The 288,358-nt window shown below is 37.4% G+C and overlaps 7 protein-coding genes across 17 annotated transcripts; 5 read left to right on the top strand and 2 right to left on the bottom strand.

Annotated features, from left to right (window-relative positions):
• Positions 1 to 29,543: 29,543 nt before the first annotated feature.
• LOC139122326 (uncharacterized) lies at positions 29,544 to 31,747 on the top strand. Its single transcript, XM_070687721.1, has 2 exons — positions 29,544 to 30,303; positions 30,516 to 31,747. Exons 1-2 carry the CDS (start codon positions 29,544 to 29,546, stop codon positions 31,745 to 31,747), a joined length of 1,992 nt encoding a protein of 663 aa, XP_070543822.1.
• A 29,520-nt stretch (positions 31,748 to 61,267) lies between these two features.
• On the top strand, positions 61,268 to 113,032 carry LOC139123148 (vitamin K-dependent gamma-carboxylase-like). Of its 3 annotated transcripts, XM_070689198.1 has the most exons (18): positions 61,338 to 61,475; positions 77,995 to 78,084; positions 85,737 to 85,766; positions 86,324 to 86,545; positions 89,438 to 89,593; positions 93,105 to 93,270; positions 95,914 to 95,992; positions 96,224 to 96,330; positions 97,793 to 97,956; positions 98,746 to 98,915; positions 99,513 to 99,641; positions 100,353 to 100,484; positions 101,281 to 101,432; positions 102,143 to 102,312; positions 104,881 to 105,011; positions 105,830 to 105,971; positions 107,773 to 107,932; positions 108,252 to 113,032. In XM_070689198.1, the coding sequence occupies exons 2-18, from the start codon at positions 78,072 to 78,074 to the stop codon at positions 108,331 to 108,333; spliced, it is 2,205 nt and encodes a 734-aa protein (XP_070545299.1). In that variant the 5' UTR covers positions 61,338 to 61,475; positions 77,995 to 78,071; the 3' UTR covers positions 108,334 to 113,032. The 3 variants fall into 3 exon arrangements, with proteins under 3 accessions (XP_070545300.1, XP_070545299.1, XP_070545301.1); XM_070689200.1 differs by lacking the exon at positions 85,737 to 85,766; XM_070689199.1 differs by lacking the exons at positions 77,995 to 78,084; positions 85,737 to 85,766 and having other exon boundaries at positions 61,268 to 61,475.
• An 8,110-nt stretch (positions 113,033 to 121,142) lies between these two features.
• LOC139123144 (uncharacterized) lies at positions 121,143 to 135,936 on the bottom strand. Its single transcript, XM_070689171.1, has 9 exons — positions 135,794 to 135,936; positions 131,636 to 131,750; positions 130,437 to 130,604; positions 129,476 to 129,574; positions 128,809 to 129,007; positions 127,635 to 127,840; positions 126,482 to 126,648; positions 125,594 to 125,683; positions 121,143 to 124,709 (listed from the first exon to the last, which is right to left on the bottom strand). Exons 1-9 carry the CDS (start codon positions 135,824 to 135,826, stop codon positions 124,527 to 124,529), a joined length of 1,260 nt encoding a protein of 419 aa, XP_070545272.1. The 5' UTR covers positions 135,827 to 135,936; the 3' UTR covers positions 121,143 to 124,526.
• Positions 135,937 to 138,429: 2,493 nt separating this feature from the next.
• On the top strand, positions 138,430 to 150,224 carry LOC139123143 (uncharacterized). The gene is made up of 6 exons (XM_070689170.1): positions 138,430 to 138,709; positions 141,948 to 142,289; positions 143,343 to 143,481; positions 145,676 to 145,833; positions 146,578 to 146,698; positions 148,164 to 150,224. Exons 1-6 carry the CDS (start codon positions 138,505 to 138,507, stop codon positions 148,291 to 148,293), a joined length of 1,095 nt encoding a protein of 364 aa, XP_070545271.1. The 5' UTR covers positions 138,430 to 138,504; the 3' UTR covers positions 148,294 to 150,224.
• A 3,908-nt stretch (positions 150,225 to 154,132) lies between these two features.
• LOC139123142 (stress-activated protein kinase JNK-like) lies at positions 154,133 to 189,139 on the top strand. The gene is made up of 12 exons (XM_070689169.1): positions 154,133 to 154,354; positions 157,020 to 157,115; positions 172,560 to 172,726; positions 173,499 to 173,628; positions 176,295 to 176,492; positions 176,974 to 177,139; positions 178,030 to 178,101; positions 179,930 to 180,115; positions 180,999 to 181,123; positions 182,003 to 182,066; positions 182,689 to 182,763; positions 184,428 to 189,139. Exons 2-12 carry the CDS (start codon positions 157,026 to 157,028, stop codon positions 184,478 to 184,480), a joined length of 1,326 nt encoding a protein of 441 aa, XP_070545270.1. The 5' UTR covers positions 154,133 to 154,354; positions 157,020 to 157,025; the 3' UTR covers positions 184,481 to 189,139.
• Positions 189,140 to 196,140: 7,001 nt separating this feature from the next.
• Positions 196,141 to 207,477, bottom strand: LOC139123140 (rho GTPase-activating protein 24-like). Of its 6 annotated transcripts, none has more exons than XM_070689162.1 (6): positions 207,338 to 207,477; positions 206,737 to 207,005; positions 204,572 to 204,694; positions 202,392 to 202,524; positions 200,628 to 201,792; positions 196,141 to 199,303 (listed from the first exon to the last, which is right to left on the bottom strand). In XM_070689162.1, the coding sequence occupies exons 2-6, from the start codon at positions 206,975 to 206,977 to the stop codon at positions 199,220 to 199,222; spliced, it is 1,746 nt and encodes a 581-aa protein (XP_070545263.1). In that variant the 5' UTR covers positions 206,978 to 207,005; positions 207,338 to 207,477; the 3' UTR covers positions 196,141 to 199,219. The 6 variants fall into 6 exon arrangements, with proteins under 6 accessions (XP_070545263.1, XP_070545269.1, XP_070545264.1 ...); XM_070689168.1 differs by having other exon boundaries at positions 206,737 to 207,008; positions 207,342 to 207,436; XM_070689163.1 differs by having other exon boundaries at positions 207,299 to 207,434.
• A 282-nt stretch (positions 207,478 to 207,759) lies between these two features.
• Positions 207,760 to 280,286, top strand: LOC139123139 (tyrosine-protein phosphatase non-receptor type 13-like). Of its 4 annotated transcripts, none has more exons than XM_070689158.1 (38): positions 207,760 to 208,339; positions 215,116 to 215,256; positions 221,879 to 222,060; positions 222,825 to 222,983; positions 231,101 to 231,196; positions 231,825 to 231,912; positions 234,327 to 235,211; positions 235,608 to 235,825; positions 236,039 to 236,113; positions 236,727 to 236,901; positions 237,920 to 238,079; positions 238,224 to 238,512; positions 243,482 to 243,667; positions 244,601 to 244,674; positions 245,319 to 245,410; positions 245,904 to 246,156; positions 246,710 to 246,861; positions 247,425 to 247,583; positions 249,031 to 249,264; positions 249,757 to 250,358; positions 251,937 to 252,030; positions 254,250 to 254,954; positions 255,763 to 255,974; positions 256,696 to 256,785; positions 260,428 to 260,736; positions 263,564 to 263,719; positions 264,393 to 264,772; positions 265,484 to 265,919; positions 266,371 to 266,538; positions 266,988 to 267,079; positions 268,491 to 268,570; positions 269,755 to 270,179; positions 270,899 to 270,989; positions 271,704 to 271,912; positions 272,117 to 272,251; positions 274,462 to 274,677; positions 275,939 to 276,001; positions 276,885 to 280,286. In XM_070689158.1, the coding sequence occupies exons 2-38, from the start codon at positions 215,124 to 215,126 to the stop codon at positions 276,939 to 276,941; spliced, it is 8,130 nt and encodes a 2,709-aa protein (XP_070545259.1). In that variant the 5' UTR covers positions 207,760 to 208,339; positions 215,116 to 215,123; the 3' UTR covers positions 276,942 to 280,286. The 4 variants fall into 4 exon arrangements, with proteins under 4 accessions (XP_070545259.1, XP_070545260.1, XP_070545261.1 ...); XM_070689159.1 differs by having other exon boundaries at positions 208,199 to 208,339; positions 215,119 to 215,256; XM_070689160.1 differs by lacking the exons at positions 207,760 to 208,339; positions 215,116 to 215,256; positions 221,879 to 222,060; positions 222,825 to 222,983 and adding an exon at positions 223,054 to 223,081.
• Positions 280,287 to 288,358: the final 8,072 nt, after the last annotated feature.

Below are 288,358 nucleotides of genomic sequence, written 5' to 3'. Positions count from 1 at the left end.
CAAGTAAGTAAGTTGGCAAGTTGGCACAGGCCTCCACCAACTTCCACCCATGAAAGTTGGCAAGTAAGTAAGTTGGCAAGTTGGCACAGGCCCACGCCAACTTCAACCCATTAAAGTTGGCAAGTAAGTTAGCAAGTTGGCAGAGGCCCCCCAACTTCCACCCATTAAAGTTGGCAAGTAAGTAAGTTGGCAAGTTGGCAGAGGCCCCGCCAACTTCCACCCATGAAAGTTCGCAAGTAAGTTGGCAAGTTGGCACAGGCCTCCGCCAACTTACACCCATGAAAGTTGGCAAGTAAGTAAGTTGGCAAGTTGGCACAGGCCCCTGCCAACTTCCACCCTTGAAAGTTGGCAAGTAAGTTGGCAAGTTGGCACAGGACTCCGCCAACTTCCACCCATTAAAGTTGGCAAGTAAGTAAGTTGGCAAGTTGGCAGAGGCCCCCGCCAACTTCCCTGAATGAAAGTTGTCAAGTAAGTTGGCAAGTTGGCAGAGGCCTCCACCAACTTCCACCCATGAAATTTGGCAAGTAAGTAAGTTGGCAAGTTGGCAGAGGCCCCGCCAACTTCCACCCATGAAAGTTGTCAAGTAAGTTGGCAAGTTGGCAGAGGCCCCCGCCAACTTCCATCCATTTAAGTTGGCAAGTAAGTAAGTTGGCAAGTTGGCAGAGGCCCCCCGCCAACTTCCCTGTATGAAAGTTGGCAAGTAAGTTAGCAAGTTGGCAGAGGCCCCCCCCAACTTCCACCCATGAAAGTTGTCAAGTAAATAAGTTGGCAAGTTGGTACAGACCCCGCCAACTTCCCTGTATGAAAGTTGGCAAGTAAGTTGGCAAGTTGGCACAGGCCCCAGCCAACTTCCACCCATGAAAGTTGGCAAGTAAGTTGGCAAGTTGGCACAGGCCCCCGCCAACTTCCACCCATTAAAGTTGGCAAGTAAGTTAGTTGGCAAGTTGGCAGAGGTCCCCGCCAACTTCCACCCCTGAAAGTTGGCAAGTAAGTTACCAAGTTGGCGGGGGCCTGTGCCAACTTACACCCATGAAAGTTGGCAAGTAAGTAAGTTGGCAAGTTGGCACAGGCCCCTGCCAACTTCCACCCTTGAAAGTTGGCAAGTAAGTTGGCAAGTTGGCACAGGACTCCGCCAACTTCCACCCATTAAAGTTGGCAAGTAAGTAAGTTGGCAAGTTGGCAGAGGCCCCCGCCAACTTCCCTGAATGAAAGTTGTCAAGTAAGTTGGCAAGTTGGCAGAGGCCTCCACCAACTTCCACCCATGAAAGTTGGCAAGTAAGTAAGTTGGCAAGTTGGCAGAGGCCCCCCAACTTCCACCATGAAAGTTGTCAAGTAAGTTGGCAAGTTGGCAGAGGCCCCTGCCAACTTCCATCCATTTAAGTTGGCAAGTAAGTAAGTTGGCAAGTTGGCAGAGGCCCCCGCCAACTTCCCTGTATGAAAGTTGGCAAGTAAGTTGGCAAGTTGGCAGAGGCCCCCCCTCAACTTCCACCCATGAAAGTTGTCAAGTAAATAAGTTGGCAAGTTGGTACAGACCCCGCCAACTTCCCTGTATGAAAGTTGGCAAGTAAGTTGGCAAGTTGGCACAGGCCCCCGCCAACTTCCACCCATGAAAGTTGGCAAGTAAGTTGGCAAGTTGGCACAGGCCCCCGCCAACTTCCACCCATTAAGTTGGCAAGTAAGTTAGTTGGCAAGTTGGCAGAGGTCCCCGCCAACTTCCACCCCTGAAAGTTGGCAAGTAAGTTGCCAAGTTGGCAGGGGCCTGTGCCAACCTAGACTCATGAAAGTTGGCAAGTAAGTAAGTTGGCAAGCTGTCGGGGGCCTCACCAACTTTCCAGTTGTCAAGTAAGTTGCCAAGAGGGCAGAGGCCCGTGTCATCTATTATTGTCTTCTCATTTACATATTTTTCGTGTAACCCCATGTTCGTGTCGGCTACATAGACTATCTGCCAAATGGGGGCGCTTCTAGTAATCTCATCGATTGAAGTGGGGCTGGTATCGGAATTTTGTAGGGTTTGCTGTTTATCTTCCTACACACAATACACTTGTGTAGAATGGATTTTACGATTGTTGTATCTTGGTAATCCAGAACCTTCTACCAGTTCGTTACCACTCTAAATTTGGAGGGTCGTTTGCGCAATCGCAGATTGGATGACCTCGGTGAACTTTGATATGCGCATGCGTATTCAATCCCAGAATGCATCAAACAGATTACAGTGGGAATCTATGTACGTACGTGTTGCCTACGTTATCTGACGCGGAAATGGACGATGACCGGCCACAGTGCAGCCGCGGGTAACGAATTACAGTCAACTCGCACCTTTCCCAACCCGCCCAGAACCAACTCGCCCGATACCAAGTCGCCCGATGCCAAGTTGCTCGTTGTTTGAGATGTAGTTGTAGATTCCATGTACGCAAACCCGATGGCCCGAGGCCAGCTAGCTCTGCCCATGTGGTGGGAGGCCGTATAACGCCGGTAACACACAGCCCTGCCATGCAGAGCTAGAGGCCAGCTATTTTCATGCCGAGCCAGTAACTCGTAAAAGACGGTCCTACTGTTCCTAAAGACATGAGCCAGTAACTGCTGTAACTTCCCTACACGTAAAGAAACCGAACGAAATTTATTCTTTCAAGAGATTTGCAAAACATGAAATTCGCAAATAAAAACTTTCCGCGTTCGCACATATTTCAAGACCTAGCCGCACCTACAGTTCTCAATGTTAGATATATTTGTTGTAGGCTGTTTTAAGAAATAAAACTTTTTTTTTACGTACCAAGTACTCATAAAAATTGCAAAATAGTATCAGGCGAGTTGGCATCGGGCGAGTCGGAATCGGGCGAGTTGGTTCTGGGCGGGTTGGAAAAGGTGCGAGTTGACTGGTACCCGGTAGGCTAATAATGCCGGGACCGATCACTTAGCGAAGGTAAATAGGTTGTTTACACACCAATTTCAAGCTGATTTAGACCTCAATGTTCGCTTTGCCGTACATTTTTGTCCGTGTTCATAACTGAGCGCCCATTCCCGGGGACAATTCATTGGTATTATCACTGTATGTACTATAATGATGAAGTTTCGGAATGCGAATTAAGTTGAACTTGAAGGCGACTTGCTAAGTAACTGATTTCACTCCGTGCCCAATGTGTCTAGGTCGTTCTGAATGTGTGACATACACGTGTTTGACTAACAGCAGTGTATCTGTATTAAAACCTGTATCTCGAGCATGCTGAAGCTTAACATATTTACGATGTGGTTTAACTTTATAAGGGACAGTGGAAAGTACGAAGTCAATGTCAACCCCTACCCACGTACTACCCTAGTGTGGGGTATTTGGAAATAATCTTATGAAGTTTGATAAATGCCTCAACCCCGGGAAAGACAACTTGGAAACATTCAGTCAATAAACATAGCTCTTTATCAAAAATCTGCACTTCCAAAGTCTTTGAACCATCCACAGTTAACGGCGATCATCAATTTCGTTGGCTTGACCAGGCTAAACGAATACAATTTGGGAGGGTAACCGATTTTCAAAAATGTCCCCAACGTCCCCCATCAACTTAGCTCAATGAAACTGCCATCCTTTGTTCATCTATATTTATCGATTGAATAACTTGAATGACATTGCTCACAAACACATAAGTATGCGAAAATGGGACATTTTGAACTGCAGGTGCTTCACCTGTCACTGCCGATACTGAAAACATTGAGGTCACGATCGCACTACGTCAAACAGAAAGCTCAAAAAGTTGGCAAATTATGACTTATCATGCTCTCTTGCTGCCATGATGTTGTAGTGAGGTTAGTCACGAGGTTAACCACGACCGAATTTTTCCTAACTTGGCCTTTCATAGCGTTTAAAACAAAGGCCGAAATTAGCCGATGTCAAAATCAAAACACGAAGACTTCGAAGTCAGTGACGTAATCGAGTTGAGATCTGGGCATGCGCAGTCGTTCGAAAACGACCCTCCAAATTTAGAGTGGTAACGAACTGTCTATGGATCAGTCCTGCATGCGCGACATTTGATGCACGTCTGATATGAGCAGCCGTGTGAAATGTTCGCGTGTTGGCAGAAGCAATGGGAACTAGTTTCAAAGTCTAGAGGAGCATTATGTAGTCTGCCTCCGACGCGAAGTAAACCAAGCTCATCTACAAACAAGTGAAGTTGTCTGCACAATGATCCGATTTTTGAGATTTCGTTTGCAGTGTATTTATTTCATTCGTGTAATGTTCTCGTTGAATGCTCTTAATCCACGTAGTTTCAGCCGCTTGGATTTCTATAGCGGATAGCGGTCCGAGCATTCTTTTATCGCTAGGCTTTGCGATATTTGATGTGAATCTCATCACGAGCGCAGTTACGCGTAGAAGTTTGTTGTATGAGCTGTACCGGCTTGGATCAATAATATTCTTGATATTATCGTAAGTGTCACACTGACATGTGATGGTTTTAAATGCAGCCGTTGTGTTTCTTCTGAGTCGCATGTGGTGATGATGTCAACATCTGACTGTGGTGTGACGTCATTCATAGCACAAGTTGGCCAGTTACCGTTTCCAAGCCAATGTGGGCCATTCCACCACAGTGAATTTTCTTGAAGTTCAGATGCGGGAATGCCCCTTGTGATTATGTCCGCGGGACTGTCTTTCGTAGGACAACACATCAGTGCGTTGACAGAAATTGATCTGATTTCTCTTACGCGGTTTTGTACAAGACAGGTATTTCTGACTATTATTGTTGACCCAATAAAGTACTATCTGCCTGTCTGACCACAATACGCAACGCGTGATGTTCACGAGTTTTGCAAGACTTTCAAGGATGAATTTCGATAATCTAGCAGCAATCAATGTGGCCATCAATTCGAGGCGCGGAAGTGTTACTGTTGGTATTTTGTTCATGGCGAAGGTAGGCCACAGCACTGTAAGCTTTGGTGCTGGCGTCTCCAAATACATGTAACTTGTAGGGTTTTCTGCAAGAGTCCGTAAAACAAAAGTACTTCCTGTCAATGCCAATTACCGTTTCCAAGCCAACGTGGGCCATTCCACCACAGTGAATTTTCTTGAAGTTCAGATGCGGGAATGCCCCTTGTGATTATGTCCGCGGGACTGTCTTTCGTAGGACAACACATCAGTGCGTTGACAGAAATTGATCTGATTTCTCTTACGCGGTTTTGTACAAAGACAGGTAATTTTGACTATTATTGTTGACCCAGTGAAGTACTATCTGGCTGTCTGACCACAACACGCAACGCGTGATGTTCACAAGTTTTGCGAGACTTTCAAGGATGAATTTCGATAATCTAGCAGCAATCAATGTGGCCATCAATTCGAGGCGCGGAAGTGTTACTGTTGGTATTTTGTTCATGGCGAAGGTAGGCCACAGCACCGTAAGCTTTGGTGCTGGCGTCTCCAAATACATGTAACTTGTAGGGTTTTCTGCAAGAGTCCGTAAAACCAAAGTACTTCCTGTCAATGGAAAGGTTGCTTGTGGCGGCAGATAATTCAGCGCGGAGAGTACACCAAGTATCACTGAGTGATCGCGGTAGCGGTTCATCCCATTGTGTATCACGTTTCCAGAGTTCTTGGATAAAGCATTTTGCCCTCACGTGAACTGCCGCAAGAAATCCAAGCGGGTCATATATGCTTGCGGTACTCCGTATGACCTCTCTCTTTGTGACTAAATGTCTGTCTTCCATAACTTTCTGTTTGTAGGATAACTTATCCAACTCTGTATTCTAAAGTAGGCCCAAGGCGTTCACGGTCGTTTCGCTGTCTATTAAAGTTCAAGGTCGCGGAGTTCTGTGCAGTTTGAAGCCCACGAACCATTCGGAGGTTGAATCCGCCTTTTGACATTACCCCATTCGCTTCGTTATGATAATTCAGTATGTCTTCTCTGGTTTGTGCTCCGCTCATTGCGTTGTCAACATAAATGTTTTCCTTTAGATCTTGACAGACGTTGGATCCAATTGCTTCAAGGTGAGAACAGACAACAACTGTGTTCAAAATGAACGGCGAAGCGAAGAGACTGCTCCGAACAACACCGACTCAGATTTGAAACGGTAAACGTCGAAATCGCCAATTGGGTTATTACAGTCCGATAACCGTAGGAATTTCGTAAAGTTGCGGTCGTCTTCATGTAATCCAATTTGTAGAAATGCCTTTTCTATGTCGGCTGACAAGGCATAGCGATGAAAACGGAAGCGAATCAGTATTGATACCAGATCGTTTAGTGGCGGCGTTCCTGTTGTTAAATAATCATTTAAACTGCAGACTCCGTTCCCTGCCTTGCAACTGCAATCATATACGATTCGTTATGGGGGTTGTTTCTGAGTCCTTTTTTACCGGGTGGTGCGGTAGGTAGTGTCCTTGTGACGTTCATTGTCTATGACTTTCTCTATGAAGCCCTTGCGCTCTTGTTCTTGTATTATTTTGTCGTATGTGCTGCGCAGATGACCGCTGAGTCTATTCACCATTGAGCGAGTACGAGTGCGCGTTTCGCTGATTGAGAAGTTTGTCGGGAGCGGTGGATGGTCCGGTTTCCAGGGAAGTTTTGCAACATACCGTTTGCCATGGAATTCTATTTTGGTACTGCAGTAGCTGTAGCTTGTGGGTCGTCCCTAATGTCGATCGATTCTAATTCAAAAATGAGTTCATATCAGTTTCTTCTTGTTTGAGATTAGTAGTGACGTGAAGGATTTGGAAAAGTGTAGAACGTAATTCAAAATTATTCATTACTGACACTAGGACCCTGAGACGTTTAGTTATATCCAATCAGACTTTGGTATGTTTCCCCGCTCAAATTACTTTGCTACTTTCCTGATGTTTTCTCCAGCGTTCATAATCGACGTCACGAGGTAGGATAGGAACTTGCCACGCTTCTAGGTTAGCGCATGGTTTAGAGAGAGCTCGATAGATTGTGGCTGGACAAGCCTTGCTACTCTGGTGTTACTAGTTATTGTTGTTGGATTCGAATTGTAATAAACCAACCTTGGTTTTTACATTGAACCGAATCACTCGCTTCTGTTTCGACGTCAGTTTAACTCGAACCCACCCCTAGGGGATTCTCATCTTCACTTTACTCCCCACACATTTTGGTACTGAGACCAGGATACCCGAGAAAGATGTCGGAACAAGAACACAACCCTCCACCAGATAGACAAAACAACGAGGACCAGACAGCCACAGCGTTATTGAAACTGAAGAGATCACGTCGCGGTCAACGTGCACAAGTGACCCGACTATTCAACCGGGCTGACGCTCTCATGAAAATAAGTTTGGAGACGTTGATACCGACCACATGACTACACTCGACACGCTGGAAGCGCTGAACGGTCAACTTTCAAGTAAGGTACCTCTACTCGCCGACCTCGAGATCAAAATCCTCGATCTGACCGACGAAGATCACTTTGACAAAGAAAATGAAGCTTAAGGCGATTACCAAGCAGAAATCTACGAGCGCAAGCCACGGCATTGCAACATTTGTGAAGAAAAACAGACCAGAGACGCAAACACCAAACGATTTCATCACAATGCCGAATGGCAACACGTCGTCTCACGGTAACACGCAACGTAAAACAGTCGCTCTACCGAAGCTCCAGCTACAGACTTTCTCAGGTCATGTACTAGAGTGGTCGACTTTCTTCGACGTTTTCAAGTCCTCATCAGTTCACTCGGACTCTAGTCTGGGCAACATACAGAAGTTTACCTATCTGCGAAGCATGCTCAAAGACGAGGCAGCGAGAACAATCGGTGGATTGTCACTCACCGAAGCTAACTACTCTCACGCGATTGACCTATTGAAAGAACGATACGGACAATCTCATCTCATAGTTGATGCCCATATGACAGCTTTATGGAACCTGCAGAAACCCACAAACGACGCTCAAAGTTTAAGAAACTTCTACGACTCGATTGAAAGCCACGTTCGCGGTCTGCAGTCGTTAGGCAAAGAGGAACGCACTTACGGCGAACTTTTAGTTCCATTGATACGAGAAAAATTGCCTCAAAACATCCGAAAAGAGATAGCAAGAGACCATGGTAATTCTGCATGGACACTATCGGAATTACGGCAAGCAATTCTACATGAGATAAACGCGCTACAAGCCGGTAAACCCATGGATGAGATGTCAACAACATACGACTTGAGCCCGCCAGAAATCACAGCCGCGTTTCACACAACCGCGCAATCGCCGAACCGACAAAAGTCGCGCACTGCTCCAAAAACCTGCCCGTTTTGCAAGGGATCGCACTTCGCATCGAACTGCTCCGTGATCACAGATACTCGTCAGAGACTAGACATCATTAAGAAGGACAGACTGTGCTTCAATTGTTTCGGAAGACATCGAGTTTCCGAATGCAAGTCGCGATATTCATGCAAGAAATGTAAGAAACGACATCACACTGCGCTAAGCCATGATGGTGTTGCCGTGGCAACAAGTACCACTGTGGACGTTAAAGAGATGCGCCAAACCACAACTACTGAGGTAACGGTAACATTTACGTAAGCTGACTCTCTCCCAAACAAGAAAGTGAACACTGGACCCGTGCTACTAAAGACTGCGTATGTACCAATCTCTGCACACAACGGAATTCCCATTCGCGCTGTTATTTTGTTTGATGAAGGAGCAAACCAAACATTCGTCTCTGAGAAATTCGCGCGTCAAGTATCGGCGAAAGTTACGCGTCGCGAACAAATCAAGTTGTCAACATTCGGCGACGAAACTTCAAATGTGCGTACCATGGCATTCACCGAACTAACTGCTCACGAACTGAACAGGAATACTTCAACCATTGACGCGATGATTATTTCTGAGATATCGTCGGACTTAACTAATCGCATTTCGCAGGAAGTTCACAATATGAGCCATTTGAAAGGACTGATGCCTTTCGCACATCCAGTCTCAAGTGACAAGTCATGGCCGATTGATGTTCTTATCGGCGCCGACCAGTATTGGAATTTCGTTGGTTCCCACGTTATTTCAGGTATGTCTGGCCCAACTGCTGTATCGTCCAAATTTGGATATTTACTCTCCGGACCTACCGGAATGCCTCATAAAGTTGATTCTAATGTACGTATGTTACATGTAATATCTAGAATGGAGAACTCTGTTGACATGCTTTGTGGAGATCTCACAACCGATGACGTTTGCTCACCACTAGATATTACTACCACTCGCTCAGACGGAGAACCGAAGGTCCAAAACATGTGGGACCTGGAATTGATTGGTGTCAAGGACAATCCGGAAGTCGATAAACTGTTGACGTACGAATCTTACAGAGAAACACACCTGAGAATAGATCAAGGAAAATACTGCGCTAAACTACCGTGGAAGGAAGATCACCCTCCACTGCCAACTAACTATGATATTACAGTAGTAAATCGGTACGCGCAACATGATCCGCAGACTACCCATTGATCTCATCAAGAAATATGATGACATAATCAACGAACAAAAACGTCCCAACTTCATTGAAGAGGTTGAAGAAGATTACATAGATACCGGACATTATTTACCACATCGACCGGTGATCAAAAATTCGGCAACCACGCCCATTCGAGTCGTGTACGACTGTTCTTGCAAGAAGGGCGCCATTTTCCCAAGTTTGAATGATTGCCTGCAAAAGGGACCATCGTTAATAAACGACTTGCCTGTGATACTGCTAAGATTCCGTGCTAATAATGTTGCCCTGACAAGTGACATCAAGAAGGCGTTCCTCTGAACATTCAGCTTGAAGAAGACGAAAGAAAGTTTACGAAATTTCTGTGGTTGTCGGACATTACTGACCCAGAAAATAAGTTCACGACCTTTCAGTTTAAGACTGTATTATCCGGTGCCATATGTTTTCCATTCATACTACACGCGGTTATCAAGACGCATTTGGAGAACAACGCTCACCTTTCCACTGCCAACGAACTGAAAGACAACATTTATGTTGATAACGTGATCGATGGAGTTGATACTGTCAGAAAGGCCACAGAATACACAATGAGGCCAACAAGTTAATGGCGTCAGGTGGATTCAAGCTCAGATCGTGGTCATCGAACTGTCAACAAATAAACGACCTTGCCAAAAGTGACAATCGCAATGAACCTGAGATGTCTCTCTTTTGGGAATGCGATGGTTAACGAAATCTGATGAGTTGACCTACTCCAAGGTGAACAATATGTCATCACCCAGCGAACTCATAACGAAGCGTGACATTGTCAGTTATGCTGCATCACTGTTTGATCCCATTGGATATCTCGCCCCAGTGGTTGTTAAAGCCAAGCTGTTCATCCAGTTACTATGGAGACTAGAACTAGACTGGGATGAACCAATCAACAAAGATTTATACACACAGTGGATGCATATTGCAGAAGATATCAATGACTCGCGCGACACAAGAGTTAAACGAAAGTACTTTGATGAACCGGAAGTCAACAGTGATTATGAGCTGCACGCCTTCGCAGATGCTAGTCCAAAGGCATATGGACCCGTGATATATCTGAAATGCGGTCATCAAACCTCGTTTGTTATGGCAAAAACCAGAGTCGCGCCCGTGACTGAGACAACTCTCCCAAGACTGGAGTTAATGGCCGCACTAGTAGCAACGCGCCTCAGTAAATATGTCAGAGAAGCTCTCTCACCAAATAGGACATTGTTAATTGTTACCTGTGGTGTGATAGCCATATTGTCCTTCACTGACTGAACGGTGAAAAGAAATTGCCTATTTTTGTCAAGAATCGAGTGGATGAAATTTGTGCATTTCAGTCTACAAGGAAATATTGCCCATCCGAAGACAACCCTGCTGACCTGTTGACCAGAGGGATTACCTACGAAAACCGGGAACATTCTAACCTATGGCAAAATGGACCACTATGGCTGAAAACAAGTGATTGGCCAAGTTCTGTATTCGATGCAGATGTAATGCATTCTGTGATTGAGCCAAGTGAAACTGACATGATACAACCACATCTGAACGAGGCCAGTGACTCAACTACTGAGAACAGAGAAATACTCTTTCCTCCCAGAGAAACCACGACTGATGACATACCAGAGAACACTAATCCAAATAACTGCGGCATCCACAGCATAGTAGATATGTCCAGATTTACCAACTTGGATAAGTTGTTGCGAGTAACAAGCTATGTTCTCAGATTCATCGCCCGGATGAAGAAATCCACCGATGTTAAGACTGGAAGAATTACCCCTGATGAACTGAACCGAGCTGAAAATATGTGGGTCAAGCATGTCCAACGTCAGCAATATGGGGACACAATACAGTTGGTGAAATTGAATTTGAGCAAGTGTGCCCCAATCGTGAGACAACTAGACTTGTTTGTGGATAAATTAACAGATGACATACTCCGTTGTGGAAGTAGGATTCATAACGCGCACCTCGATTTCGTAACAAAGTTTCCCGCTTTGATACTGTCGCATCACAAACTAACAAACTTGATCGTATGGAAAGCACATGAACTAATGCTTCACGAGGGAGTCCAGTCAACTGTGACTCAAATACGACAGAGACGCTGGATCCCTAAGATACGGATCATCGTACATAGTGTACTACAAGGCTGTGTTATATGCAACAAAGTTACAGGGAAACCTTACGCAAATCCTGTACAAGCACCGTTGCCAAGCTACTGAGTAAACATGGTTCCAGCGTTCACCATAACCGGTGTAGATTTCACGGGAAATCTATTCACGAAAGCGAAAGATGGAACGCGTGGAAAGGCTTACGTCTGTTTATTCACGTGCGCGGTGACACGAGCCATTCACTTAGAGCTCGTACCGGACATGTCAACAAAGACATTAATGCAGGCATTCAGAAGATTTGCCGCAAGACGATCTTTGCCGACTCGTATGCTGTCTGATAACGCTTCGACTTATTTAGCAGCTGCCGATGAAATCAAAACATTGTTTGACACCCCAGAAGTCAACAACTTTCTCGCGCCACACCAAGTAGAGTGGACATTTATACCAAAGCGTGCGCCCTGGTTTGGCGGTTTCTGGGAGAGACTGATTGCATTAACAAAAAATGCGATAAAGAAAACCCTCTGTCGAGCGTTCATATCCTTCAACGAACTCTCAACAGTTGTAACTGAAATTGAAGCCGTCCTGAATGACAGACCATTAACATATGTGTCATCCAGTATACACGACAAGATTGAATTGACCCAAACCACCTGCTGCATGGGAGGACACTAACTTCATTGCCGTACATTGAGGTCACCGCGACGAAGAGGTAACCGATACACCGTACTCAGACCATCATGAGGTCAACAAGAGATATGAACATTTATCCAGACTACACATGCAATTTTGGAGAAGTTGGTTGTCTTAGTACTTGACAGCCCTACTAGAACGACATCTGCCTACAGGAAGTCGCAACAACGTCATCAAAGTTGGTGATGTAGTGATTATACACAGTGACACGGAAAAACGTCAGAAATGGCATCTTGGAACTGTAACAAAGTTGATATACGGTAACGACAAACTGGTGCGATCTGCAGAGTTGAATACAGCAAACGGCCCCACAAACAGACCCATCTAGAAGTTATATCCATTGGGAGTCGTGTCTGAACAGCTGACCACAACAGAGCATGAGAAGGAGCTATAGATGTCTGCTCAGACTCCAATACAAATTCAGGGGCTACTCTGAATTCGACGCGTACTCCCGATGACAACACTTAGAGGCGGATGACGTTTTTCTTAGATGACCGATGAGAGATTCTGCTGTAGCTGCTCGAATACGAATAGCGGACCTTATTTGACTCAGACAATTTACACGATTTGCATGCATTCTTTATTCCATCGTGTTTGTTGAAAGTCAAAATATGCTCTTGTGGACAATTTGAGCAACGTTTTAAAGTTCTATAGTGTAATGGACATATTAGTGGACCTTTATACGCATTAACTTTCAGGTTTTCTGAGATTCTCTGTTCACGGTGTTTAGGCTGCATTCACAAATAACGATTAGAGGGGGGGCTGGAGGAATTTCGATTGAAATCTTATTTTTTTTCAGATCCCCCCTAAGTACCCTAAAAAATTTTCAAATGCCCCCCCTCTATATGGTCAAAATTTTTCAAGTCCCCCCCCAACTACCACAGGCCCGCATATTTGTAAAGGATGTGAGCGCAGAAAAAAGTAAACATGTATTGCGCCGATCTGCTCACAGCTGTTCAACACTACCTGTATTAGCACTTTGTATAGTCATATTCCCATTGGCAAGTTCTTTAAATGCATCAGTGAATCTTTTAGATTTATGGTCTAAAAGCCAACTTGAGTTAATCCAACTCTGGCCAGGTCAATTGCTCCTGTTGAAGAGCACACAAAATGCATCATGAGAGAGTACGAAAATTGTGAATTCTGGCTAATTGCCGTATTGCACAGTTACCTACCAAAAAATTGTTTCAAAACTAAAGGACCTATATGAATTAGATGCTACTCAAAATTGACAATACCGGAAGGTTAAAATATTCCATCAAATAAATGCTTTAATCTCTGAAATTTTGGGTGTGATAATTGCAAATTTGGTTAAAAAATAAATAATTCCATTTGGTCACATATTTTTTCTTTTAGTCTTTACTATTCAAAGTTTTACTTCTGTATCATTTTATAATAAGAGTGTGAAAATTTAGAAAATCAAGCATGGTGACCCCATCTTTTTTCTTTAATATTTGATTGTTCTCATATGCCAGAATTCAAACATTTCTATGTTTTCTTCCATGTGTTGCTCTCTGGCCTGATCTTGTGTACAAGTGAGTTTCACTGTCATGAGTGTCATTTGACCAAACTCTTCTTCAACTACCATGTACATCAGAGTCAGAGCTGTCTCTGTCACTGTTCAGGTATGCAGTGACAGTGACACTGCAGTAGCAGGGTAGTATCTGATAGTGACACTACCCGTAGGCAGTAGCTGTATTAACTTTGATAATTTTGGCAATATTTTTGTTCAGTTTTACAACTGCGTTCTTGTTCTACTCCCTACAGCATGTTGAATTGTCCAGTATTCAGCTTGCTATCACAGCCTACATGTATGTATGTGTACCATGCATTTGTATCACTGACAACTGACTGTCAGTCTGGACTCCAATTAAATTATCACCAAATACATATTTATATTTATATATACAGGCTTTGTCGACAAACTAAATATTGTGTGTTTGAGCATGCTGTAGGGGATAGCAAGAAACTGTATTTGTTATTTTGCATAGAAATAATATTGCAGAAATCATTAACAGTTGCAGCTTCTGCCCTGTTACCAGGCTCAAGTTTGTTTTTTACGACAAATCACACGTTTAGTTTTTTTCGAGATAAAAGTCATGAAATGTGACAAAATGGTTCTAGATTCTGTTAATTATTACTATTATTACAATATTTTGATGACATTGAATTTATATGCGGGCCTGTGGCCTGTGAATTGAATTTCATTGAATTACCTACAAAAACTGGAAATGGAAAATGTAAAACTCAAAAGGGACAGACCCAAAAATTTTCAAGTCCCCCCCTACAGGTACAGCAAAATTTTCAAGTCCCGCCCCTCCACTACCCCAAAATTTTCGAACCCCCCCTGAATTCCTCCAGCCCCCCCCCCTAAACGTTTTTTGTGAACGCAGCCTTACGTATTTTCTATTTTTCGCGCGGCGGAGAATTTGGAGAAGTGTAGAACGTAATTCAAAATTTATTCATTACTGACACTAGGATCCTGAGATAGAAACTCTCAGCCAATCATAGACGTTTAGTTATATCCAATCAGCCTTTGGTATGTTTCCCCGCTCAAATTACTTTCAAATTGCTAATTTTCCTGATGTTTTCTCCAGCGTTCATAGTCGACATCACGAGGTTGGATAGGAACTTGCCACGCTTCTAGTTTAGCGCATGGTTTAGAGAGAGCTCGATAGATTGTTGATGCTTCATAGTATGGCTGGACAAGCCTTGCTACTCTGGTGTTACTAGTTATTGTTGTTGGATTCGAATTGTAATAAACCAACCTTGGTTTTTACATTGAACCGAATCACTCGCTTCTGTTTCGACGTCAGTTTAACTCGAACCCACCCCGGGGATTCTCATCGTCACTTTATCCCCACAAAGGACAGTGTTCATCTTTGTACCGCGGGAGTGAACTGGACCCCACAGAAGGTATCCCAGTTTAGATTTCACAGAGGTGGGACCATTTCCGCGAATAATCTTGTCTTCGATCAACTGCCAGTAATAATCTGCACCAAGGAGTACAGCAATTGTAAATGTGTCAGTGTCCGAGCGCCGATGAGCAAAATGTAGCCCTTTCAAATGTGGCAAAACTAGTACTAATTGATTTATCAGATTTCGCATGGGAGTAGAAATTTTGGGGACGATCAATGCGGTTATGTCTACTTTTGTCCCGGATGTAGTATGTAGCGAGAAAGTAACTTGACTCAGAGACCTTGTTTGACATGTTTTGTCTCCGAACGTGGCAAATTCAATTATTTGCGAGCTATCTGGTGCCAATTGTAACTCTTCCACCATGTCCTGTGTGATGAACGATCTCGTCGCGCCTTCATCGAAGAGAATCGCTGCTGATGTAGTTACCGACCGACTTGAAACTTGAGCGACTGCAGTTTTTAGTAATACAGCTCCGACATTGGATGAGGTCGCGAGGGTAACGTCACCGACACCTGTAGCTACTGATTTCGCGTGGACTTCTGCGGTGCGGGTTTAACTGATTTGGTTTTGTGTCCGTTTTGGAGGTGGGTTGCGACGGTGAACATGATGTTTTCTCTTACAGTTTTTACAGCGGTATTTCGATTTGCAATCAGATTAAGCTAGGCGATTGAAGCACAGGCGGTCATGCTTGACAATTTCTAAGCGTTGCTCTGGCGAGTTGACCTTGATACAGTTCAGCAGTTTATTTGTAGTTCCTTGCAGAAGGCGCATTTTCCGCGGTAGCGGCGGTTTTGTCTCACTTCTGGTTAAGAATGCGGCGGTTGCGAGCGGTTGAGAAACTCCATGGTTAGATGAACCTTTCAATAGTTCAAATAGCGGCTGTCCAGCTAGACTCGCATCTATTTCACTAGATATAGCTTCTCTCAGTTCCTGAAGTGACCATTCTCGCGATGTACCATGATCTCTTGTTATGAATTCGCGTATTCTGCTCGGTAGTTTTTCCATGATGATTGGTACGAGGAGGTCACCGAACAATGATTCGTCTTTTCCCAACGATTGTAATCCTCGGATGTAAGTTTCAGTGGCGTCGTAGAATTCACGTAAACTGGCAAGATCACCGTTCTGTCTTGGTAGTTCCCACAAGGCCTTCATGTAGGCAGCCTTTACCATGTGGGGTTGGCCGTAGTGTTTAACCAACAGCTCGATAGCATTTGAGTAATTTGCGGCGGTGAGGGAAAGTCCTTTTATTGCCCTGGATCTTCATCCGATAGTTGGGCTCGCAAATACTGAAATTTCTGAATATTGTCCAGTGAAGGATCATTGTGTACAGCGGCTTGAAAACCATCAAAAAAAGCTCTGCCATTTCAGAATGTCTCCGGAAAATTTGGCTAAAGCTAGTTTGGGTGTGCTTTTGTAACATTGCAGTTGTTGGCTTGAATTCTGCAGCCGATGGATCGAGTTTTTGTGTACTCTTGGTAAATTTGTTGGACAGTCTGTTCAAGTGTCTTTCACAAACGACTAACCTTTGTTTATTAGTGCTATGGTAGTCATCTGCTTCGACAATGACGGTTTCTAAATCGGCATCTTCTGTCTTGTCGATCAGATTTTGGTCTAGAACTTGTAGTTGCTGAAGTTTGGCGGAAGCCAACTCTAGCTTCGCTTGGATCTTGTCTAATTTTGCTTCGTTCAGCCCATCTTCTGCTGTCTCCGTGAATTTGTCTAGTTGGTTCAGTATTTTGGTAATTTGACCGCGATGTGCTCTTCTACTGAGTTTTATTCGTTCTGGCATATCAATCTCGTCTCAGAGTACCTGTATCCTGGTCTCGGCACCAAAATGTGACTGCTTGGGGTGAGGTGGTTCGTAGATACCCAGAGAACAGAACGAACAGACGCACGTGTTCAGTCACAGGTGTTGTCTACATGTCCGTCCCCAGGGGTGGGTAGGTGTTTCGTTATATCGCTAATAAAGATATATTCTACCAACCTTTGGTGTTTCAGTCTTAAAGCCGCACTTTTCAATCCCAGGTTCTCGCATTAGTGGAGTTCTCCTCCCAGTCAAACACATGGCCAGTATGATGTTTGATTTCTATAACATTAATTACACAAACTGATCTCAACCTTTTGTCACATTTTGCTAATCCTGCAAACAGAGTTTATGCAAGCTTTTGATTGACGGTCGGTTCAAATCGCCTACGGTCATTGATTCCCCACTACAAACGCTCGAATTTCCTAAAAAATAGTCTTCCAGTCGCGTTAAACTTTGAATACAACCACAGAGTTCGATCGGCAGCAACTTCACGCTGACCGCTTGGCAGTCTGTCTGTGTTTTTGCGGCCGGGGAAAACTAAAAAGTGGCAATTTCTGGAGCGTGTGCCCGCGTGTTGCCTGTTTGGTGTCCACTTAGACAGTGAACGCCGCCATACCTTGGCGTCCTTTTAAAGGGAGGCTCCGCCTTTAACTTAGCACTGCCCTTGACAATCTTGCGTAAACGTTTTATCAACATGCTGCGTCTATTATCTGATGAGTTTGAGTGCCTAATTAGCCAAAGTAATCAAGGGTAAATTACTAATCTGTGGACGCTCTCACCAGATTATCACCGGATTAAATTTGACAAAGTCAATAACAAACGCACCAGCAATACGCAAGATTGTCAAGGGCAGTGCTAAGTTAAGACCTGAAACACCAAAGGTTGGTAGAATATATCTTTATTAGCGATACAACGAAACACCTACCCACCCCTGGGGAAGGCATGTAGACAACACCCTGTGGTTCAGTTGGCAACAGCAAAACTCAACTCAGCTTTATTCCGCCAAAGTCTTAGAACACACGTGCCCGTGAAAGAGGGCGTGGTACAATAAAAATATGGAAAGTCTCTTGGTTATTGACAGTGAGACAATATGCCAATAGGCAAAAGGCAATAAACATACTCTTGTTCTCAACACGCTGAATGCAGAATTACATTTAAAATGACAGGGTCAATTGACTCTTTAGCCGTGTCTCAGTGATAATCATGATGTCCAGATTCCTTCAAGTAAAGTACATGCAATGTCATCGATTTACCATTAAGAGAGCATGCTTTCCACAGAGAAGCATTCAAATTTAGTTTATTAAAGCAGAAAGATGTCCTGTAATTTTCACAAGAGCGCAGTTTCGCTTAGGGACCGTTCAGTTTTTACACCGCCGGGGGAGGGGGGGCGGCAAAATCCAGGGGGGGGGGGTCATCGTAATTTGGAATCCGCAAAGGGGGGGTCATCGCTTTTTCACTGGTAGGAAAGGGGGGGTCACCACATTTTCAAAAACATAATACCAACAATAAAGTTCACTTTATGCCATGGCCACGATCGACCCTCTTTACCGGCGGGCCGCCTTCGGCGGCCCACTACAATAAATATACATTATGTATTACCCATGACCCTCTTAACGGGCAGACGCCTTTGGCGGCCCACTCCAATTAGGTTTACTTCATGCAATGGCCATGATCCGACCCTCTTTACCGGCGGGCCGCCTGCGGCGGCCCACTACAATAAATTGACTTTATGTAATACCCCACGGCAATCTTACTGTTAAATTCCCAATTGAAGCTGCAGCTTGTATTAGAAACATTTTTGAGGGACCGCTGGGATCACGCACTGAATAATGGTAATGGCCGCGTGCCTTCAGCGGCCCTGTCCAGTAAAGTCTACTTTATGCAATAGCCATGATCGACCCTCTTTACCGGCGGCCACCTTTAGTGGCCCACTAGAATAAAGTTGACTTTACGTAATGGCCCATGACCCTCTTAACCGTGGGCTGCCTTTGGCGAACCACTCCAATAAAGTTTACTTTATACAATGTCCATGGACATGAGTTGTCTATGGAAATGAAGTTAAAAATTGCCTTACAGTCGTCCTAATTAACAGACGTTTCAATGGATGTGGCTGAGAAGTTTGTGCACTGGCATCTCTGCTACACGAATAAAGTGCGCCGCGTACCGGAGTTCAAATCCAAACCATGCGGGTAAATTTGACATATGGGTTTTGGTTATTTTTCAGGGGGTCATCAATTTTTTTCGTCTGACAAAGGGGGGGTCATCTTTTTTCACAAAAAATGCAGGGGGGGTCTATATTTTTTTGAACACCGGCGACAAGATTTTGCCGCCCCCCCCCCGGCCGTAAAAACTGAACGCTCCCTTATGTGCAGGTGGTTGTGCTGAAGTAGTGGTGAGTACAGTTTGAATGGCTGCCGGGACATAGTGTGAATGTCTCTGTGAAAGGGCTTAAATGAAATGGAGAACTCTTGCACGTGAATATTTTGAGTACGATGATTTTTTACTATCATTGAAATCTTATATCTTGGTTTTGGATGCTTGCATCCAGCCTTGCATCCACGTGGTCGAAAAAGAACTTGGTAGGCCGAGCTCGACAAACGGACATCTTCGCCGCCATTTTGAAAGATCTTCTGCTTGCACCCAGGCACTGCCCAACATCGACACACTAACAAAACCACTTCCAAACATAGCATATCTTAAAGTTTTATCAGGAATCCAAGGCAGAAAGTGTTTAAAAACCAAATATTATAAAATTTGCTGAGAACTTCACTGGTAAAAATAGTAAAACGATAAAACTGACGGAGAGAGTAAAATAGGCTGCCAATAAATGCCACCAATACATACAATGCCACTGCTTTCAGAAAATATCATTCCTACAATTCCCACACAGAACCTGAACAGGTTGGAACAGTCACACCTCTCTCAATCCTACAACTTTAAATATTTATCTCATCAATTATCTATCGCACGCTTTTAGCACCTTTTCCCAGGTTCTTGAACCTGGTTGGTCAAAACTGGCTGTTCTGACCATCTTGATCATCCGTTTGAAGTAGTTGGGTAGGTGACTTGAGAAACAACATTTTAATTAAAAGTCTCATTAGCATTTTAGCGAAACAAAGGAAAACATGACACATTACACGTTTTCAGTGGCTACAATTTTTGCCAGGACCACAGTCGCTCGAGAGCTATTCAGCTCTGGGACTATTCGCCCCATAGACGAGTATACAGAAGCGAGAAATACCCCAAGTCAGGAAACAGAATGGCTATAAAAACCGCGCCATGTAACATTCCGTGTCCGATTTCACTGTGAAAATTAGCAAGTTCATCTATCATGCAACCGTCGATCGTTCCCTATCATTCTAAAAGTTCATACCTGATACTTTATCTGATTCAAAAACGCTTGTTTCGTGTGATTTTCGGCCGAATTCGACGGACACCTTGCCAAAACCTGGGGGTGAGCAACATTCCGGTCACCTCTTGGGTACCTCCACTTTACTGACGTTGGCGCCGCCTACCCATGAGGGATGACTGGAATGTTGCTCACGCTTATGTTTTGGCGAGGTGTCTCTCGAACTCGGCCGAAAATCACAGGAAATGAGCATTTTGTAAGCAGATGAAGTATCAGGTATGAATTTTCGTGTGATTTTCGGCCCAGTTCAGAAGACACGTCGCCAAAACATAAGGCATGAACAACCTTCCAGTCACCCTCATGGGTACGCGGCACTAACATAAGTAAAGTGGAGGTGCCAACGTCCACTGTAAGGTGACCGGAATGTTGCTCACGCTTATGTTTTAGCGACGTGTCCGTCGAATTCGGCCGAAAATCACACGAAACGAGCGTTTGTGAAGCAAATCAAGTACCAGGTATGAATTTTGAGAATGATAGGGAACGGTCGACGGTTACATGATAGATGAACTTGCTACTTTTCCCGGTAAAATCGAACGTCGAAGATGACATGGTGGCACAATCCCTATACGAAATAGCCATTTCATTTCCTGACTTGGGGTATTTCTCGCTTCTGCACACTCGTCTATGGGGCGAATAGTCCCAGCGCTGAATAGCTCTCCAAACGACTGTGCCAGGACCAAAGACCGATGTACAATAAAAGAAAGGCCTCGACCACTTCTGCGGTTTCTACAAGCACGCTAGTCTGCTCTGCCGATAGCCCAAAATCGGCCATACCCACCACGTCTAAATCTGTGTGTTGGAAAGTTGCCATGTGTACTTCACCCCTTCTCCCCCCCCCCCCCCGATTTTATTTAATTAGCCAGCATTGAAGTGCCAGATGTTTTTTAATATCTATTAACTCAAAGGTATTACAAAAGCTATACAATAATTGCAATGATGTTCCCCCTACCCATAATTGACTGAAGTAACTTTTCGCTACATAATATTGTCGGCTTAGCCTCGTGGCATGGAGGGGCTACGTTGTTGCTTGAATATGGATGTTCTTTCTAAAGCACTGGATTGGGTTTCTTTGCTAACTGTTGTTCAAGAATCATTATCATTATCTGGTATCTCAACATTCATGCACTACGTTCTCTTTTTAACATCTCCTAGAAAATAATTGAAAACAAAAAGAGAAGAAATGGCTACATGGATGTCAATAGAATACTGGAATATCAGCTGTGGAAATTTTGGATCAGGAAGAGACCGTGAAATGCACGCACAGGTGGCTAATAATGGCAACGTCAGGTTCGGTGGTATTGGCGAAGATAAGAAATATGGCTTTTTCCGTATAACTGATGGTAGCATCACAATACTGATGTAAAGTTCACAGCTCGATTCTCTCACCACACCCTTACCTTCGAAGGGACAAAAAATTCGGGGACAACCCTAAAAGCAAGCGGAAGTTACACGTCAACGGGTTTCCGAATAGAACAGAAACATGGCAACTTCAGGTACAAACATCTGTTGATCTTCAAGTAGAGCCTGAAGAGTCTGAAAGTTTGATGCACGCTACAATCGCATGTATACCTGTTGCAGCTGAAGTACAGGATGTGGTCGATGCATGCCATCACTTTGCAAATGGGTCGACGTGGAAAGGAATCGGAAGCCTTGGGAGCCTTTGTTTTAATACTGCGGTAGACGTTGCCTCTGTATTTACTTTTGGATGGGCACAGGTAAGATAAAATGATAATATTAGACACTAAATACGTATCGACCATAAGACTATTATGAAAAATATCAGAGGGATCTTAGTAAGTTCTCATCTCGTTAGATTGCCATTGCAATCTCACGATGCTTGTGAGTTCATTATTATAGAAATAACGGACGACGCGCTGACCATTAACGTTTATTATAGGCTTGGCGAGGCTTGCCGAGCCCGTTAATTTGGCTTTCCTCTCGCCCGCGCCCATAAATAAACGTTAATGGTCAGCGCGGAGTCTGTTATTTCTATTATATTATCGACGAACCCAAAAACCGTCAAATTTACGAAAATGTCCCGTGCGAACGACAACGGGGCCCCAGAACTTGTCAGTGAGTAATAAGCGCGCTGCAAACATTTTGCAAATCCGGAGAATTTTCTGAAAAAAAGTGTCTAAACTTGGCCCACAAGTGCTCCATTTTATTTTGTGGTTGATTATTATCTTTGTTCAAATCACAATTTTCGTTTTAGCTGTAAAATTACTGTGTTTATGATACATTTATATTCACGGGCATGTAAACGAACCATTACTGTCACTGCATAAAAACCCTATAACACTTACTGTATTAACATGGATTATTGCCTGTATTTTAGCTGAAGAGTGCATATACAGATGGATACAGTCAAGAACCCATTTTTTGTATTCAGCAAGCCTGTATTCATGTGGATTCATGTGAATTCACGTGTATTACACTATAATACAGGCAACTCATCAATGTGAATTTATCTGAATTATTGGGTTTTCATGCAGTGTGTGTATTTGTGGGCAGTCACGTGATTCAGCTTGACCAATTAAAATGGTAATATAATATTTGTTAATGCCTTTGTTTTCTTGGTTTTTTTTTTACTTTTATCAAAATTAAAGCAAAATCTTTGAAACGTTTCTAATATAAATTGGCAGTTGAAAGCTAAACTAAAAGACAAAGGATCTTGGGGTGAAGTTACTACATACTGTGAGTAAGCATACAGAAAGTCAAATCTACGGCACGCAATAGGTTGAAATATTGCTTAATAACAGCATTATCACATGCACTGGTCCTAATCGCCACCTGTGTGACGTAGAAAGGACGGATAAGAAATCCGAATTACCCCTGTTGTACGTCATCGACCGGAACTTTTTCGAGCATTGTACCGTTCATATATGCAGGCGTCGCGACTAGGACAGATTTGTTGTGGATCGATGCCGTGCTAGCTCTCACGACATGTTTACTTAAAGGTGACCCGATAAATCCAGACATGGAAATATAGAAGGCATATTTTTCAACAAAATTTCGAGTCGCTAAAACTATAGCTTTTCCCGAGAATCGAATGGAGATTCCGTCGATCGTTTTATTTAATGGCTCAGTAACGTCGCGGCTCCACTCGAGTCGCGTAGGCTTATGTGGACGCCGTATCTGGCGATCCCGGTTGGCGATAAAACCGAAACCTACACCTCAACGTAAGTTCAACTGAATAAATGAGTACAGTATAATCTTCGGGAAAGCGACATAGCATTCAACTAACAACGATAAATTTCCTTCATTGCGCAAAAAATTCCGTGAATTCTCGCTCGGAATCAAACTTGCAGCGAAGCATAAGGCTGTGTGCAGCGCTGTGGAATCCGATATACTTCGAAAGTTGACTGAGACAACACTCATTACAGTTTCCGTCAAGGAACAAAAGTAGGATGTATCCACGGGCGAGATATGTGTCACTGCAAACATCAAAGTCATCAAAGTCCGTATTGACTACCGAGATCGTTGACACCGACAGAGACCGGTGATGGCAGCGTTCTGGGCACAAACATGCAATGAGGTACATACACACCCTGTGTGTCATCGAAAGGAATCTTTCGCACCGTTGTGGCTATTGACATGATGATTGTGTCGGTAAGCAAGAGAAAGCCCTTATCGACACGATCATGATTACGTTGTACACTTATGTCACCGTTTTGCTTTATCAAATGGTCTCAAATGTACGGCTTTCGTGTTGACATGAAGTTTCCTCGTGTGACAAAAAGTGTATTCTCCATATTTAGCCTAAGGCCCACTTGTTCAATTGACAATTGAATTGCTGACATCGCTTGCAATCAACCAATGAAATCTTGTTCGCGATCTCTATATTTCACGTTTTTGAGACTCAAACTGCCAAAAAGAATTGAATTAGAGAGCATAACACACAAAATGACAGCTAAAACGAGACAACAATACTTCTTTTATATATATCGCTTATTGTCTCTCTCCTCCACTGCCATCGAGTGGTAATGTGTACGCAGAGAGGTCACGGTGAATGAGATAATCTTCGCCCATAACGAGCACGTTCGAATCCCGCTCGCGCTCTGGTGATTTTTCTTTTCTTTTCTTTTTCTTTTTTATTCTGTCAGTTACTTTGTAATTTTTCTCTTCTCTCTCTTACTCTTCTTTCCTATTTTTTCTCTTTTCTCGCTAAATTCATTGCATTTGACAATCTCCGCCGAGTTGCGTCTGGTTCTCAATGACAGAAGGACTTCATTGTATAAAAGTGTATTTTCCTCATTATTTATGGTCATATTCTCGGCAAATACAAGTTGTTGGACGAAGTTGAACGTAGTGATCTTGCCAAATGAACGTTTGCAGGTTGAAAAAGTTTGTACAGAGACTTGACAATTTTGAACATCATGACACCTTTGTAATAAGTTAGTTTCCATGATTGTTGCAACTTCAATCATATATCAACAGCCAAAGGAATACATAAACAGGGCAGCATATTTATTTAATTTTAATGACGCTAACCCATGACATTTCATAAACTCAATCTTCATACCTAAATTAGTAAGGTTAACCCATGATGCCCTTTGATGGAGAATCACAACTGTAAAATTAATTACAAAGCATCGTGCCTTAGGCTATAAGGACGACAATTGCGCCTATACACATTGTCCTTAAAGTAAATTTGCTTGCCCGATGAGGGGATTTGCTGTCTTTGATGTTCGCAAAACAACAAAGCCTCATGATCGTGTCGATTATAAGATTTTCCCGCTTATTTGCAAGATCATCGTGCAAAGAGCGGAAAATGCTTCTTATAGACACGATCATCGTGTCAATAAGTAAGAACCAGATATGAACTGAAACTGCTCACGGGTTTCATTATATTTTGCAGTTATGTGTAAATTTTAACCTTTGCCATATGTTTGCAACTTCATTGAAAGTATTATGATCAACATAATGAACAATAATCACCGCCGATTAATTCCAAAAGGTCATGAAGTATACAAATATGTAATTAGCTGAAATAAAAATATTAAAGTTCTTTGACTGCTGTCATTGCCATTTTATATAGCAAGTGTAATTACCGTTGGCCAAGTCCTTCAAGCCATATATGCCGAGCTGTGAAAGCTCATTAGATATGCAAATTATAAATTAGCTGGCATGAATATGTGAAATGACTTTCGATATTGTACATAGCATGTTTTGCCAACTTTGATCAAGTAAATCCCAGTATATATCCCTAATAAGCAAAGTTCATTAAATATGTGAATTAGGAATTGAATTAAGTAAAACTGCTTAATGATTGTCAATAATGTTGTATCATGGTATCTGCAATATATGTAGGAAGTTTTGTCAACTTTGGTCTAGTCAATTCAGATATATATCTCTTATTAGGAAAGTTCATTAAATATGCAAATTAGGAATTGGCTGAAGAGAAAATGCTTAATGACTTTCAATAATATTGTATTATAGTGTCTTTAATGTACATAGCAAGTTTCATCAATTTTGCTCAAGTCAATTCAGATAAATATCCCTAATTATGAAAATTCATTTAATATGCAAATTAGGAATTGGCTGAAGTAAAAATGTCTTTTGACTTTCAATAATGTTATATCACAGTATCTTTGATGTATATAGCAAGTTCAACAACTGCAATCAAGTTAATTCAGATATATATCCCTAATTTGGAAAGTTCATTAAATATGCAATTCGGAATTGCTGAAGTAAAAATGTTTAAAGACTTTTAAAAATGTTGTATCATAGTAGCTCCAAATACATGTCGCAAGTTTCATCAACGTCGGTCCAGTCAATTCAAATATATATCCCTAATTAGCAAAGTAATTAAATGTGCAAATTAGGAATTGGCTAAAGTTAAAACGCTTAATGACTTTCAATAATTTTCTCACTTCTCCCTATTTTTAGTAAAGTTTTTGAAAAAGCTGTCTTTCCCCACATTTATAATCACGTGCAGAATGCACTGGCCGACAATCAGCACGGATTTGTTAGGGGGCGCTCCACTGTCACCAACCTTGTTTCTTACACCGACCATTTATCCAGAGTTATTAATGATCGTGGCCAAGTTGATTCTATTTACCTTGATTTCAGTAAAGCCTTTGACTCAGTCAATCTTAGACTTCTACTGCATAAACTCTCCCACTTTGGCATTCATAGTAACATTTTGAATTGGTTCTACTCATATCTTAGTAATAGAGTGCAGCGTGTGGTACTTAATGGGCACTTCTCCTCATGGAGTAAAGTAACTTCTGGTGTACCTCAAGGGTCTCAGTTAGGTCCGCTTCTATTTGTTCTCTATGTTAATGATATTAGTTCTTCAGTTTCAAGTTTAATGTCATTGTATGCAGACGACTCAAAATTGTATAGGCAAATTTCTAACAACTCGGACTGCAGTTCTCTCCAACAAGACCTTAACCACATTGAGAGATGGTGCACGACATGGAAACTAAAACTGAATTTTAAAAAATGTATGGTAATTTCCTTTACGACAAGAAACTCACATTATGTATGATTATAGTATTAATGGTGACAATTTATGCAGAGTAACATCAGTTAAAGACCTGGGTGTTCTTCTCACCCAAAATCTAAACTACTCTGCGCACATTAATACAATTACTGTAAAAGCTTTCAAGCTGCTAGGTTTTATAAAACGTAACTCACGTAATTTTAGCAATGTCAACACTCTCATAACCCTGTATATAACACTTGTCCGGAGCCAGCTTGAGTATGCCAGTCAAGTTTGGTCTCCACACCAGCTGTATCTCATTCACCGTCTCGAAAGAGTTCAGTGTAAATTTCTCAAATACTTGTGCGGTAAAACTGGCATAACCTACTCATCTGGCTACTACAACCAACTCTGTACCTTCTTCAAAATCCCATCTCTACAAGAGCGTAGGAGTTTTATGGATGCCACCTTCTTTTACAAATGTATGTTCTCTTTTTATAACAGCTCCGAAATTCTAGAGCGCATCTGTCTGCATGTGCCTTCTCGCACTCTGCGCTCAAAACAACATTTTAAACCTAATGTATCAAGAGTCATTGCTCATTCCTCAGCATTTTTACAGAGAACTATGAAAAATTTGAATGGTATTTTAAACAATGAGACTTTTGATATTTTTAATTGTAACTATGGGCAATTTCGCAGATTTTTATTTAATAATGTTTATTCTTTTTAGATCTGTATTTTTTACCAATGATTGTTTTTTTTTAACTGTGTTGTTACTGTCTTGTTTCATTGTTGTGCTCTTTGTTAGTTTCTTTTTCTTTTGCTGGAACTGTAATTGGGCGAAAGCCCGTTGTTCCCAGCCAATAATAAATAAATAAATAAATAAATAAATAATGTTAAACAATAGTATCTTTAATATACATACCAAGTTTGGTCAATTTTGATAGAGTCAAATCAGACATATATCCCTAATTAGGAAAGTTCATTAAATATGCAAATTAGCAACTATCTTTCATGTAACCCCTTAATGGTTCCCACTGCTGATATATCTTGGTGTGATCAACATTTGTAGCAAATCTCATCAAATTGTGTGTAGTCGTTTTTAATGTATATCCGTTTTTTCTAAAATCATTAATTATGCAAATGAGTAAAAAGTATGCAAGCCAGACCCACCAAAAACTAATCAGTTCTTGCCATTTGCTAACTGAATATATGTACCAGATTTGATTCTGATCTGACTAGCTGTTTTTGAGATATCGGACCAACAGACAGACAGACAGACAGACAGACACACAGACAGACAGACAGACAGACAGACAGACATCGCTGCGACATATGCTCACGTGTATAAACATGTGAGCAAAAACTGCATATCGTGCAAATAAGCGGAAAATCATCGCGTTGATTATCCGTTTGTTTTTCTTATCTACACGATGATCGTGTCGGTATGTGTTGTTCTTTATCAACACGATGATCGTGTCTATAAGAAGCATTTTCCGCTTATTTGCACGATGATCGTGCAAATAAGCGGGAAAATATTATAATCGACACGATCATCGTGTCTATAGACAAAAATGCTTTATTGACACGATGATCGTGTCTATAATCAGTTTTTATCTTATCTACACGATCATCGTGTCGATTATGGGATTTTTGACTTACTGGCACGATGATCGTGCAAATAACAGAAAAATGCTTCTTATCGACACGATCATCGTGTCAATAAGTAAGACACACACCCCCCACACCCCCGCGTTATCAACATGGTCATCGTGTCGGTACAGCATTTTTTTGTCTGTAGATACGATGATCGCGTCGATAGGCACTACTACCCTATCGCGCTCGCCATAGTCGTAAACTTGTGTGATATTTTGAGAAGCCACAGCATCTCTGAGAAAGAGAATTACTGTTTCGATCGTGTGGTTACATTACTTTATAAATCTATTTGTAAATATTCTAATAACTCTGAATACTATGGCTATCCGTCGCCAGCATGGTGAAAGAAGCTATGTCGCCGATGGCCAACTTGCCTTGTCATTGGTACAGCACGAGACAATGATTGACACGTTCATCTGGTTGGTAGGGATACCATTCGATGTATCAAATTTCAGCTCGATGGAATTTATGAATGAAAGTAGCTCCCGGGTGACGGGCCACTTTACTCTTTAAATGAAAGTAATCCGCGTAAGTAAAACACAAATCACGACGAAATTCATGCAACTCGTCATGATAATTTTGTTTTTTCTTCAGGGGTTCCTAAGGGATCTGTTTGGGTCCGTTTTTATTTTTGTTATATGTTAATGACATGCCAATCTGTGTATCCCGTCAGTCTACTTTAGCTCTCCTTGTTGATGATTCAAAATGCTTTCATGCTATCAAATCTCAGCGAGATAGTGTTGAACTACAAGGTGACATTCGTGCTCTATACCATTGGAGTGTCAAATTGGGCATGTCTTTCAATATGTAACAAACAAAAGTTTATCAGTGCCTGTTTGAGGGCGCTCTTTGAACAGCCTCGCTCTGAGAGAGAGTGGAAAATTCCCGAAGCTGTGTTCTTTTGTTGTGTTGAGTTTAGGCCGCGGCTTCTTCTGTTTTGTCGATGGAATATACTTTACTGTGAGCTGTATCCTGGCAATAAAGACTTTAAACTGAACTTGGATGTGTTATATTGGTGGCAGCGGTGAGCAGCGACGAACATAATAGCCAGGTATGTCACAGAACTGTTGACCAGGAACAGTCATTGGTGTCGTCGTCAAAAGTGTTTGACTGTGATTGCGTAATACAATATGGCTTCAGCCTACGTACAACTACCGGAGAAGTTTCGAGGTTCGTCAGGTGAGAACTTTAAAGAATGGGTGAGGAAATTTGAAGTGGCTGCGAGGGCAACGAAGGACTTGGCGTCAAAAGAAGCTAAACTTGGCCTTTTGCCTGCTTTATTAGACGGACATGCATTCCAAGTGTATGAACAATTAACAGAGGATGATAAAAATGACTACGATAGATTGAAAACTGCCCTCGATGGAAAATTTAGCTGTAAAGAACATATCAGTTTACATCGACTGCAGTTCAGAGAACAGACACGTCATAAAGGGGAGTCCCCTGATGAGTACCAAACAGAACTAGTGCGACTAGCTGATATAGCATATCCAACATTAGATGCTGCTATTAAGTCAGAGATGGTTATGGATCAGTTTATCTGCGGACTTGGAGATACTTCACTTCAGGAAAAGGTGTTGAATGCAGATAAAAAGACACTTGATGAAGTAGTACTGCTAGTGCGAAAAAGTGAAGCAGCACACAATGCTGTTACAAAAATGTCATCTAGTAATGTACCAAACCAACCAGAACTTACCCAGAGTGTCAATGCAGTGGATAATGTACACGTCAATGAATTGATAGATAAACGATTTAAAGAACTGGAGACTACCCTCTTACAGAAAATAGAACAGTTAACAGTTGGAAGGGAGACTGCCAATCGGGATAGCGGAGATAGCCAAGCACGAGGGTATGACAGATTTGCCAGTAGGGGGAACCGGAATTATACAAGTAATCCTACTCAACGGACACAGATAAGAAATGTCTTTAGAGGAAACTGCTATGTATGTGGCGAATATGGCCACCGAAAGCTTCAGTGCCCAAGACAAGGGGAGTATGTACAAAACTCTAATGTTCATAATAATTATGCCCAAGGTGAACGCCAGCAATACAGTCAGCCACAGTCTTCACAGTCTTCATTTCACAGTCAACATTCACAACAGGGAAATTGGTAGCTGCTGATGTAAGGGGCCACACATTAGCAGCGCAAGAGGAGGCCCATCCGAGATTAGAAACTATGAAAACTACCAATGCTATCAACTCAGATTTTACAAATATGATTATGATAGTTGTTGGGGATACCGATGTGAGAGCCTTGGTTGATACAGGTTCAGGTATATCACTCATTAGTGAAGAGTTTCGGATGAAGAGTCCATATTTGAGAAAGAGACATTTGAACACTGCTGTAAATATGGTTGCAACTTCAGTTCTTGGGCAGAAATTGGACATAATGGGGACGCTACAAACCAGAGTGCGCATAGGCAACAATGAATTGTATCACACCATGTTTGTTATTCGTGATATGATCAACCCAGTTATACTTGGTTGGGACTTCTTTAGGCAGCATGCTGGTAATGTAGACAGTGCACATGGCATGTTGTGGATCTATGGCGAGTCAACTCCATTTTTGCATAAAAGCCAGTTAATACCGGATGTATGTGCGGCTATAGCAAATGAAACTGTCACCATACCAGCACGTACTAAAATGTCAGTGTCAATACGACTGCAAACAGCAACAAGTGGGGAGCCACTACCACATGGTTATATGGGAATTGTAGATCCAGATGATGCTTTTAAAGATAGCAGGGGTCTAGGTGTAGCTCGAACTGCTTCCTGTGCTACTAATGGTACTGCATTTGTACAAGTGATAAACATTACAGAGCAGCCAATAGATCTTTTTCAAGATACACCATTGGGAACTTTTGTTGCTGCAACGTCTGGAGAGGAAAATTGTACAGTATCTCGTATACATACTTATGAACTGTGTGACACAGGGCCAGTTACTGTTGTGTCACACATAGACACTACAAACAATGTAAGAAAGGAGACACAGTCTATGCCAGAAATTTCGCTTGATGCGACTGCAATTTCAGAACCTCAAAGGATTAAAGCTAAGACGTTGTTGAATAGATATAGTCACAATTTTAGTAAATATCCTGGTGACCGTGGACGTACACATCTGGTTCAACACCGTGTGCCGACGGGAGATGCTGTTCCCATAAAGCAGCGACCAAGACGTGTACCGGTACATTTGCAGGCTGAAATACAACATCAGGTGAAAGACATGCTACAGAATGATGTCATTGAAGAGAGCAGTTCTTCGTGGGCGTCCCCAGTGGTATTGGCAAGAAAGAAAAATGGCACTATTCCGTTCTGTGTTGACTATCGAAACTAAACTCAGTGACTGTCAGAGATGCGCACCCACTTCCTAGGGTTGATGATACTCTGGATGCTCTATCGGGATCAACTTTGTTCTCAACAATCGATTTAGCATCTGGATACTGGCAAGTTGAGGTTCACCCTGATGACAGAGACAAAACAGCCTTCACGACTGGAGTTGGACTATACAATTTCAAAGTGATGCCTTTCGGCTTGACAAATGCACCGCCAACTTTCCAAAGATTGATGGAACTAGTATTGGCAGGGGTAGACTGGCGTACATGTTTAGTGTACCTGGATGATGTGATCATTTTTAGCAGACATTTTCAAGAGCATATGCAAAGTTTGGAAGACGTGTTTAAACGTATGGAGGCAGCAGGTCTGAAGTTACAACCAGCGAAATGTACATTCTTCCGAGACACTGTTATCTTCCTGGGACATAAGGTATCGAAGGATGGTGTGTCACCAGATCCTGGAATTACCGAGCGAATACAGTCATATCCTACTCCATCATGTACAGCAGATGTTCGCCGATTTATGGGGTTAGCATCGTATTACAGAAAGTTTGTCAAGGACTTTGCATTAATTGCAACACCATTAAATCATTTGTGTGAGAAAGAAGTAAAATTTCAATGGTCAGATGAGTGTGGAAATGCTTTTCATATCTTAAAGACTGCTTTAGCCAATCCACCAGTACTTGGCTACCCTGACTTTAGCAAGCCATTTTACCTGCACACAGATGCATCTTACTCGGCAGTCGGAGTGATTCTGTCTCAGAAATCTATCAAGGGTGAGAGAGTGGTAGCATATGGAAGTCACAGTCTGAATAAAACTGAAAAGAAATGGGCCACGTATGATAAGGAACTGTTTGCCATTTTATGGGGTATTCGCCATTTCCGCCCATACTTGTGTGGTGCTAAATTTGAAGTTGTGACAGATCACAAACCCTTGGTCGGACTTAGAGATATTAAAGCTGGTAATGACCCTACAGGACGAAGAGAGAGATGGGCAATAGAATTGAGCATGTATGATTTTGTCGTAAGACACAGAGCTGGAAAATCACACTCCAATGCTGATGCTATGTCGAGATTGAAACCACAGTGTGAGGCAGAAGATGTTTTCCCGGGACAAGAGGAAGATGATGAACAGGAAATCGGCTGGTGTATTCCGAGACCTGTATCAGTAAAACCAGTTCAGAAACAAACTTCCAGCGTTTACCAAATTCAGAGTTCACATCCCTCTACCGGTATGTCACACGGTACAACCTTAGTGAATGACAGTGATTTAACTCAACTGAGAAAGGAGCAACAGGAAGATGAAGTGTTGCAGACAGTGTTCTCATGGTTACAGATTGGCAAGAAACCAAACAGACATACTCTAAAAGGGAGAGACTGGCAGTTGAGAGTTCTGTGGCGCAACTTTGACAAACTGAGAATTCGGCATGGTATAATGTACAGACAATGGATTTCATTGTCTTCCAGTCCAGTGAATCTAATACTGCTACCAGTAAAATGATCAGGGGTGTGTTAAGAGAACTTCACGAGGGTGTTGTGTCTGGCCATATGGGAGTAAGAAGAACATTGGCTCAGTGTAGACAGAGATTTTATTGGCCAGGGATGAACCAAGACATTCAAGAGTGGATTCAGTGTTGCCAAATCTGTCAACGTAGAAAATCGCCAACACAAAGGGAAGGGCACCCATGCAGAGTATATCAGTGACACGACCCTTTGAGATGGTAGCAGCTGACCTCAATGAGCTTCCACAATCTAAGAAAGGAAATAGATATGCATTGGTGATCATGGACTATTTCACTAAATATGTAAATATCTATGCACTCCCAAACCAGACAGCTGTTACCGTGGCCAGGAAGATCTTTGAGGATATATTACGGAGCATGGAGTATTTGAAAGATTTCATTCTGATCAAGGACGCAATTTTGAAGCGCAAGTAATGAAGGAAGTGTGTCAACTGCTTCAAATTACCGAATCACATACTACGGCTTACCACCTGCAATCAAACGGGATAGTAGAAAGATTTAACAGGATGGCAGAAGAGATGTTGGCCAAATGTGTAGCACAGTATGGGGATGAGTGGGATGACCATTTGTCCAAAATTGCATTGGCATATAATACTAGTGTGCATGACAGCACTGGGCAAACTCCATATTTCCTTACTCATGGGAGAGAAGCTCGTCTACCCATAGACATAGTATATGGTAGTACACCTGATCCACCTACAATGCCAAATACTTATGCTAAACGTGTGGTTGATAAGTTTAGAACTGCCTTCAAACACACCGCTGAAACACTTGGTCAATCTTAATGAAGGCAGAAGACTGGATATGACAGGTGGGCAAATCATCACCCATATAGTGAGGGTGACAAAGTTTGGCTGCACGATCCTAGGGCAAGATGTGGCAGAGTTCAGAAACTAGGACTACCGTGGGTTGGTCCTTTACAGTCAAGAGACGCATTCCAGGCCCAGATGGAAACCCAGGTGTCATATATCGTGTGCAAGAAGATGGTCCAAGGCGGAGAAGGTCCATCATAATCGCTTAAAGCCTTGTAAAATGGGATGTAATAGTGATGTACAGATGATGTGCCATCAAGAGAGGCAGACGAGTAAACCAGAAAATAACTATCGCAATGTGCCGGCTGGAAAGTTGCAGAAGAAATGTCCTACTTGCCAAATAGGGGAGTTGTAATTATTCCAGGTGGACAGCAAGAATGTCAAGAGGAAAACCAGGAAGTCGAGACACCAGGAGTGAGTGACAATGACCAACAGGAAAATCATGTAGAGATTTAAAATTTACCAGAAAATGTGTTCCAAGAAGGAGACAGTCTAGAGGAGGAAAATGACCAGCCCTTATTGCGCCCTCCAGTTACTCGATCTGGTAGAATCACAAGAGTACCTGCCAGATACACAGAGTAGAAGAGGAATGTGTTATATGTTGCAGATATGTGGAAAAGAAGAGGAATGTGGTTTATGTTGCAGATATGTGGAAAAGAAGAGGAATGTGGTTTATGTTGCAGATATGTGGAAAAGAAGAGGAATGTGTTGTTTGCAGATGCAATTAACAGGAGAGGAATAGGTGCCAGTGTCTTGTGATAGCAGTAGAATTGTGAAATAATTACTGCAGTGCAAATATTATGATGTTTTTGATAACTTAAACACTTGGTACAATGTTTGTAAACTTTGGGACATGACTTTTGAATATTGATCTTATTTTTGAAAAGATATTTTGAAAAAAGAAAAAAAAATCTATTTAGGAAAAGTATTTATTTCTGCATTTCAATTCAGTTTGATGACTTTGCTTTGTGGTGTGTCCAGGAGGACACTCCTTCATTGGGGAAAGTGATGTAACAAACAAAAGTTTATCAGTGCCTGTTTGAGGGCGCTCTTTGAACAGCCTCGCTCTGAGAGAGAGTGGAAAATTCCCAAAGCTGTGTTCTTTTGTTGTGTTGAGTTTAGGCCGCGGCTTCTTCTGTTTTGTCGATGGAATATACTTTACTGTGAGCTGTATCCTGGCAATAAAGACTTTAAACTGAACTTGGATGTGTTATAACTGCAACAAAAACACGATTGGAACTAATTTGGGATAATTGGATGGTGAAGTAATGTCGAGTTAATCTACAAATGTAATCTCATCTGCTTTTCTTTTTATATTACACACTTGTTTTTATGAGTAATATGCGATATTGCAACATTCAGCTATACGGCACCTAACACTTTTGAGAAATTTGCAAAATATGAAAATCCAATTATCCCAAATTAGTTCAAATCGTGTTCAAAGTGTAACGTTCTCAGGTTTACAAGATCCAGAAACCTCCTTGAACTTTGAGTATGTTATGAATGGCAAATGTTTAGAGTCTATTAAGAAATACTGTGATCTAGGTGTTAATCTTACATCCAACCTTGACTGGATCGCATTTACGTGAAGTATTACATATTACTCGGTATGGTAAAGTGTACTTGTGGTTATATAAGTGTGGCACAGAAACTCTCAGAGTTATTGTTCACTAATTCGTAGCCACGTGGAGTATGGGAGTGTTGTTTGGACGGCACATTCTAAACGAAATCTAGTTAGACAGAATCCTGAAAGCAGCGACTAGACTCATGCTCCATTATCCTATAGGTGTTGATTATAAACAGAGATTAGTTTCTGTCAACCTTTTACCATTGTCATTTCGCAGAGAGGTGCATGACCTTATGTTCTTTCATAAATGTATTACTGGATTATATACTATGAACACGCACAAGTTTTCTAACATTCACACCCATTTCAGTGCCGATTCAACTTCATTACGATTAAACATTTTAATACTCTTTCTTACCATCACCTCTTATTTTAATCACATCGCTAATTTTGGAATAATTTACCTAGGGCATTGAGGACCATAAATTCAACGCATACATTTCACCGGAAAATAAAAAAATGGTATAGGAACAAATTTCATATTTCATTTGATCCTCAGAACACTTGTACATGGAAAATCCCCTGCTTCTGTAGTAAATATAGACCTATGAAAAGTTAGTTGTATTTGAAAAATGTTTTCATTTTTTTAAATTTAAATTGTTGTACATTTTATGTCAGCTCTTAACTTTTGCTCGTTGTGTAGTGTTTTATGGGGGACTGACATTGTATAGGTGATTTGCACCTGTTTTGGTCACCCAATCCCATGTAGACCCCGTTCTAGTCTACGTTGGATAAATCTTGATAAATAAATAAATAAATAAAAAATAAAAATGTAATATCAAAATTGTAAGCAATAATATACTCTAAATACGAAAGAGACAGTCTGCAATCAAATTGTCTCTGCCCTTGATATGTCAAGATTAAACTCCTAAAATAGTAAACTCCTTCTTAACAATCTCTGATTTTTTGCCTTTTATTTCTTCAGAAAAACAAAAGGGTTGTGATCAATATAAACCACTATTGGCTGACTTGAAGAAGTAACATAAAACTTACCAGATATGAACTGAAAATGCTCACGTGTTTCATTATTATTGCAGTTATGTGTAAATTTGAACCTTTGGCACATGTTTGCAACTTCATTGAAAGTATTATGATCAACATAATGAACAATATTCACCGCTGATTAGTTCTAAAAGATCATGAAGTATACAAATACGTAATTAGCTAGAATAAAAATACCTTCTTTGACTGCTGTCATTGTACCACCACTTTATATAGCAAGTGTAATTACCTTTAGCCAAGTTTTAAGCCATATATGCCAAACTGTGAAAGCTCATTAGATATGCAAATTATAAATTAGCTGACATGAAAATGTGAAATGACTTTCAATATTGTTTTAACTTGGCATAATCATCAATGTACACAGCATGTTTTGCCAACTTTGATCAAGTAAATCCCAGTATATATCCCTAATTAGAAAAGATCATTGAAAATGCAAATTAGGAATTGGCTGAAGGAAAAATGCTTAATGACTTTCAATAATGTTGTATCACAGTATCTTTAATGTATATAGCAAGTTTCATCAACTTTGGTCCAGTCAATTCAGATATATATCCCTAATTAGCAAAGTTCATTAAATATGCAAATTAGGAATTGGCTGAAGGAAAAATGCTTAATGACTTTCAATATTGTATTATAGTGTCTTTAATGTACATAGCAAGTTTCATTAATTTTGATCAAGTCAATTCAGATATATCCCTAATTATGAAAATTCATTTAATATGCAAATTAGGAATTGGCCGAAGTAAAAGTGTCTTTTCACTTTCAATAATGTTATATCACAGTATCTTTGATACAGCAAGTTTCAACTACTACAATCAAGTTAATTCAGATATATATCCCTAATTAGGAAAGTTCATTAAATATGCAAATTCTAAATTGGCTAAAGTAAAACTGTTAAATTACTTTCAATAATGTTGTATCATAGTGTCTTTAATGTATATAGCAAGTTTCATAAATTTTGGTCCAGTCAATTCAGATATATATCCCTAATTGGCAAAGTTCATTAAATATGCAAATTATGAATTAGCTGAAGTAAAAATGCTTAATGATTTTCAATAATGTTGTATTATAATATCTCCAATACATGTAGCAAGTTTTGCCAACTTTGGTCAAGTCAATTCAGATATATCCCTAATTAGCAAAGTTCATTAAATATGCAAATTAGGAATTGGCTGAAGAGAAAATGCTAAATGACTTTCAATAATATTGTATCATAGTATCTTCAATACATATACCAAGTTTGGTCAATTTTGATCAAGTCAAATCAGATATATATCCCTAATTAGGAAAATTCATTGAATATGCAAATTAGCAACTATCTTCCATGTCACCCCTTAATGGTTCCCACTGCTGATATATCTTGGTGTGAATAATATTTGTAGAAAGTCTAATTAAATTGTGTGCAGTTGTTCTCAATGTATAGCCGTTTTTTCTACAATCATTAATTATGCAAATGAGCAAAAAGTAAGCAAGCTACACCCACCAAAAACTTATCAGTTCTTGCCATTTGCAAACTGAATCTATGTACCAAATTTGATTCTGATCTGATAAGCCGTTTTTGAGATATCGTACCCACAGACAGACAGACAGACAGACAGACAGACACACAGACACACAGACAGACAGACAGACAGACAGACAGACATCGCTGCGACATATGCTCACGTGTGTGAACACGTGAGCAAAAAATGGTGTAAAGCTAATATCAAAGACAAACACTCTTTTTCAAAATGTAGAGTAGTTTTTCTGCAAGTTGTAAAATTTGCGTGAAAAATAGCAGATAGGATGATCTATGCCATGACTATCCTCTTGCAATAACACTACACCAGCAGCCACATCACAAACATCTACAGGTAATTTGAATGGCAAACAGAAATCTGGTGCAGACAAGACTGGAACACTTTGAAGTATGGCTTTATGGTGGTTGGAAAGGCTAAAGCGTCAGTTATAAACTTCAATAAAACTATTAAAATATGAAAGTAGTCAACATTCGCTGTGAAATAAAAAAAATAGACATTTAGGCTCAAAGGCATTGCAGAGTTATAGCCTGTTGAAACTTCTGAAAAACTGACCAAATAAGAAGAATTGGGGAGTCCTTAGTGTATTAACTATGGTAGTGGTCCCCTAGTTTTAATAAATATTTGAAAAGGGAAAGTCATTATTTGCTGTTTTTCAGGAAAGTTTAACAAGGCAGTGCTTGCATTCAGAGTGAGTGACTGCTATTATAATGCATTTTTAGATTCTGTGAGTATCAAAGAGGTGTCAAAGTGAGATTAACGAAAAAGACTGCTGTGTGACTTCAAAAGAGGGGTGCAAATATGGCTTGTTTTCAACATTTTTGACAGAATAACAGTTTTCCTACATGCCAATTGAATCCAACCTATGAAATGAGATATGGACATGGAATCTTTACAGCCTATTATCAAGGTTACAGACAAGATGACTATGGCACAATTTTCCTGTATTTGAAGTACTTTTTGAAAATCATATTTTGAAATTTGAAAGAAATTTTTATAATTTTTTGATATGTAAACCCATGTAATATCATAAAAACAAATTTTATTTATAAATCCTGCTGTACACATCTTACCAATAATAGTGTCAACATATTGATAACTTAATTTGGTAACATTAAGTACTATCCAATTAAAACTAAATTCAAATATGTAAAAAAAATATGAAGAATTAAACTTTTAAAATTTTTTTGTGTCATATTTCAAAATCATGGCTGCAAATATACAATTTTCATATTCTTTGGAGAAAGTAATAAGTAAGGGGGTTATCCTGAAAATTTGAACTAATATCTTGATTCTAACACTTGAAACTTGACATTAACTCTGGGAAAAGAATTGGTGCAAAAATAGCCTTTCCAGCCACCTTAAGTGTACCAAATGCCTGGTAGCATTGTTCTGACTAAACACACTTTTTCTTTAAGTTAGTTAATCAGGGCTCAGTAATGGTGGAGAAATTTGGACAAAATTTCCTGTATGAATCCAACCATACCAGGAAAGCGCATCAGTTTTCTCTTGCAATTTGGTATAGGAAATCTTTAAATGCCACTGATTTTGTCATCAACAGGTTTTACCTCATTCTACCCTACATTATGTTCAAGGTAAGTCACCCTTGCCCAATCAAACTAAGATTTTGCGAGGTTGACAGTCAACATTGTTTTGCTCAGTCTTTCAAAACACTTCCTCATGAAATCGATGAGTTCCTCCAGGTGTTGCTGTACAGGACAATATTGTCGACGTAAGCTTCAATTCTTCTAATCCGGATATGATGCTGTTGTTTTTCTGTTAGAATGTGGCCAGCTAGTTCTTCATTCCAAATGGCATTACCTTATACTGGAAAAATCTGTTAGTGTTAAAAGCTGGCTATTTTACCACTACAATCCGTCAGAGGGACTTGCTAGAATCCCTTGAGTAGATCAAATATTTTACATTCTTGGCTTTTCCCACTCGATCGATGCAGCCATCAATCCTCTGGAGAGGGAAAGTGTCTGTCTTTTTGAGAGTGTTCACTTTTCTGTAGTCAGTACACATATGATAGCTTTTATCAAGTTTTGGCACAAGTATGCATGGTGAACTCTAGTTACTGTTACTTGGTTCAATAAAGGCATTGTCCACCAGGTATTTTACTTCTTCCTGGAGATATTTTTCTTTCGTTGTGTGATTCAATCTGTACGAATGTTGTTTCACAGGCTTAGTGTTGCTGACATCAAAATCATGATCAATGATGTTTGATTTTGTTGGAATATCTCAGTACAAGGGTTCATATTAGTGGATCAGTTCTTTCAACTGTCATTGCTGTTATGGCTGGAGATGTGTCAAATTAGACTCAAGATTCTCCAATGGCTTAAACCTAGAGACTCTTGAATTGACTCTCTAACAGCAAGAAGAAGGAAATGAATTCCCTCATCCCACTTCTTCTCTATGTCAAAATAGTAGGTCCTGATAATATTTTGCAACGTCTGATGAAATCACTCAAGAGCACCCTGACTTTCTGAGTGATAAATAGAGGACCTGTACTGCTTAATGCCTAGCTGATCCATGACTTATGAAAAATTCTAGACATAAAGTTGCAGCCTTGATCGGACTGGACACATTTAGGAAGGCCAAATAAAGTGAAAAATTTGACTAAAGCTTTCACTCTAGCTTTTGTTTGTATACCTCAGTGGTATGGCTTCTTGGAACTTCATAGATGTACACATTGTTGTCAACAGGAACTCATTTCCTGATCTAGTTTTCAGTAGAGGCCTAACACAGTCTTAAGTATCCTACTGAACGTTCTTGAAATGCAGGAATTTACCTGTAAAGGGACCTTTGGAATAGTCTCATTTTGGTTCATTACCATTTGACATGTGTGACAAGTTTTACAGAAATGTGCTACACCATTCCTGAGACTAAGCCTATAAAAATGAATGAAAATTTTATGATAGGTTTTCCTAAATGACCAGCCCAGTGAGTTTAATGAGCAAGGCGCGATATTTCAGCACGATAGGACTTTAGAACCACTATTTGATGTTTTATTGCCCAATCGTCATCAACCAAGACATCTGGAGGTCTCCATTTACGCATGAGAATACCAGACTTTGTGTAATAACAAACATGACTATCTGAAGTTTCAGCTTCGTCAACAACCCTGTCAAACAAACACAAAATATCTTGGTCCTTGCTTTGTTCTGCAATAAGATGTGATCTAGAAAATGTCTGACCTTGGTCAGCAGGAGTTTTACTGCAGGTTTCAATTCCAGTAGGGATAATGAAATAATCTTCATCAAACAAATGACTGGAAAATGTGTCATTAAATCAACGTCCGTGAATTCATTTTTGAGAATATTTTCATTCTCAGACGTTTTCTTTGACATGGCTCGAATAACAGCACATGCAGAATACAAATCAGAAATGCCATAAGTAACTATGACAACATGTACATGTAGAAGTGTCGTTTTGCCGTAAAGAATGCCTGTGCTACATGTACGCGATGTCTGGTTATCACGGGACAATAAAACGCTACGCTACACTTACTGATGGAGTGTGAAACTCGGGTACTATTTCACTGCCCCTCATTGTCCAGTCTGGGTAGCTCGAGAAACTGCCAACAAACATGATGGACGATAGCTCGTACAATGTAACAATCATCAAAACTTGATTTCGGCCTATATTACACATTTTACAGGTTTGGTTTTTTTGTATTGGTCACTATATGATCCAACAAAATCTACCCGAAATTGATACGAAATTGAATTTGAATACCTAGGGTCAACCAAGGGTCAACATTCTCAGCGTAACCTCATATGCGCACTCAGAGGCTTCCCCTTTTAACAACTATGAAAGCATCCTTGAGGACAGCACTTCTTGGTTCATACATTACAGTAGCTTTTTAACATTAAGGCAGCCAGAAATGCTCATGACCTTCGAATTCTTCAATTTCGAAGTATAATTTTGAGGATATAGCCTGCCATTTTGTTCCTCTTGTGACATTCGATTTTAAAGAATGAGGCACATGAACATATTTTCCTTATCGTATGTTTAACTTGTATCTCTTGCTAGGGTGCTCGAGCTGTTAGAGTAGCAGGAAAAGCGCCAAAAGTAGGTCGTGCTGCTCTGACTGTTGCAAAACAAGGAAGAAAGGCTTTAAAGGTGAAAAGACTTATTCGTTACGCCCGTAAAGCCAAGAAGTATCTTGGGAAAGTCGACAAGTACATGGGATTACTAGAAGACTTACAACTTCAAGAGGAGAAATATGATAATATTCCTCCAGTCTCATGCGTCAAAGGTAAGCACCAATGACGAAACAGTCTCATGTTTTAGAGGTACAATGAGTTCTAACATTCCTTCCAGTGAAGGAAATGAAGCAACGTCTAAAAGTATTCAACCTGAGTGCCTGCATATTTTACTATTTTATCATTAAATCCAGCTGTTTGTTATACTATCTTTATCACTGTCCATGGGCCAAGCTAGACAAGTCGGCCAAGACCAAGTTTGAAGAGCTCATAACTAAATAATCAAGAAAAGTTAACTGTGTGCCTGTAAAAGACAACATATTTCTCAACACATAACTGCATTGCAGTTGATTGTCTTAGAAATTATCACATATGAAGTAGAAAGAGGACAAGAAACTAATCAAATTGATGTTATATATTCAACCTGAGTGCCTGTATATATAACCAGTTAATCATTACATCCAGCTGTTTGTTATATCTTTATCACTCTCTATGGGTCAAGTTATGGGGGTCAACGTCATCACTGCCAGTCTGTGTATGTCAGTCTGTCTGTATGTCCATCTATCCGTCAGTCTGTCTGTAGACCAAGTTAGTGGTGCTCATAACTGAATGATGTCCACATTAAATGTGGCAAGCTTCGAAATGTGGAATGCTTAGATGGCTATCTATAAACAAAATGCAATCTTGTAAACATGGTAAAAGAATAAGGAAAAGAATATAATTTGTCATAACCTGCAATATTTCTAATAATAAGAAAGTTATTACTTTGTTATTTGTTACATATATTGTGAGGGACAATGTATGCGATATTTTGTTAAACAATGTATGTATGTATTCTTGAAGGTTTTTCGATTTTTGGTCAAAAATGTTATGTTCAGGAATCACATGTCAGATAGCAGGTATCAAATTTTGATTTTTAAGTTCTTAAGGATCATCTGATTACCATATATCAAATATTGATGAAATTTGAATAAGTAAATATGAGTGAATTGGAAGACAGAAGTTTGTTATTGTTTATATTTAACTATTGCAGCTGACATACTGTTTTACAAAATACACAGCATGGAAATATCTATATCTTGTGTTTAAAAGAGTTTTGGGTACAGATCAAGTAATATATGGACCAAGTTTTGCCTGTTTTATTAAAAAAAAGCTAAATATGATATTCTTGAAGTCCCTGGTCAAATTGCAAAAAAAGGAGAATTGCTGCACATTTCACCTGTGTATTTGTGGTAGATACATGCTCAACTGTAAATGAGTATTTGTTCAAATGAAGTCAACATTACTGAAATATGCTTAAGAGCAACAAAAGTGTAAACATTGTTAAAATCTCAATTAACATTGGTCAGATTGTCTTGGCAAGGCAGCCAACATACCATATTGTAATTACGTTGCTATTAAATCATGCATACGCTACCGACAGCCCCCCCATACACCCCCCACCCTAAAATCAATTTCTTGTTCAGTGCCAACATCAACAATGACGCAACCAATAAAATGACATGAAACTGTGTATCCAAAATTATTGTTACGTTATTTGATTAACATGTATGTCAAAAGAATGCTTGTGTAGGCCCGGTGCCGTACTGGCCTGCGCCTGGTACACCAACATTGTTGCGATATTCTGCGATACACAAAAAACGTGTAGCGAGATGTTGCAATATATAGAAAAACTTGTAGTGCTTTTTTGTGTCCGGTAATCGAAATACAGCCAACCCAACCCAACACCCCCCCCCCACCCCCACCCCCCCCCCCAACACAGCGACGGGCATCCTAAAACGCGTAATGTGGATTTTTCTTCTGGTAAATTGGATGAAAAACGTGTATAATAATAAGGATATTCACAAAATACCAGGATTTATGTACACCATGTAATCGAACATAAATCCCTGTATTTTGTGAATAACCTTATATTATCACATGCACAAGCCAAGTTTGTCGTCTCCGAACAAAAATACGGGATTTATTCTCTGGTCGTTCTACGTCACGACAACCCGCGTCTATGTCTCAATTTTGGTTGAGTCGGACCTTTTTTTGTCTATCTTTGGGGTGCTCGTAAATATGTAAACAAACAACATGGCGGCCGATGTTTCTCTCACGATCAAAAGTCATGTAATGAAATCGATATTTTCACAGAATACGACATTACTAATTCGAACAATGTAACACGAGAGTGTACCGCCTGTATATTCCGAAGAATTACGTGAATAATTTGCGGAAACAACGAACTCGAAGCTGGTCGCTGTACGTGGGTTCCGTACGCATTGCAAACAGGGTCAGGCGCGACGTTTACAGTGTTCGCGCCGTCGAGATTCAGTCGATATTTGTTCCTGAAAAATAGCGTATCTTCGTCTGTGATAAATTTCTAGGACTATACTATCTTTGAAATAGAGTATAACTTTGCGGAAGGTAGCCTACGTGTACACCGAGAGATGTCATTTGCTCCACACACGAACGAACGTGAGAGCTCACGCACACGACGGACGACTTGAAATGATTGACAACTTGTGCACGGCGTACTGATATTTATTCCTAAAGAAGTTCAAAAGTTTAAACGCGGAATCGTCATGGAAAACATATTTTATTTTGCAAAAAATAACGAATTCTTGGCTTGTGCATATGATAAGTATATTATTCCCTAATATTTTTCTTCGTTCAGCGAAGGAAAATACGAGTGATGTAATGACGGTGTCACAACGAGTCGAGACGAGAGTGGTGACACGGTCATTACGTCACGAGTATTTTCCTTCGCTGAACGAAGAAAAATATTAGGGAATAATATCTAATATAACACTAGGAAGAAGTTATCCGAGTTATCTATGCGTACGTTATTTGCAGTCCTGTGACATGACACCTCGCACTCTGGTAAAGCCATAGAATAATTTACCTGTATGTCCACAACATATCACTGTATGGCCCTCAAAGAAAGCTATGCAAACTACAAATAACCTGATGTGAAATTGCAAAATTACCATCACTTTTACCATAACCTCCAGTTTCGTCAACTTTGGCTCAGTCCTTCCATTAAATTTCATTTATATGTAAAGGTAGTTAAATACATAAATAAGCAATTAGGTGACATCAAAATGATAAATGTATTTCAATATTGTATGTAATTATCATCAAACAGGGCTCGAAATTAGCGGTAATCCCGCGTCCACAGACTACCAACTTTTCCCTGGGGCTACCAAAGTCCATGAAATGGTAGCCCACACGGACTACCAAACCCTGGGACATGAAATTACTTATTTGTCGACATGATGTTGATCGCTCTGAGATGACCTACGCTCGGTCCGACAGTCAACCCAGCTTGACACAGAAACGCCAGACTATGACTTTTGTCATGCAAATTATAATGCGACAGTGCAGTCGAATTTGTTGCGACAACCTTTCAATAAAATATCATTATCTGAACTTACATGTACTTGGATGACAGGCTCGGGAAATGATGGCCAGTGAAAATTCATTTTCATAGTTATTTAATCACAATGTATCAATCACAATTATTATACACAAAATTATTCAAACTGGAAAGAAATAACCGTCGGGCCATCCACAAATTACGCTTTCCGTAGTGTACCAGATCATCCCATGATAGTGTACTATGGTGGAGAAATATAGCCAATTGCCACGAAAGTATTAGGAACATGACTGTATCAAGTTGTCATCCTGAATTTTTTAGCCATGTTATGTTTACACGTGCTGAGTGAAAAGTTGTCAAGGCGAACATCAAAATTTGTATATAAGTTCTATGTATGTGTGAATAGGTCGTCAAACTTTGAGGCGTCACCGTTGTCCACTACACATGCTACCGTTCTCCTAAGGCGTTGATGTCAAACGGCTAGAAAATTCACTTCCTGGATAGAATCATGCAAAATAAATCTCTCATTGTCTAGATAATAAATAAAAATGTCATATCCTTTACAAAAAAACCTCTTCATTCATGCATGGGCTACCAGACCTTGTCACTGGGCTACCAACTTCAGAAAATGGTAGCCAAAGGGGACTACCAGGGAAAAAAGTTAATTTCGAGCCCTGTCAAAATAGCAAAACTCATCAACTTTGGCCATGTTCTACCTTTACTCCTTCACGTCCCTAATTGGTAAAGCGATTAAATATGCAAATTACTGTATCATCGCGATAAAACGTAGACAGATAGAAGACGCAAAAAAAAAAATACTTGGGTGATATCAAAATCCTAATGCTAAACATATACATACACAGATAATTTTAAACATTAGTACCACGATAGTGCATTCGAATAAACACAAGAGATAGCTAAAAAAACTCTAATCACAGCTACACATTACATTTGTCCACTGGTCGTAATTTAGTGCATCCTCCCTTGCTATGCAAATGAGCAAAAATAAATACTGATTACTTCAACAACTCACTTATGCCATATCATAAAACCCACAAAGCCCCATCTTTTATCAACTTTGAGAATCCGTGTACCTAATTACATGACATTTGATGAAGTTTTTTGAGAGATATCGACGGCACAAAACTCATAACGAACACACACACACACACACACACACACACACTCAGACACGTTACAGGCACACATACAGACTAAAACGAACCAACCTGCGACATGGATCCACTTTGGTGTGCTACGCCCACCGCGTAGGCCAAAAAGGAGGTACCGAAGGGAGCGGATGGAAAGCGACAATTTTCCCCAAGAAAACTGACTTCAAAATAATAACGTTATGATAAAAATGCATAGTACACATACATGTTTGCAAGCTGGATACTGGACAGTTCAACATGCTGTAGAAACTAAACAAGAATGCACTTCTATAAAACTGAACAAAATTATCGTCAAACTATTAAAGTTAATACAGCTACTGCCCTGCTACTGCCTATGGGCAGTGTCACTGTTTCTGCATACCGGCAGTGACAAGGATAGCTCTGACTACGAGCTGGATGGGAGTTAAGGTCAAATGACATGCAGTGACATGACAGTGCAATATACTTGTGAACAAGCTCAGACCAGAGAGCAACACATGGAAGACCAGGAGACTTGAAAGTTATCGGGCATATGAGAATAATGAAATATTAAAGAAAAAAAGAGGGGGTCACCATGCCTGATTTTCTAAATTTTCACATTCTCATTGTAAACTAATACAAAAGTAAAACTTTGTACAGTAAAGACGCTAATTTAAATGAAAAATATGTGGCTAAATAGAATTATCTAATTTAACCAAATTTACTATTATTACACCAAATATTTCAGAGATTAAAACGTTTATTTGATGGAATATTTTAACTTTCGATTATTGTCAAGTTTGTAAATCTTATAGTATCATCTAATGTAGCCATGTCTCGACAACGTTGTTTAAATTCTGACAAAAACCATTCTTAATTTCCAACCCCTTGGTTAAACCTACTTTCTGCGAACCCATATGTGAACAGAATGATTTTTAAACTCAAAGCCCAACATTTTTTATCATTTTCTGCCATTTGGCATTGCACCCGGTAGGCATGGTATACATATCTGTTGTGGTTCATTTTCAAAATGTGCAACCAGTATTTTACAATTTTAGGCAATCTCAGAGTCCTAATCGTAAATCTACCGACTTCACCTCTAGCTGCAGCGTCAATAACGTGTTTTTTTTTGTCCAAGTAATTGTTTGCAAAACTTAACATGTACTTTTTCAATGTTACTTCCTTCAATGCCCCCAAAATTCACTGCCACAATATAAATGGGCGAGAATTTTCGTGTCAAAAATTTTAAAACAAACATGTAAATTTTTATTTCATGCCTTCAAGAAAAGGAACGAAGAAGTCATATCTGTATAAACACACTTGCTTTGTACATTAGTGAACATGTACCTATGACCAAACATATGCTATGTATTTACTTCTCTGTAACTCAAAGGGCCGATGGCCTGGAGTGAGAACAATAAAATCTTATATAAAATCTAATGTAGCAATAAATTCATAATTTGCATTACTCTTATATAGTGATCATCATTTTGTGTGCTCTTCAGCAGGTGCCATATTTGCGTTGCAAGATCGAGTTTTATTAACTCAAGTAGGCTTTGACTAAAGTTCACTGATGCGTTTAAATATGAATCTGTTTAAGAATTTGCCTGAGGAATATGGCTATACTATGTGCTAATAACAGATAGTGTCAGTGTTGAACATCTGCGAGCAAAACTGCCAAATACATGTTTATTTTTTGTCTGCGTGCATCCCTAATAAATATGCGGCTATATGATAATTGGGGGGACTTGAAAATTGTTGATCATACAGACGGGGGAGACTTGAAAATTTTGAGGGTACTGAGGGGGGATCTGAAAACAATTTCAATCGCGATTCCTCCAGCCCCCTCCCCAACCGTTATTTGTGAACGCAGCCTAATGCCCTCCCTTGTAGAGATTTTTTCTCGAAGCGTGCCTCACGTCGCCAAGGCGTGTGAAGGTTAGATCAAGATCGTACGAGAAGGAGATAGGAGATAGCATCATATTTTTAAACAATCGAGTACCGGATATTCCATAGTGTGACCTTGTTCAGTCTCAAGAAATAATCAAAGACTGGCGGGAAATTTCCAAGTGATGACCATTGTATAATGATGATAATTTTGTAGTTACGTAAGTTTAGAAGAGGTATGTAACTTTGTAGCGAATGTACACTGACGATTAGAACTTTAAAGGTGGAGTCTCATGTTGCCATCTTTAATAAAGATTTAAGGTTGTGCAGCAATCAACATCTTGGTGTGTTGACTTCAGTTACTGGAAGTAATACGATCCAGACTGGTACATCAACTCGTAATTCCCTAACGACGAGAGCAACAGTAGCTTACAGAAAACAAGACAGCGAAGGCAGGGGAAGGTAACGTTTGGTTTTTTTTCAGAAACGCGACTGTAAAATGGTAGTGTATAGTATATTTAATTAGTAAACAAAGGTAGTGAAGTGTAGCAGAGGGTAGTGGGCCTCTTTTTGTCAAACATTGACTGAAAATGGTAGCTTAAAAGAAAGTAGTGAAGGATAGCGGAAGGTAGCCAAAAACCGCAAAAACGATAGCGTATAGAAATGATATCGTATAGAAAACAAGGTTCGTAAGGGTAGTGATAGATAGCCGCCAATTTTTTTCTGAAAAAACAATGACTGCAAAATAGTAGCCTATAAAAAACAAGGTAGCAAAGGATAGCTGATGGGATGGAACAACTATTCCTCGAAAACATTATTTTAAAATTGGTAACATACAGAAAACAAGATAGCTGTTGGGTAGCGAAAGGTGGCGGACAGATGTTTTGCTCAAAATTGGCTTCTATATTGTACTAGCGTGTTGAATACACGGTACAGAAGGGTAGCGGACGATAACGGACATTTTCTCAAAATATTGACTGCAAAATGGTAGTGTATAGAAAACAAAGTAGCGAGTAGTTAAGGAATGTGCGGTCACGAAGTGACTTTGAATGGTCGAAAATCAAACATTAGCCACATTTCGCTCCAATACCAAACACAATTTAAGAAACCAGGCGTGAAGTGACTTTGTCAGCTATCATGTCGTTTTTCAGATTACATATCGAATACAACATTCCAAACCTATGAAATCCTTAGATAGACCATCTTTTTAGGTCCATGGATAGACCACTTGAAGGTACTGCAGTTCTTTCTCGCCTCCGGGAATTCTCAATGCATGCAAAAATCTACTAGGTTGACTGGTTATATAATCCTAACAGGCCAAAGTACGTGGGTTTCATAGAGTTTCGATGACGAATTCTCGTGAACCAAAGATACAGTTTGGTTTCCGAAATATTTAATCCGGAACCATGTAACACATATAGCTCGCGACAAACCTTATAAATCAATTATCACAGTGTACAATGGGTTTACAAATCAATTATTACAGTGTACAATGGGTTTACAAATCAATTATCACAGTGTACAATGGGTGTACAAATTGATGTAGCATGATGAAGACGAAAAACTAATGTAAGTTGAAATTTTGGGTACAAACCAAGTCATTTGTGACAAATACCTGAAAGCTTTTGAAGATATGAGGTGTTTTGACTTTTCACATTTATAAAACGATCAGCTTGGTTCTGAACGAGAGGTGAAGCTCAAATCTGCAGAGCGTAGCTCTAGTCTGATGAAAGGGATTATTTTCTGAAGAGGGTTCGGTTTCATGAGAGATTGTGTCGACGCAGTAAATCTAGGGTTTGTTCCGTTCGGAACATTTTCAAAAAGCATAATATACCGTACCATTTCATCTTTTCCCCACACAGAAACTAGCCTGATTGGGATTATGACATATCCACCAATTTTACTGTTCTCGATCTTTTTCCATAAATGTTAGATCAGCCCAATGATTTTGACACCTTTGTTGTGACACAAGAATAGTTGGTCAATGTTGTTGTTCTAACGATTTGTATAACCTCTAGGCCTATGTGCTTAAAATCCTGTTGCCAACAAATTAACTTCTTAACTACAAAACAGCAGTTACACTACCACAGATTTTAGTTTGAGACGCCAACTGCTTGTAACACCTGAGCAAAAATTACACGACAATGTAACGGACTTCCTGTCGTGGCTCTGCTAGTCTGTTCAGTGGAGAAACTGGCTGCAGTGCTGTAGCTCGGGTTTTGCGTAGTTTGTGGGTCGGACGGTAAAGCGTCAACCCACATACCAAGGCAAACCCTCCAGCTGCAGCAATGCAGCAACCCAGCTGTCAGATCTAAGCGTTTACATAGGCATATATGTTTCTAATTGTTTTTTAATCACATTTATTACAGGTACCCCTTATGATATCGACACCGATGAACTTCCCGCGATGGTGATCGACCATGAACTACACGAATATCGAGAGCGTGTAACAGGAACAACTGGTCAAAATATAGTATTAAATAGAGTTAGATACTTTATCCGTCAATGTCTGTTGCAAGAAGACATGGTTTCTGCCCTGAAACTCAACATTCTTTTTGAATATGCATGTTGGTTTGAGATTGATTTGTATCTCGAGGGATTTAAAAAATCTTTAATTTGATGAAAGAAACTTTCAAAAGGAATGGCGAACAATTCCTTACTGAAAGTGATGTTCAGTTACTCGTTAAATGGATAGACGATTTACATGAAGCCGAATAAGTGCCACCTCTCCTAACCCTGCAGCGTATACAGAGAACGTAAGCGAGCAACTATCGACAATTCTAAACAAGTTGGAGGGTTAGAGTTTTTACTTGTTTTCAGTTACATTGCATGTGTGAGCAGCTGAAAATGTACCCCGATATTTAGTTACAGTAGCGTATAATTTATGAATTCGTTTTCAATAATTAAACAGAAATCTTTGAATGGCAGCTATATCTGAACTAGGTTTACTTATTAATCTTTTACCATTATGAATATTTATCAAGGTATATCAAATAGCCTGTAGAAGTTGTATCTTTCCATACAACTGCTACAATTGTGAATTTATGATATCACAAACCGTGTGAGTCTATGTGTGTAAAACATGTTTGTCGTCAGCAAAACCGCAAACTTCTAGCAAACTCAAGTAGTACAAACATTGTGTTGATTAAGATACAATGTGGCTAACGGTGTCCAATTTTTAAATAAATTGCAAAAACAGCAACTTTACTTTACATGAAATACGATTAAATGTTGCTTTATGACGTCGATAGTGATATCGCTTGTACTCAACTTAGCACTGTTTAAAAACTGTGCACCTTAAATGATATATGTACATAAATTTAGCCGACATAACTACAATGGTAAAAATAGTTCGTACATTTATAATCAACTATTGGGTGTAAAGTTTTAATCTATAACTGTTTTGGAAATATCACCAGTCGATAAAATTACCAGTGCTACTATATGAAATACACCGTATAATTTTTACAAGTATATGATATATACGAGGAAGCGTCAATTGATATCACCTGATATGCGCATGAATGAGGAAATTATTTGAAATCGTTCATCTTAGATTTAATTCATTCAATCAAGTTGTTTTCTAATATTTCACCCTATAGCGGTTACGTTCCAATGAATAATTGTTCATTTCAATTTAGGGCGTTGATTTTATTACCACAGTCCTCAGCGTTTCTGAGGTTAAATCAGTTATTTAGTATTTTAACTGCAAATTCCTACTTAAGACAGTTCCAGTATCTTGTGACAGTGAAGTTATGATACTACGTATATAAAATTTAATGATATGTTAATCAGTTTTATTTTGTTGTGGTATTTTTAATGGACTCGAGTTACAATTATAGTAAATAGAACCTTCTTATTCTCTGTAGAAGGACAGGGTTACGATTGTAATGTAACAGGTTGTATCAAACTTCGATGAACAGAAAGGCCACAGAAAGGTTTGAGTCATATTTTTCTATTATCTGACCAAATATTATTGGCGTATTGATTAAAGTTCTTTACAGCTAACACTGCTCTTTTTTAATTAAATCAAGAGGGTACATGCAGCTTTTCAAAAAATATTGTGATCAGCTTTCGGTTCTAAAAGTATCGATGATGTGCTTCCGTTTTTCAATCACCCGTAAATTTACTTTCTCTGACACTTTTGCTGCGTTATTGCTTCTAGTTTGAAACTCCTATAAAAATGTTATGACCAACATCACAAGCAATGTACATAGATTACCAGTCCCGGTCATTTCCGAAATTGGCGTCGCTTTACCATAATATTTTTTCCTAGTATCATTAGCAATCAGTGGCCAGTGCCTCATGCGTCTATGGAACTTACGTACGCCATAGTGTGTTGAACTCTATCTTGCTTTCAACTCCTCCGCGGCACCATTCCCGTAGATCCGTGTCAATAGAATCATGTTCATCATGAAAGAAGTGCGAAGTTTTGGATTGTATGGCCTACACGAGGGCCGAAACTTGCCGACAGTGATCCATACAATGCTGGCGAACTAAATTGGCCCCAGTTGCTTGGTTTGCCTCGCCAGAGTGGTCACTGTCCGGGCAAGGCGTTCACTCCACGATCTAAGCACCAGCCTACCACCTAGTCTATCCAGTCTGCTGAGGTTCATTCCTTCAATTTATTCTGTTTTGAAATGTATATGCCCACAGACTTGGAGCAAGTCTACTGACGAACCTGTAGTGACTACAATGTTTGCGATGACGTAATCTGACCATTGATTGGCTAATGGTGAAAACATATTATGGTATAGCGTCGCCAACTTTGGAAATGACCCAGATTGACAACAACTAGCTTTACTTGAAAATGTTGCAAAATAGTAATTTGCTGATATTGAAATGTAAGTTAGGGAGGCACCGTGGGGCAGTGGTTAGAATACGGGACTCACTGTCAGAGACTGGTTAGTTCGAGACTGCAGCACGGTGTTTTGTTCAATTTACACATGAATATGTACCATAATTTTATTTTTTAGTAGCATACTCTTAACAAATAATCAAGAAATAAATTTAAAGTTTTACATCATCAAAAATGAATAAAATTTCATATGTCTTAACTAAAAAATACTGGTTCCTAAAATCTCGGTGTTAACAACCGATATGTTCATACATGTCTTTTTGACCAATTGCTGCAATACAGCAGCTCGAAGTGTCGCCTAGGGTTGTGTGTTGGACGGTAAAATCAGAGCTATAGAGTTTTTTCTGTGCGAAGGTGCACTAGTTGGCAAATACATGTATCCTCGGGCGCCAGGGAACGTTATTCTGAAAATGTGACTATCTCTTCTTTTCTGATGCACGGTCACTCCACCGAGGAGAGACCGTGATTTGAATTTAAATGATTCTACCGGCAAATACGTAAGAGTAGTATGGAATCTCCAATTTTAATGTTGCATTTAATTGGATAGAAATGAGAACAATGCAAGGACACTCACGGGGTGAAGATGATGAACAGAAGCAAAATGGTAAAATATTAATGCAATAAAGAAAAAATGCTATAGAATAAATACGACAAAATAAAGTAACTTTGGCATAACACAAGAAAGAGCACACGGGAATGAAGCAGATTATGACAACAAGGTTTTGTAACAACAGTACATTTCAACATGATGAACAGATACATTACAAGCCATTAAAATTACTGGTATCACTGAAAGATGAGTTTGGACTCTAGATTAATCTGCAATGTAGTTTGGTCAGCAAAAAGTCCCAATTAGGGGTAAACTTAGGAGGGAGAGAGATTTGTAGTAGTTGCCTTTAAAAAACAAATCCAGCCAAGGATAGCAGGAAAAAATAAAAAAAGATTGCTGATAGATATGAAGTAAAATAATGCTCAAACAGTTACTTTTAAGTCTTTACTTTTCATTTTCGGTGCCCTTGGCACCTTGTTGTATGAACAAATAGGTGTTTCACAAATGGGTTGGTCAACTTATTCCTTTACAAAATATCAAAGCTCTGTTCACGAATCTGTATTAAAGGGATGAAATTCTTAATATTTTCCAACGTTAGCTATGTGAGACTTCGCACACAATAAGCGCTCACAGCTTGTGATGACAGCCTTAGCATATTACAGGATTAAAACTCGGCAGCAGCCGCACTGTTCTGCCTGGTACGGCATACATTAAATATACAGATATTGAACGGCGAACGTTCACCACGTATAGTTTGTTAGCGTGGAGTCATTATGAAGTCACACGAAACATGCGATAGAAGGTAGGTTTTTATTCCCAGTGCCACTTTTAATGCTTTTTTTATCTTGTTTGCTGTTATGCGATGAAAATTGTGTCTCGAATTATGTCGCTATTGTTCATATTCGGGGAAGAGATACAACAGAGGTGAAGCAGGATTTGGCATATATCCGATGTATCTGGCTCCTCCACTTTACAGAATAATAGAGTAGTATAGGATGGAAGCCCAGCGTTTGCACTCAGAGCATGGCTTGGAACCCACGCTTGTTTCGCTAAATTTCAAAAGATCCCTTATCTGGCATTTCCAAGAAACAAGGCACCCTTAAGAAGCACGGGAGAAAATTTGGCCAAAAACAGTCCCGAATTTACAAAATTGAGGAGAGGGAGAGATACGACCAATGACGTATATAACAATGAGATGGTGTTATCACATTAGTGTTTTCAGTTGTTGCGAGCATTGAAGTCTGACGCAATATGATAACTTTTGGAAAATGAGGTTGCATGATGACGTCATTAGTGGAAGTAATGTACTTTCCAATTTAGCACTTGTATGGCTGTACATTTAAGAAAATATTTACCAGGAATCAAATTGATATTTTAGAATAATTTTTATTAAAAAATGTTGACCCTTGAAATAATAAGTCATTTCAGTCATTTAACTGACTGAGAAAGTGTCTCGTTTCAAGTGATAATGAACCAAAAACTGCCCCCCCCCCACCCTTTCTGTGATTTTGGGAACAGGCAGGGCCCTTTTGCCCTGAGAGCGCCACCACCGGGAGTGGAAGCCAAATCGACACGGTCACACAAACTAATTAAGCTTACTGCTGTTATCAGTGAAGGTTTTACCGAAACTTTCTCATCAATCGAACTGAAAGCATTTAAACTCTATTCCCATCGTGCATGATGGTATACAGCAATAGATGTCATGTCGATTTCATGAAAAAGATTACTTTTACAACGCGGGATAATATAAATATCAAAATCGCCGTGATGACGTTGCTTCTTCAGTCATGCCTGGCTGACAAATTAATATTATTGAGATAAAATGCATCCCGTTGAAGTAGGCTCACCGTCTTATTTTCGCCGGTGAAAATCGAAAATTAAATTTTACCTCATGGAGTTAAACAAGGGGAAGGCGATCATTGTGAATTTACAATTTAGATAAATTTAAGGAAGTTTGTTTCTACTCAAAAAATTTTGTAAGGTGACACCCCCCCCCCCCCCCACCGATTTCCATTTTTGATTTGGAAAGAGAGGACGAAAGTTTACTTGAGAAAATTTGAATAAAAGTTACTTTCAATTCGAGGCGCATAATTACAGGTAGATAATACACAGACATCAGCTGTTCTCTTACCTGCTCATCGCAGAACAGAAAACTAAAAAACTGAACGTAAGCAGAAAAGAAAAGAGTAATGTTTTTCATATTGTTAATCTACAATAAAATACTTTCATATAACACAATTGTCACACTTTCCCTCATTGTGGTCGTTGTTTGTGCTCTCGAAAGAGAAGCCGCCCTCAACGTTCGAGGTGCAAATCGTGTATACTGTGTACTCAGGCACTGACAAGTATTGGCAACAGTATTGACTTTCTCGGGCATTAATAGTCTCGGATATATATAGGGGTAAAAGGTACCAGAAAGTTAGGCCTGAAAATGTTAACATTTAATTTGCTTTTCTTTCATATCAACAGGTTATCCGAGTTGTGAAAATAACGGATATCCTTCAGTATAAATCATGTCAATAACGATCGCTTTGAAAAGAAAGACGAACTGAGTACTGGCAGGTTGAAGAAGCACTGAATTGCCAACCATGTTGAGATTTTGGTGGCGTCGTCTGGTTTTCGTGCTCGTGTTGTCTCTCTTTTTGGCCTTCATCTTTGACGTTATGAAACTTTTCTCTAAAAATGATGAATTTCATGACACAGAAAGTACATCTCTTAATATGTCACACTGGTTTCCACACGACAAGTTACAATTACAAACAAAGCGTACCAATCATAATAAGACGGCGCAATCCACAATTCCAAAAAAAACTGTCAACAAACATTCCGTTGAAGCTTCGACAAGGAACATAAAACGGATAACCTTCAGGTGTATTCAGTCATTGAAAGTTTTGCTGCATCAAGGTAAAGAATTTAATATCAGCAATGAAGCGGACCTTTTGCCGGTTTGCAGAGGTGCATCGTTAAACAAGCTAAAACAATTCACAGCGCGTCGACACCAAACGACCATCGTACCAAATATTGCTCATTATGTCTGGTTTGGCCAACAGACGTTTCGCTTTGATCACCTGATATCTCTGTTGAGTGCCTACAGAATTATGAAGGCCAACAAAATCATGTTTCACACAGACAATGAACCGACCGGAGAATACTGGGAAGAGGCGCGAAAAACGATAGACAATCTTAAAATCATTAAAAGAGAACAACCAGAGAGCATTTTTGGTTATTCACTGATGAAGTCAAAAATACAACATAAAGCTGACATAGCAAGACTTGAGATTCTCATGGAATACGGCGGTGTGTACATGGACAATGACGTCATCGTGGTTAAATCATTGGAGCCTTTACGTCATTATAGCTTTGCTATGGGAAGGGAGAGCGAGACTCGACTCAACAACGGCGTTATCATCGCAAAGTCGGATTCCAAATTTTTAAGATGGTACTACAGAGGTTATCGATATTATAGACGACAGTGTTGGAATTGTGATTCCATCTTGTACCCTAACGCTCTAGCTATCCAATACCCGGAACTTATCCACATAGAAGATGATTCTCTGGTCAAACCAAATTGGGATGAGAGTTGGAAAATATTTATTGGTCACTATGAATGGTGGGAAGCCCACTATACTATACACACCTTCATACGAAATTTTTATCTCTACCCACAAAACCGAAATAAAGAAATAAATTACAACAAAGAAAATATAAAGAAACTCAACAGTGCTTTCGGTGAAATTTGTAGGTATGTTTATTATGGAAAGCCAGACTTAATAAAGCATTATATTCGTTAGGATCAGGAATCGCACACTCGTTATGTCGAGACGGAGAGAAGTAATTCAATGGGAATATAGACGAAAAAACGGAAGTTGCATTCCTTTGACAGACATTTTTAGGTGTGATCCACCACAAAAAATACTTTGGAGCATGTGTCGGCCAGGAATTTGGGTGATTTTTCTCTATTTTTGTCTTTAAGGTAGTATCGCCTCGAAAGTGAAAGAATTTTACTTTTGCTCAATCGTTCCTCATTGAAACTTTCACCCATGGTCTAACGAAAACTAGAAAAAAAACGGGTCACCGTGCAATTTTTGGTACTTGAAAAACAAATTATCTAACATTTACCGATATTCGAAATAGCAGCCATACCTGTGTTAACTCTAAGGAAAATACGTTCGATTTTCAAAAAACTAAGAGGGTGAAAATCCTACCTACTCCAAAAGCTTCAAAATGAGCCCCCGCCAGAAGCATACGAAGAAAGTGTTATAAAAATTTGAAAGTCCGAATATCTGACCTCGAGGCGCATTCTCATCTACAATTTCTTGTTCTTCTTACCAAGGCTTGTTGAGAAACATAGTACTCAGCTTGTCAACTCAGCCCATATATGTGTACACTGCATTCTTATGGTTGACCAGTGAATTCTGGTACGGACTAGAATTCAAATGTTGGCCGAAACTGTGACAGCGCTTGTTACACATAGAGATGCTATGTTGACAAGCTCAATTGATTGAGTTTACACGAACTTGCAGTTGACAGAAAAATAGTGAAAAAAGTCATCAAAAATTAAATACGACATGCTTTTTCTGAAAAGTTTGCTTCAATGTTTGATACATCATGTCGTCGATCATAGCGATAGTTAGCAGCGATTATATACGTATACCCAAATCTAAGATAGATCGTGATCCAGATTACAAAGAATTTGAGTTTTTAGTCGTCTGTGCCCTGACATAATGTGTATTATATGTATCATATGTATTAACATCTGTGTCAGTTCACTAACTCATACCTTTCGTGTGATTTCATATTCTGTTGTACAATTTGCTTACAATTATAGTTTTGTTTGTAATTTTTTGCCGCGTGTTCTAGCATGCAGCAGAACTCTCCACGGTCATTTTGATGCCATTCCTTCGAGATGAAGAAACCAGCAAATGTGCCAAAATCGACCACGATTTTCAAACCTATGTTGATCTTTATTAATTACAACCCGTATACCAGTCAAACTTTGTTCTGACGTGATACTTATTTTCTCACAATGCAATATTCATATGTACCGTACACTGCAATGCAAATCGACCACATCCTGCTGTGAAAACGAAAACACAATAAAGTAGTTTGTTACTGTCAGACAACAGGTAACAGCTTTAGTTCAATATCAGTAATACAAGAATCAGAACTTCCTTCGATAGATTTGTGACATACATATCGCTCTGAAGTAGGCGTTCACCACAGTCAGTCAGGTCAGGTGTCAGTGTCGACATACAATTGTCTGTCCAATAATTGTTTTATGATGATTAAATATGTATGTTTCTTAAAGAGACGCTTTATTTGAGTGTATTACTAATACAGATCACGCAGACAATATCAGATCATTTAGGAAGCTTTGAATAAATAAGTTCAATTAAACAAAAAGTATGTTTGGAACAGGCTACCACACACCTTGACAAAGATATAGGTCTACACGCGTGATAATTTAAACGGGTTACGATAACATCTATCGATAAATTTGAAATGATCAAAATGATATTTTGATGAGGCTAGAAATCAGATGTCGGAATATATCCTGATTACAATGATGTCTGGTTACAGTGATAGCAACATTCAGTTGGTATGTTGTTTTAGTTAAACCCGGTTTTAACGTCAACTTCAGACACAAAGATACGTCAATTGATGCATTTGTAATGTCGGCGCATTGATGACTGCAAATTTGTTTGCTCCGCTTTCTTATGCAAAATCACTTTCGATGTAGAATGGCACAACAGGCGTGTCTTGGGCTAGCTATAGCTACAATCTCTGTGTGCTACCTCCATGCTGCAATATAGGGCCTAGTAGATCAAGCTTTTACATGATGTTGCCGGTCAGACGGAAAAAAATTGACAACACTCAGCCAGGAAAAAACTTAGAGCTACAGTGCAGTGCTGCAGCCACAAGTGTGATTGTGAATATTATGGAATAGTCTTGAACAAAACCACTACATATGAAGACAGAGGAAAAAGAGAAGTTGGCCCAAATAAAAAGACAACAAACAAAAGACTAAACAAACAAACATGCAGACAAACAAACAAATAAACACACATTACGCTGCAACGGAATAGTAACCCCCTCTCCTGTAAGACGCACCCGCCAGTAGCATGGGTTTACGTACATTTATTTGGAAGGCTCTTCTGTACATATTCGTCATTTTTGTGCAGCCACGCCTTTATTTTCGTCAATTCGTTTGTGTTTATTTTTCCGTTCACCTATATGTCTATTTTCCCCTTTTATCCAATTAGACTTTATTTTCTTTAGTCCGCAGGTTGTTTGTCTTATTGTGCTTGCTTCATTGTATTCAGTCAGGTCCCGCACCGCGACAGTGTTACATCAATCAATCAATCAATCAATCAATCAATCAATCAATCATCAATCTTTTATCACTCAACACGCACTAACTGGGAGTGTGGTATGGCCTGGTACATTTCAGATGAGAGAAGAACATGTTCAAAACTGAACACTATCAAATGGATAAATCCAAGTAAATTGAATTGAAGTACAAACGTAGCTCTGCATGGCAGGGCATGTGGTGGGAGGCCGTGTTTAACGCCGGTAACACACAGCCCTGCCATGCAGAGCTAGTACAAACGTAGCTCTAAACTGAAAACAGCTAACTTTAGGTAGCTACTGGAGGGGTCAGCAAACACCATAATAATGATAATTCCTTATTCCTTGCTGTTCCATAATCTTTTTCATGTTTTCTACATACATGCCACGATCGCAAGACTCTGTCGCCGAGGACATTTCGGCCACTCCCAAGGGATGATAAATGATGAAAAAACTGCTCAAATAACTGTTTATTTTTCATATGTACTATCATCCATCACACTCATATCCACAGGGAACAACGTGTGTTATCGCTGATTCATTATCAGACACAAAGGTCAGCTATCGCTGGTGACATCATAGGTCACTTGATGACGTAACTGGGCGACAGGTACTCGAAGTATTTACGTTCAAGAGACGGTGAAATTCTTTGAATTTAGGAGGAATTACATTCGTTTTTGAATAGATATAAACATGTCATAGGAGCTGCCAGGTGTAAACTCAATCACAAGTTAAAGTGACCGCGGTAGGAATGACTAGACATAGGCGTAGTTCATCGTCGGTTCCCGAAGTTTTTTGATGCTCAGATGAACCATGGGATTGCTCTAAACTTTTTTGACCCAGGTCACGACGCGACGGTAACCGGAGACGCAAACTGCCATCATGATGGCCGCCACTGGAAAGAGAGGTAAATGATGATAGATCGAGTCGTTTTATTTCGGAATGTGTGATCAACCATAGTTTGCTTGTTTGAACGAACATTTTTCATGCGAAAGGATAACTTTTTTAAAGTGGATTATATTGCAGAAAGATTGATGATGATAAGGTGCGGTCTCGGCGTTCACGATCAATGACTGTGTACGCAGACGACTGGACTCAGTGAGTTATTCTGAGACATCCATAGTTTCTCAAGTTGTTTTGCGCGATGGATGCCACCAAATTTAGCCATGTGTGCTTCCGGCGTCAGAGCTACGGCGGCATTGTTGTGCGAGTTTCAGCGTCAGGCATGTATAGCATCATATAAAGGGCTTGTGTATGTACAAATCTCAGCTATGCATACTACAACAACGATGATCATTCAGGCTTTGGGTAGAAGACAGCGCATTATTAAAATGTCAGTGTACACCAATGCATATAAATGGTTGCAATTTACTTAAAAGCCACGGCTTCCCCTTATATTGATCAGATATCAAGAAGTAAAGTGCAAATGCTTGATTCGTCACCATCATCATCATCGTCGTCATCATCATCATCATTTTCATAATCATATATAGTGTGTAATTAATTACTAAATAAATAAATAAACAAAAACTAAATCCTCTCTCTCTTAAAACTTTGAACTTACAAACCAGCAGCACAATTTTAGCAATCCCACATGAGATCAGAATGATGTTATATTTCCTTCTTGTAACGGAAGATTAAACTATATACCGGTGTGTATATATATATATATATCATTGAAAATGAGATATGCAGACTTTTTCATAGAAACAGTGTTGTGAAATATGACCATAGAATTAAAGCTTAGATGTAAACATTACAGCACAGATCACATAAATTACACGGAGTTACAAAATACATATTAACAAGAAAATATTCAAGCAAAGTTAAACTGCTTAAAGTCAAATCCTAATCTGGGTACTTGTAAAGTAATAAATTAAATGTGTATTGATCACAGTGTTGGACATTTTAATTTGCCAATTTTGTACAGAAGCATAATTTGAGTTTGAATTTAATTTATTTCATCTGGTAGATTCAATATCATGTAATTACTGTCTATGAGATAAGCTGTATTATATCATACCAGTATATTGATGGCGCAAATACAGCGATCTGATTGGTCGAGACGTGAAAAGAACTGTGGTATATTGGTGATATACCACGGCTGGCTTACGCACGAGCTCTGAGCTTGAGAAAAAATCCGTTTTTGACGTTCCACGCCTGAATTTCAATATACTGTTATGATAGCAATAAATCACACCAAGCGATGGTATACCACTCAGTTTTGACCAGTTAACCTCATGTATGCACTCGCTGTCCCTCGTGCATATATGTCGTGAACTGGTCAAAATCTCGTGGCATACTGTCGCTGGGTGCGCTTTATTGCTTAAATACGAGTGTTCACAAACAGGCATCAATGGAACACAGACAAATATAATGCAGTATTTTTTTTTTGCACAGAGGTATCCTTTAAAGTCATGTACTCAGAGCACCAATCTCAGGTTGTTAAAATCCTTTTCTGATCCAGTCATCCATTTGCAAGTAGCTCTCAGAAATCTATCGCTCAAACTATACCTTGGTAACCTCTTCAGCTGATGATGAACAGTGGAAGCCTTGAAACACAATTTGCTCGAAGCCATAGCTTCTACAAGCTTACCAGCTCAAATGGACAGATAGCAGAGTCTTGGCTAGCTGCAGTGATATGTCAGGTTTTTGCCCGAGTGTGAGGGTCAAAGGGCTGAAATCTTACTAAAATCTTGTTTTGCCATCTGATCCACATACCCAGTCAAAAACCCTGCAGCTAGTTTTGGCATGCATACCTACAGCGACAGCACTGCAGCTAGGTTTTGGCATGCATACCTACAGCTACAGCACTGCAGCTAGGTTTTGGCATGCATACCTACAGCTACAGCACTGCAGCTAGGTTTTGGCATGCATACATACAGTGTTGGAAACTGGCCAAAATATTTACCAGACATCAGGACTGGTAACTTTCAAAACTTGCCTGTCCTGCAAGAAAGTTGCCTGTCCTGCATTTTTGACAAATCCATTCATTCAAAAAACACAAAACCATTATGTACTTCAAACTGTAAACAACTTTATTTTCAACATGAGTATTAACTGTGATCTTACAAACAAACTGTTCTGAATTCCACTGTTTGAAATGAATTCTAATCCAGACTTGAATACAAAATTTCTACAATAACAATGCTGATAACACTATGATTAATTAATTAATTAATTAATTCAAACACACTTTGTCCATATCGCTCAAACAGTTAAAAGGTTTCACAATAGCAGTTTTAACAACGGGAAACAATTTTTTTTAATTTGCCTCCATTTTATGCCACTTTATCGTATAAAATCAAGATGCAATCTGTCATCGAATTGGTACTACAATCAACCAAAATGAAAAGATTGCTGAGCAATACAGAAAACATCATCTGGCAAAGAAAATAAAAAAACTGAGAGAGCTGCCATATAAGTAATCAAAGTTGGCGGCATGAATTAAATAAACCAATACTCTCCTCAGACCAAACCGATTTCAAAGGCCGTTTACAGCCAATATTGTTAACGAAACCATGGAACCTGGGAATGGCTAAACACAGAGAAACAGTATTTATTTCTCGAAGCAGCACTTCACAACATGCTTTTCAAACATCGGAAAGCAGGCACCAATATCGACTCGAAATCTATTACAAAGTCCACGAAAAAATTGACACAAAACTAAAAATTCGGATAATCGATTTAAATGCCTAAAACAAACTAATCATCGACAGATTAGTACAACATTTACTGTTAACATAACGAGCACTAGCAACGCTCAAAATATGCCCTAAAACAAAAATCCTTATAAGCCCAGAAACTCCGGTCGATGTTGGGTCATGTTAATTATAATATGACGCCACACACCGGATCGCTAACTATAGAGTCAGTCAATAGTGGCTAACTCTCTCAATAACGAATCTGGCTTCTCCTCCTCGAGGACGAAGATGACTTCATCACACAACCAAGCGGATGGGATACAAAACAAGAGAGCGACTGATGAAGGAACCCCATTTTTGGTTCCGAAACACCGTTAAGACGAATCACTCAATCAACAAACCGGTTTACCGGGGACCCAAATCACATGACTAGGGTCAAAGCACTATCGATTCACCGGTGTCTCGCCATGTATTCCACACAAAATAAATGCAATGATCCTTTTATTCACCATATCGTAATACTAAACAATCTTGGTAGAGCCGATGTGTGGAGTTGCCCTCATTTTCCTTTATATCTTTATATCTTTCCTTTATATCTTTATATTTATAGCACTGGCTGATATCGCGCAAATCTCGCTTAGTGTGAGATTTTTAGTATGAGCGACTTCCTGTTTACCCGTGTTTACATGTCTCGCTTGCATTGCGTTCCGGCGTCACACAGTTGCACAGTTTCAGTAGCATAAGCGCGTCGAAGTCGGACGTATTGGTATACTACATTTCGTTTATTTTACACAACATCTAGAAGCAGCTGATCGATGAGATTACTGGGTATGCCGTATGGGCTACTATCGAGAGCCCGACACACGGACGTGGAAGTACAATTTTCCTCCCGTCCGACTGAAAAGTTACCCGTCTCGGACGGGAGGACGGGCGGTAGTTTCCAACGCTGATACATATCTACAGCTGCAGTGCTGAAGCTAGGTTTTGGCATGCATACCTACAGCTGCAGTACTGTAGTTCGAGGTTTTGTCTGGGTATTTGGGTCAGGCGCAAAAACTGGGTCCAACCTAAATACCCAGGCAAAACCTTGAGCTACTGTACTGCAGCTAGCATACCTATAAAGAAAGCATGAACATATACATGTAGTCTAGTGTCTAGCCTATTTTTTTTGCAACAAAAGTACTTTTATTGACTTCAAACCAAGGACTAGATACAAGATGACAACTCAGGAATTGTACCTCTCACTGTTAATACCTGTATGCATTTCTACAGCTGTAACCATGCAAATATTTTATTCAGTTTATTGGGTATCTAGTCTGTAGATGAGTTGACTCTAAACACCATCGAATAGCTGTCTCAAATTACTGCACCAATTATTCCTAATTGGTCACTTGCTATTTTATTTCCCCACAATAGATGAGCCATTGACAAGTAATCGAACTTCAAAATTGAATGCATTGATTTATAACAGTATCAAGATTAAAATGTCTCCACTGCAGTAATTGACAAATTTGTCTTGTTAATCCTTCCATCTTTTTAACTAATGGTTGACGACAGAGAATCTCTGTTGTATTTGACTGTCTAATGTGCTACTTGCTTCACAGAATACATAATGATGTGTTGATCATTTATATTCCTTAAATGTTGTCAGCTCTCACAGACTTTAGATGTGATGAAACCAATTTAAGGAAATATGTGCCTCAGGGACAATTATTCAGATTCTTACAGAGAACACCACATTAACCAGTCAAGCCATTCAGCAAAATGCCTAGTGAGACAGGGAGTCATTTGGCCAGATAACAAATAAATTGGCGATCAACTTCACAGGTTGGGTACAGCAATTGCAAACACTAAAATCAGCGGGTAATCTCAATTGGTGTCAATTGTGAATTATTCTTCATTCGATTCAGTTTATTTTCTAAGATACACCATGAGAGAAATGGTTTGTACCACTGTGCGATTTTTTCGCAGCCTGTAGTATCAGTATCAATTTATGGCCAGAGTTGGGCTTCCTGCTGACTTTTGTATTACAATCACTGTACCAGACCACTGAAGTTGACCGCCAATTTACTTGTTATCTGGCCAAATGACACATGGTGTTCTCTGTAAGGTAGTATGCGCCATGAAAGTGAAAGACTTAAACTTTTGCTCAAACTTTCCTCATGGAAACTTTCAACTATTCTCTTGCCAAATCAAGTATAACAATCACGGGTCACCATGGAAAGTGTGGTCGTAGAGGAACAAATTGCCCGACATTTATTTATACATTTATTTTAAATTCAAAATAGCCACCATCCCTGTGTAAACTCTACTGGGAAAAATATAACTTTGATTTTCAAAAAAACTAAAATTTGAAAATTGGTCTTACTCCATAAGCTTAAAAATGAGCAACCATAACTTGGCATTCTACCTCATATTTTAACAGTACTTTTCTGGTCTACTGCTTTTTAGGGGCTAATTTTGAAGCTCTTGACTGCCTATGTTATTTTTGTGAAATCAAAAATTTGACTTTCTCCATAGAGTTGACACATGGATCATTAGCCATTTTGAATTTCAAGTCTTGGTAAAAATTCGGTAGCTTTTTTCCGATTTCGAACAAGGTGACCTGTTATTTCCTTTCTTGATTTGGAATTTTGAGCAAAATTTTGAGTCTTTCAGTTTTGAAGTTTCTCCTATATCCAAAACTAATTTCAAAGGTAAGTCATTGTTGAGTGCAGACATAGTTGTCAGTTGATAGAATATAAACCTTTTATCTGTGGTGACTGCATTAAAATTCTGTATGATATGCTAGTACTATATGCATATAAATGCATCATTCAGACCATAGTGTTTTCATTTCTGTGAATGTCTTCATTTAGTGCTGGTTCAGTTTCAGTTTTAATGCCTATACTTTCTAAATTTTATACAGAGGCCAGGGTTGTAGTCTTGGAAATTAACATTAATTTGCCTGTGCAAAAATTATGTGATCACCAATGCTTGATAATGTAGCATGATCCTGTAATGAATTCTCATCTGAAACTGAAGATGCTTCGGTGAAAATCAAAGCAAGTATTGCCAAGGCACTACAGCAAATGTTTAAAGTCTCAACTTAGAGATCATTTAGTCATATAAATAGAAGACGTATAGACATTAAGGAATACAGGAAATACAGCCATGTACTGTACACGTAGGGATGGGTTGTAAATATCACGTTTGATTCACCTATAACCCGGTGTCACATGTTGAAATCTTTTTTGTATGCTGTAGTATTTTGTGAATAACAGTGTAATTTACAAGCTTGTTTACTGAGTACCCTAAACTGTTGTAATAAAACTGACTTCCAGCTAGTCATCACGCGATGATTCTATTTATGAGGAGATGAGTTCATTTTATGGTGTTTACATTATGTGTTGATGATTTATCTTCTGTAAATGTTGTCAGATATCAGAAGTTGATTTTGTGGTCTTTACTTCAAATATACAATAGTTATATAAATTCAGTATTTTTCTATCACTTTCATAGCCAATAAAAACATCACCTGTTAAAAATCCCTCAGAAGAAAGAACTCTTTGATGTACAAGTATATCTGTTGGTGTTGTTGCCAAATTTGTGTTCTTCAGAAGATGGTAGTGTTTAGAAATTCAGTGTTTTGGTAAATTCCTGTCTTTTGATTGGAAACAGTAGTGATTTGAGAAAATTCATAATGTGTTACACAGGTACCAGTAGTTCAGATTCTGTTGTTTACCAAATACATATAGCTCTGTGTCTGTGTATATGAAGTCTGCAGATCTGACAGCTCTTAACCCTTTCACCCCAGTTCCCTGTATACAGGTCCAACTTTACCATAGAAAACAATGGATTTGGGACAAACCATGGTGGTGAAAGGGTTAAAATCAATCTGATTCCATTAAAATTAAAGTCCTTTTCATTTAAAAAAGGTACACATATTTTCTGACAAAGAAAAGAGTCTATATGATCACTTTATGGTCTAATTTGATGTGAAGTTTTCAAAACATCAACCAGCTTATTTCAGAATTTCAAACCTGTTCATTCATTCATTCATTGATTTATTGAAAGCAAATTCTAATATTCGTTTGGTTTTATCATAATGGTAATTTTTATTATTATTTTCATGTTGTTATTAAATTACGAAAACTTCATATTTGTTCAGGACATTGAATGCTCACCATAAACTACATTGTAAAAGTTTCACAAGCAACAGCTAATACTGCTTTTCTACTAGTGTTTTTTGTTAAGCACACAGTCCTTGATTTGTTACTCAGATATCCCTCCCAGTTTGCATCAGTAACTCACACATGTATATGTCTTTGAATTGAAAATGTTTTATGTGACCGATGGATATTAGATTCACGGTTCAATTCAGACATGTAGCTTAGCTTCCCGATGATGCCATGACATTTAGCAGATTCCATAATGATGCGACATTTGACTTTTGGATGATGTAGAATTCAGATTCTGTGTGAAAGTCACACATTTCCATCTTTTATTAACACACTAACACTGAACTGAACAAGAAATCTCTGTAGTCCGCAATACCCAGACATCATTAAATTTTCCAACTGTCACCTTCTCATAGTCAGTGTAAACATCTGTGAATGAAATCAATGAAAGTATATGTATGCTCAACCTAGGAGAGCAGAGTCTGTGTTCACAGTGTCTTTGCTGTAACAGACTTGATGACAGATTGGCCAATGCTTCAAGCTAGCATTCATTCCATTCATCAATCAATCCATAGTCAGAGTTAATCCGCTGCTTGAGTCATTCTGATACATTTCAGTAACTTTTCATGAAAACACAAGAGAAGTCTGGTAATTGAATTGCAAGGATGTACTGAACTTATTCACATGACAATCTTTATCAACAGAACTAGACCCTTAACCAATTTAAATTGATAAGGTATACAAATTTCTACTATGGTCCAACTAAAAATTGACAAAAGTGTTTCAGGTATTGTGTTTATAGCTGTATTACCAGGGTAATTAAATACTAACATGGACTGTACAGTCGTCACTGAGATGGAGACTATTCAGAGATGAACAATTTGCCAGTATTTACAAATTCTGGACATGTAATTATATGAATAAGTAAATTATTTACAAATCAGTTAATTAGGATACAAATTGACATTGTTTGCAAGACGATGTAACAAAAGAAGTAATATTATTTTATCTTGAAGTTAGACACAGTGATAAGATCATTAAAACACATGGCAATATATTTTCTTTTCATGACTGTGTCTTGTCATACAGTTTAATGAGCATGGCAGAGGACTAAATTACCGGCGAGTAGCTTCCAAATCTGTCTATTCATTGTCAGAAAAGACTGTACATCAAGTTTTACATATATTCAATCTCTGTAAATCAAATTTTTTGGATGAGGTCTGGCATGCTGTGCAAGATATCACAAACCCTTTCACCTCAATAGTTTGTCCCAAAGCTATTGTTATCAATTATAAGTGTGGTCTTGTTTATAGGAAATTAGGGTAACAGGTTAAATCAACCATATTGTTCTGTCCTATACAGTACATGTACCAACTATCACATATTTACACTGTATGGTCTGAGGTCTAACATGTGCATTAAACCACAGTTTCTCCAGATGGACTGTGATATGACCAATTTGCATTGTCTTCCCCCAGTGCCCCCCTAGCTTTGTAAGCAGACAATGTTTCTATCAGTCTCACATCATGTGCTACATTTTAACAACAATGTCATAAATGTGTTTTCGTGTGGTACTCGATATTTGACTCGGCAGAATCGCCATAATATCTGATATAAAAATGCCATGTTCCAGATAATTAACTAGGGAGGATGACTAGTATCTGTTCAATCAGTTTTAGAACAATCATCCGAGAAACATTATTCAAAATTATAATAATAATAATGCAAATGAAATATTACAAAAATTGTCATAGGGATATTTTAAGTCACTTTGTTTGACTTGTTATATGGTGTAATCAGGATAAGCACAGTATTTGACCCGGTGATTTGAAGCCTCGTAAATGGTTATAATTTCACAGGCATTGTATCTGTTTTAATATGTCTTTTAATACACAGTCACGACACTCTGTATATCACGAAGATCATAAAGTGGCAAATCAAATCATGAAAGTTGACGTTTTGTGGCTGACAAGCCAATAAGTGCAATAATAACAGGAAATGAGTAGGTGGATAGCTTCTGTACAAGTCACATTTAAGTAGACGTCTCTTTCCAGAAATAGTTTTCAGACGTGAAGACTGGCTTGTTTTTTCAAATCAATATGAAAGGTACAGGACAATCTCTTTCAATTTCAGTGAAACAGATGTGAGAAACTATCAGCTGGATCTGAATTGAAACAAACAAATCATTTTTTCTAAAATTTTCAAACCTATGAATCTGTGTTTTTTGACATTGATATATAGATTTCATATTCACAAACACCGGAGTGTTATTCTTAATATCAGCTGTGCAAGGTTTAGTCAATCTATCATGTGATTTAACATGCATTTTGAAAATCCAATTTGAAAATCCAAGATCAACTGTTTTTCAGATTTTGAAAAATATTGCTGAATTTTTCATTTTACAATAACTACAAGCTGTAGATGATCTTCAAAACTGACGTTGAGTCATCTGCATTAATAATGAAAGATTGCCTCAGCTTTTTTATTCCATTTTGCATTGTAGGGGTAAATTGGTACATAATGAAATTGAAACATATGGCTATTCATATGGACACAACATACGGACACATCAAGCATGTCTACAGGATTTTCCTAAACAGAGCTTTAATGTGTCACTTTATATTACAAAATTGTCATCAATTCTATGGTGAAAGAACAGTCTTTAGCTGACAAGCACTTATACGGGTAGACTGAATCGTATTGAGAATTTTTCCAGCTGAAAATCTAAATCAAAAATCACTCCTTTTCAGTGAGTTTGACTGCATATAGAAGGTCCATTCACTGATTACTGCAATTCTGCAGAGTGACAAAAGTCATAGAATTACAGCAGACAAGTTCATTTGTTTTGGGGAACAAGATGAAATACAATACACTATAACAAAGAAATCCTCTGTGAACATCCTGAATGAAACACTTCACCATGCCTAATAAGTCAAAGGCCCAGTAACTGTAACTTTAGATGTTTCATTTCACTATTTTTCATTTCAATGTCAATTGCAAATTCTTGTTGTACTCCTTAATGCATACACCAACTATTCAGTTTGTCAACACAGCATCTGTATGTGTAAAATGCAATTGTAAGTTATTTTTTGCATTTAAATTCTAGTCTGGACCAGAATTCACTTGTCAACCAATAACAGTGCAGTTTACACATGTACAGGCTGAGTTGACAGGGTGAATATGCTTTCTGGGGATTAGAAGTTACAAGAAAGTGTAGTCGGCATATGAAACAAATATATTAAGAGCTACTGTTTCTTTAACACTGCCACCCACTGAGTATGATGTCATTGTCTAAACTCAGCCAGTTTTATCGTCAACCTGGGTGCTAGCTGCAACACAGGTCAGTCTACGGCAAGAGTTACTACACAGTGTATGTGTAGTAACTCTCGCCGTAGACTGAACCTGGGCAATGGTAACTCTCGCCGTAGACTGAACCTGGGCAATGGTGTCACTTGTATATTTTGGCATAGATTGTGAAACTATATAAGAGTTTCCAGAGGGTTGTTCACATAAGCAGATTACAATGTGTAAAATATGATTTTATTAATCATAATCGTAATTTATTAATAATCATAATTATCACAACAATGGGGTTTCCAGACGGTATTTACACAAAGTAGACGACATTGTTTGTAGAAAAATGTTTTATATTCTGTAACATTCATATTAATAATTTATTAATATTCATAATCATTTGTTATGATAATAATAGGAAAAATCATCACAAATAATGCCTACTCGACCTGTGGGGAAACCAAGAACTACTGTAGTCTGTACTTCAACTCATTGGATGCCAGCTGACTTCATTGTTTGTACAATACATGTGGTATATGACTGTCCTTGATTCATTCAACAGAATTTTTATCAGAATTATCAGTTTATTGTTGTGTATATCATCTTATAAAATTCATTTTAATGTGTGTTTGACCCGGTTCACCAAACCAAACTCCATTTCAGCATCAAAGACGTTGTAGAATAGAGGCAAATGAAACTAGGTTTAGAATTACTTTTAGACAGTGAATGTTGCAGGCAGCAATGAAAAAGTGTGTGCACTGTTTGCAGATGGAAATTTTATTCAAATATTCACAGCTGTTGCACTATTACCGGAACACATGCACATGATGTATGTATGAAATGTGAAATGCATTTTTCCCTAGGTTGATTTATCGTCATGGATATACAGAGGTAACTTGACCGTTGAAATACTAGAACATATCCTCCGGCTTCTACCCACTGACTTATATTCCATGTTGTAAATTTTAATGGAATCACTGCATGTGAACTGAAGACAAAAATTTCAAGGGATGTTTAGCATTGAGATACAGCTTTGAACCACTTTGACAAATTTCTCTTTATTTGGTTCTCATTAATTTACATAAGAAATTGAAGAACCTTGTGAATAAAGAGAAACTTTCGTTTTTCTTAAAGAAGTAAAGGACATCCTTTACTTCAGATAACAAATTTACTATAAGTAAATCTCTTTTTATGACCGGATTGAATTAATTATCTCATTGACCAGATGACTGCAGAAATATATCCAGGGGCCATATGTCATTTTCAGTGGCATTGTATGAAATCATATTATACACAACATACCAGGAATAACAGAATTTGAAGCCACAAATATCATGACAGTGGGCAAGACTTAACCAACAGTTTGTATATATATTCATGTTTTAGTGAATGCTTGAGTTGATATTGTGTGAAAAGTAAAAGTGATGACGATTAAATGATCTGTGGTTGATAAGGCTGTCATTTGTCTTAAGTTATCAACAAACAAACTACATGTATGACCAGGACGTGGCTGTAAGGATAAAACAACCATTTCTTGGCAAGATTTACCATGATCCTCTCTGAGCAAGATTTACCATGATCCTTTATGAGAAAGATTTACCATGATCCTCTATGAGAAAGATTTACCATGATCCTCTCTGAGCAAGATTTACCATGATCCTCTCTGAGCAAGATTTACCATGATCCTTTATGAGAAAGATTTACCATGATCCTCTCTGAGCAAGATTTACCATGATCCTCTCTGAGCAAGATTTATCATGTAGTCTATGTGTCCAAATTTGATCACTTGAAGGTACTGTACCGTTAGTGCCTGACTCCAGGGCAACACTGTTACCATAGTAACAGTGCCTGTTACCTCTGACCACCATGATTGCAGTTAAAAATGGGAAAAAACTGCACGGGGACGAAAACCAACCTGACTTTTATCAAAAAATCAGAAAAATATCAAAACACTTGAATAGGAACTATAAATGCATGTTTCCGGTACACCCCTTTGTTACTGATAATGGCTTGTACATCAGATATACCAGTAAAGATGTTTTGCAAGATTCAGGTCCTGCTTATTTATGGTTAGTGAAGCTGATAGAATGAACAAAATATTTCTTGTATTACATTGCCTGATATACAGATGAGTTATTACACTACCTTATAGTAATATACAGATGACTATTTTAGTACCTGATGTACAGATAACTTATAGTAAACTTAAAAATCATCAAAAATAAACCAAGTTTCAAAAGACAAGGCCAAATGTTTATTACAAAGAAGTCGCACTATGATTTTACCTCATTTACTAATCTTGAAAGCATTAGTGTGTGGGAGTTTGGGCCATATTCCTAACAGTAGCTGTAATTTTTGTGATTTTTTTTCACCCATTTTGGTTTTTAATGTCAGCTACCCTTTCTTGCTGTACTCCTAAATCATGTTGAGAGTATTCAACATGTGAATTTGGTCATACAGTGTGTGTTTAGATTCATATGAACTTGGTCCATACAGTGTGTGTTTAGATTCATATGAACTTGGTCCACACAGTGTGTGTTTAGATTCATATGAACTTGGTCCATACAGTGTGTGTTTAGATTCATATGAACTTGGTCCATACAGTGTGTGTTTAGATTCATATGAACTTGGTCCATACAGTGTGTGTTTAGATTCATATGAACTTGGTTCATACAGTGTGTGTTTAGATTCACTTTGAAAGTGAAAGACTTAAACTTTTGCTCAAACTTTCCTTAAGGAAACTGTCAACTGTACTCTTACCAAATCAGGAATAAAAATCAGGGATCACTGTGCAAAGTTTTGTAATAGAGAAACAAATTACTGGACATTTACCGATATTTGAAATTCAAAAAGGGCGCCATTCCTGTTTTAACTCTATGGGATAAAATGAAACTTTTGATATTAAAAAACAAGTGAGACACAATTTTTTTTTTCATTCCAAAAACTTTAAAATGAGCCCTGCAAGTAGTAAATCAAAAAACAATTGTAAAAATTTAAGAGTTCATGTCACTAGATGCATTTTACATTAAGGTTTCCGGTTGCTTGTTTAAATTATGATTTCCAGTTTCCATGGTAATTTTTAAGCTCCAATCATAAAGTGCTGAAAGGTGACATTGATTTGTTTGCAGATGAAATGAATTAAATCTTAAATTCACTCAATTTAACCCTTTCACCACCATGGTTTGTCCCAAATCCATTGTTTTCTATGGTAAAGTTGGACCGTATACAGGGAACTGGGGGTGAAAGGGTTAATGTATAATCATACAAACTGTAGCCAGAGGACATTGTATGTTATTCTTTTCCGTCTTTAATGATCAAGAGTTTCACAGGTAGAAGAATAAAAATGCCTGATACACCGAGATGAAGGACAGAAATGTTGTTATACTTGACATTTTTCAAAAAAAGATTAATTGCCACCAATATAAATGCATGTCTGCCAAGATGTGAAGTGTGTAGTTGTGTGCTTACCTGTGAATGTCTAAAATACAAAGACAAATGCAGAGTTAAAATATTCAGATTTTAAATCATCAGTTGTTTACTCTTATCAAGCTGTGAAAGTTATGGTTTTTTTGCTGATACAATGATTTCATGTACTTGTCTTGAGTTTAGTTCTAGGAGTCAGAGATTGATGCAGGGGATAAATTAAAAAGAAATCTGCAAAATTAGCTTTGTTGAACTCGGACCCTTCATCACGGTTGCCTGGCAACCATGCTTTTGTTCTATTCTCAGTGGAGATCTATACTCAATGTTAAGGCATACCTGTATTTCACTGCAATGGTACAAAGTAACTTCAGAAATGAATAAGTGCAATGGTACGATTTCCAAATCCATTAATTTCATCCCTTGGTGAAGCCTTGTAGAATAGAATGGATTATTTCAACGGCTTTAGTCTGACTTGGCATTTACAGTGCTCAGTTGGGAATCACAAAGACTTGTACGGATTCTGTTGGGATCAGAAAATTACACCTCAGAGAATTGCTATGGGAATTGATTTAATTTTGATATTTAGTGTAATTACAGGGAGCAAAACAAGGGACTACAGGGTTAAATAAAATACCATCCTTCATTTACGCATGGAAGGTCTAGTGTTAATGCAATGGTGAGGTACAGAAAATGTCATGAATAATAAATCACACTTGTTCCTTTTCATTGTAAATTATCTGTATCAGTGTAATATACTCAGCTAATAAAATAAGCTGCGTTTCTACTAATTAATTAATTTATCCACTCCAAATCCAACAATCCAGCTACACATGATTTTATCAACCCAAACCAACAACCTTGTTACCCATGATTGTTTAACCCCAAACCCAACAACTCCCCTACCCATTTTATCAACTCAAACCCAACAATCCTGTTACCAATGATTTTATCAACCTAAACCCAACAACCCCGCTACCCATGAATTTATAAACCCCGAACCCAACAAGCCTGCCACCCATGATATCATCAACCCAAACTAAACAACCCTGTTACCCACAATTTTTTTAGCCCCAATCCCAACAATCCTGCTCCCAACAAAACTTCTTCCCATGATTTTATCAAGCTAAACCCAACATCCTGCTGCCCAGCCACACCAAGCCCAACTACACTGATCAACCCATCACCCACACCCAGACTAGCCCAACTACACTGATCAACCCATCACCCACACCCAGACTAGCCCAACTACACTGATCAACCAATCACCCACACCCAGACTAGCCCAACTACACTGATCAACCCATCAGCCACACCTAGCCCAACTACACTGATCAACCCATCAGCCACACCCAGCCCAACTACACTGATCAACCCATCAGCCACACCTAGCCCAACTACACGGATCAACCAATCACCCACACCCAGACTAGCCCAACTACACTGATCAACCCATCTATCAAAATAGTATCCTGATAACAAAATCCATCCATTTATTCACATATTCATTCATCCCTTTATATCTGTTTAACATCTCTTAATCCAATAACAACATCAAATTAATCATTTTACTCAATTACTGTATCCCCTGTTTGCATCCTCTATTAAAGCTAATCTGATTTGACGAGGACTCAAAAAAAATGTTACATTCAAGAAATTTGTATACATGACATATATTAGTGCGCATAGCATATAAAGGTACATTTATTGGTACACAACTTACACAATGAAATTTCCATAAATTTCTACATTGACTCACAGAGTTAAGAAATATTGACATTCAGAGAACAATATGATAGCCCATCTGAAATACATTCACCAAGTGTGTTTATCCATGCAGAAAACATGAATTACATGCAACTGTTATCCTGAATCGACCATATCCATGTGAGACGTAGATTTCATGCATCAGATACACAACCATAGATTGTCATAGACTTTCAAAGCGGTCTGGCAAAAACATTGAGAATTGCACATCGTGTAACCTTTTGCTGTACATTTTTATTGCTTTTACTACTTCAAATGATAAACTACATCATTTTTATGAATTCCATGGTTCAAGTGAAAGGCTACAGCTGAATAAATGCTTCCTTTCATGAATTTTAATTGATTTGATAACCTTTTTTCTGATCTGTTGGTAAGGCAATCAGATAATTATTATTTGTATTCTGATAAAATCATCATGATACCATATGTTTTATTCTATGACAAGATAGTCAGATATTATTATTTTTATACTGATAAAATCATCACAGCATATGTATTATCCTACCTTCGTACAAAATGCGCAAATTGAATTCTCTTAACCTGTCATTCCCAACCTCCTTCGGGAAAATGAATTAGGCCAACATGCAAATGATGAGGACCATTCCATAATATCAAGGGGGAAGACATTTAGGGAGGGGTGACGACTCTATCCAATCTCTGAAATTTGCAATGCACTCATGTTCTCTGAGGTTGCAACAAAGTCAACGTAAAATGTAAGATCATACTAATGAAAACATTTTTGCATTAAGTTCAATAGTGTATGAATTTGATTGAGACACTAAATAGGATATAGATTTGATCAAGACACTAAATGGTGCTTGGATTTGATCAACAAATATCAATTAGGATTAGTCAAATATTGGTATTTTTTCCACTTTTGCAATTTTTTAAACACTCCGCGGACAGTCAAATCATAATTTATACAAATCACATGGATTTAGCTATCTTAAACTACTACAACTGCAACTTTCAGCAATGTAGAATCTCAGCCTCCAATAATGGATTGTTCCATTTGACCTTGTCATCTGCCAACTTAAGCATTACATTCAAAAGTCATTGATGTATCAAGCTAGGTTCAGAATTCATCTCGGAGTAGTCCAAGCTGTATTTACAGTCTCTTACTGTTATCCTTGTTCTCCAGTCTCAGCTATCGGTGTTACCTCAAACTGATAAACTCAACTCAAAGTTCTGACGATCTGAAGCAAGCCTTTATACATCATGCTGAAAGAAGGTATATATATTCTCAATTTCAAAGTTATTCATATTAGAACTAATTATGACTTTTCTTTGGCATGTTTTCCATTCAGATTTTTATAAATGTTTTATGCAAAAGTGGTGAATTCTACAGGCCAGTTTCATAATGTTACTATGCTTCAAAATCAAGATGTGCAGATGTGAAATATGCATATGGGTCCAATCATATTTTAATATCAGTTGTGAGGCTATGCATTTTAGAAGTCAAAATTTTCCTAAATTGTATAAAAAAGAAAGATTTTAAAGTTCATGACAAAATTTTCTAAAAAGATACTTTCTGTACCCAACTATTTTTCATATTTGATGAAATGTTTTCAAATATAACAGAAATTACTCTAATGTATGAAGGCACAGTATTATCTCCAATGTGTTTTAATGTTCCAAAGAAAAGACTGCATATTGTAATTCAGATTTTCAATGGTGTATTGGTGTATCAAGTGTTAATGTTGTACGGAAAACATTTAATCTTGGCTTGCTATGCATGGGATTAAAAGTTATCATTTGAAAAAACACCTGTTCCTGTTAAAATATTTGCTTTTTAAACACGCTAGGCCATGATGATGTGTACAAAACTTGCAAACCATCAACTTAATGAAACTTATATCACATTTTCAGGTTACTTCTGATTACTATTTTACAACTTTATTTGTAATTTTTGGTGGTTTTTAGTCCTTTTTTTACATTTTTGTAGCATGTCTAATTGCCCATTTACATTGTGCTATCCAATAATGGTTTAATCATTTTGTTATCACTTATGCATTGATAGTTTGGTCATTTTTAAGACATCTCTGTGTAATTCAGATACAACACACACTATTGTCTGCCTGTTTAGTTTCACTACATTTAACATCGAAATCTTTGGATCATTACAATGAAAGTTAAAATATTTTACATCGTATTACAGAGCCAAGTCAAATGTAGTGTTTGATGTACCTATTAATGCTATCTTTTATAACTTTAATGTTAGCTTTTTAAAATATCCTTAGTTCAATAGTATAGATAATTGTGATGTATAATTTGAGAGGTAAAAATTCAATATTGACAATCGGCAGTGTACATCATACTTTGAAAAAGTTAAAGAAAGATCTTATATTTTGTCTTTTGCTTTGTTAGGTTTTTCTGTTCAGGAAATTGTCAAAAATCAAGGTATATTAACTTCTGTAAATTGAAACAAAAAATTCAAAATACTTCAAAACAAAGCTACATATCAGTACAAATTTCCTGCACAGTACTGTAACTTAGTGATCCTGTTCTTCAGTATGTAGACTTCTTGAAGTACTGACTAAATCTAGTCTTTCTATTGTGATTTAAGTTTTATACCCTAACATTGTAATAATGATGTTATATTGTTTGCAATGCATAACAAAGGTTTTGAAAACAATTAATTTAAATTCAAATTACAGAAGAACTGCCACAAGACTTTATCATAGCCCCTCAATAACTATACTGACTATGGCAGATGTGGCCTGACTTAGACCCTCTCTCAGCCCCTCAATGATAGTACTCACTTAAGCAGGTGTGGACTGACTTAGACTATCTCTCATTACCTCAATGATAGTACTCACTATAGCAGATGTGGACTGACTTAGACTATCTCTCAGTACCTCAATGATAGTACTCACTATAGCAGATGTGGACTGACTTAGACTATCTCTCAGTACCTCAATGATAGTACTCACTATAGCAGATGTAGACCGACTTAGACTATCTCTCATTACCTCAATGATAGTACTCACTATAGCAGATGTGGACTGACTTAGACCCTCTCTCAGTACCTCAATGATAGTACTCACTATAGCAGATGTAGACCGACTTAGACTATCTCTCATTACCTCAATGATAGTACTCACTATAGCAGATATGGACTGGCTCAGACTATCACTCAGTACCTCAATCATGATACTCACAATGGCTGAAGAAGCTTAGGCATAGTCTCTGAAACTCACAGCCTCTCAATGAGTTCACTCATTATAGCTGATATAGCCTTGCTCATACACAAGCATACATAGCCAGCACAGTGAGCGTATCACTGGCTATGCTAGCTTACTAAGCTGAGTTTAAGCCACTGTGCATATAGCTAGCTAGCTATGAGACAGTCTACTGGGCTGTGTTCCTGACTGTAACAACTGATTTCTGGCACTGATGGTATATTTTAATGAATGTAGGAATCAATGCGTATATGTATAGATTTGCGATATTCTGTGATATTTTAAATTTGTACCTCATATATTTCAATGGATCCTAGGTTTGTCAACCAATGGAATTCATAGTATCTGCAGTCTCATGCATTTTAGATAATGTTGTGCCGGTCCAAAGCATCAAATTGTAATTCTAACTTGTAATTTCTCTGACATCCTAATTCAAGTAAATGGACAGCCTGTAGGCCCCTTTTAATTGCAAAAGAAATTCCTGTGATCATGGTTTGGCCATAAAACTGAAATATATCTCCATTTCCACTAGTCTGTTTATCTACGGTAGATTTCTAAATAAATTCATCATTTTTAACCTGTCAATTTTGAAACCTCTGCATTATCTTTGCCTTGTTCCTTCAACTGTGCCATTGATCACATCAAATACACTGAATTGTACCATTTTACTACACAATTGCTGTTTTTGTCCCCCAAACAAATACAGGAACTGGATTTATTGTTCAGTATAGTCATGTTATCTGGCATCGTTTTCATCAAATAATTAAAATATAACATTCTTAAGCAGGCACCATATACCCATAGTGACCATTTCTCATTGGCAATGTTTTTGTATCTTTGAAAGGTAGTCATTAATCTTTATAGAATAGAAGCAACATTTGTTGACTTTGGTCATACATGTATATGTATACCAATAGTGTAAGAGTTTGACCTTTGCAGTGTCTGCGACTTACACAATTTAATTTGTATGAAACAATCCTGCTGAACTGCAACTCTTCACATGCGCTGCACTGTGCACCTGAATTTTTGTTCTGTACAAACAATGTGACATATTTAAGGCATTCTTTGTCTGCATGCAATCGTGCCACACCTTGTCTGCATGCAATCGTGCCACACCTTGTCTGCATGCAATCGTGCCACACCTTGTCTGCATGCAATCGTGCCACACCTTGTCTGTATGCAATCGTGCCACACCTTGTCTGCATGCAATCGTGCCACACCTTGTCTGCATGCAATCGTGCCACACCTTGTCTGCATGCAATCGTGCCACACCTTGTCTGCATGCAATCGTGCCACACCTTGTCTGTATGCAATCGTGCCACACCTTGTCTGCATGCAATCGTGCCACACCTTGTCTGCATGCAATCGTGCCACACCTTGTCTGCATGCATCGTGCCACACCTTGTCTGCATGCAATCGTGCCACACCTGTCTGCATGCAATCGTGCCACACCTTGTCTGCATGCAATCGTGCCACACCTTGTCTGCATGCAATCGTGCCACACCTTGTCTGCATGCAATCGTGCCACACCTTGTCTGTATGCAATCGTGCCACACCTTGTCTGTATGCAATCGTGCCACACCTTGTCTGCATGCAATCGTGCCACACCTTGTCTGCATGCAATCGTGCCACACCTTGCCTGTATGCAATCGTGCCACACCTTGTCTGTATGCAATCGTGCCACACCTTGTCTGCATGCAATCGTGCCACACCTTGTCTGCATGCAATCGTGCCACACCTTGTCTGCATGCAATCGTGCCACACCTTGTCTGTATGCAATCATGTGTCAGAATGTATGGCAGGGCATTCTGAAGGTACACTTTTGCCTTTTCGTATAATCTGACCAAAAAGGTGTATAATATAAAGTTGTTCACAAAATTCTTCCATTTATGGCCTTGTACAACATAGCTTTTGGTTTTGTCCTCAACGCTTCGAGTTTTCGAAAATGTCTCCACTGTATGATGTATTCAGAAATAAATCCTGGTATTTTGTGAATAACCTTAAGTTATAAGATACCAGTACTTCTTCCATATTGATATTTCTTTTTTAAACCATCACCACAGTATTTCTTCCCAAGCGTGCTGTTAGTTTACTCTGTGTTTGTTTGTTAGTCCCCACGGACACCGTCCGGGGGGACTTATAGGTTTGGTCATGTCCATGCGTGCGTGCGTGCGTGCGTGTGTGCGTCCGTCCGTGCGTCCGTCCGTTCACGCAGATATCTCAGAGATGCAAGGAGCGATTTCATTCAAACTTGGTACAAGGATTACTTCATATGTCATACAGATGCACGTCGATTTGTTTTGTGATACGATCCAATATGGCCGCCAGGTGGCCATTTTATTACGATATTTCATGTACAGAGCCATAACTCAGACATGTTTCAACTGATTTTATTCAAAGTTGGTACAAGGACATTGACCAGTGTCATAGATATGCATGTCGATTTGTTTTGTGATACGATCCAATATGGCCGCCAGGCAGCCATTTTATTACAATTTTTTCATGTACAGAGCCATAACTCAGACATGTTTCAACCAATTTTATTCAAAGTTGGTACAAGGACATTGACCAATGTCATAGATATGCAAGTTTATTTGTTTTGTGATCGGATCTAATATGGCCGCCTGGCGGCCATTTTATTACGATTTTTTCATGTACAGAGCCATAACTCAGACATGTTTCACCCGATTTTATTCAAAGTTGGTACAAGGACATTGACCAATGTCATAGATATGCATGTAAATTTGTTTTGTGATACGATCCAATATGGCCGCCAGGCGGCCATTTTATTACAATTTTTTCATGTACAGAGCCATAACTCAGACATGTTTCAACCAATTTTATTCAAAGTTGGTAAAAGGACATTGATCAATGTCATAGATATGCATGTCGATTTGTTTTGTGATACGATCCAATATGGCCGCCAGGCGGCCATTTTATTACAATTTTTTCATGTATAGAGCCAAAACTCAGGCATATCTCAACGGATTTATTCCAAGTTGGTACAAGGACATTGACCTGTGTCATACATATGTACCTCTATTTGTTTTGTGATACGATCCAATATGGCCGCTAGGCAGCCATTTTATTACGATGTTTTCATGTACAGAGCCATAATACTCAGACATGTATCAAGCGAATTTATTCAAAGTTGGTACAAGGAGATTGACTACTGTCATACATATGCATGTCAATTTGTTATGTGCGGCCATTTTGTTACGATTTTTTCATGTACAGAGCCATAATACTCAGGCATATCTCAACCGATTTTATTCAAAGTTGGTACAAGGACATAACCTATGTCATACATATGTAGGTCTTTCTTGTATGTAGGTCATTCTTGGCCATTGAGCGCTATCTGTAACAAAGTATTTTTATCACAGACCTAATTAATGAAGAGGACTCTATCCTCTCTGAGGACATGTAATCAAAGTACCCATTAACAAGTGGGGACTGTGTCATAAACGATGACTTGTTTATAAGGGAGATTTAGAATCAAAATAGTCAGAATTAAATTTTGTTCTTGTAAACTTTACATTCTTTTACATTTTTTTTGGCATTCATTTCCTTGGCTATTTGCAAAAATTCAATCGGCTAATTAAATGCATAACGTGTCGTTACTCTATTTGCAGTGACGATGAAAGCAAATTAAACAGTGATGTGAAGAACTTTTTGAAAATGAAAATGCTGAGAACAGAGCTGTGTCAGGATATCTGTCACAGCATTCTTTGAAATGGTGTCAACACTCTCCCTTCATGCTTTCACAATATTTTGTACTAGGATTTAGATGTGTCTGCAGCCATCATTGTTTAATTCTTTACACAACTCACAGCTCAAATACGCACACAGAGTTTTTAGTCGCTGCAAAGCTGCCACAGTGTCATATACAGCAGTGCACTCTCAGAAGCACACTTCTTTGGCTAATCCTGGCTAGGACATTCTTGTGGTTTGTCAGTAAGTTTGGCACAGAGCAGAATAAGCCAGAGGAAACACTGAGTTTGACGTCAATGATCACTTTCCCAACAAGAATTATTCAAGTCTCGTCAAGAAACCACATATATGTCTCTAGAGTGTTACACAACCTAGAAATGGAATCAATCGCCATGCTTTAAAAATGACATTTTCAGAGCAAGATATATTTTTTATTGTAAGCAATGCAAAAAGATCCAGCTATCAGGGTTTAACTATATGTAGATGCTGAGACAAATGAACGTATTTGTTGTCATGTAGTGATGGCAATATTAAAATTTGGTCACAAGGTTTTCGTATAATCTCGTTTGATTAGATCCGGTGGTTGGAGGCTGATTTATGATAATGTTTCATTGGACGTAATGAAAGTGTTCAGCTCACTGATGCCGTTGGTAAACTGAAACTAGTCGTCAGTAGTTCATTATCAGACTGCCTTGCATTACACACTGTGAAATGTGTACTTCAGATGGCATTGATTCAAAACTGATAGTCTGTGATCACTAGCAGTAACAGTCTTATAAAAATTTGTTTTTGATATTTCAGTTATGATGCATTCATATCTCTACAGGAGTACCGTATGGGGATTAAATACAAAAATGTATATAAACAATGCAATTCTGTTTGGTATGAAGCTGCATTGATTCAAATTTAAAATTACATTTCATGATCTCTCATAATCATATTTATTTCTTGATAAATTTGCAGATCCTTAGCAATACACAATACTTTGTAAAGTTTCAGTGTGCAGTGTTTGCCACAAATTGGTGAAATCTGTAGTTCTTGTGAAACATTTACTGTGTGAGCTTTATACCCTCATAAATATAGGGCAAATAAGGAATTCTGGAATGAATTGTCTTTTCTAAGAAAAAAGTCATAATATATTCACTGCAAAAAAAATCAAAGACACTCTTAATCAGTTTGTCACCATAGAAACAAGATCAGTGGCAAATTTTATGGGTCAAGATGATTTAATCAAGGTCTAGTTGAAAGTGATAATAAAAGTACACAGGTTATGCCATTAGAGAAAAACATGCTGAATACCAATAGCGTTGGAGTATTAGTCATTCTGTACGCAATAAATTCAATTACACACACATATGGTACCAAGTTGAAATGCTAAAATAACTGAAGATAATTTCATTCTGTATTTCTCAAGGGTGGCTGTACCAGCTGTTGTGACACACTTAATGCTGGATTGTAACCTGCAGGCCATCTACTTTTAATTTAGTTTAATACCGGTATTTCACTGCACTTTTGAAATTTGTTTAATGTGTGCATGCTTTCATTATTTAGACAAAGATTGACTGACACAATGGAGCAAAATTCAAACTGTAATACAGCATACAGGAAAAAATATGGGAGGCAGGTCAGACAAAAATGCCCTTGGTTGTCATGGAAACAGCTGCCACTTCTTGTTTCATGGAATTGTGATCAAAATCTCATCAAAGCGCAAAAAAAAGTGACACTTGATTATCCCTATAACAAAATCTTTGCCAAATGATGTATCACATTAATTTTGTCAAAAAGTTGCTCATGGCTAAGATATTTGTATATGCAATATTACAGTAGCTACAGAAAACAAGATAATTATAGTTTACCTTTTCAAGGTTATGTTTAATTTCCTGATCCATGTTTTGTAGACACTGTGCGAACAATTTGACTTATGATTTCTTTAAATACAGAATATGGAAGGCTCATGTTTGAAACGTAATTTGCATACTTTGTATTTTAGCTCCACTGTCAGAGACGAAGAGCTATAGAGGTAAATTGATTGACTATGTCGTCCGGCATTCTCAGTCAACTTTGCACTTCTGAGAAACCAGTATGTATGTAAATTGATAATAGTATGTCATTAAAAACAACTGTCATTTCTCTTTAGTTATCATAATTTACTGTGCTGCTAAACTACAAATTCACACATGACAAGCACAAAGGTCAAAAGTTCATTTTTTTTACAGATCAGAATCTGTTGCCTAGCAACTCATTTATCACAAATTCAGGCATTTTTCATGTCACACCTTCAAAACCAGAAAAAAATCAATTTACAAGAAATGAAAACAGTGCACCATCTGTCTGTAGTTTTCGAATATCCATTTGTCAAATAACCCTTCTCTTTGTCTGTAGTTTCTGGGTGTATATGTCCATCATTGAAAATCACATATGCTCAAGGTACTGAACGAAGGATTTCATCAAACGAAGAAGACACCCAGATCTTCTACTGCCATCTGCACATTGTTGTTACAATGTCAATGATAACATAGTTTGAACCAGCTACAATGTAACATGACACTGATTAAAGGCTGTCTTTGTTTTGTACAGGTAGCAATATCAGACACAGAAAACAATCAGAAATTAAGGAAGAGGAAAGCAAAGATGCGTACATCAAACCATCAGCCGTCACATCTGATGTGAATTCCAATGACAGGTTTATGAAGAAACTTCTCGGGTTTGATATCCGGGATATTAAGGAAAAAGGAATAGTTAAACTTCTCAATGAACCACGGGATCCGTCGTCTCTCGGTGTTTCAAGGGTTATGTTTGGTGAGAGTTTTAACCACGTTTTATCATTTAAAGGGCCAGTATAGATAAAACTTTTGATTAGTTTTCTCACTATCTTTGTTTTTTATTTCAATAACAAATTTTGTTCTACTCCCCAAAGCACGTTAAAACACCCTGTATTTAGCTTGTCAACACAGTGTCTATACATGCAAAATGTACAGTTATTGTTTACATTTGAACTCTAGTTCAGATGAAAATTCACTTGTCAACAATAACAATACAGGTTACATACAATCTGAATACTGTGTCACTATATAAGGTTTTGACAGCAGAACAATAGACTGTACCAGTAGTGGTCATACAGAACACAAATAGTGGAAAAAATCACCAAAAGTTACAGAGCTGCTAGCCCTTCAAACAATGTCCAAGTTGTCAGGTAGTGGCTTAAACTTACTGTAGGAAATTCTGTATGTGCCAAATGCCATATCAATTTGGAATAAAATGCAACATACAAACAGTATTTGTTACTCATCTTAAGGGTCCCATCATTATAAAATATTCCTAGTTTTTAGCTACTATAGACTATAGTCTATAGAACTATTGGGATGGGTATCCGTCCGGCGTCTGTTGTCAGTCTGTATGTACCGGTATGTATGTATGTATGTATGTATGTATGTATGTCCGTTTGTGAGGCGTCCGTCCACTCAAATATCTTGAGAACCGCAGTACTTACTGATTCGATATTTGTTGTGTTGATTAAAATATGATTTTGAGAAACTGTTTTTTTTTAATTTTTGATATTGTTGAAAATAGGCAAATTAATGCCAAAAAAGGTGTTTTTGATAAAAAATCATCTTCTTCATAACCGCTGGTCAGACAGCTTTGTTATTTGGTATACAGGTCCCTAGGGGTAACCCAACTTAGATTTGTTCAAATTGTGATGAAATATGCAAATGTGTATTTTTAAGGAATTTTTTTGTCATTTTTGGTCAAAATTTGACTTGCATTGTATGTAATTCTTGTACTGTATAAACCCTATCAATTCACCCAGAAAAAAATAATTAATATGATTTTAAATAATTGAATTAATTAGGAAATCATCAAAGCCAAAATAATTTTTATGTAGAATTATCAGAAAGTTCAACCTTTTTTTGACAGTTCATAGTGAAATGCTTACCATCTTGGAGGATTAAAACATGTAAAGGCAACTTTCCTGAATCCCAACTTTGACATATTCTGAACCGTCATTTATTGTGCCCTGTATGTTATCTAAAAGAAATTGCTCAAAATAGTCAATAGAGATAGAGATAGAGAAAGTTCTAATTTCCATTTATGGTTGACTTGGTAAGGATAAAATAAAATTACTTTTTGAGGAAAAAAATAGAGTGGTCAATTAAAAGAGTGGTCAAAGTGATAGGGTTTTTATGGTAAAGCTTGGCTGTAAGATTCCTCATGTGCTATTTATAGCAATTGTGCAATCTGTGTAAACAGTGCAATGAAAGTTACATGATTCCTTATAATGCTTTTGATGACCTTGAACTTCTTAAGTTTCAAACATTTGTCTCTTCAGTGTGCTTTCTCTGAGTATGTACAGTCTCAACTTATTCAACAGAACTCACTTACAATGTTAATGAAAGATATCCACCTTCTTTATCAATACATGTGTCACAAAAGGTTATTCTCTACATAACACAGCAGAGCTCTGTCAACTGTTGAGTTGCTTGTTTTTTCAAAACCGCTGGTCAGACAGCTTTAACATTTGGTTTACAAGTCCCTAGGATGACCTTAGTGAGATAATTTCATACAGTCAGGAAATACTTAATTTTGTGTCCATGTCTATTGTAGCTTCAGGGACTTTGGCCCTATGTTTTTATTAGGAACATGCTCTGTGATTATTTCCAAATTTTCCTTTAGTTTGCGATCATAAAAAATTAAAGATTACCACCATTGTTCAATGTATCTTCATAATCTGTCTTGATAGTAAACTGCTATCAGGATAATGAGGCACATAAATAATGAGATATATTGCATTTTCTGAAACTAATATTTCCACAAGTTATTGACAAAGCAGTGTTGGTCTGTCAAAGGCAAATACAACCAATATGATTTATTCTGTTTGTATAATGAGTAAATACTCAAAAGCAACTTATTTTAATTCCCTGGTTATGCATTTAAAACTGTAAATTATGACCCAGGTGTTCAATTTTCTGAGGATTAAACATATATTGCTTGCAAGGTTGTTATTTGTTTTGTTCATCCATCATCTGACTTATCTTCATCCCATGCTGAGCCACTACTTATACATGCGTGAACGGATTTCATGTAAACGTCCTTCAAGATAAATTCACTAGTGAAATATCTTCACCATTCAGTTTGTAGTCAGCCATTTCGTTTTTGAGTTTACTGTGAGAGCTGTCATCAGACTTCACATGAAGTTGATGCAATGACTTGTGTGTAATCATCATGTAGTCACCAGAGTCCTCTTCATCATGTGATCTAGTTTCTTCTCCCCAAAGCATGTCTATATACACAGTATTCAGCTTGTCAATTCAGCCTGTACATGTGTAGACTGCATTGTTATTGGTGACAAGTGAATTGTAGTCCAGACTAGAATTCAAATGTAAACAATAACAGTGTATTCTACACATATACCGGTAGACGCTGTCTTGACAAGCTGAATTGTGGATGTTTCAACATGCTTTTGATAGGATAGCAAGAACTTGCAATTGACATACAAAACAATAAATGTAGTGAATAAAGTTACAGCTGGCCTTTTAACAATGAATCTTGGGAGGGTGCATCATCAAGACACTGAAAATTAGAGAGGGTGAGGGGAGGGTAGATGAAACTCTTTGCTAGATCTCTGAAAACTGCATGAACACTGAAAATTGCAAAGTTGATAGCAATAATTTACGTTTGCTGTTGTCTCTGCAGGTGCTTTGATGATGATAGACACCCTTTATGAGAGAGGTTTCACAGTGGCAGATTACAGATGGGGTGATACTGAAGAATGCAGATTTCCATTGTTTGATTTCTTACAACCTTTGCCGGTTGATTGGATGTATGTTGCTTACCTAGTCATGTTTCTTGGTGAGTTAATATTCCTCATAGTGTACTTTTTTTGCAGAAATTATGTATGGTATGGTTATAGACATACTAATGAGACATATATGTGTACTATATCGCTCTCCTTTTGTGTTTGTTACATACAGGTACATGTAAATAAATATACCTGGTACTGTTTCATGTTTCGTGCATACCAACAATATTGGTTCCAAGCCCAGGTATCGTACTAATACCTGTATATAACCAAAAACATGGTTCCAATGCCAGGTACAGTAAGTACTATAACACGCCTCATCCGCAGTCTGTGTTCTAATTCGTCAATTGAGTCACGTGGGGTGCGTTCTTTTTGTGCTGATCCACGTAAACGGCGTCATCAGGCATCATTTGTCGGAACTGTTGCCTGCCAGGCATCAGTTCCGAAAAATGATGCCTGCTGACGTCAAAAACGACACTGGCGCATGCGCAAACTGGAATGTAAACAAAGATGTCATCTGCGGCTGAGCGAAACGATATTCGAGAAATTTTTCGGTTTATCCTACTTTCTGAAGAAGAACAGAATTCTCTGCTTGCCAACAAGGACTCGAAACGGACGAAAACGATAATCAAAGGTGCAGTGAACGTTCTGTAGAGGTATTGTGACCCTGTCGGAAAAAAAAAATTCTTGCCGAACCACTCCAACATATTACATGTGACAAGTTTTGTGTATGGTATGTTCTTTTGCATGACTGTGGATAAGGTGTGTTTAAAACACATATTGACTGGCCATGAGGGCAACAGAATACGTCTGTACGCCAAGGGACTGTGAGTCACCCCCAAAAACAGACTGTTTCCCGAGGCCGAAATACTGTTAAATGTATAACCAACAACATGGTTCCAGTGCCAGGTACTGTTACTTGTATAATCACAATATGGGTTCAAAGCCCTGGACAATTCTGTTACTTTTATAATCACAATATGGGTTCAAAGCCCTGGACAGTTCTGTTACTTTTATAATCACAATATGGGTTCAAAACCCCGGACAGTTCTGTTACTTGTATAATCACAATATGGGTTCAAAGCCCTGGTACAGTTGTGTTACTTGTATAATCACAATATGGGTTCAAAGCCCTGGTACAGTTGTGTTACTTGTATAATCACAATATGGGTTCAAAGCCCTGGTACAGTTCTGTTACTTTTATAATCACAATATGGGTTCAAAGCCCTGGTACAGTTCTGTTACTTTTATAATCACAATATGGGTTCAAAGCCCTGGACAGTTCTGTTACTTGTATAATCACAATATGGGTTCAAAGCCTTGGTACAGTTCTGTTACTTGTATAATCACAATATGGTTCAAAGCCCTGGTACAGTTCTGTTACTTGTATAATCACAATATGGGTTCAAAGCCTTGGTACAGTTCTGTTACTTTTATAATCACAATATGGGTTCAAAGCCCTGGTACAGTTCTGTTACTTTTATAATCATAATATGGGTTAAACTCAATCATTCATGTTGAAATAGCTGACATTTAGCTTGCTAAAATGCAGCATCTATACATATAACTTGCAGATGATGAGATGGGTCGTAACTTAATGGGTCATAACATTGCACTTGTTGCCACTGTTCACAGTTAAATCCACTGCATTGAATGGAAGCTTTATCAATAGTGTCCACGAGTCAAAATTAACCAAATTCTTACCCAAAGGTCAAGTTAGCATATGCCAAAGAGCAATGTATTATGGGGCAATAAAAGATACCATAAAACATAAATGCACAATACCAGAGTTATTTAAGAGAATTATTTCTAGGTTTTGGTAATTTGGCAATGAGAGAGGGAGGTATCATCTCTTCATCTCTCTTTAAATTTGAAAATTTCATTAAATCAATTCTTCCTTTCTTGTTCAGTTGCTTGGAAAACAACATACTAGCAGACATTTATTCTTCAATTGACTCAGTGGCTTAACTTGAAGTGTCAGTGATAAGCTAGTCATGGCAACCATACACATAGAATTTATTGATTTCATTTCAGAAAATGTGTCAGGCGGTAACAAGTGGAAAAAATTCCCACAAAATTGTGACCTGATCGATTGTGATGTAGAAATTCAGATTGGAATCACATTTGTTTAAATTCCCATGACAGTCTGATTGAAATGTCAAGTGGTAGTTTGCTGTACATATATCCTCATTTACTGTGAAGTTAATTAAATTTATTGAACCTGAGATCATTTAGAAGTTATATGATACCGGAAATAGTTTTTAAATAGACTCAACAATGTGGCATTATTGGTGTTATGTTCCAAAAAGCTGGCTACAGTGTGGGGGAAAAGGAAAGTAAAATGGTTTATTTGATCATTAGCTTGTTTTTCATTTTTTATTTTCAATCATTTACAGGTCTATGGAACTGAACAACTTACTTTTAATTAGCAATAATTTCAGATGATGAATTTTTACTTTCTTGTACACACTGCGTAGACTGTTAGAGGGACTATTATGTACTTCACTTCTCTTAAATATCAAAAGTGAAAATTAAAAATATACAAATTGAAGTCCTCTATGGAACTGTCTCTCAAATTGACAATGCTAGGTCGGATTGTGGACAATTCTAGATTGTGGACAATTCTAGATTGTGGATGTTTAAAAACAACTTGCGATTTTGAATAATTAGACAAAAGTCTTCAAGCGAGAATAGGTTAGGATGGACCTGTCTGTTTACAGAGATTTAGGATAAACAGGTCAAAAGTCATTGCACGTTGTTCAAGAAATATGGTTCACCCTGGCCACAAAACAGCTACAATAAGACGTAAATTTGAAGGTGTATCTCTTTATGTACATGGAGGGGGAGGGGGTGGGTGGGTGCTGAACGGTGAAATTCATATGGTAAACACATGTATGAATACCATTAAAGTTACATTGAAGACTAATCATGGTACTGGCAATTGCATATCTACAGTCGTATACAGTTATGAATAGTCTTGCTCCTGATTATCTGAATGTTTTTAGAGGTGTAAAGCAAATCCACCGACATAACAATAGGTCTGCAAACAGAAGATTTACATATTTCAGGGCATAGAACCCAATTTTTTTAAAGAAGTTTTACGTACAATGGGTTTAAAATATGGAATACATTACCTGGAGCAATTAAATCTAGCTCTTCACTTGAATCGTTCTAAAGAAACTGCAAATGCCATATTTCCAAATAGTATGGAACTTCTCGCTTTTTATGTAGTTTTTTTTATTTGTTTTTCGATTTCCTTTGTTTACTTTCTGTGTTTATACATTTTTGCAATTTTTCTGTTTTCAAATTTCTTACTATATTTTTTCAATGTACGTAGTGTAAATTTTATTTAACTCAAGACTATGTGAGAAGAGCCAAAGGCTTAACTAAATAAAGGCTAATAATAATAATAATAATAATAATAATAATAATATACCACAGACATTTGCATGGTTATTTACAGTCACTTAAAGACAGTTGATTGTCGACATTTAAATGATCATAAGTTCTATGAAAGATAATGAACAGTGCATATACATTTTTACCAATTTTTAATTTCAGGTGGTTTTGGAATGCTGCTTGGGTTGTTCTACAGGGTTAGTGCTGCAATGTTCATAGTGGTTTACTGGTATATATTTTTACTTGACAAGACTGCGTGGAACAACCACTCATATATGTTTGGATTGGTTGCATTACAAATGTTGGTATGTGACGGCCATCATTACTGGTGAGTGTGTTGCCTAGAAACACATCCTGGTCAGCCATATTGAATTAGCACCATATGTGACATGGGTTTACAGTTTGTTTGGAGACAATAAAACAAATCCCTAATCTCTGTGAACAAATAGATAATTTTAGAATTTTATTGAAACGAAATAATGAGGAGGGCAGGCAAATGTGCATACTATGTGAACCATTGTAGTGTTTTTGTGTCATTAAATGTAGTTTGTGTGTAAAATGTTTCCTCAGAGTATGATTCAAATCTTTGATGATAAATTATGTCAAAAATATAAAAAACAAAACACATCACAAAAATCTAGTCTGACAAGTACGTTATAACCAACATCCAGAAAAGGTTTGATCATCGCAAATTTATTTCTACAATGAATCTGTCATCAAATTTGGTATGTGTTTAGTAGGAACAGCAAAACTCATATATCAAGTGTATGTGTGTCATCAATACTAAATGAATTCTACATGTGATGTTTTTTAGGATAAATTTCAGATCACTGAACTACATCTTATAAATATGATAAAGTGTTTCAGCATCTGGAAACAAATAGCACATAGCTTACTTTATTGAACAAGTAACAGCTTGTACATTAATAATTTACAGTATACTGCAAAACAAGTCTTTTTTAGCTGATTTAGCTAAGTGTTTAAATTCGTTAATTTCAGATGCTGCTAATTTCAATTTTTCCCCATTTTTACTATGGTCAAGATGTCTTTTCAGCGATATAAAAACTCGCTGATTGCAATGAAAATCCAAAATAGCATAAAAAGCATGCAGCTAATTCAAAGTGTATGTATGCCACAAATCAGTCCATGTTTCACTATAAACTTTGTTCCATAAAAACGAGATGTGTTCACTTGTTTGTTCGCTTTGGGTGACACATGGCATGTCATCTCCATAAAACATTACCAAATCTCTTCAATTCTGATCTATAAGAGTATGAAATATTATCACACACATAACTAGTAAATAAACAAGGCAAGAGCTGTATTCACATGAATTTAGCATTTATCCTTATAAATGTCAGTGGTGGTTCATATTTTAGACTTAGATTATCCATACTTATAAACTGCATGTATTCTAATAGTGGTTTTTCTAATCCCATTTTAAAAGTACATCAGTACTGCTTCTGATCAAACTACTGTTGTCACTGCAAACTTCTGAAACACAAAATTCCTATTCTGCCGCTAGAGGGCGCTGTTCTATAGTCAAACACAAATCAAGTTCAGCCAGTAAATATAGATTTGCAATTTGAATCCTCTTGTGTAGCATTGATCTATTTACTTCACCTTCACTGCAGAGGTATACAGTTACTTCAATATAGCACCTAGTAAGTCCGGTATTGAGTATAATAGCCAAATCTCAAACAACGGAGTACTTCAAAAACTCATGCTTTATGCACAATGATTTTCAAGGTGATGTTTTGAAGGGTATTGAACATCGGCGAAAATTCACACTGAACAGAATCTAGATTGACCAAATGAATGTTTTTTAGAAGTCCTACAAATATCAATTGGGTCTAAAAGTACAGTATCAATAAAGCTGTGTACATGGTAGAACTTTGCATGAGCAAGAATGTGTTTGAAATATTGTCAGCTTTAGCAACTCTGTGCATTGAATCTACAGTGTCTTAAGTCTGTATCCATCACAGTGTAGTTTGCTGTGAATAGTCGTGAAGACAGATCTCTACAGAGTTCTATGACTAACAGCACTCAAATCACATTCTTATTTTATCAATTAAAATATCACAACGTGGTATGTGGAACATGATAAGGCTCGAATGGATTTTTGAGGTAAATGTGAAAAGTTATGTTGAATAACTAGATATGGCTTCAATTTCATCACAGATTTATTATTATTCCCACAATACATGAAACACTCTTTCAAGAGAACATGAACAATACCACATGTGAATCATGCAAAATTCCTGATTCTGATTTTAAAGTTTGCCCAGAATTATATTTCAGACATTGTACACTACATGAAAACTACCGTATTAATCCAATACAGGCCAGGAGTCAATGTTATCCAATGTATTCAGAAGGACACCTTGTTGGTCACGAGAACAAAAATACAATGATGAAATGATTTTGTGCTCGATGGCCTAACTTTAATATGAAGACCAAAATATGGAATGACTCAAAAGGGCTTACAGTGTGGTAAAGCAAAGGGTCAGTTTTGTGTGAAGAATTAAAGGAACAGTGTCAGTATTGCTGGTTGGGTTAAAGGCACAGTGTCAGTATTGCTGGTAGGGTTAAAGGCAAAGTGTCAGTATTGCTGGTAGGGTTATATGGCACTCTCTGGTAGGGTTATATGGCTCTCTTAAGATGTTTCAAGGATGGCAGACAGTGTTAGTATTTGAAGAGTTAAGTGCATGTCAAGGGTTATGGAATGAAAAATTATGGATATTATGAGGGAAGACTTGAATGACTTGAGTTAGATTGAGGCTTTGGGTAGAGTTGAGGGCGCTACACTGAAAGAGGCAAGGTGAATGATGCATACAATTATTTTAGGGGTTAAAGGTAACACAGGCTATGTCTCAGAGGGTCAAAGGTCAGCATGTATCTTTGGAAGTCATCACTTCCAAAGCTAAATAATGTTGAAGAATAACAAGAATTTTGTACATTGTAAATTTAGGTCTGTTGATGGACTGCGAAGGCCTGAGATAAGAAATTCACATGTACCACTGTGGAATTACGCATTGCTAAGGACACAGGTATGTATCTTTTTTGGTTTATATTTTTTAATATGATTTCAGTCAATTGAGTTCTTCATTTGAGTAGAACATTTCTTTCATGCAAGATTTTCAACTTTCAACCAAAGTTTAGCAAGTGAATACATTGTTTATCCTTTGTTCTTGAACACTTGGATACACACGACACAATGTTTTAAAACACTACTAACACACAATGACAGAGATATAAATGAGTGCGATCCACTTCTGCAGATATTCTTTGTGTACTTCATTGCTGGTTTAAAGAAATTAGATATGGATTGGGTGACGGGATATTCCATGGATAGCTTGGCATCAAATTGGGTTTTCAAACCATTCAGGTAAGTTGTTTTTACCAGACATTGATCTTTGATTCCGTTTATTCTCTCAGTGCAATATCACAACTTAATGAACATATACAGATACGTCACACATTAATTTCTGTCAAAAGAAATGAAAATTCTAAACAGAGCTTTGCTAAAAGTTTATTCAATGCAGACAGAAAATCAATTAAAAGAGTATACTTCATGTGAGATCACTGCCAAGTCAGTGGTTCATTGACCACTCTTTGTACCAGTATTTAGATATTTAAGAACTCAAAAGGTTAGACACAATGAGTTAACTACTAGAACTGAGGAATTCCATATCTGATACAGTCTGAGTTAAAGGGGCTGGAACTGTTGACAATTTTTCACCTTTTTTTTGTTAATATACCAATAGCAAGTTCTTGTTCTACTCCGCAAGGCATGTTAACTTATAACACCTGTTATTTAGTTTATCAACGCAACACTTTGTCTATATGTGTAAGATGCACTGCTATTGTTTACATTTGCATTCCTGTCTTGACCAGAATTCACTTATCAACAATACCGTAACAATGCAGTTTACACATGTACAGGCTGAGTTGGCAAGCTGAATACTGTGTATCTCGATGTTGTTAGAGAGTAGAACAAGAAACTATAGGTCACATCAAAGATAAAAACGAAAAATATCATCAAATGCTACTGGTCCTTTAAATCTATTATCATATACCTACATTCACGTGCCTGTGTAAAGCTATGGGAGAAAGCGCCCTCAGATCCGTGCATTTTCTTACGTATCACGCCCCGGCCCAGTGCCCAAATACGGGCAATCGCGTGCATTTCTGAACTGTCTCGATTCTGGTTACTACTCGCGTTGCTATCCGCAAACGTTCTATTCATACACAAAGCCAGCGCGAGATTAGGAAAACATTTGCTTGCTCAGATCGTAGTTGCGCGTGGTGACAGTGGAGCCGCACAGGTGACATCGGCTTTTATTTCTAAATTCTAGTGAAATCCTGTGTATACTAAGTGCGTGCCTGTTCAGTATAAATTACAAGAAATCACGCTTTTGTCCTTATTACACCTCAATTTCAGCCTGGATCTCTGTTGGTCATGTAATAGTACTGATGTTGCTTTGTGCGTTCTAGAATTCTGCAGGTAAACAAATTAGTCATTAAGTATGTCAATCCGGGACGGGAAGCGGCCATCGTATTTATGAAAAACTGACACAAATGGCGAAAAATATTTGATATCGCACGCATTTTTATCTCCTAAACAATGTTGAATATTATGTAAACTACATATTTATCATTCCATAAGGTATGATAAAACCTTTACTGCCCTGATACGGCTTTTGAGGCCCTTGGTCGTACGGCGTACGGGCCCTCGCATGCTCGGGCCCTTCCGCCGTACGACCTCGGGCTGCAAAAGCTGTATCAGGGCCGTAAAGATTAATAAACAGAGACATTAATATCTCTTATTTCTTCTTTCTTTGTATCAGGTATATCCTGACAAGAGAACAAGTGTCCCTGTATATTGTACACATAGGTGGTTTGACCTATGACCTGTCTGTTGGATATCTTCTTTTCTTTGACAAAACACGATACCTTGGTTTTGCTCTCAGCTTTATGTTCCATGGGATGAATTTCTTCATGTTCTCCATAGGTAATCTACAACCTACTTTTGATCATTTGACTTGACTTTTTTATTTTCACAGTCACATGGCTGAGTCAGTATTTCTTTCACGTCAGAAATGTTTTTTAACGATTTCATGTGAAAAAAGCAATACGAAGGAAATTAAATTGATAACATTTAAGAGGCAGTAGCTCTAACTTTGATGATTTTGTCACAGTTTTATTTCGTATGTCAACTAAATTTCTAATTGACATGACAAAGCATGCCAACATGATGTCTGTACTTGTAGAATGCACTGTTGTTGAGTACTGTACATATGAATTTTAAGTCCAGACAAGAATTCAATAATAAACAATACCAATGCAGTTAAAGTAGAGCAAGAAAGTGTCGTTGACATTAAAACAGAAAATGGTGAAAAAATCATCAAAATTTACAACTATTGTCCTATCAAGCCTCTGCCAGCCGTCGTCACATAGATGTGAATTCCATCCATGTCTAATATTAATAACAATCGGCAAGACAGTCAAACAGAATTGATGTGTGAAACAGAAAGAAATAACAGTATCACTAGTGAGCACCAAAACTAGGTATCAGTGGTTCGATATATAACTGTTCAGAATTACACTGGTTATTCAATATCATTGTCAATATCAAGTCATTTCCAAACAGCCAATCCATTTACAATAGCCTTAATGTCAGAATCCTTAAGTTGCTGTTATAAATGAAAATCTACCAGTCAGATATAACCTTCTGAGCCACTGCACAACAGTTAGCATTTAGTGAGAGGAATTGATAACACTGGACTTTTGATGTCACTAGGTATGTTTCCATGGACCATGATGGCCACTTTATTCATCTTCTGTTATGCTGATTGGCCAAAAGAACTGTTTTGCAAACTGCCGGATAGGATAAAATCGGTGCTTCCGTCAACAAACCCACCACAGTCAAGTACTCACTGTGTTTATGACACAGCCGACAAAGAAACAGAGGTGAGTCATAGTGTAACCTGTTTGTGTTTTTATTTCAACATACTACGTACAAAACCATTTCCCATATGTTTGGTACATGAAACAGAACAGTAGAAAGTGATTAATATATGAAAGCTTGTATGATTGATTTGTACAATTTGATCAGAATGTTAAAGGGCTAATACCGGTAGCTATAACTTTTGATTTGCTGTTTTGATGATTTTTTCATTAAAATTTTGTTTTGTATCGGTATGTCTACAGCAAATTCTTGTTCTACTTCCAAAAGACTGTTGAAACACCACTATTTAATTTGTCAACACAGTGTCTGTAAGTATAAAATACACTGTTATTGTTTACATTTAAACTCTAATCTGGACCAGAATTCACTTGTCAACAATAACAATGCAGTCAGTTTGTACATGTACAGGCTTAGTTGACAAGCTGAATACTGTGTATCTCCTCATGCTTTTAGTAGTACAACAAGAACCATAGTTGACGTTAAAACCACAGAAGTGTAAAATTTAAAAATCATCAAAAGTTACAGATACTGGCCCTTCAAATAATGTCTCTTTTTGTCCAAGCAGTCCTGACTTCTATTCTGTATCCATATCATTGTAGACAGACAAATACACCAAGAAATGGAAGAAACACAAAGAGCCAAAAATTAGACACTACATAATGACTGCTGGTGTCATGATTTACATTGCAGTTCAAATCTTTCTTCCATACTCTCATTTTTTGACCAAGGTAAGTGAACAATTTTGAAATCCTTATCAATGCATTGTTATAATATCCTTAAGCTGCAATCCTAGCTCAGTGTACACTGCCAGCAACAAGGTATTGTTGCACTCAACTTTTTGCATAAAGTATGTCAATAGACTTTAAATTAAGTATTTTAGAGTTAGGGTTTTGCAAAAAGTATCGATCAGATATAAATCACAATTATTCAAATCATTGCAATTAAAATGACTATCTCTTCCCTCTTATGACACAGGGGGAGGCTAGTGGACGACTTCTAAAAAAATTATATTTGGCAAAATTTGCAATTGCTTTTGCTTGCCACCTTAATTTCTGAAATGACACATGTATCGACTTACAGATGCATGGGTATCCCACAATGCAGTGGGGCATGGATATCCCACAATGCATTGAGAACAAGCAATTAATTTCAGTGAATTTTTTAAGAGAGCAGTTGATAATGTATCCAGACAGAAAGTTAATGACTTCAGACTGACATATTTAGTACAGGCTTGATGTCAATCAGAGATAATTCAATTGGATGAGACAATCATCACAGTGTCATTTGTTGTCTTCACAGTCAACAAAAGCCAAAGGTATTTACTACTGTGGAATGGTGCACTTTTACATGGGATGAGGTCAATTAAAATAGCTGAGAAATTTCATATTCCCTAAATTGAATAATATATCATTTCTTCCTTATAATCACCTATTTTCCAGGGTTTCAATAATTGGACAAATGGATTGTATGGATATTCCTGGGATATGATGGTACATACATGGAATACCCAGCACATTAAAGTAACTTATGTGGATGGTGAAACTGGAGAAATGGGATTTTTAAATCCAGGAGTAAGTAACAAATCATATGAGGTAATGTGGTTAGAAATTCCCAAACCCTTATCATCATTATCAATCTTTAAATTTCTTGTTTCTGCTCCTTTAAGATTTGCACAAAATTGTCATGTGTCACTTGACCTATTACCATTCTGAAAAACAACAAACCAGCATACCAAGTCATAATGACACTACCAGTGAATTTCGAAGGGCTCTGGATCCGTTATTCACTTAATTAAAATAAAGTGGCAATCAATATTTCAATTCTTAGTAGTAAATTCCAAAAACATTTGAAGTTGATTTTGAAATAATTTGACCAACATGTGATTTCACATTCTAATGCAGAGTGTACAATGTGAGAATGCTAGTGTCAAACATTGCCGAATATTCTGTTGCTTTTTCATGAACTTTGATGCATTGCACTTCCCAGAGACTGACAATGTCAATGGATGACAAAAACTTCAGTGAATTCAAACCATTTACACTTTTAAAGGCTCATTACTGCCTTCAAGAATCCCTCTCCAGTATTGTATTGTAGTTTTCTTTTATTATGGAAAATGGTTCCCATAGAGAAATCTTTGTTTTAATATGATATTTGATCACCGCACCGATACTGATGAAGTACATTTGCCAATTTCAATTTCAAACATTTCATATTCATACAAACAATTGATATTTCAAAATTCCAACAATTCCCTGTTAACTCTGATATGTAAATTGTTGTTGAATTTCTAGAATTTGTAATGGAATTTCAATGAGAATTCAGTCAGTAATGCTTTTTGTCTTTTTGTATTCTTTGTTTTTCTCACAGGTTTGGACTACAAGCAGACGATGGGCCCAGCATGGTGATATGTTAAAACAATACAGCTCCTGTCTTTCAGCTCATCTACAGAGCTACAATATATCTGATCCACAGCTTTATTTTGATGTCTGGATGTCCATCAACCATAGATTTCAACAAAGGTAATAAGCAGCCATTTTGAATAAATGTATACTATATCTGGATGTCCATCAATGATGGATTTCAACAGATGTAATAACCAGCCATTTCATCGTAATGTATCAGTTACTACAGGGTCATACAGTAGCTCTGACTTTTGATGATTTTTTTCACTTTTGTTTGTCAACTAAAGTTTCTTGTTCCCTACTCCTAAAAGCATGTTGAGATACACAGTATTCAGCTTGTCAACTCAGCCTGTACATGTGTAGACTGCATTGTTATTGTTGACAAGTGAATTCTGATCAAAATCATGTGTATGTCTCAACCTGTCAGTGGATGACTTTACAACTCATTATAGAGGATACCTGGTCCAGACTAGAATTCAAATGTAAACAATAAACATGTATTGATAAGGTAAATACAAGACATTTCAACATACTTTTGGAGTAGAAGAAGAACTTGTACTTGACATATAAAATAGTGAAAAATCACCAAAAGTTACAACTGCTGGTCCCATAATATCTGCAAATACTTGCCTTGATTTCACAGTTTAAAAACTCATGTTTGGTGGCTGAGATGTTATGTAGTTGGAACAACTGCTAAATTGACCTAGTTTCCTTACAGAAAGCAACTGTGCCTGAAGTTATCAAAATGCGAATTTTGAGATCAGAACTTTTTTATTACCAATCTATGAAATATATAATATGCATATGACTCTTATTTGCATATTTAGAGTTTGGGATCCAAGGATTGATATCGTTAAAGCTGATTGGTCACCTTTTAAACCAGTGCCTTATCTTTTACCTCTATTGGTGGAGCTGTCACCATGGAGATCCAAATTGGATGAAATAGAGGACTCTCTTGATAAAGACACAGATGTTGTCTTTGTTGCAGATTTTCCAGGTATGCTTCCTTTATAAATACTTCTTGGTTGAGTAGAGAAGTCCGTTTCCAGGTATGCTTCCTTTATAAATACTTCTTGTTGAGTAGAGAAGTCAGTGTTGGTTTAAATGGTAGTCATTGTTAGTTTAGTATAGAAGTTATTGTTAGTTTAGTATAGAAGTCGTCATTGATGTGAAGTGATTGTTAGCATATGCTGTCCACCTGCAGGGAAAGCTTTGATATTAAACTACTACACAGTTACATTGGAGAAGGCTAACTCAGTAAGTGTTAAGTTGTACATTTACTGATATTTTGACAACAACTATCCTACTGTAGATAAAATTTAATTTGTAGATTACTGTGATTACTGGTTAAACACTTTGGATTAGCTGTAAGCATTTTTAGCTAAATGGAAATATAACTTGAACTAGTGGGTTCCAAATTGAGCTTACAGGACACTTTGACCACTGTTAATGTTTTGAAATGTTTAAATTAGCTGCATCTTAATTCAGCAACCCTTAACTGTAGCTAAATAAGCTAAAAAAACACGCTAGCTAAAAAGACATGTTTTACAGTATCTCATTCAGGTCTGTTAAAATGACTGTTAAAATGATCGTGAAATTTGCATACCCTAAGCACTTCCTCCTGGCATTCATCTATTAATTTTCCAATACAATTACATTAATAAAAATCTAATTATCAGGCTATGTGTATGAAACTCTTATTTTAAATTTTGTTAATTGGATGTCTGCATGGTCGCTCTAATCTTAAATTTTATTAGTCCCCACGGACACTGTCCGGGGGGACTTATAGGTTTGGTCATGTCCGTGCGTGCGTGCGTGCGTGCGTGCGTGCGTCTGTCCGTCCGTTCACGCAGATATCTCAGAGATGCAAGAAGCGATTTCATTCAAACTTGGTACAAGGATTACTACATATGTCATACAGATGCACGTCGATTTGTTTTGTGATACGATCCAATATGGCCGCCAGGCGGCCATTTTATTACGATTTTTTCATGTACAGAGCCATAACTCAGACATGTTACAACCGATTTTATTCAAAGTTGGTACAAGGACATTGACCAATGTCATAGATATGCACGTCAATTTGTTTTGTGATACGATCCAATATGGCTGCCAGGCGGCCATTTTATTACGATTTATTCATGTATAGAGCCATAACTCAGACATGTTTCAACCGATTTTATTCAAAGTTGGTACAAGGACATTGACTAATGTCATAGATATGCACGTCAATTTGTTTTGTGATACAATCCAATATGGCCGCCAGGCGGCCATTTTATTATGATTTTTTCATGTACAGAGCCATAACTTAGACATGTTTCAACCGATTTTATTCAAAGTTGGTACAAGGACATTGACCAATGTCATAGATATGCACGTCAATTTGTTTTGTGATACGATCCAATATGGCCGCCAGGCGGCCATTTTATTACGATTTTTTCATGTACAGAGCCATAACTAAGACATGTTTCAACCGATTTTATTCAAAGTTGGTACAAGGACATTGACCAATGTCATAGATATGCACGTCAATTTGTTTTGTGATACGATCCAATATGGCCGCCAGACGGCCATTTGATTACGATTTTTTCATATACAGAGCCATAATTCAGACATGTTTTAACCGATTTTATTCAAAGTTGGTACAAGGACATTGACTAATGTCATAGATATGCACGTCAATTTGTTATGTGATACGATCCAATATGGCTGCTGTGTGGCCATTTGATTACAATTTGTTCATATACAGAGCCATAACTCAGACATGTTTCAACCGATTTTATTCAAAGTTGGTACAAGGACATTGACCTATGTCATAGATAGATATGTCAATTTGTTATGTGATATGATCCAATATGGCCGCTAGGCAGCCATTTATTGGGATGTTTTCATGTACAGAGCCATAACTCAGATATGTTTCAACCGATTTTATTCAAAGTTGGTACAAGGAGATTGACTAATGTCATACATATGCATGTCAATTTTTATGTGATACGATCCAATATGGCTGCCTTGCGGCCATTTTGTTACCATTTTTCATGTACAGAGCCATAATACTCTCAGGCATATCTCAACCGATTTTATTCAAAGTTGGTACAAGGACATTAACCTATGTCATACATATATATGTATGTCAATTGTTTCATGATATGATCCAATATGGCTGCATGGCCATTTTGTTACAATTTTTTCCTGTCCTTAGCCAAAACTTGGGCATGTCTCAAATATGGTACCAGTGATAATCTGTCAAGTGTTAGAATTGTATGCAAAAATGTTTTGCAACATCCTGTTGATTAATTCCTAGTTGACTCATTTTCTGAACTTTAGGATGGTGGCCTACATTGGTTTTATGTTTTCATCACCATGAAACTCATTCTTGGCCATTGAGCGCCATCTGTATCAAAGTATTTTTATCACAGACCTAATTAATGAAGAGGACTCTATCCTCTCTGAGGACATGTAATCAAAGTACCCATTAACAAGTGGGGACTGTGTCATCAACGATGACTTGTTGATAGGGTGTCTGTATAGTTGCTTTAATCTGCTCTTTTCCACATTTATGTAGGATTATACTTAGAAAATTACATCAGTGAAGACTTGGGTAACACAAGCGTTCAAGTGCTCAATGGAAAAATTACAATTTATTTAGAATCAAATGATACAAATATAACTTTATCAGAAGGGGAACAGATTCAGGTTTGTACAATCTATTCACATTTCACATTGTCTATCATTACTGTTACAAACTATTCACTTTTCACTTTGACTTTCATTACCGGTACTTTTGACATTTATTGATTAAGGTAGTATGTGCCTCGAAATTAAAAAACTAAAACTTTTGCTCAAACCACATTCCCTCCATACTCTGTGCTCAAACTTTCCCGAAGAAAACTCATTTGATTTTTTTCAATCTCTGGATCCATTTCTTCATATAAGCAAATTCCAGTAAAACTTATACCAGGACAATGTAATATGATGTATTATATACCGGTACATCATCTTCTGTCGTGATATGATTCAACACGGCCACTGGATGGCCATTCTGTTATGATTTTTGTTCATTTCTAAAACCATTTGGCAGACATGTATTAATGGGTTGATTTCAATCAATCTTGGTGTAAGGAAAATATATCATGACGTAAACATGCATGTCAATATGCGTTACTACCTTAGATGATCAATGTACTATGACATACATGTATGTCGTGGTACAGCCATGTACAGGCCATAGAGTCTCCAGGTCACTTCTCTACTATAAAATTTTCAAGAACTTGATTGTCAATGACAAACCTGCAAACAAGTCATCTGCAACTTGGATCAACGGCTACATCCTAAAAAAAGCAGTTTGTCAAGCATTTGTTAAACATAAATTGAAATACTGTTGATAGTTGATAGTGAAATCAGTTTATAAGTGATATGCATGGTTAATGTTTTGTTGATGAATGAGGTGACACTGGAAATACATCTGTACCCCAGCAAGAAGTGAAATGTTTCACCATTGTGATTGCATACAGGTTCCTGAGGGTGCCTACCACAAAATTTACACAGTATCAGAAACACCATCGTGCTATATGTATATCTATGTCAACACAACTGAAATAGAATTCTCCAGAAAAGTGAAAGAATACCAGAACAGAAACATTACAGAATCTGAAGGTAGGTATCAAACACAACTATGCTCTCTGAAGTATTTGAAAAATTTCCCTTAAAGTGTTTGAATTGTGTACCTGTCATATTTTTACTTTTTAGCTCAGATGCAGAAATAATGAGATACATTCTTTTTTTTGTCTTTCAACATCCGTTATCTGTCATCTTCTGTAAACTTTAAACAACTCCAAAACCACTGCTTAGAAAACTTTAACCCTTTGAGCGGCAAAGTCAATTTTTATCGCCTCTGTAAAATATACCCCATTTAATTTTTTTCAGATTTTTGCGAAAAAGTTTGCTAAAAATCTGTAACCTATGAAATATGGTGTCCATTTGGTCAAAAGGTATAAAAAAATCGAAGAAAAATTCTGAACAATTGGGAAAATGTTACACTAAAATTTTGGTGGGAAAAATGACAGCATTCAAAGGGTTAATATTTGATGTGCAAGTCATTCAAGACCAAAATTTGTTCATTTGATGAAACGGTTTACATATACAGAGGTTTTTTGCTTATTTTCTCAGTTTTAGTCAAACATTTTCTGTTACACCACTTGCATTACAGCATTGAAATTTTATATGTAACTTCTTAGGGATGCCTTATTAAGTGTTATAACATTAGCATAAAATTTGCATGTCCAGATTTTTCAGAATTCTTTTTCTCAATATTTGCTCAATTTTCTTAAAATATCTCCTCTCTAAAACTGTTGGTCCAATAGCAATCCAATTAGTTTGTAAGTTCCAAGAAATGATTTTATTCAATGTTTTTCCAAAGTGTTGTTTCCTCTGATAGCTTTGAAATTAATGACATAGCTTCTTTGGAATGCCTCATAAAGCGTTATTAATATGCATAAAATTTGCAAATGAAATTTTTGAGAATTTTTCTCACATACAGAACTCTACTACATGATTTGCATTCCCACTTGATAAAAGTGATTATGATTTTTCAGCTAAGCTGGTCTGTGGAGTTGTCATGATGTCTTAAAGCTGCTTGGCTTCTCATATTACATATTATTGCCTGAATACATGGGTTTATGTGCCCGAGAGCAGGTGACAATTTGCCTGACGCCACGAGGGCAAATTATCTGCTGATGCAAGGGCACATAAACCTATGTATTCAGGCAATAATATTTTTATTACATGCCTCTTCACAGTTAACGCTACGGTATATGACATTTAGTTACATGCAGGGCATTTTCAAACGTTTTTACCATTATCGACCAGCATGAAACAGATTTTAACGAAAGTCAAAATAGCAGTGAATATTTTACATCTAGCGTTAAGCGTCAACTCTGATGTCAAAAATGTCAAAGGCTTCACTTGACCGGGTAACCATAGAAACCGGTCAGTACATCGTTCACCAGCCCGCTAACTCCCTGGATGTTCCTATTCAAAACAATGCACTGATTTGCACTCACATCGAGACATGTAATAAATCTATTTGTCAAATGTTGTGTTTTACAATAATTTATGTCCAAAATTAATTGAAAAGCCATTTCAGCTGTGTTTGAATTGAATTTTCAGTGTCTATGCAGCAATTCTGTTCATTATTACAATATTCTGTTGTTTAAGCAAACTTCCAGCTGAACTATGACTACTACGATGCTTATTTGTGAAATTTTTTCACTGCAGAGCAACTCTTATGACATCCAGGAACACTATATTTCACAAGTGTCATGCAAGTTGTACAGCACAAAGATTACCACAGTACTACAATTAATATATCAGATATCTGTACATTCAGGACTTTATTTTCGACATTTGGCTAGAATATTCCAATGTTGTCAATAAAGTATGGTATTTGTATTTTTAGGTGACAATTTTGATGAAGCGTTTGACTATGACCCTGATCTGGAGGCAAAAATAAAACAAAGAATTGCAGTCATTGAAGAAGCAGAGAAAAAACATAACATGACAGCATTAGAAAATGTTCAGTATGTGATGAACAGAAGATATGAACAGTTACAAAGAGGGTGAGTTGAATCATTTTACTTTCAAAAATAAATATCTGTTTGAAAAACTGACATTTTGGTCTGCTATTTCCATCATTGGATGTAACTGTTCTCATTGAGCAATCAATCAGCATTACAGGGTTTTGGTGTTGCCAATTTTCAATAACCTGCTCACCCCTATTGCCTGTAAACAGATCCAAACTCACAATTGATAACAATTAGTGTGGGCCAAACCATAGTGGTGAAAGGGTTAAGTATGATATGTGGTAGTTTTATTTCTAAAATTTTATCCATTGACATCAGTCTTTCAAATATTGCCACTAAATTTTTCACATTTCAGAGTTTTCAAAACTGGTGCAGCTTTGAGGAACATTATATTTGGTGCGCCTCCTCCAGCAGCAAGTGTACAATATGAAGATTAAACAATTGAACCAAAGTGATATTACATCGCCATAGATTTGTTTCTTCCTGCCATGTCTTTCCGAAAAATCAGCCAGCAAAAAGGCACAAGACCACTAATTCACTTCCGGGTTCGTTACCCACGAAGATAGTTTGGAAGAAAAATAGTGCAGACCTTGAAGTTTTGATACCTGCATGGATGCTTGTTTAAATTGAACTTTAATGTCAAGAATTTTTGTAAAGATATTTTTCTGCCTGAATCAAAATGCAGACTGTTGTGAATAATGACTGAAGCATTCAGTGGTAATATGAGGAGTTCTAGGGCCATAGAAATCACAACAATAAGCCTGAATTCCGTCAAAAACACCACTTAGGGCGCTATTTTCATCGCTATCTCAAAATTTCCGTGGACTTGCCCACATGAAAAATTCATCAGTAGTCAAGCAGACATTGACCTAACACCTGTTAAGAGGATTCGTGCCGCTGAATGTTTTAAAATAGGAAAATCGAGCTCAACGCTACTGTGGTGCATTGTGGCCTAGGGGAAATTAATTATTGGTCTTGTGCCAAATACTGTGATAGAACACCCAGCAAAACACTATGACAGAGCACAGCAAAAACTGTGACAGAATGCATAGCAAAACACTGTAACAGAACACCCAGTAAAACCACGGGCATTCTGTTGTTCTTAAATGATGGTGTATAAGCGTGTAAACATGATTTCGTATTTTAGTTTCCGTTTGCCGCTGGAGAACTTACATCCTGATTTTAAAAAAATAAAAGCCTCAACAAAAATGAGGTATTATTAATACAAAAGAAACAGTCGCATTCTGCTGGTTCACCCAACTGATTATTCTTTCTCTCACACCCGGTCATTCTGCACCGCGGCATGTACGGCAGAGTTCTTACCAGTGCGTATTTACTGCAATTATGAAGCGCGTATTCGAAGTGCGGCGGAGAATGACGATGTACGTTGCTATGACTGCCGTGTACATGAGCGCGGTGGCTGGAATGGAACGTGCACGCGACGACAGCTATGCACGCGAGCGCCTCTGAACTGTCGTCTGCTGTCCCGGCCTCAGAAATGTATACATATACATCATTATGTGAAACGACACAGCAAAGGTCGCGCTAGCGTACGTATAGTACGCGTATATATGTGTGCGCTGTTCCGCCGCGGCGTTTAACATCGAAAGAATACGGTCGATGTGGTCGCTTGTGACGTTCACGTAGACATGGTCCGACCTTGATCTGGTTTTGTAGCTAAGTCGGCATTTCAATCTGAACGGCATCCTGTTATAAATTTCTTACACAGTTATCATCAAAGTTCGTATTTACATATAAGCTGCTTAGTTTATTCAGACTATCATTTCAGAACAACAGAGTGCCCATGGTAAAACATGGAAACAGAACAACCAGCAAAATGCTGGGACAGAACATCCAGCAAAACATGGCGACAGAACACTGACAAAACCACCCAGCAAAACACAACATTTACATCTGACATAAGATGGCCTACCTAGTTTTCAAAAAAGCATTGTAGTCCATAACACTAATTTTCAGTTGATTCACACTTCCAAACATCAATGGTACATTGCTGGGAACTTCTCAGTATCAACAAACTGGATCTACATGTTTAATTGAAAACATAGAATTCTTATCTTCAAAAAGACCACAGTGATTCTAGTCAAACACTCCGATCCTCAAGACTATAGTCAGCAGATTCAAACTTCATCAGTTAAACTATCAAAGATATACTTTTCTTCATTTCTTGTTGTAGACTGTTCAAGACAATTTTTTGGAAATTTTTGGAAAATTGTTTCTATATTTCCTCTAAAGGTCAGAGTTCATAGTATGGGAATTTTTCTGTTTTTGCTTCCAATGAAAATATTTTCTTAATGCTACTGAATTCTTATAGTTGCATCTTAAGGTTTTGTCAGATATCTTTGACATAATTACAATTAATGGCATATCTTTGTATTTTGAATTTGGTCGACAATACATTTGACTGAACATTTTTCTTTCCATGGTTTTTCTGGCTATTCAATCCTGGTATCAAATATTTCATAGATTATTGATATTAAGATAAGTATGGCACTGGCACTTATCATTTCTCATACTGCCGATATTCAATTCACTCTTATGAATAAATAGTTGCACTGGTCAGAGTTTAGTGTTTATTTTTAGTCCCCGCGGACGAAGTCCGGCGGGGACTTATAGATTGGGTCCCGTCTGTGCGTCCGTCCGTCCGTCCGTCCGTCCGTCCGTCCGTCCGTCATCAACAGTTTCTCAGACACTGCTGAACCAATTTCGTTCAAACTTGGCACAAAGGCATAGCACTATGACCTACAGATGCACGTCGATTTATTTTGTGATACGATTGAATTTGGCCGCGAGGCGGCCATTTTGTTGCGATTTTTCATGTCTTTGGACCATAACTCAGACATCCTTGAGCAGATTATCTTCAAACTTGCACAAAGGCATAACACTATGGCTTTCATATCCATGTCAAATAATTTTGCGATATAATCCAATATGGGCGCGAGGCGGCCATTTTGTTGCGATTTTTCATGTCTTTGGACCATAACTCAGACATCCTTGAACAGATTCTGTTCAAACTTGGCACAAAGGCATAACACTATGGCCTACATGTGCATGTCAAATTAGTTTGCGATACAATCCAATATGGCCGCGAGGCGGCCATTTTGTTTGCGATTTTTCGTGTCTTTGAACCATAACTCAAACATCCTCGTACTGATTCTGTTCAAACTTGGCACAAAGGCATAACACTATGGCCTACACATGCATGTCAAATTATATTGCGATACGATCCAATATGGGCGTGAGGCGGCCATTTTGTTGCGATTTTTCATGTCTATGGACCGTAACTCAGACATTCTTGAACCGATTCTGTTCAAATTTTGCACAAAAGCAAAACAGTATGCCCTTCATATGAACACCAATTTATTTGTGAAATGATCCAATATGGCTGACAGGTGGCCATTTTTTTGCGATTTTTTCATGTCTTTGAACCGTAACTCAAAATCCTTGAACCGATTTTGTTCAAACTTGGCACAAAGGCAAAGCACGTACTATGGCATGCATATGCATGTATCAATTAACCTTGCGATAGGATCCAATATGGCTGCAGAACTGCCATTTTGTTGGAATTTTGCATGTCTTTGAAGCATAATTCAAAGGTCATTACACCCATTTTGTCCAAACTTGGCACAAAGATCAAGCACTATGGCATACATGTCAATTTTCTTCGTGACATGTTCCAATATGGCTGCCAGATTGTAAATTTTTTTCCAATATCTCTGCCCAATGGTCATTTTTGAAATTTTCATGTCTTTGAGGCTTAATTATATGCAAATATTCCTAACCAATGTTGTTGAGACTTGGTACAAAGATAAAGTACTATGGCATACATATGCATGTCTACTAATTTTGTGCTATGATCCATATGGTCAAGAGACAGCCATTTGATTACAATTTTGGTGTGATTTTTTTATGTCTTTGAAACATAAACATGGGTCACTGTCCCTCGATGGACTGATTTTGTTCAAACGTGATACGAAGATAAAATACTATGGCTGCATTCTTGTGCACATTAAATTGTTTCATTATATGATCCGAAATGGCTGATGGCTGATTACAACAACATACCCAATCCCATAGCATTTCGAAAATTCCACCAAACCATGTGTATAGTATGTGCCGTCATGACACTAGAGGCAGTGAGGGCATCGTTATGTGTGATGTAATCAAAAGTTCCTTCAATGGTCATTACCGGCAGAGATGGGTCAATTTATTGAACGTTCCTCAGATTACTTTATTATGCAAGTCACAGGCCTGATGCACCCGTTGCATCAATGTCATTCCACAGCGACCTAGACCACAGCTACCTAGACACCAAAGATTATAACAAAATGGACAAGCGGGGACTGTGTCATCAACGATGACTTGTTTGTTTAAAATGTCGTTAAAAGGTTAATCAATTTTTTTTCCATCAGCAATATTACTCTTAAAACACTCATGGATAAGTTAAACCCTAATTATTTACATCAATTTTTCGCCAACTCAAGGCCAAGCCATTTTGTAACTTTCTGTCTAGGACATGGATGAAGATTTTTAGGTCAAAAGATTGAAAAAACAGCCATTTCCATTGTCTATATATTTCAGTTTAAAGCTTTAAAGTACAGTTTCTGTACATTGCATTGTTGAGTAACATAAAGCGAGGAGCTATATCAGCTGCTATATTGCTTGTTGAAGCATGAATGGAAAACTTCAGAGTGGCTTTAAACAAAATCCCGAAGACATCTCTCAAATTTCACACCCAGGTCTCTACAAGAAGAAAGCTTACTATGAAACAACTCAAAACTTGTGTAATGTCTGCAGTTATGTCATCTGTACAAATTGCTTTGTTGGAAAAGAAGCATGTTGTAGACTGAGAAAGAAGATTTTAAAGTGTAATATTTGCATAATATACTAAAATGTGGCATTACTGTTATTATATTTTATATCTTATTTATCATAGCCAAAGGCATCTTGAGTTTTGGCATCCACATGTACCAATTATTTGATGTCAAACTCAGATACTCAATGAACATAAACATTTCAACATTTTCAATTTTTGATGAAATATTTTCATAGACTCTTGTAACCTTAACATTTATTGCTCTAGTATTTCACCGGAAATAAAAGTTATTTTCAATGTTATCTTCTGAAGCTTTCATGCTGTTAGACAATCAGTGTGTGTGATTTCTGTGAAACACCTTGTGCAAATAAATTATTTGTAATTGATATAGTCAATACTAGAATGACATCGGCATAGCAATATGGCTGATTACCAACAATATCACAGTTCCATCATGAGTATTAAAAAAATAAATATTTGTCCGGAATTTTTGATTAGGTTTTCAGAAATTACACTAATGTGAATGGCAAATTTGGTGCATTGTTAGAACCAATGCCATGACTCTTGCTGTAAGTCTCTACAAGCAGCAGAAACAAATTTAATACAGGCACAAAGATTAGATATGAACTGAACATGCTCACGTGTGTAGTAGTGAGTCAGGGCTGTCATTTAGTTCAACTAGTCTTAATCATAGAATGTAAGTATAAGTAGCAAGTTTCATTAATTTTTATGATTAATTACAGGATATGGTAATTAGAGACTGATGAATTAATGCATTGATTGTAACTTTTATCTTATCAAAAACCTCAGAGTTCCATATATTCCAGATAGTGTATTTAACATAAGAAGTAATACAATGTATTATTTCTGAGATTGAATCATCAATGTCTGCTCCAGTTATTGCCATTTTTTTTTTCAAGTCAGTGTCTTCATGTATTCCATGCTCTTTTGTTAAGAACAATATCCCATAGTTTGTTTGCATATCTCCAATCAAAAATTGCATGTTCAATGGTCTCTTCGTCCCCACAGATGTGGCATTTCCCATCACTAACTTTGAAAATTTTTGCCAAACTTTCTGTGACTAAACCTATATGATATATCTTCCAGTTTAGGTCATTTACTACATTGCTGACAATTTTGTCTGAATTTAAAATCTGGAACAAGGACTTTTTATAGTTATTCCAGTTAATATTCAAAGTCTCTGTCCAGTCACACTCCATACATGGTATTTACAGGGCCCTCAAACGGCCGACATGGTCAAACTATCGTTTTACTAACATATTCACACTCCACACAGCGGTGGCGCTATCACTAGCCTCTTTCAACACAGGACTGGGGTGACAAAGGCATGAAAAATCCAGCATTCAGTACTCAGCAGTCCTTTCCTTCACAGGTTCAGATTATACCATCAACACTGCCAGCTGGTAATTAACATGGCTCTGCTGAATGTTTCACAGCACCATCAAATGTCTGTCACTTCAATACCTGCACGTTTTATCAAAATTGGTGAACCAATTTACAGAATTGTATCACCAATTTCAATATTAATTGGCACGATGCTCCAAATATCATCATTTCTTGCATATTATAGAAATAATGGGCAATGCGCTGACCATTAACGTTTATTAATGGGCAAGGGCGAGAGGAAAGCCAATTTTGGCTTTCCTCGAGTCCGCGCCCATAAATAAACGTTAATGGTCCAGACGGAGTCTGTCATTCCATAATATTATCAACGAACCCAAGAAAACCTTCAGAATTTGCAAAAAATTTCCATAGCGAATGATACATTGGCCCCCGAACTGAGCACTACGCGACGCACTGTCACTCCGCTGTAAAAATTTGGCAAGTCTGGGGATGTTTTCAGGAAAAAAAGTATCTCAACATGGCCCAAAGTGCGCCTGCAAACTGCGCCGGCGCATTTCAAACTGCGCCCCCATTTTGCGCCGGTATATTGCGCCGCCCAAACTGCGCCCTTACTCTGCGCCATTGCGAAGTTTAAATGTCAAGCACGGTATTAATAGTCTATTTTGGTTTAGTCAGGCGATTTCAAAGAAATATTCATGTTTTTCGTGGGAAATATGGTGAAACGTGTCACTAAAATGCGGAGGATGGGAGTAATTTTTTCCGACACGTATGTGAAGTAATGTAATAACATCACCCGAGAGGGAAGGTAACTCCGAGCCAGTCGAGTGTCATTTGCATCGTAAATCGACCTTTGAATCTGTTTGTAATTTCTACCCGAACCTTGTCGGTAAATACTTTCAAAGTTAAAAAAGACGCTAAATTTTACTCTCAAACTATTTCGATGGCCAAATATCTCTGCCATTATAAGTTTCGTAGGGTTACTCTATACTCAGTATATGGCGAGAGGTCCTAGCTGTCTCAGTGTCCCATACTCATTCCCTTGTTTGATCGGAACCTCGTGGACCGTAATTCTTGCTCTAATTCTGCGACCTTTGAATCGTCCAATAATTGCTACTTCCATTCATGACGACCCCAAATGATAAGGAATGCGACTGATTCTGAGACTCTCAGTTCATAGAAGAGTCAAAGTGCGATCACGTTTGCGACTGAACTTGAGACTCCCATTTCGCTTTGTGATGTACATTTGCGAGTGAATTTGAGACCGGGTCTGAGACTCTCATTTAACGTGCAAACAGCAAATGCGACCGTCCTTACGACTGACTTCCTGACGTAAGGTATAAAGGGTACCGGAGAAATCGACAAGTGCGAGGCTAAAGTTACGAGAGCGAATGTGAGGGCTTGAAGTGTACGTGCTCACTTTGAAAGTGCGAGCGATAGTGAGAATGTGAAGTGAACTCGGACTGTACATAGTTAGTGCTTGTCAGCATTTATTTCATCACTTTGGTCGAATGAAAACTTACGATCAAAGTCATTGCTGAAACAGCGATACGATCTCCATGGAAGTACAGTGCTGTGTATCATGAGCGAACAGCTGAGTGAATTCATCATTGGAGTCCCCGATGGAAAATTATTGCAACACTCTTATTTCCAAACACCAAGAAGTTGATATATTCGTCTAAATAAAAATATGAATGAGACATTCATCTTTACATAATGAAGAATAGAATATTATATCTGACTACGAAGAACTTTATTTACCAGGTTTTAAAAATCAGCGAGAGATTGATCGGGCTGGGACGTACGATTCACAGACTGATTCAAAGTGCTGGTCAAAGTTAAAGGGGACGCCATGAACACTCAATCCCGATGGGTATTTATATAGTTATGTCAAAAACGGGAGTCACGACCGTGATTAGGTTATTCAGAGTCAATTAACTTGAAACGGACCAAACGATAGCATATAATTACATACAATCTAGGTCTAGCGTCCTGTGACACTATGGCGGGTTTCCGAGTCCCTGTCGCGGTTTGGAAAACGACCTGCTGACAGCTGATGACAAAACACGCTCATGCTTTTGATCATAGACCCTGGAGCGATGTTTTGATGGATTTCTAGCTTCCTTACCCTATAAACAACTTGAAACTAAAATGAAAGACGAAAAAAGATCCGTGAACGGACGAGAGGTTTCCTGTAGAAACTTCAGATATTTACTGAGGCGGATCATCTATTTTTTTACATCCATGGGCGGATCATGGCAGTGAAATTTACCTCAATGGATGGATCAATCGGAGCACCGAGAATATGGCATTTCCCGTTTGATTTCCAAAACATCATCGTGGAGTTTCTAACAGAAAGGAAAAAAATTGAAACGACAACTGATATCGTGTCATTTAAATACGGGCTTTTAATCGTTCATTCATTTTAGTTACTATCATCGTGCCGTTTTAGAAGATTTGTTAAGGACCTAAACGACATCATGTGTTGGTCCATTGCCATGGAATCCTATGCCAACGAAAGGTGGTGACTTTTTTCAAAGTTGAATAAAATTCCTTTTTGGTTGTGTTAGTCAATTAATCGAAATATTTTTGTTCCCAATTGATCATAAACCCTCGATTCTCCCGTCTATGATTCGATATTCATTGACTCATTCTTTCTCTTCTTTGTCGATCGATGAAAGTAATTTAATCTTCAATACTCTTTGACAGATGTAACATCTTCACCTATATATTGTCATTAGTTTCTAACCAACGTACAAAAAAATTGGCCCGTTTGCCAAAGCACATGGGTCTATGATTGCGTGAACGGCCGTACTCTATGCATTGGGAAGATATTCATGTTGCAGTCTGCCCGAAAACAAAACCGAGGATGTTTAGGCGATAACAAAGGCGATGACTCAGTTGCATAAAACAAAACTAAACTTTTCGGACATCATATTTTTATCTTGGCGTCGATTCGATGTGCGACCATACGCTGATCGCCCATATTCTCCATAACACTTCTGCGACAAATCCGTGGTGTTTCTCCCGTGAACGTCCTTGAACCCGTAGCCGCGACCATTGTTTTTTGATGTGTTTCGTGCTTGATGATCGGTAGAATTAATGTATCAAAATTTGAAGACACATGTGACTAAATCCTGTGATTGTTAGACAATTGATGGTGTGTAGGGGCGAGACGGAAAGCAACAATCCAAGGACCAAGCTAGGGAGCATCATGCATTGCATGCTTTCTAACAAAGAGCTGCGTGTTTCCATATCTATATACCATACAAAATCCGGCTTTGACCAATGTTCCTGTCCTGTTTCGGAGGATAACTTTCGAGCTGCGTAACCGATGTTGAGGTTCAGATATCCGAATATCTTTCGTGTTCGAAAGGCTTATTGATTTACAGTGAATACAACTTTTGTATAATTAGTTTACGTGTACATAACCCAGCACACGGGGCAAAGCCAAATACTTACCAATACCAGGTTGGAAAATTTCAGCGAGTCGCTCTCATCAGAGGTCGAGGAAAATAAATATGTCGGTATCGTTGCTCCGCCATGTTTATTGTTGTTTGTGCGACTAGTTTGAAAGTCATAGACTTTCTATAGGTGAAATTCATATTGCCATTCAATATTTTACACACGAAGTCACCTGTCACCTCCATTCGGAAGCAAAAACGTTTACACAGAATGTTTTTATAGTGAAAACTAGCTCCAGGCCGGGCGTGACATGTCTCTAGTCACGAAGAAACTTCGTAAATCAAAATCGACATCAACATTGAGCGGTGATCGTGAACCATTAAATAAATGTCGGCAAATAAAACATCAAATGGCTAAACTTTGGGGAGAGAGGAGAGAGAGAGAGGAGAGAGAGAGAAGAGAGAGAGAGAGAGAGAGAGAGAGAGAGAGAGAGAGGGGGGGAGGGGGTTTCTGCAGTCGCGAACTGATCATGGTCTTTAGGATGGATAAATGCAGGGTCGGTTTACACATTTGCGCTGCACAGATATCGAAAATGTACAGATACTTTCCCGAAATTTGACTTATTTTATAACATGAGTAGAACAAAACCAAAATTATTGACGTTACTCTTCGGATGTTTGACTTGCAAGTTTGCTAAAGTTAGATTACATGTATACTTACAGAAAATGGACGCCGTAGTCTTCTGTTCAAAAAATATATGTTCTTCAACACCACGTTTCTTATGATCGGTGATGTCACATTTTATTATTTTATAAATATAAATTAATGCACCGATTTCAAACCGTAATTATTTTTTCTTGTCGAATTGAGAGAGTTTTAGTAGTTCTGTAGACAAAACGATCGGAAACAGCAGAGTATCTTGGCAATGGCACGACATCTACGCTATCGTTTAGCTGCAATAATTGTACAGTTGCAGCCAGAGCCCCGGGTAAGCCGAATTCGGAACGTAATAACGCCAGTTGCAGCGGCGTCGTGGATTGACTGTACCTTTGTCATTTCTGTTGAAGTACACCTATTATTGCTACAAGAACTGTGGGCTTCATGAAACGTTGTTTCTCTGTACATGTATACTGGTCTTGCCGTTATATTCAGTGTCGTATATCTGTTGTTTGCATGTCAACACATTGGCCTGTGTACAACCTGCTGTGCACACTAATCGTGACCGTAATTTACACAGACATAAACATTAACTTGATCCCGGGTATCAAGTCCCTGGCCTTCATGGAGATGCAAAATTCACAAATTTTGACTGCTGCTGAGGCCAAGCCACGATACCGCCAAGTGAGTGTAATCCGTCCCATACAAACATAACATGGTCTCGTACCTCCGAGACTCCGTGAAAACATGTCATATCATTTTTCGAGCTGCATTTTTTAGGGCACGGATATTAATATCTACAGTCTGCACTGCCAAAGCATCCTGCTACGCAAGTGCGACTACTCGATGTTGTGACATCGGAAGTGTTTTGGCGCAGAGTAGGCCTAAGGGCGCAGTTTGGGCGGCGCAATATACCGGCGCAAAATGGGGGCGCAGTTTGAAATGCGCCGGCGCAGATTGCCGGCGCACTTGGTGATTTCAGACCGCTTACATACCTGCCACAAGTGCTCCATTTTATTTTGTGATTGATTATGATTTTATGTTTCAGCTGTAAAGTTACGATACTTTGAGCTGTTAATCTTCTTATTCATATTCACCGGCATGTAACCAAACCATTACTGTGTATTTGTGTCAGTCACGTGGTTCAGCTTGACCAATCCAAATGCGACGTGCAGGGCATGGTAATACAATACAATTTATATGGCAAGTTTCATCATATTAAGTGCAGTAAATCTTGGTATATAGCACTATGGTCATCATGCGTCCCATTGACAACCATGTAACAGAAAAATTAAACTGATATAACTTCATAAATATGCATACCACGACCACCAAAATCTGACGCTATGTACCAAATTTGGTTGAAATTTGTCCAGCCGTTCTTGAGATATCGTGTAGACAGACAGACACACACACACACAGACATCGTTAAACCATAAGCCCACGAGTGTGACACACGTGAGCTAAAAAAGTTCATCTGATTTTGTAGGTAGAAGACAATGTTTCACACACAAGGCAAAATTTAGCAACCTGCCATTGTAGTCAGAAGTAACATCTTGTTTTGACATGATGGAAAACACTGCATGATTGTTTTCAACATGCAGTACTGGAGATATCCAATGCTTCAGTCTGGTTTGCACTGTGGGAGATACTTCAGGGAAGTCTGTCATGTACAATAATGTGATGTTACTCATAATTCTCTATGATCTGTACATGGCAATTTTGTAAAATTTTCCACTAAGTGAATCTAAAACTTGACTACAAGAGAATAACCTCCCCAGTTTAGCCTTGATTTCAAAAGTATGGTGTTTGCAGTACCTACAGATTGTGACTGTGTGTTTGGCCAGTGGCATGAGCAGCGGACTCACGATCAAAGGATGGTAAGTTCGAGCCCCGGCATGGCTGAGGTGTTGTGTCCTTGAGCATGGCACTTTGTTCCTCATTGCTTCTCCCCACCCAGGAGTGATGGGTACCTGGTAGGACAGAGGTTGTTATGTGTGCGTTTAGCTCTGCTGCGCTTATTGGCTGCACATGTGAGCTGTTGTTTGCTGCCCAGGGAGTTGAGTGGTATCATATTAGGTCCAGTGACCAGGGGTAATAATAATTGTAAAGCGCCTTGAGCACATGTACTTGTGGATATGTGCGCTATATAAGAACCCAATATTGATTGGTAATTGTTCTAACTTTTACCGTGAAATCTAACAACACTTTTACTTTATGTAATTATTGATTTGATGTTTCTCATTATTGTCAATAGTGAAAAGTTATCGGACAAGCAACCTTCAGTGATACAAATGAAAAAAGATTGTTGGTAATTTGCAGTATTATGTGATGTGACAAGGGACATTGCATGATGGGTGCCCTGACATGACAGAATGTTGCATGATGGCTGCTTGGAAATGGCAGAGAATTGCATGATGGGTACTATCAAGCAGGAAGAAACATTGCATGATAGGTAGAGAATATTGCATGATGGGTACTTCAAAATGACAGAACTGCATGATGGGTACTATGACACAGAAAAGAACATTGCATGATGGGTGCTCTGACATGGCAGAGACCATTGCATGATGGGTACTCAACATGCCAGAGAACGTTGCATGATGGGCGTTCTGACATGGCAGAGAACATTGCATGATGGATGCTCTGACATGGCAGAGAACATTGCATGATGCCAATTGCTCTGACATAGCAGAGAATGTTGCATGATGGGTACTCTGACATGGCAGAGAACATTGCATGATGCCAGGTGCTCTGACATAGCAGAGAATGTTGCATGATGGGTACTCTGACATGGCAGAGAACATTGCATGATACCAGGTGCTCTGACATTGCAGAGAACATTGCATGATGGGTGCTCTGACATGGCAGAGAACATTGCACGATGGGTACTCTGACATGGCAGAGAACATTGCATGATGGGTGCTCTGACATGGCAGAGAACATTGCAAAATATAATATTTAAAGTTATATGAAAGAGTTCATGTATAGAATATAAGACCTCAAAAAATATTTATTCGTATTATCATCCGGATAAAATTCACAGTATTCACCAAAGTTATACATTTCATACAATGATAACCCATGAAAGATATTTCATCATTTGAGTTTACTCATCAAAAATTGCAAAGAACCTGATTTCACATGCCCTTTTTAGATAATGCATGTTACCATTCATGAATCACAGCAAATTATCAAAACACACTTATTCTTTCATCATCACTTTTGTATCCTGCAAGGACTGAAAAGGAATATTTTATTGCAGAATTTCTCATCAGATACATGGTATGGCCTACATAGTAATTTGTACATCAGATACACTGCATGGCTTACACAGCCTATATAGGAATGACCATGGCTGGCAGTATGGTACATTTATACATAAGAAATGTGACAAATTTGGCCAAATATTTCAGTTGTCAGAAATAAGTAACATACATATACTGTAGTTTCATCATAAGCTTTCAAATACTACAAGTGTAATAATATTTCAAGATATTTGGAGGTGTTATTACTGTAATAAGTCTAAAAAAGATCACACAATTTTCAGTGTCAAACAAATGCTTACAACCATGCTACACATGGAGGTTGACATCACCTGTCAACTCTTTCCAAACCACTGCCTGGTGACAAGACATGCAAATGTTTGTGTGTAAGGTACATTTCTCCAAATGTTGCACTCTTATACCCACAACAGACTTTATCGCAGTTTGCCGTTCACATAGCCGGGACAAAAAATGTACATGTACTTGAGATAGATGAAAGTTTACTACAAATCGCAACAAATATCAGTGACTTCCAGCGAGTTGAGTACTGGCAGCTTCCATAACAAAACACTACTTCAAAGTAGGCCTTAAATCACACATACACTATATTGCTCATAGTATGTGAGCATTGCTGAGAAGAATGTTGACATTTAATAGACAGTCTCAGTTCAGCTGAAGGTTTCTGATAACTGTTACAATGTAGACTTGCCAGACAAAAACCCAGAGTATGGATTACACGTTTGTAAACGAAACAATGGTGAGATGTCTGTCAATCACTGAACATGCTATTGATGAATTTTGTCAGTATGTATATGATGGCAGTAAACCTGCATGAACAACGGCATGTTTGTCAATCACCGAACATGGTGAATTTGTCAGCAATTTCACTGAAAGAAATTGCTAATATGAAATAAACCGTTAAAAAGCACCAAGCTCTAAAAACATAAGCACCCTGATCTTTGAATTTGATTTTGACGAATGTCGGCAACTTCAATTACTTGATGGTTTCAGTAGTGATGCATTTATGTCAATTACTCAACCATGATCAAAAGAGTATCTCCTTGAAACTGGGCAATCCCATCTAAATATTTGTCAAAACTTAAAATTATCTAATTTTTATGTTGGCAACAACATCCAATTTCAACTACCTTATTGATATGTTTGGCATGACATAATCTGATATAACATTTAGCTGTATAACAATTTCATTAAAAGTCAGTATCTTAATCATGCCACTTGTAAAAATCATTATTATTCCTTATTCTGCCACGTCCGTATGTCACCACCATGTCAAGCTGGTTATCACATTGACAGAGGAAGAGAAAAGTAGTTAAAGGTATACTCTCACCTGTTCCAATTTTGCCACAGTTACCATGGAAAGAGAAAATCTAACCAATCACAGATTTTAAGCGGGTGGCCGCTTTTTAAAAACAGCGCCCCCACATGGGCATTTTGAATACCAAGGAACGCCCCATTGACGATATATGGGCATATTTAGATTACAGGTGACTGTATACCTTTAAAACCAGGTCAGCATGATGAATCTGATATGTCGCACTTTGACAAATACTTCATAAATATTTGAAAACATTTTAAACGTGATATTTTACGGACTATATCAGCCATAATATACCTTGCCAATTAGGTAAAAATATGCAATTCATGTGTTTTGGTTCAATAGTGCTTTTCACTGACTTGCAGATAGCCAAGTGATAGGCGTGGCAGGATAAGTGTTAAACAGTCATTGCATGTAGACACCATTACAAATCAACATGTCAGTAGCTAAAGGATATGGTAAAGACTTGGGTCAAGCTGATGGTTTTTGTAAAAGAAAATGATTTCAGTAAGTCATTACGTATCACTGTTACATTTTATATGAAAAGCTTTGACCAATAAGACCCCAATACAATAATACGCTGTCTTCATAGAGTTGTATGAAAGTGTGGCATCTGTGTGTGTAGGGTGAACATCATAGGTAAGTTGCAGCTAGATATAACACTACAACATTGCATTCACAAAATAGTTTTATTCACAGACTTGTTCCAAGTCTAGATAATTAAATTCTTTCAACCAAACACTCTACCATTTGGTCAACTTGTAAACAAATTCATTGGTGTGACTTTTCAATTATTGTGCTGATACAGACCCATTGTTTTCAATTGGATCCTGATTGTGGACTTGTTTACAGAGAATTTGGGATGAATGGGTAAAACATTATTTTCATAACTGTCAATATTTGACTTTGCAATGATGCAGGGTATATGCAAAATTGATAAAAAAAATCAATCAAGTTTTGGACAGAAGTTTGCAATTTGATAGCACAGTGAATTTTAAATTCTGAAGATCAAACATTTGGAGCCAGTACACCCGTGAAAAATGAGCTAGGGGTTTCATTTGGAGCCAGAGAGATTTCATTTGTCACGATAAGTGAGTACATAGTATAAAGCAGTGTAGTGACATATGCCTTGCTTCTTGTTGCTTCCCTAGATCTAGATCTGTATCAACGAAAACATTGACAATCTTCAGAGTTTGTCCACTTAATATGGGAAATAGATGTGTAATGTCAGGTCTAAGGTTGTACTGAGAAAACCATCCCTTGTCGCCTCTACTTTCTAATATAATTGCAGGATCAAATATTAACCATTAGTTTTAATTTTTTAAGTTGAAAGGACCAATGGCTGTAACTTTTAATGATTTCTTCCGTAGTTTTACTTTGTGTATCATTTGTGAATTCTCGTTCTACTCCCCGAAGCATATTGAAACATAAACTATTTAGCTTTTCAACACAATGTCTATACATGTTAAATACACTGTTATTGTTTACGTTTGAATTCTATTCCAGACCAGAATTCACTTATCCACAATAACAACACAGTTTACACACATACAGGTAGAGTTGACAACATGCTTTGGGAAATAGAACATGAATTTGTAGATGACATTAAAAACCAAACCATGAAACCATTATTAATAAAAACTACAGATACTGACCTTTCAAAAATTACCTAAGGACAATGCCACTTCATATTACATGACACAAATTTTAGAAATACAGAAACACTACTTCAGAAAATTTTTTGAGCATTTCTGTAAAAATAACTTGATTTCAGTTTTTCTTGAGCTTCTTAGCATTGTGATGTGAATGGGAAGGGTAGAAATCCTTGCCGGATTTTGCCAACATCTGCCAGTAAATGAACAATCCAAGCAGTGAGAATGCAGAGACAACTATTGTGTACTCTGCATGGTTTGGAAATGGTGTGCCACAAATCGTATACCATTCCAGTCCATCCTGAAAAAAACAGAAAGTCTATTTATTGAACTTGTAAAGCATTTGATGAATATGAGTACACATCAACAGTGTGTTTACTGTTGCCATTAACATTAGCATTTCTCACAGCCTATACTGTGATATTCTAATGAAAAAAACTCAACAAATCATCTGTTTATTAGTCTGGACATACAATGCACAATGTGTCCTCTATAAATACTATGACCCAATGGAAAAATTCTTGAAATTTCTTTGAGTTGGCCCAACATCAGTACCCGCAACATGGTTAAATTCTTGTATCACAGAGAACGTTTTTTGAGTGAACTGTAGGCCGACCAATTTAAATTAGAAAGCATACTGATGCATGGTCCACCCCCCCCCCCCCAATTCTATGTAAACAAGTCAAAATTCACTATTGATAACAATAGGCTTGGACCAAACCATGGTGGTGAATGGGTTAAAACAGAGATAGACAAATCTACAAGTAGCATCACATGTATAATAAGGCTGGTGGAGTCATCTTCTAAATAGCTTTGGTAGATTATTGAATTAACTGGTATTGGCAGCCATTATGATATTGATTTGCAGCATCAAAGACAATCTTGGCGAATTGACATTTTAAAAGTCATTGAAATGATGGAAAAACTACTGATAATGAGCACCATGCAGGTGAAATCAAACTAATATTGAGCGATGGCCGGCAGGACTTGTGGGGAATTGCCGTTATTTTCAATTTTCAGGTTTAAAGTAATGTAGGGGTAAAATAGTCTTATGGAGTGTTGAAAGAGTTTTACAAGGGATCTATAGGCACTCTCCGATGTTGGAAGACTAAATTTGTCTACTGAGCCTGAGGTCATGCCACAATTTAACAATTTAAACTGAAAAACAGTATTAACTATTCTCACCTTTGGTGGTTTACCGTTCTTTAAACAATGCCAGTCAAAGTAACCTTCATCGTAATCTGTGGTACATAGATACGTCTTTTTGGATAAAACCTGTCAAGATCAAGCCATGGAGTGCTGTCAGTCAATTTTCCATTCTAAATCAGTTTGACTATACTAAATCAGAGAAAATTGCAGAGTCAGAGATTATCCCATGAACTATTTAGCATGTACATGTACTAATATTACATGTCCTTTTAAGAGGCTTTAATTTGTAAAAAGAATGCAGTGTATATCACAGGACCTACACATGGGAATTTGCACATTGGCCGTAAAATAGAAAATTCAGGGACATTTAAAGGGCCAGTATTACAGCTGTAACCTTTTAGGACTTTTTTTAGTATTTTGATTTTTGTATATCTGAACAAATTCATGTTCTTCTCCAAAGAGCATGTTGAAAAGCCACTATTTAGCTTGTCAACACACGGTCTGTACTTGTAAAATGCACTAATATTGTTTACATGTGAATTCTAATTTTGAGCAGAATTCACCTGTCAACAATAACAATGCAGTTTACACATGTACAGGCTGAGTTGACAAGTTGAATACTTTGTACCGGTATATCAACCTGTTTTGGGTAGTAGAACAAGAAACTGTACTTGACATTAAAAACAAAAATAATAATAGTGTAAATATCATGAAAAAATACAGCCAATAATAGTACGGTAATAATTATAGTCACTAACATCTTGTCAAAATATGCCCTCAGTTCCTAGATACTTATCACTTACAACATCACCATCCTTCCTTTCAGAAACAGAATTGCAAAATAACATCAAAGACGACAATTGCTTGACGGTGATCAACAATCAATATTATATTTTTGTTCTATTTGTGGTTTGTGAAACATACCTGTCCCATTGCTGTGATCACAGGTGATGTTGCATTACAGTCACCAGTCGGTTCATGGAGTCCCACAGCTCTAATATTTTCAGGCTTGGAATAGACAGCAAGTAAAATATAGATAATGAAATGTAAAGTCATAACAACTCCTATTTCATCTAACCAATTCCTTTTCCCTGAAATAAAAAAATTTAAAAACCTAAGATCCAGCGACCTTACTGTCAAGGCACAAAGTAGATATGTTTATTCATAATGTTGGCAATTTGGCATGACTTGAGTTGTCAGTATAATGGCTAACATGTTGGTAGAGTGAACTACAAAATACAATTGTAAAACACCTCATACAAACCCTGTGTTGCGATTCATTAAGAGTCATTTGCTGTGCATCATTTTGGTCCTTATACATGCTAACGACCAGTTAGTGACTGGTTAAACACTTTGCAGAACTGTTGACCGGTTTACAGTTTGGCAGAACGTTTAATTGGGTAAGTTTAACAGCATCGTCTACACATGCACACATTTAAAGGCCTGTGATGGCACCAGATTGTCTCATCAGAAAATTTACCCACCAGATTACAAATTCAATGGAAAACAAAAGGCTATCACACCTCCCAGACTAGAACAAAGGTGATCCCAGGGATCAAGAACAGTGCCTTTAAGAAGATGGTGGTGTGGTCTATGACAGAGACAAGTGAAACAGAATGTTTTGGGTCAACTCTTAACATGGCCAGTCGATATGTACCGTATATACTGTCAATTGTACCAAAAGATAGAGCAGATTACTATAGCTGACGTCTACCGGTGTTTCTAGTTTCTGACAGAAAACCTCTATTTATGCCAATGATCTTATGGTCACTCTATCAAGACTATAAAATCTTGTGTACATTACAGGGCGCTTACACCTGATATACTGCAGGTCTGAGCATTTCATGTCTGTGCATTTCAATGTGTGTTCTCATTCAATACTCTAAATTTGTACTCCAACTGACTTACATGTACTTTGCACAGGACAATTCTCCTTGCTTCTTCTTTATACCAGACTTACACCACAGACAATTAGACACATAAACTTTACTTTGGACAAGATACAGTCCCTCTATCATGGACAAGACAATAGATTTACTGATATACTTTGAAAAAGACAATAGACATATTAACTTACCACGGCCTTTCCTGGCATTTTCTGATGGATTTCGATCAGCACTCCAAACAATCATCACATAGACTGCCACCAATAGCAGAACACATACTTCAGTGTGAATATGAAGATTATCATGGAGTGAGTGGTATAAAATAATAAACTGTACTGCACCAAGTGGAAAACTAAATAAACCAGTAATTATAACACACAGCATCTCTTTGAAGAAACTGATAATAAAAAAAGAAGAACAATATAAATTTACATATTAATGAAAAATCTTTTTAAATCTACCAATATTTCACTGATCATCCTTTCTATATTCTTACTAAACCACTGAAAATAGTTACATCAAACAGATTGACAAATACCAAACAGACATACAGCTAGAATGTCCCTTGGTCTATTAGCCTGATATCATATTGCTCGACTTTATAACCAATACACAATAATACACAAGTCTAGAATTTCTCAAATACAGAATAGTCACAAAGCAACTGCTGCCTTAACAGAATTTGATGGTAAAATATATGTCAAAGTGTATTAAACAAGCAAGATGTCATTATTCATCATGACAATATATAGAATAGGTGTAAAGAAAGTAGATACTTTACGAAATTCGTATGGCCCAACACTCTTTCTTAATTATTATATTGTCTACACTGTGGATTCCTCCATCTGACTGCTAGTTTGCCAATAGTGACAAAAAATTCAAAATGGCAACTATTAAGTTCATTTTGCGATCAGACTGACAAACAACAGCAATATCAATACCCTATATATTACAACTGATGGCGCTGTACCAGTTTTTACTTACATACTCAAGAGACTTTTTCATCAGACACTATGTTACTTCTATCATGCACTCTACCATAACAAACACAGTTTCAGTACTGAGTAATTTTTTTTCAGCTGGAAAAGCCAAATCCGAAATAAGACACAACCTACTGTCAAGTAAAAATATTTTGTAGTTGATTTTGTGTATTTTCATGGGCTTAAGGACGTTTCTCAACAACATAATACATACCTTCACATTTCTGTGTGTCTTGGATTACAATGAAGTTTGCCATTTTCAACGAATTAACTATTGAATGCTAAAACTGGCTATGAGTTTTCGTATTTGGCTGATTGAATGGCTGACAATGTTCTTCCCAAAGAGTGAACCGAATACACATGACAATGGGGAAATGATCCTTACCCTGTGGATTCTGTCCGATGTTCACTTCCTGTTATCAGTTTCCTTGATCCATGGATCAGCATATTGAGACTGGAAGCAAAGGACATGTGAAAGAAGTAGCTAGTCCATGGAACCCAATAGTGTCTGTCATAAATATTAGGATCAGTGTCATGCCAGCTCCACCACAGTGACTTGATACCCATGATGTCAAACGGAATATCTGTCATTAAATAAATACAGCGGTATGACGTATTATCATACCAAAACAGTCCAAATATTATGATAGTAACTCACTGAGCTTTCTTTTATCATGTCTACGTGCTTCCAAATAGTTATTTGGCACTCCCGATGAAAATACCGGAGTTTTCAAGAATAACCGCATGAGAAATACCAGTATCTGGGTATAATTTAAAGGAATACTTTATGATGTTATGCTCATATTTTGGAAGACATTTTTTGCTTACATTACCGTCTGAAGAACATCATAAATGTTGCAAAGCCTCAATTTCTCACCCCGGGGTAAAATCTCTCACCAATCCAAACAGGCTTTTGCTGAATGTAAATATCCTGATTTCTGTAGTTTACACACATCACATTATCATATAGTAACATTACTCTGTGATATCATCAGCAGTAAAAACTTGCAGGCTTCTGAATTTAGTGTTTAACCACAGTGCTTACCACTCACCAAATATAACAACTGCAAGGCCATTGGCAAATGGTTCAGCCCAAAATGGCAAGCGGAGACGGTAGACTGACACGGCAGCAGTGTATATAAACACTGGATCTGAAAAACCAAGGGCAAGGACAGTCTGTCAGTATCCAAGTGGTTCTGATAGTATGATAATAAATCTAAGGTTATTTTGAAGAAGGTTGCATAGTAAGTTCACCACTGGTAGTTGACTGAACCTTGTTATTTAAAGTCAATGGATAGGTCTGTTCTTCAGAAAGCATGAAATATTTGCCCGCTGAGATGGTTTCAACTCCAACAAATTACATCTACTCTCCAAAAATTGGTGGTGCTAGAAAGGATGACTGCACATACTAAACATTCTTTTGGTCCAGAGTTTTACCAAGTTATGATTTCAAGCCAAACAATAGCAAGCTAAACAAATATTCTTTTGCAATATTGTTTGATTTTGGAAATAAGCACAGTTATTGTACTGCAATGTATTGATAAGTCACTGTTCCTGTCATTCAAGTACTGATATGAAACTATCAACAAATGGTAGTAAGCAACATACATCCACGCATTCCATTCCTCTAAATTCTAAAATATATAAAAGTTCAGAATAGTATATAATAAAGAGCTTCAGGCATTATAGTGTCTTTACATAGGTTTTAAATTATTCCAATATTGAAAAGTTAGTTATGTTTTGATATTGTGATGATGTAACAATTTATCAATCGTGAATAACAACAACAATTATTCTATAAGAATTCTGATACACAGTTTAACTAACACTGGTTGCCATTTCTATTCACAGTTTCATATCACAGTACTAAGCTGAGTTGAATACCAGGTTGTCCACCTGGGAATCTTGAGGAGTGGGCCACCCTTGTGTTCTTGGACAAATCTTAAAACATTCAACAAAGTTGCCAGTTATGGCCCTGACAAGTTAGTAGATGTAGAAAGTGGGAATACTTACAGACTATGACCACATACATTGGAAGCCTTTTTCCCAGTAACATAATCATTCCTTGTGCATGCCAGAAATTATCAATATCTGGCACAAAGTAACTGACGCATTCTGTTGTAAGACCATGAGCAATAGTAGCAAACCACAGATACAGGAAACGACCTCCATGTCTCCAAGCTGTGAGAGAAATTATATATTACTAAATCATGGAAGAAAATGTGTAATGGAAATTGTTTTTCATCTGAATGATCTTACTGGAATGCAAAAATGTCATCACCTGGAAAAGATGCAAATTCTTGACAGATGATGACTCCAGAGAATATTTCAGTAAAATTATTCCACCAAGTTTCTTCAAAATTTATTGGCCTACATGAATAATACTGGGCCAAATTTGCATAATGAAAATAATGACCTTCCTAGGGGGTTCTCAATTGCCTTGTGACACAACTGAACCACCTAGGATTATGTTGATTTGCAAAATAGTTTACCATGAGCAGAGACTTGTTTAGCTGTGATTCGCAGCAGTTCTGCGTCTATTGATCACACTCAGGTCAAGGGTCATCGCCACAGAACTGCTGCGAGCCACCCCATAGACTTTTTTGGTAATTTACTACGACACCGATCGGTGTCGCTGATTTAACTCGCAAAATACTGAAATATATTCGTCTTTGGATAAATAAACTTGTACCCAATTTATTATTGACTATCTACGACTCATCCTCTACTCCTGCTTACTAACTAGGAAATAAAAACATGTATTTTCAACTGTTTTGAGCTGTCGACAGTTTCTACTTGAATTTGAACTTTTGATCTCATACATATTCAGTGCATTGTACGCCAAAGCAGGCAAACATCACAGAAACCATCAACAGGTCATAAGAAAGTGGTTAAAAATACGTGTTCTTATCGTCGAGGTAGTTTGTAGGGGTAGAGAATGAGTGTTAGATAGTCAATGATAAAGATGATACAAATTTATTTATTCAAAGTCTAATATATTTCATTATTTTGCAAGCTTAATCAGCAACACCAATGGTGTCATAGTAAACTACCAAAAAAATTCTATTGGGTGGCTCGCAGTGGTTCTGTGGCAATGCATGACCTTTGACCCAAGTGCGTTCGATAGATGCCACAGTACTGCTACAATATCACAGCTAAGACTTGTTCAGTTTTGCTTATTTATTTGCTCACAATATATCACTGTAACTCACCATGTCGGAATGTCAGAATAGCAAAGAAATAGAATGCCAATTCTCCTATTAGAAAGGAAGTATGGTTTTGATAAATGTCCCTTGGATCTCTGAATGCAATAAACCATTTCTGAAACTGAAATGAGATGTTGACAGAGTTACATATAGTATTTGATTCACTTAATTTATTTCAACAAATTCAAAATTCAACAAATTAGGCCTCATATGCCAAAGTCAATTATGTAGCATTCTTAGGAATGTGTGTTGAAAGTGAAAGACTTCAACTTTTGCTCAGACTTTTCTCAATGAAACCTTCAACCATTCACCATTCATATGGATTTCTCAAACAATACCACTGGGGGCGCTCTTTTCATTAGCAGATCAAAATTCATTTTCAATGGGCTTCAATTTCATTAGTACTCAAACTGACATTGGTCAGATAACATTCAACAGGATTTGTCCTGCTAAACATTTTAAAGTAGGAAAATTTAGCTCAACACAACTGTGAAATTAATTATAGGTCTTGAGCCTGGTGTGCCTCTGATATATGAAGTGTAATCTCACATTTTATTAATTTAAATATAATGCTTGAAGAGAAATGTTAAAAGTATACCACAGTACCGATGTGGTTGTGAGTTCAGGCAATATTTATTAAATATAATTCTTGAAAATAAAAATTTGCACTGTTTACATAGCTTTCTTCTCTCTTTCTTGTCAGACAGTGCACTATTTTTATCGGTCAAAGAATATTTCTCCATTGATATTCATTTTTGGATGATTTTCAAACTGAAACTCAACTAATTGATATATTTTGTGTAAATAAATGTGATTTCTGGGGTTTTTGATGGCCACTACCTTAAAATCTACAAATCATTAAAGTTTGATTACTGGCACAAATTTCAGCAGAGGAGTCACAGCACCTTGAAAAACACTGGTAAGGATGAATTTTTGAAATTCCTTTTTTTCAGCTTTTGTATGAACAAAATGTAGTCCGTTCAAATCGCAATAAATTTCATAATATCAGTCCACTTATCATGTTCTTCCCTCCCTACCAACAAGTAAAAATTTCTATTTTCAAGATATCATACATTCCCCTAGTAACCAATTCCTTAGATTTCAATACTCCAGAATTGTACAATAATTTCAATTAGCTTGCAAAAACAGACAGATATAAACAACCTGTAGTTTTGACAATCTGTGTATCCATATACATTTCTTATTTTTAAGATGCTGTAAACTAATAGAGCAACATGTTCCAGAATTTTGAAGGGCGCTACCACTGTCACTGTATAATGCATTTTTTTCTTTTCTGGTGCTGTCTATAGTCCATGCATGGCATTCAGTAGGAATTAATGCCACTGTACATTACCAGACATTTTAGTAATTGTACATTCTAATAATAATAACAGCATGTGCATTATATAAATCATATTATATCATACCAGTATATTGATGGCCCAAATACAGCGATCTGATTGGTCAAGACGCGAAAAGAACCGTGGTATATTGGCGATTTACCACGGCTGGCATGCGCACTAGCTCTCAGCTTGAGCAAAAATCCGTTTATGACGTTTCACGGCAGAATTTCAATATACTGTTATGATATAATAGCAATAAATCACACCCAGCGATGGTATACCACTCGATTTTGACCGGTTCACTTCATATATGCACTCGCTATCGCTCGTGCATATATGTCGTGAACTGGTCAAAATCTCGTGGTATACCATCGCTGGGTGTGCTTTATTGCTTAATTATATCATACCAGTATATTGATGGCACAAATACAGCGATCTGATTGGTCAAGATGCGAAAAGAACCATGGTATATTGGCGATATACCACGGCAAGCATGCGCGCTAGCTCTCAGTTTGAGTAAAAATCCGTTTTTGAGGTTCCACGCCAGAATTTCAATATACTGTTATGATATAATAGCAATAAATCACACCCAGCGACGGTATACCACTCGATTTTGACCAGTTCACTTCATATATGCACTCGCTATCGCTCGTGCATATATGTCGTGAACTGGTCAAAATCTCGTGGTATTCTGTCGCTGGGTGTGCTTTATTGCTTAAAGTGGCACTCCCACTTGGTAACATTTTTAAAACACATGTTTTTAATGCCAACGGTCGATATTTCACGTGGCGACTGCGCACGGATCACAAGATATTGATAAAAACATGTCATTTCCCGAGCGTATTTTTCACATCCCGAAGTTTTACGATCGTTTCTGATTATGACTCGAAATCCCCGAAGGTTTGTTGTTGTGCTGATTGACGATATTCTAGGGAGTCCATAATTAGTTCGAACAACGCAATTTATTTACCCCCCACTGCGAAGACTTTACATACAGCATTATGCCTTTACCTCAGGTAAGTTATTTAAAACTTCTCATTAGTTTTTGTCGTTTTCATTATTCTCAATCAGCTGTATTATATTTTTAACCAATACCACATAAATATCAGTTTTTAGGTGTAAAATATTAGCCCCCTCTGATGACTACATTTTGTCGTCTGCCACACGGTTACATGTGGCTCGATACATAGCGGCCGCCGCGTGGTATGCGTCTATGCATACCACGCGGTAGCCGCTATGTATCAACAGCATGTAACCGTGCTAGTCACCTATGCGAATTCTGGTGGAATCAGCAAAAATTGTTATTCGTTTATTCGCCAAGTCAGTATGACTCAGCTTTCTCCCACCGGGCATGACTGATCACAGACGCAAGTGGTACTGTGGCGTACAGCAGCGTCAGGGTAGACTCGTACTCCATAGCTCAGTTGACAATGGGCCCAGTGCCGAACGTTCGATGTTCAGAAGCTGAATTCAGGTGGGCCACCGGAATTCAAAATTTTACTTTTTTGAGGACATATTTTTATCGATATCTCGCGATCCGCGCGCAGTCGCCACGTCAAATATCGACCGTTGGCATTAAAAACATGTGTTTTAAAAATGTTACCAAGTGGGAGTGCCTCTTTAACTATCACCTTACTAGAGCATGTACAGAAAGGACAAAGAGTGTATGGTTAACATACACAAATCTACACTTATGCACATTGCCATAGATTTCTATGAAAGGTCACTCCAGGTAAACTGTTCTATTATCATGCAAACATAGTCAATGAAAAAGTGCAATTCAGATTATTGAACTGTAACTTGAGCTTGAGTTTGCAGCCTTTTTCCTGCAGCAACGGACATTTGACCCTGTGACCTTTCTGGAACTGTTGATTTTTGTATTACATTGTGAATATCTCCCAATGAAGTTCGATGTGTGCATACAAGTGCATTACCTTATTGAGGCAAAAGTAAATTGCAACATACATTCTCTTTATGTGGCTATATACATCCCTGGATTAGTCAGGCCAATTTCTTTTTGTAAACAATGTACCTAGGTATGAAAGGGTGGTGGGGACATTCATGAACCAAGCTGCAGTACAGTAGCTCGAGGTTTTGCCTGGGTATGGTTTTGCCGTCCGACCCAAATACCCAGGCAAAACCTCGAGCTACTGTACTGCAGCTATCATGAACCATGCTTAATAGTTGTTGCACAGTCCAACTCGTCCTCACTTGGCTCCATCCAATCACAGTCCCTCCGAGGGACTCTGATCATCCAATGGATCCCTGTATGCCCAACACCACAGGCGGTTGCTAAGTGGAAGCTGGAACGTCCATGCTGTGCCTAAAATCACTGTTGGACTGTGTTTGGAGGTGTAACTGTCATTGTCAAGAATACAAAGTCCTGTATGCGATTCCGTGTTCATAGTCGCCGATGGTTAGGTACACGGTGAACACGTCACAGGGGCTATCCGCCGTTTATCTATATAAGTTATTTAGGCGGCAGGCGACTGTGGCCTATATTCTCGTGTCGGAATATGCTGAGACTGAAGACTTGTGGGGTCAAACAGAGGGTATGGCGATTTGGAGGTATTTGAAACTTGCGCAGCAAGGCTTTCATAGCGAAAATTTGTACGGCAGCCGGTCAGCCTATCCTGCACCCTATATCTATTCAATGGTAATATAAACCGACATTTTCATAAAATGCGAGCTTCATAATATATTGCGGACCGCATTTGTTCCAATGTTTCCCCTGTTGTGTGTTGGTTCCAGTTGTTTTGACAATTTTCAACGGTCGTGAACAATCAAATTCAACACAAGAGTATATTACATCGGTACAGACCTTATGAAACTTTTCTTGGAGTTCTGGATCCATGCTGAACCAAAACTTGCCGTTCAAATTGTAGGTTTTTCAACTACAAGAACAAGCAGCTGCAGACGACGTGTGACTGACTATGGACGACCCGTGGTTGCAGAGGTCAAAGGTTAGTTGGAAAGTTTGCCGCCCTTTCGAAACTCTAAAGATCGGTAGGCAGAGAAGGGTGGTCCGGGAGGGGTCCTTGGAGGGGAGGGGTCAAAGTCACGGTCACAGCCACCACAGATGGAGGAGAAGACATTTATCGTCTAATCAAAATATAAAAATAGTTATGAAATATGAATATTATTAATGTAAAAGATATTTGATCAAGGTTAACGTAGTATGTGGAAAAGTCAGTGAACGCCTATGGATCATACTTGAAAGAGCCCTTTACGGCGTGTCAAATTTAAAGATACATGTAGTACAATACCCATTCGATTTTATTTATAATATTCATAACTATTTGTATAATCTGATTTTATTAATAATATTTATAACTTTCATCTATTTCGCTCCAGGGAGACGATAAATGTCTTCTCCGCCTGTGCGGCCATCCATAGAAGGAAAGGATGATACGAAAGAAAAAGTACTTTTTTGTTTTCGTGATGTACAGTAGGCCTTATCAATTTCTTAAATATGCACTTGAAATTCCCTTTTGAAATTTCTACCACGAAATTTCCTGTTCAGAACCATTCCTAAGTAAAATTTCCAATGTATCATTTGAATTCTAGATTTCCCTATCCGGACCGTGGGCTCATCGTTTTCAGACCGATGGCCGCGTTGGTCGGGCCAAGAAATATATAGGCCTAACTGGTCTTCGCGATTGATTGATTGATGTGCTACGTTAGAGCATGGATAGATTTAACAGGGGAGGACTGGTGCGATTTGACGGAGAATCGCCATCATGGTTTGGGGACGTCATTTCTTCATTTCTTGGGGCATCATAGGGAAACATAAACCAAATTTTTAGAAATGGTAAGGGAAAAAATCAACTAATATTTTAAAATAGCGCGCTATAATATACATATATCTTTTTAAAGCATGTATTCACTTATAATTCAGTATTTGAAAAGTACCAGTGCCCTCCCTTTATATTTCTACGGGCACTTAACATAATTTTCAGAAATCCCGATAAACATAGACGCGCAAAAAGACAAATTTGTCAAACTTTCTCTCTTCAGCAGCTTACTGTTGATGATACGCGCGCGTGATGCTGTATTTACAAATTTTATCCAAAACACATGAAACACGCTAATGTTCCGAATAGTAAATTGCCATCTAGGGTTCTAAATTGTTAAAATTATGTCCTGTCTGTAATATGAAGAGAGTGTACGTTGGCAGAGAGGTCAAATAATGATAGTGTCCTTGTAGCGTTTCTTATGACATCTACATTACGTTTGAACCAACAGCAACACAACAGTTATGTTCGTTGAATTTTATTGTTCAACAAAAACATAATAATAATAAAATATAAACAATGCAAACAACAAGAACCAGATGTCTGGGTACGCTGTGGTATGATGAGGATGCGGTACGACTATCTTTGACCTCAAACAAAAACCAATCTACATGCAGCATGTGCAACTTGCAAGGCCTCAAGGTTGGCCAGAAAACAAAAGAATGAACGATAATATTGTCATGCGCGCATATAATTACACTTCAATTGGTAAAATCTGTAGTATCGAATTGTCAAACCGTTTGGCCAAATCTGTGACGCTTTGAAAAATCAGCTTAGTATTAGTAAGTAACAAATTGTGTTATTCTTAAACTGAGCTTATGTCTATTTCCACTTATATAAAGATTTCTCTCTCGAAAGCTACCTTCATGTTATAAAAAACCCAGATCACAGATCAGCCCTGTGCAAGTTACGCATTAGTGCACACATACTACACATAGAAACAGGTGGATATAGAAACCTCGATGTCATAGACAGAGCATGCCCAATTCCCAAAACAAACAAATAGAAGATGAGATATATTTTCTTTTTCATTGCAAAGGCTACACAGACATTAGACATGATTTTTTCAGTAAACTAAACATTTGTAAAAACGCATTCAGAGGCACACAAGACCTTAAAGCATCTTTTCAAGGACAGATAAAGCATCACTATGTGAATTGGGAAAATACATACATAAATGTTTTAAACTCAGACAAGACAAAATGAAAAAACTATTTATGAACCTGTAATATGTTGACCTCATTTATATATATATATATATATATATATATATATATATATATATATATATATATATATATATATATATACACTCTTTCATTGTTGTTTTTTGCAAAATCTTTATTGTACTTTATGATCAAGATCCCAACTGGGCTACGATTTCAATAAAGGCTTACTTTACTTTACTTTATAATGAATTGTCAAAGTAATAACTTTATCGTATGATATCAAAAGATGTTAGGCCTAACAAGTTTGAAACCTTTCATAATTTCACCAGAAATACGGGTCACAACTTAAAATGCCAATAAGCTTATGGCCCGCTAGTTCTCAATTGCGTAAACCACTGTCCGGACTGTGTAAACCAATCAACGCGGCGCTTCATCGCCCTTCAGAAATGATTGTTTGTTTTTAGTGTCCCTAATTTTAGACATCTCGCAGCGGCAGAGGTCAACAAACTATCAACAGTATATCACCCATCGCATCGCGGCGCAGGATTGCCGAGTAAGTCAGAGAAGAGATGATCCGTAATAAATCGGCAGACTCCATCTCCTGCCGTGACAAAGGAATGCAGGAAAGTGATGATGATGAGGGAGGCAGTGGAATTTTCCTCCGCAGTTTTTTACAGAGAATGGTAAAATGGGAATCGAGAGGAAAACCAGCACATATTATGGGAGTGATTCTGGCTACAGCAACTCTCTTCATTTTGGGCACCGCGATGAGAGGTAATGTGCATTGTATAATTTAATTAAATTTATTTTATTAATAGGTACAATTTCTTGTTTTGACGTCATTCCTCAGGTGGTCGGAGTGTTTTAATACCCGAAAATGTGCCCTCACCATCAAGCCGTAGCAGTAGTGCTTGATGTCTGATGTACGAATCATGATTTCGATTTGTCGGTGAACTGGTGACAGCCATTTTGTTAAAACAAATTCCCCAAAGCAACGTTTGTTTTATTCTAATCTTTAATTCACAAAGCTAAATCTCATTGTTGCATGTATGTGGATGTTACGTACTTGTCCGAGCGACGTACGTTTGGCTACATGCACGAACGATCTGGATGGAGCCCGAAACCTTTTTCATACCTTTTTTTATTTTTTGTATTAAACTTGAAGGCTTATGATTCTTGTGACGTTCTAGCTTCTACGGCTTCCGTGAAAGCAGACCAAATCTAAAACATTTGCTGCTTACTCTGACAGGGATCGTGCGTATGTCGGCGGTTGATGCTCGGAAGCTTTTACATACAAGCGAATGTGCCTCCTTTTCAATCAGAACCTTTAGTGAGATTCCGCTCGTTCGGAAGAAATCATTGTGTCTCTCGCAAGTTCGTTCACCTTTGTAAGACAAAACGAGGAAAGTTGGATGACCCCGGCCCGCTATACACACAGCGCTAGCGCTGGCCCGTTCGATTCTGTTGTCGATCCCTCCCTCCACAAAGGGAACGTCTTTTGTCGCAGTCTCCTTCGAACTCGATGCTTGACGGGAATGACAAAACACAGCTGAAAAATCCTGGATTTTCAGCACTTTTCTTGGTCGGGTTGAAGACCTCTCCTCTGTTGGTTTTGGTGTAAACCGACGAGAGGTCGCCTAAACTAGGGTACGTGCCATAAAACCCAGGTTAAATTACAAGCCTTCAGTTCAGGTATTTTTTGCACAAGAGGTGCCCAAAAGACAACTCATTGAAATTTCTAAGGTTTCGAATATTCGCATAATTTAGACATTGGATTAATTATTATATTGATGGATATATCGCAAAGTTCGTTTACGCTGGGAAAGTTCGTTAACCGTCAGTCCCACTACGGGTATTTACAGCCTATCAACGAAAATTGCCAATGAAACGAGCATGAAACTCCAGGTCTATGAACAAGCAAATAAAAAACGTTGTACATTTATTTCAATCTTCACGCAGGAAATCCCGCATTTGCCCATGCAGCTACACTCAGTATTTTGAACTTCCAATATTACAAACAAATGATATCCTGAATCTAAACGTTAGCACTCTTGCTTGCGTGCATACAGTATTACCGTAAAAGAGGCGAAATGACTCAACATCATCAGCCCAGAGTTTGTCCGTAGGAAGGTTCAGAGAGTTTTGAGGTACCGAAACCACAGGTGCCTGGAGTGCCCAGTGTAGTACATACATGGAGAGAAGCTATGTATATAGTACACTGGCAACTCCAGGCACCTGTGGCTGTGCAGATACTACAGACTGGTTCTAGGCGACAACAATATGTAGACTGATACAACCTGCATGCATGATCGAGCATTATACAGGACCGGCTAGCCAGTAGAAGCTAGAATTAAATTCAAAATCTTGTTGACGACCTTTAAAATAGTTCATCGTGCTGCTCCACTTTATCTCATGGATCTGATCGAGATATACACCCCTACACCAGAGATCTCAGATCGAGTAATTCGTTACGCTTAGTGCCACCGCGTGGAATGTTCAACAAGGCATATGGGCAGAGAGCTTTCTCTGTCTGCGCACCTTCTCTATGGAACTCATTGCCTCCTGATATTCGTAATGCCAGCTCCGTTGACTGTTTTAAGCGCGTTTTAAAGACTCACCTTTTTGCAAAGCACTATTACTAATGTTTTGGAAAGTCACCATTTTACCGGAACCGCTGATGCTTGATTTATTTTACGTTTTCTGCTACTTACTCTGTATAATTTTAATAATGTTTTTTGTATTTTGACTGTTTTTACTCTGCAGAAATTTTCATCATTTTTAACCATTTATGTTTTTAGCCTATTTTGATTGTTTTAACATTTTAGTTTGTCATGCTTTGCTGGTGTTTTATCAATTTTAAATGTGTAAAGCGCACTGAGACGTATGTGTAGTGCGCTTTAAAGAAATAAATATTACTATTATTATTATTATAGATGAAAACTGTTGAAGATATCAATAACAGTGACACACACACACACCAACAGGAATTATCTACAACAAATACATGTATTCAGTTGTAGACTTTGACATTGTTTTCATTTGCGTATTAATAATGATGATAAACAAAGAAATTATATAAAAATAGGTTTGATGTTCATGAAAATGACAGGCAAACCAGCTGATTACAACTTTGATAACAGAAGCTAACCCTGTGGATGCTCATTTTATGCTTTTATGTTTGAAAAATACATAAAAACATCAATACCTTATAAAAATACACAAAGCAAATGGTCAGCCACGAAAAAGAGTAAAACTCATGTTAGGCCCAAAAAAAAATTGATTTGTTTCTGGTCAGCGCGCGCATCACTTCAAAGTGTGCGCGTCAACTCTTTTTTTTCCTGTTTTTCATTTACCCCTATGGAAAAAAGGGGAAAATGTATCAAATTCCAGACATAATATAAAAAAAATTGAAAAAAAAATCGCATCACGGCATCATTTTTGCCACATGTCAATGACCAGAAACAAACCTATTATTTTTTTTGGCCTTAGTATAAAATGTTTCTTCAATGCCAGCACTGGAAAGAGTCAGTGTATATCATCTTAGTGTGAAAATGTTCAAATCTCAAGTTCTATAGATAAAATTTAAAGCACATTTATGCATTAGCTCACCAAAAGTTAATACAGAGAACAAAGCAAACATAGTACTTGCACTACAATGTCAAAACAAATTGAAAAGTTTTCCAAAACAATTGTTATACCACAATGACTTTTTCAAATGAGCTTTTTATAAAAATAGACCAAAGGTGACAGCAATAAAGATAAGAACTAAATGATTGGAAGGAGGCTAATCTTCACTTGGGTAGAACAACAAACTAACTTTTCAGAATTTTCCTGTATTGTAAAAAAGGCCAGTGGCCTATATTACCAAATAAAATATTTTTATTGTTATGTAAAGAGAGAGAAGAGAGTATTTCTGTACTTACCGTGTAGTAATTTTTATACCATATATGTACTGTGTTGATAAGTGACTCTTAATGTTTTATCCTGCCTCTCTTGCTTGTATATTTTGCAGGTGATTGGGTTTTGGTTTTAATTCTTGCATTTAAAGCATGGAATTCCAGCCACATTCCGGAATTAGATGATATCCAGGAAAATGACACAGTAAAATTGGAACCAATTCATGAAGAACCACAACTCATGGAAGGTGTATATTTTTATGTTGGCATATCTCTAGTTATATCTTTCTTGACATACTATGGCATGGCCTGGGGTCTGCAGTATTATTACTACATAGCAAGAAGAGACAGATCACATGAATGGAAATGCCAGCCTGGAAAATTTCTCACCAAAGAAAATGAACGACATGAAATATTGCTTGGAAGCATTAACATGGCTTTTGGAGCAACTGTATCTGGTAATTACTTACAACTTATTCTTTCATTTTAATTTCAATGTTTCAAAAATTTCTCTCAACAAAACCAAATATTTAAACCAATATGCCTGTTGGTGCAATAATGAGTTACAATGTCTGTTCTCTTGAAATAACGCAATTTGAAAATATTTTTCAAAATATTTTTAAATAAAAAAATGCTTTGTAATGATTTGATAATAGAAAATTACCAAAGTATTATACTATTTAGAATATGTTTATTCTGTACAAATTGAAAACATATCTGGTCAGTATCTATCTAAAATAATGTGGAGACAGTGGCTTAAATTTATTCAAACTGCTTTAAAGAAACGTTAGGGTGTGTTTGCTCACATTTTGTATATGTATCATGGTATACCAAAGAGAGCTTATATTGTAAGTTTGTGGCATCTGTATGTTTGTATGTATGGACCAGGAATGTATGTATGTCCATCCACATCAAAAACTACACATATCGGTTTCCAGGTGCACCCAGGGGTGGAGATGTGAATTTGTTCAAATGAATATGTTAGTGTAAAAAATATGCAAATGGGGTAAAAAGAAAGCAAACTCCTGCAAATTACTAGAGTTCCTTAATCACAAGCAAGATTTGGTTGAAACTTGGTATACCAGTACAGGTTCCTTAGATAACTTTAGTAAGATTTGTTCAAATTGTGAAGAAATTTACATATTTTGGGCAATTTTTTGCGTTTTTGGTCAAAAAATCATTTTCTCAGAATTCTGATAACCTTGAAATGTGGTATGCATGTACCCAGAGTCAACCTTAGTTGAGTGTCTTCAAATTGTGGTGAAATTTTCATATTTGTATTTTTGGGCAATTTTTCCCATTTTTAGTCAGAAAATCATTTTCTCTGAAATCACCGATTTCTGAATAGTCCGATTGCTTTGAAACTTGATATGTATGTTCCCAGGGGTAAACTTAGTTAAGTATACTCACTCTTGCCTGCCACATCGAACCAAATGTGAGCCAAGTGTTATTGACGCTATGTTTCAAAAAGCTAATTCTATTTTCTACGGGACATTGTACCTTTATTTCAGGTATTCTAGCCTGTTACATAGTGAATGGTGGCTATACAACACTGTATTACAAAGTATCAGACTACGGCTTGGCTTATTTCTGTTTCTCAATTCCTGCTGTCTTCATGTTTGTTGATGCAGTATCCTTCTACTTCCACATGTAAGTATAAAGGACATTGTTAACTTTGCTGTCAGAGATGCAGAGCATATCAGAGGTTGATTATCTGTCAATATCTGTCTCTTGTCACCTATGCTCAGCGAACTTTGCACTTGTTCTCTAAAACCCATGCACAGTTCAAAAGTATTTGATTTACAGGACACACTGGATGACTCCATGAACTTTTTAGTCCCCACGGACACCGTCCAGGGAGGCTTATAGGTTTGGTCATGTCCGTGCGTGTGTCCGTGTGTGTGTGCGTCTGTGCGTCCGTCCGTCCGTCTGTTCACGCAGATATCTCAGACATGCCCTAGTCAATTTCTTTCAAACTTTGCACAAGGATAGTACCCTACCCCATACAGATGCATGTCAATTTGTTTCACAATGCGATCAAATGTTGGCCTTGTTAGAGGACTTTTTAGTTTACATCTCCATAGACTCCCATGTATAAGTCAATTCTCCATAGACTCCCATGTATAAGGCCAGGAAAAATAAAAATTTAGTTTCTCATCATATTCATGTTGCAAAAAGGATGCAGTGACACAGTTTTTAGTCCCCGCGGATGAAGTCCAGGGGGCTTATAGATTGGGTCATGTCCGTCCGTTCGTCCATCCATGAGGCCATCCGTTAACACAGATATCTCAGATATTTTGACAAAATGTCACGTGACCTTGGTGACCTTTGACCTCAAATATACATATTTGTCCATAACTCAGTAACCACAAGGGCTACACCCTTCATATATGGTATGATGGGACACCTTATGACGCCAGATATTGTCCCTCATTAATTATGTACATATCTAATTTTGATCCAGCCAATAGAGCTGGAAGTCTGATTTTTGGTATATAGGGATAACTTAGTAATAGAATTTTTTTGACAAAATGTCACATGACCTCGGTGATCTTTGACCTCAAATATACATATTTGTCCATAACTCACTAACCACAAGTGCTACACCCTTCACATATGGTATGATGGGACACCTTATGACGCCACATATTGTACCTAATTAATTATGTGCATATCTAATTTTGAGCAAGCCAATAGAGCTAGAAGTCTGATTTTTGGTATATATACTACACCTCATAATTATGCACATATCTAATTCTGAGCAAGCCAATAGAGCTGGATGTCTGATTTTTGGTATATTTTGGTATAACTATAGGATAGAAATTTTTTGACAAAACGTCATGTGACTTTAATGACCTTTTACCTAAAATATACGTTTATGGCAATAAATAAGTAACCACAAGTGCTATGTCCTTTATATTTAGTAGGATGGGAGACCTTATGACAACACACGTTTTACCTCATTAATTATGCACATATCTTGTTCTGGGCAAGCGAATAGAGCTAGAGGTCTGATTTTGGGCATTTAGGGATTAATTAGCAATATAATTTTTTTTTTCAAAATGTCACGTGACTTTGATGACCTTTGACCTTGATTATACATATTTATGCATAACTCAGTAACCACAAGTTCTATACCCTCCAATTTTGATAGGATATTAGACCTTAAGATGTCACATCTTGTACCTCATTTATTATGCGCATATGTATTTCTTGGCTGGCCAATACAGCTAGAGGTCTGATTTTTTTTCCCGATTTAGAACCATAACTTAGATATGCCTCATGTGTTTCAAATTGGGAACAACGACATAGACCTATGTGCCCATAGATCTCAACATATACACTCCAGTGATACTTCTTAATGACCACATTTCCCTGCCCCATCAAGACTAATACTCCTATTACAAGTGGGGACTATGTCATTGTCTATGACTTGATTCAAATGATGTTGAAAGTTGCATATTTAACTTTTGTGATCACATTGTTTAAGCCTGATACTACTGGTCTTACACCTGTGAAATTCATAGCTTCTATGAAACGCTCTTATTAAGTTGTGAAGTATAGCATACAATTTTTAATTTTTTTTTAGAATTCTTTCAGCTGGATTTTCTTCAGAAATCTTTACTCAAAACTGTTTGTTCAATAGCCATCAAATTGGTTTGTAAGTTCCTAGCCATGACCTCAGGCATGCAAACTGTGGGGATAGATTTTGAATTAATTAAACTGACATGAAATTAAGTAATTTAATAAGTTATTGGAAATGATCCACTAGACTTCATTAAGTTGACTCAACTGTTTATATCAATTTTCATGTTCACAATGTTTATATGTTTATTTCCTGCAGGGGTTTTCACCATCCAATCTGGTACAAGAGAATTCATAAGACTCACCATCGCTACAAACAACCAACTGCATTTTCTGCCACTGCAATGAATCCTATAGAATTTTTCCTTCTTCAAGCAGCAATAGTCATACCACTGTTTACTGTCCCTGTTCACCCTGGTACGTATCAGTATTTTTCACATAACTCATAGGTCATACTTCTGTCTACCTCAAGTTTTAAAAAGTTTTTAATTTCCTCGCATATCAGAAAGTAATCACCCTTAGTCTTAGAGAATGTTAACAAAAATCAGAAATTTAATGGTGTCTTGTTTATTCAGCTTTCATTACTAACAAAGAACCAGTATTTGTAACTTTTGTTATTTATTCACAAATTTTGTTCCAATGTCAACTGCATGCTGTTTCTTGTCCTATTCCCCAAAGCATTTTGAGATACACATGCAGTGATCACCTTGTCAACTCAGCCTGTACATGTGTAGACTGTATTGTTATTGTTGACAAGTGAATTCTGGTCCGGAGTACAATTCAAATGTAAACGATGACAGTGCATTCATTTTACATGTATAGACACTGTGTGATTAACATACAAAACAAAAACTCCCATCATTGAATTAGAAACACATTATGTGATCGTAGTCTATAAGCTGTTTTGTAAAATAAAGATGGCAGTACTGTCAAGATTGTTTTTGAATTTGATATAACTGTTTAACCCTTTCATCACTTTTGTTTGGCCACGGTCCCTCAGCCCAAACCCATTTGTTATAAATGTTGAGTGTGGACCAGCTCACAGGGAATGGAGTGAAGTTGAAAATTAGCCCTGGATGCTGACTTTATAGTTTATCAGAATATTCAATTTGTGTTTGTCCTTGGGATTTGTCTGATAAAATAAACTGATTTTCCTGCCAGGTGTTTTTATTGGAATACTGATGTACACATATTACTATGGAATGATAGATCACTCTGGAATCAAAATGGAGGCTCTGTGGCCATGGCAACCATCATCAATGTTCCATGACAACCATCATCAGTGAGTATGATGTTTCGAAACATCCTTAGAAAGTGTTTTATTACAGATGTTTTACTAAACATCTCTAGAAACTCTTTGTTATAGACAATGTGGTGTTTTGAAACATCCCTAGAAACTGTTATGTTACAGATAATGTTTATTTTACTAAGATACTAGTATTACTGAGACCAGCCACCATAAAAGTGACATAAGATTACATCGGTATTAATTGAAGGAATTGTGCTGTGTGTACATTTGTGTCTGTGTGTCCATCAATCTCACTGAGATACAGAGATGTAGAGAGGTGACTGATAGATAATGAGAACAGCAATGAATAAACAACGAAGAAAATGTTGCCATGACTACATCTGATTTTCTGATTTTCATCAGATTGATGTATGTGTGCGGGCCTCATATCTTCCCTCACTATTTGGTTCGAAAGATTTTTCATTGGTTGGAAATATGTTTTTTTTCAACTGAACAAGTCAATTCCAAAATTTTGCAAATATCATAAAACTGAAATGTTTCCAGTCAAATACAAACAACCAGAGATATACTTGGCAGAGGAATTTAGTAGTTTGGTGAAATAATTGTGTCAGTGGGTGCTTGGTAAAAGATCATTCAATGTCCAAAGTGCAATTTCTGCAACATTCATCAAAATTAAGGGGCTGACTTGACATTTTAGGGGGCAGAAGCAACAGCAAATTCACAAGTCCCTATACGCACTTGGGTCACCATCATATGGGTGTATTTGCTTGCTGTGTTTTGTGTGCGATTTTAAACGCGTAATTTGTGCAATTGCGCAGTAAAGAGAAAACCCTGCATATAAGTACAATCAATGAAAACAATCATCCAAATCTCAACTCAAATTGCAACTTGGTCTTGACATTATGGAAAAACTGTGTTCTTTCAAGTTTAAATACTAGGTACATAATTTCGAAGGTGTAAGATTAATATTCAAGTTGGCTAAGAAAATGTAAATAACATGGTTTTGATGAACAAAATGGATTTTCATATTTTATTTTATTTCAGTGAACAAATCTTTGGTATAGTAGTTCCTCCAGCTAGCCATGGTTTTTTGTGCAAAGCAAAGATCTTGTTTCACTTTTATCCAACTTTGATAGAATTGTTTATAGGCTGTAATTTTGAATGTCAACAATCACCATTTCTATCCATGAAAATAATTGAACAACACAGTTTTAAGGCAACACAGTCTTATGGCATTTGCCATTCCTTATACAAGTTTAAAAATGTAAAGAACAGAGTACACAAGTCAGTTTATTTTAATTTTCACATAGGTCAAAGATCAAACAAAGTGTGGTGACCCCTGAAATGTGACAATTTGACTCCCATTTTCTTATCTATGCATTGAACTGCTTTCGCCCCCATCCCTCATCTCCCCTCAAAAAAAGTCATTTTATGACTTAAAATCATAATTTGCAGGTAATGTTTATGAAGCTTCTTTATCATTTCCATTCTTTTCCAGATATTTCCACTGTAACTATGGATTCAACACACTGCTGTTTGATTGGCTCCATGGAACACTGAGACGCAAGGACAGATTTTATTCAGAAAAGATTTTTGGAGGTCGTGGTGCTGCTCTAAAAACTGAGTGATTGTCTTCATAACAATGAACTGTCTGTGACTTTGAATGGAGGAGTTTGTAAATACTTTATCAGAAATCAAAATAATGGTTGTGTGATTTTACTGTGGCAAGTTAATTTTCTCGTCACATCATTTAAGAAATAATGTTCACTTTACACTACCTGCACAGTGCAGAGTTCATTTTAAGTGTCCTTCAAATATGTCATTGAGGGAGATAAAGCTAAATTTGTCATGTCTGTCTCTCTTTGATTTGTTAAGCCAAGAAGAAAATGTTTATGCAAATATCTATTTACCGGTACACAATGCTTGATGAACACCACGAATTTGCATACAACATTACTTGATAGACCTCTGATGTACATTGCAGGACTGTATTACAAAACACTTGACCATATTTGGTAAATGGCATGTGTTTGTTTCCCTCAGCCTACACAGGCCTGGATACAGATTGTTTTGAGGTAACTTTTGGACCATAATTGGTTGACGCATGATTTATATGTTTTTTTGCCCTTGAGCTCAAAACAGTCTTTCCTACAACATACAGCCTGAGTAAAACAGACAGTTTTTTGAGTGACTCAAGCCTTCATGGAGACAAATGTATGCCATTATTATCATCACTGGATCAGTGTTTGCTGGGGCTTGGCTATATAGGTAAATGATTTGCAAATCCCTGTAACGTACATTTCTGTTGTCCTCTTGTAGGACTGCATTGATATACTTTACCAAAAAGAACTCTACAAACAAGAGCAGAGAATCCTGGTAAAATTTATTTGGTGACCAATCTCAGATTTTCCTGACAGAGGGATCTATATTAGCCATGTTCTGTACACTAGTCACTCAGATTTTCCTGAGTACAAATAAGTTAAACTGATCAGACACAATTTAGATTAGAAAGTAAAAATCTTTAATGCTCAGCTAACCAAGTAATATCGTACAATTAACATGTTGAAGATATCCTCAACTGTTTAAGTTTTATGAAGAAGTCACATTAAGATGAAGGAATAACATTAATGTCTCTGGTAAATGACGTCAGGTTGATCAGCAAATTAATATTTGTGGATGAGTGTTAGTGTCTCCATTGTACAATATTCATGTGACGTATTCAACTCTGAGGCTGGTCCTTGAGTTAATTTCTGTCCAAAAAGGTTGAGCCAATCTTTGTTTGGCATCCATGCAAAATTCCAAAAGGTAGGCAGGTGAGCTTAAAAACACCCATAAATCTTGACACAAAATGAATTTTTACTTCAGACAACTTTCTCTTACAAGATGTACTTTCCTTTAAATCTAACTATTATAAAAAGTGTGGCAGTTTTGTCACCCCATGGATCAATGATTAAAATGTACTGCTGTAAGAAAATATCTTGTCACAATTTTAAAAGCCCTGACTTCATTTTGTGACAGAACATCACCAGCAATGGCAAATTATGCAAGCGTGTTTTTTTTTCTGAAAACTGCAAACCTAAAAATGCATACGCAAAACAAAGAATTTACATTGTACTTATGCTGGCCTTAATTGTGCTGTCACCTGATAGAAGCTAGAGATATTAATGTCGATAGAGGTTCAGAGCAATAACAACTTTGAAAAGAAAGAAAAATAGATATAAATTCAATCAGAGATTGAAATCTTCCTTTTCCTGAGAAATTTTCTAATTCACGTGGAAATTTTTAAATATTTTGTATAATTAGAAGCAGATACATATCAATAAACGCAAAGATGTATAATCTAAAGAAAATTGTATCTTAAAATATCGTACACTTTATGAAAAAAAGGAAAGAATATAACTATGGAGATACTGATTCCTGGAGATGCAATATACGTGTGACTTTGTCTTGCTATGTTTTTACAAGTTTTCCATCAATATCTGTGTAATGCTCTTACTTATAATGTTACTTGCAATGCAATTCACATGGAATAAAAAAATCAACATAGTTTCATTAGGAACATTATCAGTAGATTTTGTCCAGTCAATGCTGGAGGTAAAAAAAACTAACATCACAATGCGTGGTATTTGTAGTGTTGAGAGTATCTCAGGGGGCTAGACAGCTCTTTGAGGGAAATCCTAATCAAAATGTTAGATCTGAAATATTTGCACGATGGCATATCAATGAACCTTTCATTTTACATTATGTTTTGTATTACCGAGGACAAAATCTTCCAGCCATGCTTGGCATGCACATTGGAATGTGATGTACATAATTTATCATGGTTCAAGTTCAACATCTTATCCTATAATGATGTAATGCTAATTGTCAACGTGCAATTTCTTATCCTGCTATCCTACTGTAAAGTTATATCTGTGGAATTGACCATTGATGTGTTTTCCTTTTGTCAACAGAACTTTCAATCAAATTTTACAAGTGATTAAAACGTCAGTATGTACATAGGCAGCAATGGTTTGAACTGCAAAATCTTCATCTTCACAAATTGAATTTCATCAAATTAACATGATTGTTGTGCATTAAACTGTTCACCCATTGCCTTGTATACATGCAGGTCTACACCCACCCTTAGTAAAAGTGGGTTTTAACAAAACCAGAGTATCAACTGCAATGCTGAGAAATCACCTCCCAATGCCCAGATATTGAAGAAAAATCCAGGTTTAATCCGTGGAAGTAGATACTCAGAGGAAAATGACCATTGGTTCAATTCAGAATGATAATGCCAGTAAAAAATTCCTCAATCATAGATGAATACCAACAAAGAAACTGACCAAGACAGACACCACCTGCACTACAGTGAACTCACCTGATATCGACTATACTGCAACTAAATGTGACAGCGCCCTCAAATGGTCACAGCAAAACAAATGTACATTATGAATTGAGAACATCAGTATATAGTAAGGTACAGGTGTCCCTCAACACAAATTGGAGATATCAATAACATGAATTCCTATAACTGGCAGACCCTTTGTGGGACCTAGATATCTGACTGGAAGAAGAATTGCAGTGAGTAAAAATATCAGAAACAGCTGGAGTCTCTTATCAAGTTGTATGGGTATGCTAGGTGACCAAATGGGTCACTTTTTAAGGAAAAAATCCTAAATGTGGGTCAATAACACAGGAAATGTCCTAATACTTAAAGAAAACCTTCAATGCAATAGAATAACGGTAAATAACCTGAAAATATTCTCCAGACTTTTTAACTAAAAAACTGTTACTAAGCATTGGGTCAATATTTGGAGTAAATGTTTATAACTAGGGTTGCACAACCAATGAAGTAAATCCTCATTTCCTCGAGTGAGTTACAAACAAGATTCAATTTTCAACTCCAGCAAATCAATAGTCTTATCCCTAGATGAAGTATTTTTGCCTTCAGAGATTTTTGGCCTTCACCCAAAGTGAGTGTGGACGAAGGCCGAAAGTGAAGTATAGGGTCTAGGCTAGCAAATCAATAAAATGTAACCTGCAATCTTTGATTGACAAATATAATTTAGAAATGAAGAATTCAGAAAGAGTTAAGCAGAACTGTCAAAAAAAAACAACTTTAAAGTAAGAGTTGAATCACAATGTTTCATTTTACTAAGGCAGGAATATACACCTAGTACCTACACCAAATAATGCAAAGTGGTTGAAAAATGGCCCTAGTCTTGGAACATACATAATAATTTCAAAATGAGAATATCAATGGTAATTTCAAAATGACAATATCAATTGTAACAGACTGGTTCATGTACACTTTAATGAGTTCACATCATGCTTTGGAAAAATCTTCCATATGATGGCATATTGATTGTTAAATCAATGTCAAGAAATGTTTTTTGGCATCAGTTTCAAACTAAATTTTTACTTTGTATTTATTTATTTCTAAATAACATCTCCTATGCCATTGGTAGAAAATGACGTCATTTACGGATGTGTCTGGTTGAGATGGCCAATTCACTCACCCTTTTATGTAATGAACTATTGATTTTCTGAAAATGGACAAGAGGGTATGATGACATCTTTACACTGACTCAGCGGAAATCATTTGTAGTTAAAATTGGTATGGATTTTTCAGTTCTACTTTGTCTCAACTTGATGAAAGCATGTTTTATGATTCCATTCAACAATTACATACAACATCTGAGTAATAGTTGATCATTAATTCACTTTAATGGAATTTTACCAGCCTAGGAAGGACAACTATATATTCAAGTATCTATGAAGATTACATCAAACAATCACATGTTGAAATGAATACATTTGATTGTCATGCTAGCAACACTGATTTTTACCTTCTCGTGTCTACAGTTTCTGCTACCAACTAAATAAAGTCAAAGAATGACTACAAGTTGAAACCTGCCCCTGAATCAGCCAAAATATTGATGCTACAATAAGAGATGTATTAAAAATTAAGATACACGTGAACTGATCATGGTCCCTCATTGGACCGAGAACTGATGAACAGACTCAAACTGTCCAAACTCACACTCACGCACTTCACATTTTAATCACTTTAATTAACAGCTCAACAACACACTGAGGGAGTGCGGTAAAACAAAATAACAAAGCTCAATTACATTCATAAAGTTGTATAATGTGCTGCTATTTGGGGAAGAAGTAAAGTATTAGAGGTAGTTTTTCAATCTGAGTAAGAGGTTAATGAACTATTCAAAACTACAGTAACACACATGTATATATATATATATATATATATATATATATATATATATATATATATATATACAATATATGTTACAGATGTCTTCGTGGTATATATATATATATATATATATATATATATATATATATATATATATATATATATATATATATATATATATATATATATATATATATATATATATATATATATACACCAGTGTAACTGAGTGTAACTGTCGGGCCAGAAATACATGCCCGCTCGGAGGTGAATGCCAAACTAAGAATATTATTTACAATGCCAAGGTATCGACAAATGTCGGTAACAGCAAAAATTACATCAGCCAAAAACCCGTTCAAAACCCGCTTCTACAACCACCTACACCCGTTCACCAACGAAAAGTGCAAAACCAGTACAGAACTTTCCAAACACATATGGAATCTGAAGAACAAAAATATGTACCACTCAACCAGCTGGTCTGTTTTGTGCCATGCTGCAGCTTACTCTAATGCAACAAAAGAGATGTAACCTTTGCCTGAAAGAGAAACTGTCCATCATCGATGATGAGAAGCCTAACCTTCTAAACAAGCGATCGGAGCTCATCTCGAAGTGTCGCCATGAGAACGGATACCTCCTATCCAACTACCATGCCCCTCCTCCTCTAGGAATAGAACCATTTAGCGCGTTATGTGGAAACACGCATAACGGAGTCAGAACACGCAAAACCACGCGCGGAACAACAGAAACAAAGCAACGGAAACATTCGAAGATAAGATAAGTTAAACCATTCGTCTGATGATCGCTACAGAGAGTACATGTAGCGTGAAACTCTGAGTAAGCCCTGTGTTCTACTTGTTATCATTTTTTACCTTATATATATAAATATATAAATATATATATATAATATATATATATATATATATATATATATATATATATATATATATATATATATATATATATATATATATATATATATATATATATATATATATATATATATATATATATTTTAGCAGATGTTTACTCACTGATAAAACTCACTGCTACCAAAAAGAAAATGACAGTTTTATGACAAAGGCAGCGGCATCAGACTGCATAACGCTACTTTCCCCAATGATTCGGCTAGAGTGCACTGTGCACTCGTCTCGTAGGTTGACCGCTTAAAGTTTCCCACGTCACGCTTTTTGAGTGGGAACTATTGGCTAGCGCCTCCAGTGGCAGATTTTTGTGAATGATACACACTTTCAAAGTGATGTTTTTGTGCACTACGCAGGGGGTCACAAAACGTCATCAGCCGATCAGGGTATTCCTGGATGATAACTTACTATCAGCGTATTTGTCAAAATATCGTCATCTGGTTTTCATTACTCCTCGCAGAGAAATTTGCCGGAAGAATATATGTTTGTCAAAGTAAATGGAAGGTTAGAATTAACCGGAATATTACTTGAGGGTTTCCAGGAGTGTTTAGTGGTTGATTATTGCAGGTGAGTTACATTACATGGTTTTCTTTCAGAATGTATGTAGAGGTTTCGGGGGCTGGCCTGCCAGCTTTGCTTTCTGAGAGTATGAGATCATCTATATATTGAGTCATGCCGATGATACAGAAACTGAAATTTATATTTCGAAATTCTGCTTAGTAAGCAAAGAGCAGTTATGAATCAAACGATGTTGTTATAGCATCTCAAAGTTCAAGAGGAAGTCTATGGTTTGACTGGCAAAAACCAGCGGCGGAAATCGTTTGCGAAATTATTTATAACGTACGCTAATTGTTTTGTTGAGGATGCGATCTAGTGTGTGCTAAATGTAAGATTCCGCCACTAACCATCCTGTACTGTACGGCATCCTGGGATTTTATCGCTTAGATTCTGTTAGGAATTGTGTATCTCATGTGTTTACCAATTCTACCAACATCGTAGTGTCCAGTGAATGAGGTAGGTTCACGACTGTTTCGAGACGGGCAGCTGAACATTCTCGACCGAGAAATCGAATCTGATTCAGTGAAGGCGTACGTAGATGTATTCTCCTTCCGGTTGTCAAATATGCTAACATTAACATTGGCCGGGTACATAATTACCTATAGCACCACGAACATTGAATAGTGATCCTAATGCAGTGAATGGCAACTCAGAAGGGAAAAATAACTTTCATATTTGACCCACGATATTATAATTACTGAAGACAATATGCTCTATAGTAACCAAATTTTAAATGGTTGTAGGGTGTACAGTACACCTTTTGCTCGTTGAATTACTGCAACTCGTTGCAAGGTATTAAGATTCTCGTGTTGTGTGAATGAGATGTGACAAAAGATGAAGAATTTCAAAAAAAACTAGGATGAGACTAGTGACAAAAGAAAATGTAATTTATTTAGGTTGATGACCCCGTTCTGTAGATAAAGGTCATGCATGGTTTAGATTGCAGTAGTCTGTTGCATTCAGTATATCTATGCGCAAACCAATACAAACTTACAAGGATAACTTCAAATATCAGATATGTGATGTTTTAAATGCGAAGTTTGTCTTTACAAAACGTCATATGGTGTATAGAGTCTTGGGTGTTCTACATATCCCACCGTGATTGTGTTCAGCATTCCAATTCCTGTCTGGTTAAAACATGATGTGATGAGTAGCTTCATGACAATGGATAATTCTTCTTGATTTTTGAATAATTTACTCAAGTAGTATACTAATATAAGCTAACTCAGTAAGAGTGCTCTGAGTGTCAAACGATATCACTGCAGATGAATCTGATCATACCCAAAGGAACCCCCACCTCTGCATCTGATGGAGTCTTGTCTTGTCTTCAAAGACAATGCTGAACAATACCTATACATGTAGCTATACTGGTACTGTACCACCCCTCTCAATACCCTCATTGCTGAGAACCCTGTAGATGTCAGTGTGTGTGTATGTATGTGTGTGTAGCTGCAAAATTGTAGCGCTACGGTGAAGCGGTCGGTGATTTTGTTTTAGCGACTTCGCTCACCAGTAGCGCTACAATGCCGATGGCCCTGGGGAGTATAAAATAAGCGCATCCCACTGGACTAGGCGTGTGGGTGTGAAATGGTACATATTTACTGCATTTGGTCGTACCGATTTATCACCACTGAAGACTGAACACTATACAATACTAACCTTGTCGTTTATGGGGTTTGGAATTTGTTCAAACACGTCGATCGCTTCCCGAATACATTTCTGGGAGTAGCCATTACCAACTTCCGGTAATGGTGGCTCCCAGAAACAAGGATGCCCCATGTTCAATGTTTTTTTTGAACGCGATCGACGTGTTTGAACAAATTCCGAACCCCATAAACGACAAGTTTAGTGCAGTATAGTGTTTAGTCTTCAGTAGTGATAAATCGGTACGACCAAATGCAGTAAATATGTAGCATTTCACATCAACACGCCTAGTCCAGTGGGATGCGCTTATTTTATACTCCCCAGGGCCATCGGCATTGTAGCGCTACTGGTGAGCGAAGTGGCAAAAACCAAAAATCACCGACCGCCTCACTGTAGCGCTACAATTTTGCAGCTAGTGTGTGTGTGTGTGTGTGTGTGTGTGTGTGTTCTATCTGTAAACCATTGTTATTTGCTAGTAGTTGTTTTACAGTCATTTAATTTTAGTTTGACTATGTTTCTTTGAAGAGCATGATTAGTGAAGCAGACATGGTCATGTTGAAACTCTGATACATTGTAATATGCAAGTTGTGTGCTGAATGGTATTTTAATTTTTGTTGAATATTTTTAGAGGTAGTATTTTGTCAATGAAACAGACAATTGACTTTTATTACTCGGCAATCATTCTTTATGTCTTAAGAATATTTGGGCCCCACAGAGGGATTAGCTAGTAACTGTTGCATTTTAAAGAAATGACATGGTGTTGATTACCTTAGCAGACTGAGATGACCCAGCTGCATTTTAATCCCTCATAGGGGTCTGCATCTCTAGTCACACAATATGAGAACCATGGTTTGTCCATGCATGTTCAACTATTACACCAGACATATGATCAGGGTATACATTTTCTGCTTGACATGGAAATCATCTTCCTTGCTTTAGATATCATCAGTTTCATTTTAGCTGACCTCATGGCATGCTAAATTGACGTATCTAACATGATCATTCAAGTATGCCATGTATTCTATTACAGATCTGTATGCTTCGTTATTTCCCAACTGGTCTAGAGTGTCGACCTTTGAACTTTCACCTGGCATTCTCACAGTGGTCAACCCATGCTGTCAAGTTGGTAAGTGTTCACTCATACACCTTCCTTTCAGTACAGCAGTGTTTTCCTGCCACAATCCACATTGTGGCTGCAAAGAGTTTCTTTGAAATCTATGTTATTTCATGCTGTTTTACAGTATGTACCAGCCTTGTACTAATGTCATTGACATGAAATATAAAGTGGATGGAAATATTTGACTATAAGTCGATATACCAGAAGATATAGAGAGCAAGACAATGAATTTCTATGTGATATGTTACAGTGAAAATTTGACCACCACAATGATAGGACCTTATACAGTATCACTGTTTTAATAGTTTCACTGTTGCCATGACATAGGCAAGATACTGTCTACACATGGCTGAATATGTATCACTTTATGCACTGCAATGAGTGTGTTACTGTGTATACAAGTAAGAGGTCAGAGGTCACGGTTTCGAGGATATTCTATATAAAATTTAAGGTATGAAAATGCAGACGTTCAGAATACTTCATGTTTGTGATGACATGTTGATGTCAAGCCATTCCATGTATGCATCCAGTGTATCTGTGTTCACGTTGGAATGATAACATGTGTGCAAACAGGTTTTAATAGCCAGCCCTATTACTGATTCTTGTAAAATATTTTTAGATATTTTCAACAGTTAATTTAGATGAAGGGAAATCTTCATGTGTGTTCAGTTATTGCTTTATTTTTCTAATTTGTTACGTGTATTTTTTGAGTAGATAATACATTTTACTTCATTTTCTTTCATGTTTCATTTGCATATTTGTTATTTTGTAATTGAAAACCCTTTTTTGATCTTCAACAATAAGTTTTTAGCATATTTTTATCATAATCATGTTAGCATGAGTAGTTTTAGACAAGAGAATGGTGTTTCAAGTCTTCATAAATGTATCTTTATAGATTAAAGTTATTTTTAGAAATGAAATAATTTGACCATTTTTAATGGAGGCCTTTTGAATTGTTTTACAACAGTATTATGTTATCAACAATGCTATGTCATAAAACTTGGGATGAGATGTCATCTACAAAAGAATAAGGGTTAAACATTTTTCAGCAATTCTGACTGTAACATCAAGAAAGGAACACCATCAAAAAGTTTTACACTATACTACTAGAATGACTTGCTTCACTAATGTATATAGAGTTTCATCAAATTGTAGGGGTCTGTATCAGTGAATGTGGAGTCCACCATAGGGGTCTGTATCAGTGGATGTTGAGTCCACCCTAGGGGTCTGTATCAGTGGACGTGAAGTCCATCATAGATGTTTGTATCAGTGGATGCAGAGTCCACCATAGGGGTCTGTATCAGTGAATGTGGAGTCCATCATAGGGATTTGTATCAGTGGATGTTGAGTCCACCCTAGGGGTCTGTATCAGTGGACGTGAAGTCCATCATAGAGGTTTGTATCAGTGGATGCAGAGTCCACCATAGGGGTCTGTATCAGTGAATGTGGAGTCCATCATAGGGATTTGTATCAGTGGATGTTGAGTCCACCCTAGGGGTCTGTATCAGTGGACGTGAAGTCCATCATAGAGGTTTGTATCAGTGGATGTTGAGTCCACCATAGGGGTCTGTATCAGTGGATGTGGAGTGTCTGTATCAGTGGATGTGGAGTCCACCATAGGGCTGTGTATCAGTGGATGTGGAGTCCTTCATAGGTGCCTGTCTCTGTGGATGTTTATTTTGTTAGATATTGCTCATTGCCCATTGGAATGTTTAACAAATGATTTTAATCTATTGGCATCCTTTATGTCCTCAATAAAATGTAGAAAATCATTTGGTAAAACAGTTTGCTACCTTTACAGAGATGTACACAGAGATGTACACAGAGTGTATGTAACATTTAAATTCTTTCCAGCTTTGATACAAAGTCACAGATACAAGTCAAAGAGTATCTCTAGTTTCCAAAGGAAAACATATTACCTATGATGACATTCAATTTGTATTTACATGTAACTTTGACATATAGAATGAAGACACTGTAATGTACCAAAGTGTGTTGCCTCTTAAGAATACAGAGTCTGTCAATGAAGGTGAAGCAATGAGTCAGTACAAAGTGATTAACTCTTTCTAAAGCCTTGGAGAAGGTCATTACTTTCAACCTACATATTGTTACAACAATAAATCTCTTACTAACCATTATAGTGTATTTCATGCATGAACACTGGCGTATGTTCTCTGAACATGCTGAACATTGTGTCTCAAAAGAACTGTTTGTAATTAAAATAGCCATTAATTGTATCTTTGTTGTGTTTTCTAGCATTTTTAGTTTATTTGTAAAATATGGTTGTTGATCCCCAAGTCATGTTGAAATGCCTAGTTTCATGTAAACTTGGTTTCGTGTAAACTTGACAACACTGTGTGTGTTGGAGTGGGGGTGGGGTGGGGGGGGGTGTAATTGCCAATGTTATTGTTTACAAATGAATTATAGTCGCCACTTCAATTCATTTGTCAACAGTAACATTGGACATTGTACACAATGCATTGTCTTGGCAAGGCTGAAACTTGGCATTTAGAACTTCTTGGGAAAAGAAAGAAGTACTCTATAGCAGTACATGTTTTATAATAACAAAAATAATGGAAAAGTTGCAGCCATTATCACTTTACAGTAAATACTGTACTTTTTGTTTTGTATATCTGACATATTGAACTCAGTACATATAGGGTTTGTTGTGATATGTCAGACTTTGAACTCAGTGATATAGAGTTTGTTGTGATACGAAGAGTTTCCTGTATAAGGTTTGACTCATTGTGTACCGTCACTGTGTGGACTAAAAATCTACAGATAACTGTTTGACATGAATCACTGAGTTCGTCTATTCAATTGTTGAATTAAACAACTTCACAATAATGAATGTGTGTGTGTGCGTGATTTACCAGGAAACCTGCAGTCAGAATACCAACTGATAAAGATTTACCTTGTACTGGGATGACCTATGACCGTTACATATAGGTCGTGACCCATCAACTTGAGCAGCAATGGAAAGGGGCAAGATATTGCTCCCACTTTACTTCAAGGCATTGTTCATTATATAGAGTGTGTACTCTAATACTTTATAACAGAAGAATGCCATTATTGTAGTTTTTTGAAATGAAGTTATAAATCATCTCACTAGGTGCAGTGGTTGTTAGCATTTGTACTTCCCATGTCCTATGCTTTATTCCTGTGTGAATGAGTATAGTCATCCAAAGCAAGTGACAAGAAAGGTCAGATTTAAAAAAACTGCTGTTTTGATTGATTCAGGATGTACTGATTATATGTATCCGGTACATAAAGGCATCATTGACATTTGCACACATGTAATCATGATACAAAATGTTGATCTTGTTATGTTGCTTTTAAAATGAGGTCAGCACTACTGATGTTCGATGCTAGGCAAAGAAAACAAAAATTGAAATTGCCAGTCTTTGATGACTGTTTATTGTCCATCTGCAGGAAAGTAATTTTAGAACATGGGTAACTTTCTGATCACATTCTTGAAAGACATACATACATGTACACTGTGCTCTATGTATGGAGGAGGTTTGTGTGTGATACCTTCATTGCATACTTTGTGTGGGTGTTTGAAAACCAGTACAGGACATACCAACATCCATGCACAGTAACATGTTACTGCAGGACGATAGACGTTGATTTCAAGATTAGGAATTGGGCAGTAGACTACAGTCCCTCCAGTGAAGAAGACCACAATCCCTCCAGTGTGTGCAGACATTAACAATAGACATTCATAGATATCCTTTTTATTTTTAATTCGTTTGAACCCCAAATGTACTTCATGGCAGAAAATTCATTCTCTTGTTGAAATGTCGATTGCGTTAATACGTTATGTCTTGATAAGGTCAGGCATTTTGATAACGGTCATTCTGTTCCTGTCACAAAATGTGTGGGTCGTTTTTGTAGAGTGACCAGTTTTCTTTGTATATTTTTCTTGTACTTTCAGAGTTTGAGACGAGACTTAATTAATACTCACTGTTTATGAATTGAACAGGATTCAGCCACAGATAATTAGTCCCCACGGACACCGTCCGGGGGGGGACTTATAGGTTTGGTCATGTCCGTGCGTCCGTCCGTGCGTCCGTCCGTGCGTGCGTCCGTGCGTGCGTCCGTCCGTTCACGCAGATATCTCAGAGACGCCTGGAGCGATTTCGTTCAAACTTGGTACAAGGATAGTACCATACCTCATGCAGATGCACGTCGATTTGTTTCACAATGCGATCAAATTTGGCCGTGGTAGAGGACTTTTTAGTTTTCACCACCATAGACTCCCATGTATAAGGCAGACCATAGACTCCCATGTATAAAGCAGACCATAGACTCCTATGTATAAGGCAGTCCATAGACTCCCATGTATAAGGCAGACCATAGACTCCCATGTATAAGGCAGTCCATAGACTCCCATGTATAAGGCAGTCCATAGACTCCCATGTATAAGTAAGTCCATAGACTCCCATGTATAAGGCAGTCCATAGACTCCCATGTATAAGGCAGTACATAGGCTCCCATGTATAAGGCCAAGATAAATAAAAATTTAGTTTCTCATCGTATTCATATTGCAAAAAGGATGCAGTGACACAGTTTTTAGTCCCCACAGATAAAGTCCAGGGGGCTCATAGATTGGGTCATGTCAGTCCGTGAGTCCATCCGTTCACGCAGATATCTCAGACACTTTGACAAAATGTCATGTGACCTTGGTGACCTTTGACCTCGAATATACATATTTGTCCATAACTCAGTAACCACAAGTGGTAAACCTTTCATATATGGTATGATGGGACACCCTATGACGCCACATATTGTACCTCATTAATTATGTGCATATCTAATTTTGAGCGAGCCAATAGAGCTAGAGGTCTGATTTTTGGTATATATGGATAACTTAGCAATACAATTTTTTGACAAAATGTCACGTGACCTTGGTGACCTTTAACCTCAAATATACATATTTGTCCATAACTCAGTTATCACTAATGCTACACCCTTCATATTTGGTATGATGGGACACCTTATGACACCACATATTGTACCTCATTAATTATGTGCATATCTAATTTTGAGTGAGCCAATAGAGCCAGAGGTCTGATTTTTGGTATGTAGGGATAACTTAGCAATACAATTTTTTTGACAAAATGTCAAGTGATCTCAATGACCTTTGACCTCAAATATACATATTTGTGCATAACTCAGTAACCACAAGTGCTACACTCTTCATATTTGGTATGATGGGACACCTTATGACGCCACATATTGTACCTCTTTAATTATGTGCATATGTTATTTTGAGCGAGCGAAAAGAGCTAGAGGTCTGATTTTTGGTATATAGGGATAACTTAGCAATACAATTATTTTGAAAAAATGTAATGTGACCTCAATGACCTTTGACCTCAAATATACATATTTGTCCAAAACTCAGTAACCACAAGTGCTACACCCTTCATATATGGTATGATGGGACAACTTATGACGCCACATATTGTACCTCATTAATTATGCACATATCTAATTTTGAGTGAGCGAATAGAGCTAGAGGTCTGATTTTTGGTATATAGGCATAACTTAGCAATACATTTTTTTTGACAAAATGTCACGTGACCTTGGTGACCTTTGACCTCAAATATACATATTTGTCCATAACTCAGTAACCACAAGTGCTACACCCTTCATATATGGTATGATGGGACACCTTATGACGCCACATATTGTTCCTCATTAATTATGTGCATATCTAATTTTGAGCGAGCCAATAGAGCTAGAGGTCTGATTTTTGGTATGTAGGGATAACTTAGCAATACAATTTTTTTGACAAAATGTCACGTGACCTCGGTGACCTTTGACCCCAAATATACATATTTGTCCATAACTCAGGAACCCAAGTGCTACACCCTTCATATTTGGTATGATGGACACCTTATGACGCCACATATTGTACCTGATTCATTATGTGCATATCTAATTTTGAACAAGCCAATAGAGGTAAATGTATGATTTTTAGTATATAGGGATAGACTATAGGATAGAAATTTTTTGACAAAATGTCATGTGACCTCGATAACCTTTAACCTAAAATACACGATTATGTCAATAAATAAGTAACCACAAGTGCTATGTCCTTTATATTTAGTAGGATGGGAGACCTTATGACAACACATGCTTTACCTCGTTAATTATGCCCATATATAATTGTGGGCAAGCCAATAGAGCTAGAGGTCTGAATTTTGGCATATATGGATTAATTAGCAATACAATGTTTTTTTTCAAAATGTCACGTGACCTTGATGACCTTAGACCTTGAATATGCATATATATGCATAACTCAGTAATCACAAGTTCTTTACGCTTCAATTTTGATAGGATAATAGACCTTAAGATGTCACATCTTGTACCTCATTTATTATGCACATATGTATTTCTTGGCTGGCCAATACAGCTAGAGGTTTGATCTTTTTTCCCGATTTAGAACCATAACTTAGACATGCCTCTTGTTTCAAATTGGGAACAATGACATAGACCTATGTGTCCATAGATCTGAACATATACACTTTAGTGATACTTCTTAATGACCTCATTTCCCTGCCCCCTCAAGACTAATACTCCTATTACAAGTGGGGACTATGTCATTGTCAATGACTTGTTTGAAAATTGGTTCTACAAGGGATAAGAGGAATTTAAGATATGTTTATTTTGAGAAGACAAAGAACAGAATATCACAGACAGCTAGTAAAAAGGCAAACAAGATTTGCAGTTTATAGATACGCTAAATGCCTTTTACTTTATCTGTACGATGTTTACTTTGTAGACAGCAATTACTCCATCCACGGGGAAGGCAATACAGTGCCATGCTTTCTACTAACAGTTGATGAAGGATTTATAAATCATAATTTTGATATATTGAGCTATGTTGTCACGGTAAAGCCTTTACTACAACAAGGGTTGGTGAGTAAATCTGCAAGAAATGAGGGCAAATTGTGGAGTGTCTGTTAGGTTTGATAACTCAGTGACTGTCTATATCGTTCAGACTGAGGGCAACACTTTATCTGTAAAGTGTCCATGATTCAGGATAATACAAGTAGCAATGGCCAGGGTGAGTGCAAACAAGATAAACCACACAGCGTGGGTGTGAGAGACAAAAGATATATGTGTGAGTTGTCTTACGCTCTACCATAAATTAAAGTTTGTATTACAAGTTTGGAAAAAGTTTGTATTCAAGCGTGGGTGGTTAGTGAACTCAAGAGGATGTGAATTAAAAATAATTGGCTTCAATAAATTCTGCTCTTATCTTTCTGAATTGCAGTATCTTACTTGCTACACAGTTTCTTCTCATTACCCTCAGCAGTGTTTTGGAGGAGCTACCGTTTCTTATGAATCTATGATTAACAATATTGTGATCATGATTCTCAGTAGGATTTTAGATGGTGAAAATAAAGCTACTGATAGGGATAAAAATACTAAAATTTCCATGTTTTATCTTATCGTCAAGAGCTTCTTGCAATGGCTGTATCTTAGATTTCAACAGACTTTGAACTTCACACAGGCCATTCAATTCAGACATCTTTGAACTTGAAGGAAATTATTGTGCTGATATCTACGGGACAAAGTTGGCCATGTTTCATGAATTTTGTTTGATACCAGATACTACTTATATTGTTTGACATGTTGAAAGATACTGAATGAATGAGTGACCATGCATATATTTGACCCGGTTTAAGTCAAATTAAATGGAACCATTGCGAGAAAGAATAAATGGTCATGACCGTTAATTCATTCTCGCGATGGTTTCATTTATCATATCTAAAACCGGGGTCAAATATATGCATGGTCACCCATTCATTCAGTATCTTTCAACATGTCAAACAATATAAGTAGTATCTGGTATCAAACACAATTAATGAAAAATGGCCAACTTTGTTCCTTTAAACTTCTGAGTTAAAGACAGATTAAAATTGGTGTTTTATATGACATCATGAACAGTGTCTATGGTAATGTAACAATATTATTGTGGTAACATCTTTGACATGCATTTTAAACATCCTCTAGATCGTATCCACAGATTAAAACCATCTTTTTTGCCTTTTCAATATTCTCCACAGCCCAGAAAAACAGAGGAGTGTCCAATTTGCATAAGAAATTTGCATATTTTCTTGTTGTGAAAATATTTTTTGTTTTTATTAAAAAATGAATACATTGCACAAAACACAGAGGGGTAGCCCTCCCCTAGACTGACACCCCCTACCCCCCACCAGTACTGGTCGCTTGGTTTTTCTTGGCAGCAGTTACTGGCTGGCCAAGCTTGTTCACTCCACGATGTACACAACAGCCTACCACTATTGCAACAGTCTGCTAAAGTTTATTCCTTCAGTTTATTTTGTTGTGATATTTATATGTCCATAGACCTTGGGCAAGTGTAGCCCTTCTGATAAACTTATTTTGTGGGTTAAAAACCTGCTTTTAAATCTGATATGGTTGAAGAGTTATACAGGTTGAGAAGTTCGAGTTTTTCAAATCACAGTGAGACTAAGTATTGTTTTTTGTGTTCTTTTGCCATAGATCATGGGAGGTACATGTAAGGTCCAACTTTAGTTCTGCAAAAGTTTGAAATTTTTCTTGCACAGTTCCTTGTCTAGAGGTCTTACATGTGGTAATAAATGGAATTATTTTTAGTATCTCACATGAAATATGGTACTTACATTTAATTTGATCATATATTTGAGATGCCAAAATTTTATCAGATAATATCATTTTGATGTCAGGAGATCAGGTTTATTTCTGTTCTAATTTTACACTGAACAATAACTGAATAATGGTGACAACCGCTTTCCTAGCCATACAAATATGTAATCCATACTTTGTCAGCAGTGATGCCAAGTGTGGTTAGAGTTCCATGTCATCTTCAGCATTGTTGTCAAATAAGAAATCATTTTTACCAGCCACTTGTCACAAATTACAATGTTATAATTGAGGTTCCCTATAGGCAGTTGTTGGGTACAGATGGGTACCAGTCGGTAGGTGTTGGGTACAGATGGGTTCTAGTGGATAGGTGTTTGGTATAGATGGGTACCAGTGGGCTGGTGTTGGGTACAGATGGGTAACAAAAGAGTGCCTACATTGTACCGGTATATTCAGACTGAAGATATTACTTGAACATCACATCATCAGTATATAAGTTTACTTTTTCAGTGGGAAGACTCTGCAAAAATCACAATAGTTAAGTCTTTATCATATTTTATGTTTTCCTAAGTGTATTGTAGAAATTCATACAATTACACTTTGGGATTGAAAAGCATGGGGTGACAGTGGAAAGCTGGAAAAGACTAGCTTTTGCTTGTGATAAGCTGAGGAACGCTATAAAATAGATATTTTTATGGATAATAGAAGTAAAATATGGTACAAGGTCTAGTTCAGATGAAACAGGTCGAATTCACAATATCAGCGTCAGATCATTTCTTTTTGATCTGATAGTAAATTCATTTATGGGGGGAACATAATGTCAGTAATATCATTAGTATTCAAATCATGTATATATGCTTTGTTTATCTTTTTTTGTGTGTTAAACCCGCATGGACTTAAAGATCAGCATTTACCCACAAGGACAGCTAATGTTGGTTTTTCTCAATTCCACCTACGTTTTAACCTATGATCAGTGAACCATTATCTAACAGAGGACAGATCTGCCACTGAAAATGTTACTTTATGTCAAAGTCTAATCAGTATATATCTCTGGACTTGATGATCTGATCATTTGGAGTGATTGGTTTTTCTGTGAACTTCACATACCTTGTAAAATAATAAGTGTTTGCAAAGATGAAGAAAAATATCAAGAATAGTGATCATTCTGCAGAGGTGAAAAGCATTGAAAATCACTCAAGCATGGCAGAATTGACAAGCCAAAACCCTTGGTACAGTACAATGTACATGGACATATCTAAAGTTTTATGGTGAAAAAGATCATTATGAAGTGAATTAAATTTCACATTGTAATTTAATCTTGCTAAATTAAATGAAATGATTGTCAATGTAATGAAGATACCATTTTTTCAAAACTTGCCTTGCTATCCTCGCCTTGTGGTACATTCTTGCAAATTTTCAGAAATAATAAAAACTTTCTCAAGAAGAAATTGCACTGCTCCTTGATAAATACTCTCTTTGCATGATGTTATTGCAAGCAATTCTCACAGAATTTCAAGGAATATGAATTCAAGAGCTGAAGAGATAGATGAAATGGATAGAGTAACATACTTCAGATCTATATTTTGAAAAGAGGTCCTATAAATATTGTATGTTCACCAGGAATTCTTGCTGATGTCTTGACTTATTATAATATTTAAATTCATTATTTCATTGTAATATTCATCCATAGACATTTACCAAACACTGAGGTAGACTTACATCATTTATGCCTCATTTCAAGTCTTTGTCAACCAATTTATCATTGTTCATCACTTCCTCTGTCCAATGATCTTGTCAACAAAATAACCTTCAGCTGTAAACTAATGAACTCTGCAGGGACTCACAACAGAGAACAAAATGAAAATACCCATTATCGTGCACTAGATGTATCTTAGCATATATTAAAGGGCCAGTGACCGTAAATTTTGATGATTTGTTTATTAGTATTTAATATCAACTACAGTTTCTTGTTTAGATGATGTAGTAGTATTCAGCTTGTCAACTCAGCTCAGCCTGTACATTTGTGAACTGCATTGTTATTGTTTACAAGTAAATTCTGACCCGGACTAGAATTCAAATGTAAACAATAACCTGTGCCTTTTACATCTATAGACACTGTGCTGACAGCTATAAAGTTGCAGGTGTTATAACATGTTTTGGCAGCTAGAACAAGAACGTGCAATTGACATAGGAAACAAAAATAAATGAAAAAAAAATCATCAGAAGTGACAGCTTAACTGACTGACTTATCAGTTGTGTACAGAAAACAAGGTGATGTTAAAATACCAGGTCCATGAGTCAGTGACAAGTGATATCTATCATTGGTTTCTCAAATCAGATCAAGATACATGAAAGTGTATGAGATAGATAACATAGCAGTAGCTGTAGGTGAGAGTCACTGCATAAATATGTCATTTCCTAATACTTTATTTTGAGATTGTACAGTTTGATGGGTATCAGTTACATGGTAAATGTCTTTGTGATATTGAGTAAATGTGTGATAGCCGATGTACCCCAAGAGTTTCTTGACGATCTATGGATTGCCCAAGTAGCACTTTTGACATTAGATAGTACATGTAACACACTGCTATGTCAGTGAGTAATTTCTAAAGATAAAAATGTGTTTAAACTGAGCTCAGTTTGAGCTGTGAGTCTAGTATTAGAAGCAAGTGACTTGTTACTAGTATTGGTAAATTTAATATGCATTCATATACCATAAGATTGGTTTTACAAATTCATGTTATGTAACATGTATGCTGTAGAGGAATATTGCAAAACTGTCCTATGGTAGATAAGTTGTGATAAAAGTTTCAAGTCAGAATCGATCAATCATTCAGCATTTTAATTTACAGGTAACACTCATTATATTGAATGATTTAAGGCAGTAGAGAGAGGTTGATAAACTTCCAAACATTCTGCAGTAATATTGTAGCAAGGCTCATATTCTTATTACAAGTTTCTTTATGCATACATTTTTATGTGACAGTGTTCATGTGCTATTTTAAAGCCATCATATTGACATCTATCAGAGCAACTGCTATGGTGTACCTGTACATGTAACTATGTCCAACATAATGTATACTTTGTCTTTTATGTAGTTATGACAGCCAACTGTCAACAGCAGTTACAGCATTTAGGGACACACAGAGACAATTGATTGATTAAGTGGAATAACCTTTTCCAGCCGAGCGCCCTTGTCCGTTATCCTGCCAAGTCAGTAGAAAACGGCCCCACAATATGTGCCTGCAAAAGATTGGCTCTCCTTCACATTATCCTGCCAGGCATTTTGGCAGAAACCGCCCATTTTCAGGGTAGTTTTAGCCGTACTTATACATGTTAGACTTCAATAATTTCTACATGCCCGTAGACAGGGGAAGGTGCTCAAGGGTTACTGCAGAAAAAAATTGAGGTCACCGGCTTTGTTTGCCCCAGGGGGTGCGTCATTTTATTGCCGTTTCATGCTTATTTTCTCGGAAATAAACTCCTTCAGTATTGCGCACATCCGCTAGACACAAACATCACCTCGCTCGTCTGTTAGTCAGAGACCCTGGGGGTCGTGCTAGGGGTGCAGCAGCACCGGCAAACCTGTTCTGTTTCCCCAGGGTAAGGTCAATTGAATACGTACCTTCAACGATTTGGCAGTGTAACACAAAAAGTACGTTTTTGCCGTTCCACTAACAACATCTTCCACGTAGTCTAGCCCAGCTCCTTTGGGAGTTGGCTTAGGAGTGTTACCGTTCATTACTGACGTAATCGAGCGGTCCTCAGTCAGGTACTGGTTTGTACCATCATGGCTTGGGCTGCAGCTAACCAGTGATAATCAGTCACTACACCCAAGTTGTCAGTCTCACTTTTGTGATGCACGGGTACAACGCAATATGCTTCCATTGTTGTAGCCATCAATTTCTCCCCATGCCTGGCGGCCATTGTACAGCTCGCTGGTCAGCATAACAAAAGCAGTCCCTGCTCAGTACAGGCGGTATCCCCGTAGCATTGACCTCATGTCCCCTCTTGAATTCTCGGTACGCAAACAGCGTACATAGTAACCAAGTCGTTGGCAACAGGATAGGTTTGCCTGCAAACCAGAGCCAATACTTCGGAGGATGGAATAAATAAAAAATCCAAAGCCACGTCCATTGAATGGCACGGCCAAGGCGGTGAAGGATGTTGCCTGGCTTTAACTTGCAGAGCTGAAGCCCAGCTTAATACGTCGGACACCAGTTTGTAATGGTAATTCCGAGTCGTTCATATCTGTTCTATCGGAGGAACAAGTCAAGCCGTCCCATCAAAAATATGTTCTCATTTTCAGTCACACACAACTGAATAAGTGACTTTCATCTCGCACCATCGGCACCATCTGCCAAGTCATTTGCAAGAGATAGCCTTCTAGATTAGCATTGCCGAGTTGGTCAAGTTTGGCAGCAATCTGTATAGTGTCAGACAGCCAAGTACGTCCAACTCCACCAGAAAACGTCACCATGCTATCCTGCCAAGTCCGCTAAAAAGCAGTAAAAAAAAACCCAGCCCCCCCTCGGGTGTGGGGGACTGGTGGACAGGTTTCTGCACCTTTCCCTGTCTATCGACTCCCTGTGAACCCATTTCGAGGGGAAAAGGCGTTCTTTGTCAGAAAACCTGTCCTCGGATGACCCCTAAACGCACAGGGGATAGCACAACATAGTGCCGTCGACTTGGCAGGAAAGGGGGTACCAAAAAATGGCCCGATTTCCACCAAGTTGGTAGAATAACGGCCACCAGTGCTTAGATTCTGGCTACACCAAATTTTAGCGGATTTTCACCGACTTGGCAGGAAAAGGGTTAACTCAGACAGTAAGCAGTGTTTTCTCATGTAGTTCATGTTTCGAATCATTCACTCTGCAGTACAAGTGCAGTGTCAACTGTGTAGAATGTCTAAAGATGGATTATAATTCAAGTTTTAGTTTTGTCAGTCTCACACCATCTGAAAGAACTTGACCTACAGTGGATTGAACTATTGAAGAATACCATAGCCATGTACACCTGCTGTTTTGCTATGGAATAATGGATTGCAAATAGAAATTCTTTCATTTCTTCTTCTTACATTTCATATTGGTTACTTGAGAAGTAAATTTTGTAGAGTATTTTTATCTGCTTTGTGATCAGTATAATCATACTTGAAAAGTTACTATTTTAAGGCATGTTTTGATAGGAATTCTCAGGCATGATTTCTTAGTGCTATCGACAACCGTCCTGTAATGTTAATTGAAGAATGTCATATTCTGTTTATGTTATTGGTACATAGAATGTCATATCCTATTTATATTGTATATTGGTACATAGAATGTCATATCCTATTTATATTGTATATTGGTACATAGAATGTCATATCCTATTTATAATATATATTGGTACATAGAATGTCATATCCTATTTATAATGTATATTGGTACATAGAATGTCATATCCTATTTATAATGTATATTGCTACATACAGTGGTTTTGTTAAGGCCTGTACCCCGGTAAATGTTACCGGTGTTCCCCTGTCATTTTTACCGGGGTCCCCCTTGGTATATCAATGTAATCAAACTAGAAGGGGGCAGAAATGTTACCGGGGTTCCCAAAATCATTTACCAATATTCCCCAACCTTAGCAAAAACACTGATATAGAATGTCATATCCTATTTATAATGTATACTGGTACATTGGGTGTTGCAGTATGTGCATTTTTTGTCAAATGAAGCAAAAATGAATAATATATGATCATGTAAAGTAGTTGCACTTCCCTGTACATTGTCAACTCTACATTGTGTTCAATTTGCAGCCACTGAATATTCTTCATTAATAATGACTCATGACAATTTAATTTGCATATTCAGACAATGCCAGTCATTGAGCTTTGCATAATTGAATACATATATTTAGGAAATTGAGCATTAATTGTTTTTGACTGTGCAAAGATGGATGTCTGCATAAATCGCATGCGATTAGATCAGTCAAAATCATAGCTAGTTAGATAATGTAAACCTCGCTGTATCAAATCAGTGTTTCATTTACCTTGTAAATTATACACATTGTGTACCGCTGTTGGAAGACAGGTGTATCCAAGACACTGACCAATCGCAAACAGTATAGCAGAACTGCTGCATATTTTATCGCCGTGCACACATTGACCAATCACAAACAGTTTAGGAAAACTGCTGCATATCATTATCAATCAAGCGTACAATTGTTCATAAAAATTAATATGCAGAAATATTTACTGTTGTCTAAATGTGTAAGATGATCAAAGAAAGGGTGAACTTAGAAAAATTGGAATAAAAATGGAAATGATTGGTCAAGAAGTTTAGTTTTTACCGTAGAAAAAGGAAAGTGTTATTGCACAGACATACTTTGCACAGTGGCTGTGTGTTACTGTTATGCTTTCAGATGACATGATATTTTGATGTAAAACTGAACAAAATACAGTAAATGAGGATTATTATTTGCACAAGATAAAGAAAATTCTACGGTGGACCAAATTAAAAACCTGTGTAACTGTAATTTGACATTAATTTGATGAGCAGAATGGACACCATTTTACAAGTGGTATAGCCGCAAACTGATGACGTCACATTGCTGTAAACAAAACACAGACACCTTGTAATTATGGATTATGTATTGTGTATGGCGATTTGACGTCATCAATTTGTGGCTATACCACTTGTAAAATGGTACCTCAGAATGTGATACACATGTACATTTATTAGTGATGTGATTTGACTTCAGGAATGATAGGGTCACTACATTGATACTGTGTATTGTATTTTTCATTCTCCACAGAACTGGTCTGAAATAGCTGAAGAATACAGAATGAGTAAACATTATGGAAACAAGTACTATAACAACAGTGATTTCTACAGCGTAGATGTTGGTGATACTAACTTTGTCATATTAAAAAGATACCAAAATCTCAAACCTATAGGTTCAGGAGCACAAGGCATTGTCTGGTAAGTAATTTAACATTTTTGTCAGGTTAGAAATGTGAGATTAGATGTTGAGTTGATTCATTTTGGTTTTATCTACTTTTGAAATTTACCAGATACAGTAAGTATTTCCATCTGAGTCAAACTTTCAGCAAAAATATTGGAATTTGTTCCTAGGAAATATTAGCATTTACTTCCTTGATCATTATCATACCTGGCGACCTATTCAGGTTTTCTGTCAGTGGTGTACTGTGGTGTTTCAAGAAGATGCTGTTTACCCTTGTAAGCTCAAATCATCCCCAAATAGAGCAATATAAGTCAATGTGTCTGAAACATTGCTTACACACGCCATTTTTTCTCTGTTTAGTGGTTTTAATAGATTTCTCCAAAATGATGTAAAGCCGAAGTAATTAGATTCTTCATTTCTGTGTCCAATAAAAAGTTTGAAATACAATTGGTTCAAAAATACATGGAAAATTTTACACACAAGTTTTCTATTTGCTTGATTGTTCCATGCATATGAATGGCCATGAAGAATAAAAGCAGAAACTTCTTTTTCACCTCCATAATTTACACAACAATGTGATGCTCTGCAAGCATGCAGGCATTTTGAGTACATTTAAAAAATTTGTAAACAAAGATGTATTATGTGGATTTCTCTCATGAAAACCTATAAAAACCAACTTGACACCAAATAAAGAAGAAATAAACAAGTTAATTACTGCAGCTTAAGTATGAGAACTAAATTCCTTGTTAAGGTCATTGACCTTAGAAATGCCTTTCTTTTGTATTTCAGTGCTGCGTATGACACAGTGACCGGCCAGAATGTAGCAATCAAGAAACTGAGTCGACCATTTCAAAATGTAACTCATGCAAAACGTGCATACAGAGAATTTGTTCTTATGAAACTGTGCAATCATAAAAATGTAAGTAGCGTGCATGACTCTGCAACATTTTCTGAAATATCCTTTTTCTGCCAGACAGTATTACTTTCCTATTAGCCAAGTCAGTAAAAACCAGTATTGATTCTAAACCACATGTAGTTTCACCCACTGGGCGTGGTAAGTTATTGCAGCTTGATACTGTAAAATCATGTTTATAGTATCTATGTCTCAGGGGACTTGAAATGTTCAATATTTTGTTAAAATGCACCATATGGGACTTGTGCATCAGTAGTTTACATGTAAACAACTTGACCTGATGGTGAAATATGAACTCAGAAGGATAAGAGATATTTTGGCAAGATTTTATTGATTTGTCAAAGTTGAATAAAACACTTGACTGTCCATAATTTGATATACCTACTACAAATAGAAACTCTTTAGATAAAATTTTGTCAGAAATATTTAATGCTGGTATTATTGTGTATTTTTATACTAATGTAGCCTTTCACCAAGTCAAATCTATATCGGGAAAATCATAAAGAGTGTATAAGGGAATTTTCAATGACTTCATATGTTCTTGTTTCAATTTGTGACAGGTTTAAATTCATAACACACTTTCGTTTAGGTCTTAAAAGCATTCACAATCCCAAGTGGCTAAACGATGGCACCAATTACTGTGTTTATATTAATGGTTGAAGTGACTTGTTCTGCAGTGTCAGTTTATAATGCTCCATGGATATGGGATGACTTTTACATTTAATGATGTTTTCTTGTAAACTGAAACATATTTTTTCCACTTTCACTCCAATTTTTTGGTATGGTATATCAACAAGATTTTATTACTCTGTGTTGTATGTTCATCACAAGTTTTTTGGACCTACACTTCTGCTCTTTCAGATTAATATCAGAGTTCTTACCCCAGAGTCCTAACCCTAGTAGCCAGTGATCCAATACATGTATAAGAGATCATCCTATCAGACATCAGTTACATTGCCCATGGCAGCATTGAAATTAACATTTATTGTAGTGGTCCTTGCAGACCACGAGAACATGTATTTTGGTGGTCCAAATGGAGAAGGTGGTAGTAAATTCAAAATAAATTTCAGTGTCATAATCTGCTAAAAATTGTCAACTTCTATATTGTCATTTATTAAATATTTACACATAGGCTGTATTGTTGTTCAAAAACATTAAATTTCACTTGTTCCTTGACAGCATTGAGCTTTCACCGTCAGGTTAAAGGCCCAGTAGCTGTAATTTTTTGATGATATTATCAGTTTTTACTTTTAATATCAAATATTAATACAGATACACAATATTCAGCTCGTGAACTCAGCCTGTACAAGACTTAGTGTAGACTACATTGTTATTGTTGACAAGTTAATTCTGGTCTTGAGTAGAATTAATTGTAAACAATATCATGTTGTGTAAAAGGGACAAAGTTGGTCATTTTTCATGAATTTTTTTTGATGCAAGATACTACTTATATTGTTTGACATGTTGAAATATACTGAATAAATGGGTGACCATGCATATATTCAACCCCTGTTTTAGACATCATACATGAAACCATCGCAGAAATGAATTAATGGTCATGGCCATTAATTCATTGATTGTGTCTAAAACCGGGGTCGAATATATGCATGGTCACCCATTCATTCACTATCTGTAAACATGTCAAACAATATAAGTAGTATCTTGTATCATACAAAATTCATGAAAAATGGCTGACTTTGTCCCTTTAACAAGCTAAACAGTAGGTATTTCATCATGCATTAAGGGGTAGAACAAGTTCTTGCAATGGATATACAAAACAAAAATAGTGAAAAAAATCATTAAGAATTACAACTATTAATCTTTATGGCCCTGATACAGGTTTTTGCGGACCGAGGTTGTACGGCGGAAGGGCCCGAGCGTGCGAGGGCCCGTACGCCGTACGACCGAGGTCCGCAAAACCCGTATCTGGGCCGTAAAGGTTTTATCATATACCGTATTGAACGGTTGTGATATGTTTCAGAATTTATCAATAAAATTTTGATAAAGTTATGGGCGTAAATTAAAAAAAAACATGAGCCACGTAACTTTGCGGATTAATATGTACGATGTTGTCATTTATTCTGTTGTGGAACGCGTCACGAGCTTGTTCTATGCGAACGCCAATGTCACTGCAGAATGAGCACAGATGAGTAGATCCCGCTCGTTAAAATACACTTTCTCAGCAAAACATTGAGAGGAGACTATCAAGCACTTGTTTTAAACCAATTTTGATCGGAATAAGATTCGAACTGTCTACAATTTGCTTCAAAACTACGAGCGAAGCGCATAGAAACGGGTTCGAATCTCGCGCTGACGTGCTTTCGAATGGAATGTACATGGATAGCAACGCGCGTAGCAACGACAACGAAAAAGTTCGAAAAAGCACGCACACTACCTTATTCGGGCAAAGTGTGCCTGGGCGTGATATGGCAACTTATTACACACCTGTAAGAGCGCCTTTTCCCATAGGTTTACATGGGTACGTGAATCTAGGTATATGATAATGGCCGTTTAAGTGTAGTTGAGAGAACCATCAGCAAACAGGTCTCCTCAAGATGGTTTTTGTGCAACAAAGTTATTAAGTAGAGCAGTTTAAAACATATAACGTAAGGTTTGTGCATGGCTGACGTCATATTTGACACTAATTAGTTGTTTTTTTATCCCATCATCAGATTATAGGTTTATTGAATGCATTTACACCTCAGAAGACATTTGAAGAGTTTCAAGATGTTTATCTTGTCATGGAACTCATGGATGCCAATTTATGTCAAGTTATTCAGATGGACTTAGATCATGAAAGAATGTCTTATCTCATGTATCAATTACTATGTGGTATTAAACACCTACATTCAGCTGGTATTATACACAGGGTGAGTAAGTCTTTCCAGTTATTGTAACCTCTATCCATAGGGTAAATGGTAGATCTGTTTCACAAGACAATATCTTACTGAATAATGGTTACAAGTAAAAAGAAAGTATGGTGCTTAGGTTTGCCAAAAAGTAACCATTGCTGACAAGTACAACATGCTATGGACGCATCATCTAATATTGCCGCAGACAATTTCGTTCTCGAAATTCTGCTTCATTCCAACAACTTTTGTCAACTGTCTTTCATTGATATGAGCCGTGAGAAATAGCCATGCACAAAACTCATATAGAGTAGCAGAAATCAAAATATGCCTAGTCAAAGGGACTATTTCTATAACTTTTTTCGTTATTTTTGTTTTTCATGTTAATATATGTCAACAGTATGATATCTCAGTAATGGCAGAAAATTCTGTATGGTGGGAAGGTCGGACACAATTCCCTGTTTATGATCCGTGATAACATGATCATTCCATTGTATTGCAGGATTTGAAACCTAGCAATATAGTTGTACGATCTGACTGTACTCTGAAAATCCTAGACTTTGGTTTGGCAAGGACAGCTGGCACCAGTTTCATGATGACTCCGTATGTTGTGACAAGGTATTACAGAGCTCCTGAAGTCATCCTAGGAATGGGCTACAAAGAGAATGGTAAGTCATCCTAGGGATGGGCTACAAAGAGAATGGTAAGTCATCCTAGGAATGGGCTACAAAGAGAATGGTAAGTCATCCTAGGAATGGGCTACAAAGAGAATGGTAAGTCATCCTAGGAATGGGCTACAAAGAGAATGGTAAGTCATCCTAGGAATGGGCTACAAAGAGAATGGTAAGTCATCCTAGGAATGGGCTACAAAGAGAATGGTAAGTCATCTAGGAATGGGCTACAAAGAGAATGGTAAGTCATCCTAGGAATGGGCTACAAAGAGAATGGTAAGTCATCCTAGGAATGGGCTACAAAGAGAATGGTAAGTCATCCTAGGAATGGGCTACAAAGAGAATGGTAAGTCATCCTAGGAATGGGCTACAAAGAGAATGGTAAGTCATCCTAGGAATGGGCTACAAAGAGAATGGTAAGTCATCCTAGGAATGGGCTACAAAGAGAATGGGATGCCTTTCAACATATCCAACAGTTTTTCGACTTTAATTTTGTAAATATGTTTCTTTGTTTTGTGGCTCTTTGTTTTATTTTTGTCAATGTTCAACTAAATATTTTCTGTTGAGTTTCTTTTGAGTCTTGAAAGTTTTTTTATGAGTATTGTAGGAACTGTAAATGGAATTGGATCTGAAGCATTTCTGAATAAATAAATAAATAAATAAATAAATAAACAAATAACCTAACAGAGACAGGCAAGTAGGAAGATAAAGCACAAAAGCAATGTCATTATATCAAAGCAGTGAGAAAACAAAATGTCAAATGAAGACACAATACTCCATTATTTTGTCAGACACTGGCATTGAAAAATATCTGACATTTTCACAATGTGAATCCATACAGATGCCTTTATATTGAAATGGTATTTCCATGTGTGCTTTCTTTACAGTTGATCTATGGTCAGTAGGATGCATCATGGGAGAAATGATCAGAGGAGGTGTGATGTTTCCTGGTACTGATCGTATCCTTTTCACTCAATACTCTCTGATAACCTATAAACCCCTGAAGTTTAGTAAACAGGTCCACAATCACCACTGCTAACAATGGGTTTGGGCTAAACCATGGTGGTGAAAGGGTTAAGAAACTTGAGTGTTGCTGCTCATCACTTTTGTATATCAGGTCATAGGTTGGCACACACTGATACAAACAACAGACAATGAATACAAAACCATAAATTCTGGTAACTTTATTTGCTAATTGAGATGTTCAAAAAGAATATTCTGTCCTCCTTTTCAAGTAGTCTCAAATACATTGAATCTTTCCGTATTATGTGTGTACCAATTTCACTGTATGAAGGTTTGACTTATCCAAGTAATCTTAATCAGAATTAAATGTTCCAGATAGATATTCAGAGAAGACCAATTTTCTCACAGTTGTTTTAAAGCAATGGATATTTTCGTTAACCTTTGCATGTGCAATTAGTTCAATCTTTAGAACTTTGAAAAATGGATAGCGGAGTTCTCTTAACGATATGTGTCATGTAGATAAGGTTGGATATCAGTTGTGGAGATCTTTCAGGTGTTAAAAATTTAGAATGTGACAAATATCACCTGTTTTGAAAATTATATTGTAGAAAAAGGATGTTATCGTTTGGTAGATGTGAACCTTTACACTCTTTAAATTCATGTATGTACAGGTGGTTCTAACTTCACTCTTGAAAGAGTTGTATGCTGTGCATGATCTGGACTTGAAGCTCGATAGCTAGCCAGCTAGATAGACACATAGACAGATAGATGGGCAGACAGACAGATAGAAAGACACACAGACAGACAGACAGACAGACAGAAAGATGAACAGTCTGTCTGTCTATCTGTCTGTGTGTCTTTCTATCTGTCTGTCTGCCCATCTATCTGTCTGTCTATCTGGCTGGCGTGTCAATAGACAGACAGACAGACAGACAGACAGACAGACAGATACATGTTTTTACCTTTACCAAAAAAGCAAATGTTAGCCAAGGTTAGTATTGTGCCAAGGCAAGAATGAAAAAGTGGATATGGTAATCTGAATTAATAAATAGCTTGGCTGAATAGATTGAGTGGGTTTTCATGAATCTGAGTTTAATGTCATCATAAAGTATGCATATCCCATCATGCAAAAGTTTTAACTCATTTAAAATGAAAGGTTTGAAGAAAGCATTGGAGAATGTTTTCACATGGCAAGCTAAAAGATATATCATTGCTATTAGTATAACAATCATGACTGTTAGCTTTCCAGTCATGGCTGTTAGCTGAACAATCATGGCTATCACCTTAATAATCATAGCTATCAGCTTAACTTGAAATACATGGACTACAGTCGTAGCTATTAGTTTACCATTCATAGCGATTAGCTTAACAATCATAGCTATTTGCTTACCAGTCATAGCGATTAGCTTAAGAGTCATAGCTATTAGCTTACCAGTCATATATATTACCTTACCAGTCATATATATTAGCTTACCAGTCATAGATATTAGCTTAACAATCATAGCTATTTGCTTACCAGTCATAGCGATTAGCTTAACAGTCATAGCTATTAGCTTACCAGTCATATATATTAGCTTACCAGTCATATATATTAGCTTACCAGTCATATATATTAGCTTACCAGTCATAGATATTAGCTTAACAGTCATAGCTATTAGCTTACCAGTCATATATATTAGCTTACCAGTCATAGATATTAGCTTAAGAGTCATAGATATCAGCTTACCAGTCATATATATTAGCTTACCATTCATAGATATTAGCTTAACAGTCATAGATATTAGCTTTCCAGTCATGGCTATTAGCTTAACCTGAATTTTACAGACATTGACCAGTGGAATAAAATCATTGAACAACTGGGAACTCCATCAGTTGATTTCATGAAACGCTTGCAACCAACAGTCAGGAATTATGTAGAAAACCGACCTAAATATGCAGGCTACTGTTTTGATAAGCTATTTCCTGATGTTTTGTTTCCGGCTGAGAGTACAGAACTCAATAAACTTAAAGGTGAGTCATGATGTGTAGTTTCTTTTTGTGTCCTTGTCAGATTGCAGCTTTTGTAGTACACATGGCCAGTAGTTCAATTTTTGCATACCAATCTGTTCAACATTTGTCCATAAAATATTGTAAATATTTGGAAGATGTACAGATGAATCAATGAGATGAACCAAAGTCCTCTTTTATCTGCATGTTATCGTACAGATCCTAGGAATGCTATTCTACAGTTATTGTCAATGTACCGTAATTTTTCCATGACAAAGAAAACTGAAATATCATATTAAACAGGTGTTCATATCTATAGGTCACTGAAGTATAGGATGGCCCTATATTGTTGTCTCTACAAGATTAGTATTAAAATGATCATTCGATGCAAATGACAGTCTGTCAATCTTGTTTCATGCATACTAAATTATTAATACAACATAACTTTGGTATTCATAAACACTCTGATAAATCTCACCTTTGTAATTGCTAGCCATAGAGGATCATTTTTAGCTCATATTTGGTATGTATATAAATACCAAAAAGAGCTTATATGGTGAGTCGGTGGCGTCTGTATGTCTGTATGTATGTATGTATGTCTGTGTGTATGTATGTATGTATGTATGTGTGTATATGTATGTATGTGCGGATGTATGTCCGTCACACGCAAAGGCTCTGTTATAGCTAGCCATAGAGGATCATTCTTCAAAACATTAAAGATGTACCTTAGAACAAAAATTACAGAGCCATACATATGTGTACATGTACTCTACCAATAAATATATATTTTTATTTAAACAGAAATTATAGATTTTTACAGGGGACAAGATCCGTGCATTATTAAACAGAGGGACAGAATTCGTATTTTTGTTATTGATTTTTTTTGTTGTCTTTTGTGTGTTGCCAGCAAGCCATGCCAGAAGTCTACTCTCTAAAATGTTAGTGATAGACCCAGAAGAAAGGATATCAGTTGATGATGCACTGCAACACCCCTATATTCATGTATGGTACGATCCAAGTGAGGTGGAAGGTGTAAGTAAAATATTGATTGGATTCCCCTTCTTATTCCTCATAGAATGGATACAGCTATCTTTTATATACACTAAAGATATTGTACTGCATTAACTATTTTCAAGTGTATATATAATGTTGATTTCACAAATGCATCTGATGAATTGACAAGAAATTAATCTCACAGCATTTTCTGTTCTGATAAATGCTTAAGGTTAATTTGAAACTCTACATTTATGAATAAAGTATGAATATTACACCACATTTTACACAATAGATGCTGTTTTGACAAGCATAATAGTTGGTGTTTCAATGTGCTTTGTGGAGTAGAACAAGAACTCGCAATTGATGCTAAAACAAACAAAAAAGTGAGAAAAATGCGATATTACAGCTACTGTACCTTAAAGAGTCCATGATGCACACTGTGATTGATGAAAAGATTAGCCATAATCTGCTACAAACATTGGATTTGATGATAAGATCTGATATTTATCATTGATGAGTGACTTTGATTGGTTGGATTTGATGATAAGATCTGATATTTACCGTTGATGAGTGATTTTGATTGGTTGGATTTGATGATAAGATCTGATATTTACCGTTAATGAGTGATTTTGATTGGTTGGATTTGATGATAAGATCTGATATTTACTATTGATGAGTGATTTTGATTGGTTGGATTTGATAAGATCTGATATTTACCATTGATGAGTGATTTGGATTGGTTGGATTTGATGATAAGATCTGATATTTACCATTGATGAGTGACTTTGATTGGTTGGATTTGATGATAAGATCTGATATTTACCATTGATGAGTGACTTTGATTGGTTGGATTTGATGATAAGATCTGATATTTACCATTGATGAGTGATTTTGATTGGTTTATTGATGTTTCAGCCACCACCACTGCCATATGATCACAGCATTGATGAAAGAGAGCACACAGTTGAACAGTGGAAAGGTTAGTTTTATAACCCTTTTACTACCTTGGTTTGACCCAAACCCATTGTTATCAATGGTGATTGTGGACCACTTGAAAGGGAATTAGGGGTGAACACTGAGGTTGAAATTACATGAAACATTACAAGTCTGACATGAATACTGTCAATGCAACTGAACCAAACAAAAGACTTTGTGAACAGAGACTTATTTTGATAAACATTGATATCAAAAAAGTAATTATTGATATGAGTTATGTAATGAGACACAATAAGTTACAACATCAGCAGATCATTGAGTGTGAATACCACAAAGATTTAGAAATAAGTTTCAGGACGGATCTCTACCAAGTAGAAATCTAGGGACAAATAAATGAGAGACCGCCTTCCATCCAAATGTCTGTCTAGAGTCATGATCCAAATTACCCTGAACTTTTCCAGTTATACTCTACATGTACATGAGAACTGTATCATGAGATATAGCTGTCAGTTTGTTGTAATTCATATGGATATTTACCTTTCCAGAGTAATCACTAGGACATGTCTGAATCGGTCTTTTTTAATCATAATTATTTACTATTTCCATAAAAAGGTGCCAATTTCATAACAGATATCTTTCTTGTTGCGATGATCTTACATTTTCAGAGTTAATTTATAAAGAGGTGTTGAATTTCGGGAAACCACACACGATACCTCCGCATATCTCTACAAATAACCAGGGTAAGTTATCGTTCATGTCTTGCTGTACATCAGCCATATTCTGCATCAATACAGTGGAAATATTTAGCAAGAGACCCCTACAAAACTACGGTAATAATATTTTGCATACCCTACACCCCCTCCTCCATACCTCTGTACCCTAAACCCCCTCCCTCCACATCTCTGTACTCTAAACACACTTCAACCACCTCTGTACTCTAAACCTCCCAGTACCTCTCTGTTCTCTAAACCCCCTCCTACCACATCTCTGTTCTCTAAACCCCCTCCCACCACATCTCTGTACTCTATACCCCTTCCCTCACCTCTCTGTATGCTATACCGCTATGACCCCTGCAGACCTCCCCTGTTCATACTCTATATCCCCTCTCTGTTGTCTGTACCCCATACCACCACTTCTATAAACCGTACTTGTACAGGTACTTTGCCATGTTGCCTTCTGTGGGTCCTTTGTCAGCGTGCTTCTTTTATACGTGTTTCAAAATAAGATTTTACAATGGGTACAATTAAAGCGGTCAGATCAGCTGTAGACATCACTTTTCATACTGTTTGGTGTGCATGTGACACTATAACACCCCTTATCTGCAGTCTGTGTTCTAATTCGTCAATTGATAGTCACGTGGGATGCATTCTTTTTGTGCTGATCCATGTAACCGATGTCACATCAGGCATCATTTGTTGTGCAGAAGTATTGCAAACCTGTCGGGAAAAACTTTTTCTTGCCGAACCACTCCAACATTTTATGCGCAACAAGTTTTGTAGTATGGTACGATCTTATGCATGCCTACAGATGAGGTGTGTTATAAAACACATATTGACTGGGCATGAGGGTGACAGCATATGTCTTTAACCCCTCGTGCCTGTGAGTCACCTCCAAAAACAGACTGTTTTTTTGGGTGACTCACAGTCCCTCTGGGTACAGACGTATGCCGTTGCCCTCATGGCCAGTCAATATGTGTATAATGTCAGTTCAGTCTCAGTCACTGATGGATAGTCAAGTTCTAGAAAGACCAGTTTAATGGTCATCATAGTACCTGTTTGACTTTTGCTCAGGTCCGCTTTTGAGCTGTGGCAGTCAGTTTGCTTCATTTCTGTACTTTTAAAGGAACAGTCCTCAAATCCCGGCCGGTTACTCACATTTGTATTTTGACTATTTATATGACACAGATATATGTGAACTGATTCCATTCAAACTTTATACAGTAACAACATATTTTAATGTATACATGTACATAACCATATGTCGCAATACGATCAAACATGACCCCCATTGTGTTATGATTTCTTCATAAGTGGAGCTGTTTAGCAGTCTTTTAATCAGTGACATAGCCCCTGTTGGGTCCTGTTCTGACATAGCCCCAATTAATAATTCCTGTAGGATTCTGTTATGACCCAGTCCATAAAAACTTATTTCCCAAAGAGCTTATTTGACACAGACTGCCAAAAAAGTGATATATAAGTTTCTTGGTGACATAAAAGTATGTCCCATAGAGTATTTGTACTTACTGAACCCAAAACATTAAACACTATTCCCAGTGAATAATTGACTCAGGTCACAGAACTGTTTGAAATCTTTCCTGTAGACTTGTTGGCTGGATACAACCAATAAAATTTTTGTCTTACTTTACCACTCTACCATAACCTATATTCTTTTTTGTTTTTCACAGATGGTGAGATGGAACATGATGGCCGCGGTGCAGCGGCAAACTGTAGGAGATAACAAATGACAAACAAACATAAACCCTTGACTGCAACTAGAGATAACAAGTCAAAGCACTAAGATTTGGTATCCTAGCAACAAAATTTGCTGTTTACAATTCAAAACAAAGTTGATCAAGTATATTCATGTGAGACCTCGTATGTTTCTCTTATAGAAATTAAAATGACAAATCTTGTGTGGCACTTGCAAGTGAGAACTTTTAATTTTTGGCTTCCCAAACTATCCACTGTATTCAGTCTTCCTACAGTTCTGTCGTGTCTCGTTGCTCCTGCCTCTTAAAAACTGTCATACAAAACACCAAGCAGTTTATGTTACAGATTTGCACCTCTCACAACCTCATATGCATACACCTACCAGCAAATTTTACTTATTCCAAGAGCAAGTATTGGAAATTTTGAGAGTCTAAATATCTGTACCCGAGAGGCACTCTGCCTTAAACAAAAAAATACTGACATTTCTTGAAAGTATTACCAGCATAAATTTGACAAATATGGATAAAGAGAAACGAATGCATTCATGAGTTGGTAAGCATGTCCCGTACAGATACTTCTGTCTTTAGGTGCAAAGTTATTACTGGCATAGCAGTAATTTGATGTGACTGGAGATAAACATAAGACATGCACAGTGCACTGTAATTTGCAACTATTTTCACAACTACTAAAATCTGATAACTACAATGATTATACACATTAACTGTCAACTATTAAAAAAGAAGTTTGACTAACAATATAGGAGCTAACATATTAGATTTTTGCAGTTATTTCCTATATGTTAAACATTTAAACACTTTTTGTAGATGTGTACATATACTTTTAGTATTGTTTTTCAATCAACATGAACTTCTAAAGAGGTTTCATGTAAACAAACTTTTTCACCTTTAATTTTGGGAGATGCCATGGCAGTAGTAGTTACCATGGTGACAGTTTTGTCTACATTTATTTTCTTATTTGAGGTCTCACATGAAATCCATAAAATTTTGATCTGTAGGAACCATCAGGGAACCTCTGCAACTTTCTGTCAAAGTTATTGCTGAAATTGTCCAAATTTGTCAACTGTATTTTATTTTTTATCAATTGCAGTACAAAAAAAACCAGATTTTGTCACATTCCAGCAACAGATCCTAGCTGTCTGTCAATGGTAAGATGAAGTCGTATGAAAGCATTACGCTTGCTTTGCTGTCTCTGTCAGAGAGTCCAATTTTCAGATATGCAAATAAGTGTGTGCACCAATCAGCTGGCAGCATTGAGACATACCGCTTTAGCTTTTAGGAAAAATCACAGTAATTTGCCAAGCATATGATTGCATTCTAACCTGTCATAGATCTCTACCAATGAAACAAAATGTGTTTTTGCATGTAGCATTAAACAACACTGTATTTGTCACAGTACTGTCATGTTATCAAATGAAATTTGTAAATGATGTTTTTCCCTGTAAATGTACTTAGATATTGTCAATGTTAGTATGGAAATTAATGCAAGATATAAAAGTTGGTGCTTTTATAATTTACCATGTTTTGTCTGACAAAAAAAAGTCAGAATGTGACACAATCTTTTAAATGATATAATATTTGTGAATCTAAAGTGATTGTTTTGTGCTGTAATAAATTTTACGGCTTGTACAAATGCAGAGCAAATGATAAAGGGATCAATGAGTAGGAAATCTGGGAGGGCTGGAGTTTAGATAGTCACGAGGGCTGGAATTTCAAAAATTGCAAAATACTTGCCTATGTAAAGCACATCTGTATATGTTGGTAATGTTTTTGTCTGTATAAACCAGAAATTGATGACTAATTGTGAATTTTTTGTCTCTTGTGTCAAATTTCTTTTTATTTTGTCATATCATGTAGTTTTCTAATCTGGCTTCATCGGCAAAGTTCGACAATCAGAAAATTTAATTTTGGAGCTAACTATGTATTACTTTCAAGGTTGAATGGTGTTTGGCATCATCCAGACATATTCTGCTATCCCATGAAGTGCCCATGGAATGGTCTTATGTACCACAAATATTGTAATCTCTATTAGTGGCCCCCAGACGCAGTATCTTCATCTCCATGGTCATTTATTGCTCATATTTGCTGGATGATAAACAACTAAAAGTAAGAAATTTGCACTTCTCAAAAGCTTGATTGTCAACTTTTTACCACCTTTCCAAAGATTCCCAGATCTCAAAGTGTTTATGTGAATAAAATATGTCATACCTCCTTGATAGTCACAATGAGATAGGACCCCTGTTTGCATAACATTGTGAGCTTCTTTTGAGGAGAACCATTTCAGTTTTGTTTATTGTTCACTATCTGTATATAAATATATATAAATCTGAATATAAACTGAGACCACTGCTTCATGCTGTCTGGCTCACTACGACCAGCCATGTCTGGCTCACTACCACCAGCCATGCCTGGCTCACTACCACCAGCCATGTCTGGCTCCCTACCACCAGCCATGCCTGGCTCACTACCACCAGCCATGCCTGGCTCCCTACCACCAGCCATGTCTGGCTCACTCCCACCAGCAATGCCTGGCTCACTACCACCAGCCATGCCTGACTCACTACCACCAGCAATGCCTGGCTCACTACCACCAGCCATGCCTGGCTCACTACCACCAGCCATGCCTGGCACACTACCACCAGCAGTGTCTCACATGGTACAGTAAAGCCTGTCTAAACCAAACCTTTTAGAGATTGACAAAAATATTTGGGTTCTTTCGATAGTTTGTCCTGTTTGAATTGTATCCAGAAAAAATGTCTGTATAGACAGGATTTGGTTGAGATAGCTTTGTAATGTGCCTGTCATCAGTCTGTCTGATTAGTTGAGCTGAAGTGTCAGCCATAAATCGAGGATTTACCAGCCATGCAAACATTTTGTTCAAAATACCTTCGTGAATGCCTCCGATGTATTGATTCAATGTTATTTGAAATGCATATACAAGTGAAGAAGACCATTTCATGGGCCTTGTAAGCAATTTTGAACAGTAAAGACACACTGTTGATATCACATTGGTGTGGTGCCATCACCGACGTAATCGGTACAACATTCATTTTTACTGTTTCCTGTATTTCTGACATTGTCACCAGATTTGGAAATCAGTCCTTAGCTGCAGGAAACCTTTCAAGCTCTTTCCCTTTGTTACATTCTCAGAGATTTTGCTGGTCACATGTCTTTTACAGAGAAATGATTGTGTTTAGTTTACCAGATTTACAAAAGAATGTAATTGACAGGGTCCATACACTCTTTGAAATCCTTGAAAAGTCCTTGAATTTTAATGTTTCCTGAAAAGTCTCTGGAAATGAAATTGAGTCTTGGAAAGTCTTGAAAAATGATCAGCCACTGCATTTTTGAAAAATTACTAAATGACAGGTCAATGATATCACAAGAATAATGCATAAAATAATATATAAAAATGATGTAAAATGATGTATCGTGAAAACTGTACCTGGGAAATGGTTTTTGGTCCCAAAAAGTCCTAGAAAATTGCTGTTACAAGTGCTTGAAAGTCATTGCATTGACAGGGACTTAGTCTAGCATTGATGGACCCTGGATAAGCCATTCAGATGTGCCAGTTGTCGGTGATGGAAAGATAGATATGGTCTACCAATTACACACAGCTATGGGAAGAAAACTGTATGGATACATTCTGATGGACCAACTGGCAGATATGATATCTATTTCTCTAACTTACTGTAATTTTACTCAACCTCTTTTCTTACAAATACTGGTTGTATGCAGAATTGTTTGGTCTGTGTACAAAGACTATTCCATAATGAATTTCAAGATACCAGAATGAAAGCATGGCTAAAGTATTTGTCAATTGTCATGTCTGATAACTGTGGAACATTGCATACTGAATGTTTTCATTTGTCAAGCATGGCATTGTGAGTGTTTTCAGTGCATTAAACAAAGGAATTGACCATGCAACGAGCAGAGAAAACTGTGTGGTCATAATGCATGTGTAACATACTGCCATATGCATCGGAAAATGCGGTCTTTTTGAAAGTGCTGTCGAAGAACATGTCAGATCTTATCCACTTGTAACCTTAAATATTGCCCAGCTTTAAAAAGAATAACCACTTCTTGACTTTACAATGACATAAATTGCATCTTAACAATAATTAGTGTAAAACAGGAAAAATCTTTTAAAAAGTTTGGATTCTGTCATCACCCATCTGCTTGACTTTGTAGATATGCAATACACCATTCTCTATCTTAGTGACTTCTAGATCAGAAATGTGCTGTAATCTCCTAACTCAAAATCTACCACAGTACATGTCCAAAGAAAAAAAATGGAAAGAGGGTTCAATGTGTGTACTGTACACTTTGTCAGGACAGAGTCCACAGATAATGTATTTTGTGTCTTTTCTTTCACATCCAGGCTTATCAGCTTGGCTGTATTTAATCTACTGTCCAAATTCAATGCCATCTTTTCAAGCAAATGTTATTTACGAGCTAAGTTTTATTAATAACTTGCCTTCAGCAAGACTATGCTGTATGTCATGTAGCATCCACATGTATTTGTAGAAAAAAGTGAAACACAAAAAATTGTAGGAAATCGAGTAGTTCCGATTTTGTGAACAAGATTTTGTTTCCATTGTTTGAGAATTCTGGTCACTAGATAGAAGAATGTATAAATATGTCAACAATAATAAATGGTTTCCCTGAGAGTAACCATGGTGATGTGTTTATTTGTGTGTAACCATGGTAATTGAGGAAAATGTTGGTGTGTCTCATGTTGTTTATTTGTATGAAAGCCTCAGTAGATGGTTCTTTTTGCTGTCTTATTTTGAACACTATCAAATTTTTCACATGGACTTCTTTTCACATACCCACCAAAGGCTACGCTATGTACCGTAGACTTCGGTTGTATTGATCATCCCTGAGCTAAAAATATAATAAAATTGGTGCAAATTTCAATTCTAACTGCTTGTTTCAAAATGCTGACATAACCACCATGCCGTGATTATTCAAAGTGCTACAGAGGCAGTGCCTCGGAAGATCATATCTGATTTACTTATTTAAAGTAATTTAGGGAGTCGGAAACTGAGGCTGTTTTGTAGTTGATTGGCTGATTTACTTATTTAAAGTAATTTAGGGAGTCAGAAACTTAGGCTGTTTTGTAGTTGATTGGCTGATTTACTTATTTAAAGTAATTTAGGGAGTCGGAAACTGAGGCTGTTTTGTAGTTGATAGGCTGTTTAGAAATGATGCAATAATGATAATATTCAACCACTCAATAAGCCACAATTTTCTGTGACACCAGAATTGCAACATCTGTGTTTATACCATAGTTTTGCAAACATCTTTGGGTGAAACATGACCTACTCACTATTTTAGACTAAAATTCTGAAAATAATGTGAAAGAATAACACTACTGAGGCAGACTGAAGGTTTAATGACAAATTCACCACAACTTCAGTAGTGTGATTGGTCAAGTTAGTCAATTTATTAAATTTTTCTGATTCCAATTCAAAAAGGGCCGTAGGAGTAATACTTACACTTTCAAATGTCCATTACACCCACTTTTTCAGTCCTGCTTTGTTCGGTTCCGGTCAAACTCTCAGATTAAAGAAAATGATCAAAATCTCCACACATTGACAATTCAATGCAGTATCTTTAATAAGTCTATTTTCTCTGTCTGTATCTGTAGAGGCAAATTTCATATGCATAATTATACAGCTCCCAAGATTTGCACTGTCCAGTAACACAGGACAAGTCTGGTAACAGTACTGCAGAATATACATCATCTAAAGCTTGTGAAGCAATCAGTTGCTAGCTTGGATAACTCCACATTGTAGAACTGTATTTGGATTGACTATCAAAATAATGATAATCTAATTAACCTGATTCAAATGATGAAAATGGTCTTCCTGACAATAAAAACAATGACAAACCAGCAAGGGTCATACAAAGTCCTTTTACCGGACAATTAAAAGATATGTATATAAGATACATTTTCAGAGCAATAAGTTTTTGCACATTCAGTAAATAGCTAAATGCAGCAACAGCACACTTTAAGATTTCGCCCAGACTATCACCAAGGTTATCCAAAAATGACAATAACAGTTGAAGCAATCAGTTCATAATTGAAAACATCTTGGCCAATACAAAATGTGGTACTATCATGTAATCAAGAATATTAGCTATTGTCAGTGAAACAACTCGGCCACATCGATGCAGAGGGATGAGACATTTATTCATAGCTCACTCGATAACTGCAAGTGTTTGCCACACAAATACCAACTCTTTGAGGGCGCTGTAACATGACAGCCACAACTATAAAGTATAAGAATGCTCACTGCAAGAAATGGCCCAGCTCAAGTAGCCCAACAGTAGGGTCACCCCTAGAAACCCCTGGGTGTCATGTCATTTCTGCTGTCTCTTGTGTTTGCCATTTTACTAATTATATTAACTGTATTGAAAATATAAAACATGCTTCCAGGTATCAAAATGGTTTTGCCAACTATTCTAAACATTGGCTGGCTCCAGAGATGACGGTTCGTAACATGTACCTGTGAGGCTAAAATGTTTTTAGCTACTATAGACTATAGTCTATAGAAGCTATTGGGATGGGTATCCGTCCGGCGTCCGTCGTCAGTCTGTATGTATGTATGTATGTATGTATGTATGTATGTATGTATGTCCGTTTGTGAGGCGTCCGTCCACTCAAATATCTTGAGAACCGCAGTACTTACTGATTTGATATTTGTTGTGTAGATGAAAAATATGATTTTGAGAAACTATTTTTTTTAATTTTTTGATATTGTTGAAAATAGGCAAATTAATGCCAAAAAAGGTGTTTTCGGTAAAAAATTTTCTTCTTCATAACCGCTGGTCAGACAGCTTTGTTATTTGGTATACAGGTCCCTAGGGTTAACCCAACTTAGACTTGTTCAAATTGTGATGAAATATGCAAATCTGTATTTTTAAGGAATTTTTTTGTCATTTTTGGTCAAAATTTGACTTACATTGTATGTAATTCTTGTACTGTATAAACCCTATCAATTCACCCAGAAAAAAATAATTAATATGATTTTAAATAATTGAATTAATTAGGAAATCATCAAAGCCAAAATAATTTTAGTGTAGAATTATCAGAAAGTTCAACTATTTTTGACAGTTCATAGTGAAATGCTTACCATCTTGGAGGATTAAAACATGTAAAGGCAACTTTCCTGAATCCCAACTTTGACATATTGTGAACCATCATTTATTGTGCCCTGTATGTTATCTAAAAGAAATTGCTCAAAATAGTCAATAGAGATAGAGATAGAGATAGAGAAAGTTCTAATTTCCATTTATGGTTGACTTGGTAAGGATAAAATAAAATTACTTTTTGAGGAAAAAAATAGAGTGGTCAATTAAAAGAGTGGTCAAAGTGATAGGGTTTTTATGGTAAAGCTGGGCTGTATAAAAATTCCTCATGTGCTATTTATAGCAATTATGCAATCTGTGTAAACAGTGCAATGAAAGTGTAACATGATTCCTTATAATGCTTTTGATGACCTTGAACTTCTTAAGTTTCAAACCTTTGTCTCTTCAGTGTGCTTTCTCTGAGTATGTACAGTCTCAACTTATTAAACAGAACTCACAATGTTAATCAAAGATATCCACCTTCTTCATCAATACATGTGTCACAAAAGGTTATTCTCTACATAACTCAACAGAGCTCTGTCAACTGTTGAGTTGCTTGTTCTTTCAAAACCGCTGGTCAGACAGCTTTAATATTTAGTTCACTTGTCCGTAGGATGACCTTAGTGAGATAATTTCATACAGTAAGGAAATACTTAATTTTGTATCCATGTCTATAGTAGCTTCAGGGACTTTGGCCCTATGTTTCACAGATGTGGTTGTGGTTCAAACATGTACGGCTTGATGGAATTTCTTTTTCAAAGAAGTTATCTTTTCTGACAGTCTGAAATATTGACAAACTTTGAAAGCCAAAACGACTTGTTTGACTATGAGATCCAGAGAATAATGATGACCATGAGCATAAAGGCATATTTGTTTATACTCTGCCGATCTATTTGAATATGAACAAGCGACCTAGCGGCCGATATAGCTCCGCTGTGTTTATGTAGAGAATAACTATTTTTGAGACATGTTGATGATGAAGAAGGGTGGAAATCTTTGATAGCTCGATGCAGTGGCCAGAAAAAAGTGGCTAAAATAAGCTGCAAAAATACGCAATTGAAGATTTCATCATACTTTGAATGTATCACATAGGATCATCCCTCAGAACATGTCAACCAAAGCTATCTGATGAGTAGTTTTTGAGAATAAATTTTTTGACCAAAAATGGCAACAATTGCCTCCAAAAGTAAAAATTGCAGATTTCATCATAATTTCAAAAGATTAAATTTAGTTCATCTATAGAAACCTGTATACCAAATTTCAAAGCTGTTAGACAAGTACTTTTTGAGAAACGCATTTTTTGACCAAAATAGGAAAAATTGCCCCAAAACTACAAAATTGCAGATTTCATCATAATTTCAATAATTATCATTTAGTTCATCTGTAGGAACCTGTACACCAAATTTCAAAGCTATCGGATGAGTAGTTTTGGAAATACACATTTTTTGACCAAAAGGGTAAAAATTGCCCCAAAATTACAAAATTGTAGATTTCATCATAATTTCAATAACTATCATTTAGTTAATCTGTAGGAACCTGTATACCAAATTTCAAAGCTATCGGATGAGTAGTTTTGGATATACACATTTTTTGACCAAAAATGGAAAAAATTGCCCCAAAAATACAAAATTACAGATTTCATCAGACATTCAATACATATTACTTAGTTCATCGATAGAAACCTGTATACCAAATTTCAAAACTATCAGACCAGTACTTTTTGAGAAATAAATTTTTTGACCAAAAATGGCAAAAATTGCCTTAAAAATGCAAATTTGCATATTTCTGCACAATTTGAACAAATCTGAAATAGATCATCCCTAGGGACCTATGTACCAAATATCAAAGCTATCTGACTGGCAGTTTTGAAGAAGAAGATTTTTAAAGATTTTTTTACCAGAAATGACAAAAATTGCCTTAAAAATACAAATATGCAAATTTCGCCACGATTTGAATAAATCTGACTGAAGGCACCCTAAGCAAACTGCATATCGGACAAGCGGTTTCAGAGAAGAAGATTTTTTTACCAAAAACACCAAAAAATGCCCCAAAAATACAAATATGCAAATTTCACCACGATTTGAACAAACTGAAGTGAGGTCACCTTAAGTGAACTGCATATAAAATTTCAAAGCAATTGGACTTGCGGTTTCAGAGGAGAAGGCAATTGTTGACGGACGACGACGGACGACGGACGACGACGACGACGGACGACGGACGACGACGGAAAATCAACCTATTTGATAAGCTCCGCGTCGCTGACAGCGGAGCTAATAAAGATCGAGTCTTTAAATCAATTACCAACCAGCTGAGTCTGATCAAGTGCGCACAGGAGGCTCAAGATGAATAACAATAAACAAATAAACACAAAGACAAACAATGAGCAAGTCTACAAATAATGTAAAAAAGAAATAATGAGCCAAAGCGGTAGAGACAAACTAAAAAATATAAACAGATTGCAAAAGGTATATGACAAATATGTTCAGCAGAGCTACTGTGAGACTTAATCAGTGTATGACGGCAGAATGGTTCTCTTTCTTTCTCATTTACTGAACACCTAGGGTTGCAACAACAATCCATTCAAATGCTTGGAGTTTTAGCACTGCTCAAATGCCTTCAGAACAGTACTGGTAGTACATTACACTGTTGCTCAATCTTTGAAAATGAAAAAAAAAGCGGGAAAGGCGACCATGTTATGACTAAATTGACTGGCTTTATTGTCAACAAAGTTAATATTTTTACAAAATCCCCATTTCTTAGCTGGGTTAAACGTGATACAAATGTTTTATGTAACGGGTTTCATAAAATAACATAATCAGCATTTCAAAACTATGTAAAGCATTCAGTGTGTATCGTATAATAAACAATTGTCAAGCTAAATGATTTGCAAAATCATGGTATACATGATGACCTTCTTATAAAAACTTTGATTAGACCCAAGATGGTCTAAGGCATTTGATACTTTTGCTGTAAAGTGAATTTTTCTATATTTTTATTCTATGAATGCATACTATTAACTTGCCAAATGCTTTAGGTCAACTCAGTTCAACAATTGCACACTTGTCCTCTCGGACTTACACTGCATCAAAACTGACAAATAATGTATTCACAGATAAAATTGAAATTTTTGATGAAAAGATGATTGTTTTTATAAAAAGAAAACGTGATTTTTTCAGAGTCAGTCTATGACACACAAGGACAAAGCAACAAAAACTTTGAATGTTTGTTTTCCCAGTTTACCGCAATGTGGGTTGCTAGATGAAATCATTTAGGCTTAGATGACACATCTATGTTGATCATATTACATCCAATACACAGCTATTAAAAGACAGATGTAGTTACATGTAGAAAGAATAAATTCACATATCAAAGAACTGTCTGTGAACTTAATTTATAAAACTTGATGAATAAAACAAGATTCAAATTTAGTCAACATTACTGGCTTTAATGGTTAGTTAAAACGATACATTTCACAGAATGCACCACTATTCTCCTACAGGCTTCAAAATATTGAAATGACTCTAAAATTTTCAAGTGAGCTAAGGACTCTGATTAGCATATTGATTAATGGCATTTAAAATTGACAACAATCAATATAGTCTTCTCCTGTCTAAGTGTAAAAATTCACACTGAGATTGTCAACTCATTCTGGTCAACTCCAGTGATATAACCCTGGTTATCATCCTCAGTTTACATCAGATTCATTGTTGCCATGTTGATATGGCAACCATATCTTTGCAAATGATTGGTCTTCTACTAAAATGTGATTGTGAAAGCTTTCATTCATTGTATCAAAGTATGTATAGAATATCTCATTCTGTATTAGATATGACCATGAACTCTTCTATCCCAGTGTCATACTCCATACCAAGGGTAGATATGGACGAACTATGCCATATGATTGTGTTAAAGTCTACTTGGATAAGAAAGTAGTTTCACTGAAATGGTTGACTCAATAAAGTGTAAAACAAGCTTTGTGGCTAAATAATGTAAAAATGTACCTTGCCTGCAGAGATAGTCTTAATGTTATAAAAAATCATGTTTAAAAATACTACTTTGATACAATGTTTATAAAATTTGTGGTACATGTAATATTTCATAATGTTAGCAAAATACATACTGATTAAATTGGATTTGTGTACACAATTATACATAAAGGGTGACCATTTATAAACACTCGGCATTTGTAAATTGTCAATATTCTGACAATAAGTAAACAGTTGTTTTTAGTAATTTTCAATTGTTTATGTCCTGCATTATGCAGTGTTTTGGGAAAACAAAGCTGTATCCATAATTTGTCACTTTTCAAAAAGAGTTCTATGCTGTTGAGCATTTGTAATATCACTCTCAAAACTAAAACATGGCATTATTGTCTTCTACAAACTTGTAATAGGTAGGTCCTATTCTCAATTGTGACCGGTATAATATGCAAATGGTTATCTCAGGTTACTAGTAAATACATAGTGAGTCACCACAGTGTAACAAAGCATTCGACTGAAGCCAAAAAAGCTATTTATTTTTGTATTACTTTTTTCTCGAAATATGAAACAATTTTTTTTTTCTTTTTCAATAAAGTATTACCATTGGTGATAAGCAGTGTAAGTATTCATATGACATTGCTTGGTGATGTATTGCTGATGTAAATATCTGTATTTCTGTTCATTTCTCTTCTGTCCTAGTACAGTCAAAGTTTTAATAATCTATGCAATTTTATGCTCAGCTTCATGTATGTGGCATTTAGTACAGAGATAAGTGGCGTTGTCATATTTTGATCCATTAAGGAGTCAATTTGATATTATCATAATTCACAACTTTAATTCATTTCATGTTTTTACTGACAATATACTATTTGCATGCATAAAGTTTATCTCCAGTAATAATCAGTAGATGAGCTGATCCTGAGCTAATTAAAGTCAAAATGAGATAATCTTCCATTTTATTAATACTGTGTTCACACTGGGTAAACTGGAAACGTTTTAGAAAAACTGTTTGTGATTTGCAAACATGAAGGATTAATAATTTGCTGTCTACAACTTCCTTGCATCAGAATTTCAGAGAATTGATTTTCCGGTAGCACAGCTAGGCTGTCCAGTTGAGCCACTTTTGCATAGCCTAAGTTTCAGTTATATTTTGTTAATAAACATGGCTGTCCCTGCATGTTTGGTTCAACTTTCGTTGGATGCTTTGTCTGAGCAGACTGAAATTAGTAATTTGACCCGAGCTGCCGCCATAACGAAAGCGAGTTGAACATTATACATGACAAACACCTGCCACTTGAGGGCATTTAAACGTTCCTGTAGTGGCTGTCTGTTCAGGCAGCATATTCCTGATAGAGATGATCCATACACAGGTTTAGGTCTGGCTGGCAACACCCTCTCAAATCTTGAACATTTCAGAACCACTAAAGACCGTCCACATGTAATTTTCATGCCAATATTTGTTCTGAGACATTTCAGAAGCATTTCAATGGATCCTGCCTCTGTGAACAAAATACATGTTTCTTGTGGAAATAAACTCAAGAAAGGAAAGGCAAAGACTTGTAAGCACAATTCTTGGATGATTTCCACCTGATCAATTCTGATCTACTTCAAAACTTCACAGTACATTCATCAAATCATGTCTCAAGTACTTAAACTGAGTAAACACATATTTTGGTAAAATCCAACTGTGTGTATGAGTAAAATTGATAACACAGCATTGTGTTCAATGGGCTGATGATTTTTTGACAGGAACTTTGGGTTGAAAGGTTAAACCAATCCATGCATAGTCAGTGTACATTGAACAACTTCTCAATAGTTTTGTCAGGTCAGCAACTGATTACTGGTCAGTTACTAGCCACTGGTCAGTTACTAGTGACTAGTCAGTTACTAGCCACTGGTCAGTTACTAGTCAAAGGTCAGTTACTAGTCACTGGTCAGTTACTAGTCGTTGGTTAGTTACTAGTGACTGGTCAGTTACTTGTCACTGGTGAGTCACTAATCACAGGTCATTTACAATTCACTGGTTATTTACTGATGACTGTAAATGCTTTGTAAATTCAAATACTCCATCAAATCAATCAATGATTATTTTTGGGATAAAGATACATTCCAGCATCAGTGTGCAAAAACAATTCATTTTACATTTCACTTCAAATGTGTTCATTCTAAAAATGTTGATAATTCCATTTTTTATACCATGTTTAGTTTTAAATGTAATTGATATGTCAGTATTTATGTTGATTTTATGACTACAGCTCATCAGTGGAACATCAAATAAAATGTGTTAAAATTGCATTCCTTTTCTTTATGCAGCTGTTAGCCTCTATAAATGCCTACTGTTACAAATTACAGTATATGTGATTAAATGATATATGCTTTGTCTATGCTGTGGACGGCGGATGATTAATAAGAATGCAACCTAATAGAATCTTGGCTGAATGAATATACGACATACCACTAATTATAACAGTTTTTCTGTTGCTCTAGGTAATAAATGATGCGTGAATCTACAGAAAGAGTAGAAATATTGTTATACAAAAAATTCAGAGAAACCAAAATGAAAGGTTTCTTTCTGTGCTTTGATACACAGTTACTCTATAGAACAAATATGATACAAAAATATTAATTTAAAAAATCAATACTATCCTACCAGTTTTCTCTGTTTGTGAAAGAAAACTCTTGGTTTCACTGCCCTATGGCAACTGTTGAGGGGTTAACTACCATGGTTTGTTTAAGTCAATAGAGGGCAGCCTACAAAAAAAGGAACATCACACAGTATGTACAGCCAGGTAAGCTGAACTGTTACATATGCAGCGAATGCTACTACTACTACTACTACTACTACTACTACCACTACTACTACTACTACTACTACCACTACTACTACCGGTGGTACTACTACTACTACTACTGTCAGTCAACTTGTAAATGTTAAATCTTTGCAATACTGCCATATAACTTGGCAGCTCAATAAAGCGGAGGAAAGTGTTACAAAGAAATCTGGCCACTGTGACACTAACTGAGGTGACAATGTGGCAGGCACTAAGGAGTGATGTCATACAAACAAACTGTGACAAATGAACACCGCTATTATCGGTGAACTTGTCACCATGGTAACTATCAAATAAGGAATATAAAGGAGGCAAGAACTACTGAATGCTTTGGTGTTTAAATAAGGCAAAGTTTTTGAAAGAAAACATCTTTGATATCAAAATTTCTCAAAATTGGAACCTAAAATGACCACTTTCATACACTTGGCCGTAGCAAAGTACGTGACAATAAAAAATGTGACTATAAAGTGTATACGTATAAAATATCAAGTCAAGTAAAAAATTCCAATATTGGATTATTTTGCATAGAAACAATGATACAATTCTGTATACTGATACACTGTATCCAGAACTGATCAATTGCAATATGTTCATGATTGTTGCATAGCTGTTACATGTGTATAAATTCTTGGTACAAATTTTATCATTGAAATGATATTCTTCATTTTCATCCAACAGTATTATCCAGCCACTCTCAACAACTTACTGTATCAGATATCATAGACCTGAAGAGTCTATGCAGGTATTTGTGGATTATCAATGGATTATCTTGGTAATCTAGTTTCATATACAACAGCTTCCTCTAGTGTCCATGTTTCTTGTAATATGCTTCAAGATCCTTTATCAATTGTTGGAGTCTTTCCTCACTCTGGGCACGACCTTTGGCCTGGAAATATACACAAAATGACAGTCACAGATTAGCAAGAAACACAAGCAAAGCAGAAAACACTACCAGAATAAAATTGATGGAGTCTGAAATTGTAATTTATCGATATTAGTATACAATGCAAGATCCGAGGTACATGAATATTCCGCATTGATTAAGGGTCATTAGCATAGAATTTTAATACCGAAACAATGCTCATTAGTGTAATCTGCATATTTGAATATCATTATACCTCGCATCTTGCACTAATAGGATATTAGTGGTCAAATAGATCAGTGTTCTTAGTGCACTGTGTACTTGATGGATTTCAAACCTTTCTCAATCAGTATTTTACCACCTATATACCAGTGTCAGTGTAGTTTTTTGTAAATCTGGCACAACCCACACTGTATAAAATCAATTATTATACACCTATGTCTGTAACCTATGGAGTTTCGTCTTACAGTAAGTTTCGGTATCAGAGGACGCGGAGTCCAATAACTTTGACGCGGAGTCCAATAACTTTAGGTGTTATTGGACTCTGTTTGACCTTTGACCTCAAAACACCTTTACGTCAACACGAAGAAAAAGAAGAGAATATTTTACATTTTTTACAAAAATATACTTCTTAACATTCAGTACTCCACAAAGTAAATCATGGTCAGTCCAAAACTGGTGAATTTGAGTGAAATTATGCTCCTGACATAAGATTTCCACCACGCGCACTGCACAGCGCGGGTTGAAATTTCGTTCTGTGCGCTTACAATGTTATACAAAAAAGGGCCCTGTCTCATTGTTACTATCAGGGGAGGTGTGCGATAATGTATTATATACACTTACAGATCAGGCAAGCTTTGGAAGAGTTACAAAGAGTTGACTGGTAAAACAGTTAGAAAGTTCCTATTACACAATAAATAACTGTGGAAATAAACATATTGCACCAAGGGTCACTTGTAGCAATCCTAACATTACCATTTCATGGACACTTAAACACTGTAAACATCGAATAGAAACCTGATCATCTGATTAGGACTTTTTGTTTCATGTTCCATCAACTTTCAATGCATTTGTCTTGTAATCAAATATCAAAATGATATTCTGTGTAAACACTGCCACACAGAAGCAGCCTAGGAAATATGTGTGCCCCACTCCTACAGTTCAGGTAAAAGTCAGTGTTCTGCTTTACTCTATAGTGATATTGTGGATGACATGATGCTAATTGAGTTAGTTTAACACTAGCATGAATTCTTTTAAAATTTTAGATGTAATAATTCCGTCAACACTTTGCTATTAGAATCAGACATTTAAAAACACAACAACATTCAGCAAGTGTATCAACTATTACCTCATTTTTCAGCATAATTTCCAATCCATCGTACCGCTTTTGAAGCTGGTTCAGTTTGTGTTCATAAAAGTCCTTTTGTTTTTTCAGTTCTTCTTTTAAAGCATGTACTTGCATCTGCAGATCTGTGTATGACAAGGTCATGTCTGCTGTATTTGTGTTCGGCAAAGTTACACTAGGAGTGCCCTCACCGAGCGGTGGTCTCTTGGGAACTTTAGGTGGTGCTGAAGGTGCTGGTCTGATTGGAATCACAGGTGTTTTCCGCAGTGCGACACCATCCAGCGGCTGTTCTGTAACTTCTTTTTTACTGACGCTACCATTACTTTCAATGTCAACAAGCGTATCAATGACAGTCACAGTTCCCATCTGTTTGTTCTCAACACTAGAGGGCAGTGCATCTTTTGCAGAATTTTCAAGTTGTCTTGATGCAGAATCAACACTAGTTGATCTATCAGAGAGCCTCGGTGTTCCTCCAGTAACAAGTGGTTGTAATAAATTACCACTAGGAAGAGGGACAAGGTCAGAGGTCAGCAGATCGGTCACTGCGGTATCAACTGGTTTTGTAGATATTGGAACAGTATCAGAGGTCTTCAGATTTTTTGGCAGCTGTGGACGAGGTGGCGGCTCCTGAACTTTTGATGTTTTCTTCACTTTGGTTGGGTCCTCTCCATACTGAGAAAAATCAATTTGGTCATTTTTAGGAAACATGCCCTCACAGTCCTCGATAAGAAACAGCATTAACATATGACTTAGATTAGCATTCTCCATCAGTGTTTGAGGATCTTCTTTCTCGGAACGGAAAATATTTGGTCCAAAGACAGTAGCTAAGTTTCTAAGTCCCATCTTGTTGCTACTTTCATATTTCTTAACATCATGAAGAAACTCACACAAATACTTCAAGACGTTGTAATTAACACGGGGTAAGAAAGCCAACTGTTTAATCAGTTCCTCTTTTCCTTTCTTTTCATCTTTGCCGGCCAATCTCAGAGTGTCCAGGATTAATGGAAAGTTCTCCCATGGAATCAATGGTTCTGGTAGGTGTCTTAGATAAAGTTTAAGTAATGACGCCACACTGTGAACATCAGCATCTATTTCTTTGAAGTCTGGTTTCTTTCCAATATCATATGCTTCTTGCATCTGTTTTACCAAGGCTGTCCTACCTGCAAGTCTGATAGAATTACAATTCTGTTAATGCAGTATGCACCTCAACACTGAAAGACTTAAACCTTTGCTCAAACTTCCCTCATGGAACTTTCAAGGAATCTCTTTCAAAATCAAGAATAAAAATTGGGGGTCACAAATTTGGCACTATGAAGATAATTTATATTAAATTTACTGAATGTTTGCACAGCGGGTTGCTGAAGGCTGTCCCAAGTGGCTCATTGATATGCCTACATTAATGCAGTACGATAAGATTTTTTCCTTGAGTGCATTATAAAGTCTCCGCCATAGCAATCCCATGATGCTTGTAAATATATCATCGCACATCATACAGCTTCAATAGTTTTTACTTTGATCAAGATTTGCAAATAATAAAGTTATGAAATTACTTGGATAACTCAAAAAATTAGAAAATAAATTAATATGCATATTTTCGTATGGGATGAAATACAATACACCGTTTGATAGCATCAACCACGGGTGAAGTAAGATAAAAGTTTGAGAGTCCAAATATCTGTCACAAAGGTGCTTTCTACCTCAGATCAAGCTATCTCATACTAATAAACAAATATTCAAAATGGTGAGAATATCATTTTGATTACTCACCTGAAAATTCCTTCTTCCTGAAGTCCATTTTCTCTAAGGAATGTCACACAACTCTCAATGATTCCTGGAATTTTTTTAGTGCTTGATGTACTTTCTGCTGTGATAATATCAATTAAATTCTGTCCAAAGACACCTACAACATAAACCCATCATCATATCATGTATGGTTTGTTATGTACATGTGTCTTGTATCAAATGTTACAGGCCCATAGTTTCCATGGTAATACATTGATGATATTGCCAACCCCATCATCATCATGTGACTGAAACTGATGCAGAATCAATTTTGAACTGCATAACAGTGATTCAAATACAGTCTCATGTGCCATTCAATGACAGAAATCATATTATTTCTTTACAAATTTTCCTCTGTCATGGTAATCAAACATAAGGTTGTCATTGTACAACAAATGAGAAATTCTGTCAAAATTATACAGGAGAGGCTTGTAATAAAGACATTGCAGCCTAAACGAAGGCCTGTACATTGTAGAGGCAGGAGACCATTGGCCTCTTGAAGTTGGGTAAATGATCACCTGTCGTAAGGCACATACCAGTAGGCCATTGTTGGGGCTATAATAAAATGTATCTAACTATCATCATAACTTTAAATATACTTGACAATTTACTTCCTGGTGTTTAAACATGCTTTGAGAAGTAGAACCAAAACTTGCGTTTCATGTACAAAACAAAAATAGTGAAAACACATCAAAAGTTACAGCTTCCTTTGAAGATTGGTTTGAAAGCAAAAACATTTTTAGTTCAAAAACGAAAATGATATTTCTATAGAGTTTTAGGCGATTCAAGTTGTATTAATATTTCCAATATATTAAAATTTACATTTTTCTTTCTATAAGTCACACAGACTACAATATCTAATGAGTCAAGATTGATTTCTCTTGACTATATTTTATTGTGTATCTATAAAACATAGCAGTGCTGCTACACATACAAATTATCAAAGTTCTGTAATACCAAACTAAACATGTTGAAAAATTCTTCCAACTGAGTAATCGTACTTTGTTCTCTTTGAACATAGATCATTACCATCACTGCTTGGTGTGGGTAGACTGCATGAAGTATGAATGCAGAAACTGTCTCAATATTTACAATTTCAATTTGTTTCGACAGTGGAATGAAAGAACAAACTGTACTTTGAAATAAATTATCTCAAAAATGCTGACGTTTACTTAAGTGTGTCGACATAACGACAGACAGAATAGAGAATGAATTGATATAGTTCCTGTCCATAGCAAAAATTTGATGCAACAACACAATGTTATTTACCTCAGGCCATGTTGGACCTTCAACTTTTGTAACAACTACATTAATTTATTAGATCATTTTCAGATAACATTATTTCAGACACTTTATATGTTTCCTTCACCCTGAAAGTCACTTGATGCCTTCAAACCAAGATAGATAAGGTGTGTAAATATCTTGGTTCCTGTTTTCCTCAATAAAATTCTACAGGAAATTATGCCTGCCACTTCCTGATTATATAGCATCACATTTATAATAGGATTTGAACACAATGCAATGCACTGTTCATCCTGTTTTTAACAACCCTTATTAGGTCAACGATTCATTCTTAGAAGAGCAAATTCCTTTATTACATCCAGAGGATTTACACTCTACGCATTGTTTTCAGTGACCTTTGAACCACCTATATCACCTTTTGTTTATTTATCACAAAGTAATCATTTTTTACTAAACTGTTAACATACTTTACTGAGAATGTTTTCAAAATTTGGTTAGCTATTTAAAAAAAAAAGATATTTCAACAGTGAATTTTCTTAAACCTTAGCTCATTGTTGCTCACACCTATCAGCATACACATTATTTAGAACAATTGCAATTTAGATAAGTAGTTTGTGATGAAGATACAGCTTGATGTTTTCAACTGACCCTGACTTTGACATTGAGGTAGAATACAGCTAGCTTCACATTTGCCCTCTTGTCTACATCCATGCAAGTTAAACACTTACTTCCTTAAAATAAACACCTATTTAACTTCAAACCTTTCAATGCCTCTTTGAAGTGAGCAAATCAACCACTTCCACTTTTCACATTTGTACAAAGTTTACCTCAAATTCCTTGGTATATATAACATAGCCTTTACAGATGCCATTTCACCTACCTCCTCCAATATGACTGTACATAACCCTTGACTTTCAACCTACCTCCTCCAACATGACTGTACATAACCCTGCGAATCATTCGGACCCACTCATCTCTGTCTGCCTGACTGCTTGACCAAAGTAAGAAACTTTCATGGTTTGGTGTGATTCTCTGCTGGCCTTCGCCTGATGATAAATAATACAACATACAACATTATAACACATCTCATGTAAACCCCTGTTGTGGTTCAAAGATAAATGCTGATACATGCAAAGAGCAAGTTACTGGTCATCAGTTTCCAAAACTGTGAACAGATTATTATAACAGTTCGGAAAAACTTGACTTCAGAAATTTGAAAGTGCAATCTAGGCATGCACACATTCTGCAACACTTAAAGAAGATGGCAGTTTTGTGTGTGACAGAGACGAATAATGACAACTGAGGAACTTCTCAATTTTTTCAACAAGAAAATTTGTTACAAAACACATATTGCCACAAATATGTCGATAAAATAGTTTATTTCCCTCTGCCTATGGTTTCATGAAACAGACTGTTTTGAGGTGACTCTCAGACCCTAGGGCAACAAAATGTATGATGTTACTTTCATGACCAGTCAATATGTGTACAGTATATATTTAACATCTTCAGAAGAAAAAATCCATTTAATAAACAACTGACGGTAAACATGATCACAAGGGGCTTCATAAAGACATAAGTATGTAGTCATTCCAAAAGAAAAAGTTAAATATCGATGGAAATTCTTGGCATCTGCTAAACCATACTTATGCAGTTAATACTTGTTCTGTCAATGCCAATATATGACCATTGATAGACCATTAATATACCATTCAAGTTGCAAGACTTCATACCTCGTGAGACTTTATAACAACATACTTGTCTCAGAATATAGAATACATTAATATTTGTTACAAAAACTATTGTTCTGATAGAATGTCTCTCAACAACAAACAGGGACCTGAACTTAGAAATTTGTGGAGTAATGACATGTCTTACATCTTCCATGCTGCTGCAGAAATTACAGTACTTAAACAGTGGCTGCAAAAATTTGTGTTTACTTTAAATTGCTACTACCAGTATTATCAGTGGCTGTGAGATGAGCTCAGTGAGACTAGTGACAACTCTGTACAGTTTAACAGGAATTTTCCCGAACGGAGCCAGTCGTAATGTTGCAGTGTTTTCCTTTTTCTGAGGTTAGTTCCCTATAACTTCTGAATGCTTGAAGGAATAATGTGTTTTTTGCAAAATAAGCCAATTTTGACTAGTGGTTTAACAGTGGTATGAATATTGTAACCGGTAGTATATATTAAATGTTATGAGCATGTGATCTGATGCCTTAAATATCATTCTTGGTGACACTTGGAAAGGTTTAAATTTTAATATTAATGGCTGCTCATCTCAACCAAGCTGGAAATCACTGGTAATTGTGGCAATTTCAGGTCAACTTGTGACCTATAAACCAGTAAAGCTGGAGTAATTTCCAATGTATGTCAGTTGTTAAGTTTTTATGGGATTAACTCAAGGAAAGTTAAATTATTCTCAGTGTTACTTGTTCTCTGTGTTGGTTGACTGAGGATGGTGCCTTTTTTGATGGAAATTTAAATACTTGCAAACATAAAACATATCCGCAAGACTGTATCAACAGACAGCACAAAATATCCATCCATTTGTGGATGAATAATAATAAAAAAACCCCCAAAATATTAGAACCAGACTTCAAAAGAACATTAATAAAAAAGTAAAAACAGCATATTTCTGTAAAGTTTAGAGTTCAAATTGGAGATTACATGGTGAAATACAATGTATACTGCTCCACGTTTGTTCAATGTGAACTCAGAGTCAGACGTTCACTCCAGTCAATTACCATTAAATTTGCTATATAGGGCCTAGTAAGAGTCTACTTAGCTACAGTGCAATAATAAGCTAGGGCTAAAGCATCAACAGCCAATCAGAAAAACCCACCGAAATTGGCCCCCGGGCTACAATTTATTACAGCTAGAATTTGTTATTCTATGTGTTAATTTCTCTGAAAGACACATATCATAAATTTGCTCAACGGAATTTCTTCTAATGTACTACTTGATTCTTTTTCAAGATTTAGTTCAGTCTGTTTTTTGTCACAAGGAATTCCCCCTCCTGGCACAATATAAAACAAAAAGTAAAAATGTTTCAAAAAGATCAATAATTATAAAAAAAGATGAAAAGTTACCTGGTACTATTTCAAACAAATACTTGCTCGGTTCATCTGGGTTGAACTGATGTACGTTTACTTTGTTTCCTGGTAAGTAAATGCTACCCATCTGCTTATTTTCATCCTCTTTGGTGAAGTATTTCATTTCTTGGCCAACTAGAATAAACCACCTCTTTTGCCAGTTTTTGACCATGCCTCCCTGCTTCTTGAGCCATCCCGAGTGTATCACCTCCGGCTGTAGTGTTGGTCCTAAATTCATACTCACAAGTTTACCATTGACGGATTTTCTGCTAGGATATAAGAATTGTGTGAATGAGAAATTTACATATAAAGGAGGATGTAAGGCTATATTTGAGTTGTTTCTGTTTACTTAAACTCTTGCTATAATTTACAAATTGATGTTGAGGTGACATACTACTCAAAACAAAGGGATCTAAAGTACTGGTGCCCGGCACTATTACCAAGATAGGAACAAACTTTGATCATATCGAACCCGGAAGTTGACTTTGCGAGATTGAGTACGTCAAAACGTTTACGTTTGACGGATACTGATTTACAGAGTAAAAAACAAATAAAGTACCATAAAAGTTGAAAAACTTGATGATGGTAAATAACGCACCAACCAGCAACGCGACAGACGTCTGTCGCGGACGTGCAGATGGATGAGTTTACTTCGGTTCACGGGTCCTGGGCCCTCTTGTCAAAAAATATTAAATCTCGCGAAGGATGAGAATTTACGTGACTTCACAGTGAATTCATGTTGAGATGCCCTAGTCAATTATCTAACCAATCATATTTGGATTATTCCAAGTTATACAAGGGGTGGGTAATGGAACCAACTTTATATTTCAACGGTATTTTTTGTTTTTCCTTCCGCGATTCACAAAATGTCTATTGAAATATAGAAAATCTGTCATACACCATTTGTGTACCAAAACATGCATCGACAGCACAATATTTAGAATTCGGAATCATTCGATCATGCTCGTAAAAAGTCGTACATACCGGCGGCTGTTATTGCTGGAGGATCAACGTACAACCATTGCTCTTTGCGTTGAGCCCGGTTTTCACTATATGGAAATTTTGAGCGAACTGAGCGTTTTGTTGTTAGGACTCACTCTACTACGGTATGTCAGACACATCGATGAAGTGACAGGATCTTTTTTGTGGATCAACGAGTATTTATGAAAAGATTCTTCGTCGGATTTGTCGGAATAATGTGAAAATTGGATCTGGACTGTCGACTTAAGATTGTGGGGTTTCCTCAGAGCCTCGCAAACACAACAATGTGATATCGAAGTTTACTTGTACCGCGGTAGTATACTGTTATAACAAGGGATACTCTCCTAGCTTTACTTGCAGACACCAATTTTTGCCCGTTATCGTGGATTATAACGCCTCAAGACAACAAAGAACTAATTGATACAAATCTATGTTGTTGTGTACAGCCGATGACATCCCGATTCTGCCCTCCCGATTCAGTGTAGTGTGCGAAAGTGAACTTTGAATTCTACGTGGCTGGTGTTTGGGTAAACCGAATCGGTCGATCAGAATAGATGTTTGTACTCCCATCCTAATACCGGATCTCTTTATAACTGAAATGTTTGGTGGAGTGTAACAGGTATGTATAAAACCGTATAGTTTTGTCACAGTCCGTGATAGAGGGACTGTGGTTGTATTTTTGAATGAGGGCGAAGCTGATTGTGATCTATGCAGGCTTTATGTCACTGTGTGTTTCACCGGGAGAGGTGGGCTAAATAGACGTAATATACGTTATAGTTTGGATCAAGAATGACTCAATTTCGATTTTGAATTATGTAAGTGTTATAATATTGGTTAAAATGTTGCCATATCATAACTAGAGGGTGTGGTCTACTCCCTGACTCACTCTGTACCATTCTAATAAAAGCTGAAAAAAAAAACTATAAATAAACATACGATTGACAAGAGTAGTAATAAAAATTAATCAGGATTATCATATTGTTTCTGTAATTATTAATAACGGTACAGTATGTTGCAAAATTGAATTAGCTGGACTGATGTAGGATACTTTGTGAAATTCTACCTCAAGGTTTTGGTTATGTGGAATCACTATAGATTATTGCTGTGCAGTCTCACATGATTGCTGAGAGAAAAAAAAATACAGGCATTATTGTGGTGCATAGAAACCAATATTTTCACTTTCATCCGTACAAGGCTTTTGAACAACTATTTCTAAACCGTCTCATTTAATTGAGAAATTTATTTTTCATGTTAAAGGAAAAGCAAAGAAAGAAGTATGAAAAGGGCCAGACAGATTCAACTCTACTTTATTCGGTTGAAAACTTTGCAAACATATTTGTCTACAAATTTCCAGTTGTGCCTCACTTTTTATATTAATGTCAAAAATTACATGCGAGTAATACCTCTGTTGCTGCCTATTCGTCTGACATATTATATCATGTTGTGCCCCACTCTTCAACACAACATGACCTATCACATCATGTTGTACCCTACTCCTTATAGTCTACACAAGTTGTGGAAGTAATAGGAGTACAGATCTCAGCTTTTATAATGTTCAGTAAGGCACACTGGACGAAAGAGGGAAGTCTTCCCCATTGGGAGAAAAATTGAACCCCATGATCCTGATATGGAGACTTTTTTTGACAGAATAGTTCAGCACAATTTAATAGATATTTGTGCATTTAGAAAAGTGTACTACCAGTGTGTTCAATATCAAATTTGAGGGTGGGTTTACCATCGTTCTGAAAAAGTTCACCATTGCTATCTTTGTATAGTTTCACATTTATTCAACAATAGTGATATCTTGTAGAAAAGAAATACGACAAATTGTCACTAACAGGAAATACATGTATGTATTTCAGCTATGTGGATCAAGTCCATTTGTTATTAATGTCAAATTCATGTCCCAGAATTCAATCATTAACACTTTAACCTGTTACACATCTGGGACATATTCTCTGAGAATTCTTCTTATAAGAGAAAAACTGCAATGGGAAAGCTGTATCAAAGTACATGTACCGGTAACATTGTAATATTTCTAGGATGTCTCTCCATTGGGAGATTTTCTCTCTTTTGGTCTAGTGTGTCTTGTGTATTAGCTTGTATTCACAGTGCCAGTAGCTTTAAGTTTGAATTTTTCAGTGTTTTTTTTTCAACTTCAACAACAAATTTCTAATTCTTACTCACCACAGCATGTTGAGAAAGTCAAACACAGTATTTATCTTGTCAACTCAGCCTGTACATTGTAGACTGCATCATTATTGCTTATATTTGAATTCTTGTCTGGACTAGATGTCAAATGTAAACAATAACAGTGCATTTTACATAAAGTGATTCAATGTGCTTTGAGGAATAGAAAAATAACTTGCTATTGACAACAGTGAAAAATCATCAACAGTTACAGCTACTGGCCTTTCAAAAGAGCGTAACTGCCAATAAATTGTAGTAGATGTTTCAAATGTAAATTTGTAAATCTCAATGTGAATGGGATACTCTTTATCTAATTGTGTCCACAATTGAAATTGTGAAAAGAATTTTTAAAAATGTATATTTTTAGAAATCAGTTTGAAAAGTCAATGTACCCAGATTATCACTGCGAGAAACACTAATGTTCCGTACACTGTGATAATCAGGGTCAGTAAAAGTCACCATGTTTGTGTATCATTTTACGGAACTGTCAGGTCAATAAAAGATAGTATTTGTTTTTTGGTCACGTCTGTTCAAATAAATATACTATATATAGTACTGTGTACATGCATATTAACTATGTTACACTTTACAAGGGTGTTAGCCAACTTGACATCATGACCTGATAGTGACATATGAACTTAACTATATCATGATGTAAGCTTGCAACACAGTGACTAGATCTTTACACCTATAATCAGGGGTTTCATTAAGAGCCTGCAGCCGGCGAAATTGACCGGTTACTCTCAAGATTTCGCCGGCTACTTTTACGGAAAATTTGAACTCTTTTATAGCTAAAACATTTTTCATCTTCTGAAATGATACGGACAAGTTTCACAAGCTGTGTAATCAAACTTTTCAACTGCTTTTATGTGAAACAAAATGTTTTGTGGCACAGTCTTGCTATACTGCCTCAATAAAAATCGGAATTGCAACGGACGATGCTATTGGCTACTTGAATTGCTTATTCCTATGTGGTGACCTTTATATAGGCCAATGAAAACGTGCATACTATACCAGTCTGCCGTCGTTAGCTCAACTCAAAATGGTCCACGAACAATTGAAGACGGAAGCTATCGCAAGGTCAAACTTCGCTGTACGATCTTCGGTTTTGGAGTGGACCAAGAAACAAGAGAAGGATAATTACGTGGATTTAAACTGTTTTCGAAGGCAATGACCTGATTTTTTTCTCACGAAAAAACTTCCCGATTACAGTTCGAATTTTAGTAAGCCAACGTGCGTTGCACTGCGGTAGGCGTAAATGTAAAGGTATATAACCAGCTAGACGTATGATATGTACTGCTTTTTGGTCTATCGACGCCAATAACAACGTCGCCCAGAATGGTTAAAATACGACCAGACCTCTAAATTCACTTCAAAAGCGATCGTCAGGTTAAATGCAAATGTGAGTTTCTGAATGTACAAATTTTCATATCTTATGTCAAGGTTCTTACTTTGCATACCCATATAGTCAAATAACCTTGAGGATCTTTGATTCTATTCGCGAAATATGGTAATGATTGTTAATGTTTATCATCATTGTTATATAAATTACCCTTTTTGCCTCCCCGGTGGTGTAAAAGTTCATCATCTACAGATTTCCCTACAAAACATCAGGGTTCTTAATTTTAAGCATAACATTAAACATTAATGAAAAGTTTCTCATTTACTGTGCTTAAAATACGAGTGTTTCATCCAGGGTGGCATCAACAAGGGGGATTTTCCCCCTTTACCAGAAAATGGGGGGGGGGGGGGGGGGGGGGGGGGGGGGGGGGGGGGGGGGGGCATTTCACCAGTTCATGTGTTCTACGTGTACCTCTAAGGTGTGACTGGCACCATTTCATTGGGGGAGTGGTCCCCTTTGACAAATTAATTTGGGGTGCCAACATTTCAACAGAGGGGGAATCCCCTATCCCCCTGTCTAGATGTAACACTGTAGGCCTATAATTTAATATTATCTACATATCAAATTTATGTCATTAATAATTAGTGAATTATTATAGTTTACCTTCTAAAAGCATAGAGGCTCTAAAAACTTCAGTTTTCTTTGTTCAAAATATCGTCAACATTACCACATTTTATCATTTTTAATTATAAATTATCATATTTAGGCCTAATCTCCCAGGAAAATGGCTTTTATGAGATGAACACAAATTGCCCCAGAACACTCCTGACAATTCTCCTGAAAATACTATCAAGTGACTGTGAGCTGTAAAAAGTGAATTTCAGCTCATTTTTCAGGGTTTCCGGCCTTCGGGACTCCCCCCGATGACTGCTTTGTGGTCATGGCAGCTGCAAGCCGCCTACTTTTCCATTCTAGCCCCCTACTTCGAAACTTAATGAAACCCCTGATAATGTTACAATATGCAATCATGAAATGCATAGCATTTGGTCAAGAGTGCAAGTACATGTAACAACAGCAATATTTATTTGTAAAGTTTGTACCATTTAGGATCATGGTTGACAAATTTTAAAGTAGGATTTACTTTTATAATTTAGTTGGTTTAATAAAATAGACATTGACAGGTTATGTAAGGGTCAATCCTCTGTACAAGGGAAAAGAACAAAGTTTAGAATACTCTTGTATTTTGTTTGTTACTGTACTTGGCATACGTGTAACAAGTAGTTAGTAAAACATCAATCAAGTCACCATTAAATGGTCTTCTGTGTGAACAATTGTCAAAAAATCACCTGGCTTACAGATCTATACTGTGTAATCATATTTATATTAACTTATTCTCTAGGTTTAATTCCAGATGTCAGTTGTCACTGATTTTAAATCTGTGATATTCAGTCTCACATTGACCATTCCATGAATCTCACAGACAGATCTGAGAGATACTAATTTTTTTGGGGTCAGATGTTGTTTTGTTCTGGTTCAAGGGATAAACTTAACTACTTTGGATCAAATGGTGTCATGTCGTTCAAAAATTCATGTGATTAACTCAACAAATAAACATGTTGAACTTTGGTCCCGTTACTATGATACTGTATTCCCCATTTAAGTATAACAGATTAGCCATGCATTCAAACCAAGTACAAAGCACTGATGAAGCAATCTTTCTGGATTCCTGTTGCATGTAATGAACATGCACTGTAGCTTTGTTAGTATTAAGATATTAAATTAATGATGATAAAATAGTTACCTATTACTAATTTTCCAAATATTGGCTTTAAACGTAATATGCAATTTATGAAATACAAAGTAATTTATATTTATGGATATGTGTGCCACTCAAACATTCTATGATATGCAGTGTAGTTGTAGCATTACTCTGTGATATTTCTACTTTCACTCATAACCCTCTTGGTTTTACAGATTTGTAAAAACTTGGGTGTTTGTCTTCAAAGTTGCTTGTGTCACTAAACCTAGGAGTTTTAACATCTTTAAACAATGGGATAATACACTAGGGATGTTTAAATGTCTTGTTGAACATGCAGATTGTCTCGGTAGGTTTCATGGTGGATTTTGGCCAAGGCAGACAATACAGTGTTTGTCATCCAATGTGTAACAATAGTTTAGAAAGAACATGCCCAGACATGGCCAGTAGCCGTGGTTTAAAAGTTGTGTAATAATCCATTTGTCAAGATTAAACAGTTAACAATAGCATTGTTTGGCATCCCAATAACTCATTTATTGTGGTGTGCATATACCTGTAGGTAGATGAGGTCTGAACAAATATATTTTCAAATCTGACTTAACATCATCAAAATTACTGTACATGCAATCCCCTTATAAATCAGATTGATGTAGCAGATCGTGAGTTTGAAATGTGAAGTAAAACAGAACCAGATCGTTACTTTGTTTGTACAGTACACCTTCCTTACAATATTTGGTGTGAGGAAAGTTTTGTGTAAAAGGTACCAAATAGTTAAATTTATGACAACTGGCTGGTCACAGTGGTGATATCTTTTAGAATTTATGAAAGACATACTAGTATTAGTAAACACTCACCTGACCTATTCACGCATTATGTGTAAGATACAGACAACAATGAATAACTTGTTTCCTAAATTTCTCACTAGCATTGATATTGTTGTATTACCTACTTTGTTAAAGTCCTAAAACTATATTTGTATGGAAGTTCCTAGCCACTCCTTTGAGTTTGTGATGATCTGTGACCCTACAGAAAACTCTAGCATTCTGTATCGTAGACTTTTGAATTTATCAGATACATTGTAAAGCAACTATTTGTGCAGGTATTATCACTACTTAACACATGTGTCTGAGTTATGAACGTGCACCTGTCAGTTAGTTACTGGGCAATGAGAATATTTAAGTGGTACATATATGTGATACACTTGGCAGTAGCAAAGTACTGAGGTACGATATATCATAGACACATAAAGAGATTAGAATATAATGGATTAGTCTTTGTGTTAGTTTGTAATCCTGGTACACAGTGATTGGTTGGTGGCCATGATTGGTGAAAATTCTGTTGCTCTGCAGTTTCTTAGTTTGTTCACAATTTCAAGTATTGATTATTGGAAAACCATGCATGCCTGTGTAGTACATGTACGTATATGATTGCTTTCGACATGATAACTTGTAAGTAAGGTTGTTTAGCTTTTTGAATACTATGGAAAAATGATTTCAGTGTTAAATGTGTGTTCATTATCATTGATATAGGGTGTGAAGAAAGAAGTCTATGGAGAGCATATGTAGAATTTGATTCACCTTCATGTACCTACAATGAGTTTTGTTAGAATACATTCTAGTCTAGTCACTTGAAGTGCAAATTAATGTGACCCACTTTTTATCACTATGTTGTTGTTTGATTATTGATTGCAGTTGGGTTTAACATTTGTTTGTAGTCTGGGCTGTGTAATCAACAATAAACTGAATTCAGGGCCTTAAATTACAGTCAATCTCCTACTTTTATTACAGCAAAGCAATAAAATTTTAAATGGTCCAGTAGACAAAATAGTTCTTTTGACAAATGTTAGAGTACTGTAAAGACATTAGGGTGAGAGAGTTCTTCACAATACATTTAGTCTGACTGTTTCTAGGAAACCAAAATCCTCACCTCTTTATTTTGACAAGACTTACAGAAATAATGTGTATTTCATACTCATAAAAGTGTCCATGATCAGCAAACTGCTTATTCACATTGATAGCGAGTTTTTGTTTAAGTGTGTCAAACAAGGTCAATAACTTAAATTGCATCACTGTCCCTGAATCTGCCATCTCTATTTTTGTTCACTTAGCAGCCAAGATGCCAGTATTAGACGGCATTCCGGTGTCAATCCAGGATGCCCTGGAAGTCCGGGATGGACCGCTACAGGAAGAGGAGATATGGAGTGTGTTATGTCAGAGTTCAGAATCCTTGCAGGATCTTTTCCTTAAAGGTAAAACAATTCAGCTTATTGATAGCTTTTTGAGAAGCCTGGCTCCCGGCCAATCTGATTAAAATTAGATGTAGAGTACGGCGACGTCTATACTTACACACTGTTCTCTCACTGTCGCCTCTTACTACTGAGAGGCGACAGCAAGAGAATACCGTGTATTTATAGACGTCACCATACCCTATATCTAATTTTAATCAGATTGGCTTCCAGCTTAAGTTTTCAAATGTGCGCTCTCGCGTGTGTGCGACTTTCTATGGACACAATCACAAAACCACAGCCTGGTTTAATCAGCACAAATGTCCTTGACGTTTCAGTAAATTTGTGCAAATGAGTATTCTGTGCAAATGAGTAGAACATATCTGTAGCATGATGTAATGGCGTCCACTAGTTTCCAACAGATTCTGGCAAGAATGAAACTTTAAAGTCAGGCATTAGTGTAACAGCGTTGAATATGAAAACACTTTATGAAGCCGCATCGTCTTTGTTACATTTAATGACTCGTTCACAACACGAGTATTTTGCATCAAATTTGATGGAGGTTTCTTGAAATATAATTATGCGTAATTCTTATAACAAAGCAGATACATATGTGTATCCATGCTAAAGCATGAATTTTGTGGTTTTAGATGCATTTTGCTGCAAAATTATTCTGGAAGCGTGTGAACTTTGTGGAGTTGTCACAGTTAATTAAAATCCCAGCCGTTATGTTGGGAAAGTTTTACAAGTATTGCGGGCTACAATTTTTCAAAATATTTATGTATTAAATATGCTAAATCACTATACAAAGACACTTTAGGAGCTTTTTTGCTAAAATTAACTGTAAAAGTGAAGGATATTTAAAAATTGCATTACACAAAATATTAATAATGAAAATAGGTATTCATAAGTGTCACTTGCCATTCCAAACATTTGCTACATACACTGTACATATTTGTAACATCATATTTGCAGGTGGTAATTAAGCAATAACCCCCGCCGCAGGAGGGTATATACGAGATTTTGGCACAATGTGCGACATATAGCATGAGCTAATAGGCGAGTGCTATATGGAGCGAATTGTACCAAAATCGAGTGTATACTCGACTGCGAAAGGGATTATTGCTATTATATTATATCAACTTGCGTGTCTTTGTTGTTTTACTTGGGTATTTTCATCACTCTAAGCCCCAAATGCAGAAAACGGACGTCTGAGAGATTGAACGTTGGAAATTCTGCGCCCGAGACCGAGCATTTTTATAAGTTGGGGTTTCGTACAGGCACACAGTATCCTACGATATATACGCATTACGTTCATATCGACATTGCATTTTATTCGCATGCAACACGAACACTATACACTATATACTTGTCAAAAATAACTGCTGCAGTCACACAGAAAATGGGTCAGGAGTTCAAATCAAAAGAAAAAAGTAACAATTTTTTTCGTAAATTTACATAAGAAGAGTAGTCCTGGCTTTTTTGGCATACTAAAAATAGATTTGTCTCATTCTGTACCGCATACGCGTATACAGTATACGTCGACGGTCGCGACATTCAGAGATGGCACTGTGAAGTTACAGGATCTATTTTTGATGGATAATTTGGACGTTAATTGTACCAGAAAACAAACAGTTTTGAAATAATCCGGACTTGCGATGACTGCAACTGTGATGAACAGTTGTGCAAGATGGATGTCATGTCTGTATGTTGCATAAGTTGAATAAAACATCTCTGTTTCATTGAACAAACTGTACTCTTTGAGACCAAAAACAAAGCTATTTTTGTTTTTCTATCTTCATCTTCTCACGTGTAAGGTTTTTACAGATTCTTTCCTTCTCTCTAAATCTTCTTTTTTTCTGTGATGACTGCTGTTGCCGGTAACACAGAAAATCGGTCAAATTATGACCATGTAAAAATGACTTTGTCAAATGAACTAAAACTTATCTATGTTTTGAAACATGCTGAAATTGATATCTACAAATTAAGCAGGGGTAAGCTGGTAACACTGTTCCATAAAATATTGGTACCCTAAGCTTGCTTATACCGTTATAGTGAAAATTTTATTTGAAATCAGCCATTGTGTTCAGTGTGTGTTCAGTAGTATGGTACAGGTGATGTATCACTGCTTTCCAGGATGAACCTAATTTTAGACAAATTACCTTTGTATCCCAAATACTAACAAGAACAGTGCATATCCTATATTCAATAAAGGCTGTTTTGAAAAAAAAATTGATTCTATCACACAGAATAGACCAGCAAAGTACCTCAAAAATCACATTAAATGGTTCATAAAAATCAAATAGTGAAATGTCAGGATGTCCTAAAGTATTGCAAAAAATACCACATTACAGTGTGACAGTTACATCTACATAAACAAAACAATAGTGTATTTGATTGTTGTTTGACACCTATTTGGAAATCAGCTTTTGAAAGCGCTGGCTAAAAATTTGTACCAGCTGTTGCTTCATTTGAATATGATTACAATGTTTAAATTATTTTCTGTATTTGGTTATGTTGTGTATTTTTCAGATCCTTTAGCAAATTTTTATATGCAGAAAATATTATTATTTTCATGTGAAATTTTCATTTTAAATAATCTAGAAAGAATAATACTTGGAGACCCCATTCTGAAATGAGTCCAGTGGTGTTATTTAGCATGTAAATGAGAATAACAAACATCAAATTGGCTAATTTAAATGTCAATAGTCTGGACTATCCTGTAGTATGAGCCAACCAGCAAATTTTTCTTGTTGGAATTTTCTCAATTGTGTACAGAAAATCATATATGCAAAAGTTATTTGCAGCATATTTAAGTAACAAAGATTTCCCTTTGCAAATGTAATAACCCCATATACCAGTAATATTCAGTTATTCTTTATTTAACTTTCTCAAGTCCAATGTTTTTGTTGTGATAAATGTAAAAAATCTGACAATTTCAAATGTAGAAGAGTTAATTTATTCATCATGAGCTCCTTCAGAACTTAGAATACCGGTACAAGAAGGGGAAGTAAATAAATTTTGAAAAGTTTTTGATGTCATCATTCTGTCACAGTATTTTCAAACTTCTTAGACATTGACGAGTACACCTACGTGTACGTTCATTGTTCATGTATTTATCTTGAATTTAGTGGAAAATACTGCAAGATCTAGATGTAAAAATGTAAACTCATAGGCAGACATTATGTCATCATATCAGGAAACTTTAACCCTTTGAGTACCAAAGTCAATTTCTGTTGCTTTTGTAAAATATACCCCAGTCAATTTTTTTTCAGATGTCTGTCGAAACTTTGATATGAAACTGAAGCAATGAATTTTGATATCTAATTGGTCCAAAATTTTCAAAAATTTACAAAAAATTCATAAAAATTTGTAAAATGTTCCGTAAAATTTTGATAGGAAAAGTTACAGCCCTCACAGGGTTAAAAACCATTTAAAATTTAGTAGTGAAGACTACATTGATAGCATTATTTGATAGTTTGACAACCAAAGGTTCAGGGTGTACCCTTCTTTTCCTCAGCAAAAACTGGAAACAATTGTAATTATATTAAAATTAAACCCTCAACTGTATTAGATGTGTTTTAGGAGTTTGACGGAGTAAAGCTTCAACAGATTTGTTGTAGACTCAATCAATGACCTGATTGAACTACAATGTTGTAAGTACATTGCTATGCTATCCAATTACAGTTAGAAGGTCAAAGGTTAAAAAGTCATGTTTGACTCCAAAGATTACAAGTCCACATTCCCATTAGATGGGGTAATCAAAATTCTGTGAATGTGGAGAAGTGATTTCAAGCTTGTTTTATTAATTATGCACGTAATATCATCACTAGATTTTCCCAGATATTTTAATCTAGTCATTAAATTCAAAAGAGTGATATTTGACAATTCTGATACGAATATTTACGGACAGATACCAGTGATAGGTTACCATTAGATTTCAGCGAATTTCTGAATTTTTTGCAAAATTTCATCATTTCATGATTGCTGAAATTTGACGTCCAGCAAAATGGCTTAAAACAGACAATGATTTGAACATCAGTACACAACTGATACAAAAACTGGTCCGGACGCTGTCTATATTCAGGACAATTGTCAGGACAAGTTTCCTCAACAACAGAAAGACTGCAATCCAATCCTTCTGTTCTTAACGGAAAAATAGGACATTTCATAGAAATGAACCTTTTTTTATACCTTGTAAATACCATTATATTTACTGTAAACCAACTACATGTAACTGAAACAAAGACCAAAATGGTACCAGTGTCTGTGCACATTCTGCTGTGTCATAGTCATTACCATTGAAATCAGGATATTACCTCCAGGACGCTAGAATTCACCAGATATGAACTGTAAATGCTCACGTGTTTCATTGTATATTGCAGTTATGTGTAAATTTGATCCTTTGACACATGTTTGCAACTTCATTGAAAGTATTATGATCAACATAATGAACAATATTCACCACAGATTAAACTCTATAGGTCATTAAGTATTCAAATACGCAATTAGCTGAAATAGAAATAATTAATTTCTTTGACTGCTGTCATTGTATCACCACTTTATATAGCAAGTGTAATTGCCTTTGGTCAAGTCCTTCAAACTATATATTCCAAACTTTGAAAGCTCATTACATATGCAAACTATTAATTAGCTGACATGAAAACTTAAGTGCGAAATGACTTTCAATATTGGTATATTATAATCATCAATATACATAGCATGTTATGCCAACTTTGATCAAATAAATCCAAGTATATATCCCTAATTAGGAAAGTTCATTAAATACACAAATTAGGAATTGGCTGAAGCAAAAATGCTTAACGCCTTTCAATAATGTTAGCCTACATAATAGTATCTTTAATGTACATAGAAAGTTTCATCAATTTTGGTCATGTAAATTCAAATATATATCCCTAATTTCAAAAATTCATTAAATATTCAAATTAGGAGCTGGATGAAGTAAAATGCTCAATGACTTTAAGTAACGTCGTATCATAGTATCTTTAATGTACATAGCAAGTTTCGTCAACTTTGGTCTAGTCAATACAGATAAATATCTCTGACTATGAAAGTTCATTAAATATGCAAACAAGGAATTGGCTAAAGTTCAAATGCTTAATGACTTTCAATAATGTTCTTTCATAGTATCTTTAATGTACATAGCCAGTTTCGTCGACTTTGGTCTCGTCAATTCAGATAAATACCCCTAATTAGGAAAGTTCATAAAATATGCAAATTAGGCATTGGCTGAAGTAAAAATGCTTAATGACATTTAATAATGTTCTATCATAGTATCTTTAATGTACATAGCAAGTTTCATCAATTTTGGTCGTGTAAATTCAAATATATATCCTTACTTTCAAAAGGTCATTAAATATTCAAATTAGGATTTGGATGAAGTAAAAATTCTTAATGACTTTCAATAATGTTAAATCATAGTATCCTCAATATGCATACCAAGTTTCGTCAATTTTGATCAAGTAAATTCAGATATATACGCCTGATTAGGAAATTTCATGAAATATGCAAATTAGTAATTATCTTTCACATCAGCCCTTTAATAACTTTCATAGCTGATATATCTTTATGTGATCAACATTTGTAGCAAATCTCATCAAATTGCGTGCCATTGTTCTCAATGTATATCCGTTTTTGCTAAAATCATTAATTATGCAAATGAGCAAAAAGTAAGCAAGCCACACCCACCAAAAACTAATCAGCTCTTACCATTTGCAAACTGAATCTATGTACCAGATTTGATTCTGATCTGATGAGCCATTTTTGAGATATTGAGCCCACAGACAGACAGACCCACAGACAGACAGACAGACAGACACACAGACAGACACACAGACAGACAGACATCGCTGCGACATATGCTCACGTGTGTCAACACGTGAGCAAAAAATGTACACCCTCTGAATCTCATTTGTAAATTTATGTGTGTTACCTCCAGGTAGTACCCTGTTCACCAATATTGCAGTGTAATACAAATTGTGTTCCATCCAGGTAGTACCCTGTTCACCAATATTGCAGTGTAATACAAACTGTATTACATCCAGGTAGTACCCTGTTCACCAATGTTGCAGTATAATACAAACTGTATTACATCCAGGTAGTACCCTGTTCACCAATATTGCAGTATAATACAAACTGTAGTGGAACATTCTGCACAGTGTGTACACAATGACTATGGTTTCATCATTCATGAGGATACCGGTACATGTATTTTTGTTCAAAGTTGTGTTGTTGTGTTATGTATACACATACATTTACTTCAAAACAACCAACTTTCTGTTGAACACATATAGAGGCAGTGATAAATCATCCATGCAATGTTAACAAAATTGCTGTTATTTTTTTAAAGATTTTAAGATAAGTTGAGATGTGAACTGATTGTTATTATTATTACTAATGACTGTACTTCAGGCTAATAAAGATTCACAAGGAAATTAAACCACTGTAGTGTCCTGTACCCCTACACTTATACTACACAAATGTATTATGCTGTCACAAAACATTTGAGCAGTACTTTATGCATTCCAATGATGTGAAAGTTTTACTTACACATAGGGAGGTTCATAGCTGCAGTTTACTACATCACAATTTTCACTTTATCTAAATATAATAAATTTGTTACTAGGTGAAGCACGTGATGACATTGGTACAAGTTTCATCATATCACCAAGGTCATTGATGTTATGTCCAAGTGGAAAGGTGCAATTTGCTGAAAATAATCAAGTTCAGCACCCAGACAATCAACCATACGTACCACCAGAAGTCATCTCCAAGGCTTCTACCGGATCTGATGTCGCTGTGGAAAAGGTACAAGACATTTCATTATCAATGCTGTGGAAAAGTTACCAGACATTTCATTATCAATGCATGGTGAATCAGAAAATATATTCTAGGAATAAGCTATTAATTTAAATGATATCAACACGTCAAGAACTCTTGCTATAAGAGAGTGTTAACGTGAGTTGCATGGCAAAGAAAGAAATAAAGATAGGGATCTGTAGGCTCCTGGAAAATCCTTGAATTTTAAGACTCCCAGAATCCTTGAATTTTATAACTCCCAGAAAATCCTTTAAACTGAAATTGAGTCTGAGAAAGTTCTGGAATATCGATAAGCCAACAACAATTTAGAAAAATCATGATATGATCATTGATGATATTGAAAAATGTAGTTAAATCTTATACAAAGATGATATCTTGAAAACGGAATTTTGGACTTCAGAATGTCTTTGAAAATTGTTGAAAAATATCCTTGCAAGTCCTTGAATTGTAAGTGACTTTGAGTGTATGGACCCAGAATAGAGGAAGGAGTATTAATCAAATCATGATTTGATTGTATCCTATGCTGTACATATTTTGATTAAATGATAAGACATTAACAAGTTAGTTCATAGCCATCATTTTGTCCATAAATACGGTAGACCCATTCAGATAATAGCAATTGTACATGACTTTAGTTAAAACATATTCAGGCATGCTTTCAATATTTATCATCACAAAGTTTTGTGATTTGAAGGTTTTATAAATGTTTCTTAATCATCTACAATGTGAATGTGTCTGTTTGTTATCCTCAGATGTACATCTACTCTCTTGGGATGACGCTGTACTGGGCTGCTGCATTTAAGCTGAAACCAGGACAGAGAGTTCGACTGAGTAGAAACCTAGACTCATTATTGTTAGCAATGTGTGAAGAAAATGCTTCAACTAGAATGGCATTGATCCATATACTGGAGGTAAGAACACATCAGTTCAACTAGAATGACATTGATCCATATACTGGAGGTAAGAACACATCAGTTCAACTAGAATGGCATTGATCCATATACTGGAGGTAAGAACACATCAGTTCAACTAGAATGGCATTGATCCGTATACTGGAGGTATGAATATATAGTTCAATACTTTTGCGTTTGATGAAACAGCTTTTCCAAATATTCACAATATGTAAAGCTGTAAAATGATTGTTCCATATGAATATGAACATGTTAAATTGTTGATATAATGTGATAAATGTATGCTGGAATGGCTTTATGTCCATTGAAGCAGGCCATTTTTCAAATCTCATCATGTTTACAAGTTGCAGTTTTGTAAGCATCAGTGGCACTTTGGTTTTTGATTCAAATCTCTGCAGTTGATTGTTGTCTGGTTTGGTATTTTTATAGAACTTGGTAGAACTTAGTCATTATGTTGTTATTGAAATCAGCTCTGAAGTTATATCATGTCAATCAACAACAGAAATAGTTTATCACAATAAATAAAAATTTCAACTTCTGTATCCATACTACAAGTATTTGCAGTATTACCCTGCAATATTTATTTTAGAGACCTTTTGCAATAATTTTCCTTTACCTTACCATTAGGGTCAAATCTTTTCAACATGGCCAGGCTGATAGGAGTTTACAAACAAGCAGATGACTTCTTAAGAACATTTACCACTGTAATAACTTGTCAAAAATATTGGAATTATCTATCCAAAGATGAGAATAGAGATATTGCATGTCAAATTTTGATGTATTTTTGTATTAACCCTTTTCCTGCCAAGTCGGTGAAAATCCGCTTGAAATTCGGTGTAGCTAGAATCTGAGCAGCCACGGCCGTTATCCTGCCAAGGCGGTGGAAATCGGGCTACTTTTGGTACCCCCTTTCCTGCCTAGTCGACGGAACTACGTGTAGCAAACCCTTGCTCGCGCTAGGGGTCGTTCGAGGACAGGTTTGGGCGAGGAACGGCGTTTGCTCTCGAAATGGGTTCACAGAGAGTCCAACGACAGGGAAAGGTGCGGAAGCTACCCAGCCAGTCCCCACCCCGGTGGGGGACTGGTTTTTTTTTGGGGACGAGTAGCGTACTTGGCAGGTTAGCACGTTGACGTATTCTAGCGGAGTTTGGGGTAACTTGGCTCTGAGGCACTACATAGATTGCGGCCGAAATTGACCGACTCGGCAACGCTAATCTGTAAGGCAACCGCCTAAGACCGCCTCAGCTGGCGGTGCAATTTTTTGCCAATGGTGCGAGACGAAAATCACGGACTTGGTCCTGATTGACGGGAAGTGCGGACGGATTTGACGGACTCGGCTTTCTCGAAGGCAACCGCCTAAGACCGCCTCAGCTGGCGGTGCAATTTTTTGCCAATGGTGCGAGACGAAAATCACGGACTTGGTCCTGATTGACGGGAAGTGCGGACGGATTTGACGGACTCGGCTTGATTAGTCCCTGACATGGAACTGATCCGAACGGACTTGAGCGACATTTGTGAAGGGTAACCACCGCTTTTAACCGACTTGTTACCTTCTCGAAAAGACTACCCACTCAGATGTCGGACGTTGTCGGCTGCACTTGGCTCTAGACGTTCAAGCCGTGCAACGAAACACACCGCCTCAGCCTTGCCATTCAGGAACATGGCCTCAAAATTTGATACCATTGTTCCACGACTTGGCGGCTGCGGTTAGGTGCGTGAACCGTTGTTCACACGACTTGTTACGCCTATGTTGTCCCTGTGAAGTTCGGCTAACGGCCGAGTCTAACGGGAGTTGGCAGACCTGTGTTTGGTTTATACCGTAGTATGACCGACTCAGGTAGAGGTACCTGTCGGTATATTCCGAGTTTTACGCACTCGGGCGTCAATGACGGGTCGTCATCACCGCTGATGACGTAGACGTGCTGGCCACGTTATTTGAAGGAGCCATGTTTGCCCAACGGACGAGGCCGAGACAGCCGTTGACAATTTTGGCATCCTTCATCTTTGACCGCCTTAGTTGGGTAAGCCGCTCGGCAGGCGACGGTTATGACCTAAACAAGCCCTGAAGCACTGTTCGTTGCCGTACAAGAACGAGACGGCCAGTCCATTACTGCTTAATGGGCAATCTGTCGGGTTGGCTTGTCACCGACTTGGATGACAATACGCCCTGCGCAGGCGTACTTAGAAGGGACATGAGGTTAAAGATACGGGTTTCCCACCCGTACTAAACATGGGCTTGGGGCAACGTCCTTGGGTGGCAGGTACGCATGCCACGTACCCAGCTGGACGGAATGTCAAGTTGAGATGCTAATGACATTGACTATGTTATGCTAAGTGCTCGATTGATTTGCATCGCAAATGAGTATTATTAGCATATCAAATGGTGCGGACAGGCAATTTACATGACGGGTAGGAATGTCAGCGCCGGTTGGTGGACTGATTGCCGTAGGTCCATTATAATAACAGGTGGATGCATATATTAACACCCCTGCGTCCAATCATGTCCAGGGCTTTGTTTCCCTGTGGCTTTAAAAGGGAGGGACCTGCTAGTCTGTCGACACTGTTCCAGACATGAGCTTGACGGACCGCAAAAGTTTTCTGAAGGCGAGCAGACGACTGAAGCTCAAAGATGCAGAGTCTCCGGGCGGTAGTGGTAGCGATCGTTGTGATGTCCCTAGTAAACGTTCTAAGAAGTCGGGCAAGAAACGCTCCCGTAAGGCGAAGCCATCTCCGGCTGAAAAACCCAGTGGTAAGCGTAAACGTAAGACCGATCGTTCTGCCGATGAGGATGATGACGGGTCACCGGTTGCCAGTGGTTCTCACCCGGCTGCTCCGGGAGAGACTACTTCACCTGCAGAGACTACATCTGCTCTTGTGGGAGATACTTCACCTGCACAGACTACGTCTGCTGCTGCTAGTGAGACAGTGAGTAATGAGACGGCTGATGCCATTGGTTCTCCCCCGGCTGCTCCGGGAGAGACACCACCTGTGTCTACTATGAGCCCTCATCCTGCGTCAGGAGAGGTTCCTGTGCCCAGTGCGAAAGAGCTTGAGTCCTCGTCATCAGCAGAGGCTGCCGAGCCCGCTCCTGCCATAGTTTCGTGTGCTGCGATGTCCCCGCCGAAAAAGATAGTGCGGAGGGTTCGTTATCAGGATAGCCCACCTGATTTTGAGCCAGATATGATCCTTGATGCCGCTACGGGCGAGTTCAGGCCCAGACGCCCAGACGACGGTGATATCACCGCTGAGTCCGACTCGGAGGTTGACGAGGATGCGGCAGAGGACGATGACTTTTATGACAGGCAGTACGTAGGTGAGGCAAGCTCTGACGACGATGATGACGCTGCTGCTGTGTTGGCGGAGGACGACACACCTCCTGTCTGGCGTATGTCGGAGACTACCGATGCTAATATATTTGAGGAGACCGATTTTGACCATGAGAGAGGACCGACTTTCACCTTGCCCAGCCACGCCCGTGAGCTCGATTACTTTTTTAAGTTTATTCCAGCTACACTGATCAGATTGGCCAAGGACGAGACTAATAAATACGCCAAATTCCACCAGCGACATATCGCTAGGAAAATAGATAAATACTGGCGTAACGCTGACTACCGAGAGGTGCAGGCGTTCATTGGCGTCTTAGTCTGTATGGGTATCGACCGTAAATCATCAGTGGAGGATTATTGGTCTAGCGATCCCTTTCTGAGAAACCAGGGTATTTCTACTGTGATTACCCGCAGTCGCTTTCAGCAGCTTATGCGATACTTTCATCTGGCAGACCCAGAGAACGATCCACGTCGTGATCCTGATGAGGCACGCCGCGACGTCGGTGTCAGGAGGATCCCCTGTATAAAATCAATCCATGGATGGAGCCCATAGTTGACCGGTGCGTAAATAATTATAAGATGGGTAGAGAGATCTCCATCGACGAGGGCATGGTGCGATTTAAGGGCCGTTCTAAATTTAAGCAGAGATTACCGCATAAGCCTGATCGAGACGGTTTCAAGATATGGCAGCTGTGCGACTCCACCACTGCATACATAGCTAACTTTGCACCGTACCTAGGTGTGAAATATCGGGATCGGACTGATGGGAGACGGCAGGAGCGAGGTGTGGTGAAAAGAATTACGATGGAGCTGGTCCAGCCATTCTGTGGATATAATCACAGCCTATTCTGTGATAGCCTGTTTAGCACGGTCGTTACTGCTAGAGAGCTGATGGAGACCGGGATCTACATGGTCGGGAGTTTCAACCGCCGTAATCGTCGCACCATGCCCCCTCAATTAATTCCGCCGGGTAAGAGGAAGCGCCTTCCTCTGTCTGTTGGGGATATGAAAGCCACGACCAGAACGGACTCTCGTCTTAACATCACTGCTTATCAGGATAGTAACGCTCAGGTGCTGATCTTGAATACGGTCTATCCACCCTTGGAGTGCGTGCCAGTGGGGGAGGGAGACGAGCGGCGACAAGTGCCTCTGTCGCTGTATAATTATCGCCGGTACATGGGAGGCGTCGACCGAGCCAACCAGAAGCGCAAGTACTTTCACACTGGGCGCAAGAACCACAGATGGTGGACATATCTGGCATGTTACCTGATTGATGTTGCCCTGGTAAATGCATATATATGCTTCAAGCATGTACACCCTGATAGTAAGCTGACCCATAAGATGTTTCATCTGCGTGTCGGGAAACAACTCATTGGCGGTTATTGTGGGCGATCGCAGCCCAGTGTGAGAGAGGTCGAGGCCACTGTTTCTCTTGCCTCGTACATCAATCCACAAAATCAGCCGATGCACGTTGTCAGCCGTTTGGAGGGGCGGCAGAAATGCTGTAAAGTATGTAGCAGAGAGGGTAAGACCACTGCGAGCGGACGACTGTCTGAGACGTCCAAAGGATGTAGTCTGTGCGGGGTTCATCTTCACGAGGGCGAGTGTTTTGCGGCTTTTCATCATCGCATGATGCTACGAGGTAAGAGGAGCATTGGCGTGCAGACCTCTACTCACACAGCCCCGACGACACCATCAGCAAGAGAACCCGACGTAAATAACGGACAGGGGACAGCTTCGCCTAACAGTGGCTTGACTGTATTCTTGAACACGGACCATGATCACATTTTGAGCACGGTTGTGCCGTTTGTTTGTGCTTTACGATCCCGCTGATTGTAAATTGAAACACGGATTATTTTGTACAATCCCCCGATTGTAATCTTTGTAACACGGACCATGCACTCGGACGTCGAGACAGACTCTGAGATTTATTATTCGGCATAATGTAAATTATTCCCGAATAAAATACTATCTATGGATCGCATATTTTCGTTTTGTTTTGTTTTGTTTAGACGGATTATTTTGTACAATTCCCCCTATTATAATTTTTGAAACACGGATCTGCCACCCCGATTGTAATTTTTGAAACACGGACCATGCACTCGGACGTCGAGACAGACTCCGAGATTTATTGTTCGGCATAATGTAAATTATTCCCAAATAAAATACTATCTATGGATCGCATATTTTCGTTTGTTTTGTTTTTACCCCCACTTTCGTTTTTGGCAGATCCGTAAGGACGCTATAGTAATGGATGAACGTGCGTTGTATCACGTGGGAGGGGCACAGCCCAACGGAGGCTGTGCTCGTGCGACGTAGACGTTGTACCAACCATCTGTCGTTGGGGTTAGTGCATAGAGCAGTTGCACTGTCCAGAGCTAAGGTGGTACAAAACTGCACCTTAGTAACAACTGCACAACTAACGTGTTAGGAAACGGTAACACTAACGAGCTAAGTGTTCACTGAACTGGCCAAACTACGTACACGCCTTCCTTCAATGGCGGAACTATGTCGTTGACACTACGTCAAAGCAGACTGCAATGTGCGACTCTTCCAAGTCGTTCAAGGTACGTGGCCAAGTGACACAACCCAGGGGAAACAGGACAGGTTTGAGGGTGCTCCCGCACCATAGCACTAACCCCTGGGTCTTCTACTAACCCACGAGAGAGGTGACGTTTCCCCGGTGTGGCCGTGCGTGCCGGCGAACGAGCTTTACTTCCGCGAAAGTAAGCTAGAAAAGGGCATAAAAGTGCACGTCCCCGGGGCAAACAACGCCCGTGACCTCGTCATTTTCTGGACACAACCTCATCAGCGGTTGCCCCTCATACGGGCATGCAAAAATTTTGAAGTCTAACACGTATATGGTCGGTAATCGTACCCCGAAAATGCGGTATTTTCCCGCCAAATGCCTGGCAGGAAAGCGTGCAGGAGAGCCTATCTTCTGTAGACACGGAAAGGGGGCCGGTTTTGACCGACTTGGCAGGATAACGGACAGGGGCGCTCGGCAGGAAAAGGGTTAAAGTAAAGTATCAGCCAAGGGGTACAAAACAAACAATGTATGCCTGTTGCCTTTGTTCTGCCTCTTTTGTCCCCCTAGCCTGATTGTCTTTAACATTGTCTTGAACTAAACACTTTTCCTATGATAATTAAACACTTTTCCTATGATAATTAATCTACAAAACATCTGGTATGTATTTAAAAATGATGCTATGATACCATACTGGCAATGTAAGAGGATTTCTGTTTTATGAACAGTTTGTGTTGAAATGTAGCTTTGGCACAGGTAACCTCATTTAGACATTTCAAAATTTGTCTAAGAAAGGAAATTTTTTTCAAATCCACATGTAAGCATGATATATATGCAGTCACTTAAATTGGCTGTGGATTCTTAGTTATTGACCTCCTTTTTGCCCAAATTTGACTTAATTCATTTATGGCAAGTCAACACAATATGAAAAGAAATATTAAATATAATTGATATATTACAGGTTGCTTACATCAAAACTACATTATGAGCTATACTGCTGGTACAAGAAATTGTTTTAGTGCCATGTGGAAGTAGTAGAAAGCACTCAATACTACGTCAAAAACTAAACTCATGGAATAAATGCAAATGATTCACAACTTTTTGCATAAATTTGTGTAAAGTGTTCTACTCATACATTTATACATGTAGATTACAAATTTTATGATTGCAAAGCCATTTGCAAATGTCTTGTGTGCTGCAAATAGCTTATGAAGAGTGTGTCATATGAGTTTGAAGGTACTCATCATTCAAACATTGAAATGAGATGTTTTAACTTCTTTAACCCTTTCACCACCATGGTTTGTTCCAAATCCATTCTTATCTATGGTAAAGTTGGACCTGTATACAGGGAACTGGGGGTGAAAGGGTTAAAAAAATTGCATTAAAAATAGCCTACTCAGCCACAATGATTTTGAAGTCTTGTGTTTAACTATTGTCCAAAATAAATCGACTGAAATAATTAGGAAGTTATGAATTTAAACGGTAAGGCTGTCTGGTTCAATGGTCAAAACAATTTACTTAATTAAAAGTACCTCAATCACTAAAGAGACTTTGCAGGCAAGGTTTGTTCATGTCCATCATTAGCATACACCATACAAAGCAGTCCTTGTGGTTCAGCCAAGTTGTAAATTCAAATTCTAATATGACCTTATTAGATTTACAATCGCTATTTCCTGGAATTATTTCTGAAACAATTCCTCAGTGTTTGTGACAAAGTAGTTCAACAGCTTTTTACCGATTGGTGTTCAAGATATGTAATGATAAGGCTACACAGTGACAATGAGGTTTGCAAGTCAGTTAATACAGTCATTCTTTAGGAGAAGGTTCTGGTAGACTCTGTGAAGCTGATGTGTGTTGACATTTTCAAGTATTTGCTGGAAACTACATATTGGAAATATTGGTACTGTGTATGCACATATATGTGAGTTTTTAAATCTTCAACTGTTGCTGTATATGTTGTCACCAAGTCACTACTCATGTCACAGCATGGGTGTTGCTATCATTGCTAACTCAGAAGTTGTAATAATTCGGTTGCCAGTGTGTCTTTAGCAAACACAGTTATTGAAAATTGTATGCCTTCAGCTGTGTTGCTAATGATAGCTAGACATATAGAGCATTGGTAATTCTGTATTAACAATGATTGTGTGGCTGTCAAACTCTGTGTCTCTGAAAGAAACATCATAATCTAAATTCTTGTCCCACAGTTACATCGATTTTTGAACTGAGCAAATCTGATCTGGAAATCATTCTTGTTCCTATTTCAGTCATGTACTCTGCACGCACAGCGTAATCCAGCTGGTCTTCCATATTCCTACCATATCAGTAAGTTATCAAAATCCGTGATGGGAAGCATGGAACAGGTGAGTTCTAATTCCGGTGTCACTCTCTTAGTGTGATCAAGGTCCAAGCACATTCTGTAAACTAACAGTCTTTCTACTGTGCAGAGAATCAAGTAGGGCATATGTCACAAAACAGAAAGTGTAGGAACATTTTAAGTTTCTTTTTGAATTTTCCTGACCAGTAACCAAGTTGTCAACTGAATAACTCTAATTATTATCTGTTTGAAATTGTTAGGAAACTGTACCTTTCAATTCAATTCACTAAATGACGTAGAAATTTGCCGAAGTGCAATTTAGATTGGAATTACTGAAATGAAAAGACATGAAGACTCCTGTTGAGCTTTTATTGATGAACACAAGGATTTTACTTTTTAGAATGAAGCTATGCTGACAAAAAATACCTCTGATCTCCAATTATGCTGATGACTTTTATCACCAAATGGGTAAAAGAGTATTTCATAGAATTCTTATCCATTTCATAAGTGGATAGTGTGGTTTTTCCAATGATCAAATCATACCGGTATAATGTTGAATGAACTAGAGCACCATCAAAACAAATGAATCAGAATGCTGCATGAACCTTGACCTTTGCAAGAACAATTTGTGTATTGCAATGATGTTAGATAGTTACCTTCAATTCATAACTCAGGTTTCAAGACTTGGTTTTGATCAAGGAGGACAAGAATCCATGAATCGTTTTCAGAATGACCCTAGTGAACTCAGGGACCAAACCTATGGTAAGTAAATTAAAGTGACAGTAGTTGCAAGTTTTTGATGATTTTTCACTAGTTTTGTTTTATACGATAACAGTTCTAGTTCCAAAGCATATTGAAACATCAACTATTCAGCTTATCAACTCAGCATCTATACATGTAGAATGCAATATTATTGTTTACACTTCAATTTCAGTAGAACTCACTTGTCAACAATAACAATGCAATTTAACCATGTACAGGCTGAATTGACAAGCTGAATACTGAGTATCTCAACATGCTTTGGAATAAGAACAAGAAACTGTAGTTGAGACATACAATACAGAAAAAAGTGGAACATCACCAAAAGTGACAGCTACTGACCCTTTAATCATTGTCAGACAGTGACAGCTACTGACCCTTTAATCATTGTCAGACAGTGACAGCTACTGACCCTTTAATCATTGTCAGACAGTCACAGCTACTGACCCTTTAATCATTGTCAGACAGTCACAAGAAGTACCTCATTTTTCAACTCACATTTGGTTTTACCAATGTGAGTTTATCGTATAGGCTGAAGTCAATGGCGTCTGTATGTATGTGTGTATGTATGTATGTATGTATGTATGTATGTATGTATGTATGTATGTATGTACAGTATGTCCGTCAACATCAAAAACACGCAAACCGCTGCACGTTTCAGCTTGGTATTTGGTGTGTGGATGCATCCTGGGCTATAGATAGGATTTGTTCAAATGAAGTCTGCATTGCCAAAATTATGCAAATGAGCTTACAAAATGTGAAAATGGTTAAGAATTAATAACTCAAGAACCGCTTTTTTGATTGCTTTGAAAATTTGTGTGCAAGTACCTTAGGTGAACTTTATACAGTTTTATGAATATTGTGAAGATATCCTTAATTTTGTATTTTTGCTGAATTTTTTGTGATTTTTCTCATTTTCAGTAAAAATTATTCTTCTCTGAAACCGCCGGCCCAATCGCTCTCAAATTTGGGTTGTCTCTTTGCAAGGGTGTTACTCTTCTAATTTGTTGAAATTATGACAAAATTGGGAAAATTACTATTTTTGTGCAATTTTGTCATTTTTGATCAAAAAATCTTAGACAGTGTTTCCTTTTTAAAACCCTGGACAGACAGCTTTCATCTTTCGTACATAGACGTACAGAGATGACAATAGTTAGATATGTGGAAATTGTCCTGAAATATAAAAAATTGTATTTTTAAGACAATATTGTCATTTTTGGTCAAGAAAACTTTATCTCAACATTACTTGTTTGATAGCTTTGTAATTTGGTATTAAGTCCCTTGTTTGATAGCTTTGTAATTTGGTATAAAGTCCCGAAAGATGTTATTAGATAAATTTTCTGCTCAAAATGTTGGGAAACCCCAAAATTTGTATATTTTAGGTACTTTTCTCAGTTTGTGACCTTAAATGACCTATACTAACCCAGGATATGTTGTGAGACAATTTTGAAGGCTGTGAACATAATTTTGTCATATTTGATACTAATTTGTTGGAAAATTTGATCCAGAAAACAAAGCTGAGGTGATTTTTTTCATTTTGGACCAATTTTTGCAACTTTTGTAAGACATACAAGAACTGATGAGAAATTTAGATCCAGGATAATTCCAGATGTTGTAATCACCACCCACAGTGGAAGGCATTTCACTATCTGTAACTAACTTAAGTGCTGTTTACACTAGAATGATAACACTCATGGCATTAATTAAAATCTCCAAGGTTGTAATGTACTTCCTGTCATTTGGTCTATGTAATACCAAGAGGTGGAACATTTGATATGCAGGAGGGGGTAGGGTTTAGAAGATCAATGATGTAGCATTACTTTTTTACCAGATCCCTTGTGCATTTTTTGCCCACTCCCACCTTTTCTTTTTATCAAGCCTTCTCTGTTTTTTGTTGTTGACATTTGCTTATGTATTTAGGATCTGCTTCTCCCATTGCTATAGAAGTTGATATGCATGTTCCTAAAGATGACCTCCAGTACCTAAGTTGGAGACCTTATTTGCTTTTGTCATTCTTGTTTTTCCTGGTTTAAATATTTCTCGAATGGACCAATTCAAACCGAATGTGAGCACATAGTGTCCTTGACGGTATTTTTCAACTAAAACCCATTCATCCAAGCAGGTTCTCTTCATTATGGAGAAATAATTTTAATGATATATTAGCTTGCAAAAATTTGTGAATAATTTTTCCAACTGAGGTTAGAACAGGGAGACAGATATTCCACAGTGTTGTTTACCTTATCTACACATTTTATTTGAATGCTGCATCGGTCTCCTTAAATCCAATAAAAAGCTGTTTCTCAAAAGTTGTTGGATGTAGTCCAATTAAATTTAGTATTTCATTCCATTTGTAGAGATGTTACCGTACACTCTACCAAATGAAAACTTTTGTAACGATGTAACATTTCACTGTACAGGTATGAACAGTCCGCCTAATAAAAGACAGAATCGTCACTTGACTCCACGTGAAGAACTTGCCCATAAACGACCAAGGGCTTTGCCAAATCCACATTCCAGTCGAGGTGTAGATGAAATCGATGCAAGACCTACTGAGGCTAGAAAAAGACCACAACAGTACGACACATATTCACAACACAGTAGCACTACTGTAGACACTGCTAGAGAAAGTTACAATGACATTCCCCGTATGAGAACTTCTCAGCGGTCTTTGCTTCGCCAATCAACCAATTACGAAGACACTGGACGTTCTTATCATATGTCTGATATACTGTCATCAAGCCAGTCATATGAGAGTCTTGCCACAGATCATTCTGAAAGGAAAGCACGTGTTGCAGACTTACAGAACAAAGCTGCAGCAGCCTATGAAAGATTACGTGAAAGACGACAGAGACTAAGTATGTTGCAAGATCGTACTGCAAATAAAAGTGAAAACTATGCCATGCTTACATTGCCTCAAAGACCTGATAGAACCTCACTGCGTGGACGCAGCAAGGATCGGACTATCATGTATGAAAGAGATCCGGATACGGGAAAGACTATTCTGGTGATTAAAAGAGATCCAAGCCTTGAACGCTTACAAAGAAATCACAGCCCTGACAGGACAAGGGTTCAACCACTTAGCCGTCATTCCGATAGAGGCCTTTTGGATAGGAACTTTGAAAGGCGTAGTGAAAGAGATTACAGTAGAATGCTAAGCAGAGATAGAAGTCTGGAAAGGCCACGAAGTAGAACAGAACGTGGTTACCATAGTGATGATGATGCAACTCTGAGTGATCATCTCAGTGAACAATTGAATGGAAGCAGATACAGATCAGTGACATCGCTGGACACACAGACACAAGGTAAACAAGCAATGCAGTGGCTTGAATGTAACGAATGTGTAAAGAAAATGAGTGTGATAATGTCAGATGAAACACAGCTATCATCTAGTGTACATGATTTTGTTATTATGAAGTTTTTTACCATTCTGTGGTTACCGTAACAAATGTTTTGATTGGTAAGTTTCATCCCGAAGTTGACCAAACTCCTCCATCAACCAGTCCAAGTTGAAAAGAGGGGGAAAGAAAATCAAAGAGCTCATAAATTTGATATTGTGGCTGAGCAAGGTGTAAGGGGAGCTCTGGTGGTTGATTATTCAACTTGTGACAGTAAGCAGAAACAGAAATTATTTCTGACATAAAAAAATGACATAATTTGAAAAGATAGCAACTTTATTGCTTGAATTTAACTGATTTCAGGGAGTTACCATCCAGACATGTATCCATATTATGGCTCTACTCCAACACTGGCATCCAGACCTGAAGAAGTGGACCACACACATGCAAGTCAACCTGATCTCAGAAGTTACTCGTCACATGACAGGCGACAGCCAATCAGACCACGCAATCTTGATAGAAGCAGAGATATGTTAGGTGATGTAGCCTATGAAAAAGCACCAACCAGAAGAAAACTAAAGGTGAAATTAATGTCAAAAACTTTTGTCTTGTTTTCTTCTTGTGAAATGCTTCCAGGTTCTGAAACTATCAACATTTTGCAGTTCTTGAACCATTAATACGTTGCATAAAACTCCAACTGTAAATCTCTATTTCTTACGGAAGAATGAAGCATTAAGTTCACTGAAAGAGAGCAAGATTCATTTCTTTAACTGAAAATCATTTTTAATCGACAGAAATTCTTTGGTCCAGAGTTTGTTGTAATGAGCAGTGAACCAAACATAACCATAGATATGCCGCCTTCAATCATGGTAAGTCATGCTTCAAATATATCGTCATTCTAATGATATGCTAGTGTCTTTAACAACTTTTTAAAGTTTGTTAAGTTATATTCAGTGAATTGTACAATATGTGGAATGATAAAATTTGTTGCCTCATGACTTTTGTTGAATATTTGTTTTCTACAATGACATGTTCAAAAATATATCACAAATCACCATATATAGACTGAATATTGATAGGCATTGCTCAGATGACATGAAATTAATATGAGAAATAATTTGAGCTAAAATTTCATGTGTTAGACCATTACTTTCAAGTAAATTTGATCAGGAAGTCATGAACTGTAACCTTTCAGGAGAAAGGATTACCCTATTGCAGATAATAATGTAGAGCTTAAGTTTCTCAATATTTTCTATCAGAGGAGCAAGGCTTTTTAATATTTTTCCATACGTATTTGAAGAAAGTTTCTCAGATAGGATTTAGAAATAAGGAAAATTTCCTTTTTACAGATGTAAATAGCTTTGCACTGTGAACTATAACTTTAACGTTTTTGTGGTATGTCTCCTTGAGATTCTTTCCTCTTATCTACAGGCAAAATCAGCAATTCCTTCATTGAAATTATTACTTATCACTTATTTTCAGAGTAAAAGCACCAAAGTACCGCAGGGTAGAAAGAGGGTGACTGTTGTCCTGTTGAATGGTCAGCGCCTTGATTTAACCTGTGACATGGCTACCCTGGGTAAAGAGTTATTTGACATGGTTATCTCACACATGGCTCTGTTAGAACACCATTGCTTTGGACTTGCATACATCAAAAGTAAGTTTCTTTGCCTGTACATGTTATTTTTCATTCAGTATTTACCTGGTGTTTTATTGTGTTGTGGTAACAGCTGGTCACACAGATGTTCGGAGCACCCATTGATTCAACACAGACATTGATATGAGAGGTCTGACAGACAAAAAGAAATACATTCATGTAAATTTGTTTTATTAGTAGCATATTGATACTTTTGTGATGTCATGAATTTTAATGATTCATATTTGCTGTTGTGGGTGTGTACTGGATTGTGTGATATTTGTAGAAAGGTCAACATTCTTGCATTTCATGATAAATATAATGTCATATTGAAGCATCCGTGTAGACTTAATACGTCAACTTATTTGTAATCATTAGAATTGTCTGTTTAATATTTTTGTCGCCAGTTATCTACCTCCTTTACAATTTTGGATCGTAAAAAGAAATGAATTTAGTTTATTTGTCCCTAGGAATGACCCAATCCAAATGCTTTATACTGTGAACAAAGCTCAGTTATGTCAGTCATTGGCCAGTTTCCATTTTATAAATCTGAACGCTACAGAATCTGAAAGCTGTTTTGTGGCTTAAAATGACAGCTATCAGATAAAGATTTTGTTAAGGGCAATAGGCTGGTAAATGTCACCATGGTTACCATGACATGAGAGTCCCATCATTAAATCAATACAGTCACATTAGTAGACTGACTGCAGACATGGCTGTATGCTCCCCAGTCCCTAATAAAACACTTCATGATTTTACTTTTCCAGGAATATTTGAATTGAATATAATCCAAATCATCTTGAACCACTCTTACATGTATAAGTTGAGGAATCATTGTTTTAAGATCTAGTCATCAGAAAAACAGAATTTGCTTCTTTCATGCAAGACTTATCAGCATCATGTAAAATGTGATAACACATGCATTTTACGTCTGATTATTTGTAAAATAATCCATTTTATGTGTCAAATGTGATAACCCTTACATTTCATATTTGATGTTTTGTAAAATACCGTAATCCATTTTATATTTGTTTTTCAGATGGTGAATATTTTTTCTTAGAGCCTGACACTAAACTTTATAAAGTAGCACCGGATGGCTGGAGAGATGATGTCCGCAGATCAAAGAGTACCATTCCTGTCTTGACATTTACTCTGTTTTTTAGAGTCAAATTTTATGCAGAAAACATCAGTATTTTAAGGTAAGAACATCACAGGGAAACTACACATAAATGTGTTCTTTCTGAAATCAGAGAAAACTTCCTTGTATTTTCTTGTCTTTTCAGATGTTTTTACATCTGTGAAATTTGTGAGATTGATAATCATTGTGAACCTATTCATTGTAGGCATCAGATTACCAGACATCAGTACTACTTACAGCTGCGGAAGGATATCCTAGAAGAACGCACACAGAGTGATGAGGATACTGCTTTCCAGTTAGCTTCCTTAGCACTGCAAGCTGAGATGGGAGATTACTACGAGGAGGTTGGCCAGAACTATTTCCTTCCTGAGCACTACCTACCAAGGAAAATGATAGAGAAGGTTGGAGTACCACACATCCGGGAACAACTCCCAACTATGCATTACAACAATCATGGAATGACAGATATCCAATCGGAGTTAGAATTCATCATGGTACGTGTTCACCCTTGACCTTCGTGTTCACCTTTAACCTTTAATCAACAATCCAAATGCATAAGGAAGTCATAGAGTGACATTATAGTTTACTTTTCTTAATTTGCATGATTTATTGACATGATAAAATATTTCAAATAGATCAGTGGTGTTACTCTGTTGTTGTCAGATGTAGATGTTGAAATCTATTATTGATTTACAGAGAGAATATACAACCAGCTGGTCAGTACATTGCAATTAAATGTTAGTAATGGACAACAGAAAGACAAGAAAAATAAAAAGTTTGTTTCTCATCCTAGACATATTGCAAAAATGATGCAGTGACGTGGGTTGTTTTTTTCTCTCAATTGTTTTTTTATTCTTCAACCAACAATGCGCAAAAAACATGAAGGCAACATAGGAATGCACACAGACATAAATGCACAGCAGTGTTGCTTTAGTACTATTGTATACATTGTCAAGTTCTGCATTTTGACTTTTAGTGCAGCAATGCACAGTTTTGACATATATGTGCAGTTCTGAATGGAATGTTATATTGTTAGTGTCAGTTATTTTGTTTACAATTCTGTTTTATACAGCACTGTGTTATGCACTATCGTCATGCATTTTTGCGTTTATTTTTTTTCATTTTATTTCCTCATGAGCAGAAAAAAGGTTGACACGGTAGGTCTGAATTGACACGCGCGAGGATGAGAAACAAACTTTTTAGCTCCCATAGCCATATGTATATATGGCAATGGAAGCTATTCTTATAGGCTAGGGAAATGTCTGTATGTATGTATGTCTGTATGTCTGTGTGTCTGTATGTCTGTATGTCTGTATGTCTGTATGTCTGTCCGTCAACATCAAAAACTCCAAAACCGCTGTACATTTCATCTTGATATTGGTGTGTATATGGATGATGGGCTGTAGATGAGATTTTGTTCAAATGAAGTTGTCATTGCCAAAAATATGCAAATTAGTGAAAAAATGTAAAAACAGTCAAAATTGAAAAAACTCAATAACCACTGAGCAGATTACATGAAAATTAGCATGTAAGTACTTTGGGCTGACATGAAATGATTGTGCACTCTTGGGTCAGTATCTTGGACTTGCTATTTTTCATGAATTTTTTTGTAATTTTCTCCCATTTTTGGTCAAAAAATCTCCTGCTCTGAAACCACAAGTCCAATTGATTTGAAACTTGGTATGGAAGTGCATAGGAGTGACCTTTCCCAAATTTGGGCAAATCGTGGTGAAATTTGCATATTTTTAGTTTACACGTCCATAGGCAGATAGGCAGATCTCCATAGACTCCCATGTATAAGGCCACGAAAAATAAAAATTTAGTTTCTCATCGTATTCATATTGCAAAAAGGATGCAGTGACAGAATTTTTATTCTCACGTCCCCAGTGCGCTGGGAGTGTGAGAACACAGTGTGAGAACAATTTGTTCTCACACTCTGTATTGTTGCGCGACCGAACACCTCGTATGTGAAACGTATGTTGATTGGTCAATTCTGCTCAGCGCCAGTTCTCTGTACGAATTATTTGACGAATAGAACATCGCGTAATGTACAACTGGCACTATAGGTGACAGACGACTGAACCGCAGAGTGAACAGGTTGTTCTAGATTTGAGTACGGTCAGCGCGGGGTCGGCAACAAATACACGGAGGATGACCGCTTTTATGTTGTAACGGGAGAATTCAGGCCATTACAAACCTATCGGCTATTTACGCTCGTCGACATATTTTCTGGAGAAGAACTGACTTGACAGCGATACAGTTAGCGAAAGACTTCGATGAGCGAGCCATTTGCACACGAGGCTGTAGCAGACGACAGCTTTCACGCAATGTCATCAACAGATGGCCACCAGAGCTGTTTCGCAACATTTTCCTCAGATGACCTGGAGAATTTTGTGGCTGACCAACAAAACAAAATTGCCATATCGGAATATACATGTTACGTGTTTGATATGCTCATCAATGACGGAACTTCATTTTTCTTTGCGGAATGATACAAATGAAACAAGTGCAATCGTGTGTTGGTTTTTGATAGTATAAACCTACCACAATAAAATGCAATTTTCTAAAGATATGGAGGGACGTGAGAAAAATAATCCCACACCCCAATGGGTTGGGATGGAATGTCTCACACTCGTTGGGGAATTCTGTCTCACACTCGCCTTCGGCTCGTGTGAGACAGAATTCCCCAACTCGTGTGAGACATTCCATCCCAACCCGTTGGGGTGTGGGATTCTATTAGTCCCCTAGGATGAAGTCCAGTGAGCTTATAGATTGGGTCATGTCCGTCTGTTCGTCCATCCGTGAGTCCATCCGTTCACGCAGATATCTCGGATATTTTGACAAAATGTCATGTGACCTTGATGACCTTTGACCTCAAATATACATATTTGTCCATAACTCAGTAACCACAAGTGCTACCATACTTCATATATGGTATGATGGGACAGCTTATGACGCCACATATTGTACCTCATTAATTATGCACATATCTAATTTTGAGCGAGCCAATAGAGCTAGAGGTCTGATTTTTGGTATATAGGGATAACTTAGCAATACAATTTTTTTGACAAAATGTCACGTGACCTCGGTGACCTTTGACCTCAAATATACATATTTGTCCAAAACTCAGTAACCACAAGTGCTACAGCCTTCATGTATGGTATGATGGGACACCTTATGACGCCACATATTGTACCTCATTAATTATGCACATATCTAATTTTGAGCGAGCCAATAGAGCTAGAGGTCTGATTTTTGGTATATAGGGATAACTTAGCAAAACAATTTTTTTGACAAAATGTCACGTGACCTCGGTGACCTTTGACCTCAAATATACATATTTGTCCAAAACTCAGTAACCACAAGTGCTACAGCCTTCATGTATGGTATGATGGGACACCTTATGACGCCACATATTGTACCTCATTAATTATGCGCATATCTAATTTTGAGCGAGCCAATAGAGCTAGAGGTCTGATTTTTGGTAGATAGGGATAACTTAGCAAAACAATTTTTTTGACAAAATGTCACGTGACCTCGGTGACCTTTGACCTCAAATATACATATTTGTCCAAAACTCAGTAACCACAAGTGCTACAGCCTTCATGTTTGGTATGATGGGACACCTTATGACGCCACATATTGTACCTCATTAATTATGCACATATCTAATTTTGAGCGAGCCAATAGAGCTAGAGGTCTGATTTTTGGTATATAGGGATAACTTAGCAATACAATTTTTTTTGACAAAATGTCACGTGACCTCGGTGACCTTTGACCTCAAATATACATATTTGTCCAAAACTCAGTAACCACAAGTGCTACAGCCTTCATGTATGGTATGATGGGACACCTTATGACGCCACATATTGTACCTCATTAATTATGCACATATCTAATTTTGAGCGAGCCAATAGAGGTAGAAGTCTGATTTTTGGTATATAGGGATAACTTAGCAAAACAATTTTTTTGACAAAATGTCACGTGACCTCGGTGACCTTTGACCTCAATATACATATTTTTCCATAACTCGGTAACCACAAGTGCTACACCCTTCATGTTTGGTATGTTGGACACCTTATGACGCCACATACTGTACCTCAATAATTATGCACATATCTCATTCTGAGCGAGCCGATAGAGCTGATGTCTGATTTTTGGTATATAGGGATTATATAGGAGAGAAATTTTTTGACCAAATGTCATGTGACCTCGATGACCTTTTACCTAAAATATATGTTTATGTCAATAAATAAGTAACCACAAGTGCTATGTCCTTTGTATTTAGTAGGATGGGAGACCTTATGACAACACACGCTTTAGCTCATTAATTATGTACACATCTAATTCTGGGCAAGCGAATAGAGCTAGAGATCTGATTTTTTGGCATATAGGGATTAATTAGCAATATAATTTTTTTTTCAAAATGTCATGTGACCTCGATGACCTTTGACCTTGATTATACATATATATGCATATTTCAGTAACCACAAGTTCTATACCCTCCAATTTTGATAGGATATTAGACCTTAAGATGTCACATCTTGTACCTCATTTATAATGCGCATATGTATTTCTTGGCTGGCCAATACTGCTAGAGATCTGATCTTTTTTCCCGATTTAGAACCGTAACTTAGACATGCCTCATGTGTTTCAAATTGGGAACAACGACATAGACCTATGTGCCCATAGATCTCAACATATACACTCCAGTGATACTTCTTAATGACCACATTTTCCTGCCCCATCAAGACTATACTCCTATTACAAGTGGGGACTATGTCATTGTTAAATGACTTGTTGAGTTAATGGTTGTATCACAGTATTCGATATATCTAATTCTGTATTTTTTCCATTTTATATTCTGAATAATTACATTAAACATATTTCACTGTCTCCAGTACATTTCATTTAAGTATTTTCACTTCATGCACTTATCCCTTTCACACATGTTCAAATATCTGACCAGAGAACAACACTAAAAGTCCAGGATGGGAGCTACAGTGTCATTGACGCTATTTTTATTTTTCTTGGCCTAAGCCACTGTCTCATTATCGTTCATGGACACTGAGTATCACAGAAGTCTGTTTGTTTGTATCAAATGTACTGGGAATCAGTCTTGACCATTGAATAGAGAAAACTAGACACATCATAGCTATCAGTTTACTATGAGATGCCTTTAGTCAGTTCACAAAGTTATGAGAGACATTACTGATAACTAGCTTATCTCAAAATTTCAAAAGTGAAAATCTGAACAATGTGCTGGCTGTAATCCTTGAGTGTTTGTCGAATTTTAATTTTTCAATCTGTAACTCACACAGCTTGGTATTACAGTAAAGTCCTCCAGAGTCAGAGTCAACCACAATTCCATCTTAAGTTCCAATATTATCTCATTGAAATAGAGTCTTTGAAATGCCTTGTAGTGAAAACACTAATGACAGATTGATATTTGACAATCCACAGGAAGCACGCAAGCTTGCTGAATATGGAATTCATTTCCACAAAGTAATGCAAGTGAAAAATGAACCTCAAAGTGCTATTTGGTTAGGTGTCTGTACTCGTGGCATCATCGTCTACAAGATAACTGCTGGGCATAGAAATCCTGTGCAGAAGTTTGCCTGGCATCTTACAAAGAAGATTGCATTCAATGTAAGTGCTATAGATATTACAATCATTTACTTCATGACATTTACAATCATTGACTTGTTTACAATCATTGTCTTGTTTACAATCATTGACTTGTTTACAATCATTGACTTGTTTACATCATTGACTTGTTTACATCATTGACTTGGTTAATATCGTTATTTGTTTACAGTCATTGACTTATTTACAATCATTGACTTGTTGACAATCATTGACTTGTTTAATATCGTTACTTGTTTACGGTCATTGACTTGTTTACAATCATTGACTTGTTAACAATCATTGACTTGTTTACATCATTGACTTGGTTAATATCGTTATTTGTTTACAGTCATTGACTTATTTACAATCATTGACTTGTTGACAATCATTGACTTGTTTAATATCGTTACTTGTTTACGGTCATTGACTTGTTTACAATCATTGACTTGTTTACGGTAATTGTGTAATAATTGACTTGACTGCGTTCACAATCATTGACTTCACTGTGTTTAATCTATTGCTTATTTGTCAGTCTTTTTCTCACTTACGGTAATAATTTTCTGTACCATGAATTTTATTCAGTTAACATAGACATAAGAAGAAGTAAATTAATATTATTATTTAATTATTATTAAACTGTCTGTGTTATTTTACTTCATACAGATCCAGTTTTTCTGTAAATTCATTAAGAAATATTCCTGTGGGTATACCATATAATATTTACTGAGCCATGATATGTCGCTAAACATTACAGTCACATGGTGTGATAGCCCATGTCTATGTCTGTGTGTGTGAATATACTCTGTTCCATTGTGTAGGTGTGCTGTCTTCTATCCCTAGAGATTAATCATGTAGTTCCCCTCATACCATGATGAATCTGTCTAGCTAATGTAATATGCTGTGATGAGCGCAGGTATTACCATGCTTATACTCCCATCTGACTTGTTTCTGTAGAGAAAGCGTTTCATTATTGAACCTCGGGAAGGCACCGGTGACAAGTTTGTCAAGTACACCGATGACTACAGAAAGTAAGTCAACTATTTAACCTCCCCTTCTTCCCCTTTCAGCTGTTTTCATTTAATCAGGGAATAGCATTTTCACTTCTCAAACATACTTAAAACATACACTTATTAATTTCATTTGTATGTGAAATTGTATATTTATCCAACAAAGAAATGCTATCCGGAGGTAACTTCAGGCATGCTTGCATTTTGTATGCCAGGAGAATGAAACTCTGTGAATTTAAAGTTGATATTTAAAATGGTCAACAGACTGTCAGACAGTGTCTTGGTTTTGACAGATGTCAAGTTTGCAATATTCAGATGACTGATGCCACTAAATATGGTGTGTGTTAAAAAAGCAGAAAGGATTGTTGATAGGTTTGGGGCCAATGTGCAGTGGCTTGCAAGGTTTTAGTTGATTGGTAGATTGTAATTATTCACAGCAACTTAGGGAGTCTGAAGCTTAGACTTGTGTTACTGATTGTCAGTTTGTGAAATGATTCATCAGTGTCAATGATATTCAGCCAACCAATAAGCTGTAAGTTTTTGATACACTGCACACTTTCACAGGAGATATTGGATTGTAAGTTTTATATGTTTACTTCATGTAGTCACTTTGAATAATTTCATTACACAATATTAACTTTTTCCACCCTCACTTTTCTCCACAGAGGTAGATACATGTTGAGGTTCTCATCATCACAACATAAGTTTCATATGGCAATGAGATCAAAAGCAAATATATCCCAGATATTCCATCAAGGTGAGTCTATGAGAAATAAAATACAAGGCAGCAAAATGGTGTCCATATCATAGATTTTCATGTGAATTTTAAAGGACCAGTAGCTGTAACTATGATGATTTTGTTGGTATTTTTTGTGTTTCAACATGCTTTGGAGAGTAGAACAAGGACTGGCAAATGATTACAAAGTACAAAACAAGAATGGTGAGAAAATCATCAAAAGTTACAGCTACTGTCCCTCAAGTCAACTTAAACCTATAAATGTGTACAAAAGGAAAATGTCTGTGTGTCTATAGCCTGCAGCTTGTGATCTCAGCAGATGACCTGCTATTTTCACAAATTTTGTATAACCGTTACAGGAAAGTGTATCATCATAGAGAGATCATTTGTATTTGTTTTCCACAAGTTCAACATTCTGGCTTTCAATAATGACTCTAGCTTTGAGTAATGACTCTAGCTTCGAGTATTGACTCTAGCTGTGAGTAATCAGATTTTGTCAATCCCAATTACACAGAGTACCCTAGTGAAAATCCCTATGATGAGACACACAGCTACCATGGCAACTATGAAGCTGATGATGGAGAATACAGTGATTATGATAATCACCAAGATGGTTACCACAGTGATGGTAACCATAGCAACCAGTACCAGTTGAATGACTCTTACAATGGTCGCTATAGTTCGCATGGAAGTCAGACCTTCAACAGGGATGAGATGAGGATTCCAATTCCATCAACATCAACATCAGGAACACCATCACCGGGAAGGTAGGAAGGACTACTAAATTGCAAAGGGTATATAAACCACACAGTGTGAGTCATCTGTGTAAATTGGTTTAAAAATGTTGGAGAATAGTCATACTTCTACACAAGATAAAAACAACTTAATAACAGGTCCCTACACTTCTAGAAAATCCTTGAAATTCCTTGAAGAGTACTTGAAAATGAGCCTGAATAGTCCTGGAAAATTGATATTCCACCCATAATGTTTGAAATGATGAAATCATTGGTCAGGAAATTGTAAAAATGGTACGTAAAATTATATGTAGGAATAATACACTGTAAAAATGATATGTGGAAAATGGTGTTTTGGACCTCAAGTTCTCGAAACTTGTCAAAAAAGTCCTCGAAAGTTGTTGAACTTTAAGCCTTTCAGGCCTAAACCCCTATATATAGGGGTAGCGCTGGTAAGTTACCAGAAAGTCAGGCCTGAAAGGGTTAAGTGACTTTTGGTGAGTGAACTCTGATAATAAAGTAACTTTTCTCAAGCAATCTGCTTTTGTATTTAAGAACTACAGACAAACTTTTCTTCATTTTACAGGCATTATGACAGTGTACCATTGACTCCCAGAGAACCAAACCGCAGAAATGCACCATCATTACAAGGATTGCATCAAAACAGAGATTCCAAGTTACGCAGAGATCCCCCCAGCATGCATAGTTCAAGTCAAAGTCTTCCACCTTATGTCATAGGTTAGTATTGGAGATAGTCACCATGTGGTGTGAATTGCTGTATTGATAGGGACTCTCACTCATTACAGAGAGACCCCCCAGCATGCATAGTTCAAGTCAAAGTCTTCCACCTTATGTCATAGGTTAGTATTGGTGAATTGCCGGATTGCTAGGGAGTCTTCAGATGGGGAACCTCTAAGCATGCAAAGTTGAAGTCTTACACCAAATTTTGAAGATTTTTATTGTAGATAATCACTGTGTTGTGTGCACTGCTTCATTGTTAGGTAAATCATGTAAATAAAGAAAATTTTAAGTGAAACTCAATTTCAGTCTTGACTAGAATTCTGTTATCATCACAATAACAAATGCATATTTGTTCGCTCTTTGTTATGATACTAATGCTAGCACTTTCAACCAACTCTACACTGAAGAAGAAGTAAATTTGATTTTAAGGAACAAAATTAAAATATCAAAATTTACAGATACTATCCTTTTAAACTATCATCACTTGCTCTCATGTTTATCTGGTAATACTGGTGCAGACCAATATATATTTGATGAAGGTGTATTTCTTTCCTCCCCAGATACCAGTATCAGAAGTGCCGTATCACATAATACATATCTTGATAATGAGACCATCAGTGAAACACTGCAAGAACGCCTGAATGCACTTCCATCACCAGAACACCCAGAGAGAGATATTATCATTGTCAAGATACAAAGAGATCAACACGTTGGCCTTGGTAAGACATTATCTTGTTTGGACATTCAGCAAGTTTGACTATTTTACATGATTTGAAACATTGGTGAATAGATAAACGTTTGAACACTGACTTTTGTGTAGTTATTCATAAAATCATCTCAACTGATGTGAGCCAACTGATGTCTTCCAATGGAATAACAGATCACAGCTTTCACATTTTGTGAACTATTCTTCATTTCGATCAATACTGGATTTATTTTCAACATTTTCAATTTAACCCTCACAATACAGGGATTAGAGAGAGTGGTTATTATCGTTCAGCATTAGTCAACAGTACATGCATATTGACTGGCCATAAGGGTAATAGCATAGGTTTGTTATCCAGTGGACTGAGAGTCTCCCAAAAGAAGTCTGTTTCATGAGACCGTAGACCGAGGGAAACAGACTTGTTTGGCAACTCTCAGGCCAGCGGGAAAGCCAACATATGCTGTTACCCAAACACAGCCAGTCAACTGTGTTTTGTGACACACACCTCATCCAATTTTCTCGCTGAAAAATCAAGACATTTCTCTGCTATCACTCGTTTTAATTGCAGACAATACCACCATCTTCTTCATCCATTTTAGAATGTGCACATGCGCAGACGGTGCCTTCAAACTCATCCAGTCAACAATTGTTCCAAAGTATTACCTGGTGAACGGTTTTAGAACTGTCAGCTAGTAATTGGCTATTTGCATGTGTCAGTGCCAAAATGAAGCAGACCATGTGACAGTAAATCACCCAATCACAACACAGAGTTTTGATTAGATGTTTTACAATACAGTCAAACCATATTGACAGACGATAAACCTGTCTTAGTGGTCACCTTACAGAGCTGTCACCTCCAAATAGTGGTCACCTTGTGACAGTCCTGTAACATTTACATGTTAAAGGCCCTCTAAAGAACAGCCACCTCTCATATATGTGGTCAGTAGCCACATGTAATTGATCCGATGTAGCACAAAACCTGTGTATACTTGTCAACATGTTTGATTTTGAATGATTTCTGTAAACAAATGCTCGAACTAGAAAGCAGAAATGATTCTGTTTGACTTATTTTATATATCCGTTAGAGTTCTTTTAGAAATTAAATAAATGTATCATGACTTTCAAGAAATTTATGATATTGAACGATATTAGTATTACTCTCATCTTTTCCAAAATTCATCACTCAGCACACATACCACCTACTTCAGGGTCAATACCACAGCTACCGTTAACAGAAAGGCCATATCCATATATCAGTCACTTTTCCATGGTCCCTTATTTGGCCATTGTACACAAGTTTGACTGTACTTGATAATGTTATAGAGGTTGTCTGTTATTTTGTATGCATGGCTACATCCTCTAAATCTTCCCAACCTGTTACTTGTAAAAAGAAAACAAGTTTTAGTGTTATAAGCATGATTTGATTTTTGAAATCTAATATTTACCATTGTGTTCAACAGGTTTCACCATTGTTGGAGGTCAGAATCCAAGAAGTCTGGATCTGGGCATTTTTGTAAAATCTGTTCTGCCAGGGGGTCCTGCACATAAAGCAGGACAACTGAAAGCTGGTGATAGGTTGATTTCTGTCAACGGCCACAGTCTAGAGGGCATTACTCATGAAGTGGCTGTAGAAAGACTTGCAACCGCTGGTGATACTGTTGAAATTATTGCTTCACAACCACGGTCTACCAGGGGTATGTATAAAACAACTTTTTACTAAATAATTATTAAAAGCAAAAGTACTTTGAAATTTTTCATCATAAATTTACAATACTAGTGGATGCTGTTTTTTCAACCATTAGCATGAATGAACAAGTTAGATTTCAGTATTTGAGTAGCAACTCAAATATGGCCATCGTAAATATACATGAAAGCACCTGAATTTAATCAACCAAATGCATCACTGAGAATTTAAATAATTTAATTTTCAAAGATAATTGCTTGTTAACGGGAATCCAAAACATCTCTTTGAAGATTGGATGGTACATTTTTGGTAATGCAAAAGATACAGCTATAGGGGCTTTGAGGAAAAATTATAATTCATGTGAAGCTAACATAATCAGCATATCATTAGTCTTTCTAACCTTGTACACTGCTTCTACACATGCATTAACAGAATATACATTTGAGTGTATTGTCACTTAAAGAACTTTGACATCATTGACAGTATTTTTTACAATTTCCAGGGCGTGCACCTCCTCCACAAAGAAGTAGTGTGTCCTCTGAAGATGTTGTCTCACAACAGGTCAATGACCTTTACTCTGAATCGTCCAAGAAGAAGAAAACACCGCCAGTGAAACCAAAAAGAACAGCGGGTAGTTTGAATGCTGGATTGAATGGAGATAGCAGTGAAGTGTTATCTCGAGAATACGGCAGTGAATCAAATACGATGCCAGAAAGCTATGATTTTGTTGATGGTAACAATGACAAATCTAGCAGTTATTCAGATAGTGCAGAGAGAATACACAATGATGATTATGATGAACACAACCAACACGGTGCTGTGGATACAGAAGGCAGTGATAATTCCAGCAATATTACCACACCAAATATCTCCGATGATGAAAACATCATACCTGATGGCAGTCAACAGACACACGCAGTGGATGTTGTTGCCAGGGTGATAGACCAAGGTGGCAATGAAGAGCAGGCAGACAGTGACTCCAATGGACATGAAGATGAGAATTCAGCTGAGTATGAGAAGGAAACTGAAGACATGTACAAACCTGGTGATGTCTTTGATGTTGAACTTGAAAAGGTCAATGGAAGTCTTGGACTCAGTGTAACTGTAAGTTTTAATGATATTGAATAACTGCGAAGTAAATATTACGTCATATCTCATACCTTGTATGTCTGTCATAAGTATGTCATATCTCACTCCTTGTATGTCTGTCATATCTCATATGTCTGTCATATCCATAATCACACCATACCATTATAGCATGATTTCAACAATACTCATATCACACTCAAGGAATGTAATGTATACACAACTATGTGAAATTTATCGTGGACTCTTATACCTCACTTAGTCTCCAAACATCAATAAAAAATGTAATATTTTCAGATGATAAAACTTTCTATTAGGTAAAGGTTTTTCCTGCACAGCCCAAATAATGTCTTTACCGTGGTTGTACAAGTCAAGAGATTGCACAGTGTCAGGTACTCCAAGCATAAAACCATACTCTGCAAACCTTGTAGAAATAATGTAAAGGTAATTTATTGTTCATTAAAGGGTTAGTAGCTGTAACTTTTGATGATTTTTTTCCACTGTCTGTGTTTTGTTTGTAAATTGCAAGTTTTGTTCTACTTCCTGAAAGCATATTAAAATATCCACAGCTTAGTTTGTCAACACAGTGTCAAAACGTTAAATATCCACAGCTTAGTTTGTCAACACAGTGTCAATACATTAAATATCCACAGCTTAGTTTGTCAACACAGTGTCAATACATTAAATATCCACAGCTTAGTTTGTCAACACAGTGTCAATACATTAAATATCCACAGCTTAGTTTGTCAACACAGTGTCAATACATTAAATATCCACAGCTTAGTTTGTCAACACAGTGTCAATACATTAAATATCCACAGCTTAGTTTGTCAACACTGTGTCAATACATTAAATATCCACAGCTTAGTTTGTCAACACAGTGTCAATACATTAAATATCCACAGCTTAGTTTGTCAACACTGTGTCAATACATTAAATATCCACAGCTTAGTTTGTCAACACTGTGTCAATACATTCAATATCCACAGCTTAATTTGTCAACACTGTGTCAATACATTAAATATCCACAGCTTAGTTTGTCAACACAGTGCCAATACATTAAATATCCACAGCTTAGTTTGTCAACACAGTGCCAATACATTAAATATCCACAGCTTAGTTTGTCAACACAGTGTCAATACATTAAATATCCACAGCTTAGTTTGTCAACACAGTGCCAATACATTAAATATCCACAGCTTAGTTTGTCAACACAGTGTCAATACATTAAATATCCACAGCTTAGTTTGTCAACACAGTGCCAATACATTAAATATCCACAGCTTAGTTTGTCAACACAGTGCCAATACATTAAATATCCACAGCTTAGTTTGTCAACACTGTGTCAATACATTAAATGCACTCTCTTATTGTTTACATTTGAATTCTAATCCAGACCAGAATTCACTTGTCAACAATAAGTTTTACCTCAACATGCTTTGGGAATACAAGAAACTTTAGTTGACAGACAAAATGAAAAAAACCATCAAAAGTAACAGCTGCTTGCCCTTTAATAAGTCATGGAGATCTTGACAAATTTATTGCAAATCACAGCACATAATACTTCAGCGATATTTTTCTGATTCTAATTTTCAGGGTGGTACCAATACCAGTGTTAAGCATGGAGGTATTTATATCAAATCAATATTTGAAGATGGGGCAGCAGAACACGATGGCAGGCTGAAAGTTGGTGAGTTTTTTTCACACATCTGATGCTTTAAGGTAGAAGGCGCCTCAGGAACAGATATTCAGACTCTCAAACTTTTCCAACTCTTTTCTGAACTACCACTTTAGGAGGCTCATTTTCAATCCCTTGGAGAATGAAAAATTGTCACTGTCCTAGTTTTTTTTAAATCAAAAATTTTATTTTTCCTCATAGAGTTAACATAGGGATGGCAGCAATTTTGAATTTCAAATATTGGTAAATCTTGGGTAATTTGTTTCTTTAGTACTAAAATTTGCATGGTTACCCCTGATTTCTATTCTTGATATTGAAAGAAATTGGTTGATAGATTCCTTAAGGAAAGTTTGAGCAAAACTTTCAGTCTTTCACTTTTGAGATGCATACTGCCTTAAGGTTCCAAGACAAGAAATTGACCTTTTTAAGCCAACAATTTTCTTGTGGTTAATTAGCTCAGAACCCCAGTAAATTATACATTTTCGGAAAGCCTAGATATAGGTCAACATTTTGGTCACCATAGTGTCACCATTGTTTACATAACTATCACGTGACAGGTAATTTGCATAACCTTTCAAAAATCGGTTTTCCCTATGTTTTGTTACAATGCTTTGAAATATAACTCTGAAATGTTTGTGAGTGCAAGCTGTGCTAAGGATCTTCCACAGTGTGTCTCAGAGTTTTTTTAAACCTTCTTAAACAATTTTTATGCCTGAAAAATGTCCAGAGCGGTGAATTTAACCCCAGATGATTTCTTTAAAATTGTGCTCAAATAAAAACTAAGCAAGATATAAAAAATCTGAGGCACACTTTTGAAGAGCGTTGTGACAGTTTGCATTCCAGCAAGTTCGAGTCAGATATTTTCAAGTATCGAGACAAAACACAGGGAAAACCGATTTTTGAAAGGTTATGCAAATTACCTGTCACGTGATAGTTATGTAAACAATGGTGACACTATGATTACCAAAATCTTCCCCCATATCCAGCCTTTCCGAAAATATATAATTTACGGGGGTTCTGAGGTTATTAACCGCCAGAGAATTGTTAGATTAAAGAGGTCAATTTCTTGTCTTGGAACCTTAATTCTGAAATAATAGCTTATTAGTAATTGTTGCATTACATGGGTTTCATGAAACACCAATATGTCAGACCTTGTAACCAGTATATCTTAAAAATATGATAGTTTTCAGAGCAAAATCATCATACGCCGAAATGATGGAAAATGATTTTAATGCTGCATGTTGGAATCCAGCCACAAACAAACTATCAGAAATGAAAATCATGCACTAGAAGAACAACGTATAACTTTATACTTCATGTACAGCCAATGCCAAACCAGATGACATGATAAAGTAATTTGCTGATTTTGAAAACTGGATATGAAGATACAGTGTCTAAAAAATGGTGGCTTGGAAATAGATGTTGAAAGAAATGAGATTATCTGAATCAAAAGAAGAATTTTCATTCAAATTAAATAATAACACACGCCAGCAAGGGCAAGATCACGATTTGTTGCCCGCCCAAGGGCTGGTGCTCATGACGGTAATATTGATGATGCCCGAGCCGAAGGCGAGGGTATCATCAATATTACCGTCATGAGATCTTGCCCGAGCTAGCGTGTGTTATTAATTTTATTACACCGAACAGACACTTGTTTTCGAAAGTTTGCGAAGAATGCAGTCAAGTGTCGATCGAGACTCGCCACAGTGAAACGTTCTATTTGTTGCTCGATCGCAATGGTACATCAAGTTGAATTAACATCTAAAAACGAAGACAGTGTTGTTTAAGATTTTCTCGTTTAATGTACTGAACGTCGTCGTGTACTTCAGGTCGAGCTAATTTCTTGTATCTTTTCAAAAGCCATTGCTTTACAGAAAATACCAAGCAAATGTACGCGATGATGTGGTACGTGCAGAAAGTACGCGCGGTATTCCAGAACGTGGAAGCGGGCTATATCACTGCACGCGACAGGGCTATACCAGCGCACGCAACAGGGCTATATCACCTAAGCCATGTTCTATCACTTTTTGTTCTATATCACGTGAGTGAGGCTCAGCCAATCACAGTACCTGAATTATACGTGAGGTGTACCAGTTTCTGTCAAGCATGCACACACTATGTAATACACGTCAATTTACGGGAGCTTTAGTCTAATCCGTGACTTCGCATCAAAACTTTAAACAATGGTGCATAATTGTGTAAATTTATCTTTTTTTACTTGTTTCACATAGGTGACCGTGTTTTGAAGGTAAACAGAGTAGAGTTAGTTGGAGTCACACACAAACAGGCTGTAGAAACATTGAGACAGGCACCACACAGAACTGTTCTGTTAGTTGAAAGAGGTGTCCCTCCATCTGGTGGACAACCATTACCCCCAACACCAGCAGAGACTCCTACAACTGAGATGGTTAATAAACAGTCTCCTGCTATCCTCACAAATGCTGCTATTAGGAGAAGCACACCAACTTTGGGAAACAGACCATCTTCAGCTGACAGTCAAACAGCACCCTCAGTGGACAGCAGAGCAACAGCGCCCTCAGTGGACAGCAGAGTAACTCCTACTCTAAGTAGCAACAGGGCTACACCAACATCGAGTTACAGAGCCACGCCAACACCAGACTACGAGATGACAGAGAGAGCGACACCCACACCTGAGGACAGGACTACACAGAATAGATCAATGGCAACTATTGATAGGAAGGCAACTCCCATTAGCAAGGTGACAGATCATGAAGATGAAATAACTTCCTCAAAGACTAGCAATCCTGTTTTATTCCATCAGTCACAGAATTCTCGGTCGTCTCCGAGCAGGGACTCAGAGATGATGAAAAGAAAGTTGCCGACACCACCACGCAGTGTATCCACTGAGAGTACAAAGTCAGATCACATCACTGACATACTCCAGCATGTATCAAACTATCCATTCATACACAAAGGTAAGTTTTGGCAGACTGCATCTCAGTGCACCCAGCAATATCTTTGTGGTAGTTTTGGTAGCAAACTTTTAAAGAATCATGTGTTATGTATGTGCTCAGCATCTTTTATGTAAACTTGTTTGATCTGTCCATTTTTTCACAATTTGGGACAAGAATGCCAATAAAACATACTTCCTATCATAAATTAATCAAAATACAAATGTTATATCAATATTTTTTCTTGACCTCAAAACCTTGTTGATGGATCCTCACCTCTTGGCATTCCGAAGTAATTCAAGAACTAATTGGAAATTACAAGATTAGTGCACACTAGTCATTAAAACAATATCACTGTCTTTGGTCGCAAAACGTTTTGCTTCTAGTGTGACATCACACAGCGCCCTCAGACTGTGTTTTCTGTCACTCTATACTGCACACTACAAGTCTACTTTTTATAACATTTTAATTTTTCAATTCATGGCACCAGATACACAAAATGACATAATCAGTCACCAAGAGTATGATCACAGCAGTTTGGTAAAATAGGTCAAGTGCCTTTCATGAAAAAACAAAATGTGCATCATCTCATCATTGTGATAGGTTTTGTCATAAAGACACAATCGTTTTTATAAATTGCATATAAGATGAAGATATTAGTATCTGAAGTTATCTCAGCTTAAAGCTGTTTACCCCTGAGTCTCATTAAACAAGTCCACATTCATCATTGATGATAACCATTGATTTGGATCAAACCATTGGTGGTTATGGGGTCAAAGGGATTTATAAAGTGTAGGATTTTTAATATTACGATTCACTTCTGTTTTCTCAGACAATATCTACCAAGTAAATCTCAGTAAAGGCAGCAGTGGATTCGGATTCAGCATTCAAGGTGGTGGCGATTCCAACAAGGATCCCATGATGAATCTGATTAGAATACGTAAACTTTTCCCAAACCAACCAGCAGACAACTGTGGTCTTATTGAAGAAGGCGATGTCATCTTGAAAATGAATGACATTCCTCTACTGACACTGAGTCATTCTGTAAGTCAAAACATAGTTATTAGTAATCCAACTACCGACATGGTCCGTGTTTACTCATACAAGTCGATTTTTGTCATTAGTGCTCGACTAGGTACACTGAAAAACTTGATAAAATTCTCGTGTTTTTAATTACTATTTCAGTTTGTTTTATTGAGGAAATGAAATTAGAAATATAGATGTCAGCTTGTCAGCTGAATTCAGCCATCACTGATACAACACACTCACAAATACACAATTTGTGTTGACCATCCAAATACTGGGTATTTCAACATGCTATATGAACTAGATCAAGACACTACGGTTGATACATGGAACAAAACTCAAAAATTGTGAAAAGTCAGAAACCGGGCCTTGAAAAAATGCTGTTCCCTCCAAGTCACATGTATCAAAGGCATAAATGTACCTTATTTACATTTCATCATCAAAGGAGATAAAAGAGAAATGTAATAAGTAGTTTTTAAGCTTATGTTTTATATGTAAGTATTTAATTGTAGTAGGGATGAAAAGATGTCTGACTTTTGCATTATGGTAAGATTTCTGCTGTCTTCCATATGACTTGGTTGATGTAATATGTAACAAGGGAGCCCTCTTTTTAATAACTCTTGAATCCCTGTAAATTTCACAAGTTTGAGTTGAAAACATGGCGTGTGTTGAAAGTTTGTGAGTAAGTTCTTGTTGTGACAGCTTGGTGACTTGTTCTTATATTTTGTACACAAAACAGGAAGCTGTCAATGTACTACGTACATCACCAGCTGATGTAACTATGATAATGTGTCGACCACAGCCACGAATTTTCACACACAAAGAAAATGTAAGTACATATTTTGTGTGCCATATCATGCAGTTCATTAACAGAGGAGGGTGCTTTGTAAGAGCAGATTGTTTATCTTCAAATATAACTAGTGAAACAGAAAGACACTCCTCATATGCATTCCTGTTCAAGAAGCAAAGAAAGGTCAAAGGTTGCAGTATGCTGACTTGACAGTACTCTGTGCAAACTTTTGCTGCATGATCAAGTGCAGGAAATCCCTAACCCTAATCAGTATATCAGTAAAAGTTATCATTGCAGTACAGTTTCTATGCTTGCAATGAGAATGTTTAATGTTCATGATAAAGAGAATCATAATTGTGATCAAGATGTTACTCCATAGAATTTGGGTATATACAAATGATATTGGCAAAAGTAATACAGCAGATACAGGCAAGGTTTGCCACTTCGATGCCTGGTATGCATGTTTTTATACACACACTAAACATTTTTCCTAATGACTGGGTTGTTGTCCAAGTACAAGGGAATAATAAATATCATGTTTCTGTTACCTAATAGTGTGCCTGACTTTAATTTGGATGTGTGTGAGTCAATAACCATCTGGTCATAAAGACAATAATTGGCAGCCCAGATATAGTAATCTGTTTCCAGGCTTACATGCCCTGTCGGGTTTTCTGTTGTTTATCCAGTACAAACAATCCAGTCATTAAGTTCCTTCCTGTTAATGATATGAAAACGTGTAGTGTGTGTAAAAAAACATGCATACCAGGCATCGAAGTGGCAAACCTTGCCTGTATCTGTTGTAATTATAACTTTCATTTTTTTATTATCAAGAGTAGTATGCTGCACGACGACCGGGCTTTTCCGGTACCATTGCATGACGGGTAATATAGGCAAGAATGGCGTCTTTCAGTGGCGTCATTGAAAGTAAACAAAAGCCAGCAATATCGCCAAAATAAAGACGCGGTTTTCTCATAAACTAAGGTATATTTTCACTGTTTTTGAGATGGTAAGTGTCGGATATAGGTCTGAAGAATATTGTCGACAAATGTTTTGGCAATATACATATTTTAAAATATAATTTTATCAATTTTCAATTGGGTAGCTAAAATTACTTGATTTTGAACGAACTCAACTTTCAAAACTTGTAATTTTTGGTCTAAAGAGACAATCGCCAAACTATGCCGATTAAACGTACCCCATTGTCAATGTAAACGTAAAATAAAGTCATCTGGGTCACTAGACACGCGATTGTTGGCAGAAATGGAGCGAATTCACGTGTGTGAATATAGGGCAAAATACGAAAATTTTGTCAATTTTGTGGCATAATCCTGCTGTTGAGCACGACGCTGCTTGAAAAAGGCTGCTTGTGTCACTTTTGGCATAGCTTCCACAGTACGGTAAACGGGTGCTAAAGTCCCGCCCGCTCAGCTGGTGACCTCACTGCACGAAGAAATGGAGGGTACATTTTCTATGGGGTTGACAGGACCTCTCTTTGAAACTTTGTAATTTTTGGTCTAAAAATCATGTAGACAATTTATTATGAAAAATAAGGCCTTTAGGTATTACTAATTGTTTAAAAATGATTAATCGTTTCTGTGGTTCATTAAAATGTGTTCTCAGCACAGTTAACTTTTGAGCGAAACAATGAAAAACCCTAAAATTTTCAAGCCGATTATGTTCCACTTTAAGTACCGTCAGACTAATGCAAACCTCTCCAATCGGCAATGGTTTACTCCTGGCAACATACAACTTCATGTTACTCATCGGGGGCTTGCCCCCTCGTCGGTAATTGCTCTGATTGACACGATTTCGAGGAACTTGCAGTGAAAACCATTGATTGACACATGTCAAATCCCAGTCGTAAGGGCGCGAAGCGCGGTACTAGCCAATCCCTTCCATTTTCTTGAATGCAGCTTAGCTGATTATTATTGCCCTCAAAGTATGACTCATCAGCTATGCCTTAATAAGGTAAAATAGGCGTAGATAATCAAGAAAACACAGGCTAACGACGTGGCGGGAAAATCGCATATGTTGTAAACAAATGCTCATGAATAGTATCATATGACATCTCAAAGCTGCGCCTATTGGTTTAGAGGCTAGACATAATGAGGTCATGCATAATGAGCTGTCGTGTATTACTCACTCGTGCGTGCTCATTCATAGCTTCACCGGCGAGCCACTCGAAATGCACAAAACTTGCACAATACGGAATAACTCGTCGGCGTATGAGCACATTTTTCTGTATTAATGTAATGTAATAGAGGTTGCTAATTACAACTGCATTCAGAGGTAAACTTGTGGTAGCCCGTATTTGTTGAAAAAATCCCAACAACTAAAATTTCTGTTGATCTCACAACTGGTCTGCGATCGCAGGCAGTGTTGCAAGTGTACGTTCGATCAAAGGGTCATACTGCTGCCCGTCACTGCCCTACAGGCAATTTACCTTCCAATATCTGTAATCAGTCGATATCTCTGTACCTGAGCCCATTACACTCTGTAAAACCGAACAAATTAATAGTCCCAGCCGTCGTTTTTCCAGCAAGTGTCAACGATCATCTGTGGTATGTCCATGCAACGATGATCGTATCCGGTATTCACACACTCAGTGACACTGCCCGTCAGGAAATTATATGGATGACAGTTTTGAGACAGGATACAGTAATTGTGAGTGAAAACAGACGCATATTTTTAGTTTCTATAAATGTGGTAGTACTCTTTCGGGGCTGGTACACATCAGCAGGGGCTAAACAGCAGCTCTTTGGTGTTTTAGACATCGAATCTTGACAGTACGGCAGTCGACGGGTAGTTGGACCGGTCGGGATGTTCATGTGATCGCTACATTTAGACCTTTCAATGTAGGTTCGTTCAAACAAAGCCATTTTTGTACGGTTTGTACCTATCTGTATTTCTACTCTAGAAACATCATTAGCTTTAAATTTGATCCGTAACTTTAAGAACCATGTGAGTTTCTTGTTCTAATGTTTTGATGTTGTAGCATCGACAGCGGTCAACTGTCGTCGAAGTGTCAACCATTTATGCGGAGGGTGGGAAATTTAACTGTCATAGAACTCGTGCATACTGAGGTTGTCAACGTCTTCAAATCATCAAGAAAATAATTATTTTAATTGAATAAATTTCGAACAATATCAAATTATTGTAAAACATCTTCATATGATGAAAAATATTAATTGTTATTTTTACCCTAGTGATTGAACCCACCCATTAAAGAAAATGGTTTCTAACATATGTCACACATGCCAATCACCCTACAATACCCAATCAAATCGCTGGTACGGCCACACCTCAAAAGCCGGGTTATCGTGCAGACTGTAGGTTATGTTGATATAATTTTATTTTTAACATTTATAAATGCAATTTTTCTAGATCTGTAGATCCCAAACAAGCCATTTGAATGTCAGGAAGTTTATCAGTTGAAAATGTGTGTTACATAAAAAATATACTGCTTGTTTTTACAACTAGTTTTCTTATTGACTTTTCAGCAACTCGCTTAGCTGTTGCCTTCCTCAGGACTGATTGACATGCATTACATGAAATGTCTGTGTCCTTAGGAAGGGAAGGGTCTTGTTGCCAAAACCTTTAAAGAAAACAGACAATTTACTGGTTGTGAAAGGAAAGACCTCTTTTGTGAACGGCAGTTAAATTTTGTACTTTTAATTACAGAACAAGAATGATTACGAATCTGAGAGTTCCCATGCTACACCAGTGATGTCACCAATGACTGTACAAGCAGAAATCCAGCCATCGCTTAGCAACCAACATTCATTGGAATCCTTCGCAGCAGACCAACCAGATGCATCGCCCATTGCCACGGAAACCATGCCTAAAAGACTGTCATCATCGGAGACAGTTTCCATGGAAAAGTCATCAGTAACAGAAGACAGATCTATGACATCACCTGTTTCCATAGAGACATCTCAAACATCTTCAGTGTCAACACCTTCTCCTTCAAAGAGCTCATCAATACAAGGTGTAAGTATAATCATATTATGAGAAATGATCAACATCACTGCATGTTTTTCATTACTTAACATCCTTGTGAGCAAAAATTCTTCAATAGAAATATTATGATGTCTTTTGTGGGTTTTGAGTATTTCTCCAGTTCATTTACATGTCAATCATTTCCTCAAATATGGTACTTAAATTATGATTGGTAGTCACAAATTAGGTAATTGTATGGTCAGCCAATTAGTGAAGTTGTATCTCAGACTAATGCCTTAAGGCGAACGTCAAAATGAACCGGAGACCAACTTTGATAAGCCCCTATCAATTTCCCTCGCTATCTTCCAATACCCCTTGGAAAACACCGAGGTACTTTGGTCAGTAAACATACACTGTGCCTGCTGTGCTATCTCCATTCGATCTCCCTATGCAAGCTTCTGCATGGATCAAACCATTTTGCGCCAGTTTACAGCTATGGCTGTTTGGTATCAGTGTATTCAACGAAGCTCATGGCACACATGTTATATACCACAAAACAATGGGACGCTGGAGTTCCTGAGACAGAATCGTTAGGAAAATGACATGTTTTTCCACTACTTTCTTGATCCTTTGACCCTGCCCACCCCCGTCACCTAAATAGTATAGTTCATTACACAGTAACATCCGCCATTGTTTATTTTCATTCACGGACCACAATGTTAGTTTTCATTCTCTGGACATGAAGTTTCTTAGTTTGAAGCAATTATCCTTTCATCTGTGAAGAGTTTTACTGGTGACTATTACAATTTTCACTGCTATGTTGTTGTTTTCACAAGATGCAGACTGCTTTTCTGTGCAGTCAATCATCGACAGTTTCTCTACTCTCTATGTAGTCCATGGCATGAGTCAATAAATGCCAGTTCACACGTGAACTATGGGCACACAGTCCATGTAGCCGACAATGAGATGCAAATGATATGCGGTAAAGGTCTCCTCGACTAACTTTCAGCTGGTTGCTCACTTTCTACTATTTTTATAGTATTTTATACAAAGGCACAGACTTATTCTACGTTCAACTTAAAACTGATAGTGATTTTGTAGCTCACTCTTTACTATTTTTCATAGTTTTTGGTAGCCGGTAACAGACACTTCGTGTTCGTGTCGGCTACATGGACGATCTGCCGAACTATGCTGTTGATCGGCACATGACGTCCTCATGTCAAGTTTTAGGATTTTATTGATGCTGAAATTTCACCAAAATGCCATTTCTGTATCCAGAGATTGTGTAATCAGTTTGATTTAAAACAGCGATATAAAACACAGTGTCAGTTAATCTCTGAAATTTTGGCTGAGTTTTGCGTCTTATCTATGGTTGTCGATCAGTATGTGCACTGCATTAGGTCCAGTATAGAGAGACCCAGATGTAATCAGTGTATGCCAGTTCATAAAATCGTGAGAATATTTTTGTCTCTGTCGACGTCAATTTGCCTTACAATAGATTTTTGGGCAAGAAAGACCATCATAGAAAAATGGTTGACAGGCGTTTCCCAAACCAGTATCGCCACAGAAATGCATTGCATGCTCAGCACTGTGAACGATGTCATAATGAAATACTGGAGAACTGGGCATTTCCACGAGTATAAGTTCACCGGCCGGCCGAGAGTCAAATCAGGGCCTCACTCAGTACAACGACATTGTCTGTCACTAGATATACCAACTGGCTGTATCTCAGTGGTTCCGAGTGAATGTTTCTAATTTTACCGTGGAACTCAACTTGAAATTGAAACATTGCCATTGCCCATCCATGTGCTCTCACACTGACATTTGTTTACTTTGCAAGCTCATGGAATTTACTATTCAAGTTTGGGTAAAGTATGTCATGTGACATGACTGCATATGGGAAATACTTCACGATAACAGGATCAACGCACGTAACAATGCAAAACAAGTTCAGTGAAAAATCGAGTTTGAAATTAATATTACAATTAAAGGTCTTAAAATCGCATGCTTTATTTCATTTCTTGTCAACCACTTTGGGCTTCAAAATGGTTTCTTCCGGAAAGGGAGCCAGAAATAGATCTATAGAAGGGAGATCGAATGGCAGTAACACAGCAGGCGCCTTGTATGTTTATTGGCCTGTTTATCAGCAACACTAACCAAAGTACCTCGGTGTTTTCCAAGGGATATTGGAAGATTGCGAGGGAAATTGATAGGGGCTTATCAAAGTTGATCTCCGGTTCATTTTGACGTTCGCAGTAAGTCCAATTCAGTTTTAGCTAAAGTCACTACAGGAAGTTCAGCTATCTCTAGATTTACTATGCCACAAGAAGCAGTAGTTTGTAAAACTTGTTACGATTGTGTGAAATCTCAGTAACAGAGTTGAATTATATTGTATATATATTCATTTACAAGTATTTGTTGCACAGATATGGAAACATTTTATCTTTCATCCCCAAACTCCAAGCACTCATAAAGTATCGGCAGTCATTATCGGCGACTGCTCACATTGCTAGTGTCTATATCCGATCTAACTGTGTTGTCACAGTCATTACCACAAGGTCCTTGTGCCTCTGGAAAGTCAAGGAATTTTTAAAGCCTCTTGGAAAGTTCTGAAAAGTGAAGTTGAGTCCTAAAAAGTCTCTGAAAATCAATAAAGCCAACCATGATTTTTCAAAAATCATGAAATGAAATCATGATATCTGAAAAATTATATGTAAGATACTGACATTTCCTAAAACTTATGCCCGGGAAATGGTATTTTGAACCTCACTGAAAAATTTCTGAAAAAGTCCTCAAAAGTCCTTCAATTTGAAGTGAATTTGAATGTATAGAACTTGTTACCTAATTACACTAGTTGTTTTCCACTTGATCCATTCAGGAGATTATTGAAGTAACATTGATAAAAGGTGAGAGAGGAGGCCTTGGTTTCACAGTCGCTGGAGGCATAGAGTCAGGCGGCTGTTACATCAAAGGAATTGTTCAAGATCCGGCCAAATCTGATGGTCGACTCAGAAAAGGAGATAGACTTCTTAAGGTATGCTTTTATTTGAATCACCTGTCTTGTTTCAAGATCTTCAGATTACAGTGTTTTTAGAATCACACAAGTCTTTTTGAGTGCAATAGTTTTGTTTTCTTTCCTCATCTGTAGCTTAAACTGCAATACAAACTTGATAACCTTTGTTAAATTTCTGCAAAAAATCGATTTTTGTAGAAATTTTTCTACTAATTGATCATTGTCTGTGTTTTCATGAGCTAGTTCTTGAAATAAAGGAAAAGCATAATAGAAAGATATAACACAATATTTTTAACCAGTTTACCACAATGATTTGGTCCAATCCTGGACTTTTCAATGGGAAGTTTGGACTTGTGTACCAGGAAATATTGGGGTGAACTGGTGAAAACCCGGTCAGGTTTATAGATGTAGTAAAATTATGGCTGCCTCTAAGGATCTATCATTTCATAGTGAAACCTATATTCTGTTCAGAAGAATCGTGATATGGTAACTGTTGATATAAACATATTAAAGGGACTAAGTCATCTTTTCACATTGTTTGGTTTATTTTAGTTCAATGTAAGCAATTATTGAGTTGTTTTAGCTCACTGAAACCTGCTAACTTGTCAGTTGTCAGATCTGACATTCCTCTCTGCAGTACATACCAGAAATATACAAACTTAAGTGGATGAGTTTGTGTTTATGTTCATTGCAGGTAAATGGATGTGACATGACAACTATGAGTCATTTTGAAGCAGTTTCGTTCCTTCGAACAACACCTCAAGAAGTCACCATTGTTGTTTTACATCCAACGGAGTCTCCCGTAAAAACTGCCGCAACGACTTCCAATGAAATGTCTACCATCTCCATCAGACGTACAAACGCCGGCCATCTTGGAGTGAGTCTTAGAAGTAGCGGTGGAAGCATTTGGATTGAAGATGTTACAATTGGATCACCAGCTTACAAGAATGGCAATGTAAAAATTGGTGATGAAGTTTATTCCATCAATGGTACATTGATGAAAGGAACCCGGCTTGGTCATGCCATGGAGATCTTAGATGATGCTGATCCGGTAGTTGATCTACAACTCATCAGGTGAGAGCCATCACTTTGACCTTTACCCTTTGACCTGAAGTGGTGAACATTTTACAAATGGCGGACATTTTTTGATGTAAATGGTTTTCCTCGTAGATTTGTTGTGACAACAGAGTCACTCATGAGGAGATTGGAAAGCACAAACCTTACTCCTGCATTAGTTTCCACAATGGCAAATTGAATTATCAGTGGGTGACAATGTTGGTGACTACTAGTGAAGTTGAACAGAAGAGTCAAACCATAAAAAGTTTGTGGAAATGACAATACTGGAATGTCTCTAGATGGCCGGAAGACACTGAGCATCTACAGAGTGCAGATCCAGATCATCTAGATGCCTTGTCAAAAACTACTGAAGGGGACAAAATATTGCCTAGTACTGAAAGCATAAAATCAATACCCAGCATTTGTATGGTTAGAGTCATGTTTCTGGGACCAAGCTGTCAGTATTATAAATTTATAAAGTATGGCATCTTTGCTCTAATATGAGTCTAATCCAAAATGTGGCAATATTTGGATTGTATGCAACAATGAACAACCAGTCAACATTCCCATAAAGATATGTTTCCATATTGACATGATTTCATAAATACAGTGTTTATGTGGGAATAACTTAGCGTTCTGTTTTTGAAAGCTTGAGAAGTTTATATCTTTTGTGAATGTTTAAAGTGTTGTCAAAACATTGAAGTGTATCTTTGTGTATTTATCTTTCAGAAATGGTGTGCCAGTATCATTGCAGTCACCTCCTGATTCCATAGCAACCAGTCCAGTCAGTGTAACATCTCCCATTGCAAGTCCTCCTCCAAGACAACCTACGCCATATGTCACCACTCAGGATAGCTTCTCATCCCCTGAACATCATCCAAAATCAGGTGCTGATTCTGAAATTGACATCGGTGAAGTGTCTTCCACATCTGAAAGTGAAGATGAACCAGAAATCAAAACTGATGTCAGAGGAATGATAAGTGCCTTTGAATCAGGGCAGCAGAATTTGGTCAAAAACAAGGAGTATGGAACTAACAAAGTAGCAATCAGACATGTGTCAAGTGACAGCGAAGGGGAGGTTGAAACCAAGCAACAAGATCAATCCTCTGTACATGGTCACATGGTTGTGAACAATACAGCAAATAGAATTCCAAGTCCAAATGAGGTACATGTAATATTACACTCTCAACTTTATTTCACTGCTTTTCCTCAACATAATGATAATTTCCTAGATATGTCTCATCCTTTGTGAAGAATTTTAGACAAGGAGTTACTTTATCAATATTAACCTGTAACCTTTTGTGTGACTTTGGTGTATGCTATACTTTTATTTCAATTCAGCAATGCTGTACAGATCTTGCTTTGATAGTTACACCCTACTTTACTCATGTAGAATTCTCTCACTCTGTATGGCGTCAACTTACTAAATCTACATACACCATTGATACATACTTTAGATAAAAATTGAAACCAACAAAATCTGCATCTCTTGAAGTGTTTGCACAGAATTAAGACGTCTTTATTACATGTGATTCAAACTTGAAACTGAAATTTACATCAATTCGATGCAGCATGAAAAGGATGAGTGTAATGAGACTAGTTGTTATCCATTACAGAGTGGCGTTATGAAAATAGAGTTAACAAAACCAGCAAGCGGTGGTCTTGGATTTAGTTTAATTGGAGGAGAGAAAGGCGGGATGACAGGAGTATTTATCAAAACCATTACACCAGGAAGTGTTGCTGATAAAGATGGACGTCTTAAAGTTGGTGACAGGCTCTTACAGGTAAGAATTAAAAAACTGCTCTGAATTGTATTACTAACAGGCAAAGCTATGATGTATAGCCATCCAATGTTAACCAGTGAATGATAAATTTCCTAGTGGTGTAACCATCCAATGTGTGAAATCACGCCAATTCTTCGTATAAAATTCTTGTATAAAAATTTTGATACCTAGCCGTTCGTCAAAAAATCATTATCAAGGCTTTAAATGTTGCTGTTACACTGCTGGTAGGTATAGAAATACAATCTATAAACGGTGTTTAACCTTTTTTCAACACCATGGCTTGGCCCAAACTTATTGTTATCAATGGTAATTGTGGATCTGTTCACAGGGAATTGGGGGTAAATTGTGTTCAGAAATAAAATGTGTATATGCATGATTGTTCAATAGGAGTCAGATAACAATGTAACTTTAACAGTGTGATCAGATAATGTTCCATTTTTATGTTGCAGGTTAACAGGGAAAGTTTAGTGGGAATGACTCATAACAAAGCAGTGGCCATTTTGAGGAAGACAAAGGGAAAAGTGAAACTCACTGTGTCAAGGTAAGTGTTGTCATGGTGATGATGTCGCGATGAGTCTGCTTATACTGGTTGTGTCATGACAAGTTGTCTTAGTGACTGTGTTTGTGACACTGTATAGGTCTTGTCACAATTTTTGTGTCAGTGTCAGTCAAACATTGTCAATGTTTGTATCCACTGTTAGTCAAGTTGGGCAGGCACTGTCAATTTTTGTGTCAGTGTCAGTCAAGTGTCACTTTGTGATTGACAGCAGTTTGAAATAGCATTGATCACAATTTCAGGTTTGTTACTTAATATAGCTGCATGCGCACAACTTTCGGACAAAGCTGCCTAAAATTCAGACAAACTTTGTTGTTGCATACGTGGCTGTTGTTGCAGCTTGTAGTCTGAGTCACAAAATACCACGAACTAGCGTGATTTTTAGTAACCATTGTAACGCTAGCAGGTTTTATTTTCGTCGTTCATGCAGAAAATGCAGACAAATATTTATTTATGCATATTAATGAGAGAGAACAGTGACGTCATTTGCAATCAGTGCAATTCACAATGGCTGCCTCATAAGCGCTACACTGACAGCATTCTAAAACAGATTTTGTATGAATACCAAACTTGTTACAGTAAATCAGACTGCATTTCACTAATAAGGCCATACCCAAACCATTCACAAAAGATAATATGTTGGTAACAGAGCTTTATTTATCTGTTTGGATAAAGATAAATGTCAATTTTCAGGAGCATTTGCTTGCATTGCTTCTGTGTATCAGTCATCCAAACAATGAACCCCCCACAAAGTTAAGATACCTTTTATACCCAACCATTGACTTTAACCCTTTGAGCGTCAAAGTCAATACCGTATACCCAAGTCAAATTTTTTCAGATTTTTTCGCCAAAATTTTGATGAAAAACTAGCCAATGAAGTTTGATGCCCGTTTGGTCCAAAATTATCAAAAAATTGCTGAAAATTCTTGAAAACTGGTAAAATGTTGCAGTGAAATTTTAGAGGGAAAAATTGCATCACTCAAAGGGTTAGCAAAGACTTGGATATTTGAAGGCCATGAAGACAGAGACACTGTAAACATGAGTTTTACTGACCTAACCTGCTATGACATACCAGGATAAGCAGGGGAAAATTTGTGCAAGTTTTTACTGACTTAGCAGATTTGGAAGTGACAAGCCTGGAAGGTTAAAGGTTTAAATCATGGCTAAAAAGATATTTTGTCAACGAGAAGACTTTTCTTGAACCAGAGGAGATAACTTGGTTTTAAATGCATGTGAGTTATCTAAGCCTCAGAGACTCACAGCATATGCAAATGCATATGAAGACTACTACAGTATATTTTGTGCCTTGGAAGTTTTCATTTTTAACCAGCAGTTTGTTATCTTGTTCAAAAACATCAAAATAGTAAACACACAATGTTGAATCCCCAATTCACAGACCACCATCATCTAGACCTCAAAGCAGAATTGATCAGCCGATCAAAGCTGAACCAACAAAGAACCAAGCCAAGAAAATGGGTAAGTGACACACAGTCATTAGTGTTGTAAGTGTAGATATTACCTTTACGTATAAATATGACATTAAAACAGGGCCAATAATCAGCATCATTCAAGGTAAATAAATAATTTACCAGGTTCATGCAATAAGTAGAAATTGACAATAACAACAGGGTCAACTTGAACCACTACTTAGTGGTGGTACCAGGTGTCCAGAATGGGTAAGTGTACAAGTTGTGTCATATTTAATCACTGTAATCCAATTTTGTGAGTAAATACAACTGTTTTGTTAGTATTTCTCATTTTCATTGAGTAAAAAGTTTAGTTAATCAGCCATTGTAGTCAATATAATTTGTGTAAATGAATATTTTATTTGTAAATAGAAAGATAAATTTGATCAATGTTAAAAAACATGAAAATGTTGCAATATTAAACAGAATTTAACAAAACTACAAATTTCCAATTTCACCTTGAAAATAACTTTGGCCCTTAAAAGCCCTATAATAATATTTTAATATGGAAATAAGTGTTGCATTATTTATCTATTACCTGGTACTTCCTGTTCATTTGCAACTTCACTGTGTCTCCCATATGGAAAAGATGTTGCATAAAAAAGTACATTTCAAGTATAGTACAGGAGGGAACCATGACAGTGTAGAGTAATTACATGATGTAATATCCTGTGCAATATCGGAAGACCAGAGTTTGATGCGCTGTTCACAACTTGCTTAGTTGACTGTAAGCAGTGTACAGCAGAAAGTAGCAATTGTTAAAAAAATCAATCTGGAAGTTTATCTTTCCTGACTGTTTTGTTACAAGTCATTCTTCTGATTACACACAAGACATTAAATGGCACTTCTCCTGTGTACTTATCAGATCTGCTTCGCATCAAACATTCACCTCGCTTACTTCGATCAAATGAAAAAAAGTCTTCTTCATGTTTCACAGTGTAACCAGCATTGTATGGAAAACGCTCTTACTCAACATGTGCTCCTGATTTGTGGAACAGTCTTCCGTTGGAACTCTGCCAGTTGTCTACCTTAAACATCTTTAAAAAAACACATGAAATTGCAGCGTTTGAGAGAGCTTTTTGATCTTTATGTTTTGATTCAGTTCCTTAGAACATTAACTCAAAGTGGATTTTGGCACTATATAAATGCCTTTGATTGATTGATTGTCTTACTTCGATTTATCTGTCTTACCAGACGATTCTGAACTCAGTGAAAGTGTGGCGTTTAACTCATCTATTTCACTACCAATCAGTGGGAGTCCATCACGTGCCAACCAATCTCACGGCTCTGGCCACAATACAGACAGTGATTTTGATACAACATTTGATCTACCTGACGATTCCTCTAAAGCAAAGAAAGTCATCAAGAAACACGGAGCAGAGAGTGGTGGAGAGTCAAGTCCATGGGCCAGTGATGCAGATATTCCTCTTGAAGATGGAAGTTTATCTCCAACACCAAGGGTGAAACCAGTTATTGGGGTTGTCAGTGACAATGAACTATCAGAAATGTTGTTGGTAAAACCTGTGAATGGAGGGAAATACACTGGTAAAAGCTTGCAGACTATAATCTCTAATTTACAGAAACAAATTGAGAAGCAAGACCCTGTTGATGAGTATAAGGTAAAATTTCATTGTATTGAAATTGATTTCCTGTATATCATCAGCTTTGCATAACTATCTTATTTAGTACCATTTCAGAAAACGTTAAATTCAAAATGATTTTGAAATCTATTGTTCGTAATATGTCATTATTCATTTCATTTCATTTCATTTTATTGCCAATTAAAGAGTGTGTATGTTGTACAGGTTAAGACGGTTAAAAGATAAAAATGGCAATAGGAGTAAAAAAAATAGCTGTTCGCTAATTGTGTTTGACTCCAATTCAGAGTACATATGAACAATGACAAATCAGAAAAGGGCTAGTATGAACTTTGCACAAAACGAGTGTCAGTCATAGACATGACATTGTGAGGAATTAACAGTTTCATGAAATGTAATACATATATCAACATTCGAGGAGGAGATATTTTTGTATAGCTATGGTAAACAGACGTTTTGAAGTAAGATACTTGATATCAATTGGTAAACTGTTCCAAAGTTTAGCACCTGCAGATGAAACAGCAAACTGCCCTGCAGAAGTCAAAGATTTTGGAATGGATCAATTTGGACCAAGCTTAAACCTTGTATCATGGCTGTAATCCACAGTTTGAAAATAATCGTCCAAATGATGAGAAAGCTTGTCATGGTATAATCAAAAATAAAATTACAAACACCTAATTTATATAATTTATATAATTTATTTTATTGACTCAAATCTTTTTTTATCTTATTTTTTGCAGCAACTTCGTCTGGTGAAGGCCGTTGATGACTGTGAAACTGCTAAAAATCCAATCAATAAAGACAAAAACAGATACAGAAATGTCCTTCCATGTGAGTTTGTACCTAGTTTTTTTCATAATTTTGGACCAAATGGACATAACAATTCATTGGCTACAGATTTTTATCAAAATTTGACTTGGGTGTATTTTGTACAGGTGACAAAATTAACTCTGGCACCCAAAGGGTTAACAAAGCTGAATTTCAGTGAAAGTTAGGTGATAATGTAAGACCAGAAAAAAACTGTGGTAGTAAATTCTATGTTAGCTGTGTATGTAAACAATTTTGTTCTGATATTTCTGTCAAGTTACAAGAAAAGCATAAGAGTACAGGTGCAGCATGTATTATGTAAACATCAACCAAGATCTCCTGACAGATATAATTATACAATGTATCATACCTGTAAATTGATGGCGCAAACTCAGCAACCTGAGTGGTTAAGATTTGGAAAAAGTAGTACTATATTAGGGATATAGAACAATTGGAACACACACAAATCGTTGGTTACAGAAATATTCCTTTTATATTTCACATGAAAATTTCAATATACAGGTATGATATAATAGCAATAAACCAACCTCATCAACAGGTATACCACTCAAATTTTACCAATTCATGAGATATGCATGTATGCACTCATTATTGCTTGTGAATATATGTCATGAACTGGTCAAAATCTTGGTGTTGTTTAGAATTGTTGTAGTGCATGCCCAACTGTTTGGCCAGTGCACATTAAATAATAATCTATTTTACTTTCTTTCTTTAAAGATGATGTGACAAGGGTTAAACTACAGGAGGGACGTACCAGTGATTACATCAATGCAAGCCATGTACGATGGTCAGTTGGTAATGCTCCATACCACTACATTGCCTGTCAGGGACCACTTCCACATACAACCGACGACTTCTGGCAAATGATCTGGGAACAGGAAGTTAATGTGATTGCCATGGTTACCATGGATATGGAGAATGGCAAGGTGTGTGAAAAATCAAGTTTTTTTGTTTGTAATAAATGTGTTGAGGCATAGCTTTTGTCATTTGATGTTTGTTTGTAACACATCAGTGTTGAGACATAACCTTTGTTTGTAACACATCAGTGTTGAGACATAGCCTAGATAAAACAACTACAATGACACTGGTGCTGGTTGTTCATTGAAATGATATTATTCTATAACTTTCAGGTCAAGTGTCATCGGTATTGGCCAGATAGTGTGGACACTCCCTTGATTGTACAGGGTCGTTTTGAAATTCAAATGACAGATCTCCAAACGCTGGAAAATTTTGACATCCGACAGATCACTATGAGTGATATGAAGGTTAGTGTTTTGTGTTTGCATTTGGAAATATAAACTGTCGTAATGGAGGAAAATTTTCAAACTACACCACCACAATAAATATCTTGTCTCATCGATATGGGGGGGGGTTTAATCTGGGAGAGAATTTGTGTCAACAGATAATAATTTGTGTACAGTAACCCTTTACCTGCCAGACAGTATCACTTCCCCATCTGCCAAGTCAGCAAAAAAGCAGCATTGAGCCAAAACCACATGTATTTTCACCCACTTTGCTTGGTGTGTTGTAGCAGCTTTAGTCTGTAAAACCTTGTCTTCAGGGACCTGTGTTCGCGCTGCCCATTCGCCACGTTCGCAAATGCGAATTGAAATCAGCAGTGGCGAAGAAAAATCGATCCTAATTCGCCACAGTGGCGAAAGTGATTTTTGTTGAAAAATTCCGCAAAATAAGCAAAAACGTGGGTTTTTTTAGTCTTTTGTTGATCTGCGCTTCTCTTAGGCGATTCGCGAAAAAACTATATCTATTTCCGTATTGTTCTCTCCGACGTACGCAATTGCAGTCGAGCCAAGTCTCGCGAGAGATTTGACGTCAATTTGTATAGTGTACAGCATGCACATAAATGACTATCGCGAGAATTGAAAATGCAGGCAGACGCAATCGAGCCCTAGTCTCGCGATAAATTTGACGTCATTTTGTCTAGTGTACAGCAAGCTAAGTGAACACTCGCGAGAATTGAAACTTTTGCTACAGCAGACACACGCATTTTAATCGTGGTCACAAAGTTCGGTGTTGAAATTTATTTGCATCGTGGTCTAGACGTTCCTTGTTGCGCATTTTAATCGAGATCTTATTTTAATGGTGTTCGATTTGCATCGCGGTCCTCATGGTCCCCTATTGATGTTCATTAAAATCGCTATCCCCAGCGACGCATTCCGTGTTGTTGTCAATTTGCATCGCGGTCTCGACGTTCCGTGTTGTTGTTCATTAGAGAGGTTATAATCTAATTATGTGTACGTCTGAAGGCACACAGTGGCGTACGCGTATCCATGCTCAGTTGTGATTTTTTTGGTTGATTTTGCCGTATTGTTTTTTCAGAAACATACGAAATTCGTCTAAGTTTTAAGAAACAATTAATTTCTCTACGCGAGGACTATTCAAGCTCGTTGTATCCTCGCATTAAATTTACCGATTTTTGTAACACAGTTATTTATGAGGTTTACGGAAATTTTTGTGACAGCTTCAGGTAAAAAGTTGAATTGGACAACATTTCATTTATGTCAGGAAATCATAGCACGTACGTCTTTGTGCAGGTGAACTCTACGGAATTTTCTGATATCAAAGATGTTTGCTAATTTACAATGATACTCATACTAGTACTTAACGAGATTTCCTGTCTAAATGCCCGCAAATCACTAAGAAAATCGAAAAATTACTACACGTAATTGAGACTACATGTGGAAGTGTTGTTTGATGACGTTCCGAACGTCTGTGCCACATTTACGCGACGTCTTGTATGACGTGACAAAGACACTACGTGTAGGCCTACTGATGGAATGTAATTACGTGTAACCAAACTTCTATTTTAATCGCAGTCCGAACGTTCAGTGTTGCTGTCATGCTGTTGATTTGCATCGCGGTACCAACCTTCCGTGTTGCAGTTCATTTTAATCGTGGTCTCAACGTTGCGTGCTGCTGTCCATTTGCATCGGGGTCTAGCCCTGCGTACGATGCTGTGTGCTCCGCTACAGCTAATCGCCCCGCTCACTCGCTTTGTGGTGAGCGGGGCGATTAGCTGTGCGGTACACACAGCATCGTACGCAGGGCTACATCGGGGTCCAGAATCAAGCAATTTCCACTGTTAAAATGAAGACAATTGGATACAAGGTTGATGTGTTGATAGTTTATTCTTGTGCATGCAACCGACATTGGAGATTATAGCATTATAGAAAGCTTTGTTTTCGTAAAAGTGTGTGGCTAATAAATTTGTCTGTGGCTAATAAAATTTGAAACTATTCGCCACAGTGGCTAATAGCTTTCCAAACCCAGCGCTAACACAGTCAGGGACCTTCAAATCTTCAAGTCTTTGTTAAAATGCACCATATGGGACATGTTTTGCTTCACTAGGTTTAACCAACTTGACCTGATGGTGAAACATGAACTTTGCAGCTAAAGGGTTAAACCACATGAGTATTTAATGGTGATTTGATTTCTCATGTATTTTCTGCCATTGTAGAGTGGAAAAGAATGGTACGTGACCCATTTGAATTTTACAACATGGCCTGACCATGGTGTACCTGTATCTGGCCTTCCATTGGTTCGTTATATGCGATTTATGCGCAAGATACACCAGTCTGGTCCAATAGTAGTCCATTGCAGTGCTGGTATAGGCCGTACAGGAACTGTTATCACCATTGATTTAATCCTGGCCATGGTTGAGAGAGATCTTGATGTAAGTAGCGGTACTTGATATTCCTGGCAATGTTTTGCACCATTTACTGAAAATAGTCCGCAAGCAATTTGATGATGTATTATGAAGTTTCATGCAAAACTCTGATTGAGATAATTTGAAAAAAGGGACAACAGCGCACAGAATGTTGACAAAAATAAGGATTTTTCTTCAGTTTCATTTATCTGTGTTGTTCTTAATTCACTTCCTTGCACTGAGGATAGCTTTTCTGATGTAACTTGAGAAGACGTCCCAATGTGTCACAGATTACTTCACTTCTAAATGTGCCTACTTAGATTTTGACAACCCCCACCAAGTCCGATTTTGTGGTGTAGAACATAGAACTACTAAAAGACAATTTGTCAATGGTAGGAATTTCACCTTTCATAAGCTACCCAAGCTTCTAAGCAGTCTCCACATAACAACCATGTCTCCCATAAAATTTGTCATTGTCCTCTCCATTAATTTGACCACTTAATTGTTTTGGCAGTGTTAATTTCCCTTTAATTCGACAATTTCAAATTGTAATTTGTTCTTTCTTGTTAAATTATAAGAGTTTTCACCGTATTTCACTTATCACAAGAATATTTTAGTATGTAATTTTACCACGTAGGAGCAACATGAATTTTTACATTGCTCAAAGGGCCAATGAAATAACCTCCACCCCACGCATACATGCATTTGGAATAGCTTTATGGCGAGTATTTACAATGATATTTGACCAAAATGTTAGCACATCCAGCAAAATCCACAATTTATGGATCACAGCATAGATCCAGCATTTTTGTGGCCAAGCCTGGCACCAGGTTAGACTTGGCTGGCAGGAGGCAGTGGTACTTATTGATGCGTAAAGTACTGATAGCTGACCATAAACAAAACTGAAATGGTTTTCTTGAAAACAAGCTAATGATTTTATACAAACAGAGACTGTTTCATTGTCAGTATGAGGGGAACTGTTTAAATACTTTATTGAACAGATTATACATACTTAAAGATCAATTTTACACTTTTATTTGTGAATCATCCTGCAGTGTGCGCAATACATGACTCACTGAAAGTGACCATATCATATCTTATGTCACCAGGAGTGATCGTTACACATGTATAGAAGACCATTTCATGTGCCCTTGAACTTGGTCAGAGCAACTTATATGTTCAGATTAAGTGTGACATCATTGTTGTTCATCAAATTGTGTCTAGGAATTTCTTGATGAGAAAGTAACTTGACAGTGCTGTAATATGATTTAAATTAATTTTTTTACAGTTCAGCATACATGAGATTGTACAGGGGTTGAGAGGTCAGAGACAGGGAATGATACAAACAAAGGTAAGACATTTGAATTACAGTCAGTTGGCATAGGATAGTGTACCTAGTCCTGATGACATTTGAATTACAGTCAGTTGGCATAGGATAGTGTACCTAGTCCTGAGAACATTTGAATTACAATCAGCTGGCAAATGGTCACCTACCCTGAGTTACATAGTCCATGTTTTGGCCATAATATTCAGTGTCTACATAGTCATGAAGAGATGGGCCCACATAAACCATGTATCTACATTAATTTACCTTTGCACAAAATTTCTACAATGGCAAATTAATGTATTAATAATTAAAAAGACTACTAGATTGAATTTCTGGTAATGGCATTTGAAAAATCTTGTTCAATGATATTATGGTTCACCATAAATGATTGATTATTACTGATTCTACCGTACATACATGCCAATGTGATAATGGATTCAGGGAACAATAAAGCGCCAAAACATTCACAAAAGTTGTGAAGTCTGTTCTGTTATCTCTTACGACACTTTAACATCTTACCCAGTGGACCTACATTTCAAAAAGAAATTCCTTGTCTTCAAGAATTTTAATCAGTGGTTTCCTGAAAGTTGGTTGCCTAACTTCTGTGTATTTGACAAGGATAGTTGTTTATCAGATGTAAAACCTGCAAAGATGATGACATTGCCTTGCCATTATCTGTATGCATTTGAATGCAAGGTGGCGTGTGACCTCTGTGATTCATTTAATGGTTCTTTGAATTTTCAAATGAAATGTTTTACCTGCAAAATAATTCTTAGTCTTACAGTTTGACAATGTAACAGATTTTCTATGGTAGATACTACAGTAATATCACATCCATTCTTAGTCTAAATTATTTACTACCCAAAATTTGACAGATCATTCAGTTTTCAACTTTTATTATTTTCAGGACCAGTATATCTTCTGCTACAAGGCAATTCTAGAAGTGTTGCAGTCACTGTCTTAATTACTGCAACTGTCAACAGAGTCAACAGTTGCCAGCCTGATTACTGTAACAATCACACTGCAACTGTCAAAAGTCTCACAGTTCCCAGCCTGATTACTGCAACAATTACACTGCAACTGTCAAAAGTCTCACAGTTCCCAGCCTGATTACTGCAACAATCACACTGCAACTGTCAAAAGTCTCACAGTTCCCAGCCTGATTACTGCAACAATTACACTGCAACTGTCAAAAGTCTCACAGTTGCCAGCCTGATTACTGCAACAATCACACTGCAACTGTCAAAAGTCTCACAGTTCCCAGCCTGATTACTGCAACAATCACACTGCAACTGTCAAAAGTCTCACAGTTCCCAGCCTGATTACTGCAACAATCACACTGCAACTGTCAAAAGTCTCACAGTTGCCAGCCTGATTACTGCAACAATTACACTGCAACTGTCAAAACATGTGTCGCAGTTCCCAGCCTGATTACTGCAACAATCACACTGCAACAGTCAAAAAATGTGTAACAGCTCCCAGCCTGATTACTGCAACAATCACATTGCACACACTGCAACAGTCAAAAAATGTGTCACAGCTCCCATCTTGATTCATAAGCAGAGCAGTGTCTGTGTGCAGTTTTCTGCAGCCATCCAAAGTATCATAGTCATCACGGATTGAAAGCATCTTCTGAGAACACAGTATACAACTAACACTGAGAGATACATGCAGTGGTATGATATACCTGTATTTCTAAACTTGTGAAACAACTTCATCATCATTTTAAAAATGCTTGTTGTTGCGGAACACGTTGTATTTACATGTCAATAGAGCGTGTAATGCTGTCCTTTATGTTGGAGATCAAATACAGTATTTACTTCTTAGTTCATTTCATTTGAAATTTAGAAATGATGTATTTATAACGCAGTAAGCATGATGTAATTATAGGATCTCTGGCCAATTCTGGTTTGAGGTGTGTGTGTGTTGACACAGCTCTAACAGTAATTGCTACTTCATATTAATCTTGTAATTGTACCAACATTGTATTTTCCCCACAGTATGAGACAGAGTTTGTGAATTGTGAATTTCTGTAAATATTGTATTTTGCAGTGCTTTAAAGAATGCTAACTTCAGAAAACATATCAAACAGCAGTGGTACAAATATTAACTTGTTCTTGTTGCCATGGCAATAAGGAATATTAATTTAGTTACATTGGGATGCTGTTCACAGGTAGATTACAGAAAAATTCAATAAATTTGATAGCAATAATTTTTTTTCTGAGATTTTGAAACATTATAACTTGATTTATCAAATCTGTACAAAGTGAATCAAAAGTCTATATTTTTCTACTCTGAGGGTAAGGTACTGAAGTTTTGACTTTACTCACATCCTTATCATTGAAATTGATGTATTGTTGACATCAAAGATCTGATTTTTCAGAAAATTTGTGTAGTAGAGTTGATATGATAGACTTTTGAAGAAATTTGAAGTCACTGTTAAAAACGTTTTTATCAAGCAAACCTTTATCACAAGAGAACTCTTCAATCTCTGTTATTCGTTGAACTGTTAAGAGCCAAATACTTTTTAGATTTAAGGTACAGTGTTTTGTTGATTATCTTGTTATTTTTTACCTGTTTTGCATGTACTGGTATTTATAAAACTTGCATTATTTGTATACCGTACTCTTTATATCATCCAGGAATCATTAAGGATAGAATGTCATTAGTGTGGCGCAATATTTGGACCTCATTGGATATTTTTCTAATGTCTACTAGAAACCATATTCTTTTCTGTAATACAGGCAAATCAGTTTGCTTATCCAACATCCTAGAGTTTCATTATTCTCTCCCCCTAATGAGCCAAGTCCATTTATTTCATCTCATTCTCACTGACAAGGTGTGAAAGACAAAACATATTTTGAAATAATTGTTAATGTTATGTACTACCTATCATTTATTTTGCATAAATTTAACACTACCTGTTATTAGATAAGGTTTCATTTTTTCGCATAATATTTATTTTGTTTGCCATTCTGTATTATTATTACCCACCTAACATGATTGCATGAAACAATTTTATTTAATGAGATTTTTATTATTTATTAAAGTGCATTATTTTTAAAATACCGTCCTTGTCCATCCATTGAAGGAGACAATAAGAAATTATATGAATACAGATGCAATATCAATTCATTGACCAGAGAGAGAGAGAGGCATTTCCAAATTGATATGTGACAAGGAAATCTATCATGGAATCTGTCATGAAAAAAAACACAGTCAGTTTTGGAATTAGTAATTAATCATCAAGCATTCATGGTAAAGTATAGAGACTTCCTCTCAATATCAAGGGGCGTTTCTTACTATTATTAATTACTATATACATTATATGCTGGAATATTCAAGTACAAAGATTGTTCCTGTGGTCATATCACCCTTGGTATATGGAGTAACATTAGATTTGGAAGTGTGTTTCTGTGAATTTTTACAAAGATTTTATTATCCTCTGTTGCTTTGCCAGTTTCATACAGTTCATGTATTCTTTGATACAAATGTTACCATCCACAGTTTTACACTTTAAATTATGTTATAAACATTATAGAGTACCAGAGTTCTGATTTGCTTAAAATTGTGCAGTTTGGTCAAAAAAACATCTTTCACTAGAGATGTAATTTTGGTAAATGCCTCTGTATGTCCAGTATCATAAATCATCATTAGAATGTCTTGTAGAAATGTAAGGATCATTCAACTTCTGTCACAATTGGTAGCGAAAGCTTTAGATATGTTTTTGTATGTCATTGGAACTCTGCTCAAAGGTTGCCAGGGACCCCTATGACCGATGTAAACACTGTATCTAGAGTACATTGGCGATTGATGAAAGTTAAAAGATGTTTGTTAACAATGAATATCGTAAAGTTTAAATGTTGCAGCTATGTTGACGTGATGCATCTATAATGCATGAAATACAATGTTTGTACACAAGAAAGTCACACACAAGCAGTTCCGATGACACCTTCCCTTTAACAGCTGTAAAAAACACAAAACGTTTTGTACCAGTACATTGTATCCCAAGTGACTGTCTATACCATCACAAAGAGATGCATCATGGGAATGTCTGATTCTTTTCTCTCTAGAACTAAAGCAACTAATAATGATTATTGACAGCCTTGATATGGAAACTTTGTGAACTAATATTATGGTAACATCTGATTAAAATTATGTATTCCAGAAAAGTTAAGCCCAAATCTGTTCTTCAAATGAAATTTAGTCAAAATTACCCAAAGTATTCCTAATTTATTTATATCTTTATTTTAATTGCATGCAGTCAATTTTTGCTGTATTTCACATTAAAGAAAGACATTCAGATAAATTCTGAAGTATTGTCAATGTGTTATTTAAGCAATAAAGCACACCCAGCAATGGTATACCATGAGATTTGACCAATTCACAACATATATGCACGAGCGATAGCGATTGCATATATGAAGTGATCTGGTCAAAATCGAGTGGTATACCGTCGCTTGGTGTACATTTATTGCTATTATATCATAACAGTATATTGAAATTCTTGCATGGAACGTCATAAACGGATTTTTGCTCAAGCTGAGAGGTTGCTCGTATGCCAGCTGTGGTATATCGCCAATATACCACAGTTCTTTTCGCGTCTCAACCAATCAGATCACTGTATTTGCACCATCAGTATACTGGTATGATATAATTTCTGATATCAAATGCCAGTGACTTGTGTCTCATAAGACATTCAAAATGCCAGTGAGTTGCATCTCTTCAAAAATAAAAATGAAAAATGAACCAAAGTCCCTGAAGCTACTATAGACATGGATACAAAATTAAGTATTTCCTTACTGTATGAAATTATCTCACTAAGGTCATCCTACGGACAAGTAAACTAAATATTAAAGCTGTCTGACCAGCGGTTTTGAAAGAACAAGCAACTCAACAGTTGACAGAGCTCTGTTGAGTTATGTAGAGAATAACCTTTTGTGACACATGTATTGATGAAGAAGGTGGATATCTTTGATTAACATTGTGAGTTCTGTTTAATAAGTTGAGACTGTACATACTCAGAGAAAGCGCACTGAAGAGACAAAGGTTTGAAACTTAAGAAGTTCAAGGTCATCAAAAGCATTATAAGGAATCATGTTACACTTTCATTGCACTGTTTACACAGATTGCATAATTGCTATAAATAGCACATGAGGAATCTTTATACAGCCCAGCTTTACCATAAAAACCCTATCACTTTGACCACTCTTTTAATTGACCACTCTATTTTTTCCTCAAAAAGTAATTTTATTTTATCCTTACCAAGTCAACCATAAATGGAAATTAGAACTTTCTCTATCTCTATCTCTATTGACTATTTTGAGCAATTTCTTTTAGATAACATACAGGGCACAATAAATGACGGTTCAGAATATGTCAAAGTTGGGATTCAGGAAAGTTGCCTTTACATGTTTTAATCCTCCAAGATGGTAAGCATTTCACTATGAACTGTCAAAAAAAGTTGAACTTTCTGATAATTCTACACTAAAATTATTTTGGCTTTGATGATTTCCTAATTAATTCAATTATTTAAAATCATATTAATTATTTTTTTCTGGGTGAATTGATAGGGTTATACAGTACAAGAATTACATACAATGTAAGTCAAATTTTGACCAAAAATGACAAAAAAATTCCTTAAAAATACAGATTTGCATATTTCATCACAATTTGAACAAGTCTAAGTTGGGTTACCCCTAGGGACCTGTATACCAAATAACAAAGCTGTCTGACCAGCGGTTATGAAGAAGAAGATTTTTTACCAAAAACACCTTTTTTGGCATTAATTTGCCTATTTTCAACAATATCAAAAAATTAAAAAAAATGGTTTCTCAAAATTGTATTTTTCATCTACACAACAAATATCAAATCAGTAAGTACTACGGTTCTCAAGATATTTGAGTGGACGGACGCCTCACAAACGGACATACATACATACATACATACATACATACATACATACATACAGACTGACGACGGACGCCGGACGGATACCCATCCCAATAGCTTCTAAAGACTATAGTCTATAGTAGCTAAAAATGAAAACGTTATTTATTTCAAGACAAGTTTCAAAATGAGCCCTATAAGTGGTAGACCATGACCAGAAGGTGACCCCCAATTTTAGTTTTGATTTTGACAGAGTATGTATGGTTGAAATATTCCTTGAGGAAGGCTTGAGCAAAAGTTTGTCTTTCATTGAGGCGCAAACTACCTTTAAGTTTACCTACCTCTACAGGTTTTTTACCCAATAATTAACTTGCTGGGCGGCTGTATAGTGAGAAAATGTCAATTACATGCTTAAATTACAGGTTCACCTGCAAAGCAAGTTGATTTCTTTGAATTTCAAGAAAAAAAACATGAAAATTCGGCCGATTTTGACAACTTTGACTGCTCCGGCAGACGGTTTTTTTTTTGGCCAGGGTGCCCAAAACACCCCCACACGGCCAACTACTTGACTGTAACACGATTGGAACTAATTTGGGATAATTGGATGGTGAAGTAATGTCTGTTCAATCTACAAATGTAACCTTATCTGCTTTTCTTTTCAAGTTATACACTTGTTTTTATGAGTAATTTGTAATATTGCAACATTCAGCCATAGGGCACCTATCACTTTTGAGAAATTTGAGAAATATGAAGATCCAATTATCCCAAATTAGTTCCAATCGTGTTCTGTGCTTCCTTGAGGGGACAACATTTTCTGAACCTATCTCCTCACCTGAATTTACACATCTCTAACACTGAAAAAATGTTTTTATCACATATCTTTCACATCTTAATCTAAAGTTCATCAAGCATGGCTGCATGTAGGAAAAATCAACCGTGGGTACTTTTTTGCTTAGGGACTATAATCTTCATGGGTAACCAAAATGTTGGAGGTTACCTATACATGGTTTTCAGGTATAGGTTACCATAGTTTTAAAACAACGGAGGTACCCTACACTGTGGTGTGTAATCAACAGAGGCTCCCTAAACATGGTTTTCTCTAGTACAAACATTGACACGGTCACCCCTATTTGATTCTGGATTTTGACCGGGCATGGTTGAAGTGGTATCTGCTAAAGTGCAGGCTGCGGGTTTTGAGAATTATGGCTAGATTTCTAATGTATGTAATATGGCATTTAGTATATAAGAAATAAAATCTTTAGAAGGTGTCTATAGGGCTGTTCACAGTTTACGTCACTGTTCTCTCATTAATATGCAAAATAAATATTTGTCCGCATTTTTAGATTACGCTTTTGAAAATTACGCATGCAAGAACGACGAAAATACATCTCAGTGGGCGACTGCTAGTGTAACAGTGAATCCTAAAAACATATTCACGACTCAGAGTACAAGCTTCAAAAACAGTCACGCATGCAACATTGACAAAATTTGTCCGCATTTCAAGCTGCAAGTCCGATGTCACGCGCGTACAGCTATATTTAGTAACAAACCTGTAACCGTGAACAGCGCTATTATCAATAATCATGATCAGGTCTATCGTACAGTATCCCTTTTCCTGCCAAGTCCACATTTCAACATCAGGTCAAGCTGGTTAAAATTAATGAAACACAACTATATGGTGTATTTTAACATAATACTGTACATTTGAAGGCTGTTGAAAACATAAATGCTGTAAACTTGATTTTTTGGACCAAAGATGCTATAACAGACCAAACCAAGTGGGTGAAAATACGTCATGTCTGAAAAAAATCAAAATCTGCTAAACTAAAAGCGGCGATTCCGAGGACCAATTTATTTATTCCGAGCTGCCTGGCCATTACAAATAATTAGGGATCTGAAATCACTTTTCTTTCTTGCCATGGATGTGAGTGAGAAATAATACCAGACTGACAAAAAAATTCGCGCCCCGGAAATGTGGCCACTTATCGAGGAATGAAAATTGTTACATTTCTAGTATCAGGCCATAGGAAGTAAATTCTTTGTAATGCATCCATTCACAATTCGGTTTTAGGGCAACACATACAGAAAATTAAACAATGCCTACTTAAATGCAATGTGTAAGGAAAGATTTGACTTAAAAAATCGTAGAAGTGATTTGTATTTAAATGCCGTGTATTTTTCATGAAATCTTTAAAAAGAAAAAGACGTACAACAAAGTACTTAGGCCAAAGTAATTAAATTCTTTGTTTTGCGTCCCAACCCGCTTAGGTTTTTAAGGTTTTCATAAAAAACACACACAGTGTATTTGAATAGGAAATTTTAGGACATGGCCGCTTAGCTTTTCTGAACTAAAATTTTGTTACAATTTTTTATTGCTGCAATCAAATTACATTGTGTTAATTTTCTTGTGTGTGTTTTTCAGCCGCTTAGACGCGTACCTTTCCCATTTAGAGTGGACGCAAACAAAGAATTTACTTACTTTGGCCTTAGTTTACTTTGCCGTTTCGGTTCACCCGAGGTCGCGACCGCAGAGAACGACATTCCGCTAACATTTTACGCGAGAATTTCAGCGGGAAAAACACGCCGATGCGTTGACTTATTTTCAGGAATCGATCTAATAGGAATATTTTTGGATGAGTTTGTGTGCTGCAGCTCTCAATAATTGTGTATCTCCTAATATCATGAACGTATTCTATGACTTGCACCTGTCAGTCCTACTAATTACTGCCCGTGACTGCCCGTAGCTGCCTGAGCACTGCCCGAGGAAAAAGTGGGCCAAATTTCACCCATTTTAACACTAGGCTAATAGGTTCAGTTTATATCATGCCAAGCCAACCAAAAATATCATTGATTTGGCGTTAACCTGATGTTTTCTCCGGCAGTTTAGGAACACGGAAGACGTCGGTCTTTAGGACGCCAGCTTGATAGTGAGATCATACCATTCAGTCCGAGAGGTGGCACAATAACCTCGCCGAGCGCGTACAGCCTGACAGCCTACCACCCCTTACACTGAATGGTATGATCTCTCAATCAAGTTGGAAACGTCTTTCTCGCTGAAAGCCCGGCATCTTTCGGGTTCTAAAACCGCTACAGAAAACACAGGGAATGGAGTAATCTTGTTGTTGTTGTTGTTGTTGTTGTTGTTGTTGTTGTTGTTGATGGTGATGATGATGATGACGATAATAAAAAATATTAAAAAACAATGTGTCATTCCTTGCTGTTGTTTGTCGATGTTGTTGATAATTGTAAAAGAAAACTGTAATCGTGACCAAAAAACGACGTAGGTCGCCCAACGTCACTCCCGTCCTATTATACAACCAATAATAACCAATAATAATAGGACGGGAGTGACGTTGGGCGACCTACGTCGTTTTTTGGTCACGATTACAGTTTTCTTTTACAATTATCAACAACATCGACAAACAACAGCAAGGAATGACACATTGTTTTTTAATATTTTTTATTATCGTCATCATCATCATCACCATCAACAACAACAACAACAACAACAACAACAACAACAACAAGAAGATTACTCCATTCCCTCTACAGAAAACGCCAAATCAATGATATTTTTGGTTGGCTGGGCATGATATAAACTGAACCTATAGGCCTAGTGATAAAATAGGCGAAATTTGGCCTACTTGCTCCTCGGGCAGTCCTCGGGCAGTTCTCGGGCAGTCCTCGGGCAGCTACGGGCAGTCACGGGGCAGTAATTAGTAGGACCCATGATAGTCGCCCCATGCATTTGATCCAGCGTGACTATGAAAAGTTTCCTAGGACTATAATCGTGTTCTATGGAAGACCGGTTACGACATGTGACATGCGAGTTTTTTTAAACTGCGACCTGCGAGTTCTTAAACTGCGACATGCGAGTTGCAAAACTAATATGGCGTTTGCATACATGTCATTTCGTTCTCCTCCTAACGATGGATTACAGAGGTAGAGACGAGCTTATTTCTGCATACTTCTACAATGAATACACCGTGGGAGAAATAGCCGCCACGTTAGGACTCAGACATGTATGGAAGACCAGTCACGACCTGCGACATACGACCTGGGTCTTTTAACTGTGATCTGCGACTACAGGCGTGATGTTTACTGGGTAGTTAGTATAAGTGTAGTTTATGCTACGTTCCGACGTTCTCTTCCGTAGCCTAACCTTGGTGATTAGGCTACGGAAGAGAACGTCGGAACGTAGCATAAACCCTAACCCTAACCGTATATCGCAGTTTTAAAAACTCGCATGTCGCATGTCGTGACGGTCTTCCATAGTGTTCACCACAATAAAATAATTTTAAACGGCATTGAAAACGATTTTGAAAATTGTGCTTTTATCGGCGGGTGAACTAATCTGAAAGTGTGAGAAGGCATGGCATTCTATAGCCCTGCGTACGATGCTGTGTGTTCCGCTACAGCTAATAGCCCCGCTCACCACAGCCCTGCAAAGACCCGTACGTAGAGTTGGTGACTTCAAATCCATTTTTGGACTTGACGTAAAAAGCCAAATTACTGCCGAAATTCAGCGTTCTTGGGCCCAAGTCGTATCCCTGCCTACCTCAGCTACTCGATCGCTTCCAAAAATGCCAGTCTTTTATTCTTTTTTCGTAAATAACCGTCGATGTCGGCAACTCTCTCGCTAGCCCTGCGTACGTACGCAGTGTACGCTGTGCATTCCCTGTGTGCGTTCCTAACACACAGCGTACACTGCGTACGTACGCAGGCTAGCGAGAGAGTTGCCGACATCGACGGTTATTTACGAAAAAAGAATAAAGACTGGCATTTTTGGAAGCGATCGAGTAGCTGAGTAGGCAGGGATACGACTTGGGCCCAAGAACGCTAAATTTCGGCAGTAATTTGGCTTTTTACGTCAAGTCCCAAAATGGATTTGAAGTCACCGAACCTACGTACGGGTCTTTGCAGGGCTGTGGTTAGTCTGGCAGAGACCCTGCGATTCACGTTCTTCCCAGTGTCAGTCAGTTTGAACACGCGCGCGCCCTTCAGAGACGCGACGCGAATCCCAGGGTCTGGACGTTCTTGCAAGCGACCGGTCGGATTTCTGCCTGATCCGGGTACTTTATAGAACTCCACACATCCATTAATCAAATAAAAAATGACAAGTACCATAGCCAAATAAAATCAAAAATGACATATAAAAACATAGCGCGTAATATAAGTCTACCAGCTACTAGAATATATTCTCTCCGCCCCGTTAGATAGGTATTTCTTTTGACGTCACTACCCCTTATGAATATTCATATCCTTGCAAGAACCGACAGTCGCTGTGTCTGGCAGCGCGTGCTCACAGCTGCACAGCGTAGCCTTCGAATGCAGGCCCAACTTTGGCGCGCACAAAACAAGGCACAGCGACTGTGGAGAGTCTAGGCTGTGGTGAGCGGGGCTATTAGCTGTAGCGGAACACACAGCATCGTACGCAGGGCTAGGCATTCTATGAAAAAGTAACAAATTATTAGGTGTGTCGAGTTTCAACGAACTGAAGTTCATCTTCCAGTTCATCTGTGCTGTCAACGATCCGAAACTTACTTTTAAACTATCCATCCTAATCATAACATAAAAAGTTAATATAGCAAGTTGTTGTGAAATCTGTCTTGTGTTCATATTATTACTCATCCGAGTTCAGACATATCATTTCGAAAGCTTCGATCGGCAGTGCGCTGTGCAACGGCGAATGTTGGATGGGAAATGGACTTCTGACGTTGGTGGCGCTTTACCAGATGTAAGCTAAAATAACGGCATTATTCAAGAAGTTCACGGCTTTTATTCCATAAACAAATACATCTAGATGCTATTTTAGCATTTATTCTAACTACTAGCGAAAATGATACCAAAAAACACACATTTTTGCATGCCCGCAACCCGCAGCCCGCAAAATAGCGCATCCGGGTTGAAGTATTGCTTGAGGAAAGCTTGAGCAAAAGTTAAAGTCGTTCATTGAGGAGTACATGTATACTACCTTAAAGTTTACCACCTCTTGAGGCTTTTTACCTGCTGAGTGGCTGTATGTTGCTTGAATTGCAGGTTGACCTTCAAAGCGAGTTGATTTCTTTGAATTTCAAGAAAAAAAATCGACCGATTTTAGCAGTTTGACTAGACTGGCCGCCCAGTCGCTTGGCTTGTGTCTTCAGGTCGAGCTGGTACTGTCCGGTCAAGCTGTGGGGCGAGGCGTTCACTCCACGATCTAAGCACCAGCCTACCACATAGCGTGACTGTCTGCTTCAGTAAATTCCTTTAATTTGTTCTGTTTTGATATTTATATGCCTACAGACTTGGAGCAAGTCTACAGTTTGACCGCTCTGGCGGACCTTTTTTTTGGCCTGTTTGCCCACAAACGCCATCAAACGGCCTTGTACTTGACTCCTCTTCCTTCAGGGGACAGCATTTTCTGAAGCTATCTCCTCACCTGAATTTACACATCCTTAAGACTAAAAAACTGCTCGTGGTTTGCAAGTATAGCGTGTCGGAGTGTTTAAA

This window comes from Ptychodera flava, chromosome 22, assembly GCF_041260155.1.
Source record: "Ptychodera flava strain L36383 chromosome 22, AS_Pfla_20210202, whole genome shotgun sequence".
Taxonomy (NCBI): Eukaryota; Metazoa; Hemichordata; class Enteropneusta; family Ptychoderidae; genus Ptychodera; species Ptychodera flava.
The sequence above is the reverse complement of the archived record's forward strand: the minus strand, read 5'-3'. Positions and strand labels throughout refer to the sequence as shown.

Bases quoted from the DNA above. Each gene is read 5' to 3' on its own strand.
- LOC139122326 (XM_070687721.1), top strand. From the start codon at position 29,544: ATGGCTTCAGCCTACGTACAACTACCGGAGAAGTTTCGAGGTTCGTCA. The intron at 30,304-30,515 runs GTAATCCTACTC...CATTCACAACAG, and splicing joins GGGGAACCGGAATTATACAA to GGAAATTGGTAGCTGCTGAT.
- LOC139123143 (XM_070689170.1), top strand. From the start codon at position 138,505: ATGATCCGTAATAAATCGGCAGACTCCATCTCCTGCCGTGACAAAGGA. The intron at 138,710-141,947 runs GTAATGTGCATT...TATATTTTGCAG, and splicing joins TTTGGGCACCGCGATGAGAG to GTGATTGGGTTTTGGTTTTA. The intron at 142,290-143,342 runs GTAATTACTTAC...CCTTTATTTCAG, and splicing joins TTTTGGAGCAACTGTATCTG to GTATTCTAGCCTGTTACATA.
- LOC139123148 (XM_070689198.1), top strand. The intron at 97,957-98,745 runs GTAATCTACAAC...TGATGTCACTAG, and splicing joins TTTCTTCATGTTCTCCATAG to GTATGTTTCCATGGACCATG. The intron at 98,916-99,512 runs GTGAGTCATAGT...ATATCATTGTAG, and splicing joins CAGCCGACAAAGAAACAGAG to ACAGACAAATACACCAAGAA.
- LOC139123142 (XM_070689169.1), top strand. From the start codon at position 157,026: ATGCTTCGTTATTTCCCAACTGGTCTAGAGTGTCGACCTTTGAACTTT. The intron at 173,629-176,294 runs GTAAGTAGCGTG...TCCCATCATCAG, and splicing joins AACTGTGCAATCATAAAAAT to ATTATAGGTTTATTGAATGC. The intron at 182,067-182,688 runs GTTAGTTTTATA...TTACATTTTCAG, and splicing joins CACAGTTGAACAGTGGAAAG to AGTTAATTTATAAAGAGGTG.
- LOC139123139 (XM_070689158.1), top strand. From the start codon at position 215,124: ATGCCAGTATTAGACGGCATTCCGGTGTCAATCCAGGATGCCCTGGAA. The intron at 249,265-249,756 runs GTATGTATAAAA...TACAATTTCCAG, and splicing joins ACAACCACGGTCTACCAGGG to GGCGTGCACCTCCTCCACAA. The intron at 252,031-254,249 runs GTGAGTTTTTTT...TGTTTCACATAG, and splicing joins CGATGGCAGGCTGAAAGTTG to GTGACCGTGTTTTGAAGGTA.
- LOC139123140 (XM_070689162.1), bottom strand. From the start codon at position 206,977: ATGAATTTAGGACCAACACTACAGCCGGAGGTGATACACTCGGGATGG. The intron at 204,695-206,736 runs GTAACTTTTCAT...ATTTATCATCAG, and splicing joins TTTGTTTGAAATAGTACCAG to GCGAAGGCCAGCAGAGAATC. The intron at 199,304-200,627 runs GTAATAGTTGAT...GTATATTTCCAG, and splicing joins AAATTATGCTGAAAAATGAG to GCCAAAGGTCGTGCCCAGAG.
- LOC139123144 (XM_070689171.1), bottom strand. From the start codon at position 135,826: ATGGATCCAGAACTCCAAGAAAAGTTTCATAAG. The intron at 129,008-129,475 runs GTGAGTGGTAAG...ATTTAATGACAG, and splicing joins CCTTGCAGTTGTTATATTTG to ATATTCCGTTTGACATCATG. The intron at 126,649-127,634 runs GTAAGTTAATAT...TTTTTATTTCAG, and splicing joins AAATGCCAGGAAAGGCCGTG to GGAAAAGGAATTGGTTAGAT.